At 37.4% G+C, this 288,358-nt stretch overlaps 1 pseudogene; it reads left to right on the top strand.

Moving 5' to 3' along the window:
• Window positions 1-87,512: 87,512 nt before the first annotated feature.
• Window positions 87,513-205,764, top strand: LOC149849153 (peptidyl-prolyl cis-trans isomerase CYP71 pseudogene; annotated as a pseudogene).
• The last annotated feature ends 82,594 nt before the right edge of the window (window positions 205,765-288,358 follow it).

The raw sequence follows: 288,358 nt of genomic DNA, 5'->3' as shown, positions 1-288,358 counted from the left end.
CCTTCCCTGAAGTCCAAGCCCCCTTTGGGCTCATTTGAGCCTTTTGCATCTGGAGTCTATTCTCAAGGAGCCATCCTGTATCCGCCCATCTCTAGAGTTTCAAAACAGCAAAAGAACACAAGGTGAGTTTACATTCTAAGTGGTTCTATTGAAATAATGCCCTTGTCTCAATTTGCATATTGAATTTTCGTTTTGAAGAAAGGGTTCGTCCGAATGATGGATCAAGCTATTTTCATAAAACAACATATATAAAAAATAATTATGCTTCCTTGATGATTTCTAGCATTCATGCATTAAGTAGATTTGATTCATATTTTATTTCGTTAATTCAACATATTTTAGGAATTAGTTAGTTCTTTTTTAGCATTTATTTCAATTTTGTTTAGTTTAAGTAATTCTTTGTTTTTGTCAGTCAGTCCACTCGTTATTTTATGTTTTTATTTTTCTCTAAAAATGCCAAAAAATCATATTACGTGCTCATAGCTATCCTTGATAATTTGCAAAAAAATCGGAATCATTTAAATTCATTTACTACGTTCAAAATTCAAAATGCCAAGTCGGGTTTTATTACCCGGGAAACATTCTGAATATTTAGTCTCAACGTGTAAAATTGAGATCTCCCTCATGTAAGATCCAATTTTCAATCCAAAAAATGCTCTGAACTTGAGATTGAGTCTAGTATTTAATCTAATTTTATCAGAGTTTTTTAATTTTTTTTTATGTCTGACAAAAATCCGAGAGTTTGGGACACGTGTCAGAGCCTAATTTAAATCTCAGAGATTCTGGATCGATTTAAGTCAACTGGTTCTCTCTGGATATAGCTTCAAATCCAGATCTATAAAAATTGAACTTTATGTTTTGAATGTCCTCTATTTGATTATGAAATTTTGCAATTTTTAGGACAGTCTTCATGCCAGTTCCGTATTTTTTATTTCAGTCTCCTGTTTTGGTACTTATATCTGTTCTTCTGGTTTATACATGTAATGTCGTATTTTTATTTCTCATCCAGTTAATCAAATGCCAAATCCATACAAATGAAAGTTTTTCATATGCATGTAAGTAGTTCCCCATTAATTTTTTGGAAATTTTGATGCCAGTTATTATTTTTTTCCATTTTCACATCAGATCATGTTGATTTTAGTCCCGTCAAAACCAAATCCCTGTTACCGAACTCACCATAGTTCAAATCTCAAAGCTGTAGAAATTAAAGATGTTCATTTTCATGTCTTTTAGCATCCTTCAAAATATCAGACATTTCTATGGTAGATTTTTACATTATTGCGTTAAATGCTATGTTTGGTTCGTACCCGTATGCGAAATTTGCTTATTTTAAGGTTTTCTTTGAATTTTTGCATCTAGGCCATATCATTTCATGAATTTTATCATTCTATATTGTTTCTAAGAGTAGAGGGGTGCTCTCTACCGAATTTGGCATGATTTGAAAACCGTTTGATGATCGGTTTAGCTGTATCATCAAAACAGGGTCGTCGCGGGACCCTGATCCGGGCGAAAAACAAGCGAAATTCGTTATTTTGGCCAAGTTTCAAACACAAATTCTGATTTTTACAGTCCTAATATGTTTAGCAGCATGTCATCATGTCTCATCATGCATTTTATCATCATTTGGTTCAATTCAAATTTCAAAAATGTCAAATTTTACCAAAATTCATTAAAAAACCCTGATTTAAAGGTATAACTTCAATATTAGGGGTATTTTGGTCATTTTGACCATAATTCCGAATTTCAAAATATTTTTTACTGAATTTTCTTGCATTTGCATCATTTCAAATATCAAGAAAGTGTGAAAATCGGGTTTATATCCAACTAAGTCCAATAATCTTAGGATATTATTGGAAAATCTTGGAAAAGCCCAGATATTTGAGCTAACCTCATTTCAAGTTTGGCAGGGACATTCAAAGGAAGGAGCTAAAATCTGCAAATTTTCCTTTTCTTTTATTTTATTTAGTGATGTAATAATTTAATGAAATTTTGGAATAAGAGCTTTACTTTTCTGCTTAGATTAAGATGCATATCATATAATTTGAATTTCTGTAATATCATGATTACGTGATTTATGCATTTTATTTCAAAACCACTATGAATGTACATGAATGGCACGTTTGCACCAACTCTTAGGGAGTTGATAAACTTGGTGGAGTCCATATTTACGACCCTAGTCGGAATATGGACGAGACCCAGATTCAGCATCTTTCTACCAGTCACATTGAGCCTACACTCTTAGGCTATCTTCCAAAACTCATTGCATATCTTTGATTTTTATAAAATATTTTAGAATTAACTAAGTAAACTACAAGCATATTTACGGCCACAGTCGGAATATGTAGTAATCTTACCTTAGTTTAATTTTAAAATTGCATGTTTTCCCAAATAAAAGGTTTTCATAAAAGGACATTCATACATGATAGTTCACATCATGAAATCCTGTGCATTGCTATAAAAACTCCATTTCAAGGAACTCGATCTCTCAAGAATACTCTAAAAGTTTCCCAAGTTTGATTTTCTCGAGTTAAGTTTTCCATGATTTTTCTGGAAAATATTCTTGTCTTAAAATTCATTTTCAACTCTTCAAAGGAAATTTTCTAGCATCTTCAAAATCTCAAAACTCGGTTTTCAAATACTTTAAGGATGGGATTCTCGGCATTTCAATTTCCTGAGTTTTGATTTTCCTTCTCTAAAGAGTTTTTCCTATGTTTTTTCAATCATTTTCCAAAGAAATTTTTCAAAGTTGGAGTTTTCCTGGCAAACATTTTCTCTTTCAATGTTTATCTTTTCTCAAGAATTCTCTCTACTTTCCCAGGATTTCTCACATCCTCAGAAACTTTCTCATGATTTTCCAATCCTTTCATCAGGATTTTCCTTGAGAAATCGATTTCCATCATCTACCTTAGAAATATTTTCCAACTCCAAAATATTTTCTAAGCATACATCATGTTTTCTAAACTATATTTTACCAAAGTTTTATAGCACATGCCTGAATTCTCTGTGCATTTAGGATAAAACACGATTTTGATAATTTAGCTAAGTCAAGCACACCTTTGATCCTTGGTTCGATTACAACTGTTAAAGGCGGCAGGAACGATCAAACATCGTACCGACAGGTCGAGCCCCATCCCATGGATTTTCCTGCTATTTTCAAAGTGGAGGCGAGTATTTCAAAACAATTTTCAAAACTCTGGTCAAGTTTTACTCGCGGGAAGGTTTCCCCTCTCTCCCGCAGGGAAGGGAAAAATTTTGCGACGATAACAGGTTTGGCGACCATGATGGGACCTGTCCTTATCTGATCAAAAATATGCTTGACTTAGTTCAATTATCGAAATTGTGTTCCAAAAATGTCAGCTCTTTTGCTTTCTGATATCATGTGAACCTAGGAGCCTAGACTCTGACCTAGCTGACATTGATTGCATATAGACTAGGCATGGTTTGGTAGAACCAGATTGAGGAGATATTTTCATGCTCACATAGACTTAGATCTAAACATAACTCTCCTCAATTTAGGATCTGAATGCGAACAATGTGTGCTTCGTCAAAAGTTTTCAAAATCTATCTCTCTAGGACTTAGAGCCCTCTATTTCTTGCATGTGATCATTTTTTCAAACTTTCCTTACCTATCTTTACCTGGTCTTCACGTTGCTAGGCTCTCTTCCAGAACCCTAGTTCGGAACAGAGCCTCACAACTGGGCCACCTATTTGGGTTAACACCCCCTACCACGTACTAAGGGCCACAGTCCGAGGTATATCGGTAGGCGCTCAAGGATGTTGGAAAACTTTACCCCAGAACCGGAGTTGAAATTCTATGCCACGTACTTCGGGTCTCAACTCGAGTATATCGACATAACTAGATTGGACAAAGATGATTTGAACCTAGAGTTAGGATTAGAGACCTACATCTGCTTTTCAAAATAATGTATCTAGAGTCAGCTTTTTAGGGAGTGCTGTATGTGCATAAATGTTTGTGCAGGATGTGACTGTTTGTATTATCATTATTCCTCTCATGTTTTCCCCAAAAAAATAATTTTCCAAATATTCATATTCTCATCTTTTTCTTTTATTTTTTCAAACCCTGGATGATTTTCCCAAACAACTAATTTCTTTCAAAACTCCAAGTGATTTTCCATTCTCCCGTTCTACTGGATCTCGAATTTTCAGCTGCATTTTATATCCTGCTTGCAATTTTCAAAAATTCCATAATTTTCCTAAGTCTGATTCTGAGTCTTTTTTTGTCTTCCAGTCTGATGGCATCCAGACAAATCGATCCAATTTTTCCAGATGGTCACATCTCCTACGAGGTGCGACATGGTCGTCCTGAACATCGATCCCTTAGCACCGGATCTTTCATTCCCCGGTGGTATTATTCATGGCTCAAAAGCTTTTCTCGCATGTTTCCGGACCATTTAAGCAAGTGCGGATTAGAATTGGCGTCAACAGTCGGAAAGCAGACCATCAACGACAACCTGATCCACGCAATGGCAGAGTGATGGAATCCACGAACATGTACCTTCTGGTTTCCGTGGGGAGAGATGACCATTTTAATGAATGAATTTTCAGAGATTATGGGATTGCCAGAACCAGCCGGTCAACCAAGAGATCCGTTAGAGCATCAGTTTCTGATCAACGTCAAGGGTTTGGACCCCCGAGATTCCTTAGCTCGTATGACAGGCCGCCGATCTTGGCCCCTGATCCAGTTGGACGAAAATGAATACGTCAATCTGCTTGAGTTATACCATCAATACGAGACCTTTGTCGAAGTCAACTCATTATCAAGGAAAACCCGGAAAAGAATTCAGAATGCAATGGTTTTATGCACCATAGGATTAGCCCTCTTCCCAAACGGACAAAACTACATGGATATCAAAATAATCCAGCTCATGAGAAGATGGGGAAGTCGACAGACCAACCATCTCTCCATAGCCATGGCAGCGCTCACTTTCCTGTATCGGGGTTTGACTTGTTTCTCACTTGGAGAGTCTATTCTCGTCGAAGGATGCATCTATGCACTTCAATCCTGGTTCTTCCGACATATTCTAGCCCGAGCAAATTCTTTCAGATACAATGGCCAAGAACTCCTCCCAATGGCACTGTAAGATCCATGATTTTCATTTTGATGTATGTTGTGTAATTATGTGGAAATCGATGAATTTTTATGTTTTGGCAATTTCTGAGGATTTGCTTATTTTGAGAATCGGGTAAAATCGAGTAATTTTATGTAAAAAGAGCGATTTCGGGAAATCTAGAAAATATCAACTTCCAAAACTCTTAGGGTAAGTTTAGAATAGGGTTGTAGTGGTACACCCCAAATTTGAGACCCGAACAACAAAAAAACCTCGTCAGTGCATGTGAATTACGAGTCTTGACTTAATTTCGGACCCAAAACTTAGAACGCTTAATTTTAACGAACGAGAGGTGAATTCCTCAAGAGGCATAAACCATTCTACATTAATTAAGGTTATAAAGAGAATAAAATAAATTGTTGGAATTAAATTATTATTTTAATAAATTAAATAAGTGTTTCTTTATGATATACGTAATATGCAGGTTTGGTTTTTGGATCCGGAGCACCTAGTGGATCCAAGACCCATGAGCAACCCCTATAGTGGATGTCCATGGCCATGGTTGACCAGCTGGATGGCAACTTTGAAAAAAATCTTGCATCGATTTAAAGTTTGGGCCTTCATTGGCCATCCATCATTCTAACACCCTCATGATGAAGCCTAGGCTCCATCATGAGGGGGGCCATTTTCAAAAGGAAGCCATGGGGCTGGCGCCCCATGGCAAGTTTGTAATGCTTTCTAAAGGATTCAAATCCTTAAAACCCATTGGGCACGTTGGGTGGCAGCCAAGGGCGCCCCCATGTTATTTGTTAAAGTTTTAAGGCTTTTAATAAATGACATTTTTGAAAGTTTTATAAAATCTTTTTGAAAGACCAACATGCATTGATTGTTGGGGGGCATGGAGCTCCCCAACCTTCCATTTTGGAGGGATTGAATCCCAGCCGTCCAACCTTATTCAAACACCTATAAAACCCTTACAAAAAAATGGGTCCCCCTTGTTTTGGGCGATTTTTCTCCTTCACTCTCTCTCTTCTCTCTCTTCCAAAACTCTCTCTTTTCTCAAGCTCCCTCACTCTAGCCGTGGGCTTCACCTTGGCGTGGAATAGCTGCAGCACCTCAAATCTTCCATCTCCTTCTTCAAGTTTATCTAAGGTGAAGACTCACCTTGCTTGGATATGGTGTCGGTATGAGAAAGGAAACCGTTGGAGCTTTGTACCTTGGCATGCAAATCCAAACGGTGGATTAGATTACATAGCTATTGTTTCAATCTTAAATTACCATGGATTAGTATGAATTCTTGTTGCATGTATTTGAAATCTCTTTTCTTTTTTCTTTCAATATCATTTCAGTTTGAATCATTCTCTTGCTTATTGCTGTTTACCCTATTAGTGTAATGCTATCTTTTTTTTTTTCTGTTGAAGTTCTTGGCTATTGCCACACTTCTGGGTGTGCTGGACCGAGCTGGGCTCGTCCAGCCTACACCCAAGTCGGGTGACTGTCCCTTGTGATGCTGGAACACTGGCTGGCGCGTTCCAGCCATCATCACTTTTTTTTTTTATGTTGTGTTATTATTTTTATGTTGTGTTTTCCTCTTGTGGTGCTAGGCTTAACCCAGTCCCAAAACGCTGAGATTGGGGTTGCAGCCGTGGTTGTAGGCACTGGTCACGGCGTGACCAGTCCTTTTGGCCGTGGGAAGTTAGACCTCTGGTAGCAGTGCATCTCCCCCCTTTTTCTCCGATTTTCGTTTCGGCTCATTGAACCCATGTGGTGGAGCAGGCTGGGTTGGCCTTGGGCGTGCACCCAGTACTCCTTTTTGCAGCTGAACCGAGCCCTTGGGCTCTAGTTCACGCGCAAAAAGGGTAGCTCGGTCTGGTCCAGCGGACCAGACCCATTGTCAAATCAATGCACTTGAGTTGAGCTGGGCACATTCGGTTAGCCACACGCCCAACTCTTATAACCTGAGTTTTTGGTTTCTTTTCTCCTGTGTTAGGTCTGTTCGAGGCACTCTTGTGTCTTCTCTTTTGGTTCGGTTCGACTTGGCTAGGTGCCGGTCTGAACCGGGGGTTCAGACAAGCACCATAGCTGGGACCGGACCTGCGGTGCGCGTGAGCCCAGTCCAACCGTTTCCCTTGGCTGGAGCTGGGTGCACTCCGCACGGGTGTTGTGCACCCTTAGTTCTTGTCTTAGCATTGTGGGAGCAGGTCTGAACCAAGATTCAGACCTGAACACCTCGATAGTCCTGCTAGCACCTATTGCTAGCCGCGGCTCATTCACGGCAGAGCCGGGTGCTAGCGACAAGGTGCTGGGCCCCCGGGCTGTGTGTCGACCCGTTTGTGGGTCCAAGTCCGAACCAAGTGGTTCAGACCTGCTTGTGGTAAGGGCAGCAGGGTCCTGTGGACCAGTCCTTTCCCCCGGGTCCAGATTCCTCGGTGCCACGAAAACTTAGGTCTAGCCGCAGCTGCACTAGTTGGCAGCTTACCTCATCTTAATCCAGTCCCTTCGACAGTCTGGTCCGCACTAAGAATCGGACCAGAACCCCTGGTGTTAGTATGATCGTCTGGCCCGTAGGACCAGACTATCATATTAGTTGGGATTTTGGGCAGCGAGTGTGTGGATCGGCAAGTTGGCACACTTGCAGCCTCGTGATGCCACTGTTGTGGCTGTTAACCTTCTTCTCTATTAAGATCAGTCCATACTTACTTAGAATTGAACCATAGTAGGTCCAAGTTAGTCTTTGCCTTGCCCTGCACCCTCCGTGCATTTCGGTTAGGGTTTTGGCATAATTATATATGCCTTGGGTTTCAAAAAGTTCAGTACATCTATCTATATATATATATATATATGTACACACATATATTGTATATGTATATACGTATGTATATGTGTATGGGTGTGCGTATATTTTAGTACGAATATGTACATACATATGTATACTTGTGCATTTACATACATACATATAAGGACATGTCTTTAAGTGGAATTGAAGCATGTAATATATATATATATATATATATATATATATATATATATATATATATATATATATATATATATATATGTATATGTACATCAGAGCACACATAATGATAGATTCGGTATGACCGAATGGACTTGCGACACTCTTGTGTCCCGTCCAGGTGGTATTTCCCCAGATTTTGTTATGTTCCCAATCAAATGTAGAACTCCATAGTGTCGACCTACATTCGGTTTGGCAAATGGTTTGTTCCGGGTCCGCGGGCGCGGCACCCCGAACCGTGGCAATGCTAATGTAATCCCCATTAGATGGGTTATTTCAGTATCACCTTCGATACGTAAGTGTGTCATGTTGCGTAAGGAAGATTCCTTTTGCCTTGATTTACGTACAATGCCTAGTTAAGGAATACAGACGAATGCTATTGCAAATCCACATATTTGGAAACTCCGTTGAATCACAAGTGTAGTTAAATATCCTTGCTTTGGGTCCGCAGGCACGACACCCCATGCCATGGAAATAGCTAATGTTATTCCCATAAGACCGACTATCTAAGATTTCGCTACAAACATATAAGTGTGTTGAACCACGTGTAATAGTCTTTTGGGTGGCAATTGCACCTTCCCTGCAAGAGCGACGTCCACCTTGGGAAAAACCAATGTTATTCCCATTAGACAGGATGATTGGTTAAATTCAATTTCAAACCTTTGAGAATGCGAATGTAATTCCCATAAGTATGAGAATATTGTGAAATGCAATCTTAACACTGAAGTATGCAATATAGTGCATTTTAATATCATGCAATGCCTTTGATGACCTTATTGTGCAAATAATAGAAAGTTTATGTTACGTTTACACTTTGCACTTGGCACATCCTGACACTGCTTCTAAGTAGTGCGTACCCTGAGGAGGTACATCGCTGAGGCATTGGTAAGCGCACCACGTGCCCTTACTTCAATAAAATGAAAAGATAGAAGATTGAACACCATAGGGTATAAATATTAATATGACTTGTTGTGGGCTCAGTTGGGGTCCTCGGGCTGTGGCCCTTGTGTTGTGTAAGGACTCTTGTATGTGATATACCCTAAACAATAATAAATAATATGGTGTTGTGACTGCTTTCACGAGCAGTGTGCTCCATTCCCCGCATGAGGCTGAGCACGTGAATGGGCAGGCCAAGTCCTCATTTTGCGTACCCTGCAGGGACCACGAGGCAAACTCCTCGTTGTGAGGTATAACTGAACATGAGCCTTAAGAAAAATAAACCTGCTTCGCTCTATTCACAAAATGGTTCACTTTGGGAGAGGGTGAATGGTACAACCCTGAGTGACTTGTCGTTACTACGACACGTGTTTTGACAAGAGCTGTAGCGTCCTTTGGCCTCCAGTCACTCAGAGTCAGGGAGGTCGAGGTTGCCTTCTTAGGACCTCACTACTGCAGTAGTATGGATTGCAATCCTTACCTATGCGAGTGTTTTTTCCTAGCCGCGTGCTGCTCGCATAAGGTTGACTCGGTCTGTAGCTTCCCCGGTTACCACATTAGATTTTAAATAACAGATGCCAGGTGCATGTCTCACAGAATGCGAGGTTTCCTTCGCGTACCCGAAGGAGTAATCAGAAGAACTTAAGAACTAACCAAACAGCTGGCTTACAATAGATGTTACTTTACTTGTGTTGTAGACTTTACTTCAGTTGTTACGTAGTTACTCTACTTGTTGTCAGCACTTGCTACTGCTTGAGTACTTGCTACAGTCACTTCAGTGTTACTTCAGTTACTTACTGCTCAGTTCACTTTACAGTTCAGTTCATTGCTTTAGCTACTTGTTTTCCCTGTTGCTATAGCTTGTTGACTAGTACTCGTCACTTCACACTTACCTGACATAGGCACTTACACTTGTTAGCTTTTCCTGCTTTTCCTGTGTACATGATATATATATATATATATATGTATCTGCTTGTGGTTGTTTCTTCACCACCTCGCGAGAGGACTGACCCCGTTTTATGGGGATGTAGGTGACGAACAGGCATAGTGTGGATGCGATGATACACAGTGGAGGCACGAATGACCCACACACTTGACCTGTAGTTCCTATACCTTGTGGTTTTTGGGTTTTTGGTTGTTGTTGGGATGTACTCCCGATTTTGTACCTTTTGTACTTATATTTTGTAAACTATTTAAACTGTTGGGGGTGTTTCCCCTTTCTACTTCACAGTAGACTTTTGTACACACCGTTGGTTACACTGTTTCCACTTGTTGCACTTATCTGTGGTGGCCGCCCAGACTTGCGGCTTTGTTATTTTTCCCACACCTGCTTTCCGCTGGTTTTCTACTTAAACCTTTCAAAAAAAAATTCCACTGAAAATTCCAAGTTTCCAAGGTCGAGGTTTGGGGCGCCACAGTGTTTGGTATCAGAGCAAAGTTTAAGTGTGTGGTCAGAGCTTCATCGTGCATCATCCATCGCACTGTAAGTATAAGTTCAGCTTCTTTATTTTCTTTATTTCCTGCTTTTAGATAGTTGTGTTTGTGGTTCTGTGTATGTGATAGATGTAGACAAACCCGACCTACGACAAGATTTTGAAGGCTCTCTAAAACCTGACTCGAGGCAAAGAGGCCCTGAGTGGAGCTATGCGACATTTGGCACGTAATGTGCATATGTTGGCACCTCCATGTGCCAAGTGTTTGGAAGATCACGTGGGACAGATCTGTCCCCGTGAGTTGGCTGAGTGTCCCTACTGTAGTCTTCGTGGGCATGTTGAAGAGGAATGCCAGACGAAACAGAGAGATGAGCTCTGGAAGAGCAATGCGGAAGACATCGACGATGTATCTTCAGTCTCTGGACCTTTGGTTGTGAAAGTGGATAGCCAGAACGGAGAAAGGCTTGGAGCGATCGATTCTCCCCAATATTCTCCCGAGTCCTACCCCTATGTTGTTTCTTCGGAGTACGTGCCGTCGATTCTGAGGGAAGTTCAGGAGATCTCTGACACGCCGTTGAGGAATGTTGTTTCTCCTCCACGTGTTAGGTCGAGGCGCTGTGGTAGTCGGAAGGACTACAGAGACTTCTACATCAGCAAGTAGTGAAATTATGATGTGATGTTTTGATGTTAGAAACACTGAGTCAGTGTTTCGTTTTGCTTTTGTCGTGCTTAAGTTGTTGGCAGTGTTTGTTTAATCCTATCTTGATGAAGGGTACTTCTGTAATGTTTCAGTTTCCCTATTAATAAAATGAAAATTTTCCTATCTCTGTGTATTTGTTGGTTGCTTATGTATAGATTTTTGCGTATTTAGATGGCGTGGCGCACCAGATGTGATGACCTTATGTAAACTCTGAACAACCTTACAGAGGTTGTAGGACGACAAGCGGAGACCATGAGGAACATGGGCAAGCACCTCCAGCAGGCCGCCCAGGGACAGGGAGCACCTGCCCAGATTCCTGTTACAGCAGTCCCATACAAGCAATTTATGAGCTTGAACCCTCCCTCGTTTGACGGGAAAGCATCGTCGGAAGCAGCCGAAGATTGGATAAGAGAAATAAAGTGTATCTTTCGTGTCTTATAAGTTGGTGATGATCGGAAAATAGACTTTGGGACATATAGACTCAAGAAGGACGCAAAAAGGTGGTGGGCGACCACCTGGGAGATAAAATTCGACAACCAGCCTGTAGAGTGGGACCAGTTCGTAGAAGCGTTCTACGCAGCTTACTTTCCAGCTCACGAGAAGAACCAGAAAATGCAGGAGTTTCTTGACCTCCAACAAGGTAGTTCTTCTCTCTCTGAATATGTCACGCGTTTTCGCAGCCTGTAGAGGTTTTGTCCGCACTTATACATGACGGAAAAGGAGCGAGCTCTTAAATTGGCTCGAGGTCTGAAGCCAGTCTTATGGATGAAGGTGTACACACGTGCATCTACGACAGTCGATGAGGCTTTAGAGACGGCCTCCTTGCTTGAATATGATTGGACCGAATTGCAGAAGACTCCCGCACCATGTCAGCAGCAGCAGAACCCTGGCCAAAAGAGTTGGCCAAGGAAGAGACATTTCTAGAGGAACCAGGGTGGAAGGAAGTTCCATCCTCAGTCAAAGAAGCAGTGTAACAACAACAACAACAACACCCGCCAGATTCAGTATCAGAACTGTAGACCCCAGTACCAGCAACACCAGCAGCCACAGAAAAAGCAACTTACCGCGGCCAGTTGTCTGAAATGTACCACAGACCATCCAGGGTGACCCTGCCAGCGGGACACGGGCGAATGTTTATATTGTGGAAAGATGGGTCATTATATCTGGTATTGTAGAAAGAAATAGGTGGATGACCAGCGCAGGAACACGCCGAGTACCTCCCAGCCAGCGCAGCAGCGACAACCCTCAACACAGCAGCAACAACAACAACCATATCCACCGAAGCCAGCGAACCAGAAGGTCATTGCCAGTCGAGCATACACGGCAACAGTTGAGCAAGTGACCAAGGTAGAGTTGGTCCAAGGTACGATCTCAGTAGCCGTACATGAAACATTTACTTTGTTTGATTGTGGTGCTACTCATTCATTCATAGCAGCTAGATTCGCTCGTACCTTACCTTTGGCAGTCGAGTCTTTGAATTTTCCATTGGAGGTTTGCACTCCAACTAGAGAGCAGTCTTTTTGTGACTCGTATATTCCAAACATCGTGGTGTCAGTGGCAAAGCATAACCTGTCAGCTGACGTTATCCTGTTAGACATGACAGAGTACGATGTGATTTTGGGCATGAATTGGCTTTTCGAGTACCATGCTCAAGTCTTTTGTCGGGAAGGCAAGGTCGTTCTTTTTCAGCCTAATCTTCTTGTTTTGGAGATCAAGCTTCCTCGACCTCTGCGCGATAGCCGCATGATTTCTTCTTTTAAGGCTCAGAAGTATCTGCAGAATGGGGGTACTGCTTTCTTAGTCAATATTGCCCTAGTTGAACCCGAGATGGTTTTGATCGATGACTTGGACGTGGTATGAGATTTTGCCGATGTGTTTCTGGAGGAACTGCTTGGGTTACCTCTGAGGCGAGAGATCGAATTTGGTATCGAGTTGATGCCTGGAATGACACCGATTTCCAAGGCACCATACCGTATGGCCTCAATAGAACTTGAAGAGTTGAAGCGTCAGTTGGAAGAACTTCTCGATCAGGGTTTTATTCGACCTAGTGCTTCACCGTGGGGAGCACCAGTGCTGTTTGTACGAAAGAAGGATGGATCTCTAAGGTTGTGCATCGATTATCGGATGCTCAACCAAGTGACGATTAAGAACAAGTATTCGTTACTGAGGATCGAAGATCTTTTCGATCAGTTACAGAAGGTGAAGGTTTTCTCGAAGATTGATCTCAGATCGGGTTACCATCAGCTTCGTATTTGAGAGGATGACATTACGAAGACAGCTTTTCAGACGAGATATGGGTTGTATGAGTTCGTGGTGATGCCTTTTGGCCTCATGAATGCTCCAGAAGCGTTCATGGATTTGATGAACCGGATCTTTCGTCCATTTGTGAACTCGTTCGTGATAGTATTTATCGACGACATCTTGGTCTATTCGGAGAGTCCGGAGCAACATCGTAAGCATCTGCGAATTGTGTTGAGTACTCTACGTGAGCATCAATTGTTCACCAAATTCTCTAAGTGTGAGTTTTGGCTCGAGTGCGTCATGTTTCTTGGCCATGTGATATCGAAGGACAGAGTATCCGTCGATCCAGCGAAAGTCGAAGCAGTTTTAGGCTGGAAGCAGCCCCAGAATGTGTCTGAGATTCATAGTTTTCTTGGATTGGCCAGTTATTATCGATGCTTTATCCAAGACTTTTCGAGGATCACATTACCTTTGACGAAGTTGTTATGTAAAGGTGTTAAGTTCGTGTGGAACAGTGCCTGTGAGGATAGTTTCCAGATCCTGAAGTTGAAGTTGACAACCTTGCCGGTGTTAGCTTTACCCTCGGGCAGAGGTTGCTTTGTGGTGTACACAGACGCTTCTGGTATCGGTTTAGGTTGTGTGCTCATGCAGCATGGCCGAGTGATCGCCTATGCCTCTAGACAGTTGAAGACTCATGAGCAAAATTATCCGACGCACGATTTAGAGTTAGCAATAGTCGTGTTTGCTTTGAAATCATGGCGACATTACCTAGATGAGGAATCGTTTAAGGTCTTTTCAGACCACAAGAGCCTCAAGTACCTGTTCTCCCAGAAGGAACTGAACATGAGGCAGCGACGATGGCTTGAGTTCATCAAGGACTACGATTTCACGTTGTCTTACCACCCTGGTAAGGCAAATGTTATGGTGGATGCGCTTAGCCGCAAAGCGAGTGGTGTTCTGGCTAGCCTTGTGTGGAGCCAGAGGATTATTGAAGATTTCGTGGCCTGGAAACCTTTTTCTGTTGGTGATGGTTCGATCAGATTGTCTGGTCTGACCATTCAATCTGAGTTTTTGCCGAAGATCGTAGAGGCTCAGAAGCTTGACGACCAGTATGGCAAGTTTCCAGCCTTGGCTGAGCAAGCAGGTTCTTCTTTCAGAGTGTCTGAAGATGCAGCGTTCGTATGAGAGATCACCTTTGGGTTCCGAGCAACCCCGAGCTGAAGAGAGAAATTCTTGACAAAGCTCATATGTCGAAGTACACGATTCATCCTGGAGGAACGAAGATGTTCAAGGACTTACAGCGGAAGTATTGGTGGCATGGCATGAAGCGCGAGATAGCGGCTTACGTTGCAAGGTATTTGACTTGTCAGCAAGTCAAAGCGGAACATCAGCGTCCCGGTGGTACCTTGCAGAGGATTGAGATTCCTCAGTGGAAATGGGAGATGTTACAATGGATTTTGTGATAGGTTTACCAGTGACTAGGCGTAAACATGATGCGATTTGGGTAGTCATGGACAGACTCTCCAAGTCTGCCCATTTTCTGCCAATCAGGATCAGTCAGTGTCTTGAGAATTTAGTTGACTTGTACATTAGAGAGATCATTCGATTGCACGGTGTGCCGAGATCTATCATTTTTTTATCATGATCCCCGATTCACTTCACGACTGTGGGGTCAGTTGCAATCTGCTTTGGGGACGAAGTTGAAGTTTAGTACAACCTTTTATCCTCAGACGGATGGACAGTCCGAGCGAACGATTCAAACGTTGAAAGATATGTTGCGAGCTTGTATGCTTGATTGGAAGGGTGAATGGGATTCACACCTATGTTTGGTAGAGTTCACGTATAACAAAAGTTACCACGCTAGTATCGGGATGGCCCCGTACGAAGCGCTGTATAGTAGACCTTGTCGGTCGCCATCTTATTGGGACGACATCAGCGATAGATCGAGCGAAGCACCGATTGTTCTTCAGCACTACACACAACAAGTGCAGAAGATTCGTGAATGTTTGAAGGCAACGCAAGATAGGCAGAAGAGTAACGCCAATAAGAGACGTCGCAAATTGTCTTTTGATGTGGGAGACATGATTTTTGTCAGTGTTTCGCCGACGAAGAGCGTGTTTCGTTTTGAAAAGAAAGGGAAGTTGATTCCGAGGTACGTTGGACCATTTGAGATCATGGAGAGGATTAGTGAAGTGGCATATCATGTTGAGTTGCCTCTACAATATGCCCACATTCATAATGTTTTTCACGTGTCGATGCTTAGGAAGTACATTTCTGACCCATCACATGTCATTCATTACGAAGATGTGGACGTGCAGAAAGATCTGACTTTGTCAGAAAAGCCTATCGAGGTTGTTGATCGACGATATCAAGTTTTGCGTAGCAAGACTATTCCGCTAGTTAAGGTACGTTGGCAGCACCATGGCATTGAAGAATGCACATGGGAACCAGAAGCGAGCATGAGAGAGACGTATCCAGAACTTTTTGTAACCTCCTAAGGGTGATTTCGCGGACGAAATCCTTTTTTTTGGAGGAGAGGATGTAAGATCCACGATTTTCATTTTGATGTATATTGTGTAATTATGTGGAAATCGATGAATTTTTATGTTTTGGCAATTTCTGAGGATTTGCTTATTTTGAGAATCGGGTAATATCGCGTAATTTTATGTAAAAATAGCGATTTTGGGAAATCTAGAATGTATCAACTTTCGAAACTCTTAGGGTAAGTTTGGAATAGGGTTGTAGTGGTACACCCCAAATTTGAGACCCGAACAACAAAAAAACCTTGTCAGTGCATGTGAATTACGAGTCTTGACTTAATTTCAGACCCAAAACTTAGAACGCTTAAATTTAACGAACGAGAGGTGAATTCCCCAAGAGGCATCAACCATTCTACATTAATTAAGGTTATAAAGAGAATAAAATAAATTGTTGGAATTAAATTATTATTTTAATGCATTAAATAAGCGTTCCTTTATGATATACGTAATATGCGGGTTTGGTTTTTGGATCCGGAGCACCTAGTGGTTCCAAGACACATGGGCGACCCCTATAGTGGATGTCCATGGCCATGGTTGACCAGGTGGTCAATGCTTGACCAGCTGGATGGCAACTTTGAAAAAAATCTTGCATCGATTGAAAGTTTGGGCCTTCATTGGCCATCCATCATTCCAACACCCTCATGATGAAGCCTAGGCTCCATCATGAGGGGCACTATTTTCAAAAGGAAGCCATGGGGCTGGCGCCCCATGACAAGTTTGTAATTCTTTCTAAAGGATTCAAATCTTTAAAACCCATTGGGCACGTTGAGTGGTAGCCAAGGGCGCCCCCTTGTTATTTGTTGAAGTTTTAAGGCTTTTAATAAATGGCATTTTTGAAAGTTTTATAAAATCTTTTTGAAAGACCAACATGCATTGGTTGTTGGAGGGCGGGGAGCTCCCCAACCCTCTATCTTGGAGGGATTGAATCCCAACCATCCAACCTTATTCAAACACCTATAAAACCCTTACAAAAAAATGGGTCCCCCTTGTTTTGGGCGATTTTTCTCCTTCACTCTCTCTCTTCTCTCTCTCCCAAAACTTCCTCTCTTCTCTCAAGCTCCCTCACTCCAGCCGTGGGCTTCACCTTGGCGTGGAATAGCTGCAGCACCTCAAATCTTCCATCTCCTTCTTCAAGTTTATCTAAGGTGAAGACTCACCTTGCTTGGATATGGTGTCAGTATGAGAAAGGAAACCGTTGGAGCTTTGTACCTTGGCATGCAAATCCAAACGGTGGATTAGATTACATAGCTATTGTTTCAATCTTAAATCACCATGGATTAGTATGAATTCTTGTTGCATGTATTTGAAATCTCTTTTCTTTTCATTTTTCTTTCAATATCATTTCAGTTTGAATCATTCTCTTGCTTATTGCTGTTTACCCTATTAGTGTAATGCTGTCTTGTTTTTTTTTTTCTTTTCTGTTGAAGTACTTGGCTATTGCCACACTTCTGGGTGTGATGGACCGAGCTGGGCTCGTCCAGCCTACACCCAGGCCGGGTGACTGTCCGTTGTGATGCTGGAACACTGACTGGCGCGTTCCAGCCATCATCACTTATTTTTTTTTATGTTGTGTTATTATTTTTTTTTGTGTTTTCCTCTTGTGGTGCTAGGCTTAACCCAGTCCCAAAACGCTGAGATTGGGGTTGCAGCCGTGGTTGTAGGCACTGGTCACGGCGTGACCAGTCCTTTTGGCCGTGGGAAGTTAGACCTCTGGTAGCAATGCATCTCCCCCCTTTTTCTCTGATTTTCGTTTTGGCTCATCGAACCCATGTGGTGGAGCAGGCTGGGTCAGCCTTAAGCATGCACCCAGTACTCCTTTTCGCAGCTGAACCGAGCCCTTGGGCTCTGGTTCATGCGCAAAAAGGGTAGCTCAGTCTGGTCCAGCAGACCAGACCCATTGTCAAATCAATGCACTTGAGTTGAGCTGGGCGCATTCGGTTAGCCGCGCGCCCAGCCCTTATAACCTGAGCTTTTGGTTTCTTTTCTTCTGTGTCAGGTCTGTTCGAGGCACTCTTGTGCCTTCGCTTTTGGTTCAGTTCGACTTGGGTAGGTGCCGGTCTGAACCGGGGGTTCAGACCAGCACCATAGCTGGGTCCGGAGCTGCAGTGCGCGTGAGCCCAGTCCAGCTGTTTCCCTTGGCTGGAGCTGAGTGCACTCCGCACGGGTAACATTATGATATGCTACTCAGAAGAAGAAAGAAATCAATGGGAGCAAACCATGTGTGGATTGCATTTTGTACTTCTTACAATTTCAAACTGGTGCACTGTGGGCACCCAGTGCCAAATTATTTCCAAGAATATGCAAAATAACTCACAAATCCAGATCAAACTTTAAGTGAGGCTTGATTAAGTCTGGATGTATGTGTTGGAGTGTTGATTTGACATAGTATATATTTATGTAAAATACAACAGTAAGAGAAGAATAAAGAAAGTAGAAAAAAAGGAAAAAAAAGAATGACACACATCAAATTGAAAATGCAATGACTGGATGGTTGATACGCAAACAGGGCATGAGTGAGTTGGGGGATGAACACTTGATGCCAAACAAAAGAGATTGAATGCTTAATAAATTTTTTTTTATGTACTGCAGAATCGGATGTCGTTGATATTATGCCAAGCCAATCCATCTTGACTGTAGTTTTAACAGAATGTGATACAACGATTCTAAAAAAAATAACGAAACCTGATGCTTGAATGGATACCAGTGAATGATGACAATGGGGATGAAAGATGGGAGTGATTGAGTTCAGTGATAACATATTTGAATCATGAACTGCAGCAATGTGAGATCACTAAGATGAATGACATCGCACAATCACTGGTCGTAGAAATATGACCTCGAAAGAGAAAGACTGTCAGTATAACTAGCACCTTAAAATTGCAAGCGACAAATCATAATCTCAGGAAAAACAAATCCCTAAGACGACCACATGTTTCAAGTCGCGATTTGTCAAAATGCCATCTCAAAAGGATGGAGGTTGCCAGAATAAATGACCTCTGTTTTTGCAAATGATGGAGGCATAGGGCCTATTGTATTAAGAAACTTCATAACACGAAGTCAATAGACCAGGTAGCCATAATCAAAAGAAGAAATGAGAGACAAGGAATCTATTGGAATCTCCTGCAGAATGAGCCCGATCTGATACTGGATCAGATCGGACACCATTGTAGGGATTATTTCAAAAATGTGAGAAAAACTGGAAACCAAATAAGTAGATACTTTCATATAGATGAAGGAAAGGAAACGACCACTATCACAACGCAGAGCGTAAAAGTGGAATCTACATGAAGTGTCTAAACGAACTGTAAAGAATATCAAACTTAAGCAATACCCAGCAATTGCAGTATCACCGAAAATCAAAGTATCATGGCCAACCGAGGTAATAAATCAAACAACAAAACAGAGATCCTATAGGAAATTCGAAATTTAACAGAAAATCAAGATGAAAGCGGTTTTTGGCAGCGAAATTGTGACGCCCCAAAATCGTGGACTTGAAACCTTTTATGAAAAAGGTTGAAAGTTTTGAAATCAATCATTTATCAGAGTTTAAAACAGAAGTTCAGCGGAAGATCAGGTTCAAAACAACAAGTCCTTAGACCTTGGACACATTACAACCGAAAGCAGATTTCTCCTTACAAACCGATTTGCAATTTAAATATATATTTTATTGAAATGAAAAGAAGAACCACATTTTGGTAATACAGTTTTAGAAATGCAGAGTTATAATCAAAAGAGATGCTTTCAAAGAAACCTTATACCACATCCATCAAAAGTATCCCCAGGAGCGCAACGTTAGGAAAGGGCATTGCCTTGAATGCATCGCGTCATCGTGCCATCGCAAGCTGTCTCAACCTGTTCACCACCTGCCCATGAAAATGGGTCAGTCTCACAACAGAATAGTAGGGGAGCAAAGGACAAGAAAGAGAAAAAGCTGCAATAAGTAAGATAAACGCTAGCTCAAGCAAGAACAAGCAAAACTAACAGATCTAATCAAAAGTGTTGTGGAGTAAGCAAAGCTCTAGTAAAGCAAACAGCTGCACATAAGAGAAGGAAGGATCAGAGTGCTAAACAAACAACTATAGCAATCTCACAGATATAATAGGTGAAGAGTAACTAACTCTATCCACCAGCCAAGCAAAGCAATTGCATAAGACAAGTATTCATAACAACACTCGTAATACATACAAGTACCATTATATGGTTCAGTCTATCGGCCCGCAGCTATGATAGGCAAACATGTAGCAGTTATATCACAACATGTAACAACTAGCATAATGCTAGTATTATAAGTAATTGACTAGTATGAGAAGCTAGTCATTACTTAGCAGAACTGCGCAAGCAGTTTAACCAACGAGGGTAACGCCTCGACAGGCGTACCTAGCTCAACGAGTAGCATACTGTGATCATCGCAAAATTTTTCCTCTCGTAATATTCTCTCTTCTTTCTCTTTCCCTTTCTAACCTCTTATTTTCCTCCTTTTTTGAAGGGAGAAAGATAAAAGACAGAAAGAAAGATAGAAGAGAAAAGAAGAGAAAAGAAAGAGAGGAACTCTTTTGCGGGTCTCACTTGACCTTAATTTTGAATTTTTTTGAAATAACTCGCCTCCGTTTTTGAAATATTTGCAGGAAAACTGGGAGACGGGATCCGCTCGTCGGTACGAGGTTCGACCGTTCCTGGCGCCTTTACCAGGGGTAATCGAACCAAGAGTCGAATTTTATGCCTTTTGCTTTGTAAAGAATTTATCTAAGAACTTATCCTAAGTCTAAATGCACAATGAATCATGCTTGTGCAAATGCAAAGATGTATGCTCTTTTTGAAAATGTTTTGAAGAATTTTCAAGTGAATCTGATAAAGTGAAGAAATGTTTTCTAACTTAGAACTTAAGATTAAAGTTCTAAGTTTTTAGAATAATCAAGAGCACGGGAAAATAAATCTGGATTTTGGAAAGTGATTTTGAAGTTTTGAGATAAAAAGAGAAGAAAGGAATTTTTCAAAGTCATAAACGGACTTTGAATTTTTAGAAGTTTGAATCTGGATGAATATTTGGAATGGAATTGAATTCTAATTTTGAAGTTTGAAATTTAGAAGGAAATGTGGGAAATCTAAAAGAATTGAGAAATGGGATTGATTTGGAATGGAATTTTGAATCCAAAGTTTGAATCCTAAATAAAGTTCAAAATCGAATTCTGGATTTAGAACCTAAAAATAGAAATTGGATTTGAAATCTGAAATGAAAATGGAATTGGATTTTAAGATTTGGAATCAAGATGAAATTTGGATCTGAATTTTGAATGGAATTGGATTCAAGATTTGGAATCCAAGATGGTATTTGGATCTAAAATCTGAGATCCGAGATAGGGTTGGACTCTGGATCCTAAGATGGAATTGGATCTGAAGTCTGAGATCCAAAGTAGAATTGGATTCTGGATCCTAGAATGAATTTGGATCTGAAGTCTGAGATCCAATGTAGAATTGGGTTCTGGATCCTAAAATGGAATTGGATCTGAAGTCTGAGATCCAATGTAGGATTGGGTTCTGGATCCTAGAATAGAATTTGGATCTATAATCTGAGATCCAAGGTGAATTGGGTTCTGGATCCTAGATGGAATCTGGATCTGTAATTCGAAATCCAAAGTGGAATGAGGATCTAGATCCAAAATAAAAATTTTGGATCTGAAGTCTAAGATCCAAGGTAGAATTGGGTTCTGGATCCTAGAATGGATTTGATCCAAGATTTGGAATCCAAGATGAAATGTGGATCTGAGGTCTAAGATCCAAAGGGGAAGTTTGGATTCGTATTTGGAAATCTGGATCCAAGTTGAGATTTTAACTTTGGATTTGGGCTTTTGAAAGTCCAACTGGGACTTTTGAATTATGGATCTGGGTTTTGAAAACCCAGATTGAATTTAAAGTTTAAGAAAGGTCAATCTTTTGATAATCAACCTCAAACTTGTGATTTTTGAAGATAAGAAGATGAACTTGATTTTGAGAATGAATCAAGAATTTCAAAGTCTAAATGGAACTTTGAAATTGAATTTTGAATGGAATTGGAATTTTGAAGTTTGAATATAAGATGATTTTGAATTTCCAAAGTCAAATTGGACTTTGAAATTGGGGTAGATTTGGAATTTGAAATAGAATTTTGAAGAAGGGATATTCACAATCACTTGGGTTTTTGAAAGGGAATTTTGAAAATATGATGCAATTCTACCCTAAATGATGAATGAATTTAAAGAATTTTGAGATTGGAATTTGAAAAAGCTATTCCATTCTTTAAGTGAATTAAAATAAGATTGAAGACATAATGCATTCTTGACTATGGTCATTGAATGTATTATATAATAATCTATATTTAAATTCAAGAGAAGAATGAAATACATTTTGGTGCTTTTATAGAATTTAAAATGAAATGAACCATCAATATACCCTGACTATGGCCATTGGTATACATTTTGAGTTAATTTTAAGTTAAATTCTGATAAAAGAAGAAAATATTTAAGGAAAATATGATGAATTTTGAAAAGTGGATCCAGTGTGGGTCCAGTGTTATTTTGTAAAAGATAAAAATGCTAAGTTTTGTCCACACCCTAACTATGGCCATTGATGTGGATCATCAACTTAGTATCAATTACCTCTTACGAAAAAGTGCACGTGCCATTCGTGCTTCACCATGGTGAGAATTTGAGAAATAAAAGCAAAAATGCATGAGAACAAGCAATTTATGATGTTTACAATGCTCATCCATTCTACCTAAAGCAGGAAATGTAAATTCTCATTCAAATCTAGCTATTACAACATGTGAAATTAATTTTACAACTTCAAATGATAACTTTATCCACATATTTCCTGCAAAACAACTGAGTTAATCATAAAATAATAGATGCATATGGAAAAAGATATCATTATGGACTTAGAATACAAATGATGGAATAACCATGTATGGCCTAAAAACATGTACCTGATCATGCCTAGATGATGTATGAAAATGCCCTTTTGATGTCCTTAAAAATGTTCATGCAAGATGGAGATACATAAAGATATAGATCTATATGGAATGTATGAACTAGATTGGCATATATATTTATGATGGAGGTTTTAATAGGAAAGTTAACTGCACATGCCACTAAGACCATGACATACATTGTATGATGCACCAATGAATGGTAATGGGGTTGCAATGGAGGAGAAATGTGATGAGGGGCTGAATGCAACTACAGGGTAGTGAGAACTGATGCTGAACTTGTATAAATGCATGGTGTTCAGCAGTGTGGCTGAGAGAGGGGTATTATGGAGATGTTTAGCGAGTGCACAGATGGCATAGATAGGTAGTTTAATAAAGAACGAGCTGGGAACAATAATATGTGTGAAATGTCAGCTAGTGAGGGAACTAATGTTTGCACTATGTAAGTGAAGACAACAAATACTGAAGGCATGTATTGCTAAAAAAAAAAAAATGCAGGGAACGAAGGATGCTATAGGTAAAGATAACTACAGTAGATAATGGATAATGTTGGGCAGTAGTAAGTGGGGAACTGGTGCAGCAAGGTTTCCAATAGGTGAATAAATGTTGATAATGCTTGTGTGTAACAGGGGTAACAATAGAGAGGTGACAGGAGAATGTGATTAGATACCTTATAAGTCTAGATAAAATGTGTATGGCAGGATGGATACAACAGGGAATGAATTAAGCATGGTGAATGATAGCAGAGCAGTGATAGAAGGCGATGTACAGTGGATGTCAATGTATGGAACATAGTGAGAGACAGATGGACATAGGAGTGCCTAACCTGATGCAAATGTTAATAAACAAACTATCAAATAAATCAAATTCAGCGGGTGGATAACTCAGATTGCCAAATCAATTTATCACAACATATTCTCTTGGCAAGCTTCCTTCAGCAGCAACAAATCGACCATCAACGACATCGTGACAATGTATGATGGCTGCAGTAATGCAATGAATGTAGGGGAATTGATACTAATGACATATACTGTAAGACGAGGAAAAGAAAACTTTCCAATTTACTACCATTTGATATACTTGCAATTTTCCTCACATCAGGAGAGAGGAACAGTTATACCTCCATTTGAAATGATTTATGAAATCTAAAAGGAGATTTTGAGAGATTTGGTTCATATAAAAGACTTGATCAGCTAGTCCTCAAAACTCCAGATGGTTTCTCCTCTTCGCAGTGACAAGTAGCCTTCCAATGAAAGAAAGAAAAAAATTTTGACAGATGGAGGCAGCTAAAATTTTCATTGAGTCGGCCTGGGCCTAACGAGGCTTAGATGAACAACCGATTGTCAAGTTAGACATTAGACTTGTTGAGGTTCAATAAGCAGAGAAAAAAAAATTATAATAAAACAACATAGAATAGCTGTTATGATGCTCCAGGAGGTTTAAACAGATCCAGGCTGCAATCTAACACAGTATGACAGAAATGATTGCCATTTCAGTGTTGCAGAAATATATTTAGCAGGATATATGATTCAAGTAATTAAAAAATGAACAGTACAATAGAGAGATTCCACCCACGTTAACACCCCAAATCAAATGAATTTAGAAACTGCACTAACATGGATAAGTTAAAGATGCTGCTCAGTAGATTCAATTTACACAATCAAGCGAGAATCCAAGGTGACACAGAATGATTGCACGACTGACCTTAACGATTTCAATTCCAAAATGAAAGATAAAATCTACACACATGAATAGAAATAAAGGATTGATGCACTTATTAACTAAAGCTAAATAGTGTAGGTCACAGTGGCATACCAGATCTGTTAAATGCAGGAGACATTCAAAGAAGAAGAAGGAAAAAAAGGATTGGCAGGTGAGCTGAAAAAAGAATTCTGATAGTTAGGATGTTCTGCCATAAAAAAAAAACAGCGAGTCAGATCAGATAAGAAATATAAATCCAGTATGAGAGTTTCCACCACGACATATGATGTAAATTGGAATTGCAAATATATAGTTAAATAACTATTCCATCATATCTGAATCAGTCCATCCTGCTGTTGAGATATCCCAAAGAATCAATATAATGCGTTGATGAACAATGCTCAACACCTGTTGTTCCATGTTGATGAGCAATGACCAGCAATAATCTGGTGATCTTCAGCATACTTATGATAAAAATAAAAGAAATGATACTGAATGAAAAGAAGGTAACGACATTATATCCTAATGAGTAACAAAAAGAAAAGAAAAGAGGGATCCAGACATCATTATTCATCAAATTTCCAAGGATGATATTAAACAATTGCAGACAATGTAATGAATAGCATGAAGCAGTCAATGAAACCTAAAAAAAAAAAACGAGAAGAAAAAAAATTTGAAGTATAGAGGTTAACATCAGAAGATTAAGACAAATGAATTCAAACAAAACTGAAAATTAAAGGAAGACAACTATGGAGACTTCAACTGGAAATAGGAAATGAAGTTGAAAATTACAGTTGGATACATCTTATGATATTAAAACAAAGATGGAATCAAACCAACTATTATAATCAAAATTAGATAAATGGAAAGCTTCAAAAGGACCGATTGCCGATCAATAAGATGCTCTGTTGTACCTGTCACACATGGAATATATTCGAAGCTACCAAGAAATCAAGCAGGAATGATGTCTTGTAATATTGAATTATAAACACAAAAGGGATAAATTGGATGACACTGAGACAACTAGTGATGCTAGAAAATGAAAATAAGACAAAGAAAACAAAGATCTACCGTATGAACAAAAATAATCACAATGCATTGCTAAACCCATAATCAGAACAATAATAGGTCGCAAGATAACAAAGGAAATGCAAAAAAAAAAAACATAAGCGAGATGTTGGAGTGGGACATTCCTTTTATTGTAGCATGGGAGTGTGTGGATGTTGCTATAAGCAACTCAACACAATCCACGGTGCTTTAGTGGGGTCAAAGCAAAGAAAAATCAGGGAAAAGCAAATGGAAAACGAAATAAAATAAATGCAAAAATCAAACTGAAGCTCAAAAATCATATGAAACGATGATGCCATTGAGAGGCATCATCGGTCCTCATTATGTAAGGGAAAAAGAATCCGCCGTAAATTTGGAATAAACGTAGGCACGAGAAAAACAAAAATTTGTATATATAAGCAGATGGAAATCGAATTCTAAATATGCATTAATATTCTGTGAAAACTGGAGATACCCATGGATAAACAATGAAAGGATGTGAATTCTTACCTTTGCTTTACAGGAACTTGGATCTACGGGGACTCTGAAGAAGGGAGGAAAGATCGGCTTTCTGACTCGCTTGAATTTCTGGAAGTATCGATCGTAACCTGATATTACGGGGAGGATCAGCCTTCTTTAAACAATCCAGAAAAGTGGGGGGTTTTAGTTGATCGAGTGATGTTTCCTATGGAAGGATGAAGATGGATCTTCTATGGTACGTGCTCCCGCTGGGATCCTCTGGTTGCTGGGATGATCGGCCGACTTCCTTCAGCTGACGCCAATGAGAAGGGTGAGACAAAGAAGAGGGGAAGAAGAAAGAGGCAGAAAAGGGGTATGGTGGGGTGAGGGCGGATCGTGAAGAAGAAGAAGATGGTAGGGTAGAAGACGGTCCCCCCTAAGGTTTTCATGAATCTCTTTTTAAAAAGGAGGACGAAGGTTCGTGAAGAAATCGGTTGAAGATGGGCGGTTCGGGAAGGTGTGCGATCGAGGGTGGAGAGAGAGGTGGTTTCGGTGGGTAATGGAGAAAGAGAAGGGCGATGAAGAAGGGTGCGGCCATCCTTTTCTCCGAGGTCTCCCCAAGAGAAACCCTAAGAAGGGTTCTTTTATAAAATTTTTGGGTTTTTCCAAAAAAAGGCTCCGTGTAAAAAGATTTTTCATAAAACAGTTTTAAATTGATTTTTTTAGCAAAATTGATTTTAAAAAGCTTAAACCCATTTGTTTTTTTCATATCTTTCCTAATTTTTTGGTTTTTGCATTATCTTTTTAATTTTTTTTGTATTTTTATAATAAAATCTTAAAGTTCTTGAGAAATCAAAGATTAAAACTAATTTTTTTGTGTTTTTGCAAAAATATTTACAAAAGAGAAATTTTCTGAGAATTAAAAGCTATTTTGAGAAAATTTCTTCAGAAAATGGGTTTTGATCTGGATTTTTGGAGGAAATCTGAAGAAATGACTTGATTTTCTCATAAAACGGGGTTAGGGGCAAAAGGGTCATTTTTACAAAACTTTGAAAAATTTGGGGTGTTCACAGATGCCCCTCTTTGCTACTAAGCCGGTTGAAAGCCGAGTTTAGTGGCAAAGATAACACTCTAAATTTTGAAAAATGCCCCAGTCAGCAGATCTGAACTGGGTGTGGAAGAATTATTTTGAAAATATGGCTTTTCAGGCTTAGAATCTTGTCCTGAATGGTTTTGTGGAGACGAAATCCTCGAAGATGATGTAATCAAATAATAGAAATGAGGAAATCGTGATGGGACTTTGGGTGAAAATCCCGAAATGGTGGGAAATGAGAATTTTGATCAGGTCTCATGGATGAGACAAGATACTCTTTTTTTTGGAATGATTTAGGTTTAGCCCTTATCCTGGATGGGACGAAGATATATCAAAAAGTGTTTTGAGTGAGGAAAGGAGTACACGAGGGTCTTGATGGGACATTTTTGAAACATGCCTCGTGAGACGAAGCTTAAGTAAAATCCTTTCTTGGATGGATATACAAAGTATGGATCCCTCAATGGGCAGAACCGTGATGGGATTGGAAGGAAATATCTCATTAGAATGAGGAATCTCATTGGAATGTGACTCAAGTTTAACCCAAACCTGCAAGGAAGATACCTCGCGAAGCGAGGTTCCGGGTTAACTCTTAATCTGGATAGGAAATCTACCATACGGGTTTCTCAAAAATGGAGAAAGCACGATGGGACCTTCGGAATTTGGATGAACAAATCCGAGAGGGGTTTTTGCGAAAGGAGGAAATATAGGGTTCCCTAAAGCTTCGAAAAGGGGAAGAAATTGGGCGTCTCGTTGCTGAGACTGAAATAGCTTTTGAAATCAAAGAATCTTTCGCAAATGGTTCAGGTTTGACCCTTATCCTGAGTGGGGGAAATCTACCATACAAGTTTCTCAAAAATGGAGAAAGCATGATGGGACCTTCAGAATTTGGACGAACAAATCCGAAAGGGGTTTTTGTGAAAGGAGGAAATATAGAGTCCCTAAAGCTTTGAAAAGGGGAAGAAATTGGGCGTCTCATTGCTGAGACTGAAATAGCTTTTGGAATTAAATGATCTTTCGCAAATGGTTCAGGTTTGACCCTTATCCTGAGTGGGGGAAATCTACCATACAGGTTTCTCAAAAATGAAGAAAGCATGATGGGACCTTCGGAATTTGGACGAACAAATCCGAAAGGGGTTTTTGCGAAAGGAGGAAATATAGAGTCCCTAAAGCTTTGAAAAGGGGAAGAAATTGGGCGTCTCTTTGCTGAGACTGAAATAGCTTTTGAAATTAAATGATCTTTCGCAAATGGTTCAGGTTTGACCCTTATCCTGAGTGGGTCATCCATACGGAATTCGTTAATGAGAAAACCGTGATGGGACAGAAAGAGATGCTTCTTCTGAGGCAACTCTTTTTGGGAAATATAAACAACGCTAGGTTGCATCAAAAATAAATATTGAATGTTTATTTAATTCTTGGAATAGCTAGAAAATTTTGCCAATAAGATAAAATCATAGTAGATTCAAACGCTTCTAAATGTGTATGTATGTGCAAAGATATTCCCTTTTTTACCTAGAGTATTTCCTTCAATGAGGTTAACTCTTCGGTTTTAAGAGTCAAATTAAAAAAAAATTTAGCACTGATGATTTTCTTCAAGGAAGCTATCCATTTCCCTGATATGAGAATAAAAGAAATATTCTTAATTTCATAAAAGCAGGAAGTGAAGAGATATTGATAAAAGAATTTTGCATGAGAAAAGATGACTTCTGGCAACTTTGGCAGTTTGATATCTGGGTGTTTTCCCACGATGATCTTTTTGCACTCTTTTTGAGTCATTGGGCTTTCTCAGGTTTTTCTCATCATCCTTTATTTGGATGAGTCCTGACTTTTCTCTCTTTTTTTCAGGGGAAGGGTACGTCACAAACTCCTTCATCTTGGAGATGTTCCGATCCTTCTTTTATCTCAGGGATTCTATTGATGACATTGGCTAAAAGGTCTTTAGATGATAGCAGAAATCAAATATCTTTTAGGGTTTGTCGGTAGGTTCATCCCACTCGCCTTCATCTCGACGGTGATCTGAACTTTCCCTGGAAGGATCCGTCACAAACTCCGTCATCTTGGAGATGTTTCAAATCTTCTTTGGCCCCGGGGGTCTTCTCGCTTAATTCCCCTTCATCTTGACAAAAATTGAGAGATCCCTTTTGCGGATATTTGATTATAACTTTTTAAACGAAAATGAGAAGATATGGGTTGAGTGGATTCTTTTTATAGCTCAAGATATTTCCACTGCCTGATTGCCAGAAAGTCATTTTTAAACATGCGCCATAGCCATGATCAATATCAATTCGCTTCTGGCTTTTCAACATCATCGAAGATTTCTTTCATTGATCATATCGAGGACATTTCTTACATCCTTTTGGTTGATCAACAGGAAAAAGATTTGAATTTTACCTCTTTTTCGAGAAAAGTTTCACCTTTTGGAAGGAAATACAGGAGGTAATTTGAGAATTTTTTTTTGTGGAGTAAGAATATTTAGAATCAACAAATGCTTTTAGTAAATTGGCAAAGTTTTCATGAATTCTTTGTGAAATAATCACTCAATATAGATTTTGATGAGACCTTGAGTTGCAATCTTTTGATTTTGGAAATACATGACCAGCAAAAGCTGGAACTTTTGAAATACATGACCAGCAGCAGCTGGAACGTTTGAAATACTTGACCAGTGAAATTGGAACGTTTGAAATACCTGACCAGCAAAACTGGAACGTTTGAAATACATGACCAACGAGTGTTGGATTTTTTGGAAATACCTGACCAGCAAAAGCTGGAACGTTTGAAATACCTGACCAGCAAAAGGCTGGGACGTTTGAAATACATGCCCAACGAGTGTTGGATCTTTTGGAAATACATGACCAGCGAGATGCTGGATCTTTTGGAAATACACCTGATTTAAGTCAGAACTTGAATTTTGAAAGAGGAAAGAATTTGATCAGAACACTGAATTTAGAAGGTTACCGATGCGAGGACCGGATTTTCTAAATGAGCTCAACATATAATTGAAAATTTTGAGAAATAAGATGAGCTAGGAAAGTAAAATTTGATGAGAGATTCTGAAATGGACCGTCACATCCTAACTGCGTGTGGTCTGTTTTCAGGATTTATCTCCTTATCCTAAACTGAGAAGGAAGGAAAGAAATACCTCGTTAGTAAGAGGTATCAGGTTTATCCCTTAACCTGAAGGGGAAGAAGAAATGATGAATTTCCAATGCGAGGATTGGATTCAAAAGGAAGTCCTGGTCGGAACTCAGAACTTCGACTGAAAATAATAGAAGTAAAACCCGAGCTGGAACTCGGATTTTCAAAGGAATGAAGGATTTCCAATGCGAGGATTGGATTCAAAAGGAAGTCCTGGTCGGAACTCAGAACTTCGACTGAAAATAATAGAAGAAAAACCCGAGCTGAAACTCGGATTTCCAAAGGAATGAAGAATTTCCAATGCGAGGATTGGATTCAAAAGAAAGTTCTGGTCGGAACTCAGAACTTCGACTTAAAATAATAGAAGAAAAACCTGAGCTGGAACTCGGATTTTCAAAGTAATGAAGGATTTCTAATGCGAGGATTGGATTCAAAAGGAAGTCCTGGTCGGAACTCAGAACCTCGACTGAAAATAATAGAAGAAAAACCCGAGCTGGAACTCGGATTTCCAAAGGAATGAAGGATTTCCAATGCGAGGATTGGATTCAAAAGGAAGTCCTGGTCGGAACTCAGAACTTCGACTGAAAATAATAGAAGAAAAACCCGAGCTGAAACTCGGATTTCCTAAGAAATAAAGGATTTCCAATGCGAGGATTGGATTCAGAAGGAAGTCCTGGTCGGAACTCAGAACTTCAACTGAAAATAATAGAAGAAAAACCTGAGCTGGAACTCGGATTTCCAAAGAAATGAAGGATTTTCAATGCGAGGATTGGATTCAAAAGGAAGTCCTGGTCGGAACTCAGAACTTCGACTGAAAATAATAGAAGAAAAACCCGAGCTGGAACTCGGATTTCCAAAGAAATGAAGGATTTCCAATGCGAGGATTGAATTCAAAAGGAAGTCCTGGTCGGAACTCATAACTTCGACTGAAAATAATAGAAGAAAAATCCAAGCTGGAACTCGGGTTTCCACAGAAATGAAGGATTTCCAATACGAGGATTGTATTCAAAAGGAAGTCCTGGTCGGAACTCAGAACTTCGACTGAAAATAATAGAAGAAAAACCCGAGTTGGAACTTGGATTTCCAAAGAAATGAAGGATTTCCAATGCGAGGATTGGATTCAAAAGGAAGTCCTGGTCGGAACTCAGAACTTCGAATAAAAGAATAGAGGAAGAAGCCCAAGTGGAGACTCAGGTCTTTGACAGAAAGTTTTTAATCAAAAGATTGAGTTTTGAAAATTTGCCAGTGCGAGGACCGGACCTGGGATTGAGAATGACCATTTAGAGGACTGAATTTATTTGCATGTGATATGATTGCCCCCTTATCTTGACTGGGGAGGAAATAAAATCTGAAAAGAACAAATGAGAAGAGATATAAATTGATGGGAGATTTGACGAAAGAGAAGAATCAAGGAGATTTTATGGGAATCATCTTTGTAAAAGAATTCTCACAGGTAGCATTGTCGCTCCTATGAGGGGTTTCAGGATTATCCCTTATCCTGAATGAGAAAGGAATAAAATTTAGGCAAAAAGTTGGTGAAAAGCTTTGATAAAGAATTGGAAGAATTAAAATTTAATTAAGAAATAAAATTGATAAAATTGGATGAAGAAAAAGATTTAGCAGAGATTAACGAAGCTTTAAAAGAAAAAAACATTCAGGACTATCCCTTATCCTGAAGAAAGAAGGACCTCGTAGGATGAGGTTTCAGGTTTTATCCCTTAACCTGAAGGGGGGGAGGCAAAGAAGAAAAAGAAGGAAAAAGAAATACCTCATGGGAAAGAGGCATCAGGTTTATCCCTTAACCTGGAAGGGTAATTTTTGAAATAAGAATTTGTCAAGAAGAATTAATAAAAATGAATGAATAAAAATAAAATTTGATAAAGATGAGTAAAACTGATAAGGCTGAAAAGAAGATTTGAAAATTTTGATAAAAGTTGAGAAAAATTTTGATCCTGCCTGCATGTGGGATCTTTAAAATGAGAGAGGAAGATAAGAAAATCATTTTTTTGGAAAGAAGGATTAACCATGAGAGCTAATCTTTGAAAGGGGATCATTCATGAGAAATCATCATGAGGGTTAATTTTTTGAAGCAATGATTTGAAAATCAATTTGTAGAAAATATGATCAACACGAGGGTTGATATTTGAATGCAATGATTCAAAATCAATTTTTAGAAAATATGATCAACACAAATGATTTGAAATCAATTTTTAGAAAACATAATCAACACCAAGATTGATCTTTGAATGCAATGATTTGAAATCAATTTTTTTAGAAAATATGATCAACACAAGGGTTAATGTTTGAATGTAATGAAATCAATTTTTTGGAAAATGAGATCAGCACAACGGATTGATCTTAGAATGCAATGGTTCGAAATCAGTATGATCAACATAAGGATTGATCTTTTGAAATGTAATGTTTTGAAAACCAAATTTTTAGAAAATATGATCAACACAAAGGTTGATCTTTGAAATATAATAATTCGAAATCAATATGATCATTACAAGGGTTGATCTTTGAAATGCAATGATTCAAAATCAATTTGTAGAAAAAATATGATCAACACAAGGGTCGATCTTTGAAATGCAATAATTCGAAATTAATATGATCAACACAAGGGTTTATCTTTGAAATGCAATGATTCAAAATCAATTTATAGAAAGATATGATCAACACAAGGGTTGATCTTTGAAAAAGGTTGTAATAAAATATTTGAACTAAAAATTTCATTGTTTTTGAAAGACCCTCATAGGTAATATCATTTCTCTCATGAATGATATCACGATTGTCCCATATATATATATATATATATATATATATATATATATATATATATATATATATATATATATATATATATATATTTAAAAGAAAAAGAAATTTAATGCCCCAATATAGCAAAAAGAAGGAAGTATTGAATATCAAAGACAAAGAAAATCGACATTTTATTGATAAGCAAAAGTTGATAACAGAACTGAATATTTACAAGTATTTTAACTAAAAAGAAGTCACAAAGACTAGGCTGACTTGCCCCTACAAAATGACTAACAGAAAGGGATGAAAGCGAAAAACTCTTGGTATTTTCAATTCTCTGAGTAGTATGGAAATGGTTCAGGCAGAACTGTAGTCTGCTCTTCTCCTTCCTCTGGTACCAGAAGCTCTTTATCAATGTAGTCATGCACAATGTTTTTGAGGACAAAGCAACGCTCCGTGTCATGCCCCCTCGCTCGATGAAACTTGCAAAAGCGATTCTTCCATTTCCCTTTGGTGACAAAGGGATCATCCTGCTTCGGGAGTTTGATCATTTCTTTCTCGAGCAGATATTGGAGAACTTCTTCGATCGGCTGACCTAGAGGGGTAAGCTTACAATCATAACCCCAACCCTCATGCTTTGCTTTCTTCGGCTTGTTTGGCTTTTGCTGAGCACTGACCCTTGTCTGGTAGCTGGACTGAGCTTGTATGTTTAGGAGATCCAGATGTTTTTCTTCTTCGTTTTTGACAAAGAGATTCTTATCAAGGCAGTCTTGAACTATATTCTTGAAGATGAAGCAATGCTCAGTGTCATGCTCTGTTACTTGATGGTATCTGCAAAACTGGTCTATATATTTTCCCATGACTGTGGAAGGGCTAGCGGCTTTTGGGAGCCTGAGTAACCCGTTAGACATCATGTATTCGAGGATTTTGTCGAGCGGTTCATCTAAAGGAGTGAAATCTCGATCCTTGCTCCAATCCTTACGCTTTGGTTCTTCTTGCTTCTTGCCTTTCTGTTGAGGACTGTATTGAATAGGTCTATCATGGTTTTCACAATATTTCCCAATCTGGCTTTTATGCTCTCTCAAGTTGTTGCCCTGGTTGCCTTGACTGCTGCCCCTGCTGGCTTTGAAATTTCCTACATTGATATTGTTGTGTTCATTTATGGGGAAAGTGACAGGTGCCTTTCCTTCTGTGGGAGCTTTTCCGCAATTGGCTTCAGCTTGTTCAGACAATATCTCAACCATCATCTTTTTGAATAATTGGTATATCGCGGGATCAATCTCGCTTCTATTGTCCTGAACTCCCTTTCTGACAGATTTTTGAGAATCCATTCCTTACTTTCTCTGCTTGTAACTGGGATGTTAGAGCAGTGTGATCTCTGAGCTTTGCCCGACTCAACTGATAGTGTTGATGCTCTCTGATGACACAAAATGGGTTTTTTTTAGAAAAGATCTAGGAAGAAATTTTAATAAAGGAGGAAATCATAATCTGAAAAATGAAAATATCCCATTACGAGGGATCGGGTTGTCACCAAAGTTTGCGACAACCGCACTGTTTTTCTGAAAAAGGATAGACAAGTAAAATGTGAATAAAGATAAATTTTGAAAAGTATATATCCTGACAAAAGATGTTTTATTGTAAATGAGGGTAAGGAATATAATATAGAAAAGAAAATTTTTGAAGAATTGCAGGCAGGATCAAAGAGAATTAGAAGAAATTAAGAGAAGAAAAGGAAAATACACCTGGGTTTTAAAACAAGGAGAAAATTTTGAATAATATATACCCAGGGTTTTGGGAAATATAACATATCATACAATCATAGATATACAAACAAGGATATACAAACAGCACTCCCTAGAGGCTGACTCTAAATGTAATATTTTGAAATGGCTTGTAGGACCTTAATCCTAACTCTAGGGTTTAGATCATCTGATTCCAATCAAGATACGCCGATATACTCAAGCCGAAGCACGAAGTACGTGGCATAGAGATATTCCTCCGGTTCTAAGGTAATGGCTTCCCAACATCCTTGAGCACCTACCGATATACCTCGGACTATGGCCCTTAGGTACGTGGTAGGGGGGCGCAAACCCAAATAAGTGACCCAGTTGTGAGGCTCTCTCCCGAACTATGGTTCAGTGAGACAGCCCAGCAACGTGAAGACCGGGACAATATAGGTAAGGAGGTTTTCAAAATATGTTCAACATGCAAGAAATCAGATGGCTCTAATGCAAGTCCTAAAGAGATAGATTAAAATGAAGAGAAGCATACACTTGCATACATTGTTTTTGCATTCAATCCCTAGAATTGAGGAGAGTTGTATTTCAGACCTAAGTCTAATGTGAGCATGGAATAATCTCCTCAATATGGTCCTACCAAACCATACTTAAATCCTATATGCAATAATGTCAGCTTAGGACAGAGTCTAGGCTCCTAAGGTTTGCATGGAAATGAAGTTGACATATGTAGAATAAAGACCTAGATAATGTCAAAGAAAAAGAAAAGGCATTAAATTTGACCGGACGGAGACGTGTCCCATCATGCTCGCCAAAACTGTGATCATCGCAAAATTTTTCCTCTCGTAATATTCTCTCTTCCTTCTCTTTCCCTTTCTAACCTCTTATTTTCCTCCTTTTTTGAAGGGAGAAAGATAAAAGACAGAAAGAAAGAGAGAAGAGAAAAGAAGAGAAAAGAAGGAGAGGAACTCTTTTGCGGGTCTCACTTGACCTTCATTTTGAAAATTTTTGAAATAACTCGCCTCCGTTTTTGAAATATTTGCGGGAAAACTAGGAGACGGGATCCGCTCGTCGGTACGAGGTTCGACCGTTCCTAGCGCCTTTACCAGGGGTAATTGAACCAAGGGTCGAATTTTATGCCTTTTGCTTTGTAAAGAATTTATCTAAGAACTTATCCTAAGTCTAAATGCACAATGAATCATGCTTGTGCAAATGCAAAGATGTATGCTCTTTTTGAAAATGTTTTGAAGAATTTCCAAGTGAATCTGATAAAGTGAAGAAATGTTTTCTAACTTAGAACTTAAGATTAAAGTTCTAAGTTTTTAGAATAATCAAGAGCTCGGGAAAATAAATCTGGATTTTGGAAAGTGATTTTGAAGTTTTGAGATAAAAAGAGAAGAAAGGAATTTTTCAAAGTCATAAACAGACTTTGAATTTTTAGAAGTTTGAATCTGGATGAATATTTGGAATGGAATTGAATTCTAATTTTGAAGTTTGAAATTTAGAAGGAAATGTGGGAAATCTAAAAGAATTGAGAAATGAGATTGATTTGGAATGGAATTTTGAATCCAAAGTTTGAATCCTAAATAAAGTTCAAAATCGAATTCTGGATTTAGAACCTAAAAATAGAAATTGGATTTGAAATCTGAAATGAAAATGGAATTGGATTTTAAGATTTGGAATCAAGATGAAATTTGGATCTGAATTTTGAATGGCATTGGATTCAAGATTTGGAATCCAAGATGGTATTTGAATCTAAAATCTGAGATCCGAGATAGGGTTGGACTCTGGATCCTAAGATGGAATTGGATCTGAAGTCTAAGATCCAAAGTAGAATTGGATTCTGGATCCTAGAATGAATTTGGATCTGAAGTCTGAGATCCAATGTAGGATTGGGTTCTGGATCCTAGAATGGAATTGGATCTGAAGTCTGAGATCCAATATAGGATTGGGTTCTGGATCCTAGAATAGAATTTGGATCTGTAATCTGAGATCCAAGGTGAATTGGGTTCTGGATCCTAGATGGAATCTGGATCTGTAATTTGAGATCCAAAGTGGAATGAGGATCTGGATCCAAAATGAAAATTTTGGATCTGAAGTCTAAGATCCAAGGTAGAATTGGGTTCTGGATCCTAGAATGGATTTGATCCAAGATTTGGAATCCAAGATGAAATGTGGATCTGAGGTCTAAGATCCAAAGGGGAAGTTTGGATTCGTATTTGGAAATCTGGATCCAAGTTGAGATTTTAACTTTGGATTTGGGCTTTTGAAAGTCCAACTGGGACTTTTGAATTATGGATCTGGGTTTTGAAAACCCAGATTGAATTTAAAGTTTAAGAAAGGTCAATCTTTTGATAATCAACCTCAAACTTGTGATTTTTGAAGATAAGAAGATGAACTTGATTTTGAGAATGAATCAAGAATTTCAAAGTCTAAATGGAACTTTGAAATTGAATTTTGAATGGAATTGGAATTTTGAAGTTTGAATATAAGATGATTTTGAATTTCCAAAGTCAAATTGGACTTTGAAATTGGGGTAGATTTGGAATTTGAAATAGAATTTTGAAGAAGGGATATTCACAATCACTTGGGTTTTTGAAAGGGAATTTTGAAAATATGATGCAATTCTACCCTAAATGATGAATGAATTTAAAGAATTTTGAGATTGGAATTTGAAAAAGCTATTCCATTCTTTAAGTGAATTAAAATAAGATTGAAGACATAATGCATTCTTGACTATGGTCATTGAATGTATTATATAATAATCTATATTTAAATTCAAGAGAAGAATGAAATACATTTTGGTGCTTTTATAGAATTTAAAATGAAATGAACCATCAATATACCCTGACTATGGCCATTGGTATACATTTTGAGTTAATTTTAAGTTAAATTCTGATAAAAGAAGAAAATATTTAAGGAAAATATGATGAATTTTGAAAAGTGGATCCAGTGTGGGTCCAGTGTTATTTTGTAAAAGATAAAAATGCTAAGTTTTGTCCACACCCTAACTATGGCCATTGATGTGGATCATCAACTTAGTATCAATTACCTCTTACGAAATAGTGCACGTGCCATTCGTGCTTCACCATGGTGAGAATTTGAGAAATAAAAGCAAAAATGCATGAGAACAAGCAATTTATGATGTTTACAATGCTCATCCATTCTACCTAAAGCAGGAAATGTAAATTCTCATTCAAATCTAGCTATTACAACATGTGAAATTAATTTTACAACTTCAAATGATAACTTTATCCACATATTTCCTGCAAAACAACTGAGTTAATCATAAAATAATAGATGCATATGGAAAAAGATATCATTATGGACTTAGAATACAAATGATGGAATAACCATGTATGGCCTAAAAACATGTACCTGATCATGCCTAGATGATGTATGAAAATGCCCTTTTGATGTCCTTAAAAATGTTCATGCAAGATGGAGATACATAAAGATATAGATCTATATGGAATGTATGAACTAGATTGGCATATATATTTATGATGGAGGTTTTAATAGGAAAGTTAACTGCACATGCCACTAAGACCATGACATACATTGTATGATGCACCAATGAATGGTAATGGGGTTGCAATGGAGGAGAAATGTGATGAGGGGCTGAATGCAACTACAGGGTAGTGAGAACTGATGCTGAACTTGTATAAATGCATGGTGTTCAGCAGTGTGGCTGAGAGAGGGGTATTATGGAGATGTTTAGCGAGTGCACAGATGGCATAGATAGGTAGTTTAATAAAGAACGAGCTGGGAACAATAATATGTGTGAAATGTCAGCTAGTGAGGGAACTAATGTTTGCACTATGTAAGTGAAGACAACAAATACTGAAGGCATGTATTGCTAAAAAAAAAAAAATGCAGGGAACGAAGGATGCTATAGGTAAAGATAACTACAGTAGATAATGGATAATGTTGGGCAGTAGTAAGTGGGGAACTGGTGCAGCAAGGTTTCCAATAGGTGAATAAATGTTGATAATGCTTGTGTGTAACAGGGGTAACAATAGAGAGGTGACAGGAGAATGTGATTAGATACCTTATAAGTATAGATAAAATGTGTATGGCAGGATGGATACAACAGGGAATGAATTAAGCATGGTGAATGATAGCAGAGCAGTGATAGAAGGCGATGTACAGTGGATGTCAATGTATGGAACATAGTGAGAGACAGATGGACATAGGAGTGCCTAACCTGATGCAAATGTTAATAAACAAACTATCAAATAAATCAAATTCAGCGGGTGGATAACTCAGATTGCCAAATCAATTTATCACAACATATTCTCTTGGCAAGCTTCCTTCAGCAGCAACAAATCGACCATCAACGACATCGTGACAATGTATGATGGCTGCAGTAATGCAATGAATGTAGGGGAATTGATACTAATGACATATACTGTAAGACGAGGAAAAGAAAACTTTCCAATTTACTACCATTTGATATACTTGCAATTTTCCTCACATCAGGAGAGAGGAACAGTTATACCTCCATTTGAAATGATTTATGAAATCTAAAAGGAGATTTTGAGAGATTTGGTTCATATAAAAGACTTGATCAGCTAGTCCTCAAAACTCCAGATGGTTTCTCCTCTTCGCAGTGACAAGTAGCCTTCCAATGAAAGAAAGAAAAAAATTTTGACAGATGGAGGCAGCTAAAATTTTCATTGAGTCGGCCTGGGCCTAACGAGGCTTAGATGAACAACCGATTTTCAAGTTAGACATTAGACTTGTTGAGGTTCAATAAGCAGAGAAAAAAAAATTATAATAAAACAACATAGAATAGCTGTTATGATGCTCCAGGAGGTTTAAACAGATCCAGGCTGCAATCTAACACAGTATGACAGAAATGATTGCCATTTCAGTGTTGCAGAAATATATTTAGCAGGATATATGATTCAAGTAATTAAAAAATGAACAGTACAATAGAGAGATTCCACCCACGTTAACACCCCAAATCAAATGAATTTAGAAACTGCACTAACATGGATAAGTTAAAGATGCTGCTCAGTAGATTCAATTTACACAATCAAGCGAGAATCCAAGGTGACACAGAATGATTGCACGACTGACCTTAACGATTTCAATTCCAAAATGAAAGATAAAATCTACACACATGAATAGAAATAAAGGATTGATGCACTTATTAACTAAAGCTAAATAGTGTAGGTCACAGTGGCATACCAGATCTGTTAAATGCAGGAGACATTCAAAGAAGAAGAAGGAAAAAAAGGATTGGCAGGTGAGCTGAAAAAAGAATTCTGATAGTTAGGATGTTCTGCCATAAAAAAAAAACAGCGAGTCAGATCAGATAAGAAATATAAATCCAGTATGAGAGTTTCCACCACGACATATGATGTAAATTGGAATTGCAAATATATAGTTAAATAACTATTCCATCATATCTGAATCAGTCCATCCTGCTGTTGAGATATCCCAAAGAATCAATATAATGCGTTGATGAACAATGCTCAACACCTGTTGTTCCATGTTGATGAGCAATGACCAGCAATAATCTGGTGATCTTCAGCATACTTATGATAAAAATAAAAGAAATGATACTGAATGAAAAGAAGGTAACGACATTATATCCTAATGAGTAACAAAAAGAAAAGAAAAGAGGGATCCAGACATCATTATTCATCAAATTTCCAAGGATGATATTAAACAATTGCAGACAATGTAATGAATAGCATGAAGCAGTCAATGAAACCTAAAAAAAAAAAATGAGAAGAAAAAAAATTTGAAGTATAGAGGTTAACATCAGAAGATTAAGACAAATGAATTCAAACAAAACTGAAAATTAAAGGAAGACAACTATGGAGACTTCAACTGGAAATAGGAAATGAAGTTGAAAATTACAGTTGGATACATCTTATGATATTAAAACAAAGATGGAATCAAACCAACTATTATAATCAAAATTAGATAAATGGAAAGCTTCAAAAGGACCGATTGCCGATCAATAAGATGCTCTGTTGTACCTGTCACACATGAAATATATTCGAAGCTACCAAGAAATCAAGCAGGAATGATGTCTTGTAATATTGAATTATAAACACAAAAGGGATAAATTGGATGACACTGAGACAACTAGTGATGCTAGAAAATGAAAATAAGACAAAGAAAACAAAGATCTACCGTATGAACAAAAATAATCACAATGCATTGCTAAACCCATAATCAGAACAATAATAGGTCGCAAGATAACAAAGGAAATGCAAAAAAAAAAACATAAGCGAGATGTTGGAGTGGGACATTCCTTTTATTGTAGCATGGGAGTGTGTGGATGTTGCTATAAGCAACTCAACACAATCCACGGTGCTTTAGTGGGGTCAAAGCAAAGAAAAATCAGGGAAAAGCAAATGGAAAACGAAATAAAATAAATGCAAAAATCAAACTGAAGCTCAAAAATCATATGAAACGATGATGCCATTGAGAGGCATCATCGGTCCTCATTATGTAAGGGAAAAAGAATCCGCCGTAAATTTGGAATAAACGTAGGCACGAGAAAAACAAAAATTTGTATATATAAGCAGATGGAAATCGAATTCTAAATATGCATTAATATTCTGTGAAAACTGGAGATACCCATGGATAAACAATGAAAGGATGTGAATTCTTACCTTTGCTTTACAGGAACTTGGATCTACGGGGACTCTGAAGAAGGGAGGAAAGATCGGCTTTCTGACTCGCTTGCATTTCTGGAAGTATCGATCGTAACCTGATATTACGGGGAGGATCAGCCTTCTTTAAACAATCCAGAAAAGTGGGGGGTTTTAGTTGATCGAGTGATGTTTCCTATGGAAGGATGAAGATGGATCTTCTATGGTACGTGCTCCCGCTGGGATCCTCTGGTTGCTGGGATGATCGGCCGACTTCCTTCAGCTGACGCCAATGAGAAGGGTGAGACAAAGAAGAGGGGAAGAAGAAAGAGGCAGAAAAGGGGTATGGTGGGGTGAGGGCGGATCGTGAAGAAGAAGAAGATGGTAGGGTAGAAGACGGTCCCCCCTAAGGTTTTCATGAATCTCTTTTTAAAAAGGAGGACGAAGGTTCGTGAAGAAATCGGTTGAAGATGGGCGGTTCGGGAAGGTGTGCGATCGAGGGTGGAGAGAGAGGTGGTTTCGGTGGGTAATGGAGAAAGAGAAGGGCGATGAAGAAGGGTGCGGCCATCCTTTTCTCCGAGGTCTCCCCAAGAGAAACCCTAAGAAGGGTTCTTTTATAAAATTTTTGGGTTTTTCCAAAAAAAGGCTCCGTGTAAAAAGATTTTTCATAAAACAGTTTTAAATTGATTTTTTTAGCAAAATTGATTTTAAAAAGCTTAAACCCATTTGTTTTTTTCATATCTTTCCTAATTTTTTGGTTTTTGCATTATCTTTTTAATTTTTTTTGTATTTTTATAATAAAATCTTAAAGTTCTTGAGAAATCAAAGATTAAAACTAATTTTTTTGTGTTTTTGCAAAAATATTTACAAAAGAGAAATTTTCTGAGAATTAAAAGCTATTTTGAGAAAATTTCTTCAGAAAATGGGTTTTGATCCGGATTTTTGGAGGAAATCTGAAGAAATGACTTGATTTTCTCAGAAAACGAGGTTAGGGGCAAAAGGGTCATTTTTACAAAACTTTGAAAAATTTGGGGTGTTCACACATACCTAACTACCGAGCTAACAAGCAAGCAAGTAATGCATGTCACAACATGCGTATCTCATGATCATGTGTATAAGTTATATCTTGTCTCATTACTGAGCAGACCGTTGTGGGTACGCACAAGGCAAAACGTAGAAACAACCGAGATTGATTCGAGGGTCCATTATGCTATGTATTTTATTATACCCCGAATGACTGACTAAGTCCGCTTCCTAAGGGGACGGTCTGTGACCAAGAGAGTAAATCCCCAAAGGCAAACAAAGGCCCAATGGATGCGCATCCGTACTTCTGCAGAAGGCCCGAACGATTTCTCCTAACCTCCGATGACTGGGGAAGGTCGGATCTTTGTTCGAAATGCCATTTATGACTGTCCATCGAAGTTTTGTACCATTCATCCTCTCTCTTGATGAACCGTCCCGAATAAGCACGACTGTTCTCGTCGCAAAATTTTTCCTGTCTTCCCCTTCCTTGCGAAAGAGAGAGGGAAATGCTTTCGCGATTCAAACTTGACCGGATTTTGGAAATTGTTTTGAAATACTCGCCTCCGTTTTGACAATTGCGAGAAAATCCATGGGATGGGGCTCGACCTGTCGGTACGAGGTAAAACCGTTCCTGCCGCCTTTAACAGGGGTAATCAAACCAAGGACCAAAATTGTGCTTGACTTAGTGAAATTATCAAAATTGTGTTCTATCCTAAATGCACAGAGAATTCAGGCATGTGCTGTGAGATTTTGGAAAATGTAAGTTGGAAAAAAACATGATGTATGCTTGGAAAATATTTGGAGTTGAAAGATATTTCTCAGGGAAAAGGTCAATTTCTCAGGAAACTTAGGTGAAAAAGGGTTTTTGAAATCACGTGAAAGCTCATGAAGATGTGGGAAAATCATGAGTATTTTGAAAATTCTGGGAAAATAGAAGTGATTCTTGAGAAAAAGGTGAACATTTGAAAAGGGAAACACTTCTCAGGAAAACTCGGACTTTTAGAATTTTCTTAGGAAAATGATGGAAAATTTATAGGAAAACTCATTGGAGAAGAAAAACTGAACTTGAGAAATTGAAATCTCGGGAATTTTACCCTTGAAATACTTAGAAATCGATTTTGATCTTTGAGGAAGATTGGAAAACTCTTTTTGACAATCTCAAGAAAATAACATTTCCAAGGAAAATCAAGGGAAGACTTTGATTTTGGAAATCCAGCTTAGAAGTTTCTTGAGAGACTGGTTTCCATGAAAAACTGTGAAAACTTAACTTGGGAAAACCGATTTTGGAAAATCCTCAGAGTTTCTTGAGAAATCGATTTCTTGAGAATGAAATTTTCTTAAGAAAATCACGAGAAAACCAATGATTTCATGATGCAAATGATATGAGTGAATGAATGCACTTTGAAAGATTTTCTAAGAAATTTGTTGGAAAATGTGCATTAAGTCAAAATAAATCCTTCACATATCCTGACTGTGGCCATGAATATGTTCAGAGTTTAATTGATTTAATGCACAATGCTTTGAAAATATTAGAAATATGATGTGCATTTTAAAATAGCCTAAGAGTGTAGGCTCAATGTGACTAGTAGAAAGATGATGGATCTGGGTCTCGTCCATATTCCGACTAGGGCCGTAAATATGGATTCCACCGAGTTCATCAACTCCCTAAGAGTTGGTGCACGTGCCATTCGTGTACATCCATAGTGCTTTTGAAATAAAATGCATGAATCATATAAACAGGATATTGCATAAATTTAAACTATATGATATGCATCCTAGTCTAAGCAGAAAATTAAATCTCTTATTCCAAAATTTACATTATTACATCACTAAATAAATGAAATAAAAGAAATTGCAGACTCTAGCTCCTTCTTTTGAATGTCCCTGCCCAACTTGAAATTAGGTTAACTCAAATATGTGGGTTTTTCCAAGATTTTCCAATAATATTGTGAAATTATTAGACTTAATTGGATATAAACCCTATTCTCATGCTTCCTTGATATTTGAAATGATGAAAATGCAAGAAATTTAGTAGAAAATAGTTTGAAATTCGGAATTGGGGTCAAAATGACCAAAATACCCCTAATATTAAAGTTATACCTTTAAAATCAAGGTTTTTTGAAGGAAAACTTGGTAAAATTGAGATTTCGAAATTCAAATTGAATCAAATGATGATGAAATGCAGTATGAGGCATGATGACATGATTCTAAACACATTAGGACTGTAAAATCAGAATTTGACATTTTGCAATTCATCCAAAATAACGAATTTCACTTGTTTTTCGCTTGGATCCGGGTCCCGCGGGGCCCTGTTTTGATATTACGGCTAAATCAAGCCTCAAATGAATTCCAAATTGCACCAAATTCGGTATGAAGCATCTACATACTCTGATAAACAGCCTAGAATGCTAAAATTCACGAAATGATATGATTTGAATACCAAAATTTAAAGAAAGTCCTAAAAATGGTGGATTTCGCCTACAGACCCGAACCAAATGCAATGCTTAACATTATAATGCAAAATTTACACCATAGAAACCTATGATATTTTGCAGACTGCTAAAGGACCCGAAATTCAACATTTTTTGTTTTTACAGCCTCGGGATTTGAGCCATGGTGAGTTTGGTAACAGGGATTTGGTTCTGACGGAGGTAGAAATCGACATAATCTAATATAAAATGCTAGAAAAATAGAAAACAGCCATGAAAATTTCTGATATTTAACAGAGCTACTCAAGACACCTACAAAGACAACTTTAATGTTCATGACTTTGGCATTTGATCAACAAAAACACGGATAAAAATATAACTTTTCATTCCTAAATTGACAGAACAGACAAATGTGACCAAACAGGTAACTGACAAGAAAAATCTGAAACAGATGTCCCAACTATTCTAAAAATCACAGGCTTTCAGATGCAAACAGAGGATATCTCGGACATAACATTCACTTTTTAAAGATTTGGATTTGGATCAATACCCAAAGAGAACCCATCGACCTAAGTCGATCCAAAGTCTCAGAGGCCCAAATCGGGCTCTGACACGTGTCCCGCACTCTCGGATTTTTTTCAAACATTACAAAAAATCAGAAAAATCTTAGAAACTCAGGTTAAAAACTAGACATTCTCCCAAGTTCGTAACATCTTTCGGATCGAAAATCGAATCTCCCATGAGGGAGATCTCGATTTTACATGTCGGAAGAGACATTTTAAAACGCATCCCAGGTAAAAAAACCCGACTCACCTTTTTGAACGTTTACCGCAGTAAACGAATTCAAATGCTTTCGAATTTTTGGCACATTTCTAGCGACACCAAAGGGCGCATTCCATGAGTTTTTTAGAATTTTTAACAAAAATTAAATGCATGAAATGACGTGTGGACTGACTGACAAAAACAGAGAACTACTGAAACTGAGCAGAATTGAAATAAATGCTAAATTAATCCTAATTAACTCATGAAATATGCTAAATTAACGAAATAAAATACAAATTAAATCTAGCTAAATGCATGAATGTTAAAAATCATCAAGGAAGCACAATCATGTATTTTTATATATGTCATTTTATGAGAATAGCTCAATCCATTCCTCGGATGAGCTCTTTCTTCAAACGACACGTAAATCAAACCAAAGGCATTATCATGGTGAAATTAATAGAAATGAAGGCTTACCTTGTGTTCTCCAGCGGTTTTGGAACTCCCGAAAAGAGTGGCTACCTTGATAAGGGTTTCAAGAGGGGCGTGAATCCAAAGGACACAAAAAAAAATGGAATTATGAAGTTCAATTCTCAAACAGGGCTCCCCCTGAGCTGGGCATGAGCTAGGGTATTTGTAGAAATTTTGGAGATTTTCAAAATTCAAACACAGTGAATCTGGACCTTTCATGTGGCGCCATCTTAGGGCATGCCATTTTGATTTTTTGAGAAAATAAAAATAAGAATTTTGTGAGTGAGACACTTCAGCAGGGGAATTTGGAAATTTTCAAAAAGCTTGCTTGATTTTCTCTGCAGGAGTCTCCCAAATGGCGCCACCTCAGAGGATGTTCTCTTGGAGTTTGAAATTCAAAGCTTGGTTTTCCTGGAAGAAGGAGAGATTGCCATGTGGTGCCACCTCAGGGTGGCTCCACACTGCCATGTGTCAGAAGGTAGGAGCAGAAGAAGCAGAAGATGCCACCTCAGAGGGGTTTGAATTCTACTTTTTCTGATGAAAGGAGAGACTGACATGTGGCGCCATCTCAGAGCATCTTCATTGACATGTGTCAGAAGGAAAGGCAGAGGATTCAAATGGTGCCACCTCAGAGAGAGTTTGAAATTTAAATTTCTGCTTTTTCTAGAGGAAAGGAGAGACTGACATGTGGTGCCATCTCAGGGTATCTTCATTGACATGTGTCAGAAGGAAAGGCAGAGGATTCAGATGGTGCCACCTCAGAGAGAGTTTGAAATTTAAATTTTTGCTTTTTCTAGAGGAAAGGAGAGACTGACATGTGGCGCCATCTCAGGGTGGCTCCTACAATGACATGTGGCAAGAGGGAGGAAAAGGAGGGAAAGGGACACGTGGCACCATTTCAAAAAATGAATTTAGGGAGGAGACTTCAGGATTTGCGCCACCTGAGCCTAGAGTTTGAATATTTGAATTGTTGCTTTTTTCTGAAGGAGGCAGAAAATGACATGTGTCATTTGCTTTTTCCAAGAAGAGCAGAGAATGACATGTGTCATTCGTTTTTTTCTGAGAAGAGCAGAGAATGACATGTGTCATTTGCTTTTTCTGAGAAGAGCAGAGAATGACATGTGTCATTTGCTTTTTCTAGGAAGAGAAGAGATTGACATGTGTCATTTGCTTTTTCTAAGAAGAGCAGAGAATGACACATGTCACTTGCTTTTCTGAGAAGAGCAGAGGGTGACATGTGTCATTTACTTTTCCTGAGGAAAGGAGAGAGTGACATGTGTCACTTGCAGGAGACATAATTCAAATGGTGCCACCTCAGGGGAGACAAGCTCTACTTTTTGTGAACAGGACAACACATGACACGTGGCATCTCATGGTGACCTTGGAATGACACATGGCACAGGGTGAAGATGGTGGACACTGACACGTGACATAAAATGAAGAGGATGTCTAATGACATGTGGCGGCATCTTAAGATGGCCCCCACACTAACATGTGTCGGAGGATGGAAGGAGAGAGAAAATGACATGTGGTGCCACCTCTAGGTGAACCCCACGCTGACACTTGGCAGGTAAATGGGAGGAGAGAGAAAAAGACAAGTGGCACCAATCTAGGGGACAAGGCTCCTATATTTTTGGGTTTTTTCAAAATTCAGGTTTTTCAAAAGAAAAGCCTATGTGACACCACCTTAATGTGGGTCCCACATTGCTTCTTTATAAAGACAAGACAACAAAACCTCTTTTTGGAATTTTCATAACACCTGGACTAATTGGCAAAACAGAAATTTTGAAAAGAGTTGGCCCCTGTAGGGCAATTTTGTAAAAGGAAGATATTTGAAATTGTCAAAAGGGAAAAATCTGAGGTGAAGTGGCTGAAATCCATATTGAAAACTATCCAGATCATTTTCCTGAGGAAATATTTTGAAATTCAGAGTCCTGGGGGTAAAATTGGAAGAATTGATAATTTTGAAGACCCAGGGTTTTGAAATCAAATTTGAAAAGAGTTGAAATTCTAATCTGGATTGAAAATTTTGAAATCAAGAGTTCTGGACCTCGAAATGACATGCTGTGCAGTGCAGTGCTATGAGGTGCTCATGCAATGATATGCAATGCCATATCTTATGCAATATAATCTTGAACCAAGACTTGGAGATTCCTGTCTTTTGTCAAGAATAAAATTTTGAACATCTGATCTAAAATAGAGAATTTTTGAGAGTTCTAGATGAAATTTAGACTTTTGCAAGGTCCGGGCTCAGAAAATGACCATTTTGCCCTCCGGTGATTTCAGAGGCTGGATGCTGATGCTTAGTGAAAATGTTGGTGAGGTGAGTGAAAATTTGGGGTGTTTACAGATGCCCCTCTTTGCTACTAAGCCGGCTTGTGACCGAGCTTAGTGGCAAAGAAAAACGCATCTAATTTGGGCTATATATATAAAAAAATGCCCTAGTTAGAAGGATCTGACTAGGTGTGAAGAAATTAGCCCGAGGAAGATGGTAGATATGGAATGGAGAATGAAGAGGAAAGATTCACTCTGTGAGAGTGAAATTCATGTTTTTGCCCTTAACCTGGATGAGACAGAAATACCTCGCTTGGAACGAAGCTCAGGTTTTAACCCTTAACCTGATTGGGGGATGGAATATCTCATTGAAATGAGACTCAGGTTTGTACCCTTAACCTGATCGGGCGGAAGATGAAATACCTCTTTGATTGAGGCTCAGATTTGTACCCTTATCCTAATCGGGCGGAAGATGAAATACCTCTTTGAATGAGGCTCAGGTTTGTACCCTTATCCTGATCGGGCAGAAGATGAAATACCTCTTTGATTGAGGCTCAGGTTTATACCCTTATCCTGATCGGGCAGGAAATGAAATACCTCTTTGAGTGAGGCTCAGGTTTGTACCCTTATCCTGATCGGGCGGAAAATGAAATACCTCTTTGAGTGAGGCTCAGGTTTATACCCTTATCATGATCGGGCAGGAAGATGAAATAGCTCTTTGAATGAGGCTCAGGTTTGTACCCTTATCCTGATCGGGCAGAAAATGAAATACCTCTTTGAGTGAGGCTTAGGTTTATACCCTTATCTTGATCGGGCAGAAAATGAAATACCTCTTTGAGTGAGGCTCAGGTTTGTACCCTTATCCTGATCAGGCGGAAAATGAATGGAATCCTCGAAGGAAGAGACCATGATGGAACCTTCGGATCTTGCACAATAAATCCGACAGGGTTTTTGCAAAAGGAAGGAAAATGGGGTCCCTAAAGCTTGAAAAGGGATTGATTTTGGGCGTCTCATTGCTGAGACTAAATAGCTTTTGAAATTGCCTTTTGCGGGAAATGATTGGTGGTTCGACCTCGAACCGAAATAGGACTGTCTATGGTGGGACAGTGAGGACACAGGGAAGTGTGCAATCTGAGAGTTCATGCTCTCAAAGAAGGGAATGAATCAAGTCCTTAGGGGGGATTTAAAATTGGTGTCAGGATGTATAAAAAACAGACATCAAGCTCTCACTTCACGTCAGGATAGCTAGAAAATATTGTCAAAATGTTGGAAATTTTGTTGTTGATTCAAAGTTTTTTTAAAATGCTGCCCATTGTTGTAAAGATGTTCTTTCTCTTCTACCCAAAGTATTACCTCCAAATAAGGTTCACTTCGTAGAATCGAGATTGGAAACCCAAATTACTTGCAATTGCCTTTCTTCAAGGAAGCTATCAATTTCCTTGATATTAACAAGAAAGGGAATTTGATATTATGAAAGCAGTTGATGAAAGGATATTGATAATAGAATTTCACAAGATTAAAAAGGATTCTTGATAGATTTGGCTGTTTGATATCCTGAGAGCTTCTCTCCTGATAATCTTTCTGCACTCTTTTGGCTCTTTGGTGTTTTTGCTACATTCTCCTTCATTTTGGAGATGTTCTTACTTTTTCTCTCTTTCTTTTTCCTCTCTTTCTCTCTTTTGGGAGGGTACGTCACAAGCTCCTTCATCTTGGAGATGTTTCGATCCTTCTTGGGCGATGGGTTTGGAGATCTTTGGATGATAGCTGAAATTAAATATCTTTTAGGGATTGTCGAGAGGTTCATCGCATCTGCCTTCATCTCGACAGTGCTTTGGACTTTCCCTGGAAGGATCCGTCACAAACTCCGTCATCTTGGAGATGTTTCGAATCTTCTTTGGTCTCGGGGGTCTATTCGTCTAATTCACCTTCATCTTGATGACAGGTGAGAGATCCCTTTTGCAGATATTTAATTGCAGCTTAAGGGATTCTGAGGAGACAGGGTTTTGATGAATGCTCTCTTTTTCTAGCGCTCAGGATATTTCCACTGCCTTATTTTACAAGAATAATCTTTAAAGATGTGCCATTGACTGCGATCAATATCAATCATCCATGGCTTTTCACTAACATTGAATCTTCTTTTCTGGCCATATCGAGGATTTATCCTTCATCCTTTTGGTTGGCCAATAGAAAGAATTTGAGTTTTGAATCTCTTTTCGCAAAAGCTTCACTCTTTTAGAAGTAAGGCTAAAGGTAAATTGAGGTAAAATTTGTAAGACAAAGTTTTTGGAATCAAAAAATAATCTGGTTGTCAATTTGACAAAATTTTCTTGAAATCCTTGGTGAAAGAGAGCATTTGAGGTTCGGCTTAACGCATCCGTGATGAAAATTATCCTCTCCTTTCCCCAAAGGAGGCGACTATCAATTCTCTGGGAACAGTATCAGAACAACCATCGGTTCATTGGAAACAATATCAGTTCAATTAAGAACGCCCATCGGTTTGCTGAGAACAATATCAGTTTAATTAAGAATGACCATCGCTGGGAATAATATCAGTTCAATTAAGAACGATCATCAGTTCGTTGGGAACTATATCAGTTTAATGAAGAACGACTATCAGTTCACTGGAAACAATATCAGTTCAATGAAGAATGACTATCAGTTCACTCGGGAATACTATCAGTTCAATTAAGAACAACTATCAGTTCACTTGGAACACTATCAGTTCAATGAAGAACGACTATCAGTTCACTTGGAAACACTATCGGTTCAATGAATAACGACTATCAGTTCACTTGGAAACACTATCGGTTCAATGAAGAACGACTATCAGTTCACTTGGAACACTATCAGTTCAATGAAGAACGACTATTAGTTTACTTGAAACACTATCAGTTCAATGAAGAACGACTATCAGTTCGCTTGGAACACTATCAGTTCAATGAAGAACGACTATCAGTTTGCTTGGAACACTATCAGTTCGATGAAGAACAACTATCAGTTCCCTTGGAACACTATCAGTTCAATGAAGAACGACTATCAGTTCACTTGAAACACTATCAGTTCAATGGAGAACGACTATCAGTTCACTTGGAACACTATCAGTTTAATGAAGAACGACTATCAGTTCAATAAAGAACATGGACCATTATAAAGAGTTGGATCGCTTCTATGAATGGTTTCAGGATTATTCCCTTATCCTGAACGGGAAATAGAAATCGGATGACCTGGCGGTCGAAATTGAGAATTTTGGCAATTTGAAAATTGGAAATTGGGTGACCCGGAGGTCGAAATTGAAGAATTGAATGACCCGAGGATTTTAATTGGAATTGGTGGGCAAAATATCAAATTTGAGAAATCGACTGACCCTTGGATCAATGCAGAAGAATGAATGGCTCAAGTCAGAGCTCGAATAAAGTAAAGAGATCACGAGTCGGAACCCGGATCAACAAAGGAAAATAAAGAGCTCGGGTCAGAGCTTGAATGAATAGAGAGATCTCGAGTCGGAACCCGGATCAACAAAAGAAAAATGAAGAGCTCGAGTCAAGGCTTGAGTAAATAAAGAGATCTCGAGTCGGAACCCGGATCAATAGAAGATGATGAAGAGCTCGAATCTGAGCTTGAAGAGATCTCGAGTCGGAACCCGGATCAACAGAAGATGATGAAGAGCTCGAATCTGAGCTCGAATGAATAAAGAGATCTCGAGTCGGAACCCGGATCAACAGAAGATGAAGAGCTCGAATCTGAGCTCGAACAAGGTATAGAGATCACGAGTCGGAACTCGGATCAACAAAAGAAAGATATGGACCAACTTGAAAGTTGGAGTTTGAAAGAAAGCTGAATCGGAATTCAGATCTTCAGAGGAGAACCCGGTTAGGGGAACCCAATTTTGCAAATTGTCAATGCGGGAACTGGATTTTTGAAAAGCGGATCCTATCCAGAGATTGTAGACTAGAGTCAGAGATTGATGATTAAGATGGGAAATCATTCATAGTCTCAGGATTTATCCCTTATCCTAAATGGGAAATGGAATTGGGTGCATAGTTAATGCAAATGCAATGCACATGCACATGAAATGCAAATGAAGTGCAAATGAATGCAAATTGATGCAAATGAGTGCATATATATGCAAAATGAGAGAATGGTTTATCTTGCCTGCATACAGAATGTTTTGAGGTAAAGATAAATTTTCCAAAAAAATGCCCCAGTGTAACTAGGGAGAAAATTTTGAATAAAAGAAGGATAATTGATGAATAAGGCGACAAGCTTCTTGACTGATAGATGTCCTCAAGATCATTCCTCACAAGAGAGACATTATGAAAAGGAAGAGGAAGTAAATAAGATGGCGCCAAGCTATTGAAAAAAAATAATTGGTGACTTTATTGATGCTTTAAAATCAAGGAAAGAGAATGGGATTACATTATTCTTTTGAAAAAGCAAGATGGGAAATAGGAAATTGTTGGCATTGTCATCTTCTTGAATGATTGTAGAAAAAATCTTTGTCAGGATGACTAGTCCTCCTTTTCATCTTCAACGAGGAGCTTCTTGTCAATGTAGTCTTAAACAATGTTTTTAAGGACGAAGCAGTTTTCTGTATCGTGCCCTACTGCTCGATGAAACTTGCAAAACTGTTCTTTGAATCTGCCCATAATTGCTGGAGGATCAACGACTTTAAGCAACCGGACAAGGTCTTTCTCAAGCATATACTCGAGGATAGTCTCGAGTGTCTGATCCAGAGGGGTGAATTCTCGATCAGTTCTCCAGTCCTTGCACTTTGATTTTTCTTGATCTTTCTTTTGATGTTGAGGGCTGGATTGGAGAGGTTTATCACTGTTGATGTCCTTTCCTTTTTGCTTTTTGATTCTCTCCAAACTATGATCATTCTTGTTGCCTTTGCTATTATTGAAAGACTTGGCCGCAAAAGTGAAGTGAACCTTCTTCTTTTGTTCACCTTGAGAGTTATTCTTGGAAAATGTGAAGCCTTCATAGACTCCATTCTCCACACTCAGCTCGAGCCATTCTGCTCGCTCAATGAGTTCAACAAAAGATTTGGAGGGTGAGGTAGAGATTAATCCTCTCAGCGGTTGCGAAAAATTATTGAGGATCAATGATAAAGCATGCCTTTCTGATATAGGATCCCTCATTTTGTTGCAGGTCTCTCTCCATCTGCGAATGAAGTCCCTTGCCTTTTCATTTTCATTCTGCCTTAGATTGCAGAGATGACTCAATGTTGAGAGCGCTTCAGTATTGAACAAGAATCGTTCAACGAACAAATTCACAACTTTGTCAAACTCTTTCAGTTCTATAGGATTGATATGTTCCACGTACCATTTGGCCGCGACTCCTTCCAAGCTGCGGGGAAAGCATAAGAACAATGCTCTATTGTCTCTCTTGAACCTAGAGCATTCAACAAAGAACATGGCGAGATGGGTTTTCGGGTCGCCAGAACCATCGAACTTGATGAATTTACGGGGCAGGTTTTCGAGATCATCATCCCCTTCGAGGCCATCATAGAAGTCCTCGCTGGTGAAGACTTTCTTGCCCTTGTCGCGGGCTTGCAGATCTTTTACCACCCTGGCCATTTCCCTGAATTGTGCCTGCAGGGGCTCTTCTGCGCCCTGACTTTTTGATTTGTGACTTCTCCTTTGGCCACATTTCCGAAATGCCGGAGGCACCTCATATTCTTCATCGATATCATCTTCGTCTGAAGTATCTTGAACATTCTCTTCAGAGGACTTGGTTGACCTCTTGACCACACAATCTCTAATTCTCTGACTGAATGGATTTTTGTCTCAGCTGGTGCCAGCCTGCTTATTCATCATCCTCTTCATCATTTTCTGAAACATTGCGTATATCTGAGGGTCGATACCGTCATCTTCTGGTTGCTCTTGGTCTTTGTCTGACCTTGGCGAATTCATCTCTCCTTCTGAAGCTGAGGAGTAGCTAATACGCTGCGATGATGTTTTCCTTCCGGACCTTGTCTGAACCATCAAATGCTGCGAAGGCTCTCTTTTATTCTCTCTCTTTCTCTTTCTCTTTCTCTGCAGGACTCTGCAGGGCAAAGACAGGATCAAATTTGGAGGAAAATTTTTTGATTTTTGGAGGAAAATATGGTAGACCATTGGAAGAGTATCCCATTACTAGGGATTGAGTCGTCATAAGGATTATGACAATTGTGTTGTCATCCTTTTGCAAGGGAAATAAACAACGGAAAATGTGCCTTGTTACCTTGGCGAGGTCGTCAACCACGAGGAAAACACCATTTTGAAGAAAAGAGATATCTTTTGGAAAAACACTCCGCAAATGGATTTAGAATAAGGAGAAGGCAAGTGGGTAAACAATTTCCACCGCAATAGTCAAGGTATGCATGAGGAAAATAAGAAGAATTTTGCAAATAGACAAAAAGATTGAAAATCCAATGAAAGAAAACATATGATTTTGGAAAATTGCAGGCAGGATGAAAATGCAGTTGGAAATTCGAGATCCAGTAGAAAGGTAGAATGAAAAATCACCTGGAGTTTTGAAAGAAATAAGATATTTTAAAAAGTCATCCAGGGTTTGAGAAAATAAAGGAAAAGGTGAAAAATATGGATATTTAAAAATATTTTTGGGGAAAATATGAGAGGAATAAAGGTAACAAACAATCACATCCTGCACAAACATTCATGCACATACAACACTCCCTAAAAGGCTGACTCTAAATGCATCATTTTAAAAACAGCTGTAGGACCCTAATCCTAACTCTAGGTTCAGATCATCTTTGTCCAATACAGTTATGCCGATATACCCGAATCGAAATCCGAGGTATGTGGCATATAATTTCAACTCCGGTTCTAAGGTAAAGTTTTCCAACATCCTTGAGCGCTTACCAATATACTTCGGACTGTGGCCTGCGGTACGTGGTAGGGGGGTGTTAACCCAAATAGTTGGCCCAGTTGTGAGGCTCTGTCCCGAACTAGGGTTCTGGAAGAGAGCCCAGCAACGTGAAGACCGGGTAATGATAGGTAAGGGAGATTTTGAAAAATGATCACATGCAAGAAATAGAGGGCTCTAAGTCCTAGAGAGATAGACTTTTGAAAATCTTTTGAAGAAGCATACATTGTTTGCATTCAGATCCTAAATTGAGGAGAGTTGTGTTTAGACCTAAGTCTATGTGAGCATGAAAATATCTCCTCAATCTGGTCCTACCAAACCATGCCTAAGCTATATGCAATCAATGTCAGCTAGGTCAGAATCTAGGCTCCTAGGTTCACATGATATTGAAAGTAAAAGAGCTGACATTTTGTAAACAAAATTTCGATAATTGAATTAAGTCAAGCACAATTTTGATCAGACAAGGACAGGTCCCATCTCGGTCGCCAAACCTGTTCTCGTCACGAAATTTTTCCCGTCTTCCCCTTCCTTGCAGAAGAGAGAGAGAGAGAAATGCTTTTACGATTCAAACTTGACCGGATTTTGGAAATTGTTTTGAAATACTCACCTCCATTTTGAAAATTGCGGGAAAATCCATGGGATGGGGCTCGACCTGTCGGTACGAGGTTCGACCGTTCCTGCCGCCTTTAACAGGGGTAATCAAACCAAGGACCAAAATTGTACTTGACTTAGTGAAATTATCGAAATTGTGTTCTATCCTAAATGCACAGAGAATTCAGGCATGTGCTGTGAGATTTTGGAAAATGTAAGTTGGAAAAAAACATGATGTATGCTTGGAAAATATTTGGAGTTGAAAGATATTTCTCAGGGAAAAGGTCAATTTCTCAGGAAACTTAGGTGAAAAAGGGTTTTTGAAATCACGAGAAAGCTCATGAAGATGTGGGAAAATCATGAATATTTTGAAAATTCTGGGAAAATAGAAGTGATTCTTGAGAAAAAGGTGAACATTTGAAAAGGGAAACACTTCTCAGGAAAACTCGGACTTTTAGAATTTTCTTAGGAAAATGATGGAAAATTTATAGGAAAACTCATTGGAGAAGAAAAACTGAACTTGGGAAGTTGAAATCCTGGGAATTTTACCCTTGAAATACTTGGAAATTGATTTTGATCTTTGAGGAAGATTGAAAAACTCTTTTTGACAATCTCAAGAAAATAACATTTCCAAGGAAAATCAAGGGAAGACTTTGATTTTGGAAATCCAACTTAGAAGTTTCTTGAGGGACTGGTTTCCATGGAAAACTGTGAAAACTTAACTTGGGAAAACCGATTTTGGAAAATCCTCAGAGTTTCTTGAGAAATCGATTTCTTGAGAATGAAATTTTCTTAAGAAAATCACGAGAAAACCAATGATTTCATGATGCAAATGATATGAGTGAATGAATGCACTTTGAAAGATTTTCTAAGAAATTTGTTGGAAAATGTGCATTAAGTCAAAATAAATCCTTCACATATCCTGACTGTGGCCATGAATATGTTCAGAGTTTAATTGATTTAATGCACAATGCTTTGAAAATATTAGAAATATGATGTGCATTTTAAAATAGCCTAAGAGTGTAGGCTCAATGTGACTAGTAGAAAGATGATGGATCTGGGTCTCGTCCATATTCCGACTAGGGCCGTAAATATGGATTCCACCGAGTTCATCAACTCCCTAAGAGTTGGTGCACGTTCCATTCGTGTACATCCATAGTGCTTTTGAAATAAAATGCATGAATCATATAAACAAGATATTGCATAAATTTAAACTATATGATATGCATCCCAGTCTAAGCAGAAAATTAAATCTCTTATTCCAAAATTTACATTATTACATCACTAAATAAATGAAATAAAAGAAATTGCAGACTCTAGCTCCTTCTTTTGAATGTCCCTGCCAAACTTGAAATAAGGCTAACTCAAATATGTGGGTTTTTCCAAGATTTTCCAATAATATTGTGAAATTATTGGACTTAATTGGATATAAACCCTATTCTCATGCTTCCTTGATATTTGAAATGATGAAAATGCAAGAAATTTAGTAGAAAATAGTTTGAAATTCGGAATTGGGGTCAAAATGACCAAAATACCCCTAATATTAAAGTTATACCTTTAAAATCAGGGTTTTTTGAAGGAAAACTTGGTAAAATTGAGATTTCAAAATTCAAATTGAATCAAATGATGATGAAATGCAGTATGAGACATGATGACATGCTGCTAAACACATTAGGACTGTAAAATCAGAATTTGACATTTTGCAATTCATCCAAAATAACAAATTTCGCTTGTTTTTCGCTTGGATCCGGGTCCCGCGGGGCCCTATTTTGATATTACGGCTAAATCAAGCCTCAAATGAATTCCAAATTGCACCAAATTCGGTATGAAGCATCTACATACTCTGATAAACAACCTAGAATGCTAAAATTCACGAAATGATATGATTTGAATACTAAAATTTAAAGAAAGTCCTAAAAATGGTGGATTTCGCCTACGGACCCAAACCAAATGCAATGCTTAGCATGATAATGCAAAATTTACACCATAGAAACCTCTGACATTAAAAAAAATCAGAAAAATCTTAGAAAATTAGGTTAAAAACTAGACATTCTCTCGAGTTCGTAACATCTTTCGGATCGAAAATCGGATCTCCCATGAGAGAGATCTCGATTTTACAAGTCGGAAGAGACATTTTAAAATGCATCACGGGTAAAAAAACCCGACTCACCTTTTTGAACGTTTACCGCAGTAAACGAATTCAAATGCTTTCGAATTTTTGGAAAATTTCTAGGGACACCTAAGGGCGCATTCCATGAGTTTTTTAGAATTTTTAACAAAAATTAAATGCATAAAATGACGTGTGGACTGACTAACAAAAACAGAGAATTACTGAAACTGAGCAGAATTGAAATAAATGCTAAATTAATCCTAATTAACTCATGAAACATGCTAAATTAACGAAATAAAATACAAATTAAATCTAGCTAAATGCATGAATGTTAAAAATCATCAAGAAAGCACAATCATGTATTTTTATATATGTTCTTTTATGAGAATAGCTCAATCCATTCCTCGGATGAGCTCTTTCTTCAAACGACACGTGAATCAAAGCAAAGGCATTATCATAGTGAAATCAATAGGAATGGAGGCTTACCTTGTGTTCTCCAGCGGTTTTGGAACTCCCGAAAAGAGCGGCTACCTTGATAAGAGGTTTCAGAGGACAAAAAAAAATGGAATTATGAAGTTCAATTCTCAAACAGGGCTCCCCCTGAGCTGGGCATGGGCTAGGGTATTTGTAGAAATTTTGGAGATTTTCAAAATTCAAACACAGTGAATCTGGACCTTTCATGTGGCGCCATCTCAGGGCATGCCATTTTGATTTTTTGAGAAAATAAAAATAAGAATTTTGTGAGTGAGACACCTTAGCAGAGGAATTTGAAATTTTCCAAAAAGCTTGCTTGATTTTCTCTGCAGGAGTCTCCCAAATGGCGCCACCTCAGAGGATGTCCTCTTGGAGTTTGAAATTCAAAGCTTGGTTTTCCTAGAAGAAGGAGAGATTGCCATGTGGCACCACCTCAGGGTGGCTCCACACTGCCATGTGTCAGAAGGTAGGAGCAGAAGAAGCAGAAGATGCCACCTCAGAGGGGTTTGAATTCTACTTTTTCTGATGAAAGGAGAGACTGACATGTGGCGCCATCTCAGAGCATCTTCATTGACATGTGTCAAAAGGAAAGGTAGAGGATTCAGATGGTGCCACCTCAGAGAGAGTTTGAAATTTAAATTTCTGCTTTTTCTAGAGAAAATGAGAGACTGACATGTGGCGCCATCTCAGGGTATCTTCATTGACATGTGTCAGAAGGAAAGGCAGAGGATTCAGATGGTGCCACCTCAGAGAGAGTTTGAAATTTAAATTTTTGCTTTTTCTAGAGGAAAGGAGAGACTGACATGTGGCGCCATCTCAGGGTGGCTCCTACAATGACATGTGGCAAGAGGGAGGAAAAGGAGGGAAAGGGACACGTGGCACCATCTCAAAAAATGAATTTAGGGAGGAGACTTCAGGATTTGCGCCACCTCAGCCTGGAGTTTGAATATTTGAATTGTTGCTTTTTTCTGAAGGAGGCAGAAAATGACATGTGTCATTTGCTTTTTCTAAGAAGAGCAGAGAATGACATGTGTCATTTGCTTTTTCTGAGAAGAGCAGAGAATGACATGTGTCATTTGCTTTTTCTGAGAAGAGCAGAGAATGACATGTGTCATTTGCTTTTTCTAGGAAGAGAAGAGAATGACATATGTCATTTGCTTTTTCTAAGAAGAGCAGAGAATGACACGTGTCACTTGCTTTTCTGAGAAGAGCAGAGGGTGACATGTGTCATCTACTTTTCCTGAGGAAATAAGAGAGTGACATGTGTCACTTGCAGGAGACATAATTCAAATGGTGCCACCTCAGGGGAGACAAGCTCTACTTTTTGTGAACAAGACAACACATGACACGTGGCATCTCATGGTGACCTTGGAATGACACATGGCACAGGGTGAAGATGGTGGACACTGACACGTGGCATAAAATGAAGAGGATGTCTAATGACTTGTGGCGGCATCTTAAGATGGCCCCCACACTGACACGTGTCGAAGGATGGAAGGAGAGAGAAAATGACATGTGGTGCCACCTCTAGGTGAACCCCACGCTGACACTTGGCAGGTAAATGGGAGGAGAGAGAAAAAGACAAGTGGCACCAATCCAGGGGACAAGGCTCCTATATTTTTGGGTTTTTTCAAAATTCAGGTTTTTCAAAAGAAAAGCCTATGTGACACCACCTTAATGTGGGTCCCACATTGCTTCTTTATAAAGACAAGACAACAAAACCTCTTTTTGGAATTTTCATAACACCTGGACTAATTGGCAAAACAGAAATTTTGAAAAGAGTTGGCCCCTGTAGGGCAATTTTGTAAAAGGAAGATATTTGAAATTGTCAAAAGGAAGATTTTTTCTTTAGGAAATATTTTGAAATTCAGAGTCCTGGGGGTAAAATTGGAAGAATTGATAATTTTGAAGACCCAGGGTTTTGAAATAAATTTTGAAAAGAGTTGAAATTCTAATGTGGATTGGAAATTTTGAAATCAAGAGTTCTGGACCTCGAAATGACATGTTGTGCAGTGCAGTGCTATGAGGTGCTCATGCAATGATATGCAATGCCATGTCTTATGCAATATAATCTTGAACCAAGACTTGGAGATTCCTGTCTTCTGCCAGGAATAAAATTTTGAACATCTGATCTAAAATAGAGAATTTTTGAGAGTTCTAGATGAAATTTAGACTTTTGCAAGGTCCGGGCTCAGAAAATGACCATTTTGCCCTCCGGCGATTTCAGAGGATGGATGCTGATGCTTAGTGGAAATGTTGGGGAGGTGAGTGAAAATTTGGGGTGTTTACAACGACGGAGGGTTTCTTAACCGCCGTCCCATTCTCATGCTCTGGTCTTTCAACCCAATCGAGCATCTTGCCTGTGAAGGCGCATGATTATTATTTAGGTGAGTTATACGCATGTGAACACCCCAAATTTTTTAAAATCTTTTAAATATTCCCTTCTTGCCCCTAAATTCATTTTTTAGCAAATGAGTCATTTTAAATCTAAATTTCAGTTCATTTCTCAAGCTTTCTTGAAGTTAAATTCATTTTATATGTTTAAATTGATTTTGGATCTGGATCCATTGTCCAGATCCAAATCTGAGCCTCGTTGTCCAACTTTTTAAATTAAAATTACAGAAAATACCAAAAATAGTTTTTAAATATCTCGGACAGTTCTTCCGACATCTGTTTGGATCCATCACGTTGTATTTTTCGATTCAAGTTTCAAAACTCAAATATTTTCTCAAAACTTGGGTCCAAACCCATCATTTTGAAGAATTTTCCCCAAAAAGGCCTGGAATTCTCAGAAAAACACTTTTGTAAATATTTCTCAGAAAAATACCAAAAAAAAAATATTAGTGTTTAATCTTTGTTTTCCCGTAAAACTTTAGGATTTTATTTCAAATACAAATAGAAAAGAAACAAAAAAATTAGTTTTTGAAAAACCTCTTTTGAAAACCATTCTTTTGCAAAAACCTTTTTTGAAAAACACCCTTTTGAAAAATCGAGTTCTTTTTAGAAAACTTCTTTTGCAAAGTTTGTTAGGGAGCCCCCTATGTGCAAAAAACCTGAAAAATGAGGTGTCCCTTTGAAATTTGTCTTTTTTAGGGTTTTGATGAAGACTCTTCGTAAAAGAGGGTTACGGAGGCGCCTCCCCCCCCTCCAGAACTTTCTTCCTCTCCACACCTCAACCATGTGCGTCGGGTTTTTACATTTCCCCTTCGTCTCCCCCATGGCGTCGCTCCCTCCATCTCTACCATTGGATCAACCTCCTAATTCCTCCACCCTCGATTTCCAACGACGCACAACCATCGGTCCTTCCAGAACCCTCTCCTCCTCCTTAAAAGGGCATGCAGGACGCCCCATTCCAGGACCGTTTTCTCACCCCGCACCCCTATCTCTTCCCTTCAACGAAGTCTTTCACCCGTTTTTTTTTACCCCACCATTGCCCCTTTTCCTGCATATATCTTCTTCGTTCTTTTCTTCTACCTCCCTCTTCCTCATTCTGTCAGTTGAAGAAGAAGGTTGCCTACATCTTCAAGATCTCGGCAGAAGCACACCCCACAGCAATTCCTCCCTCTAGTTCCCTTCTCCGTTCGTTGGAGGGAGTAAAACCTCCGCAGCAAGGCTGCAGGATAGGTTTTCATCTTCACATCAGGAAAGAGTGTTAATACTCGATCAGCAAACTAAAGCCCTCTATCCACCCCTCAAAATTTCTGCAAAATACGTAACAGAAAGAGACCAATTATCTCTTCAATCCCAGGTAAGTAATCATTGCTTCCTTCTTTGATTCCTTGCACATTTTTTTTTCCTTTTTCTTTTTCTTCCTTTCTTTCTCTGATCCTTTCTTTCTGTTTTTATTTTTATTTTACCTACGCCATCCATCATTTTCTTCTGTTGATTATAAGGCAAAAGATGGGGTCGACCTGCATATAGCAGGACCGATCCCCTTGCAGCTACAGCAATGGGACAACCTCGTTCCAACATGGTTTCTTTTCCCTTTTTTTTTATTTTTTTTATCTTTTCCTTTGTTATGTGTGTTTTAACATTTCCCGTAAGTGGGTATCTTGTTCGGCATCATCCACTACATCCCTTTGCTCTTCATGACAGATATGCCTCTTAGCACATGGGTTTCTCCATCATTTCCTGTTTTTTTTTTTTAACACCCATCGATCACCCATCATAGGGTCCATGTATGTGGTTATCGTAGGAAATCTAGATTCCTTCTCTTTGTATGCTCATACTATTCATATTTTGCATAAGACCATCGAGTCTGCAGTTTGGTGATGAAGGTGCATAGTATCTCAATTTTATGTTACCTGAGTTGCATTTAGATGGATCTAATGTTTATTCAGCAGAACTCTGAGTGCTGGCACATATTGATTCAATGTTTGTGCTAAATTTGATTCTTGAGTTCTTGAAATGATTCCTTAATTCTTTGGCAGTCTAAGTTGTTTGGTGTGTAATTTGTCCAAATGTTTGCATAATTATATAAATTTGTTGCATCTTGCAATATTAGAGGTATGATTTTGAATCTAATGCAATATAATACTACTTAATATCCAACATAGTCATTATGGATTGCAACTTATTCTGCATATTCTTTCTGGACATGCCTGCATTGTCCTTAATTTTTTTTATTAGGAAAGCTGGGTGATAACCCTTGTGAGATTCGAACCTGGGACCCCTCAATTATGATAGTGTTCATTTGCATGGCACAATTCTGAAGTTTTAGAAACCATTCTGTTCTTACATTAGCTAATGGTGTTATTCAAATCAATGTAGCTTATGCATATGTTCCAAAAAAAAATGTTGAAGAACTGAAGATATTTTTCATGGTTTAATTTTGTTGTGTGCTTGTGGCGATTGGACTTGCATTTTGGAAATGATTCATGCACAATGCACAATACTGGTGTTTGGATTGACTTGATATCTAGGATTTGTTAAATATCCAAGGTCCAATTTTCAACCTGAAATTGTCGTTCAAAATCATAGAATTCAACACTTCCCTGTCTGTAACTCATGAATCTCAGGCATAAATTGGACCTGGCTTTTCAGAACTAGTTATAAACTAGCACTCAAAACGTGTAGAACTCAATTCAAATGCTCTAGATTTCCCACGGTATTTGGTTCCATCTCTTTCTGGCCTCATTGTTTCCCTTAGAACCAACCCAGGATTAGGAGTGTTTTTTTTTTTTTTTGCAACACAATTATATTCAGGTCAGCCTGATTTACAAATTCGTGGATCTAGCTAATTACCAAGGCTAATTGAACTCTAAGTGATCCTCCAAAATAAAAGTTTAAGCTGGGAAGGTCCCCAGCCGTGGATATGATCATTAGTGTCCAGCTTTGTTCATTGCCAGCATGATCCTGGTCCTGTTCTCATTCATGCAAGAATTGGCATTCCAAGGCATGAACCTAGTTTATGAAATTAGTAACTCACCTGTGAAATGCGACAGTGTAAATATACTCGTTGGCATTTCCACAGGTACAACAAAGAAGAAGAAATTGGGTGTTGCTAAACAAAAAAAAATGATGATGACAAATAAAAATAAAAAAGGGAAAAAGAAGGGTTGATTCACAAGGAAACCAGCTTGCACATCTCATAATCTGATGCTTTTGCTTTGCTCTGTTATTCATAACTGGGTCAATACTTTGGAAGTTTTTTTTTTTTTATGTGAGTTTGCCAAACATGCTTGAAATTCTCCTGTCCAGACCTGTTAACCATGCTGCTCATCCTTTTAGCCAATATAAATTGATGGTGTGGCATAGGTCAGTCTGAAAGGTTGGATATAGCTAAGAGTAATATCCATTGGTTTGGGGCCATTTATGTAGTTCATGTGAGTAATGACATTTCCACTTTATTTGTGAATATATCTGAATGGTTTAAAATGAGAGATATCCATGTATGTCTGGCTGGGGATTTAATAATTGCCTTCATCAAAAGAGTAATAAGCTTGCAGGTCGTTACATTCGTGTCATCCATTTGCTTCATACCGCCTCGATGACTGGTGGATACCCAATAATCACCTCAGGGTTTTTCTTTTTTTGCTAAAGTCCTTTGTCTCGGTAAGAAGCTGCCAAGGAGATGGGGGTAAGGATATACTGACCCTGTTACAACCATTTTTTTTTTTGCAAAGATTAATTGCTGACAATTCATCACATTACCTTTTATTATTATTTTTTTTTTACATTTTTTGCCTTCAAGATCATTAGTCTGTGTTATTGTTGACTAAATTTCTTTTATTAGAATTTCTAAGTTTTCAGCATGTTCCATATGTTACATCAAAACCTTTGCTAGCCATTAGTTTAATTGCTTTTATGCAACTAGCATCAGCTAGTTTTAATATTTCATATATACTACTTGTTGAAAATCCGTAAAGCGTGTAGGTGTTTTCATAATCATCATTGATTCATTCTTGCGCCCCACTGTATTTCTATTGTGTACTTTCCACATTCTGCATAGGTAGCCTATCCCTCCCATTGTAGGATTCACTTAAGGGATCTTAGGAAAACACTGTGTTACCAGCATATGATCCATTTTGTTCTTACAAAATTAATACATTTATGTCTCCCCAATATCTGCAAATAGGATTTCTACATGGTTCACAGGTAGCTAATTTTTCTTTTGTCTTTAATCTTGGTTCGACAAGCATAGGTATAGAAGATTAATTTTTTTTTTCTTTTTCTCCACTCAGTCCACCTGTAATATCCCACATGCTGCATTTTTGCACATTTTCAGGTGCACCCTCACTATCAGTCCCCAGCTGCCTCCAAGTAACATCTATGATCCCCTGTATACAACACCTTTGCTGTCCAGCCGCATTCCTTGTGGCTATTATCCCATTGTTCGTAGGATAACATCTCCTGTCATCACTGCTACAACAATTTTCACACTACCCCTATTTTTCTTGCATAGTCACCACCATTCATATCTATAACAGTTGTTGTAATTCCCTACAGCCACCTTCGTAGCATCATAGCTATGATTTATCATGTTTTCATAATCATGCCAAGTGCCACAACAATATGTTGTTCGCAACAAATCCCCATTTGTTGTCTCCTTCTATTGGCCTTCCCCACTGTAATGGATGCACCACCCAGTCACAAATTCTAGCTTGATCTCTAGATGCTGCTGAGAACTTGGAAACCTTTTTTTTTTTTGGATAATGAAGGATGCAATTTGAAAAGTATCTGAACATGGTCATATTATTTGATGACCACCTTGATAATGTTATGCTGGAGTTACTGGTATCTGCTGTCATAAAAATCAGTCAACATTGTTAGTATTCCCATGGCCAAAACTCACTAAGTGATTCACAACAAAGCAATTTGCGATCATTGAGGATAAACTGTTAACTTACAACAAGTCAGATTGCTCTTATGGAGCACTGAAAGCACCATCTCCATTTTTTTTTTCAGCAGGGTCGTTGCCACTGTTTTGAAGAAACTCATCATTGTAACCTATCATCACCTTCCCAACACATACACAACTCCCAGTAGCTGTGTACTACCATTCCACCTATATACATATATATATACATATATATACATACATATATATATATATAGATATATATATACATATATATATATAGGCATGTATACAAGTACATAGGTGTATATTATTCTACACTTTAGATCTTCAATATCTTGGCATATGAGCGTTTTACCGTTGATATCCATATGATGTGTGCATTTTTCCTCTATTTTCATACTAACCCAGTTGTTTTGTAGGAAATATGTGGAAAAAGCTATTATTTGGAGTTATATCATGAATTACTTGTTCTTCATGCATTTTTCCTTTATTTCTCAAAATCTCACATTGGTGAAACACGAATGGCACGTGCACCATTTCGTAAAAGGTAAATTAATCCTAAGTTGATGATCCATATCAATGGCCATAGTCAGGGTGTGGACAAAACTTAGGATTTTTATCTTTTACGAAATAATACTGGATCCACACTGGATCCGTTTTCAAAATTCATCATATTTTCCTTAAATATTTTTTTCCTTTTATCAGAATTTAACTTAAAATTGACTCAAAATATATACCAATGGCCATAGTCAGGGTATATTGAGAGTTAATTTCATTTTTAATTCTATAAAAGCACCAAATGTGTTTCATTCTTTACCTGAATTTAAATATAGATTATTATATAATACATTCAATGACCATAGTCAAGGATGTATTATATCTTCAATCTTGTTTTAATTCATTTAAAGAATGGAATAGCTTTTCAAAATCCAATTTCAAAGATCCTTTAAATTCATTCATCATATAGGATAGAATTGCATCATACTTTCAAAATTTCCTTTTTAAAATTCCAAGTGATTCTTCTTCTTCATTTCTCAGATCAAATCTTATTCAAATCCAATTCTATCTTATTTCAAGATTCAAAAAAATTCAATTTCAAAGTCCAATTTGACTTTCAAATTCCAAAATCATTTTTATATTCAAACTTCAAATTTCCAAATTCAAATCAGATTTCAAAGTTCAAATTGACTTTGAAATTCCAAATTCAATTTATATTCAAAACTCCAATCAAAATCAAAGTTCAATTTAACTTTGAGATTCTTGATTCATCTTTTGAATTTAACTCCAAATCCATTTTAGGATCCAGGATTCAACACTCATATCGGATCTCAGACTTCAGACCCAATTTCCTCATAGGATCCAGAATCCAATTTCACCTTGGATCTCAGACTTCAGATCCAAATCCATCTTAGGATCCAGAGCCCAACTCTATATTGGATCTCAGACTTCAGATCCAAATCCATCTTAGGATCCAAAACCCAACTCTACATTTGGATCTCAGACTTCAGATCCACTCCATTTCAGGATCCAGAACCCAAAGTCCATCTTGGATTCTAAATCTCGGATACCATTCTGTTTAGGATCCGTAATTCAATTCCAATTATAGATTTCAATTCCATTTTCGGATCTAATCTGAATTTCTTAAATCCATTTCCATTCTTAAATACCATTTGGATCTCTCAATTCCATCCTGATTTCAAATTTAAATTCAAATCCATTTCAAGTTCATCTCTTCTTTTAAATCTAAATTCAAAGTCCATTTTCTGACTTTGAAATTTCCTATTCTTTTATCTCATCTTCAAATCATTCTCTCTCAGAAATCAAGATTTATTCGTCCAACCCTAATTCACTTCAAAGACTTAGAACTTCTTTGATCTATCTCGAGTTCTAAAGTTAGATTCAAACATTTCTTCATTCCCTTATCAAGTTCATCTCAGAATGACTTGGAAATTTTCAAAACATCTTTCAAAAGGAGCATACATTCTTGCATTGCACAAGCATGATTCTTTGTGCATTTAGAGTTAGAATAAATTCTTAGATTATATTTAGGCAAAGCAAAAGGCATAGTTTCGATCCTTGGTTCGATTACCCCTGGTAAAGGCGCCAGGAACGATCGAACCTCGTACCGACGAGCGAATCCCGTCTCTCCACTTTTCCCGCAATATTTTCAAAACAGAGGCGAGTTAAATTTCTAAATATTTTTCAAATCAAGGTCAAGTAAGACCGCGCAAAAGAACTCCTCTTCTCTCTTTTCTTTCTTTTCTCTTCTCTTCTCTCTTTCTTTTCTTTCTTTTATTTTCCTCCCTTCAAAAAGGAGAAAAGTAGAGGTTAGAAAAGGGAAAGAGAAGGAAGAAAGAGAAACCATAAAAAGAGGAAAATTTTTGCGATGATCACAGTTTTGGCGACCGAGATGGGACACGTCTTCGTTCGGTCGGATCTATGCCTTTGCTTTGCTTTTATATAATCTAAGTCTTTATTCTAACATATGTCAGCTACATTTCCATGCCAACCTTAGGAGCCTAGACTCTTTCCTAAAGCTGTCATCTTTGCATATAGGATCTAAGTATGGTTTGGTAGGACCATATTGAGGAGATTATTCCATGTTCACATTAGATTTAGGTCTTAAATACAACTCTCCTCAATCTTAGGGATTGAATGCAAAACAATGTATGCAAGTGTATGCTTCTTTTCATTTAAATCTATCTCTTTAGGACTTGCATTAGAGCCTTCTGATTTTATTGCATGTTGATCATATTTTGAAAAAAAAAATCCCTACCTATATTGTCCCGGTCTTCATGTTGCTGAGCTGTCTCACTGAACCATAGTTCGGGAGAGAGCCTCACAACTGGACCACTTATTTGGGTTCGCGCCCCCCTACCACGTACCTAAGGGCCATAGTCCGAGGTATATCGGTAGGTGCTCAAGGATGCTGGGAAGCCATTACCTTAGAACCGAAGAGATATCTTATATGCCATGTACTTTGAGCTTCGGCTTGGGTATATCGGCATACCTTGATTGGAAACAGATGATATAAATCTTAGAGTTAGGATTAAGGTCCTACAAGCCATTTCAAATATTGCATATAGAGTCAGCTTTAGGGAGTGCTGTTTGCGCATCCTTGCTTATATATCTATGATTGTGTGATATTTTATATCTTCCTTATATTTTCCAAAAACCTGGGTATATATCTTCAAAATTTCTCCTTTGTTTTTAAAACCCAGGTGTATTTTTCTTTCTCTTCTTCTCCTTCTTCTTCTAAAGATTTCTTCAAAAATTCTTCTGATCCTGCCTGCAAGTTCTTCAAATTTTAAATCTTTACTATTTCCTCTCAAAATTCCATTTTTCCTCTTATTTTCTTCTGATTTTATATTCATGTTTATATTTTCATAAAAATCTCTTTCTGTCAAGCGATATCCTTTTCAAAATAATATTTTCGTTTTTCATATTTTTAGTTGGTTACCCCCCCTCGTAGGGTAAACAACTCAATTGTCGTAAATTTTGTGGCGACTCAATCCCTAGTAATGGGATACAATTTTTAGATTTCAACCTAAATCCTTCCTTTCGTCAAAACTTCTCCAAAAAGAGTTTCTTTGGTCTAAAAACCTCCTCTTTCATCGAGCGCTTCTTATTCAACACTGAAGCCTCACCCACATTAAATCATCTTTACAACCTGAAGCAAGGAGAGAATGAAAGAGCAGGTGATTTCATTCACAGGTGGAGAAGCACCTGTAATAAGATGAAGGTACCCATTCCTGAGGAACACGCATTGCAGGTGATCCTCAACAATTTCTCTCAGCCCATAAGGAGCCTCATCGCCACTTCCCCGGCAAAATCCTTCATCAAATTGAACGAGCGAGCTGAATGGCTCGAAGCAGGGATAGAAAGCAGGCTTTACGAGGGCACGCCTCTGGTCAAGAATGTCCAAGACCAGAAGAAGAAGGCACAGTTCGCTCATTCAGTTGAGGCCCCCTGCAATAATCTTGGCAGTAGCAACAAAGGAAACAAGAACAACAGTGGCATCGGTCCAAGAGTAGATCAGGGCAAGGGGCAGAAGGAGGGATCCTTTAAAAACAATAATAAACCGCTTCCAATCGGCCTTCAGCAAAAGGGTGATCTTCAAGAGAAGCCCAAGTACATCAAGTGGGAGAAGGATCGAGTCTTCACTCCATTATCTGAGAGTTTAGAAGTGATTATGAATTACCTTTTGAAGCACAGGATGATAAAACTCCCTAAAGTAGCGGATCCTCCCATAATCATGGGAAAGTTCAAGGACCAATTCTGCAAATATCATAGGGCAACGGGGCACGACACAGAGCATTGTTTCGTCCTCAAGCACATGATACAAGACTGCATTGACAGAAGTGAGCTGATAGAGGACGAGGAAGAAAAGCAGCCAGCAGTCCTGACAGAACCATTCCCAGACCACTCGAAGAATTAATAAAGCCAAAGTTTTTTGTTTGCTTTCGTCTCTTTTTGTCAGTTGTCTTGTAGGGGCTAGTCAGCCCAGTCTTCTATGAGTCTTTTCCTTTTTAAGTTCTTGTAAATATTCAGTTGTTATCAAACCTTTGTTTATCAATGAAATGTCAATTTTTCTTTATATCTTTGATATTCAAATACTTCCTTCTTTTGCCATACTGGGGCATTTTAATTCCTGTTCTTTTCAGAATGCGGGACAATCCTGGCATCATTCATAAGAGAAACGATATTACCTATGAGGGCTTTTCAAAAAATCATGAAATTTTGAAAATCTTCGTTGTGACCAAAGAGTTCAAATATTCTTTGGTCCAACCTTTGTCAAAGATCAACCCTCGTGTTGATCATATCCTCAAAAATAAGTTTTCGAACCATTGCATTAAAAATTCAGGACTTGTGTTGATCCTATCTTTCAAGATCGGTTTCAAAATGTTATATTCAAAGATCAACCCTGGTATTAGTCTTATCTTCCAAAATGGATTTCAAACTTTTATGTTCAAAAGATCAATCCTTGTGTTGGTCTTATCTTCCAAAATGGATTTCAAATCTTTTTTTTTTCTTCAAAAGATCAACCCTTGTATTGGTCTCATCCTCCAAAATTGATTTCAAAATCTCTATATTCAAAGATCAACCCTTGTGTTGGTCTTATCTTCCAAAATTGATTTCAACTCTCTATATTCAAAGATCAACCCTTGTGTTGGTCTTATCTTCCAAAACTGATTTTAAATCATCATATTCAAAGATCAATCCTTGCATTGGTCTTATATTCCAAAAAAAATGGGTTTTAAATCATTATATTCAAAGATCAACCCCTGTGTGGGTCTTATCTTCCAAGATTGGTTTCTAAAACATTATATTCAAAAGATCAACCCTTGTGTTGATCTTATTATCAATTTCGAACTGTCATTTTTAGAAATCAGATCTGTTGTTGATCTTCTTTTTCAAAAATTAGATTTCAAACCATTGCCTTAAAAAATTTGACCCTCATGATGATCTCTCATGTTTGATTTAAAGGATCAGATCTCGCGCTAATTATTCTCCTTGTGGTGGATTTTCTTCCCCCAAAATGATTTCTCATTTATCTTCTAAATAAACATTTTCCTTTCAAAATCCCATATGCAGGCAGGATCAGAAAAACTCCTTTTTCTCAAATCTTGTAAATCTTCAGTTAATTTTGATATCTTTTATCAGTTTCATTAATTTTATTCATATTTGTATCAAGTTTACATCAAGTTTTATCAAGTTTATCAATATTTCCTCGATTCTATTACAAATTTTATCGATTCTTTCACCCTTTCAGGTTAAGGGATAAACCTGATGCCTCTTTTCCATGAGGTATTTTTTTTATTTTGTTTCCCGCTCAGGTTAAGGGATAAACCTGACCCTCGTTGTCTGAGGTGTTCCCATTCAGGATAAGGGAAAATCCTGAGACCCCTCGTAGGAGCAATAACGCTACCTATGAGGATTCTTTTGTAAATACAAGTTTTGCCAATCTTTATTGATTTTCTAGATTTATATCAATCCCCCTTTATTAAATATCTTTTAATTCTATTCTTTTTCCCATTCAAGATAAGGGAAAATCCTGAAACCCCTCGTAGGAGCAATAATGCTACCTACGAGAATTCTTTTGTAAATACAAGTTTTGTCAACCTTTATTGATTTTATAAATTTATATCAATTTCTCTTCACCTTCTTAAATTCTATTCTTTTTTTCAGGATAAGGAATAATCCTGAGATCACTCATAGGGGCAACCATGATACCTGTGAGAATTTTTTTTACAAAATAAATCAATTTCCTCAAATTCTCTCCATTTTTTTTCATCAAAATTCTATATCCTTCTGTCTTCTCAGAATTCTATTCCTTCTATTTTCCCCGTTCAGAATAAAGGGTTTAAATCCTGAAAATTGGACCACATACCTGGTCTTTCTAAAAATCATAGATCATAAATTCTAAATCTGGTCATATCCCTTCTAAATTCAAGTTCAAGTTCCAAGTTATTTCGTCACAAAATCTTTCATTTCCCCTTCAGGTTAAGGGATAAACCTGAATCATTCTTTTCCTAAATTCTCATCAAATGTCTATTCCATTTCCCCTTCAGGTTAAGGGTTAAACCTGAATCATTCTTTTTCTAAATTCTCTTCAAAATGTCTATTCTATTTTCCCTTCAGAATAAGGGATAATCCTGAAACCCCGGCCATTCTTCTTGCTTCGATCTCTAAATATCTTAAATAGGCCGATCTCCTTCCCGACTCTCAGTTGGAAAGCCTAGTGTTCGCGCTAGCTATTTTGCTAAATTTTCAAAATCTAAAGATCAAGTTCAGTCACAAAACTCAGTCCTCGTACTGGTTGTCTTTCAAAAGTCTCAATCTTAAATCAGGTCGTTAAATGAAATGTCCCAGCTACTTCGTTGGTCGTTAAATAATTAAATGAAATGTCCCAGCTACTTCGCTGGTCGTTAAATGACTAAATGAAATGTCCCAGCTACTTCACTGGTCGTTAAATGATTAAATGAAATGTCCCAGCTACTTCGCTGGTCGTTAAATGACTAAATGAAATGTCCCAGCTACTTCGCTGGTTGTTAAATGATTAAATGAAAAGTCCCAGCTACTTCGCTGGTCGTTAAATGACTAAATGAAATGTCCCAGCTACTTCGCTGGTCGTTAAATGATTAAATGAAAAGTCCCAGCTACTTCGTTGGTCGTTAAATGATTAAATGAAAGGTCCCAGCTACTTCGTTGGTCGTTAAATGATTAAATGAAATGTCCCAGCTACTTCGCTGGTCGTTAAATGATTAAATGAAATGTCCCAGCTACTTCGCTGGTCGTTAAATGAAAAGCCCCAGCTACTTCGTTGGTCGTTAAATGATTAAATGAAATGTCCCAGCTACTTCACTGGTCGTTAAATGATTAAATGAAAAGTCCCAGCTACTTCGCTGGTCGTTAAATGATTAAATGAAAGGTCCCAGCTACTTCGTTGGTCGTTAAATGATTAAATGAAATGTCCCAGCTACTTCGCTGGTCGTTAAATGATTAAATGAAATGTCCCATCTACTTCACTGGTCATTAAATGAAAAGTCCCATCTACTTCGCTGGTCGTTAAATGATTAAATGAAATGTCCCAGCTACTTCGCTGGTCGTTAAATGATTAAATGAAATGTCCCAACTACTTCGCTGGTCATTAAATGATTAAATGAAATGTCCCAGCTACTTCGCTGGTCGTTAAATGAAATGTTCCAGCTACTTCGCTGGTCGTTAAATGAAATGTCCCAGCTACTTCGCTGGTCGTTAAATGAAATGTCCCAGCTACTTCGCTGGTCATTAAATGAAATGTCCCAGCTACTTTGCTGGTCGTTAAATGAAATGTCCCAGCTACTTTGCTGGTCGTTAAATGATTAAATGAAATGTCCCAGCTACTTCGCTGGTCGTTAAATGATTAAATGAAATGTCCCAGCTACTTCGCTGGTCGTTAAATGAAATGTCCCAGCTACTTCGCTGGTCGTTAAATGAAATGTCCCAGCTACTTCGCTGGTCGTTAAATGAAATGTCCCAGCTACTTCGCTGGTCGTTAAATGAAATGTCCCAGCTACTTCGCTGGTCGTTAAATGAAATGTCCCAGCTACTTCGTTGGTCGTTAAATGAAATGTCCCAGCTACTTCGCTGGTCGTTAAATGAAAGGTCCCAGTTTTTACTGGTCGTTAAATGAAAGGTTTCAGCTCCTTCACTGGTCGTTAAATGAAAGGTTCCAACTCTTTCACTAGTCGTTAAATGAAAGGTTCCAGTTTTACTCGTCAGAATGTCCAAAATCATAGATCGCAACTAAAGGTCACATCAAAATCTATATTGAGTGATTATTTCACAAAGAATTCATGAAAACTTTGCCAAATTTGCTAAAAATATTTGTTGATTCCAATATTCTTACTGCACAAAAGAACTACCTCAGATTACCTCTAGTATTCTTTCCAAAAAGGTAAAACTTTTTGCGAAAAAGAGGTAAAATTCAAATCTTTTCCTGTTGATCAACTAAAAGGATGTAAGAAATGTCCTCAGTATGATCAATGAAAGAAATATTCAATGACATTGAAAAGCCAGAAGTGAATTGATATTGATCATGGTTATGACGCATGTTTAAAGATGATTTTCTGGCAATTAGACAGTAGAAATATCCTGAGCTATAAAAGAATTCACCTAATCCATATCTTCTCATTTCTAAAGCTGCAATCAAATATCTGCAAAAGGGATCTCTCAATTGTCGTCAAGATGAAGGCGAATAGGCGAACAGACCCCCAGGGTCAAAGAAGATTTGGATCATCTACCGAGATGAAGAAGTTTGTGAAAGATCCTTCTAGGGAAAGTTCAGATCACCGTCGAGATGAAGGCGAGTGCGATGAACCTACCGACAAACCCTAAATGATATTTGATTTCAGCTATCATCTAAAGACCTTTTAGCCAATACCATCATATATAATCCCTGAGATAAAAGAAGGACCGAAGCATCTCCAAGATGAAGGAGTTTGTGATGTACCCTTCCCTGAAAAAGAGAGAAAAGTCAGGACATCTCCAAAATGAAGGATGATGTAAAGAGCCCGAAAAAGCCCAATGACTCAAAAAGAGTGCAAGAAGATCACCATGAGAAAACACTCAGATATCAAACTGCCAAAATTGCCAGAAGTCATCTTTTCTTATGCAAAATATCTGTTATCAATATCTTTTCACTACTTGCTTTTATGAAATTAAGAATATTTCTTCTTTTCTCATATCAAGGAAATGGATAGCTTCCTTGAAGAAAGTCATCAGCGCTAAAATTTTGAATTTGACTCTTAAAACCAGAGGTTAACCTCGTTGGAGGAAATACTCTGGGTAAAAGAGAGAATATCTTTGCACACATGTGCACATTTTCAAGCGTTGAAATCAACTATAAATTTATCTTATTGGCAAAATTTTCTAGATATTCTAAGAATGAAATAAGTAGTCAATATCCATTTTGATGCAACCTAGCGTTGTTCATATCTTCCAGAAGAGTTACCCCATTCAGTTGAAGTATCTCTCCTGTCCCATCACGGTTTTGAGAAATCCGTATGGTTGTTCCCACTCAGGTTAAGGGTCAAAACCTGTACTCCCTGCGAGAGGTCATTAAATTCAAAAGCTGATTTAGTCTCAGCAATGAGACGTCCAAGTTCATCCATTTTTCAAAGCTTTAGGGAACCCCATTTCCTTCCTCCTTTCGCAAACCCCTTTCGGATTTGTTCGTCCAAACTCCGAAGGTCCCATCATGGTCTCTTCACTCGAGGATTCCATTTGGTTGTCTCCTTCAGGCTAAGGTTTAAGCCTAAACCTCGCCCCTCGAGGTATTTTCCTTTTCAGGTTTGGGTTAAACCTGAGTCTCGTTTTGACGAGATGTTTTCCTCCAGTCCCATCATGATTCTTCCCATCGAGGAATCCATGCTTTGTATATCCATCCAGGACAGGGTCATACTTGAATTTCATCTCGCGAGGCATTCTCTCATAAATGTCCCATCAAGGTCCTCGTATATTCCTTTCCCCATTCAGGGTATCTTGATATATCTTCGTCCCATCTAGGTCAAGGGCTAAAACCTGAGTCATTCCACAAGGCTGATCTAGTCTCACCCACGAGACTTGATCTAAATTCCTTATCTTTCATCATTTCGATATCATCACCCAAAGTCCCATCACGATTTCCTCATTCTTTACTCAATCATATCATTTTCGAGGATTTCGTCTTCCCAAAGCCATTCAGGATAAGGTTTTAAGCCTGAAAAAATCATCTTTTCAAAAAAATTCTTCCACACCCAGTCCAGATCTGCTGACTAGGGCATTTTCAAAATTTGGAGTGTTATCTTTGCCACTAAGCTCAGCTTTCGACCGGCTTAGTAGCAAAGAGAGGCATCTGTGAACACCCCAAATTTTTCAAAATCTTTTAAATATTCCCTTCTTGCCCCTAAATTCATTTTTTAGCAAATGAGTCATTTTAAATCTAAATTTCAGTTCATTTCTCAAGCTTTCTTGAAGTTAAATTCATTTTATATGTTTAAATTGATTTCGGATCTGGATCCATTGTCCAGATCCAAATCTGAGCATCGTTGTCCAACTTTTTAAATTAAAATTACAGAAAATACCAAAAATAGTTTTTAAATATCTCAGACAGTTCGTCCGACATCCGTTTGGATCCATCATGTTGTATTTTTCGATTCAAGTTTCAAAACTCAAATATTTTCTCAAAACTTGGGTTCAAACCCATCCTTTTGAAGAATTTTCCCCAAAAAGGCCTGGAATTCTCGGAAAAACACTTTTGTAAATATTTCTCAGAAAAATACCAAAAAAAAATTATTAGTGTTTAATCTTTGTTTTCCCGTAAAACTTTAGGATTTTATTTCAAATACAAATAGAAAAGAAACAAAAAAATTAGTTTTTGAAAAACCTCTTTTGAAAACCATTCTTTTGCAAAAACCTTTTTTGAAAAACACCCTTTTGAAAAATCGAGTTTTTTTTAGAAAACTTCTTTTGCAAAGTTTGTTAGGGAGCCCCCTATGTGCAAAAAACCTGAAAAATGAGGGGTCCCTCTGAAATTTGTCTTTTTTAGGGTTTTGATGAAGACTCTTCGTAAAAGAGGGTTACGGAGGCGCCTCCCCGCCCCTCCAGAACTTTCTTCCTCTCCACACCTCAACCATGTGCGTCAGGTTTTTACATTTCCCCTTCGTCTCCCCCATGGCGTCGCTCCCTCCATCTCTACCATTGGATCAACCTCCTAATTTCTCCACCTTCGATTTCCAACGACGCACAACCATCGGTCCTTCCAGAACCCTCTCCTCCTCCTTAAAAGGGCATGCAGGACGCCCCATTCCAGGACCGTTTTCTCACCCCGCACCCCTATCTCTCCCCTTCAACGAAGTCTTTCACCCGTTTTTTTTTACCCCACCATTGCCCCTTTTCCTGCATATATCTTCTCTGTTCTTTTCTTCTACCTCCCTCTTCCTCATTCTGTCAGTTGAAGAAGAAGGTTGCCTACATCTTCAAGATCTCGGCAGAAGCACACCCCACAGCAATTCCTCCCTCTAGTTCCCTTCTCCGTTCGTTGGAGGGAGTAAAACCTCCGCAGCAAGGCTGCAGGATAGGTTTTCATCTTCACATCAGGAAAGAGTGTTAATACTCGATCGACAAACTAAAGCCCTCTATCCACCCCTCAAAATTTCTGCAGAATACGTAACAGAAAGAGACCAATTATCTCTTCAATCCCAGGTAAGTAATCGTTGCTTCCTTCTTTGATTCCTTGCACATTTTTTTTTTCCTTTTTCTTTTTCTTCCTTTCTTTCTCTGATCCTTTCTTTCTGTTTTTATTTTTATTTTACCTACGTCATCCTTCATTTTCTTCTCCTGATTATAAGGCAAAAGATGGGGTCGACCTGCATATAGCAGGACCGATCCCCTTGCAGCTACAGCAATGGGACAACCTCGTTCCAACATGGTTTCTTTTTCCTTTTTTTTTTATTTTTTTTATCTTTTCCTTTGTTATGTGTGTTTTAACATTTCCCGTAAGTGGGTATCTTGTTCGGCATCATCCACTACATCCATGCAATACATCTCTTTGCTCTTCATGACGGATATGCCTCTTAGCACATGGGTTTCTCCATCATTTGTAGTTTTTTTTTTAACACCCATCGATCACCCATCATAGGGTCCATGTATGTGGTTATCGTAGGAAATCTAGATTCCTTCTCTTTGTATGCTCATACTATTCATATTTTGCATAAGACCATCGAGTCTGCAGTTTGGTGATGGAGGTGCATAGTATCTCAATTTTATGTTACCTGAGTTGCATTTAGATGGATCTAATGTTTATTCAGCAGAACTCTGAGTGCTGGCACAGATTGATTCAATGTCTGTGATAAATTTGATTCTTGAGTTCTTGAAATGATTCCTTAATTCTTTGGCAGTCTAAGTTGTTTGGTGTGTAATTTGTCCAAATGTTTGCATAATTATATAAATTTGTTGCATCTTGCAATATTAGAGGTATGGTTTTGAATCTAATGCAATATAATACTACTTAATATCCAACATAGTCATTATGGATTGCAACTTATTCTGCATATTCTTTCTGGACATGCCTGCATTGTCCTTAATTTTTTTTATTAGGAAAGCTGGGTGATAACCCTTGTGAGATTCGAACCTGGGACCCCTCAATTATGATAGTGTTCATTTGCATGGCACAATTCTGAAGTTTTAGAAACCATTCTGTTCTTACATTAGCTAATGGTGTTATTCAAATCAATGTAGCTTATGCATATGTTTAAAAAAAAAAATGTTGAAGAACTGAAGATATTTTTCATGGTTTAATTTTGTTGTGTGCTTGTGGCGATTGGACTTGCATTTTGGAAATGATTCATGCACAATCCACAATACTGGTGTTTGGATTGACTTGATATCTAGGATTTGTTAAATATCCAAGGTCCAATTTTCAACCTGAAATTGTCATTCAAAATCATAGAATTCAACACTTCCCTGTCTGTAACTCATGAATCTCAGGCATAAATTGGACCTGGCTTTTCAGAACTAGTTATAAACTAGCACTCAAAACTTGTAGAACTCAATTCAGATGCTCTAGATTTCCCACGGTATTTGGTTCCATCTCTTTCTGGCCTCATTGTTTCCCTTAGAACCAACCCAGGATTAGGAGTGTGTTTTTTTTTTTTTTGCAACACAATTATATTCAGGTCAGCCTGATTTACAAATTCGTGGATCTAGCTAATTACCAAGGCTAATTGAACTCTAAGTGATCCTCCAAAATGGAAGTTTAAGCTGGGAAGGTCCCCAGCCGTGGATATGATCATTAGTGTCCAGCTTTGTTCATTGCCAGCATGATCCTGGTCCTGTTCTCATTCATGCAAGAATTGGCATTCCAAGGCATGAACCTTGTTTATGAAATTAGTAACTCACCTGTGAAATGCGACAGTGTAAATATACTCGTTGGCATTTCCACAGGTACAACAAAGAAGAAGAATTTGGGTGTTGCTAAACAAAAAAAAATGATGATGACAAATAAAAAAAAGGGGAAAAAGAAGGGTTGATTCACAAGGAAACCAACTTGCACATCTCATAATCTGATGCCTTTACTTTTCTCTGTTATTCATAACTGGGTCAATACTTTGGAAGTTTATTTTTTATTTTTTATGTGAGTTTGCCGAACATGCTTGAAATTCTCCTGTCCAGACCTGTTAACCATGCTGCTCATCCTTTTAGCTAATATAAATTGATGGTGTGGCATAGGTCAGTCTGAAAGGTTGGATATAGCTAAGAGTAATATCCATTGGTTTGGGGCCATTTATGTAGTTCATGTGAGTAATGACATTTCCACTTTATCTGTGAATATATCTGAATGGATTAAAATGAGAGATATCCATGTATGTCTGGCTGGGGATTTAATAATTGCCTTCATCAAAAGTGTAATAAGCTTGCAGGTCGTTACGTTCGTGTCATCCATTTGCTTCATACCACCTCGATGACTGGTGGATACCCAATAATCACCTCAGGGTTTTTCTTTTTTTGCTAAAGTCCTTTGTCTCGGTAAGAAGCTGCCAAGGAGATGGGGGTAAGGATATACTGACCCTGTTACAACCAATTTTTTTTTTTTTTGCAAAGATTAATTGCTGACAATTCATCCCATTACCTTTTATTTATTTTTTTTTTGTTTACATTGTTTGCCTTCAAGATCATTAGTCTGTGTTATTGTTGACTAAATTTCTTTTATTAGAATTTCTAAGTTTTCAGCATGTTCCATATGTTACGTCAAAACCTTTGCTAGCCATTAGTTTAATTGCTTTTATGCAACTAGCATCAGCTAGTTTTAATATTTCATATATACTACTTGTTGAAAATCCGTAAAGCGTGTAGGTGTTTTCATAATCATCATTGATTCATTCTTGCGCCCCACTGTATTTCTATTGTGTACTTTCCACATTCTGCATAGGTAGCCTATCCCTCCCATTGTAGGATTCACTTAAGGGATCTTAGGAAAACACTGTGTTACCAGCATATGATCCATTTTGTTCTTACAAAATTAATACTTTTATGTCTCCCAATATCTGCAAATAGGATTCCTACATGGTTCAGAGGTAGCTAATTTTTCTTTTGTCTTTAATCTTGGTTCAACAAGCATAGGTATAGAAGATTATTTTTTTTTTCTTTTTCTCCACTCAGTCCACCTATAATATCCCACATGCTGCATTGTTGCACATTTTCAGGAGCACCCTCACTATCAGTCACCAGCTGCCTCCAAGTAACATCTATGATTCCCTGTATACAACACCTTTGTTGTCCAGCCGCATCCCTTGTGGCTATTATCCCATTGTTCGTAGGATAACATCTCCTGTCATCACTGCTACAGCAATTTTCACACTACCCCTGTTTTTCTTGCATAGTCACCACCATTCATATCTATAACAGTTGCTGTAATTCCCTACAGCCACCTTCGTAGCATCATAGCTATGATTTATCATGTTTTCATAATCATGCCAAGTGCCACAACAATATGTTGTTCGCAACAAATCCCCATTTTTTGTCTCCTTCTATTGGCCTTCCCCACTGTAATGGATGCACCACCCAGTCACAAATTCTAGCTTGATCTCTAGATGCTGCTGAGAACTTGGAAACCTTTTTTTTTTTGGATAATGAAGGATGCAATTTGAAAAGTATCTGAACATGGTCATATTATTTGATGACCACCTTGATAATGTTATGCTGGAGTTACTGGTATCTGCTGTCATAAAAATCAGTCAACATTGTTAGTATTCCCATGGCCAAAACTCACTAAGTGATTCACAGCAAAGCAATTTGCTATCATTGAGGATAAACTGTTAACTTACAACAAGTCAGATTGCTCTTATGGAGCATTGAAAGCACCGTCTCCATTTTTTTTTTCAGCAGGGTCGTTGCCACTGTTTTGAAGAAACTCATCATTGTAACCTATCATCACCTTCCCAACACATACACAACTCCCAGTAGCTGTGTACTACCATTCCACCTATATACATATATATACATACATATATATATATATATACCTATATAGATATATATACATATATATATAGGCATGTATACATGTACATAGGTGTATATTATTCTACACTTTAGATCTTCAATATCTTGGCATATGAGCGTTTTACCGTTGATATCCATATGATGTGTGCATTTTTCCTCTATTTTCATACTAACCCAGTTGTTTTGTAGGAAATATGTGGAAAAAGCTATTATTTGGAGTTATAAATTTGATTATATATGTTGTAATAGTTAGATCTTAATGAGAATTCACATTTCTTGTTTTAGATAGAATGAATGAGCATTGTAAATATCATGAATTACTTGTTCTTCATGCATTTTTCCTTTATTTCTCAAAATCTCACATTGGTGAAACACGAATGGCACGTGCACCATTTCGTAAAAGGTAAATTAATCCTAAGTTGATGATCCATATCAATGGCCATAGTCAGGGTGTGGACAAAACTTAGGATTTTTATCTTTTACGAAATAATACTGGATCCACACTGGATCCGTTTTCAAAATTCATCATATTTTCCTTAAATATTTTTTTCCTTTTATCAGAATTTAACTTAAAATTGACTCAAAATATATACCAATGGCCATAGTCAGGGTATATTGAGAGTTAATTTCATTTTTAATTCTATAAAAGCACCAAATGTGTTTCATTCTTTACCTGAATTTAAATATAGATTATTATATAATACATTCAATGACCATAGTCAAGGATGTATTATATCTTCAATCTTGTTTTAATTCATTTAAAGAATGGAATAGCTTTTCAAAATCCAATTTCAAAGATCCTTTAAATTCATTCATCATATAGGATAGAATTGCATCATACTTTCAAAATTTCCTTTTTAAAATTCCAAGTGATTCTTCTTCTTCATTTCTCAGATCAAATCTTATTCAAATCCAATTCTATCTTATTTCAAGATTCAAAAAAATTCAATTTCAAAGTCCAATTTGACTTTCAAATTCCAAAATCATTTTTATATTCAAACTTCAAATTTCCAAATTCAAATCAGATTTCAAAGTTCAAATTGACTTTGAAATTCCAAATTCAATTTATATTCAAAACTCCAATCAAAATCAAAGTTCAATTTAACTTTGAGATTCTTGATTCATCTTTTGAATTTAACTCCAAATCCATTTTAGGATCCAGGATTCAACACTCATATCGGATCTCAGACTTCAGACCCAATTTCCTCATAGGATCCAGAATCCAATTTCACCTTGGATCTCAGACTTCAGATCCAAATCCATCTTAGGATCCAGAGCCCAACTCTATATTGGATCTCAGACTTCAGATCCAAATCCATCTTAGGATCCAAAACCCAACTCTACATTTGGATCTCAGACTTCAGATCCACTCCATTTCAGGATCCAGAACCCAAAGTCCATCTTGGATTCTAAATCTCGGATACCATTCTGTTTAGGATCCGTAATCCAATTCCAATTATAGATTTCAATTCCATTTTCGGATCTAATCTGAATTTCTTAAATCCATTTCCATTCTTAAATACCATTTGGATCTCTCAATTCCATCCTGATTTCAAATTTAAATTCAAATCCATTTCAAGTTCATCTCTTCTTTTAAATCTAAATTCAAAGTCCATTTTCTGACTTTGAAATTTCCTATTCTTTTATCTCATCTTCAAATCATTCTCTCTCAGAAATCAAGATTTATTCGTCCAACCCTAATTCACTTCAAAGACTTAGAACTTCTTTGATCTATCTCGAGTTCTAAAGTTAGATTCAAACATTTCTTCACTCCCTTATCAAGTTCATCTCAGAATGACTTGGAAATTTTCAAAACATCTTTCAAAAGGAGCATACATTCTTGCATTGCACAAGCATGATTCTTTGTGCATTTAGAGTTAGAATAAATTCTTAGATTATATTTAGGCAAAGCAAAAGGCATAGATTCGATCCTTGGTTCGATTACCCCTGGTAAAGGCGCCAGGAACGGTCGAACCTCGTACCGACGAGCGAATCCCGTCTCTCCATTTTTCCCGCAATATTTTCAAAACGGAGGCGAGTTAAATTTCTAAATATTTTTCAAATCAAGGTCAAGTGAGACCGCGCAAAAGAATTCCTCTTCTCTCTTTTCTTTCTTTTCTCTTCTCTTCTCTCTTTCTTTTCTTTCTTTTATTTTCCTCCCTTCAAAAAGGAGGAAAGTAGAGGTTAGAAAAAGGAAAGAGAAGGAAGAAAGTGAAACCATAAAAAGAGGAAAAATTTTGCGATGATCACAACTCTCTATTGCGCGTTCGAGGCAAGCACACAATTCACATCCTACTTACCGCAGTACGCATCGTACCTATTCAAATGTATAATCACGATGAAAGGGGTCAATCCCCAGTGAGGGTAGAAACATCACTCTTGTGATCTCAAATACATGCCATTGCATGTTCGAGGCAGGCATAGGCCTCTCATCCTACTCATCGTAGTACGCAACGTACCTGTTCAAAAGTACAACCACGATGAGAGGGGTATGAATCTCTCGCAGGAAATCCCAATGCTTCTACTTTATAGAAGCCCGCAGTGAATTCATTCCAGTTCCAACTGATCGTGCTCGGGTCCTTTAGACAAATGCAAGCAATCTGCCTATGAGGCGAAAACAGTATAACAGGATTAGTTTAATGTGTCAATACACGTTTAGAGGTTTCTATAGACCTCTCGCTCTGCTCTTCGTAGTCCAAACATATCGTACGTGACTAAGGGTACAACTACAAGAGGAGGAACATGAATCCCTTGTAAGAGATCCAACAATACCTTCGCAAAGGAAGGCGCTACAATATTGATTGAACCAGAAAACCTAGAAACTAGGTCTCGCATCAAAAGTGAGGTAACGCCGATCTAGTGATGGCGCAAGTACCTCGCTAGGATCCCCGCCCTATTCGTGCACAAGCTCCTAAACAAGGTTATCTAAGTCGTATCGAATAGGCAAACTAAGGTTGTACACATCTATCCCAAATACATCGATTTGGGAGGTCCGGCCGCTACCTCTGCTTTACAAGCTATACATCTTGAAAATAGGTTTGCACCTAAGACGATGTCTTTGGGGAACCAAAGTGCATAAGTGTGTGTCGTGTCTTGTAAGACAAGTGAAACGATATATATTATACACTCGAAGCTGCACTCAAGGAATGCAAGCTGACAAGGGACAAACCCGTGTACAAACTAATACAAAGGCAAATCGAGGGGCAAGACTCGATGGGCGAAGCCGCACCGCGAGGGTAGAACGCTAGGGCTACTCACGAGGTATGATGATCATACCTCGATCATCGTGACACACAAGCAGGCAACTACGTAAGCAACTCGTGAGGTATGAGATCCTATACGGACTACGCCAGTGTAAAGGACGACTCACGAGGCATGGGGTTGCACCTCGATAGATCGATAAGCGTAAACACGTAAAGAAGCATACGACAAAGATAGAATACATGGATGAGCAAGGCATATGTACGAAGTGCGGCAACAAGGTAAAGACGAATGCATACAAAAGATAAGGGCAAGAGCAAGCACGACAACACAAGAAGGTAAAGCACGAGAAGTAAAGCAGAAGCAAGGCCATGGCGTATAAAGCGCGGGGCAACAAGTAAATACAGGAAGTAAAGTGCAAGAACGTAAAGGAGGACCAGGCATCCTGGAGAACAAGACAAACATAAGCAAGTAAATGCCAGGGCGCAAAGCGCGGGGCAGCAGGAAAGTAAAGTGCGGGAAAGTAAAGAGGACAAGGATCGCGAAACCGCGTCCTTGAGTTAAAAGACAGGAAATGTAAAGACAGGAATGAAAAGCCTAGGCACATATAGCGCGGCGGCAACAAAAAGGAAAGTGCGAGAAAGTAAAGAGGACAAGGATCGCGAAACCGCGTCCTTGAAGGTAAAAACATACGTATATATATTATACGTATACATATATCGTCCTCTTTTAGTTATCTTTCTTATTTTAGCATTTATCAGTTCATTGTCCTTTCACGCAAGAATCCCCTACCTTAAGGGGTTGCGGGTCCTCGTACGCATGCAGCGTAGGCAAAGAAGAGCTCGAGCCACAGAAGGTGAGCTGGATCCACCGTTCAACCTGGAGATCTCAGAACATTAGCATATGCCGAAGGTAAACAAGAAGCAACCAGGCAACCAGGCAACCAGGCAACCAGGCCTCTTGCCTGCAGGAGGCAGAGGCAGGAGCTCTGCATCCTGCAGACAAGGGTGCCAGAGGCAGGGGCCTCAACCCTGCTTGGCAACAGCAGCAGAGGCAGGGAGCAGGAGCTCCTTGTCTGCTAGCACAAGGAAAGGCAGGGGAGGGAGCAGAAGCTCCCTACCACACCTGCCACAAACAAGGCAGGGGGGAAACACCCCCTGTCAGAACACGAGACAGGGGCGCAGCCCCCTGCCGGTAGCAAGAACAAGGCAAAGGGGGCAAAGCCCCTTGCCGAAGAACAAACACCGAAATGCAGGGGGCAAGCCCCTGCCTGAAAACAGGAAAGCAAGGGGGCTCCACCCCCTACAGGGAAACAACTGGAGAGCAGGGGCTTCAACCCCTGTTGAGGAAAAAACAGAAGGCAGGGAGGAGCCTCTCCCCCCTACCGGAAACAACAAGGGAGCAGGGGGACTCGTCCTCTGCCAGAAGACAAATGCAGGGGGCCTCGCCCCCCCCCGCCTGCCAGGCAAACACAAAAAGGGAACAGGGGGGGGGGGGGGAGGAACCCCCTGTCGACAAAGCAAAAGAGGCAGGGGGCCGATCCCCCTGCCGAGAAGCAACGGAGGGCAGGGGGAACTTCTCCCCCTACCAAAAAGCAAAAGGAGTGCAGGGGGGCTCGCCCCCTGCCGGAAGACAAACACGAAGGTAGGGTGACCCCGCCCCCTACCGAGAAACAAGAAAAAGTGGCAGGGGTGGAACCCCCTGCCAAGAAGAGTCGACAACAGGGGGCTCAACCCCCTGTCGACCAACCTTAAAAAGGGAGGCAGGGGGTTTTAACCCCCTGCCAACAAGCTGTGATGACAAGGGGCTCAACCCCCCTGTCGATCAACCCCGCACAAAGGAGGGAGAGAGAGGAGGGTTATACCTCCGAAATCAGATAAGTCGTCAGGCCGGAAGGTCGAGGGCTACCGTCGGCTGAGACGCCTCGACAAGGGTGGCAACATCGCTGGCCAACAGGGCTCGAAGGTCACCGGCGCATGAGGTTGGTTGTTGCCGGAGCCGATCGTCGAAAAAAAAGAGGGTGGCCAATAGCAAGATGCGGGCAGTAGCAGGGAGGTACAACAGAGAGGAAGAAAGGGTGGTGGCCGGCGGCGATTCGCCGGCGTTGATGACACAGGAGACAACAAGGGGGAGGCGACGATCGCTGGCGGCTGCAACACCTAGGACGACGGTCGTGGCTGACGACGAGTCGTCGGTGCTCGAGGACTGCAAGGAGGATCGCTGGTCGTCGTCGGTTGAGGATGCCGGCTGCAAATCGTCGGCGGCTGAAGGGCTGCCAAGGACTTCGATCGCCGGTAGCAGCAAAGGTGGAGGGTCGGCTCGAAGGTCGCCGGATTGAGAGGGGAAGCGGCCGGACGGAATCGCTCGTCGGCGTCTCTGATCGCCGGCGGCAGCGTGAGGGGGGAGATCGGAGCAGAGGAGAGAGAGAAGGGGCGAGGGTTTTGAACCCTCGCCCGAGACACCTGGGTCTTTTTAAAAGACACAGGTTCTCGAGAGTTCGATAACCCGGGTCCGGGTCCAGCTTGGATCCGGGTCCGACAAGCCCAGACCCCCGACACGTGTCTGACACGTGCAAGGCACATGTCTGACACGAGTCAGACATGATTTTTTTTTTCACGGGCTTTACAGAAATTGGGCTGGGATTCTGATGAACCTTGTCGGATTCTTTAATCCGACAGCTTGAGCCCAAAATTCGTAGCATAAATGGGGTAGAAACTAAAAGGAATGTTGGAACAATCATTCCGTTGCTGTTGCACGAAAGGCAGGCTGATTTGCTAAAGGCAAATCAGTGTTGCCGTGGTGCTTTAAATGGGGATGAAAAAAAAAAGAAAAAAAAGGAAAAACTCGAGGAAACCACAAGAAAGAAGCGAAGTTGGGAGATTCTTACCTTGTTTACAGAGGATTCTGAGGGAAGGAAGAGGTTGATTCTCCTTCAGGGGAGACCAGAGAGAAGTCTGATAGCTTCACTTTGCTTGTAGGGACTCCGGAAGACGGGAGCAGAAGGGAGGAGGATAAGGAGAAAAGCTATGCGGGAATGATCGATGGTGAAGGATGATGGCGCTAATGGATCAGGTGAATAGTCGATTCTTTAGCCTTCCCCTATGGTTACTTATATAGGAGACGGAAGAAGGATCTGGAAGAGGGGGCGGCGGTTCGTTGGAGATGAACGGGGAGACGAAGACAAAGGTGGAAGGATGTTGAAAATGGACGGGCGATCTGCTGAAGAAGTAGATGGAGGGAAGAGGCGTACGGTGGTTGGGGATCTATGGTCATCCATGAAGGAAGAGGCGGATAAGGAAGGCGATGGAGAAACGGTTCGTAGGGAGAGAGAGCGAGAGGGAGTTCGTGAAGCGGGAAGGTGAAAGCCGTTGTGATTTTTTTGATTTTTCAAAAACAGGGTTCCTTTAAAAGAAATTTTTCTAAAAGGAGTTTTTACAACCTAAAAGGGGTCTCTAGACCGATCTTTTATACTTTTCTTTTCTATTTTGATTCTTTCCCACTTTTTTTCTTTATATTTTCTGTATATTTTTTTGTATTTTTGAAACCAAACTCTGAAACTATGGGAAAACAAGAGATTTAAAACTAATTTTTTTGTTTTTTTTTTAAATATTTATAAAAGAGGGGTTTTCTGAGAATTCAGATTTTGAATTTTTGAAATTTCCTCAGAAAATGGGTTTTGATCCAGATTTTGAGGAAATATTCGAGTTTTGAACCTCAAATCGAAAACTATAGGATAGTGGATCAAAATGGACACTGGATGGACTGTTTGAGTCTTTCAAAAACCTATTTTTGTCACTTTTGTAAATTTTTAAAAAAATGGATAACGAAGCTCAGATTTGGATTTTAACACGGGGTCCAGATCCAAAATCGAGTCAGATATAGAAAATGGATTTGATTCCAGTAAATCCGAGAAATAAACTGGATTTTAGATTGAAACTGACTGAATTATTCAGAAAATGGGGGTTAAGGGCAAAAAGGGAATATTTACAAAATTTTGAAAATTTTGGGGTGTTCACATATGGCGCCCCAATTGAACTCCCTTGAAATCAGCTAGGTTTTGAAAAAGTTTTCAAAAAGCAAAATCGCCACTTTCTAACTTCCTTAAAGCTAGGTACTTTAGCTAGGTTTTAGAAAAAGTAAAACCAAAAATTCAAAAATTGTCAAAAAGTAAAATCGCCCCCCTTGAGGTGCGCCTCTCCAAAGCCTTCCTTTTATTTTATTTATTTTCTTTCATTTTATTGAATAAACAAAGTGGGGCCCCACCTTGAGGTGGCACCACATGGAGAACCCCTTTAAAAAAAGCAAAACAAAATTTTAATTTTTTTTGAAAAGCGCCAAACTCGCCCCCCCTCTGCTTTTCCTAAAAGTTAGGAAAAACAAATTCACTCTTTGCTTTTCCTAACTGGTAGTCACTTCCTTTAAAGATCCCCCCTAGCCGACCTCTCCAGGCATCATCAAGGATCATCCATCATCCATTACTTTGCTGAAGATTCTCTAGCCACCTAAGGCATCCAGGATTTGCTCTTGACTCTCCCTCCTCTTTCTCTCTCCTACCACAGGCCCTTTTGGTTTCCTCCTTCTTCCTTCCACCTTCTATCAAACCCTTAAGGAGCAGCAGAATCTCCAGATAGCAGCAAAGCCTTGCAGAGGGTCGACCTACATCTTCCTTCCTTCAACCTAGCAGCTGGGTGATAGCCGAGTACCAAAAGACCGACCTCCATCGCCACTACCAATACCAAGGTAAATACCATTCACCTTGATAGTTTCCTATTTTCATAACGAAATGCGAATTTGTTGAGAACAATGGCTGTGAGTATGAATGAAAATCCAGATTCGTGAAGGGTATGAACTCACCATGTGAGCTTCTATTCCAGGAACCAAGTAGAAGGGTGATTCGTCCAAACCAATGGACCGAACCCCCTTTCCCAATGGTAGACATCAAACCAAATGGATGTCTCCTTGATTCATCTGCATCATATTATCATCATCATTCTGATTTTAGTGTTAGATGCATCTTACTAGTATTTTTATAATTCAGTTTAGCATACCATGCAAGTATTATTGTTTCGTTTTAACTTCTATGATAGTCTGATTTTTGCAGTCAGTCCACACGTTATTCAATGTTTGTATTTTATTCAAAAAATCCCCAAAAAATCATATAATGGGCAAATAATTGTTCTTGATATCTTGCAAAAAATATGGAATCATTTGAACTTATTTGCTTTATTCAAAATCCAAAACACTGAACCGGGTTTTAAGACCCGAAAAATGTTAAGCATGTTGGGTCCCAAATTGTAAAATCGAGATCTCTCTCATGGGAGATCCGATTACTGATCCAAAAAATGCAGCAGCCTCAAGATTGAATCTAGTATTTAATCTGATTTTATAAGATTTTTCCAAAATATTTTACTACCTGCCAAAAATCTAAGACCAGATGACACGTGTCAGAGCCTGGTATGAGCTCTTGAAACTCTGGATCAACTTGAGTCGATTGTTTCTCCCTGGGTATAACTCAAAATCTGGGTCTGTAAAAGAGGAATTTCATGTTTGGGATGTTGACTATTTTAGTCTGAATTTTTATAATTTTTAGAATAGATTTAGTCCTTTCAGTAATTTTAAAGTAAGTCTGCATTTTCGGCATTCATTCCTGACTCTCTGATTTATGTACCTTTTATCGTATTTTAATTTTTCTGCTAGTCTGGTAAAATGCTAAATTTGTAAACATGAAGTTGTTCGTCTGTATGACAGTAGTATCCTCTTAAATTTTCGAAAATTTTGGTGGCATATTACTATTTTTCATCTATTTTTATAGAAAATCCTGTTGAATTCTTGCGTATCAGAACTGGATCCCTACTACCTAACTCACTATAGATCAAATCTTGGGCTGTAAAAGCCAAAGTTGTTCATTTTTATATATGTTAGTAGTCTACAAAATATCAGACATTTCTATGGTGGATTGCTTTGCTATTATGTTTAAACGCTGTATTTGGTTCGCGCCCGCAGGCAAAATTTACATGTTTTAGAATTTTATTCAAAATTTTGCATTTAGATGATACAATTTCATGCATTTTTTTTCCTATTCTGTTCCTAAGAGTAGAGGGACGTTCTATGTTGAATTTGGCATGATTTGAAGGTCATTTGATATTCAGCTTAATCTTATCATCAAAATAGGACTCCAGCAGGACCCTGACCCAGGCGAAAAATAAGTGAAATTCACTATTACTGCCAAAATTTCAATATTATTTCTAATTTTATAGTCCCATCATGTTTAGCCGCATGTCATCATATCCCGTCATCAATTTCATCATCATTTGGTTCACTTTGAATTTCAAAATTCCCAAAAATTTATCAAAATCCCTTCAAAAACCCTAATTTTCAAAAGTATAACCTCGTTGTTAGGGCTATTTTGGTCATTTTGACCACAATTCTGAATTTCAAATCTTTATTACCTTATTTTTTGATATTTTTATGATTTCAAATCATATTCATATCGAGGAAGCATCAGATTGGGTTTATATCCAAGTAAATCCGATAATTTTTGGATATTATTGGAAAATTCTGGAAAAACCAACATATCTACACTAACCCAACTTTGAGTTTTGCAGGGACATTCGAGAGAAGGAGTTCAATTTCTTATTTCATTCTTTTTATTTCAGTAATGTAAATGTAAAATGATATTGGAATAAGAGTTACTTTTATGCTTAGAATAGGATGCATATCATATAGTTTATTTTTCTATAATATCCTGATATATGAATCATGCACTTTCTTTGAAAATCACCATGGCTGAACACGAATGGCACGTGCACCAACTCTTAGAGAGTTGATGAACTCGGTGGAGTCCGTATTTATGGCCATAGTCAGAATACGGACAAGACCCAGATTCAACATCTTCCTATTAGCCACACTCAGCCTACACTATTAGGCTACTTTCAAAAGTCATAGCATATTTCCCATTTTTTTAAAATGTTTTGGGATTAAACAAGTAAAATTCCAAACATATTTACGACCATAGTCAGAATATGTAAAGGATTTACCTTGATTTAATTCTAAAATGCACATTTTCCAATGAGTCCCTCAAAGATTTCCTGAGTATCTTCATAAAAGTGCATTCATCCATTTAAGTTAGTCTGCATCATGAGATTATATGCATCTCTTTTTGTTTTTCTCAAGAAAATCCCATTTTAAGAAAATCGATTTCTCAAGGATACCCTGAGATTCCTTAAAATTTCAATCCTCTCCAAGATTCTCAAAAGGATTCCTCATAAATTTCCAAGAGCCAAAATCGATTTTCAAATCCTCAAGTTCGGAATTCTCAGAACTTCCATTTCTTTCAAAAGGCTGGATTTCATTTTCCCAAGGATTTGCCATGTGTTTTCAGTGGTTTCTCAAAAACAAACAAAAAGGTCGATTTTCAAGTTGAGAATTCTAAAAAGGTATTTCTTCTCAGAATTATTTGCTTTCTTATGGTTAAAATTTCTCAAAATTCCTTCCCTTTTTCCCAGGATTTTCATTCATTCATGATTTCCCAAAGTACATTTTCCTTAAGTCTTCAAAGTTTTCTCAAGATTATCAAAATTATTAGGGTTTCTCTCAGAAATCGATTCCCCTTTCCTCTGAAATATTTCTCTTCCATTTTCCAGAATATTTACAAAAGCATACATCATATTTCTCAACGTGCATTTTACAAAATTTCATGGCACATGCTTGAATTCTATGTGCATTTAGGATAGAACATCAATTTTGGTAATTAAGTTAATCTAAACACTCTTTGATCCTTGGTTCGATTACCCCTAGTAAAGGCGCCAGAAACGGTCGAACCTTGTACCGACAGGCGAGCCCCATCCTACGGATTTTCCTGCTATTTTCAAAATGGAGGTAAGTATTTTCAAAACAATTTTCAAACTTTGGTCGAGTTTGACTCGCGAAATGTTTCCCCTCTCTCCTGCAGGAAAGGAAAAAAATTTACGATGATAACAGGGGCACTTTCTGTTATACAGTTATGCCGTTCGGGCTCAAGAATGCTGGAGCAACATATCAGCGCGTAATGGCCGTCATTTTTCACGACCAGATGCATAAAATCATGGACGCATATGTCGATGATATCCTCATGAAGTCCAAAGAGGAGGAAGATCACCTTGTAGCTCTCGATTAAGTTTTTAAGCGGCTCATTCTTTACAAGCTGAGGCTTAACCCCCAAAAATATATTTTTGGAGTTGAGTCAAGCAAGTTATTAGGATTTCTGGTTAGCAAGAAAGGGATAGAAGTAAATCCCGCTAAAGCCAAAGCAATCATCAACATGCCACCTCTGACTAATCTCAAAGAGTTGCGTAGCCTTCAGAGACACATGCAATCAATTCAACGTTTTATATCCAATTTGGCCATGAGATGCGAGCCTTTTAATCATCTACTCAGAAAAGGAGTAAAGTTCGAATGAGGACCAGAGTGTCAGCAATCGTTCAAACGTATCAAGAAGTATCTTCTCAATCCTCTTGTCTTGAAGCCGCCAGAATTGGGGAAACCTCTTTTGCTCTACATCTCAGTTAATCAAGTTGCCTGTGGTGTATTCCTAGCACAATATAAAGAAGGCAGCCTGATCAAGCATGCCACCTATTACGTGAGTAAGACTTTCATCGACTATGAGAAGAAATACTCTCAAATAGAGAAGACCTGCCTAGCCTTGGTCTGGATGTATCAGAAGTTGAGGCACTACTTGCTGACATCTGAAGTTAAGATCCTGTCAAAATTAAATCCTCTCAAGTACATTCTCGAGCAACCCTTTCTCAGCGGACGGATCGCCAAGTGACAAGTCCTACTAATGCAATATGACTTGGAATATGTCTCACAACAATCAATCAAAGGCCAAGCAATTGCAGATCAATTGGCCGACTTTCCTTTAACAGAAGAAGTGAAAGCCGAATATGACTTCCCCGATGAGCAGATATGCAATATCCAACAAGCTCCACTCTGGAGTTTATTCTTCGATGGTTCTAAAAACATAACAGAAATAAGAATCGGGATCTTACTGATCACGCCTGAGAAGGTGATGATCCCTTTTTCTCTCAAATTGGATTTTCAATGCACTCACAATATGGCTGAGTATGAAGCTTTGATACAAGGCCTAAAAATTCTACAAAACTTCAATGTCAAGAAAGTACACGCTTATGGCGACTCATTGCTCGTCGTCAATCAAGTTCAAGCAAAATGACAAGTAAAATATCAAAAATTGCTTTCCTATCAAAAGATAGTTTCAGCTCTTGCCAGCAATTTTGAGGAGTTTCAACTTTTTCATATCAAGAGAGACTTCAATCAAGTTGGAAACAGTTTAGCTAACCTCGGCTCCATTATGGCGTTAAAAAATAGAGAATCCTGTCGCTCTTTTGAAATTAGCAGACTTGATCAACCTGCCTTCCTCTCAATGGAACAAGTAAACCAGACTGAGCAAAAGAAGAAGCCCTGATATTACAATATCAAAAATTTCATAAAAACTGATAAATTTTCTCCAGAACTCTCGAAGAGAGAGCAGCAAGCGATTCAGCGTATGTCTACTTGCTATTTCATCCTTGCTAATGTTTTCTATCATCGTGGATTCAGTTCTGAATATTCCAGATGCTTAGATGAAGATGAAGCCAAAGAAGTCATGCGGGAAGCACACGAAGGCATTTGTGGTGGCCATGTCGGATACCAAACCCTTGTCAAGCAAATCATCCGAGCAGGATATTATTGAAAGACTATGCAACAAGATTGCTATCGCTTTGTAAAGAAGTGTGTGCAATGTCAGATACATGCACCAGCTATTCACGCACCAGCTGCATATTTGCAATTAGTCGCTTCCCAATGGCCATTTTCTATGTGGGCCTTTGATGTCGTAGGTCCCATCACTCCTTCTTCTTCAAATGGCCACAAATACTTTCTGGCTGCAACATAATATTTTACCAAATGCGCGGAAGCTGTCACTCTCCGTACATTAGAAGGTCGACACGTACTTTCATTTATCCACAAAAATATCCTTTGTCATTTTGGCATACCACACGACATCGTGTCAGACAATGACAGTCATTTCAAGAATGAAAGAATGAAAACTTTCTGCTCAAAATTCAAGATTCATCATCATTTCTCCGCTCCTTACTACCCTCAAGGGAATGGTTAGGCAGAAGCCACCAACAAGATTCTAATTCGTATCTTGGAGCGAGCAGTGGAAACAGGCCATGACTGGCATGAGAAGATCCATGATGCACTATGGGCATACAGGACCACCATCCGCACCCCAACTAATGCTACTCCATCAGAATTAGTCTATGGAACAAAAGTAATATTGCCCCTGCATGTTCAGAAACTCGCTCTAAAGTTCACATCACTTCTAGAGTTACCTCTCGATCATGATTAGCAACAACGACTGGTACAACTTGACTTGCTCGATGAAAGAAGGCTAAAAGCATCAGAGCACGCGCAATCCTATCACTAAAGGACAGCCAGACAATATACAAAATCTGTCATTAAAAAGAGATTCCGAGTCAATGATCTAGTGCTTAGATCCACAACTTATCTCAAGCATCGTTTAGGTGGCAAATGGTCACCAAATTGGGAAGGTCCATACGTCATCAAAGAAGTGTTACCCCGCAATTCATATCGGCTCATCAATGCCGATGGGGTAGAATTACCAGATCCCATCAATGTCAGACAGTTGAAAAAGTTCTATGCTTGAAGCACCTATTCTTCCCTTTGTAATCTCCTATTTCCCTCAATATTGATCAAATTTCTCTTTCCCAGTTACACTGAGCATTTTAATTTTTTATCTCTATCCAAAAATGTCCTATATGCAGGCAGGATAGACAAAACCTCTCATTTTGCACACAGGTGTACTCATGAGCATTAATTTGCATCTATTCATATTCATTTGCGTTCAAATACATGGATCAATGTTGACTTGCCCACTCGGGATAAAAGATAATCTCGAGATTCTGGCAATCAGTCCCATCACAATTCTCAAAAATCATGAAAGTGCCAGTCAGTCATTAGCATTGGCACATTTTCAAAATCCAGTGCTCGTACTGGTACATTTTCAAAATCCAGTGCTCAATATTGGTACTCTTCCAAAATCTAATCCTCATGTTAGTATCCTGCCTATCGATCGCATTAGTTGATCTCTCAGGTTCAGTCTTCATACAAAACTCTCATCAAAATTCAATTTCAATTTTGACCTTCGGGTCATTCAATTCTCAATTTTGACCTTCGGGTCACTCAATTCTCAGTTTCAACCTTCAGGTCACTCAACTGCCAACATCCAATTTCCAATTTCGACCTTTGGGTCACCCAATTTCCAATTTTCCCATTTCGACATTCGGGTCACTCGATTTCCAATTCCCAATTTCGACCCTCGGGTCAACCAATTCTAAATTTTGACCGCCAGGTCAACCAATTCCAAAGTTCGACCCTTAGGGTCATTCAAATCTCAATTTCGACCCTCGAGTTAACCAATTCCAAATTTTAACCGCCAGGTCAACCGATGTCAAACCTTCGGATTATCAATTCTATCTTAATCATTCGGACCCATGGGTCACACTCGCCAATCATGGTCATGCATGATTCAACCTTTGCGTCAGATTCATTCCACCAATTGGCTCAAAATCCAATTTCAATCATTCTCTTGCGAGAGACCCTTTTTATAGGGAGAGTTCGAGGGAGCTCGTTCTTTTCGCATGCTATCACTCTTTGTTCACTTAGCCCCTTTTTAGGGAAAGTTGAAGGGACTCGTGTCTTTGTGAACTGTTTGCAAAACAATCTTCCAATTTCACACAAGGAACCCTTTTTATAGGGAGAGACTCGACGGAGACTCGCTTTCCTTGTGCCCCCCCCCCCCCCCCCCCCCAATTTTCATACTAGGCCATCTCGTCATGAAGGACCCTCCTTTTAGGGAGAGTGTGATGGACTCGCTCCCTCATGACCCAACTATCGACCTCACTTCTTTCGGCCCCCTTTCCATAAGAGAAGCCTAACATTAGGGAGCTTTGACGAAAGCTTAATTTCTCTTCGAAAGTTTATTTTGCAAACACCTCCTCTTAAGGGAAGAGAGGAGTATTTCCAATTTTCCATTCACGTAAGGGCTAAGCCTGAATCTTCTCCTTTGGGGAAAGGAGAAGAGAATTTTTGTCATGAAAGCGTTAAATCAGACTTCAGATGCTCGCTTTCATCAAGGATTTCGGGAACATCCTATCAATTTGTCATCAAACACTTGTTGATTTCAAAATCTTTATTGCACAAATCTTTACCTCAGATTACCTTCAGTATTATTTCTAAAAGAGCAAAACTTTTGCGAAGAAGGATTCAAAATTTAAATTCTTTCTACTAGCCAACCAAATGAATGAAGGATAAACCCTCGATATGGCCAAGCAAAGAAAATTCAATATTGTCGTAAAGCCATAAGTGATTGATATTGACAGTAGTTATGGCATATCTTTAAAGACAATTCTTATAAAAATGAGGCAGTGGAAATATCTTGAGCGATAAAAAGAATTCACTCAATCCATATCTTCTCAGTCATTTAAGCTGTAATCAAATTTCTGCAAAAGGGATCTCTCAATCATCGTCAAGTTGAAGACTGGTGGATGAGTTAGATCCCCGGGACCAAAGAAGATTTGGATCATCTCCAAGATGAAAGAGTTTGTGACAGATCCTTCCAGGGAAAGTTTAGAGCACCATCAAGTTGAAGGCGAATGCGATGAACCTCCCAACAATCCCTAAAAGATATCTGATTTCTGCTATCCTCGAGAAACTTCCGACCAATGAGCCAATACCATCAGTATATGTCCTGAAACAAAGAAGGCTCAGAACATCTCCAAGTTGAAGGAGTTTGTGACATACCCTTCCCAAAATGAAGAATGATGTAATAAGCTTCTCCCCCAAAACCCAAGAGAGCTCAAAAGAGTGTGAAAAGATAATCATGAGAAAGCCCCAAGATATCAAACTGCCAATTCTGCCAAGAATTTTCTTTGACTTTGTGAAATTCTATTATCAATATTTTTTCACCATTTGTTTCCACAATGTTAATTCTTTCTTTCATGTTCATATCAAGGAAAATTACTTCCTTGAAGAAAGCCAATCGCAAGCAATTCGAATTTGAATCTTGATTCTACGAAGTTAACCCGATTGAAGGTAATACCTCAGGTAGAAAAGAGGAAATATTTTTGCACCAATGTGCATCATTTTCAATTATTTTGAATCAACAATAATTTTCAACATTTTAACAACATTTTCTAGCTATCTCGGCAGAAAATGAGAGTTCGATGTTCGGTTTGACGCATCCTGACACCGTTTTCATCCCTCTTTAGGACTTGATAATAGGAGTTTTCAAGATTCCTTCCCTTCTTTTTATAATCTAAGCGCCCGGGTGTAAACACCCCAAATTTTTCAATTTTTTTTAAATATTCCGCTTTTGCCCTTGGCCCCCGTTTCCTGAATAATTGAGTCATTTTCACTCAAAATTCCAGTTTATTTCTCGGATTTACAGGAATCAAATCAATTTTCTATCTGACTCAATTTCGGATCCAGATCCAGTATCAAAATCCAAATTTGAGCCTCGTTATTTAATTTCGAACCAAATTTACAAAAATGTCAAAATAATTTTTGATAGGCTCAGATCAATCCATCCACATCTAAACCCGTTGTCTAAGAAAATTTCAAAACTTTTTCTCTTTCTGTAAATATTTCTCAAAAATACAAAAATAGTTTTTAAATCCCTTATTTTGCCTAGATTTTAGAATTTTATTCCAAAAGCACCAATATATATATATATATATATATAAATTACAATAAAAAAGAACAAAAATGAGAAATAACGAAGAAAATTACAAAAAAAAATGGTTTTGAAAAAAAAACCCTTTTGAGAAAACTTTCGAAAAAGCCCTTTTTAATAAAAATTTTCTCTTTACCCTAACGGCACTCTATGGCGAACGATAGAGCTTGCCCGACCTCTCTTTTCTCTCTCTCTCCGATCATCTCTCTCTCTCGCCCGAACCCTCCATCGCCAACCCCCATGTGCATCCTTCTTCATCTACCCTCTGATCATCACCATTCCACAGATGAGCCATCGATCTCCAACCGTCTTCCCTTCCCGATCCTTCCACCCCTTCCATAAAAGGGGCACAAGGGGGGGAAGCCCGATAATCAAGTATTCACTTCGTTACCCTCTTATGCTTCTCCCCCTTCCATCTTCTCCATTCTTACTTGCCAACCTTCCTAAGAAACCCCCCCACTTTCAGAGTCCCAGCAAACAAACAGAAGGAAGCTGAGTTCTGCAGCAGGGTCGTGGTCTTCTCTCGCTTCAGCCTTCAGAAACTCTTGCAAACAAGGTAAGATCCCCCCCCCTGTATCTCTGAGTTTTTTTTTTCTGGTTTCTCATAATAATTTTAACGCCTCTTTAGAATTCAGTTTCTTATGTTCTTACCGTCATTATCTGGTTGCACATATTTCTTTATCTGCCTTCTAGTTTCCAATATCCATCTCTGTTTCAAGCTTATGGTAGATTTTCGGTTTGGTCTTTCCTTACATACTGAGGATCGACGATGCCTCGCAATGGCATCGCCGATCCATCTGGGTTTTGAATTCTATCTCTGCATTTATTTCACCTTTTTCCCTTTTGATTTTTCCGGTTTCTCTTTCATTTTTCCTGTTTTTTTTTTAACCCCATTAACGCACTATGGGTGATGGTGGGTTGCTCATAACAACTTCAACGCACCCCTTGCAACAATAACAGAATATTTATTCCAACAATCCCTTGTGTTTACTGAGTTTCTCTTATTTTTCGATTGAATACTTGTTCATACTTGATTTTCCCGTCATCTGTTCACGGATGATTATCTAATTCGTGTTCTCTTTTTTTTTGTTCATTTTACTTTATTTGTTGATTTGTTTTTGGTTTGCATTTTCGTTCTGGTTTTAATTTTTTTTTATTGTGATTCCCTTTTCTTATTTCAATTAGTGGTTGTTCCCCGGGTAAGTGTTTGACTTAGTGCATCCTTACATTCACGTAGTTGTGTTAGTGTGATAATATAGAGTTGAAATATTGATGGGCAAGGATATCTCATATTCAATCATGCTCTTTATCTGTCTTCTGTCAAGCAAATCAAGCATCCTGTTTCATGCTCAAACTCATTTAAGGATTTTTTTTTTCTGTAAACATTGTATTGTTTTATATTTTGTCATAGCAACTCACTCCAGCACATTTGCAGCATATGTTCGACCATTTTGCAACCCATATTGTCACTATCTACCACTGCTACAATTCATGTACAACATTCATTTTTTTTCATAAGCATTGATGCCCTACCCTGTGGCAGCCTACAGCAATAGATTCATTTGCAGGCTTACATTTGCATTTCCAGTGTCATTCTTTTTCTATACAGATTCTATCACTCACCCCTTCATAACCCCACCTGTGTGTCAAGTTCAATACATAGGTAGATCTGATTTTGTTTTAGGTTTATCAAGCAACCTAGCCAAGACCCAATCCAGCTCCAATCAATCGTTTAAGGTTCTGGTGCAATCCCTGTGCCAAAAATATTTTCCAATTCCTGACTTCGATTACTTGCTGTAAATATTAGCAATTCAGTAGGGCAATAGGAATTGATGTGGCGGTAATCAAAGGAATGCTGAGAACTAGTGAGTCAGAGTTACAATATGTGAATCTTGCCATAGGACCTGAAGGTGCGACCACCAGAGAGCCAAGAGTTGCTGTCTAGACTTCGGTTTTGATAGGATCAATACAATCATCTCTGTACCATTTACTTAGCTTCGTCATAGTTTAGATAATTTATTGCTGGGTCAAAATTCGGGTATAGATTTTCTTTGTGTTGTTGTTCATACGTCGGTCTGCCATTGAATGTGCTATATATCTCTCTTAATTGCATTTCATGATGAATGGATTCTCTCCGACATCATTACGTCAACTGATGTATCCTGAGATCACTAGAAGGTGATTTTGCCAAATTCTTTGCATTAGGCACTCATGTTTTCATTCCCATTGGTGTTTGGCCCCTCTTTCATTACTACAATATCAGTTATAAGAGTTTATTTAAGCTCAACATACCCCAGCATCATCCATCACATACTCACTGTGCACTGTAGGTGCATGACACTACTTTGCACTCATTTTGAACCTTCACAATCACCACTGTAGCACTCCACTTGCATAGTCATATCATCAGCTGCATCCACCACAGCCATTTGCAGTTGCCACCTGCAAATGACACTATTTAGGTTTGTCTATCTCCTGCGCTTGCTTCATGCATTGCCCCTCGCATGCCAATTGCAAATCAGACTTGCTGAAACCCTGTACCTGCCATATTTTTACTAAGTTTGTGTAAGTTCAGTAGTATGTAGGTCCAGCATCTCAGTAAAACCTATGAATCCAATTCACTGATCTCACACAACTGTGAAAGTCCCCTATTCTTTTCTTATGAAAACATGTATATATATATGTGCCTTTAGGTATATTTCTTCATATACATTCTCATGTACATCTAGATAGATCCATTCCCACATGTATACAGTTAACCCTATACATCTCATGTGCATTCTTCATCTTATATATAAAGTGTTATTTTCTTTTCCATATACATTTTCTACTTTATACTAACACTTGATTTTTGCAGGAAATGTGCAAAGAGTATCATTTTTCTTTTTTTCTTTTTTTAATGTAACTCCAATTCCTCTGAATAATGTAATAGCTAGACTATAATGACAATTTCTACATTTTAAGCATTAGATTAGAATGTATGAACATACATATCTTAGAAAACTTCACAAATGGAAACACGAATGGCACGCGCACCATTTTATAAAAGGTGATCAAATTCTAAGTTGATGATTTGCATCAATGACCATAGTCAGGGTGTGAACAAAACTTATGGTTTTCATCTTTTATGGAATAATATTGGATCCACACTGGATCGTTTTAAAAAATCATCATATTTTTAAATATTTTCCTCTTTTATTAAAGTCTAACTTAAAGTTAATTGAAAGTATATATCAATGGCCATAGTCAGGATATATTGAGAGTTAATTTCATTTTAAACTCTATAAAAGGACCAAAATATGTTTCATTATTCACCAGAATTTAAATATAGATTATTATATAATGCATTCAATGACCATAGTCAGGAATGTATTATATCTTCAATCCTATTTCAATTCATTTAAAAAATGAAATATTCTTTTCAAAACCAAACTTCAAATTCTTTTTCATTCATCATTCGGGATAGAATTATATCATATTTTCAAAACATTCTTTTTCAAAATCTAAGTGATCTTAAGATGATTCTTCAACTATCTTCTTCACTTCTCAAATCAATCTTCAATTCTTATAAATTCAAATTCTTCTTTCTTTTCTCAAAATTCTACTTCAAAGTCCAAATTGACTTTGAAATTTCTAATTCATTTTATATTCAAAATTCAATTTCCAATTTAAATCAAATTTCAAAGTTCAATTCAACTTTGAAATTCCAAATTCATTTCCAAGATTCAAATTCAAATTCAAATTCAATTTAGCATTTTGGATCCAATTTTCAAAGTTCAATTCCTGATTCATCTTCTGATTTCAAAACTCAAGCTTTAAATCAAGTTTATCCTTTATTTTTCATTGAGTCTTGATTCTCAATTTAAAATCAAAGTTTTGAGATTGATTCTGAATCTCAAAATTCAATTTTTCCTAAGTTTTAAATTCAAATCTGGATTTCCAAAATCCAGATCCATTAACAAGTCCCATTTGGATTTTCAAAATCCAATTCCATCTTGGATTCTAGATTTAAAAGCCAATTCCACCTCGGATTTAGATTTTCAAATCCAACTCTATCATGGATTCCAGACTTCGAATCCAATTTCATTTAGGATTCTAGATTTCGGATTCAACTCCATTTTTTGGATCCAATTCCACTTAGGATTCCAGATTTTGGATTCAACTCCATCTTGGATTCCAGACTTCGGATCCAACTCTATTTTTTGGATCTAGATTTTCGGATTCAATTCCATCTAGAATTCCAGATTTTGGATTCAACTCCATCTTGGATTCCAGACTTCGGATCCAAATTCCATTTAGGATTTCAGACTTCGGATCCAATTCCATTTAGGATTCCAGATTCTGGATTTAATTCCATTTTGGATTCTAGACTTCGAATCCAATTTCATTTAGGATTCCAGATTTTGGATTCAACTCCATCTTGGATTCCAGACTTCAGATCCAAATTCCATTTAGGATTCCAGATTCTAGATTCAGTTCCATCTTGGACGCCAGATTTTAGATCAAAAACCCATTCCAGATTTAAGACCAAAATTCCATTCTAGATTTCAAATCTATTTCTCAAAATCTGAATTCAAATTCAATTCCAGTTTTAGGTCTTGAAATTCAAAATTTTCTTTTCAAAATTGATTCTTGAAAATCGATCCAAATTCAAAGTCCATTATGACTTTGAAAATTCATTCTTATTTCAAAATTCCAACTCTAAATTCCTTTTCCAATCATTTGAAGACTTATCTTTCCAAAAATTCTCATCACTCCAAGACTTGGAACTTCAAGTCTTCTTCCAGATCTATTTCAAATCTCAAGTTAGATTCAAAGTCTAACTTCTTCAAACCAATTTCAACCCTCTGAATCATTTCTTCACTCCATTATCAAATTTATTTCAGAATCACTTGAAAAATCCAAAAATTTCTAAACTATTTTCTCAAAAGCATACATCTCTGCATTTGCATCGCACAAGCATGATTTTTTGTGCATTCTAGACTTAGAATAAATTCTTAGATGATATTTAGGCAAAGCAAAAGGCATAAATTCGATCCTTGGTTCGATTACCCTTAGTAAAGGCACCAGGAATGGTCGAACCTCTTACCGACGAGCAAATCCCGTCTCTCCCATTTTCCCGCAAATATTTCAAAACAGAGGTGAGTAAATTTTTGAAACATTTTCAAAATTAAGGTCAAGTGAGACCTTCGCAAAAGACTTCATCTCTCTCTCTTCTCTCTTTTATCTTCTTTTTTGTCTTTTATTTCCCTTTCAAAAAGGGAAATAGAGGTTAGAAAGGAAAAGAGAAGGAAGACAAGGAATACAAGAGAGGAAAAATTTTGCGATGATCACACCATCTCAAGGTGGGCTCCACATGGTTTTGAACAAAGCAAAAGGCAAAAATTGCCCTAGGGTGGTGCCACCTCAGAGAGGGGCGGCTCCGACTTTTTAGGTCTTTTTAAGAAACCTAGAACCTAATAAAAAGCAAGCCTAATGTGGCGCCACCTCAGGGTGGCTCCACATTTTTTGTTTGGAAAAAAATATCTTTATTTATTTAAATTTTTTTTTTTGGGGAGGGGGGGCGCTACCTCAAAAAGCGCGGCTCCTCTTTTTTAGGATTTTAAAAAAGCAAGACCTATCTTTAAAGAAGATCCAAGGTGGTGTCACTTTAGAGTGGGCCCCATGGAATTCAAATTTTGAGAAGGTGCCACCTCAGAGTGAGGGAGCTCCTCCTTTCTAGGTTTTTTCAAAAGCTAAAAATAAAAACCTAATTCTGAAGAAGGGCTAATATGGCGCCACCTCAGGGTGGACCCCACATTACCTTTTTATTGGTTGGAATTCAAAAACACAGACTAAAAGGGAAAAAGCAAAACTTCTTTTTGAAATTTTCATAAAACCTATACTAATTTGGCAAATAAGAAACAAGATTCGACCTAATTATAAAAAAAAATTTGTAAGAAGGTGGTAATTTTGAAGACCTAGGGGTTGGAAATTGATTTCAAAAGAGTTTGAAGTTCAAATCTAGATTGAAAAAATTGAAATCTAAGAAGTCTGGACCTTGAAATGACATGTTGTGCAGTGAAATGATATGAATTGTTATGCGATGATATACAATGACATGTCTCAGGGAATTCAATTCTGAATGGAGAATTGGAGATTTCAATCCCCTGATATGAATAAGACTTTGAAAATTCGCAACTAGAGGTGAATTCTGAGCCAAAAATAGGGAAATTTTAGGGTCTGGAGATGAAATTTGGACTTCTGCAGAGTCCAGGCTAAAAAATTTACCATTTTGCCCCTCTGGCAATCTCGGAGAACTAGTAGTGATGATTGGTGGAAGTGTCGGGGAGGTCAGTGAAAATTTGGAATATTTACAGATGCCCCTCTTTGCTACTAAGCCGATTTAGGACCGAGCTTAGTGGCAAAGAAAACACACCAAATTTGGGCTATATAAAATGCCCTAGTGTGATCATTGCAAAATTTTTTTCTCTCGTTACTTCTCTTCCTTCTTTTTTCCTTTCTAGCCTCTATTTCTCTTTTTGAAGGGGAGATAAAAGATAGAAAAGAAGAGAGAAGAGAAAGTGAAAGAAGAAAGAAGAGAAAGAGGAACTCTTTTGCAAAGGTCTCACTTGACCTAAATTTTAAAAATATTTTAAAAAGTACTCGCCTCCATTTTTGAAATATTGCGAGAAAATTGAGAGACGGGGTTCGACCATTCCTGGCGCCTTTACCAGGGGTAATCGAACCAAGGATCGAATTTATGCCTTTTGATTTGCCTAAATATTATCTAAGAATTTATTCTAAGTTTAAGAATGTACAAAGAATCATGCTTGTGCAATGCAAATGCAGAGATGTATGCTTTTAAGAAAGAATATTTCAGAAGTTTCAGGATTATCTAAGTGGTTTTGGAATAAGTTTGAAAATATTGTGAAGAAATGTTTTTAAAAGGTTGAACTTGATTTGGAAATCTTGAGGTTTGAATGCAAAACTTAGAAGTTAAAATGAATTTGAAAAGATAACTTGAAATTCTTAAATTGAAATCGTATTTGAAATTAGAAAGACTTGAAAAATGGCTTTAAGCTTGTTTTTGAAGAAGAAAGATTCAATATTGAAGATAAGAATTTAAATAGAACTTAGAAATAAGAATGGGACTTGAAATTGAGATTGAATATAAATTTGAAATTGAATTTAGATTTTAAAATAGAATTTGAAAACTGGATTTAGAAATAGAATTTAAATTTGGAAATGAATCTTGATTTTGAGATTGAATTTAAAAACTGAAATTGAATTTGAATTTCAAAGAAGGAATTGAAATCTTTAAAGAAAATGGATTTTGAAAATAGAATTGGAATTGAAATCTAGAATTTGATTTAAGGTTGGAACTGGAGTTGAGAAATCCAGATGGAGATCGAAAATGGATTTGAATTTTAAAATAAAGATGGAAATAAAGAATTTGAATGTAGAAAATGAGAGTTTGAGATGGAATTTTGAAAGAGATGAATTTGAATTGGAAAATAGAGATTGAAAAAGGATTTGAAAAGATATTTTGAAAACTTATCTCAAAATCACTTGGATTTTTGAATTTATTAGAAGATATGATGTAATTCTATCCTAAATGATGAATGAATTAAAAGGAATTTGAAATTGGATAGTGAAAATCATATTTCATTCTTTAAATAAATTGAAACAAGATTGAAGATATAATACATTCCTGACTATAGTCATTGAATGTATTATATAATAATCTGTATTTAAATTCACATGAAGAATAAAATACATTTTTGTGCCTTTATAGAGTTTAAAATGAAATTAACTCTCAATATATCCTGACTATGGCCATTGATATATATTTTGAGTTAATTTTAAGTTAAACTCTGATAAAGGAAGAAAATATTTGGAAAAATATGATGATTTTTGAAAAGTGATCCAGTGTGGATCCAATGTTATTCCATAAAAGATAAAAATCCTAAGCATTGTCCACATTTTGACCATGGCCATCAATGTGGATCATTTGCTTAGGATTAATTACCTTTTATTAGAATGGTGCATGTGCCATTCGTGTTTCACCATGGTGGATTTTTGGAATAAAAAGGAAAAATAATATGAAACAAGTAATCCTAGAAAGTATGCATGCTCATACATTCTAATCTAAACTAGAAAATAAAATTTTTCATTAATATCTAGCTATTACAACCTTTAAACTGAATTTGAAATTGAAGTTAACATTCCTAAGCTAAAAGATCATTTTCCACTTCCTGCAAAATAGAGTTAGAATATATATATATATATATATATATATATATATATATATATATATATATATATATATATCAAAGGGCCTATATATGTCTATATGAACATGATGTATATATGAGAGGTGTATACATAGGCAAATGCATATATAATTTTTTTTTTTTATGGAAGCCTACATCCTAATGAAGATGCATATGAAATGAGAAGTGAAAAGATGAGATGTAAGTGAGGTTTGGCAAAAGGGGTGTGTGTGCATGTGAGGGTGCAGGAAATCATAGTAGCTACTGTGGATGTAAGGTGTTGGAAGGGTGCTAAGAAGGTAGAAGTGAAAGGGGAAAGGTGTGACACGCATGAGGTGACTAGGTGGATGATATAGGAAGTGGGTGCTGATGAAGTGTAGTGCAGCAAATAAGTGCTACAATAGGTTTGAAACAGTAGGTAGCAAATGAAAATGCAGTGAATGTTGATAATAAAGTGCAACTGTGAAAGGGAATTAATGTAGCATGTGGAGTGTGCTATATAACAGGTGGTGAACAGTATAGCTTATAGGAAACAACAAGTATGCTGTGTATTGGGAGGGTGATGTGGTAATGATGTAACAGGTATACAGGAGATTAAAGTGAAGATGCAACCGTGCATAAGGTGTGGCTTGTGAAGGAATGAACATGGCATGCATATATAGCAACATGCTTAGGGGTGAATGGATATTGTTCAAAATGTAGTTGTGAATAGTGAACAACAAGGTGAGCAACAAGGTGGTGCCTTGCTGTTAGTAAAGTGCTATGTAATAAATACTAAAAAGGGGGGGGGGGGACTGAAGGAGTAAGCTTGTAGGGTGAATAAATGTGAATCTGTTGTAAGCACAACAGTAGAAGAACATAGATGGTGGCTGGGCTGCGATGTAATGAATAGTGGATAGCCACTATGCTATGAAAGTGGCGATACAGGTGCATAGTCTACATATGGGATTGAAGATGTGGTGGGCTGTAGCAACAGGTGACAAGGTGTGTAGGTGCTAATATGCTACAGGGAATAAATGGTAGATGAAGGAATACTATGACAGTGGAAGTGATGGCAATCATGCTAGGTGAGGTAGCAGAAAAATGCAAGCAATGAGGGAGTGACTGTGGCAGGTAATGTACAGGTGGGTAATGCAATGTGAAGTGCAGGGATATACACAAGTGAGTGATGGTGCTGTGAAAAGCATGATGAAATGTGCAGGTGACAGGGGATGGCCATTACAGCAAAAAAAAAATGAAGGTACTGGTGGTGTAGTGCTGTAACGGTATACCTAAGAAACTACAATCACTGAAATTCTCTGTGAAGTGCAGATGATGTGATTTAGGTGATAGGGATGATATAATGTACTGTGGTAACAGGTAAGTAGAGGGGTGGAAATATATGACAAGGGATATAATACTTGGGATGCTGGGAATTGTATGTGAGGTGGTATGTTGAGAATGACTAATGAAGATGAAAAGTTGGTGCGTTGTTGCATTTCCCCAACCAGAGGAATAGAAGTCACTACGGGACTGTACATATCCAGAAGCATTTGTGCTCCTCATGACAAGCTACCTTTCATCCTGATGGAATGGAATATCTGAACTGAAATTAACATTAAAGGACCTGGGATATCCTTGAATATCCTTCAATGCAACTGCTGCTGCATCTACACCACTGAACTCAACAAAGCACCAAAATCTTGGGGAAAAACTTGCCCTTGTTAATCTGATAATGGACTCAACACACCCCATAGCAAGACTGCATACAAAAATGATTTCATCACCCATTAAGAAAGGAGAATCAATACCAGACAAGCTAATCCTTAGCGTGTTTGATGGTACTCTGTCCTGGTCTTTTAAAAGCACTTATGTGAAAATTTCTGGGTTGCTGAGTAATGTTGTATTTTCCACCTAGAGATGAGAACATTTTAGACATAGAATAATCATTTATGCTACCAAATATTGCTTTGACATATGATGGCTCAACCAAACGGTTTTGTGAGATTTGGGGCTATTTGTTCTAAACTCATCATGTATTGGAATAGGCTCAAATCTTGCACTATCCAAGCGTGATCTTGCAACATCTGCAGAGAAATCTACCAAGCAACATCCATTTTGTCAGATTTTTTTTTTCAATTAATGCGTTCTCCAAACCTTGAGCATGCACCAAGTATCGCTTCATCTTCTGATGTGGACTATTGCAGCAGTAGCTTCTCCAGCAGTTTGAAATTTGAACAATAATGCACCTTCACTGGGAAAATCAATAACCAGGTGAGGTCTGATTGAGCATACCACAATCAAATCGTGAAGCATCTCTTCCTGGGAATACTGGTTGGTTACTTTGTGGACATAAATATGGCAACTATTTTCCAACTGCGACACCACTAGCGACTTCCCTGCTACCTAACCCTGCACCTAAGAATCTTATACGAAGGAAGGTATCCCAGACAGAAGACCCTCGCATACATTCACGAGCTTTTGTAACACCTAATATGTACCAAACTCTCTGTTATATCATGTCCAATAAAACCAGACTAAAGTCGTTTTGAAGCAGAGAATTACATCCATGGCAACAGGATCTCTGTCCAACTACCATGTAACGTGACCAGGTTGATATTGAACGAGATTGTAGATAGAATGGTTGTGTTGAGTGTGTGTAGGTGTAGGTGTGGGACTGAAGTGATAAAAAAAAATAATGTTGCAGGTGGACAGCCAATCTGTTGATGGACAAAGAATAAATATGCGATGATGAAAATGCAACGTCAAAACAGAAGACCAATGGCAATAAAATCCTATGCTAATGTAACTAATATCATACAGGAGGTTGAGGAAGCTGGTCTAGGATTTCTCCGGCCAATTGAAAAGAGAAAAAGAAAAGAAAGGGGGGGGGATCGGTGATGCAAATGAATGCTATGAGGTTATGATGCTATACAACTGAAATGATGCACGATAAACAAAGTGAATGCCGATGTTTGGGCAGCCAATGAAATCATGAAGTAAACTTAATCAAAATGCACAAAATCTTAATGACATGCTGTTAAACAATGAAGAACTACAAAATAGGTAATGGTAAACGTTATCAGATGCAGAAAGATGAAATGTATGAAACGACGATTAAAGAAGTGTAGCCAACAAGAATGGTCTTTAAAGATGTGCCATAGCTGCAATCAATATCAATCACTTATGACTTTGCGACAACATTGAATTTTCTTTGCTGGCCATATCGAGGATTTATTCTTCATCCTTTTGGTTGGCAAATAGAAAGAATTTGGATTTTGAATCCTTTTTGCAAAAGCTTCACTCCTTTTGGAAGTAATACGGAAGGTATTCTGAGGTAAAGTCTTGTGTAATAAAAATTTTGAAATCAACAAGTATTTGACGACGAATCGACAAAATGTTCTTGAAATCCTTGGTGAAAGCGAGTATTTGAAGTCTGACTTAACGCATTCATGACAAAAATTCTCCTCTCCTTTCTGTTATCATCGCAAAATTTTTAACTTTTGCAAATCAAACTGACCTTTGAAATAATTTTTGAAAATAACTCGCCTCCGTTTTTAAAATGCGGGAAAATTCCGTAGAATGGGACTCGTCCGTCGGTATGAGGTTCAACCGTTCCTGCCACCTTTAACAGGGGTAATTGAACCAAGGATCAATCTTATGCTCTACTCTATTCAACTTGTCTAAATCATATTCTAATTTCTAAATGCACATAGAATCAGGCATGTGCTATGAATTTTCAGAAAAATGCATATTTGAAAACATGATGTTTGCTTTGAATGATTGAAATATAAAATGTAAATCTTGGAAAATCGTGAATTGGGATTTCAAATATACTTCTGAGAGAAATAAAATCGATTTTGAGGAATTCTTGACATTTGGTGAAAATCGATTCTGAGAGACTTGGTTTCTCTGAATTCAAACTTGGAAATTGAAATTCTAACTTAGAAAATTTGAATTTGGAACTTGGGAAATACTTGAAATATCCTTTGAAATTCAATGTCTTTGGGAAAATTGATTTTGCTATAAGACTTAGGAGATTTTGAGAAAATGAACTTCTTTGAATTGAGATTGGAATTGGCAAATGCATGAAATGAATGAATATGGATTTGAGGAATTGAGAAATACTTTTTGTATTTTTGAGAAATGCAGTGCATTTTGAAGTTAGCCTAAGAGTGTAGGCTGAATGTGGCTAATGTGAAGATCATAAATCTAAGTATCATTCATATTCTGACTATGGCCATAAATATAAATTCCACCAAGTTTATAAACTTCATAGAAGCTAGTGCATGTGCCATTCGTGTAGACCATAGTGAGTTTGAATATGCATGAATCATCATCCATCACACATTAACATTATTTAAAAAAATAAACTATATGCAATGCAACCTAAGCTAAGCAGGAAATGTAAATTCTTATTCCAAAGTTTAATTACAAATTACATCACTATTGAAATTTAAATACATGAAAAATAAAGTCTTCAATGTACCTGCAAAACTAGAAAACTTTGTTAATGAAAATACGTTGGCTTTTCTAGATTTATCCAACAATATCAGGAAATTGTTGGATTTTGCTAGATATAAGCCTTTTTGCCATGATTCCCTTAAATCAAAATGATAAAATATGAAATAAAATTGAATAAATAAGGAAGATAAAATATGAAATTTCGAAATTGGGGTCCAAATGACCAAAATACCCCTAATAACAAGACTATGGCCTTGAAATTAGGTTTTTTAGAAAGATATTTGGATAAAATGCAAGTTTTGAAATTTGAATGTAATAAACTAAGCTAAATATGATGTGACATGCTTAAAAATATGAAAATTAGGGTTAGGGATTTCGAAATTTAGGTCAAATGACCAAATTGCCCCCGATAGCAAGACTATGACCTTGAAATCAGGGTTTTTAGAAAGAGATTTTGGTAAAAATTTAGGTTTTATGCACTAAATGAAATCAAATGAGCACAAAATTAAACCTAAAGCATCCTAATATGATTATGAACATGATTAAACCCTAAAAATATATGCCTATGCACGAAAATCCAACAATATCACAAAAACTGTGATTTTAGCAGTGGTTTTGGATCTTTCAGGAACCCGGTTTTGCAATTTGCTCAATTCAGCCATCAAATGGATTCCAAAATCCATACAAATTGGTACCTGTACTTGTTATAACCCTAATATCGAATTGGAATTATAAAAATAATTTTTTAACATTAAATTAATCCGAAAATTGCATTAAACACTAAAAATATGCTATTTTTGACCTAATTCACCAACCAGTCTCAGTACAAGACATGAACCAGGGGTCAAATCTCCATGGAAATTTATGAAATTTTACAGAGACTAACTAGAAATAAAAACAGAGATTTCCCAATTTACAGATCGGAAAAATCATCTCCGGTTAGGGAGAAACCCTTCCTGCAATGTGAGCTAAAATATATCACTCTTAACAGGGATTAAAACAGCTATTCCAGATTGAAAATACAGACATAAATAGCAATTCTAAACAAAAATATCTGAAATTTTAGTGGTGAACAGTAGACAGAAAAATAACAATACTCACTTTTTACAGATCTAAAATCGGATCTGTGGTTTGGGACTTATGACTAACACAAGTTTGATTAGGGTTTTGGTAAACCCTAACGAGTTTTAAATTTAAAAACAGATTCTCTAAAAAGGGAAAAATAATAAACAACAATCAAAATATCCGAACATTTCACAGCAGACAGATCTACTCAATGTGAATCCATAGAACTTTACAGATCTAAAATTGGATATAATATGAGAGAAATATCATAACAGCAAGTTACCTTCTTGATTTTAACCACGATTTTAAAGCTTTAAAACCCCGATTTGATGTCTGATTTTTTTGACAGGGTTCCCGAGATCCAAAACCTCTGATTTTTCTACAGTAACTCAATAACTCATGCATGCATCACATATAAACAAATCAGAAATAAACAATGAGTGCTTCAATCCTAAATAACATCATCTTTACTGTTCTAAACCTAGAACACACAGAAATTTAAGAAACTTGAAAAACCATGCATTAACTAATGTAAATAAATAAAATAAACCATAAACAGTAAAAAAAACTTATTTCTATGCTATAGAACGTAAAACAAACATGAATAAACCATGAAAATAAATTAAAAACAGGGAATCAATGGCTGGAATTTGATATCACCTTTAAAACATAGATTTAACCCATTAAAAAGGGTAAATCATATATTTTATTGGTTAATAATGCAAAGAATCATGTTAAAATCAATTCTAATGGATTAAAATCTCTGTAAATTATCCAAAACAGGGTTAGATCACCTTCTTGGATTGTTCTTGCTGGTTCTTGATGGTTCTTGAGGTGAAACCATGGTTGATCTTCCATAAGGAGGGATGTCCAAGCCTAAATATAGGTTTAAAGCATTAAAAAGCATTAAATAAAATAAGAAAAGTGAAGAAGTTCATACCTTGGAGTTGCAGCAATGGAGGAAGGGCTGGAGAGGAGAGAGAAGCTCCAAGAATCCAATAGGAGAGACATGGGAAAATCGACAGCCCTTATGCCTCTATTTATAATAAAAAAATTAGGTTTAAAAATTGACAATTTTGAAAATTTTGGACTCTAAAGGGGGGGGGGGGGCGATTTTGGGGTGGAGTTACCTAACTACCCCTAGTCTAAATTATCCTAAATAGTTTCTAATTAACCCCTAGCTAAACCTAAGAATCCCCCAAATGTGGTGCCACTTGGCATTCTCTTACATTGGGTTTTTAAAACACTTTTAAAAACCTTTAAAAACACTAGTTTTAAAAACTAACTTTCAAAAATGAGTTTTTCAAAATGGTTTTGACTCTTCTAAACCTCTAACACTAACCAAGACATCAACTAACCCTAGTCTAGCCCTGACTTACTCGAATATGGCGCCACCCCGAGTGGGCCCTACTTGAGTTTTTCAAAAAGCGATTTTAAAACTTGAAATTGAAGGAGTTTTCAAAAGATTTTCAAAAGTAAACTTAAAATTAGGATTTTTGAAATGGCATAAGGTCCTAACTGAGTTAGAATTCCTCTTGATATGGTGCCAACTGAGTGGGCCCACATCGAATTTTGAACATTTTTGAAATAAACACTGAAAATGGCTTTGAAAAGGGGTTAAAATCAGTATTTGAAATTCAAGATCTTTGAAAATAGGGTCTCAAGCGAACTGGAACTCCGGGTTAGAGTCCTGAACTCTTAGGACTATGAGATTTTAGATTTTAAAAGCCAAATGAAAGAGTTTTCAAAAGATTTTATCAAGAAATGATGAAATAAGTCAGAAAACACAGTCAGGGTTAGACTCCTAACTCGACCGAACTCTAAAATAGAGTCCTGAACTAACAGGACTCTGTGAAATGACCTAAATTTCGAAAACAAACGAAAAAGATTGAGAATGGAAGTAAAACAGACTTAAAACCCAAACTTCTGACCGGATTAGGACTCTGAGACAGAGTCCTGATCGGACTGAAACTTTCAAAAATTTGAGAAATTTGATGAATAGAGGCATTCAGAAGCGACACCATCTAAATGGGTCTCATCTGTGAATTGAAATCGATTAAAGTTTGAATTTGAAAGGAATCCAGATTGTTTTCTGAGAAAATATTTCGAAATACAAAGTCCTGGGGTTGGAAAATGACAGATTATTGAATTAAAACCTAGGTTTTGAAATTGATTTTGAAATAAAGCTTTAAAATTCAAATTTGGATTGAATGTTTTGAAATAGGAGTGCTGGATCTCGAAAATGAGATGCAATGTCATACAATGCTATGCAGAATACGTGCAATGACATGCAATGATCTGTGATGACTTATGAAATGGACAAACACTGGATGAAGGTAAAAATTTGGTGTGTTTATAGATGCCCCTCTTTGCTGCTAAGCCGGTTGAAAGCCGAGCTTAGTGGCAAAGAAAACATACCAAATTTGGACTATAAAAATGCCCCAGTTAGATGAATCTGACAAAGGATGATGATAGATATGAAATGAAGAATAAGGAGAAAATTTTACTTCGAAAAGAAGTGAGATTCAGGTTTTGCCCTTAACCTGGATGGGACAGGAAATACCTCGTATGGAACGAGGCTCAGGCTTAACCCTTAACCTGAAAGGGGACGATACCTCGTGGAAAAACGAGGCTCAGGCTTAACCCTTAACCTGAAAGGGGACGATACCTCGTGGAAAAACAAGGCTCAGGCTTAACCCTTAACCTGAAAGGGGACGATACCTCGTGGAAAAATGAGGCTCAGGCTTAACCCTTAACCTGAAAGGGGACGATATACGGAATCCTCAAATGAAGAAACCATGATGGGACCTTCGAATTCTGCACAATAAATCCGAGAGGGGTTTGCAAAAGGAAGAAAGGGGGTTTCCTAAAGCTTGAAAAGGGATTGATCTTGGACGTTTCATTGCTAAGACTGAATGGCTTTTAAGACAGATGACCTTTTGCGGAAAATTCAGGTTTAACCCTTAACCTGAACGGGAACTGTCTATGGTGGGACAATGGGGAGCACAGTGAAGTGTGCGAATCTGAGAGCCCAGGCACTCAGATCAAAACAAGAAGGGAAGGATCTTGGACAACTCCTATCATCCGATCCTAAAAGGGATAACAACAACGCCTGAATACATCAAAATAAACATCAAGTTCTCACTTCATGTCAGGATAACTTAAAAAGATTGCCAATAAGATAAAAAATTGTAGCTAATTCAAGAATGATAAGCACATATATATATGAAAAATATTCTCTCTTTTCTACCTGAAGTATTACCTCCGACTGGGCTTAACTCCGTAGAATCAAGATTCAAATTCAAATTACTTGCAATTGACTTTCCTTCAAGGAGGCTATCAATTTCATTGATATGGACGGAAAAGAATGTATTCTTGATATTGCGAGAGCTATTAGCGAAAGGATATTGATAAAAGAATTTCACAAAATTAAAGAAGATTCTTGATAGATTCGGCAGTCTGATATCCTGGGATTCTTTTCTCATGATGATCTTTCTGCACTCTTTTTTGACAGAATTGGAGCTCTCTTGGATTTTTCGGGAATTACATCATCCTTCATTTTGGAGATGTCCTAGCTTTTTCTCTCTTTATTTTTTTGGAAGGGTACGTCACAAACTCCTTCATCTCAGAGATGTTCCGATCCTTCTTTTCTCTCAGGGATTATATTGACGGTTATTGGCTCATTGGTTGGAAGTCTCTTGATGATAGCGGAAATTAAATACCTTTTAGGGATTGTCGAGAGGTCCATCACACTCGCCTTCATCTCGACGGTGATCTGGACTTTCCCTGGAAGGATCCGTCACAAACTCCGTCATCTTGGAGATGATCCAAATCTTCTTTGGCCCCGGGGGTCGACTCGTCTAATTCGCCTTCATCTTGACGACAGTTGAGAGATCCCTTTTGCAGATATTTAATTACAGCTTAGGTGATTGAGGGGACATGGAGATTGAGTGGATTTTTCTGTATCACCCAGGATATTTCGACTGCTTATTTTTCAAGAATGATATTTAAAAATATTCCATAGACTGTGATCAATATCAATCACTTCTGGCTTTGCAACAACATTGAATTTTCTTTGCTGGCCATATCGCGGATTTATTCTTCATCCTTTTGGTTGGCCAATAGAAAGATTTTGAATTTTGAATCCTTTTTCGCAAAAGCTTTGTCACTTCGGAAGTAATACTGAAGGTATTCTGAGGTACAATTTTATGCGATAAAGATTTTGAAATCAACAACTATTTTCTATGGCAAATTGGCAAAATATTCTTGGAATCCTTGGTGAAGGAAATCATTTGAGATCTATATGACACATCCGTGGCTAGATTCTCCTCTCCTTTCCCCAAAGGAGAGACTCAGGCTTGACCCTTACCTGAACGGGTAACAAAAGATACTCCTCTCTTCCCTGAAGAGGAGGTGTTTGCAAAACGAACTTTCGAAGAGAAATAGAGTTTTCGTCAAAACTCCCTATTTCTAGGCTTCTCTTATGGAAAGGGGGCCGCTAACAGAGATTGAAAGGATATCATAGAGGAACGAGTCCATCACACTCTCCCTGGAAAAAGGGTCCTCGGCGACGGGGTGGCCTAACAAAAGACATTTAGGGTTACAAGGAGGACGAGCTTCCGTCGAAACTCTCCCTAGAAAAAGGGTTCCTTGTGTGACAATAAAGATTATTTTGCAAACTGTTCGTGAATCACGAGTCCCTTCAAACTCTCCCTAGAAAAAGGGGTTCAACGAACAAACAATAAAGACATGCGAAAAGAAACGAGCTCCTTCGAACTCTCCCTGGAAAAAGGGTCCCTCGCAAGAGAGATACTTGGCGATTGATTTTGATAGCTTTTGATAACTCAAAGAACTACTTGATAACACGAATGACTAGAGGTCTTGACAAAATCGGCAACCCGAATGTCAGATTAACAGAATGGAATGACCCAAGAGTCTGATACAGATTGTTTGGTTCGCAGGTCTAAAGATTGAGCCTGAACCTCAATATGAGAGTTATGTTGTGACTAGTATGAAGACCGATCTTTTGCAAAGTACCAATACGAGCACTGTATTTTAAAAGATTACCAGTACGAGCACTGGATTTTTTAAAGGATACCAGTACGAGCACTGGACTTTAAAAGGTTACCAGTACGAGCACTGGATTTTAAAAGGTTACCAGTACGAGCACTGGGTTTTAAAAGACTACCAGTACGAGCACTGGATTTTTAAAGGATACCAGTACGAGCACTGAACTTTAAAAGGTTACCAGTACGAGCACTGGATTTTAAAAAGTTATCAGTACGAGCACTGAATTTTAAAAGACTACCAGTACGAGCACTGGATTTTTAAAGGATACCAGTACGAGCACTAGACTTTAAAAGGTTACTAGTACGAGCACTGGATTTTAAAAGGTTACCAGTACGAGCATTGGGTTTTAAAAGACTACCAGTACGAGCACTGGATTTTTAAAGGATACCAGTACGAGCACTGGACTTTAAAAGGTTACCAGTACGAGCACTGAATTTTAAAAGGTTACCAGTACGAGCACTAGGTTTTAAAAGACTACCAGTACGAGCACTGGATTTTTAAAGGATACCAGTACGAGTACTGGACTTTAAAAGGTTACCAGTACGAGCACTGGATTTTAAAAGGTTACCAGTACGAGCACTGGGTTTTAAAGATTACCAGTACGAGCACTGGGTTTTAAAGATTACTAGTACGAGCACTGGGTTTTGAAGGGTCATCAATTGGCGATGACTTGGATGACTTGCCGGGGTCTCAGGATTTATCCCTTATCCTGAATGGGAAATCCAATGCAAATTGATGCAGATGAATGCGTGCAAATGCAAACGGATGCAACTGAGTGCACATGCGTGCAAAATGAGAGATTTATTAGATCCTGCATGCACACAAATTGTTTTGGATAAAAGGCAACTTTAACAAGAATGCCCCAGTATATTCTGGGGAAGAGGGGTATTTTGACCAAAGAATAATTGATCATCTATTGAGGAGAATTTTTGAAGAATACAAAAGATAGAATAAAGATTTTCTAGGTATAGAATTTCTTCAGATGTCGAGCATTAATGGGGTCGGATAGTTCTACCCCGTCTGCATTAATCAGACGATATGAATTACGGGGCAACGCTTCTTTCACCACGTAGGGACCTTCTCAGTTTGGTGACCATTTGCCATGTGGACGATGCTTGAGATGAGCCGTTGATCTAAGGACCAAGTCATTAACTTAGAATCTCCTTTCGATGACTGACTTGGCATATTGCCTTGCTATCCTCTGACGATAAGACTGAGCGTGTTCTGTTGCTTTGAGTCTTTTTTCATCGAGTAAATCTAACTGTACCAATCTCTGTTGCTGATATTGATCGAGTGGTAGCTCTAAAAGAGATGCGAACTTAAGGGCGGGTTTCTGAACATGAAGAGGTAACACCACCTCAGTCCCATAAACAAGTTCTGAAGGAGTCGCATTGGTTGGGGTTCGAATGGTAGTTCGATATGCCCAAAGTGCATCATGAATTTTCTCGTGCCAATCATGACCCGTCTCAACGGTTCTTTCCAAGATGCGAATCAAACTTTTGTTGGTTGCTTCTGCCTGACCATTTCCTTGTGGATAATAAGGAGCTAAAAAATGATGATGAATTTTGAATTTTGAACAAAAGATCTTCATTCTCTCATTCTTGAAATGAGTATCATTATCTGACACGATGTCCTGCGGTATACCGAAACGACAAAGAATGTTCTTATGAATGAACGAGACTACATGTCGACCTTCCACTGTACTCAGAGTGACGGCTTCAACCCATTTGGTGAAATACTCTGTTGCGGCAAGAAAATATTTATGACCATTAGAAGCTGAAGGAGAGATGGGTCCTACGACGTCGAAGGCCCACATAGAAAATGGCCATGGAGACACGACTGATTGCAAGTACGTGGCTGGCGCATGAATGGAAGGTGCGTGTATCTGACACTGAACGCACTTCTTCACAAAACGATAGCAGTCTTGCTGCATGGTTCTCCAATAGTATCCTGCCCGAATGATTTGTTTAACAAGGGTTTGGTAGCCGACATGACCACCGCAAATACCTTCATGCGCTTCTCGTATGATTTCTTTAGCTTCTTCTTCGTCTAAGCACCTGGAATACTCAAAACTGAACCCACGACGATAAAGAACATTGGCAAGGATAAAATAGCGGGCGGACATATGCTGAATTGCTTTTTGCTCCTTCTTTGATAGCTCTGGTGGAAGCTCCCCAATTTCAATAAAGTTTTTGATATCTTGATACCAAGGCTTCTTTTTCTGTTTCGCCTGGTTGACTTGCATTACCGGAACGAAGGCAGGTTGGTCAAGTCTACCGATTTCAAAGGAGCGACAGGATTCTCCATTTCTGAAAGACATAATGGAGCCCAGGCTGGCCAAACCATCAGCTATTTGATTAAACTCTCTTTTGATATGGAAAAGCTGAAATTCATCGAAATTGTTGATAAGGGATAAAACGATCTTTTGGTAAGGGAGCAACTTCTGATCTTTTACCTGCCATTCAGCTTTGACTTGGCTGACGACGAGCAATGAATCGCCGAAAGCATGTACCCTCTGAACATTGAAGTCTTGCAAAATTCTCATACCATGTATTAAAGCTTCATACTCGGCCATATTATGGGTACACTGAAAATCCAGTTTCAGAGAAAAGGGGATCATCTCTTTCTCTGGTGTGATCAGCAAGATTCCGACTCCTATGCCGGCCATGTTCTTAGATCCGTCGAAAAACAGATTCCAAACTGGGGATTGTTGAACATTACAGGTCCGCTCATCGGGAAAGCTATCCTCGATTCTAACATCTTCTGCTAAAGGAAAATCTGCCAATTGGTCTGCAATTGCTTGACCTTTGATAGATTGCTGAGAAACATACCCCAGATCATACTGCATTAACAGGACTTGCCACTTAGCAATCCGTCCACTAAGAAATGGTTGTTCGAGAATATATTTGAGAGGATTAAGTTTTGAGAGAATCTTGACTTCTGATGCTAACAAGTAATGTCTCAGCTTCTGACACATCCATACCAGTGCTAGGCATGTCTTCTCTATTTGAGAATATTTCTTCTCGTAGTCAATGAAAGTCTTGCTTACATAGTAAATGGCATGTTCAACCAAACTGCCTTCTTCATATTGTGCCAAGAATCCGCCACAAGCGGCTTGGTTAACTGAAACGTATAGCAAGAGAGGCTTTCCCAATTCTGGTGGCTTTAGAACGGGCGGATTAAGAAGATATTTCTTGATACGCTCAAACGATTGCTGACACTCTGGTCCCCATTCAAATTTCACTTCTTTTCTGAGTAGATGATTGAAAGGTTCACATCTCATGGCAAGGTTGGATATGAATCTCCGAATTGATTGCATACGTCCCTGAAGACTACGCAATTCCTTAAGAGTAGTTGGAGGTGGCATGTCAATGATGGCCTTTGCTTTAGCGGGATCCATTTCTATCCTCTTTTTGCTGACCAAGAAGCCTAGCAATTTGCTTGATTCAACTCCGAAGACACACTTCTGAGGGTTGAGTCTTAGCTTATAAAGAATAAGCCGCTTAAAGACTTGACTTAAGGCATCGATATGATCTTCTTCTTCTTTGGATTTGACCAGGATGTCATCAACATATGCATCCATAGTCTTATGCATTTGATCATGGAAAATGGCAGCCATTGCACGCTGATAGGTTGCCCCAGCATTTTTGAGCCCAAACGGCATGACCGTATAACAGAAAGTGCCCCATGGCGTAGTGAAGGATGTTTTGGATTGGTCACGAGCGGCTAACTTGATCTGATTATATCCGGAGTATCCGTCCATGAAGGAAAACATGGCATGCCCGGCCGTGCTATCAACTAGGAGGTCAATATTTGGGAGGGGATAGTCATCCTTCGGAGTAGCTTTATTGAGATCGCGAAAGTCGATACAAATTCGCACTTTGCCATTTTTCTTGGGAACTGCAACGATATTCGCCAACCAGTCCGGATAATCTATTGCTCGAATGAATCCTGCTTTAAGCAAGTCCTCAAGTCCTTCCTTGATCTGTTGCTCGATTCGAGGATCCATTTTCCTTAACTTCTGTTTAATAGGTTTCACATCAGGCTTCAGAACGAGTCGATGTTCCACCAATTTAGGATCTAAACCGGGCATATCTTCATAAGTCCATGCGAATACTTCTTGGTGCTGCTTGAGAAAGTCAATGAGCCTTTCCTTCTCATCTGTACTTAGGCTGGTGCCGATCTTGAGAATTTTCGGACTATCTTCTGAACCAATATTGATGTCCTCAGTCAGATCCTGGACTAGGGTCGATGGTTCATCTTGTTTCTGAATCGCTGCAAATTCTGGCAACTCTGGAAGCAACGAATCGAATTCTGCCATTTCTTCTGACTGCTTTGTGACCTTACTGTCCCCTGTTCTTGCTCGGACCCGATATATCTTTGCCGGTTTCGATAGGATTGAAGGATTAATGACTAACCTTTTTATCGGTTGAGAAGACATTCTGAAATTTTGAAAAGGAATAGCTTTTAGAGAAAGCTCCTTTACTATGACATAAATTGCATGGAAATAAAAAAAAATAAGAACAAATGAATTTTGAAGACAAATTGCAGAGGAATAAGAGAAAGATGACATCCAGATAGACGAGAAACTTGATAACTTTATTGAAGACTTGAAATGAAATAAGGACACTTAAAATGAACTGAAATGGGACATTGTCCCTACAAAGTGCAAAAATCAAATGAATGGAATAGAAAAGACAGATGGTAGAAAATTTTTAATGGATCCCTTTAATGAAGACAGTATTTTTGTGGGATCTTTTGCCCGTGAATCCTAGTCCTGCCCTGCGCGGATGCTGATCAGGGATCACTGGCTCTAGCCGGCCATCTCCGTTCTTGCCCAATCCTTTGAAAGGCTGATAACCATGCTTCAGTAACAGGTCAAATCCTTTCTTGGTCCTAACAAACTGCGGGAAAAGAGGATGGTCCTTGAAAGTACTATAATCGAGATGACCCCCAATCTTAAAGAAATGTGGTCCTTGCCATTGGACCATCGCTGCTGTGTGATTTGTCTCTGATGTTGCTCCTAACTTTAGCATTTCAAGGCTTTCACTGAGAACAATTTCTTCACTTTCCCTAATGCTAGGGATATCAGCAGTATAAGTTGGCCTAGGGATCATAGGCTGAGGTATCCTCTCTTCAGGATCTTCCCCCAAAACAGTAGTTATCATGCCACCTTTAGACCACTTGATGCACTGATGCAGAGTGGATGGCACGGCGTTGGCATTATGAATCCATGTTCTTCCCAGTAGAAGATTATACGTTGGCGGCACGTTAACGACATGGAAAAGCACTATATTAACAGAGTAGTTGATAAATATTTCCAAGAAGATCTTTCCCTTTGCTGTCTGTCCATGATTATCAAACCCATAAATGGTGATCGGATCCGGTGTATACTCTTCTTCTTTTATACCCAGAGCCTTGGCAGTCATTTCAGGACAAATGTTGAGGCTACTGCCTCCATCTACAAGCACGTGGGGTACAGTCATTCCCCGGGTTCGCACCACAATGTACAAGGCATTGTTATGAAATGCGTGAGGTTTTGGCAGATCCTCATCTGAGAAGGTTATGGGAGCATTGGTCATGGCCTGATTAACGATCTGAGCCATGTCTTCAGGTGTGGTGTCTGGCTTGACTTTGATCTTTCGCAGTAAATTGTCCAGAACTTGCTGATGCTTAGGAGAGGCACGTGCCAACTCAAGGATAGGGATATTAGAGAGGGCAGTGATTGGTCTTTGCACCGTGTCGACCTTTTCTTCTGGTTTTCTCCCTTTTCCCGAAGTAGATTTGACAAGGTTCTTGGGTAACCATGGCATTCTTTTGGCTACCTCTGGAGATATTCTAGCGGGTTCTCTCGAAACTTTCAGCTTACTGAATGCTGAAACGAGGTCCATCTTTTGAGAACTGGACTGGGCCTTATGCAATACTAATACCTGATGCTGCACATTGATATCACTGCTAGGGCATGGTCGGATACGATCTTGTGGCTGAAAGGGATGATCAGATATCATTGCTGTGGAGTGCTGCAAGAAAGGCTGTTTTAGAATCTCCATTTTCTCATCTTCAGCCCCTTCTACTAACAGATTTTTGTCAATATAATCTTGTATGATGTTTTTGAGAACGAAACAGTTCTCGGTATCATGTCCCACAGTTCGGTGGAACTTGCAGAATCTGTCCTTCATTTTTCCCATAACCACTAGCGGGTCAGCTACCCTTGGAAGCTTAATCATATCACTGCCGAGCATATATTCTAATACTGTCTCGAGGGACTGGTCTAGAGGAGTAAACTTGCGGTTATAACTCCATCCTTCCCGCTTTGGCTTTTCTTGTGGTCTTGATCTTTGTTCGAGGGTTTGCTGTGGCTGCTTATCATATTGAATAATCGACTTGCCTTTCTGATCACTTTTGTTGGGATTTGACCCTCCTGAAGCATAACTATGATTTTTTCCATTTCCTTTGTTCTGATTCTTACTGTTATTGGCAGAGTAGGTAAAATGGGCTTTCTTCTTTGATTCTTGTTGACTGTTATTCTTTGTAAACATAAAACCTTCATAAGACCCGTTCTCCATACTCAACTCGAGCCATTCGGCTCGTTCTGTTAGTTTTATGAAGCTCTTCGATGGAGATGTAGAAATTAGTCCCCTCAGGGGTTGCGAGAAGTTGCTCAGGATCAAAGATAGTGCGTGTCTTTCTGCTATTGGCTCGCACATCTTATTGCAAGCGGATCTCCATCTATGAATGAAATCCCTGGCCTTCTCGTTTTCCTTCTGCCTCAGACTGCAGAGATGACTGAGAGTCGGGAGTGCTTCAGCATTGAATAGAAAGCGCTCAATAAATAAATTGACCACTTTGTCGAATTCTTTCAGTTCTATCGGATTAATGTGCTCTGAGTACCACTTTGCTGCGACACTTTCCAAACTGCGAGGAAAGCAGAGAAATAAGGCACGATTGTTCCTCTTGAACCTGGAACATTCTGTGAAGAATAGGGCGAGATGTGCTTTTGGGTCACCCGAACCATCAAACTTGATAAATTTCTTGGGGAGATTATCAAGATCATCATCCCCATCCAGTCCATCATAGAAGTTTTCACTTGTAAAGACTCTTTTACCCTTGTCACGAGTTTGAAGATCCTTAACTATTTTCATCACATCTTTCAGTTGTGACTGCGTAGGGTCGTCAACAGACTGATTCTTGGATTTGTAGGCCGACCCCTGCCCCTGAGTCGACCTTTTGAATTCTTGCTTGTTTTCATACTCTTTGTCAGTATCATCTGCTGATTCTGACTCATCAGACATTTCCTCATGACAATTCTGCTTTTTACTGATCTTCACATTCTTGACGGCATGACCCTTATCTTTCTGTTTGGTCTGAATTTGCTCAGTACTGGCCTCAGCTTGCTCTGCCAGCATCTTGGTCATCATTTTTTTGAACATGACGTACATTTGGGGATCGATGCCATCATCCGCCTGCTGACCCTGACTCTGGATGGATCGAGGTGAGTCCATCTCTTCTTCTGAAGCTACTGAGTACGCGACGCCTTCAACTGATGCGGCTTTCTTTCTGGATCTTGTATCAACCATCGGGTATCGCAAATGTTCTCTTGGATATTACTGATGCTCGCTGCAGGGCAGAACTGATGGTTAGGCTTCTGAAGGAAATTTGGTTTGGAGGAAAATATTTGTTGAGAATTTTGGTAGACAATTGAAATAATATCCTATTACTAGGGATTGAGTCGTCGCTGGGATTGCGACAATTGTGTTGCTATTCTTTGCAGGATAAACAACTGAAAATATGCCTTGTTACCTAGGCGAGGTCGTCAAACCAAAGTGAAATGTAAAATAAAGAAATTTTATTGAGAGGAAAAACATGATTTTATCAATAATACACTTGACAGAGGGGAGGGAGACAGATAATTTTCCACCACTCCAGATAATCAGAAGATACACGAGGACCAGGAAAAATAGTAAGACTGACAAAAGAATCCCATCCATGTCTGGCAGAATGGTATGCTCCAGACCACTGATCTGATGTGAGATCGAATTCTGGCAGAACCCTGGCTAGTGGACGAATCTCTACGCGCTTCTGCCTCTGAGAGAATTGCCTGACACACTGCTCTGGATGATAATATGCACAGAAGAACGGGCCCAGTAGCCTGAATCGCTTGCCGTATGCATAAGTATATCTGGGAGGTAATTCCTGGCGATCAAAGTAGTCCCATACGACCTCTTTCTCCTGAAGGTTGTCGATCAAGAACCGGTATCGCGCAACTGGCAGAAGCTTTTTACCATTGTATCTGAAGGAACTGGCTCAAACTGGCACATGCCGGAGGAACCAGGATTGCAGGGCGTAGGTGCACCCTTCAACTAGAATTGATTCTCCGAGTGCGAAACGAGTCAACCCTCGGTATAGAAAGGCGAGTGCGGCCATGGCTATGGAGAGGTGGCTGGTTTGTCGACTTCCCCATCTCCTTAGAAGCTGAACTATTCTGATATCTATATAATTCTGCCCGTCGGGAAAGAAAGCTAATCCCACCGTGCACAGAACCATCGCATGTTGAATTCTTTCTCGAGCTGTTCTGGACAACAAGCTGACTTCCACTAATGTCCCATACTGTCCATAGATTTCGAGCAGATCCACATATTCATTTCCATCTTCTTCAATCAGAGGCCAAGACTTGCGTTCTGTCATGCGGGCTAAGGCATCCTTAGGGTCCAGACCCTTAACATTAATCAAAAACTGTTTCTCCAATGGATCTCCAGGCTGACCGGCTGGCTCGGGCAATCCCATGATCTCTGAAAATTCATCCATCAGCACTGTCATCTTGTCCCACGGGAACCAGAAGGTAGAAGTGCTCGGATTCCACCGCTCTGCTAGTGCATGGATCAAGTTGCCGTTGACTGTCTGCTTTCCCACTGCGGACGCCAGTTCCAATCCACACTCGTCCAGATGGTCCGGAAACATATGAGAGAAGTTCTTGAACCATGAATAATACCACCGGGGAAAGAAAGATCCGGTGTTGAGGACTCGATGTTCGGGAAGACTTTGTCGCACCTCGTAGGAGATGTGACCCTCGAGGAAGACTGAATCAAGCTGACTGGATGCCATCGGACTGAAAGACATGGAAATTGGAATAAGACTTGGAAAATACAGGAATTTTGAGGAAAATGCAGGCAGGATAAAAATAAAGCAGGAAATTCGAGATCCAGAAGACAGGAAAGATGAGAAATCACCTGGAGTTTTGAAGGAAATGAAGGGAAATTTGGAAAATCGTCCAGGGTTTGATGAAATATGAAGAAATAAATGGAAAATGAAGTATTTTGGAAAATCGTCTAAGATTTAAAACATGGACAGTACATGGACATAGATTGGGGAATTTTGAGAAAATCGTCCAGTATTTTAGAAAATTGAGGAAAATATGGAAAATAAAAGGAAATGACTATAACATATTCAATCATATTCTGCACAAACAAGTATGCACATACAGCATTCCCTAAAAGCTGACTCTAGATGCACAAATTTTGAAATAGCTGTAGGACCTTAATCCTAACTCTAAGGTTCAGATCAACTGTATCCAATCCAGTTATGCCTATATACTCAAGCCAAGGCTCGATGTACGTGGCATAAAATCAATTTCTCTGGTTCTAGGTTCAAGTTTTCCAACATCCTTGAGCACCTGCCGATATACGTTGGACTATGGCCCTTGGTACGTGGCAGGGGGGTTTTCACCCAAATAAGTGGCCCAGTTGTGAGGCTCTGTCCCGAACTATGGTTCTGGAAGAGAGCCCAGCAACGTGAAGACCGGGACAATATAGGTGGGGTGATTTTTGAAAAACATGAGCACATGTAATCAAACAGAAGGCTCTAAGTCCTAAAGAGATAGAATTTTGAAATATTTGAAGAAGCAAACATTGTTTTCATACAATTTTTAAATTGAGGAGTGTTGTATTAGACCTAAGTCTATGTGAGCATGAATAATTCTCCTTAATATGGTCCTACCAAACCATACCTAGTCTATATGCATTTCATGTCAGCTGGGTTCAAGTCTAGGCTCCTAGGTTCACATGATATCATAAATCAAAGCTGACATTCCATGAAAATCGATTTTGACAATCTGAACTAAGTAGAGCATTAGATTGATCAGGCGAAGACAGAGTCCCATCACGGTCGCCAAACCTGTTATCATCGCAAAATTTCTAACTTTTGCAAATCAAACTGACCTTTGAAATAGTTTTTGAAAATAACTCGCCTCCGTTTTTAAAATGCGGGAAAATTCCGTAGAATGGGACTCGCCTGTCGGTACGAGGTTCAACCGTTCCTGCCACCTTTAACAGGGGTAATTGAACCAAGGATCAATCTTATGCTCTACTCTATTCAACTTGTCTAAATCATATTCTAATTTCTAAATGCACATAGAATCAGGCATGTGCTATGAATTTTCAGAAAAATGCATATTTGAAAACATGATGTTTGCTTTGAATGATTGAAATATAAAATGTAAATCTTGGAAAATCGTGAATTGGGATTTCAAATATACTTCTGAGAGAAATAAAATCGATTTTGAGGAATTCTTGACATTTGGTGAAAATCGATTCTGAGAGACTTGGTTTCTCTGAATTCAAACTTGGAAATTGAAATTCTAACTTAGAAAATTTGAATTTGGAACTTGGGAAATACTTGAAATATCCTTTGAAATTCAATGTCTTTGGGAAAATTGATTTTGCTATAAGACTTAGGAGATTTTGAGAAAATGAACTTCTTTGAATTGAGATTGGAATTGGCAAATGCATGAAATGAATGAATATGGATTTGAGGAATTGAGAAATACTTTTTGTATTTTTGAGAAATGCAGTGCATTTTGAAGTTAGCCTAAGAGTGTAGGCTGAATGTGGCTAATGTGAAGATCATAAATCTAAGTATCATTCATATTCTGACTATGGCCATAAATATAAATTCCACCAAGTTTATAAACTTCATAGAAGCTAGTGCATGTGCCATTCATGTAGACCATAGTGAGTTTGAATATGCATGAATCATCATCCATCACACATTAACATTATTTAAAAAAATAAACTATATGCAATGCAACCTAAGCTAAGCAGGAAATGTAAATTCTTATTCCAAAGTTTAATTACAAATTACATCACTATTGAAATTTAAATACATGAAAAATAAAGTCTTCAATGTACCTGCAAAACTAGAAAACTTTGTTAATGAAAATACGTTGGCTTTTCTAGATTTATCCAACAATATCAGGAAATTGTTGGATTTTGCTAGATATAAGCCTTTTTGCCATGATTCCCTTAAATCAAAATGATAACATATGAAATAAAATTAAATAAATAAGGAAGATAAAATATGAAATTTCGAAATTGGGGTCCAAATGACCAAAATACCCCTAATAACAAGACTATGGCCTTGAAATTAGGGTTTTTAGAAAGATATTTTGATAAAATGCAAGTTTTGAAATTTGAATGTAATAAACTAAGCTAAATATGATGTGACATGCTTAAAAATATGAAAATTAGGGTTAGGGATTTCGAAATTTAGGTCAAATGACCAAATTGCCCCCGATAGCAAGACTATGACCTTGAAATCAGGGTTTTTAGAAAGAGATTTTGGTAAAAATTTAGGTTTTATGCACTAAATGAAATCAAATGAGCACAAAATTAAACCTAAAGCATCCTAATATGATTATGAACATGATTAAACCCTAAAAATATATGCCTATGCACGAAAATCCAACAATATCACAAAAACTGTGATTTTAGCAGTGGTTTTGGATCTTTCAGGAACCCGGTTTTGCAATTTGCTCAATTCAGCCATCAAATGGATTCCAAAATCCATACAAATTGGTACCTGTACTTGTTATAACCCTAATATCGAATTGGAATTATAAAAATAATTTTTTAACATTAAATTAATCCGAAAATTGCATTAAACACTAAAAATATGCTATTTTTGACCTAATTCACCAACCAGTCTCAGTACAAGACATGAACCAGGGGTCAAATCTCCATGGAAATTTATGAAATTTTACAGAGACTAACTAGAAATAAAAACAGAGATTTCCCAATTTACAGATCGGAAAAATCATCTCCGGTTAGGGAGAAACCCTTCCTGCAATGTGAGCTAAAATATATCACTCTTAACAGGGATTAAAACAGCTATTCCAGATTGAAAATACAGACATAAATAGCAATTCTAAACAAAAATATCTGAAATTTTAGTGGTGAACAGTAGACAGAAAAATAACAATACTCACTTTTTACAAATCTAAAATCGGATCTGTGGTTTGGGACTTATGACTAACAAAAGTCTGATTAGGGTTTTGGTAAACCCTAACGAGTTTTAAATTTAAAAACAGATTCTCTAAATAGGGAAAAATACTAAACAGTGATCAAAAAATCCGAAAATTTCACAGAAGCCAGATCTACTCAATGTGAATCCATATCACTTTACATATCTAAAATCGGATATAAGATGAGAGAAATATCATAACAGCAAGTTACCTTCTTGATTTTAACCACGATTTTAAAGCTTTAAAAACCCGATTTGATGTCTCATTTTTTTGACAGGGTTCCCGAGATCCAAAACCTCTGATTTTTCTACAGTAACTCAATAACTCATGCATGCATCACATATAAAAAAATCAGAAATAAAAAATGAGTGCTTCAATCTGAAATAACATCATCTTTACTGTTCTAAACCTAGAACACACAGAAATTTAAGAAACTTGAAAAACCATGCATTAACTAATGTAAATAAATAAAATAAACCATAAACAGTAAAAAAAACTTATTTCTATGCTATAGAACGTAAAACAAACATGAATAAACCATGAAAATAAATTAAAAACAGGGAATCAATGGCTGGAATTTGATATCACCTTTAAAACATAGATTTAACCCATTAAAAAGGGTAAATCATATATTTTATTGGTTAATAATGCAAAGAATCATGTTAAAATCAATTCTAAGGGATTAAAATCTCTGTAAATTATCCAAAACAGGGTTAGATCACCTTCTTGGATTGTTCTTGCTGGTTCTTGATGGTTCTTGAGGTGAAACCATGGTTGATCTTCCATAAGGAGTGATGTCCAAGCCTAAATCTAGGTTTAAAGCATTAAAAAGCATTAAATAAAATAAGAAAAATGAAGAAGTTCATACCTTGGAGTTGCAGCAATGGAGGAAGGGCTGGAGAGGAGAGAGAAGCTCCAAGAATCCAATAGGAGAGAGATGGGAAAATTGACCCCCCTTATGCCTCTATTTATAATAAAAAAATTAGGTTTAAAAATTGACAATTTTGAAAATTTTGGACTCTAAAGGGGGGGGGGGCGATTTTGGGGTGGAGTTACCTAACTACCCCTAGTCTAAATTATCCTAAATAGTTCCTAATTAACCCCTAGCTAAACCTAAGAATCCCCCAAATGTGGTGCCACTTGGCATTCTCTCACATTGGGTTTTTAAAACACTTTTAAAAACCTTTAAAAACACTAGTTTTAAAAACTAACTTTCAAAAATGAGTTTTTCAAAATGGTTTTGACTCTTCTAAACCTCTAACACTAACCAAGACATCAACTAACCCTAGTCTAGCCCTGACTTACTCGAATATGGCGCCACCCCGAGTGGGCCCTACTTGAGTTTTTCAAAAAGCGATTTTAAAACTTGAAATTGAAGGAGTTTTCAAAAGATTTTCAAAAGTAAACTTAAAATTAGGATTTTTGAAATGGCATAAGGTCCTAACTGAGTTAGAATTCCTCTGGATATGGTGCCAATTGAGTGGGCCCACATCGAATTTTGAACATTTTTGAAATAAACACTGAAAATGGCTTTGAAAAGGGGTTAAAATCAGTATTTGAAATTCAAGATCTTTGAAAATAGGGTCTCAAGCGAACTGGAACTTCGGGTTAGAGTCCTAAACTCTTAGGACTCTGAGATTTTAGATTTTAAAAGCCAAATGAAAGAATTTTCAAAATATTTTATCAAGAAATGATGAAATAAGTCAGAAAACACAGTCAGGGTTAGACTCCTAACTCGACCGAACTCTAAAATAGAGTCCTGAACTAACTGGACTCTGTGAAATGACCTAAATTTCGAAAACAAACGAAAAAGATTGAGAATGGAAGTAAAACAGTCTTAAAAACCAAACTTCTGACCGGATTAGGACTCTGAGACAGAGTCCTGATCGGACTGAAACTTTCAAAAATTTGAGAAATTTGATGAATAGAGGCATTCAGAAGCGACACCATCTAAATGGGTCTCATCTGTGAATTGAAATCGATTAAAGTTTGAATTTGAAATGAATCCAGATTGTTTTCTGAGAAAATATTTCGAAATACAAAGTCCTGGGGTTGGAAAATGACAGATTATTGAATTAAAACCTAGGTTTTGAAATTGATTTTGAAATAAAGCTTTAAAATTCAAATCTGGATTGAATGTTTTGAAATAGGAGTGCTGGATCTCAAAAATGAGATGCAATGTCATACAATGCTATGCAGAATACGTGCAATGACATGCAATGATCTGTGATGACTTATGAAATGGACAAACACTGGATGAAGGTAAAAATTTGGTGTGTTTACACTTTCCCCAAAGGAGAAGATTCAAAATGGGAAATAGAAATTACTTCTTTCTTCCCTGAAGAGGAGGTGTTTGCAAAACAAACTTTTGAAGAGAAATTAAGCTTTCATCAAAACTTCCTAACATTAGGCTTCTCTTATGGAAAGGGGTCGGTAATGGTGAGGTCGGTGAATTAGTCATGAAGGAGTGAGTCCATCATACTCTCTCTGAAAAGAGGGTCCTGCATGACGAAATGGCCTAGTATGAAAATTGGAGGGGGGGGGGCACAAGAAAAGTGAGTCTCCCTCGAGTCTCACCCTATAAAAAGGGTTCCTTGTGTGAAATTGGAAGATTGTTTTGCAAACGGTTCACAAAGACACGAGTTCCTTCAACTCTCCCTGAAAATGGGCTATGTGAACAAAGAATGATAGCATGCGAAAAGAACGAGCTCCCTTGAACTCTCCCTGTAAAAAGGGTCGCTCGCAAGAGAAAAAGATTGAAATTAGATATTGAGCCAATTGGCAGAATGAATTTGATGCAAAGATCAAACCATGCATTACCATGATTGGCAAGTGTGACCCGCAGGTCTAAAATGATTGGCATAGATCTGATACCCGTAGGTTTGAAATTGGAAATTGAATGACCTGAAGGTCAAAATTGGGTGATCCGAATGATTGACCCGAAGGTCAAAATTTGTTGACCCTAAGGTCAAAATTGGATTGGATGACACGCAGGTCAAAATTTTGGAAACTGAGTGACCCGAAGGTCGAAATTGGAGTTTAATGAACCCGGAGGTCAAGATTGGAAATAGAGTGACCCGAAGGTCGAAATTGAGAATTGAATTTTGATGAGAGGTTCGTACGAAGACTGAACCTAAAAGATCGACTAATACGACCGATGGGACACCAACACGAGGGTTAGACTTTGGGAAAGTACCAGTACGAGCATTGGATTTTGCAGACATATCAGCACGAGCGCTGGATTTTGGAAATGTACCGGTACGAGCATTGGCTTTTGAAAATTTGTCAATGCTGATGACTGACTCGCACTTTTGCGATTTTTTAGAATCGTGATGGGACTGATTGCCGGGATCTCGGGATTATCTTTTATACTGAGTGGGCAAGTTAAATTTGATCAATGTACTTGAATGCAAATGAATATGAATAAATGCAAATGAATGCAGATTAATGCACATGGATGCACCTGTGTGTAAAATGACAGATTTGTTTATCCTGCCTGCATACAGAAAATTTTGGGATAGAGATAAAAATTTAAAATGCCCCAGTGTAACTGGGAAAGGGAAATTTGATTATCATTGAAGGAAATTGGAAAATTACAAAAGGGAGTATAGATGCTTCAAGTATAGAATTTTTTCAAATGTCGAGCATTTATGGGATCTGATAATTCCACCCCATCGGCATTGATGAGCCGATGAGAATTGCGAGGTAATGCTTCTTTGATGACATAGGGGCCTTCCTAATTTGGCAACCATTTGCCACAGGGATGGTGCTTGAGATAAGTTGTGGATCTGAGTACTAGATCATTGACTCTTAATCTCCTTTCTATGACAGATTTGGCGTACTGCCTGGCTATCCTTTGACGGTAGGACTGAGCGTGCTCCGCTGCTTTCAGCCTTTTTTCATCAAGCAAATCGAGTTGTACCAATCGTTGCTACTGGTATTGATCAAGAGGTAATTCTAGAAGTGATGCAAATTTCAGAGCGGGTTTCTGCACATGCAGGGGCAACACTACTTCTGTTTCATAGACAACTTCTGATGGGGTAGCATTTGTTGGTGTCCGAATGGTAGTTCGGTATGCCCAGAGTGCATCGTGGATCTTTTCATGCCAGTCACGACATGTTTCCACAGTTCGCTCTAAGATCCGTATCAGAATTTTGTTGGTGGCTTCCGCTTGACCGTTCCCCTAAGGATAATACGGAGTAGAGAAATGATGATGAATTTTGATTTTTGAGCAAAATGTCCTCATTCTCTCATTCTTGAAATGACTGCCATTGTCCGACACGATGTCGTGCGGTATGCCAAAATGACAAAGGTGTTACGACAATGAAGCCATACATGATACTTCAAGTACAAGGTTTTGATGATGAGCAAGTGGAATCAACTGCATTTCAGCTAAGGCTATGAAGAAATTGAAGAATTCAGTGAAGAATCCTTGAAGACTAGTGTGCAAATGTTTAATTCATTAAAAGTCTTAGATTCTTGTAAGAGCCTTACTTAGAGTGCATATTTAGGTTGTATTTCACCTTAAAAGTCTTTAGAAAAACTTTTCTAAAAGAAACTCTTTTGAAACTCTTTTTAGAAAACTCTTTTCTTAAATTTTCATGTTTATTAGTCGACCAATCGATTTATCAGTCGACTAATCCTTTCGCGCCATGTTTTCTAAAAAGTCATTCTTGTCAAATTAGTCGACCGAAGGTTTTATCAGTCGATTGGACAGAATGTCTGTTTTCTGGAAAATTAGCAGCAGTCGACTAATGGTTTTTCAGTCGACTGAACAGAACATGTGTTTTCTGAAAATTTAGCAGCAGTCGACTAATGCTTTTTATCAGTCGACCGAACAGAATGTTTGTTTTTCAGAAGTTTTTAGCAGCAGTCGACTAAAAGGTTTTTCAGTCTACTGATGATATTATCAGTCGACTAACTTTTCTTAAGTCGACTAAGTTTCAAAAGTTCAGATTTTCAAACGGCTCGATTAACAGATCAGTCGACCGACGATAACTGTCAGTCTACTAATAACTAACTATTAGTCGACTAACTGATGTTTCAGTCGACTAATTTTGCCGTTTTCCTGAAACTTCAAAAAGGCGTGTCTTTTCATTTTTCAAACGTTTTGATCATTCAAAATGGACAGTTTTGACACCCTTTCATACTCTCAACGTATGGAATCTTTTAACTATAAATATGAGTGCATTCTACACTCAAAAACATGAAATTCAATAGAATTATATTGAATTACTTCTTGCTTTTCACTCCTATCCATTCAAGTATTTGTTTTCTCACTCACGTGATACTTTCACTTCAGTTTTTCACTCAAATCACTTTGAGAGATAGTGAATTCGTGAGTAGAGTGTTTCAACAACCTCAAAAGCCAATTGCATCTCATTTGCATTCAAAAGGAAGGCTCATAGGTTGTATTGTAAGTTGTTATTTCTTTTGTGTAAAAAGAAGGACTCCTTGGTGTAAAGGAGTTGTTTGCTTTCAGTAGGATTGTTACTGAAAGTGGGACCGATTATGGTCTGTGTGATCTTGTAGTTTACAAGGTTGATAGTGGAAAATCTCAAGCGGGTTTTGCTTGGGGACTGGATGTAGGTCGGGTTTGACCGAATCAGAATAAAATCTTGTGTTCTTTGTGTGTTTGCTTTGAGATTTGCAAAATCATTCAATATTCCGCAGAAAGTTATAAAAGCACTATTCACCCCCCCTCTAGTGCTCGTTGCCTCGATCCTAGTGCACTTTCATTTGGTATCAGAGCACAGATTTGCTATTACTTTGATTTGACCATCATCTAGCATGGCAACTATAACATCTCAGCACAAAGAAGGAAGCTCCTCTGTTCGTCCTCCTCTCTTCGACGGAACAAACTATGGATACTGGAAAGTAAGAATGACAATATTCCTGCAATCCATGGATCTCGATATCTGGAGAGTTGTTTCAGAAAAGTACCAAACTCCATCAACTGATTTCAGCCCATGGACCGATGATGAAAAGAAGACTGCTTCACTTAATGCCAAGGCAATGAATGCCTTATATTGTGGCGTTGACAAGGTAGAGTTCAATCACATCTCTCAATGCTCTACAGCTAATGAAATCTGGCATACTCTTCTCGTAACACACGAAGGTACGTCAAAGGTAAAGGAATCTAAAATTGCTTCTTTAGTTCATAAATTTGAATTGTTCAAAATGAAGCAAAATGAATCTATATCGGACATGGTAACTAGAATGACCGATATAACTAACACTTTAAAATCCCTTGGAAAAAAATATTCACAAGTGGATTTAGTCAGAAAAATTCTAAGGTGTTTAACTCCTGAATGAGAGAGAAAAACCAATGCTATTGAAGAAGCAAATGATCTCAATACTCTCACTCTTGAAGACTTAGTTGGTAACCTAATGGCATATGAGGTCCAACTTCAAGACAGACAAGAAGAAGAGCCTAAAAAGAAATCTCTTGCTTTAAGGCTACTTCTGACTCAGAAGATTCTGAAGAAGATAAAGATGAAGATATTGCCCTCATCACAAGGCAATTCAGAAGATTCATCAAAAAGGGAAGATTTCAAAGAAAGGCAAAGAAAGCAGATTCTTCCATTCCCAATGAAGTAAAGTGCTTTAACTGCAAAAAGGCAGGACATATCAAGAAAGATTGTCCTCTTCTTAAATTCAAGCCCAAGGACCAATTCAAGAAGAAAAAGGCATTTCAAGCCTGTTGGGATGATAGTGACTCCTCTTCCGATGAAGAATCAAATGAAGAAGTCGCCAACATGTGTTTTGTAGCACAAGAAGATTCGGTAAGTCAATTTGACTATGATGAGTTATTTGAAGCATTTAATGATTTATATGCTAAATTTAAGAGTCTTAGTTCTAAAAATAAAGAGTTAAAAACTGAAAATTTAACTCTTGACTCTTAAAATAAAGTGTTACTTCAAGAAATAGAAGATCTCAAGAAGGAAAATTCTTGCCAAGCAATTGAGATAAAAGAAATTGGAGTTAGAACCAATCTCTTACAAAAGGAAATATCTAGTCTTAAAGAAAAGTCAAATGATCTTCTTTCTATAGTGACCAAATTCACAAATAGTCAAGAGAATCTAGAAAAACTTCTTGGTTCTCAAAGATGCTCGGTTAATAAAACCGGATTGGGATATAGCTTCTTTGATACTCAAAATAGACCAAACTATGTGGTGAAAAATCAAAGACATTATTCTCAACCTTTTGTTCATAAAACTAAACTTTCTAGTTCTAATAGAAATGCATCTAGAAATGATTATTCTAGACATGTTTATTCTAAATCCTTTTATATAAAGAATATTTATTATCAAAGGAAACCAAAATCCAAATGGATATGGGTTCCTAAGACTAACTCTCATGGACCCGAAAATAGAAAGGGGTCAAATGCTCTGTTTTCTGATTTTGTTGTAGGTACACAACATAAGGAGCAAATGGATATTGGACAGCGGCTGTTCCAAACATATGACTGGAAGGCCGGAGTTATTTTCCACCCTCCAAAATAAGGATGGAGGAACCGTCACCTTTGGTGACAATAACAAGGGAAAAGTGATAGGTATTGGTAATATTGGTAATCCAAAATTTCCCTTGATAGAAAATGTTCTTTTAGTGGATGGTTTAAAGCATAATTTAATATCTATTAGTCAATTATGTGATAAAGGTTTTCATGTTTCTTTTGAAAATGATTTATGCTTAATTTCTGATTTTCAATCTAAAAAGATCATTTTTAAAGGTAAAAGAAGAAACAATGTGTATGAACTATATCTAGATGAATTACCCTCTTTTAATGAAAAATGTCTTATTGTTTCAAATGAAATTCAATGGTTATGGCATAAGAGACTTGGACATGTTAACTTTAAAATTATTTCAAAATTATCCAAGAATGATCTTGTAAGAGGCCTACCTAGAATACCATATAAAAAGGATCACTTATGTGATGCTTGTCAAAGGGGTAAACAAATCAAGAGTTTTTTTAAAGCTAAAGATATAGTTTCAACAAAACGTCCTCTTGAACTTTTACATTTAGATCTATTTGGACCATCTAGAATTCAAAGTTTGAATGGTAGCAAGTATGCTTTTGTTATAGTAGATGATTATTCTCGGTTTACATGGGTGATTTTTCTAAAAAGCAAAAATGATGCTTTTTCAGAATTTTCTAAACTTTGTAGAAGAATTACAAATGAAAAATCTACATCTATTATTAAAATTCGTAGTGATCATGGTGGTGAATTTGAAAATGAATCTTTTCTAAAGTTTTGTGATTTACATGGTATCTCTCACAACTTTGCTTTTCCTAGAGCGGCTCCACAAAATGGAGTTGTTGAAAGAAAGAATAGAACTTTGCAAGAATGTGTTAGAACCATGCTTCAAGATAAAAATTTACCAAAATATTTTTGGGCTGAAGCAATTAATACAACATGTTATGTCTTAAATTGTGTTCTTATTTGACCAATTTTACATAAAACATGTTTTGAATTGTATTATGATCGTATACCAAAGATCTCATATTTCAAAATTTTTGGTAGTAAATGTTTCTTGTTAAATACCAAAGATAATCTTGATAAGTTTGATTCAAAATCAGATGAATCAATATTTCTTGGATATTCTTCTAGAAGTAAAGCATATCGTATTTTCAATAAAAGAACATCTTGTATTGAAGAATCTCTACATGTTGCATTTGATGAGAATTGTGAGCAGGTTATACCTCTAAGCAAAGAAGAAGAAGCAATACTTCAAGAAGAACCCTTGATAGAGAGTACTTCTCAAGAAAATGTTCCTCTTCAACCGGTTTGGAAAGAAGTTCTTAATCATCCACATGAACAAGTTATTGGTGAAATAAAGAGTGGTGTCCAAACTAGAAGGCAGTTAGAAAAATATATTACAAATGTTGCTTTCATATCTAAATTAGAACCAAAGAATATCAATGAGGCATGTGATGATGAATTTTGGCTTTTAGCCATGTCTAAAGAACTTAACCAATTTACTAGGAATGATGTTTGGGATTTAGTTGATAGACCAAAGGAGCATCCAGTAATTGGAACAAGATGGGTCTTCCGAAATAAGCTGGATGAAAATGGTGAAGTCATTCGTAACAAAGCAAGGCTAGTGGCACAAGGCTATAATCAAGAAGAAGGCATAGATTTTGATGAAACCTATGCACCAGTGGCTCGATTAGAGTCAATTCGTATGATGCTTGCTTTTGCTAGTTACATGAACTTCAAGTTATATCAAATTGATGTTAAGAGTGCATTCTTAAATGGACACATCAATGAAGAAGTTTATGTAGAGCAACCTCCAGGCTTTGAAAATGAGAAATATTCAGAAAAGGTCTACAAATTGAAAAGAGCTCTGTATGGACTCAAACAAGCACCAAGAGCATGGTATGAAAGACCATGATGAAGTTATGCAGAGACTGGAAGCTTTGGAGCTGCATCAACACACCTTTCGTGAAGATGTGACTCAACAACTTGCTTCAATTCAGAAGGATGTAACTGCCATTAAGGATTTGCTAAACTCTCTTTTCTGATCTTTGATCTTTGAAAAACATACTTTATGGGTTGTAATATTTTAAACTTATCTCTATTTCTGCTTATGCTATTTTTGCCCTTACTCTTTTTTATTCTGACAAAGGGGGAGAAAAAGATAAAGATAGCATTACTTTGAAATTGCAGGGAGATCTTGAGAAAAAGATGATAGCAAATACATTACAGGAGATCTTGCATGAGAAATGCAAAATTAAGAGAAAAAGAAAGCTTTGAATGAATGTATTTCTAAATACATGAATACATGATGAATGGAAATGCAAACCAATCAATATGTGATATATGTGCTTTAAATGTGCTAACTTTTAATGTTTTGCAGCATATTGATAGGGGGAGTAAAATCCATCTATGCATCTAAATGCTTCATCTTTGATTAAGTTTGTCATCATCAAAAAGGGGGAGATTGTTACGACAATGAAGTCATACATGATACTTCAAGTACAAGGTTTTGATGATGAGCAAGTGGAATCAACTGCATTTCAGCTAAGGCTATGAAGAAATTGAAGAATTCAGTGAAGAATCCTTGAAGACTAGTGTGCAAATGTTTAATTCATTAAAAGTCTTAGATTCTTGTAAGAGCCTTACTTAGAGTGCATATTTAGGTTGCATTTCACCTTAAAAGTCTTTAGAAAAACTTTTCTAAAAGAAACTCTTTTGAAAATCTTTTTAGAAAACTCTTTTCTTAAATTTTCATGTTTATTAGTCGACCAATCGATTTATCAGTCGACTAATCCTTTCGCGCCATGTTTTCTAAAAAGTCATTCTTGTCAAATTAGTCGACCGAAGGTTTTATCAGTCGATTGGACAGAATGTCTGTTTTCTGGAAAATTAGCAGCAGCCGACTAATGGTTTTTCAGTCGACTGAACAGAACATGTGTTTTCTGAAAATTTAGCAGCAGTCGACTAATGCTTTTTATCAGTCGACCGAACAGAATGTTTGTTTTTCAGAAGTTTTTAGCAGCAGTCGACTAAAAGGTTTTTCAGTCTACTGATGATATTATCAGTCGACTAACTTTTCTTAAGTCGACTAAGTTTCAAAAGTTCAGATTTTCAAACGGCTCGATTAACAGATCAGTCGACCGACGATAACTGTCAGTCTACTAATAACTAACTATTAGTCGACTAACTGATGTTTCAGTCGACTAATTTTGCCGTTTTCCTGAAACTTCAAAAAGGCGTGTCTTTTCATTTTTCAAACGTTTTGATCGTTCAAAATGGACAGTTTTGACACCCTTTCATACTCTCAACGTATGGAATCTTTTAACTATAAATATGAGTGCATTCTACACTCAAAAACATAAAATTCAATAGAATTATATTGAATTACTTCTTGCTTTTCACTCTTATCCATTCAAGTATTTGTTTTCTCACTCACGTGATACTTTCACTTCAGTTTTTCACTCAAATCACTTTGAGAGATAGTGAATTCGTGAGTAGAGTGTTTCAACAACCTCAAAAGCCAATTGCATCTCATTTGCATTCAAAAGGAAGGCTCATAGGTTGTATTGTAAGTTGTTATTTCTTTTGTGTAAAAAGGACTCCTTGGTGTAAAGGAGTTGTTTGCTTTTAGTAGGATTATTACTGAAAGTGGGACCGATTATGGTCTGTGTGATCTTGTAATTTACAAGGTTGATAGTGGAAAATCTCAAGCGGGTTTTGCTTGGGGACTGGATGTAGGTCGGGTTTGACCGAACCAGGATAAAATCTTGTGTTCTTTGTGTGTTTGCTTTGAGATTTGCAAAATCATTCAATATTCCGCAGAAAGTTATAAAAGCACTATTCACCCCCCCTCTAGTGCTCGTTGCCTCGATCCTAGTGCACTTTCAAAAGGATATTTTTGTGGATGAATGAGACCATGTGTCATCCTTCCACTGTACGAAGAGTGATAGCTTCTACCCATTTGATGAAGTATTCAGTTGCAGCAAGGAAATACTTATGGTCGTTTGATGCAGAAGGAGTGATGGGACCTACGATGTCGAAGGCCCACATAGAAAATGACTATGGAGATACGACATATTGCAAGTATGTTGCTGGTGCATGGATGGAGTGTGTGTGCATCTGGCATTGGATGCACTTCTTTACGAATCGGTAGCAGTCTTGCTGCACAGTCTTCCAGTAATATCCTGCTCGGATGATCTATTTAAAAAGAGTTTGGTAGCCGACGTGACCACCACAAATGCCTACGTGTGCTTCTTGTACCACTTCTTGGGCTTCATCTTCGTCTAAGCATCTGGAATACTCAGAACTGAACCCATGATGATAGATGACATTTACAAGAATAAAATAGCGAATAGACATGCACTGAATTGCTCACTGTTCTTTCTTAGAGAGATCTGGAGGAAATTCTCCAATTTCTATGAAAATTTTGATGTCATGATACCATAGCTTCTTGTTTTGCTCAGCCTGGATTACTTGCTCTGCTGGAAGGAAGACAGGTTGGTCAAGTCTGCTAATTTCAAAGAAGCGACAGGGTTCTCTATTTTTGAATGTCATAATGGAGCCCAAATTGGCTAGGCTGTCGGCTATTTGATTGAAGTCTCTTTTGATATGGAATAGCTGAAATTCTTCAAAATTGTTGGTAAGGGCTAAAACAATCTTCTGATAAGGAAGCAACTTTTGATCTTTAACCTGCCATTATACTTGGACTTGATTAACAACGAGCAATGAGTCACCATAAGCGTGTACTCTCTTGACATCGAAGTCTTGCAAAATTCTTAGGCCTTGTATCAGGGCTTCATACTCGGCCATGTTGTGGGTGCATGGGAAATCAAGCTTGAGGGAGAAGGAAATCATCTTTCTCAGGAGTGATTAATAAGATCCCAATGCTTATTCTTGCCATGTTTTTGGAACCATCGAAGAATAAATTTCATACTCATGATTGTTGAATATTGCAAATTTGTTCATCAGAGAAGTCATCTTCAGCTTTCACTTCATCTGCTAAAGGAAAGTCGGCTAATTGATCTGTGATTGCTTGGCCTTTAGTCGATTGTTGAGAGACATATTCTAAGTCATATTGCATCAGTAGGACTTGCCATTTGGCAATCTGTCCGCTGAGAAAGGGTTGCTTGAGAATGTACTTGAGAGGATTGAGTTTTGACAGGATCTTAACTTCAGATGTCAGCAAGTAGTGCCTCAACTTCTGACACATCCAGACCAGGGCTAGGCAGATCTTCTCTATTTGAGAGTACTTCTTCTCATAGTCGATGAAAGTCTTACTCGCATAATAGATGGCATGCTCGATCAGGCTGCCTTCTTCATATTGTGCCAAGAATCCACCGCAGGCAACTTGATTAACTGAGATGTACAGTAAAAGAGGTTTCCCTAATTCTGGCGGCTTCAAAATAGGAGGATTGAGGAGATATTTCTTCATACGATCTAATGATTGTTGACACTCTGGTCTCCATTCAAATTTTACTCCTTTTCTGAGTAAATGATTGAAGAGCTCACATCTCATGGCCAAGTTAGATATATATTGCCGGATTGATTACATGTGTCCTTGAAATCTATGCAACTCTTTGAGATTAGTTGGGGGTGATATGTTCATGATGACTTTTGCCTTGGCGGGATAGACTTCTATCCCCTTCTTGCTAACCAGAAAGCCTAGCAATTTGCTTGATTTGACTCCAAAAACACATTTTTGTGGATTAAGTCTTAATTTATAAAGAATGAGCCGCTTGAAAACTTGATCAAGAGCTTCAATGTGATCTTCCTCTTTAGACTTCACGAGGATATCATCAATATATGCATCCATGATTTTGCACATCTGGTCATGAAAGATGACGGCCATTGCACGCTGATATGTGGCTCCAGCATTCTTGTGCCCAAATGGCATAACTGTATAGCAAAAAGTGCCCCATGACATAGTGAAGAAACTCTTGGATTGGTCACAAGCGGCCAACTTGATCTGATTGTAGCCTGAATATCCATCCATGAATGAGAACATGGCGTGCCCCGCTGTGCTGTAAATCAGGAGATCGATGTTTGGAAGTGGATAATCATCCTTTAGAGTTGCTTTGTTTAGATCTCTGAAATCTATGCAAATCCTCACCTTGTCATTCTTCTAGGGAACGATGACGATATTGGCTAGCCAATCTGGGTAGTCAATTGTTCGGATGAATCCTGCTTTGAGTAGGTCTTCAAGACCTTCCTTGACTTGTTGTTCCACCCTGGGATCCATTTTTCTCAACTTCTGCTTGACTGACTTGACATTTAGCTTTAGAACAAGACGATGCTCGACTGACTTAGGATCTAGTCTGGGCATATCTTCGTAGGTCCATGCGAACACTTCCTCATGCTGTTTGAGGAAACTGGTGAACCTCTCTTTCTTTGTCGAACTTAGACTGGTGCCAATTTTGAGAATCTTAGGAGTATCTTTTGAACCGATATTGATATCTTCAGTCGGATCTTGGACCAAAGCTGACGGTTCGTCCTGTTTCTGGACTGAGGCAAACTCTGGTAATTCTTGAAGAGATGGATCAAATTCCGCAAGTTCTTCTGACTGCCTTGCAACTTTGCCATCTTCTGTTCTTGCTTTGATTCGATGAATTACTGTTGGTCTTGGAAAAGCCTTCGGGTTGAGAACGAGTCTCTTAAGTGATTGGGATGGCATTCTGAAAATTGGAGGAAAAACTTTATTCAGGGAAGATTGCCCATCATAAGTCGAATAGCATTTGGAAAGGCGCATGAATGAAATGAAATTATAAAGATTGATAACAGAAAATGAGAAGATAGAGCAAGGAGATATATGGCTTCCAGATAGACAAAAAAAACTTGAAATTTTATTGAATTTGAATTGATCGAAGACTTTGATGGAATGAGACATTATTTTGATGGAAAAGAATAGAATGCCAAATTTTGTTCTCAATGTGCCCCTTGAGGAAAATAGTCTTCTTCTGCGATCTTTTTCTGGAGAAGCCCAATCCTGCTCTATGAGGATGATGCTCTAGGATTACTGGTTTAATCCGACCATCTTTATTTTTGCCCAAGCCTTTAAAAGGTTGGTACCCATGTTTCAGTAGTAGATCAAATCCTTTCTTAGCTTTCATAAACTGGGAAAACAATAGATGATCTCTGAAAGTACTATAATTGAGCTGACCTCCAATCTTGAAAAACTGAGGACCCCTCCATCGGGTCATGGCTATCATATGCAGTGATGGCGCTGATGCTTGAAGTATCTCTGGACTCTTTCCGAGACTGATTTCTTCTTTCTCCCTGATGCTAGGGATATCTATAGTAAATGTGGGTCTGAGGATCATAGGTTACGGAAGCCTTTCTTCTGGATCTTCTCCCAGTACAATTGTGATAATTATGCCTTTCGACCACTTGATGCATTGGTGTAGAGTAGAAGGTACTGCGTTCGTATTGTGGATCCAGGTCTGAACCATCAAATGTGGGGAATGCACTCTGCAGGGCAAAGACCTGGTTAGATTCTGTGGAAATTTTTTTATTTTGAAAGAAAGTATTTGCTGGAAATATGGCGGACAATTGGAAGAGTATCCCATTACTAGGGATTGAGTCGTCACAGGAATCACGACAATTGTGTTGTCATTCTTTGCAAGAGAAATAAACAACAAAAAATGTGCCTTGTTACCTAGGCGAGGTCGTCAAACCATGATAAACAGGGAGAAAATTTTATTAGAAAAAATATGATTTTATTGATTTTGACAAAGAGGTGGAGGAAAAATAATTTGCCACCATTCATAATAGTCGGCAGACATTTTGGGACCAGGAAAGAAGTGGAGGGTAACAAAGGAATCCCAGCCGTAGCGGGTAGAGTGATATGCCTTGGACCATTGCATGGATGCGAGGTCGAATTCTGGCATAACCCCTGATAGTAGTCGAGCTTCTACATATTGTTGTCTCTGAGAGAACTGTCGAACACATCGCTCTGGCTGATAGTAAGTGCAAAAGAAAGGTCCCATCAACTTGAATCGCTTTCCATAAGCATATGTATATCTGGGAGGAGATAATTTCTGATTAAAATAGTCTCACACAACTTCCTCTTCTTGAATGTTGTCGATCATGGACCAGTACTACGCCACTGGAAGAAGTTCTTGGCCATTGTATCTGAAAGAACTTGCTCGGGCTGGAATGTGCTGGAAGAACCAGGATTGGAGCGCGTAAGTGCATCCTTCGACTAAAATGGACTATCCGAGTGTGAAACGAGTAAACCCTCAATATAGGAAGGCAAGCGCTGCCATGGCTATGGAGAGACGATTGGTCTGTCGATTTCCCCATCTTCTCAGGAGTAGGACTATTCTGATGTCCACGTAGTTCTGTCCATCTGGGAAGAAGGGCAGTCCTATGGTGCACATAACCATTGCATTTTGAATCCTCTCTCTAGATATTCTTGACAGTGAGTTGACTTCGACGAATGTCCCATATTGTTGGTATAACTCAAGTAGATCTACATATTCATTTCCGTCCATTTGGATCAAAGGCCAAGATCGACGACCTGTCAGGCGAGCTAGAGCGTCTCGGGGATCCAAACCCTTGACATTGATTAGGAACTGCTGCTCCAACGGATCTCCAGGTTGACCAGCTGGTTCCGGTAATCCCATGATCTCTGAAAATTTATCTATTAAAAGGGTAATCTCTCCCCATGGGAACCAAAAAGTACAAGTGCGTGGGTTCCATCGCTCTGCCATTGCATGGATTAGGTTGTCATTGATGATCTTCTTTTCGACTGCTGATGCCAATTCTAATCCACATTCGCTCAAGTGGTCAAGGAACATACGAGAAAAGCTTTTGAGCCATGAATAGTACCACCAGGGAATGAAAGATTCGGTGCTAAGGGCTCGATGTTCGGGAAGACCTTGTCACACCTCGTAGGAGATGTGACCTTCAGAAAAAATAGGATCTAACTGACTGGATGCCATCAGACTAAAAGGTGGAGGAAAACTCAGAATTAGACTTCAGAAAAATATGAAAATTTTGAAAGCTTGCAGGCAGAATAGAAATGAAATAGAGATTCGAGGTTTAGAAGAAAGGTAGGAAAAGAAAGTCACCTAGACTTTTTGAGGAAAATAAGGGATTTTAAGAAAATCGTCCAGGGTTTCGAGGAAATAAGAGAAATATTTTGAAAAATGAGGATATTTAGAAAATCATCTAATATTTTGGGGAAAATTAAATATGAGAAGGAGAAAGGGAATGTAAATAAAATATAAACAATCACATCCTGCATAATCATTTATGCGCACACAACACTCCCTAAGAGGTTGACTCTAAATGCATCATTTTGAAAATAGCTGTAGGACCCTAATCCCAACTCTAGGCTCAGATCATCTTTGTTCAATCCAGTTATGTCGATATACTCGTGTCGAGACCCGAAGTACGTGGCATAGAATTTTAACTCTGGTTCTAAGCTTGTGTTTTCCAACATCCTTGAGCATCCACCGATATACTTCAGACTATGACCCTTAGTTTGTGGTAGGGGGATGTCAGCCCAAATAAGTGGCCCAGTTGTGAGGCTCTGTCCCAAACTATGGTTCTGAAAAAAAGCCCAGCAATGTGAAAACCGGGTAAAGATAGGTATGGTGGTTTGAAAAAATGATCACATGCAAGCAAATAGAGGGCTCTAAAACCTAAAGAGATAGATTTTTTTGAAAGTTTTGAAGAGGCATACGTTGTTTTCATTCAGATCCTGAATTAAGGAGAGTTGTGTGAGACCGAAGTCTATGTGAGCATGAAAATACCTCCTTAATATGGTCCTACCAAACCATGCCTAAGCTATATGCAGTCAATGTCAACTGGGTTAAAGTCTAGGCTCCTAGGCTCGCATGATATCAAAAATTAAAAGTTGACACTTTTAGAACAAGATTTTGATAACTAAGTTAAGTCAAGCACATAATCGATCAGGCAAAGATAGGTCCCATCACGGTCGCCAAACCTATTATCATCACAAAAATTTTTCCTTCCCTGCGGGAGAAAGGGAAAACATTCCGCGAGTCTCCAAAGTTTGAAAATTGTTTTGAAAATACTCGCCTCTATTTTGAAAATAGTGGGAAAATTCGTAGGATGGGGCTCGCCTGTCGATACAAGGTTCGACCGTTCCTGGCACCTTTACCAGGGGTAATCGAACCAAGGATCAAAGAGTGCTTAGCTTAACTTAATTACCAAAATTGATGCTCTATCTCAAAATCCACAGAGAATTCAGGCATGTGCCATGAAATTTTGTAAAATGCACGTTGAGAAATATGATGTATGCTTTTGAAAATATTCTGGAAAATGTGAGAGAAATATTTCAAAGGAAAGGGGAATCGATTTCTCAGAGAAACCCTAATAATTTTGATAATCTTGAGAAAACTTTGAAGACTTAAGGAAAATCGACTTTCTTAATTTTGGAAAATGTACTTTGGGAAATCATGAATGAGTGAAAATCCTGAGAAAATGGAAGAAATTTTAACCATAAGAAAGCAAATAATTCTGAGAAGAAATACCTTTTTAGAATTCACAACTTGAAAATCGACCTTTTTGTTTGTCTTTGAGAAACCACTGAAAACACATGGCAAATCCTTTGGAAAATGAAATCCAGCCTTTTGAAAGAAATGGAAGTTCTGAGAATTTTGACCTTGAGGATTTGAAAATTGATTTTGGCTCTTGGAAATTTATGAGGAATCCTTTTGAGAATCTTGGAGAGGATTGATTTTTTAAGGAATCTCAGGGTATCCTTGAGAAATCAATTTTCTTAAAATGGGATTTTCTTGAGAAAAACAAAAGAGATGCATATAATCTCATGATGCAGACTAACCTAAATGGATGAATGCACTTTTATGAAGATATTCAGGAAATCTTTGAGGGACTCATTAGAAAATGTGCATTTTAGAATTAAATCAAGGTAAATCCTTTACATATTTCGACTATGGCCGTAAATATGTTTGGAATTTAACTTGTTTAATCCCAAAACATTTTTAAAAATTGGGAAATATGTTGACTTTTGAAAGTAGCCTAATAGTGTAGGCTCAGTGTGGCTAATAGGAAGATGCTGAATCTGGGTCTTGTCCGTATTCTGACTATGGCCATAAATACAGACTCCACCGAGTTTATCAACTCCCTAAGAGTTGGTGCACGTGCCATTCATGTTCATCCATAGTGATTTTCAAAGAAAGTGCATGATTCATATATCAGGATATTACAGAAAAATAAACTATAAGATATGCATCCTATTCTAAGCATAAAAGTAACTCTTATTCCAATATCCATTTTACATTTACATTACTAAAATAAGAAATTCAACTCCTTCTCTCAAATGTCTCTGCAAAACTCAAAGTTGGGTTAGTGTAGATATGTAGGTTTTTCCAGAATTTTCCGATAATATCCAGAAATTATCAGATTTACCTGGATATAAACCCAATCCGATGCTTCCTTGATATAAATATGATTTGAAATAATAAAAATATCAGAAAATAAGGTAATAAAGATTTGAAATTCAGAATTGTGGTCAAAATGACCAAAATAGCCCTAATAACGAGGTTATACTTTTGAAAATTAGGGTTTTTGAAGGGTTTTTGATAAACTTTTGGGAATTTTGAAATTCAAAGTGAACTAAATGATGATGAAATTGATGACGAGATATGATGACATGCAACTAAACATGATGGGACTATAAAATTAGAAATAATATTGAAATTTTGGCTGTAATAGTGAATTTTACTTATTTTTCTCCTGGGTCAGGGTCCTCCAGGAGTCCTATTTTGATGATAAGATTAAGCCGAATATCAAATGACCTTCAAATCATGCCAAATTCAACATAGAATGTCCCTCTACTCTTAGGAACAACATAGGAAAAAAAGTTCATGAAATGGTATCATCTAAATGCAAAATTTTGAATAAAATCCTAAAACATGCAAATTTCGCCTGCAGGAGCGAACCAAATACGACATTTAAACATAATAGCAAAGCAATCCACCATAGAAATGTCTGATATTTTACAGGCTACTGACAGATATAAAAATGAACAACTTTGGCTTTCACAGCCCTAGGATTTGATCTATAGTGAGTTCGATAGCAGGGATCCAGTTCTGATACGCAAGAATTCAACAAGATTTTCTATAAAAATAGATGAAAAACAATAATATGCCACCAAAATTTCCGAAAATTTAAGAAGATACTACTGTCATACAGAAGAACAACTTTCATGTTACAAATTTGGCATTTGACCCTACTGGCAGAAAATTTTAAATATGATAAAAGGTACATAAATCAGAGAGTCAGGAATGAATGACGAAAATGCAGATTGACTTTAAAATTACTGAAAGGATATTAAATCTATTCTAAAAATTGTAAACATTCAGACTCAAATAGTGGACATCTCGAACATAAAATTCCTATTTTATAGACTTAGATTTTGAGTTATACATAGGGAGCAACAGTTGACTCAAGTTGATCCAGAGTTTCAAGAGCTTGTACCAGGCTCTAACACATGTCATCTAGTCTCAGATTTTTGGCTGGTAGTAAAAGATTTCAGAAAAATACGATAAAATCAGGTTAAATACTAGATTTAATTCTAAGACTATTGCATTTTTCGGATTAGTAATCATATCTCTCATAAGGGAGATATCGATTTTACAATTCGAGACCCAACATGCTTAGCGTTTTCTGGGTCTTAAAACCCGGTTCAGTGTTTTGGATTTTGAATAAAGCAAATAAGTTCAAATGATTCCAAATTTTTTGCAAGATATCAGAAACAATTATCTGCCCATTATATGTTTTTTTTGGGATTTTTAGAATAAAATACAAACATGGAATAACAAGTGGACTGACTGCTAAAATCAGACTATCACAGAAGTTAAAACGAAACAATAATACATGCATGGTATGCTAAACTGAATTATAAAAATACTAGTAAGATACATCTAACACGAAAATTGGAATGATGATGATATGATGCAGATGAATCAAGAAGACATCCATTTGGTTTGATGTCCACCATTGAGAAAAGGGGTTTGGTTCATTGGTTTGGACGAATCACCCTTCTACTTGGTTCCTGGAATAGAATCTCACATGGTGCGTTCATACCCTTCATGAATCTGGATTTTCATTCATACTCAAAGCCATTGTTCTCAACAAATTTGCATTTCGTTATGAAAATAGGAAACTATCAAGGTGAATGGTATTTACCTTGGTATTGGTAGTGGCGATGGAGGTCGGTCTTTTGGTACTCGACTATCACCCAGCTGCTAGGTTGAAGGAAGGAAGATAGAGGTCGACCCTCTGCAAGGCTTGCTTGCTACCTGGATATTCGGCTGCTCCTTAAGGGTTTGATAGAAGGTGGAAGGAAGAATGAGGAAACCAAAAGGGCATGTGGTAGGAGAGAGAAAGAGGAGGGGGAGTCAAGAGCAAATCCTGGATTCCTTAGGTGGCTAGAGAATCTTCAGCAAAGTGATGGATGATGGATGATCCTTGATGATGCCTGGAGAGGTCGGCTAGGGGGGATCTTTAAAGTAAGTGACTACCAGTTAGGAAAAGCAAAGAGTGAATTTGTTTTTCCTAACTTTTAGGAAAAGCAGAGGGGGGCGAGTTTGGCTCTTTTCAAAAAAAAAATAAAATTTTGTTTTGCTTTTTCTAAAGGGGTTCTCCATGTGGCGCCACCTCAAGGTGGGGCCCCACTTTGTTTATTCAATAAAATGAAAGAAAAAAAATAAAATAAAAGGAAGGCTCTGGAGAGGCGCCACCTCTGGGGGGGTGATTTTGCTTTTTGACAATTTTTGAAATTTTGGTTTTACTTTTCCTAAAACCTAGCTAAAGTACCTAGCTTTAAGGAAGTCAAAAAGTGGCAATTTTGCTTTTTGAAAACTTTTTCAAAACCTAGTTGATTTCAAGGCAGTTCAATTGGGGCGCCATCTCAAGGTGGGCTCCACATGGTTTTGAACAAAGCAAAAGGCAAAAATTGCCTTAGGGTGACGCCACCTCAGAGAGGGGCGGTTCCTACTTTTTAGGTCTTTTCAAGAAAGCTAGAACCTAATAAAAAGCAAGCCTAATGTGGCGCCACCTCAAGGTGGTTCCACATTTTTTTTTTGGAAAAAAAATATCTTTATTATTTTTTTTTGGGGGGGGAGAGGGTGCTACCTCAAAAGGGGCGACTCCTCTTTTTTAGGATTTTGAAAAAGCAAGACCTAGCTTTAAAGAAGATCCAAGGTGGCGTCACTTCAAAGTGGGCCTCATGGAATTCGAATTTTGAGAAGGTGCCTTGGGTGGTGCCACCTCAGAGTGAGGGAGCTCCTCCTTTCTAGGCTTTTTCAAAAGCTAAAAATAAAAACCTAATTCTGAAGAAGGGCTAATGTGGCGCCACCTCAGGGTGGACCCCACATTACCTTTTTATTGGTTGGAATTCAAAAACACAGACTAAAAGGGAAAAAGCAAAACTTCTTTTTGGAATTTTCATAAAACCTATACTAATTTGGCAAATAAGAAACAAGATTCAACCTAATTATAAAAAAAAAACAAAATTGTAAGAAGGTGGCAATTTTGAAGATCCAAGGGTTGGAAATTGATTTCAAAAGAGTTTGAAGTTTAAATCTATATTGAAAAAATTGAAAACTAAGAGTTCTGGACCTTGAAATGACATGTGCAGTGAAATGATATGAATTGATATGCAATTTTATGCAATGACATGTCTTAGGGAATTCAATTCTGAATGGAGAATTGGAGATTTCAATCCCCTGATATGAATAAGACTTTGAAAATTCGCGACTGGAGGTGAATTTTGAGCCAAAAATAGGAAAATATTAGGGTCTGGAGTTGAAATTTGGACTTCTGCAGGGTCTAAGCTCAGAAATTTACCATTTTGCCCCTCTAGCAATCTTGGAGAACTAGTTGCGATGACTAGTGGAAGTGTTGGGGAGGTGAGTGAAAATTTGGGGTGTTTACAACCCCATGGGGTAGTGAAAGAAGTTTTGGATTTTGTCGCGAGTGGCCAACTTGATCTGGTTGTATCCGGAGTATCCATCCATAAAAGAGAACATGGCATGTCCTGCTGTAATATAGATCAGAAGATCGATGTTTGGAAGTGGATAATCATCCTTTGGAGTTGCTTTGTTAAGGACTCTGAAGTCTATACAACTTCTCACTTTGCCATTTTTCTTGAGAACAACGATAATATTGGCTAGCCAATCCAGGTAGTCAATAGTTCGAATGAATCCTGCTTTGAATAAGTCTTCAAGACCTTCCTTGACTTGTTGCTCCACCCGAGGATCCATTTTTCTCATTTTTTTCTTGATTGGCTTAACGTTTGGCTTTAGAACGAGGCGATGCTTGACTAACTTTGGATCCATACCTAGCATATCCTTATAAGTCCATGCGAATACTTCCTTATGCTATTTGAGAAAATTGGTGAGCCTTTCCTTTTTTGCTGGGCTCAGACTGGTGTCGATTTTGAGGATCTTGGGATTATCTTCTGAACCAATGTTGATGTCCTCAGTTGGATCCTGGACCAAGGATGACGGCTCATCTTGTTTCTGAACTGAGGCAAACTTTGGCAATTCTTGAAGAGACGGATCGAACTCTGCAAGCTCATATGACTGCTTCATAGCCTTATTGTCTTATGTTCTGGCTTTGATTTAGTGAATTGCCGTCGGCTTCGAAAAAGCATTTGGATTGAGAACAAGTCTCTTGATTGATTGAGACGACATTCTGAAAATTGGAGAAGAAACTTTTATTCATGGAAAATCGCCAATCACGAAGTAAGTTGCATAGTGTTTAGAAAAATTAAAAAAAATACGTGAAATGACAATAAGATTTTAAAGACTGGTAGTAGAGAGATGGCGTCTAGATAGACAAGGAGAACTTGGAATTTTATTGAATTGAGTTGATCAAATGACAATGGAATATCATAAAAGAATTGAAAAGGAAAATGACAAATGATATTTCTAAAGTGCCCCTTCGATAAAGACAGTGTTCTTCTGAGATCTTTTGCCGGAAAAGCCCAATCCTGCTTCGTGGGGATGATGCTTGGGGATCACTGGTTTGATTCGACCATCTTCATTTTTACCTAGACCTTTGAAGGGTTGGTAGCCATGCTTCAGTAGTAAGTCAAATCCCTTCTTGGTTTTCATAAATTATGGGAACAGGGGGTGGTCTCTAAAAGAACTATAGTCGAGCCGACCTCCGATTTTGAAAATTTGAGGTCCCCTCCATCGGGTCATGGCTATTGTGTGCATCGATGGTTCCGATGTCTGGAGTATCTCTAGACTTTTTCTGAGACTGACTTCTTCTCTTTCGCTAATACTGGGGATATCTGCAATGAAACTAGGTCTGGGAATCATAGGCTGAGGAAGCCTTTCCTCTGGTCTTCTCCCAGTACGTTTGTGATCATTCCGCCCTTGAACCACTTGATGCATTGGTGCAGAGTGGATGGAACGACATTTGCATTATGGATCCATGTCCTTCCTAATAGCAGGTTGTAGGTGAGTGGCACATTGACCACATGAAAAAGGACTGAATGGACTGAATAATTGATAAAGATTTCCAGAAAAATCTTTCCTTTAGCTGTCTGTCCGTGATTATCGAATCCATAGATAGTGATTGGATCCGGAATGTATTCCTCTTCCTTGAGGCCCAAAGCCTTGGCGGTCATCTCGGGACATATATTGAGGTTGCTGTCTCTATCAACCAACACATGGGGTACAATTATTCCCCTAGTTCTGATGACAATGTATAGCGCATTGTTGTGGAAAGTATGAGCTTTTGGCAAATCCTCATCTAAAAATGTAATCGGCACATTAGTCATGGCCTGATTGACAATATGAGCCATATCTTCAGGAGTCGTGCTGGGTTTTACTTTAATTTTCCTCCGCAGGTTATCCAGTACTTGTTGATGCTTGGTAGAAGCTTGCGCTAAGTCCAGGATTGAGACATTAGATAGAGCATTTAATGGCTTCTGAGTTGATGTCTCTCCTTTTTCCGGAATGGATTTAATAAAGCATTTGGGAAATCTAGGAATCATCTTGGCAACTTCTGGGGATGCCCTTGCAGGTTCAACAGATATCTTTAGTTTGCCAATGGCTGACATAAGATCCATCTTTTTGGCCTTGGGTTGCACCTGGTGCAATACTAGGACCTAATGCTGGATTTGAATATCGTCACTGGAGCACGATTTAATGTGGTCTTGCAGCTGAAAAGGCTGTTCAGAGATTACTGCCGCCGAATGTTGAGGGAATGGATGGTTTAGAATGTCCATTTTTTGTTCCTTGGATCCCTCTACCAGAAGATTCTTGTAAATGTAATCCTGAATAATGTTTTTGAGAACAAAACAGTTCTCAGTATTGTGTCCCACTGTCTAGTGAAAATTGCAGAATTGATCTTTCAACTTTCTCATGGGCACAGGGGGATCGACCAATCTGGGCAACTTGACCATTTCTTTGGTCAGCATATACTCGAGCATAGTCTCGAGTGATTGATCGAGAGGAGTAAACTTTCTTTCGTAACTCCATCCTTCATGCTTGGTCTTCTCCCGCGGCTTTGGTCCTTGACCTTTGTGAACACCCCAAATTTTCCAAAAAATCCAAAAATGACCTTTTTGCCCCTGACCTCCATCCTTTGAATAATCAGGTAAATTTTTACCACCAAAAATTTCATTCATCCCCTGGATTCGTTAGAATTCGGACCCAAAGTCTTAGCTCTGACCCAATTTTGATCCAAATCGGATCCGATCTCCCGCTTTGAGAAAAATTTCAAAAAATAAGAACCCGAATTCTCAAAAGACTCTTTTGTAAATGTTTTTTGCAAAACTACAAAAAAATCAATTTTAAAATCTTTATTTCTCGTAAATCTTAGGATTTTTATACAAAAACTAGAAAAATAAAACAAAAAACCAAAAAAATGGAAAATTTCAAAGAAAAATGAATGAGTTTAAACTTTTTAAAGTCGATTTTGCTAAAAAAAACAATTTTAAACCATTTTTTTTATGAAAATTTTGTTAGGGGAGTCACTCTTTGTAAAAATTTGAAAATTCAAGGGGGCCCCTCTGTAAAAACAGGTTTTAGGGTTTTGAAAACCCTTCGTGAGAAAGGAAGAGGGCGAAGAGGGGTCCCTCTCACTCGGGTCTCTCTCTCTCACCTCCTCCATGTGCGACCATCCTCCATCGCCCTCCATCTCCAACCCCTTTCCTTTTCCCCGCCATCTATGCCTAACGGCATCTCCCTTCTCGAACCTCCTTTTCCCCTATTTAACAGACCGCAGGAAGAACCCTAAACCCACCGCGTTTCACCCCTCCACCTTCGATCAAAAAAATTCTTCATCTGACCCACCTCGCGTCTCACTTCTTCTGGTTGCCTTCTTCCGGTCTGCCCCTGATCTCTTCCCCTTGGAGCTATCAAAGAGAGCGCTCTTCCCTCCTTCAGAATTTTCGCAAAGCAAGCTTCCCCTCTCCCGGCAGTGGAAAGACCTCCCCTGGAATTTCTGAGCAAGGAGCGTTCCTCCTACCTTCAGAACCCCCGTGAGACTAAGGCAAGTTGTCAACTCGTCTTCCCCCTTTCTTTTCATCAGTTATTCATAAAACCCTATGATCTTTATAGCTTTTAACGCATATTTATAGTTTGATCTATATCGACTGGATTTGATCCGTCTTGTATTCCAATGCCTTTTCCTACATTCTGATGATCGACGATGCCTAGCAATGGCATCGTCGATTCATCCCCATTATAAATTTTACATTGATTTTAGTTTTTCCCCTCTCTCCTTTTCTGATTTCCCTTTCAATCTTTCCTGTTTTCTGCTCCATTAATGCACCATAGAGAATGTTGGATTGCTTATAGCAAATTCAACCCATCTTGTGCGATAGCAACGGGATCTTCTAATCCCAATATTCATTTTTAATTTCCCAGTTTATCTCATCGGATTTCCTTAAACTATATGGATGTAAATTCCTGTTTACGTTGCCTCATAGTTAACTTTTCTCTTTTAGTTTGCCCTTTTTTTTTTCTCTTTCCTATTTATAAAATTTTACACTCTGTTATCATCTTTCTGCTGTGTGATATTTTCATCTCAGCAATATACAATTCGGAATGATTGAAAGCACCTTAGCAATAGGCATTTCCTGAGATCATATTTCTGTAAATAACGATCTAGGGTTTATTAATCAATTTGACAATCCATTTATTCAGAATGATATTTTCGTCATAGGTAATGTTGTGATTGCATTTTTTTTAGATATGATTCATCTGTTTTGAGATCATGGCATCAAACTCATCTCCATTATCGGTCATACAGATTTTTTCTTTTTTTTTTTGTTGTTGTCTCTACATTTTGATCTTCGTACTTGGTTTTTCCTTCATTTTGTTTTGTTGTTTTGATCTGTTATCCATCCATCGTACGTTATTTTCATCACTGAATTCCACTGCCTGCACTCATGTTTCCACTACTTTAATCTGTTTTATTAATTATGTTAGTCTTGTCTATTATGTTTTTTTTTTACTGTGGATGCAATTCTTTCATTCATTCTTTTTTACAAGAACATTCGGAATCTGTGTAAGTTTTGCTCATGCTTCACACACACTGGCTATGTCTCACGAAATACCATCCCCTTTACTTCATACACATTCGTTGTTGTCAAAATTCTGGATACTTAATAACGATGATATGATGAAATCCTTCGTTGGATATTCCCTGGATAAGTATTTCTGATAATGGGACCAGCTCAGGGTCACGTTGTTAATGACCTCCAGAAACAACGTCATTGTATGATTGCGGTTCATATAGTTCTATCAGATGGAGCCATACTATGGAGCTTTCACTATCCATTCATTTGAAGAAATAAGTTGATTCAAGCTCTGTTCTCATTACAGAGGTATTCATTTACATACATTAGCAATTCCCTGTATTTTACCGCCCAGTCCACCTCACCACTGCAGCAACCCTCCATTTACTCCACATCTTTCCACGTACGCAGTATTGGCTTGAGGTATGTGAACTGAGTGTGTTATCATCATGCCTGATTTTTTTTTTTTTTGATAAATATACATGAATGCTTGAAGTGGCCATACATTTCTTGTTCTTTCATTCCAAGGCTGGCTTGTCGAACATTTTTTGTTGCATCTGTGCCAACTCAGTAATAACAAAGAGCTTTGTATATTTCTAGATTGAATAAGAGTACTTTCTACTGATATTTATCCATTCTTGGGCATGAATCTTTATAAGTCAATAAATTGTGTGCCTCTTTTGGATGCTGGGCACCTGACCAGTTTTCATTTTTGAAGGAATCTAAAACTTGAATGGGAATGATTGCATGATTATCTCTGTTTGTTTTATTCCAGTTCGTTGAATGCCTTCTCCTTTGTTATCCTAAGGTGGGAAGTAACGTAGATGCTGGACTTTACCATTAACAATCATACAGTCTTTCCCTGTAACATTATTTCTGGTCACTAACTCAAAAAAATTATAGCAGGTCATCTATAGAGCAGTAAGTAGAAGATGCCGCAGACAGGTCAATTATAATATATTCACCATTTCCTGCATATTGTTAGTTCAATACATTCTGATAATCTCTATTTACGCTGTATCACTTCTGAATGGCATGCACCCACCTGGCTTTGTAGGCTTTGCAGTGAATATGATCCATATAGCACGTCATAATTTTTTACCTCTGTATAGAAATGAACAATACCTGTGCCTGTTACATTTTGCTCAACATGTGTAGGTCCAGTGATGTGAAAATCCAACACTTTGTTGAGTTTGTGAACCCCATCTACTGAAGTCCTGTGCACCCTTCAGCATTGTCGCCTCCCCCCAGCACTCACATACCTTCACGGCTATCTCAATATACACATTTCATGTATACTTTGCACATCAGCACACCGTTTCACCATCTCATTACATTTATATCATAATAGCATGTTCATTTTCTGATCTCATTAATTTTCCTGACCGTGAGTTCATATTCTTATCCTCTTATTATTTCATTACTTCAGTTTACAGTTCTTGGCCATTCTTTTAATTCCTAACTGTTTAGCTTAGCTGTTAATAATGGTTGGTTGTTTGACTTAACTGATTTATGATAGCTAGTATATTAGGTGCTTAGCATTGGCCCTTTGTAAAATCCTTTACACTAGTGTTAGTGTCGAGTAACATCTGTATGTGAGTTAGTATAGACTGTGTTAGTGTATTGACAATTAGTGTATGCATCAATTGCTAGTGTAAGTTAGCCTTCAAGCAGTAAATAAAACAGTGTTAACGTTGGGTATCGAAAGAAAACAGAGCATGTTAGTATTGTATCAGCACTGTACATGAATTAGTAGTTAATATATATTAGAGATAGCAACAGATTAGCTTGGTTTGTGTTAGTTAGGGTATAATTAGTAGTAACCAAGTGTGTTAGGTAGCATGTTATGGTCGTATATTTTACATTTGAATGTTATATCCAAGTTTTACAACTAAATTTAATTATATGAGTTTTACCCTGCCTCTTCTTATCGTTGAATAATGATCCCCAATAACCTGTCACTCTCATTAATTGCTGATTTTCTCAACAAGTATTTTACCTTTTCCCTTTTATGTTTCTTACCTTGCATCCACCCAGCCTTCATAATCCTGTAATTACAGCATGTGCAGCAATATTCCATCGGTCCAATCCCTTTAACACAGCTGCCACTATAGTGACATCACTGTGCAACAACATACCCGTAGTCCATCGTTATATACTAAGTCCTTCACAATACATTTTGCTCTCTTTTCCACTGTAATCCCTTTTTCTTCTTATGATAGTTCACTTTTGAACTGTCATAATCATCATATTCTTATCATTCTTTTTTTACAAGTGGTTCTCAGGAACCGCTGTAAATTCTTCTCTTATCTTTATGATAGTTCATTCTTGAACTATCATAATCATCACGTTTTATCATTCTTTTATAGGTGGTTCTCAGGAACCGTTGTAAATTCTCCTCTTCTTTTTTTTATGATAGTTCACTCTTGAACTATTATAATCACCATATTTTTTTCTTTTACAAGTGGTTCACAGGAACCACTGTAAATTCCTTCTCTCTTCGTATGTATATATATTCCTACATATATGTGCGTTTTCTCATAAATACAGGGTAGGCCATATATAAATCAAGCATCTGTGTAAGACTTTGGATAATCATTTACACTCATATTTTTCATCTCCTTTTGTGCAAATTCTATCTAGCAAGAATATAAAGAAGGACAGGATTAAAATATTTTTGATGTTCTCAAATCCAATTGTTGTAAATAAATAAGATGATGAAGACTCTATATTTCCAGTCTTAGATAGAATGAGTGAGCATTGTAAAAGGCATTGAATTATTTGTATTCATGCATTTCTTCCTTTATTCCTCAAAATTTTCACAGTGGTGAGACACGAATGGCACATGCACCGTTTCGTAAGAGGTAATTAATACTAAGTTGATGATCCACACCAATGGCCATAGTCAGGGTGTGGACAAAACTTAGGATTTTTAACTTTTACGAAATAACACTGGATCCACACTGGATCCGTCTTCCAAAAATCATCATATTTTTTTATATTTTTTTCTTTTATCAGAATTTAACTTAAAATTAATTCAAAAAAAATATACCAATGGCCATAGTCAGGGTATATTGAGAATTAATTTCATCTTAAATTCTATAAAAGCATCAAATGTGTTTCATTCTTCACTTGAATCTAAATATAGATTATTATATAATACATCCAATGACCATAGTCAAAGATGTATTATATCTTCAATCTTATTTTAATTTGTCTAAAGAATGAAATAGCTTTTCAAATCCAAATTCAAAATTTTTCAAATTCATTCATCATTTAGGATAGAACTGCATCATGTCTTCAAAATTCCTTTTTCAAAAACTCCAAGTAAATGTAAATATCTTCCCCAATCTATCTTCAATCCTTATCAAATCCGATTCATCCTTTCATTTTTCAAAATTCTATGTTCAATCTCAAAGTCCAATTTAACTTTGAGATTTCAAATTCATTTTTATTCAAATCAGATTTCAAAAAAAATCAAATTTGACTCTGAAATTCCAAATTCATTCAAAACTCCAATCCAATCTCCAAGTTCGATTTAACTTTGAGATTCTTGATTCATTATCTAAAAACTTCAAATTCAAGGTCTAAATTGACTTTGAAATTCATTTGTATATTCAAAGATTCAATTTCTAAAATTCATTTTCCAAGTTCAAATTAAATTTGGAAATTCTTGATTCATCTTCTGAATTTAACTCCAAATCCATTTTAGGATCCAGAGTCCAATTCCACTTTTGGATCTCAGACTTCGGACCCAATTCTCCTTTAGGATCCAGACTCCAATTCTACTTTTGGATCTCAGACTTCAGATCCAAATCCATCTTAGGATCCAAAATCCAGTTCTACTTCGAATCTTGGATTTCAGACCCAAATCCATCTTAGGATCCAGAACCCAATTTTATATCGGATCTCAGATCTCAGATTTAAGTCCATCTTTAGATCAAATTCCATTCCCAATTCTAGATTTCAAATCCAAATCCATTTTTTAGATCTCATCCAAAACTCCCTAAATCCATTTTTATTCTTAAAAACCATTTGATTACCTCAGATCCATTCTAAACTTAAAAATCCAAATTCAATTCCATCTCAAGTATTCATTTCCTTTTCTAAATTCAAATCCAAATTCAAAGTCGATTTTTGACTTTTCATTTTCAAAGCTTTAAGTCATTTTCTCTCATTTATTCTTCCAAATCCTAATTTATTTCAAAAACTTAGAATTTCTCTGATCTATCTTAAGTTCTAAGCTAAAATTCAATCATTTCTTCACTCCTTTACCAAGTTCATCTCAGAATACTTGGAAATTTCCAAAACATTCTTTTCAAAAGAGCATACATCCTTGCATTGCACAAGCATGATTCTTTGTGCATTTAGAGTTAGAATAAATTCTTAGATTATATTTAGGCAAAGCAAAAGGCATAGATTCGATCCTTGGTTCGATTACCCCTAGTAAAGGCGCCAGGAACGGTCGAACCTCGTACCGACGAGCGGATCCCGTCTCCCAGTTTTCCCGTAAATTTTCAAAAACAGAGGCGAGTAATCTTTTAAAATCTTTTTCAAAATCAAGGTCAAGTGAGACCTTCGCAAAAGAGTTCCTCTCTCTCTCTCTTCTTCTTTCTTTTTCTCTTCTCTCTTCTTTTCTCTCTTTTATTTTTCTCCCTTCAAAAAGGAGGAAAATAGAGGTTAGAAAGGAAAAAGAGAAGGAAGAGAGAGAATATTACGAGAGGAAAAATTTTGCGATGATCACAGAAGTGGCGACCGGGATGGGACTCATCTTCGTCCGGTTGGATATATGCCTTTGCTTTGCTTTTATATAATCTAAGTCTTTATTCTAACATATGTCAGCTATATTTTTCATGCAAACCTTAGGAAGCCTAGATTTTGTCCTAAGCTGACATCATTGCATATAGGATCTAAGTATGGTTTGGTAGGACCATATTGAGGAGATTATCCATGTTCACATTAGACTTAGGTCTTAAATACAACTCTCCTCAATTTTAGGGATTGAATGCAAACAATGTATGCAAGTGTATGCTTCTTCTTTATTTTAATCTATCTTCTTTAGGACTTGCATTAGAGCCTTCTGGTTTTATCTGCATGTTGATCATATTTTGAAAACATCCCTACCTACATTGTCCCGGTCTTCACATTGCTGGGCTGTCTCACTGAACCATAGTTCGGGAGAGAGCCTCACAACTGGACCACTTATTTGGGTTCGCGCCCCCCTACCACGTACCTAAGGGCCATAGTCCGAGGTATATCGGTAGGTGCTCAAGGATGTTGGGAAGCCATTACCTTAGAACTGGAGGAATATTTCTATGCCACGTACTTCGAGCTTCGGCTTGGGTATATCGGCATATCTTGATTGGAATCAGATGATCTGAACCCTAGAGTTAGGATTAAGGTCCTACAAGCCATTTCAAAATATTGCATTTAGAGTCAGCTTCTAGGGAGTGCTATTTTGTGCATCATTGCTTGTATAAATTGATTCTTTTGTAGATATTATCTTAAAAATTCTCATCTTTCAAAACCCTGGATATTTATTTCATAAAAATCCTTTTATTTTCTCAAAATCCAGGATGGTATATTTCTTATTTTTTTATTCTTTCATAAATTTCTTAAACCCTGGACATTCTTTTAAATTCTTTCCCCTATCTTTCGAAAGTCCAGGCGTATTTTCTTCTTCTGATTTATTTACATTCTTTGATCCTGCCTGCAATTTTTCAAAATATTCAAAGTCTTGTCATCTTCAGAAATACTCTTCCTCGTATATTCCATCTTCTTCATATAAAATCCTTTTTATCAAGAAACTCTCTTTCATTATCTCTTTTCCTTTCAAAAATTTCTTTGATCTGAACCTTTCATTTATTCATCAGAAAACATCATGGTTCAAACAAGAGCAGAAAGAAGGGCAGCTCATCAGCGCGATAACAACAAAGGGGAAGAGATGAACTCTTCCAGATTGTCCCAAAAACATGATTCAGATGAGGATGATGTCGACCCGGCGATGTATAAAATCTTTCAAAAGATGATGGCAAAAATGATGTCCGAACAAGCTGGGGCAGGTTCGAAGAAAACATCCTCTAAAAACAAGGTCAAAAAGAAGCCAGTGAAGAAGCATGTCAAGATCGGCAAGAAGAAGGTTCAGCAAGACAGCACCTCTGAAGGTACAGAGTCAGAAGATGAGGATTCCGAGGAAGAACAGTTTGTGTTCGTCCCAAAACATCTGCGACAAGTCAAGAAGGTGGCAGAGGAACCCGAATCAGTCAACAAGCCTAAAGATGGAGTCCCGGCAGAAGACTCAGTTCAAATATTGACAAAGATGGTCAAAGACCTACAGATCTGAGATAAGGGAAAGAGGGTATATACCAGACAGGACTTCTACCTTGGTTTAGATGGGGACAGCAGCTTGGAAGATCTCCCCCGAAAATTTATTAAGTTCGATGGGTCCGACAACCCAAAAGCCCATCTCGCGATGTTCTTTGCCGAATGTGCCAGATTCAGTGAAGACAATCGAGCCCTTTTCTTGTGCTTTCCTCGCAGTCTAGAAGGCGTAGCCGCAAAATGGTACGCAGAGCATATCAACCCCGTTGAGCTGCAAAATTTTGACAAAGTTGTTAATCTGTTCGTGGAAAGATTCATGTTCAACACTGAGGCACTTCCAACCCTCAATCACCTGTATAACCTGAAGCAAGGAGATAAGGAAAAAGTCGTAGACTTCATTCGGAGGTGGAGAGATACCTGCAACAAGATGAGAACCCCCATTTCAGAGGAGCACGCACTCCAAGTTATCTTGAACAATTTTTCTCAGCCTCTTAGAAGCCTCATCTCCACTTACCCATCAAAATCATTCATAGAGCTTATCGAACGAGCTGAGTGGCTCGAAATGGGAATGGACAATGGAAATTATGAGGGCATCACTCTCGTCAAGGGCGGCCAAGACCTTAAAAGGAAGGTAAATTATACATTCTCGGCTAATTCTGGGGGCAGTGGCAGCAAAGATAACAAGACCAAGCAGATGAGTCAGCAAAAGGAACCCTTCAAGCAGAATGACAAGCCAGTTCTCGCCAAGCAGAAGGAAAAGATAAAACGTGAAGGTTGGGGTTATGACCGCCAATTCTCTGCTCTTGAACAGTCCCTTGAGCAAATTCTGGAGTATATGTTGAGCAAAGATATGATTAAACTCCCGAGAGTCGCTGATCCTCCGGTCTCCTTGGGAAAATGGAAGGACAAGTTCTGCAAGTTCCACCGGGCAGTGGGGCACGACACCGAGCACTGCTTCGTCCTAAAGAACATCATCCAGGACTGCATTGATAAAAATCTTTTGATAGAGGACGAAGAAGAAGAGCAGCCCGCCGTCCTAACCAAGCCTTTCCCAGATCACTCAAAGAACTGATGATATCAAAGTTTTTCTTGCTTTCTTCCTTTTGCGTTTTCCCGTCGTCTTTGTAGGGGCAAGTCAGCCCTAGTCTTTTGTGATCTTTTTGGTCACATGCTTGTAAATAGTCAAGTTTTTGTTTCAGTAGTTACTTATAAATGAAATATCAATTTCCTTCATACCTTGTGTTCAATTCTTACTTCCTTCGCCATATTGGGATATCTTTTGTTAAAAATTGCATTTACACTTCAAAATATTCTTTTTCCGTTATAATCCTGTCCTTTTTCGCAATGCGGGACAAAATCCTGACATCATTCATGAGAGAAATGATATTACCTATGAGGGTTTTTCCAAAAATCATGAAATTTTGGAAGTCTTCATTATGATGACCAAAGAGTTCAAATACTCTTTGGTCCAACCTTTGTCAACATCAACCCTCGAGTTGATCATGTTTTCAAAAATAAGTTTTCGGACCATTGCATTAAAAAATCAACCCTCGAGTTGATCATGTTTTCAAAAATAAGTTTTTGAACCATCGCATTAAAAGGTCAACCCTTGTGTTGGTCTTACCTTCCAAGATTGATTCCGAAACATTTATATCTAAAGATCAACCCTTGTGTTGGTCTTATCATCCAAAATGGGTTTCAAATCATTTATGTTCAGAGATCAACCCTTGTGTTGGTCTTATCTTCCAAATTGATTCTGAATCATTGCATTCAAAGATCAATCCTGGTGTTGATTATGTTTTCTAAAAATTGATTTCAAATCATTGCATTCAGAGATCAACCCTTGTGTTGGTCTTATCTTCCAAATTGATTCTGAATCATTGCATTCAAAGATCAACCCTCGTGTTGATCATATTTTCTAAAAATTGTTTCGAATCATTACATTCAAAGATCAACCACCGCGTTGGTCATATTTTCTAAAAATTGGTTTTAAAATCATTGCTTCAAAATTAACCTTCATGATGATCTCTCGTGAATGATCCCTCTTCAAAAATCAAGCTCTCGCAGTTAATCCTCTTTTCAAAAAAAGATTTCCTTGTATTCCTCTCCTACTTCTTAAAAGATCCCACATGCAGGCAGGACCAAACAAAATTCTTTTCTTCTCAATCAACTCTTTTATTATTTGTTTGTCAATTTTATCAGTCTTACCAATTTTTATTCATCTTTATCAATTTTATTGATCCTTCATTGGTTTTGTTAATTTTTCTTGTCAAATCCTCATTTTCAAAAAATTACCCTTTCAGGTTAAGGGATAAACCTGATGCCTCTTTCCCATGAGGTATTCCTTTTTTCCTTCCTCTTTTCCCATTCAGGATAAGGGATAATCCTGAGACCCTCATAGGAGCACCAATGCTACCTGTGAGAATTCTTGCTCAAAATAAATTCCTTTAAATTCTTCCCCATTTTATTTCCCTCTCAGGATAAGGGATAAACCTGAACCTCATCCCGCGAGGTCCTTCTTCCTTCAAGAACAGAGATGATCCTGAAATCTTTCATCATCTTCCGAGTATCTTTAATTTTTGTACCAAGCTTCGCCATTCTTTTAGATCTTTGTCAATCTTTATCAATTCTTTATTACTGATTCTTTTTTTATTCTTTTTCATTTGTTATCAATTCTTTTAATTCTTTATCAACCCTTTATTAAATTTTGTTAAATTTGTCAATTTTATTCCTTCATTCCCTTTCAGGTTAAGGGATAAACCTGAATCATCTTCCATTTTTATCAATTTTTAATTATCTTTTATCTTTTCTTTTTTTAAGATTCGGGTTCCGACTTGGGTCTTCCTTTTATCTTTTCTTTTAAAGTTTTGAGTTCCGACTCAGGCTTCCCTTTGGTTCTGATTGAACCAATTGTTTTCTTTTATCTTTTATCTTTTATCTATTATCTTTTCCTTTTTAAGATTCGGGTTCCGACTCGGGTCTTCCTTTTATCTTTTCTTTTGAGGTTTCGAGTTCCGACTCGGGCTTCCCTTTGGTTCTGATTGAACCAATTGTTTTCTTTTATCTTTTATCTTTTCTTTTTTTAAGATTCGGGTTCCGACTCGGGTCTTCCTTTTATTTTTTCTTTTGAAGTTTCGAGTTCCGACTCGGGCTCCCTTTGGTTCTGATTGAACCAATTGTTTTCTTTTATCTTTTATCTTTTCTTTTTCTTTTTTTTAAGATTCGGGTTCCGACTCCGGTCTTCCTTTTATTTTTTCTTTTGAAGTTTCGAGTTCCGACTCGGGCTTCCCTTTGGTTCTGATTGAACCAATTGTTTTCTTTTATCTTTTGTCTTTTTAAAGATTCGGGTTCCGACTCGGGTCTTCCTTTTATCTTTTCTTTTGAGGTTTCGAGTTCCGACTCAGGCTCCCCTTTGGTTCTGATCGGACCAATCGTTTCCTTTTATCTTTTATCCTTTCCTTTTAAAAATTCGGGTTCCGACTCGAGTCTTCCCTTTCATCTTTCCTTTTGAAGCTCCGAGTTCCGACTCGGACTTCCTTTTGAATCCAATCCTCGCATTGGAAAACAATTGTTTCTTTAGAAATTTAAGTTTTCAAAACTCAATTTTCTCTTTTATCTTTTATCTTGAAAATTTGAGTTCCGACTCGGGTTTTCCCCTTTTATATATTTCATCTCCTTGAATATCTAAATTGAGTTTTATTCTCTTTAAAATCCCTTCATTCCCGTTCAGGATAAGGGATAATCCTGAAACCATTCATAGAAGCAATACAACCTTCTATAATGGTCCCTCCAAATCCAGCCTAACATTGGTCCTTCATCAAAAATCTTTCGTAAAACCCAATTCTCACATTGGTCCTTTCAAATCCAGTTTAACACTGGTCCTTCATAAAATCCAATTCTCACGTTGGTCCTTCCAAAATCCAGTCTAGCACTGGTCCTTCATCAAAAGAATCCTTCCAAAATTCCAATGTTTACATTGGTCCTTCCAAAATACCAATTCTCACAAATTGGTCCTTCAAAATTCCAGTTTTACGCTGGTCCTTCGAATCCCAATTGGTCCTTCAATCAAATTCCAATGTTTTCATTGGTCCTTCCAAATTCCAATTTCATGAATTGGTCCTTCCAAAATTCCAATGTTTACATTGGTCCTTCCAAAATACCAATTTTCACAAATTGGTCCTTCGAATTCTAGTTGGTCCTTCAATCAAATTCCAATGTTTTCATTGGTCCTTCCAAATTCCAATTCTATGAATTGATCCTTCCAAAAATTCCAATGTTTACATTGGTCCTTCCAAAATACCAATTTTCACAAATTGGTCCTTCGAATTCCAATTGGTCCTTCGTCAAATTCCAATGTTTTCATTGGTCCTTCCAAATTCCAATTCTATGAATTGGTCCTTCCAAAATTCCAATGTTTACATTGGTCCTTCCAAAATACCAATTTTCACAAATTGGTCCTTCAAAATTCCAGTTTCACGCTGGTCCTTCTAATTCCAATTGGTCCTTCATCAAATTCCAATGTTTTCATTGGTCCTTCCAAAATTCCAATTTTCACGAATTGGTCCTTCCAAAATTCCAATGTTTACATTGGTCCTTCAAAATTGCAAATTTCACAAATTGGTCCTTCAAAATTCCAGTTAGCACTGGACCTTACCAAAATCTTCCTTTACCAAAATCTTCCTTTATCAAAATCCTTCTCAAATTCCAGTTTAGCGCTGGTCCCTTGCCAAAGTCTTTTTACCAAAAAAAAAAAAATCCTTTACCAAAGTCTTTTACCAAGAATTCCTTTACCAAAATCCTTCTCAAATTCCATTTTAGCACTGGTCCTTCACCAAAGTCTTTTTATCAAGAGTTCCTTTACCAATTCTTTCACAAGATTCTTTACCATAATTCTTTATCTAACCTCATTTTTTTAGTTGGTCTTGTAAAGACCAGTTCTACTGATCAAGATTGCCAAAAATAAAAGATGTTCGGCCCGAGGTCCTATCAAAATCTATATTGAGTGATTATTTCACAAAGGATTCTCAAAAACTTTGCCAATCTGCTAAAATATGTCTTGATTCCAATATTTTACAGCACAAAAAGAATCACCTCAGATTACCTCTAGTATTCTTTTCAAAAGGGTGAAGCTTTTTGCAAAAAGGAGTAAAAATTCAAATCTTCTCTCTGTTGGTCAACCAAGAGGATGCAAGAAAGATCCTTGGTATGATTAGCAAAAGAAATGTTCAATGATGTTGAAAAGCTAGAAGCGAATCGATATTGATCATAGTTATGACGCATGTTTTAAGACGACTTTCTTGCAATCAGGCAGTGGAAATATCCTGAACGTTAAAAAGAATTCACTCAATCCATATCTCCTCATTCATTCATTCAAGTTTCAATCAAATATCCATAAAAGGGATCTCTCAATTGTCGTCAAGATGAAGGCGAATTAAGCGAGTAGACCCCTGGGGCCAAAGAAGATTTGAAACATCTCCAAGATGACGGAGTTTGTGACGGATCCTTCCAGGGAAAGTTCAGATCCCCGTCGAGATGAAGGCGAGTGTGATGAACCTACCGACAAACCCTAAAAGATATTTGATTGCTGCTACCATCTAGAGATTTTTACCAATGAGCCAATATCACCAATATAATTCCTGAGAAAAAGAAGGATCGAAGCATCTCCAAGATGACGGAGTTTGCAACGTACCCTTCCTTGAAAAAGAGAGAAAAGTCAGGAAACATTCAAATGAAGGATGATGTAATAAACTTCCCCTGAAACCCAAGAAAGCTCAATATCCTCAAAAGAATGCCGAAAAATCATTATGGGAAAAGCCTTAGGATATCAAAACTGCCATAATTGCCAGGAATCATCTTTTCTTATGCGAAATCCTTTAATCAATGTCTTTTCACTACCTGCTTTTATGAAATTAAGAGTACTTCTTCTCTGCTCATATCAAGGAAATAGATAACTTCCTTGAAGAAACCCAACAGCTTTAAAAATTTGAATCTAACTCTAGAATCCAAGGAGTTAACCTCATTTTGGAGGAAATACTCTAGGTAAAAGAGGGAACATCTTTCGCACATACATGCACACTTTCAAGTGTTTGAATCAATTACAGTTTCATCGTATTGGCAAAATTTTCTGGTTATCCAAAAATAAGATAAATGCTCAATATCTATTTTGATACAACCTAGCGTCGTTTGTATATTCTTTAAACAAGAGATGCCTTATTCAGGTGAGGTATTTCTCCCAGTCCCATCATGGTAGTCCTCATCAAGGAATCATGCTTTGTATATCCATTCAAATAAAGATTATACCTAAAACCCTCGTCCCACGAGGTATTTTTTTTAAAGCGTCCCATCCAGGTTAAGGGCTAAGCCTGTGTCTTTTCAAAAAAACCTTATCCTTGTCTCAACCTTGAAATTTCTTTAAAAATCTCTCCTTTTCGGGATCTTTATCCCAAAATCCCATCACGGTTTCCTCGTTTTCTTCTATCCAAATTATTTTCATTCTCGAGGATTTCGTTCTCTTCCCAAAACCCTTTCAAAATAAGGTACAAAACCTAAAAAAAATAAAACCTTCTAAAGCCAATTCTTCCGCACCTAGTTCAGACCTTCTGACTCGGGCATTTTTTTAAAGAAAATTTGGCGTGTCTTCTTTGCCGCTAAGCTCGGCTTACAACCGGCTTAGCAGCAAAGAGGGGCATCTGTGAACACCCCAAATTTTCCAAAAAATCCAAAAATGACCTTTTTGCCCCTGACCTCCATCCTCTGAATAATCGGGTAAATTTTTAAACCAAAAATTTCATTCATCCTCTGGATTCGTTAGAATTCGGACCCAAAGTCTTAGCTCTGACCCAATTTTGATCCAAATCGGATCCGATCTCCCGCTTTGAGAAAAATTTCAAAAAATAAGAACCCGAATTCTCAAAAGACTCTTTTGTAAATGTTTTTTGCAAAACTACAAAAAAATCAGTTTTAAAATCTTTATTTCTCGTAAATCTTAGGATTTTTATACAAAAAATAGAAAAATAAAACAAAAAACCAAAAAAATGGAAAATTTCAAAGAAAAATGAATGAGTTTAAACTTTTTAAAGTCGATTTTGCTAAAAAAATCAATTTTAAACCATTTTTTTTTATGAAAATTTTGTTAGGGGAGTCCCTCTTTGTAAAAATTTGAAAATTCAAGGGGGCCCCTCTGTAAAAACAGGTTTTAGGGGTTTGAAAACCCTTCGTGAGAAAGGAAGAGGGCGAAGAGGGGTCCCTCTCACTCGGGTCTCTCTCTCTCACCTCCTCCATGTGCGACCATCCTCCATCGCCCTCCATCTCCAACCCCTTTCCTTTTCCCCGCCATCTATGCCTAACGGCATCTCCCTTCTCGAACCTCCTTTTCCCCTATTTAACAGACCGCAGGAAGAACCCTAAACCCACCGCGTTTCACCCCTCCACCTTCGATCAAAAAAATTCTTCATCTGACCCACCTCGCGTCTCACTTCTTCTGGTTGCCTTCTTCCGGTCTGCCCCTGATCTCTTCCCCTTGGAGCTATCAAAGAGAGCGCTCTTCCCTCCTTCAGAATTTTCGCAAAGCAAGCTTCCCCTCTCCCGGCAGTGGAAAGACCTCCCCTGGAATTTATGAGCAAGGAGCGTTCCTCCTACCTTCAGAACCCCCGTGAGACTAAGGCAAGTTGTCAACTCGTCTTCCCCCTTTCTTTTCATCAGTTATTCATAAAACCCTATGATCTTTATAGCTTTTAACGCATATTTATAGTTTGATCTATATCGACTGGATTTGATCTGTCTTGTATTCCAATGCCTTTTCCTACATTCTGATGATCGACGATGCCTAGCAATGGCATCGTCGATTCATCCGCATTATAAATTTTACATTGATTTTAGTTTTTCCCCTCTCTTCTTTTCTGATTTCCCTTTCAATTATTCCTGTTTTCTGCTCCATTAATGCACCATAGAGAATGTTGGATTGCTTATTGCAAATTCAACCCATCTTGTGCGATAGCAACGGGATCTTCTAATCCCAATATTCATTTTTAATTTCCCAGTTTATCTCATCAGATTTCCTTAAACTATATGGATGTAAATTCCTGTTTACGTTGCCTCATAGTTAACTTTTCTCTTTTAGTTTGCCCTTTTTTTTTTCTCTTTCCTATTTGTGAAATTTTACACTCTGTTATCATCTTTCTGCTGTGTGATATTTTCATCTCAGCAATCTACAATTCGGAATGATTGAAATCACCTTAGCAATAGGCATTTCCTGAGATCATATTTCTGTAAATAACGATCTAGGGTTTATTAATCAATTTGACAATCCATTTGTTCAGAATGATATTTTCGTCATAGGTAATGTTGTGATTGCATTTTTTTTAGATATGATTCATCTGTTTTGAGATCATGGCATCAAACTCATCTCCATTATCGGTCATACAGATTTTTTCTTTTTTTTTTTGTTGTTCTCTCTACATTTTGATCTTCGTACTTGGTTTTTCCTTCATTTTGTTTTGTTGTTTTGATCTGTTATCCATCCATCGTACGTTATTTTCATCACTGAATTCCACTGCCTGCAGTCATGTTTCCACTACTTTAATCTGTTTTATTAATTATGTTAGTCTTGTCTATTATGTTTTTTTTTTACTGTGGATGCAATTCTTTCATTCATTTTTTTTTACAAGAACATTCGGAATCTGTGTAAGTTTTGCTCATGCTTCACACACACTGGCTATGTCTCACGAAATACCATCCCCTTTACTTCATACACATTCGTTGTTGTCAAAATTCTGGATACTTAATAACGATGATATGATGAAATCCTTCGTTGGATATTACCTGGATAAGTATTTCTGATAATGGGACCAGCTCAGGGTCACGTTGTTAATGACCTCCAGAAACAACGTCATTGTATGATTGCGGTTCATATAGTTCTATCAGATGGAGCCATACTATGGAGCTTTCACTATCCATTCATTTGAAGAAATAAGTTGATTCAAGCTCTGTTCTCATTACAAAGGTATTCATTTACATACATTAGCAATTCCCTGTATTTTACCGCCCAGTCCACCTCACCACTGCAGCAACCTTCCATTTACTCCACATCTTTCCACGTACGCAGTATTGGCTTGAGGTATGTGAACTGAGTGTGCTATCATCATGCCTGATTTTTTTTTTTTTTGATAAATATACATGAATGCTTGAAGTGGCCATACATTTCTTGTTCTTTCATTCCAAGGCTGGCTTGTCGAACATTTTTTGTTGCATCTGTGCCAACTCAGTAATAACAAAGAGCTTTGTATATTTCCAGATTGAATAAGAGTACTTTCTACTGATATTTATCCATTCTTGGGCATGAATCTTTATAAGTCAATAAATTGTGTGCCTCTTTTGGATGCTGGGCACCTGACCAGTTTTCATTTTTGAAGGAATCTAAAACTTGAATGGGAATGATTGCATGATTATCTCTGTTTGTTTTATTCCAGTTCGTTGAATGCCTTTTCCTTTGTTATCCTAAGGTGGGAAGTAAGGTAGATGCTGGACTTTACCATTAACAATCATACAGTCTTTCCCTGTAACATTATTTCTGGTCACTAACTCAAAAAAATTACAGCAGGTCGTCTATAGAGCAGTAAGTAGAAGATGCCGCAGACAGGTCAATTATAATATATTCACCATTTCCTACATATTGTTAGTTCAATACATTCTGATAATCTCTATTTACGCTGTATCACTTCTGAATGGCATGCACCTACCTGGCTTTGTAGGCTTTGCAGTGAATATGATCCATATAGCACGTCATAATTTTTTACCTCTGTATAGAAATGAACAATACCTGTGCCTGTTACATTTTGCTCAACATGTGTAGGTCCAGCGATGTGCAAATCCAACACTTTGTTGAGTTTGTGAACCCCATCTACTGAAGTCCTGTGCACCCTTCAGCATTGTCGCCTCCCCCCAGCACTCACATACCTTCACGGCTATCTCAATATACACATTTCATGTATACTTTGCACATCAGCACACCGTTTCACCATCTCATTACATTTATATCATAATAGCATGTTCATTTTCTGATCTCATTAATTTTCCTGACCGTGAGTTCATATTCTTATCCTCTTATTATTTCATTACTTCAGTTTACAGTTCTTGGCCATTCTTTTAATTCCTAACTGTTTAGCTTAGCTGTTAATAATGGTTGGTTGTTTGACTTAACTGATTTATGATAGCTAGTATATTAGGTGCTTAGCATTGGCCCTTTGTAAAATCCTTTACACTAGTGTTAGTGTCGAGTAACATCTGTATGTGAGTTAGTATAGACTGTGTTAGTGTATTGACAATTAGTGTATGCATCAATTGCTAGTGTAAGTTAGCCTTCAAGCAGTAAATAAAACAGTGTTAACGTTGGGTATCGAAAGAAAACAGAGCGTGTTAGTATTGTATCAGCACTGTACATGAATTAGTAGTTAATATATATTAGAGATAGCAACAGATTAGCTTGGTTTGTGTTAGTTAGGGTATAATTAGTAGTAACCAAGTGTGTTAGGTAGCATGTTATGGTCGTATATTTTACATTTGAATGTTATATCCAAGTTTTACAACTAAATTTAATTATATGAGTTTTACCCTGCCTCTTCTTATCGTTGAATAATGATCCCCAATAACCTGTCACTCTCATTAATTGCTGATTTTCTCAACAAGTATTTTACCTTTTCCCTTTTATGTTTCTTACCTTGCATCCACCCAGCCTTCATAATCCTGTAATTACAGCATGTGCAGCAATATTCCATCGGTCCAATCCCTTTAACACAGCTGCCACTATAGTGACATCACTGTGCAACAACATACCCGTAGTCCATCGTTATATACTAAGTCCTTCACAATACATTTTGCTCTCTTTTCCACTGTAATCCCTTTTTCTTCTTATGATAGTTCACTTTTGAACTGTCATAATCATCATATTCTTATCATTCTTTTTTTACAAGTGGTTCTCAGGAACCGCTGTAAATTCTTCTCTTATCTTTATGATAGTTCATTCTTGAACTATCATAATCATCACGTTTTATCATTCTTTTATAGGTGGTTCTCAGGAACCGTTGTAAATTCTCCTCTTCTTTTTTTATGATAGTTCACTCTTGAACTATTATAATCACCATATTTTTTTCTTTTACAAGTGGTTCACAGGAACCACTGTAAATTCCTTCTCTCTTCGTATGTATATATATTCCTACATATATGTGCGTTTTCTCATAAATACAGGGTAGGCCATATATAAATCAAGCATCTGTGTAAGACTTTGGATAATCATTTACACTCATATTTTTCATCTCCTTTTGTGCAAATTCTATCTAGCAGGAATATAAAGAAGGATAGGATTAAAATATTTTTGATGTTCTCAAATCCAATTGTTGTAAATAAATAAGATGATGAAGACTCTATATTTCCAGTCTTAGATAGAATGAGTGAGCATTGTAAAAGGCATTGAATTATTTGTATTCATGCATTTCTTCCTTTATTCCTCAAAATTTTCACAGTGGTGAGACACGAATGGCACGTGCACCGTTTCGTAAGAGGTAATTAATACTAAGTTGATGATCCACACCAATGGCCATAGTCAGGGTGTGGCCAAAACTTAGGATTTTTAACTTTTACGAAATAACACTGGATCCACACTGGATCCGTCTTCCAAAAATCATCATATTTTTTTATATTTTTTTCTTTTATCAGAATTTAACTTAAAATTAATTCAAAAAAAATATACCAATGGCCATAGTCAGGGTATATTGAGAATTAATTTCATCTTAAATTCTATAAAAGCATCAAATGTGTTTCATTCTTCACTTGAATCTAAATATAGATTATTATATAATACATCCAATGACCATAGTCAAAGATGTATTATATCTTCAATCTTATTTTAATTCGTCTAAAGAATGAAATAGCTTTTCAAATCCAAATTCAAAATTCTTCAAATTCATTCATCATTTAGGATAGAACTGCATCATGTCTTCAAAATTCCTTTTTCAAAAACTCCAAGTAAATGTAAATATCTTCCCCAATCTATCTTCAATCCTTATCAAATCCGATTCATCCTTTCATTTTTCAAAATTCTATGTTCAATCTCAAAGTCCAATTTAACTTTGAGATTTCAAATTCATTTTTATTCAAATCAGATTTCAAAAAAAATCAAATTTGACTCTGAAATTCCAAATTCATTCAAAACTCCAATCCAATCTCCAAGTTCGATTTAACTTTGAGATTCTTGATTCATTATCTAAAAACTTCAAATTCAAGGTCTAAATTGACTTTGAAATTCATTTGTATATTCAAAGATTCAATTTCTAAAATTCATTTTCCAAGTTCAAATTAAATTTGGAAATTCTTGATTCATCTTCTGAATTTAACTCCAAATCCATTTTAGGATCCAGAGTCCAATTCCACTTTTGGATCTCAGACTTCGGACCCAATTCTCCTTAGGATCCAGACTCCAATTCTACTTTTGGATCTTAGACTTCAGATCCAAATCCATCTTAGGATCCAAAATCCAGTTCTACTTTGAATCTTGGATTTCAGACCCAAATCCATCTTAGGATCCAGAACCCAATTTTATATCGGATCTCAGATCTTAGATTTAAGTCCATCTTTAGATCAAATTCCATTCCCAATTCTAGATTTCAAATCCAAATCCATTTTTTAGATCTCATCCAAAACTCCCTAAATCCATTTTTATTCTTAAAAACCATTTGATTACCTCAGATCCATTCTAAACTTAAAAATCCAAATTCAATTCCATCTCAAGTATTCATTTCCTTTTCTAAATTCAAATCCAAATTCAAAGTCGATTTTTGACTTTTCATTTTCAAAGCTTTAAGTCATTTTCTCTCATTTATTCTTCCAAATCCTAATTTATTTCAAAAACTTAGAATTTCTCTGATCTATCTTAAGTTCTAAGCTAAAATTCAATCATTTCTTCACTCCTTTACCAAGTTCATCTCAGAATACTTGGAAATTTCCAAAACATTCTTTTCAAAAGAGCATACATCCTTGCATTGCACAAGCATGATTCTTTGTGCATTTAGAGTTAGAATAAATTCTTAGATTATATTTAGGCAAAGCAAAAGGCATAGATTCGATCCTTGGTTCGATTACCCCTGGTAAAGGCGCCAGGAACGGTCGAACCTCGTACCGACGAGCGGATCCCGTCTCCCAGTTTTCCCGCAAATTTTCAAAAACGGAGGCGAGTAATCTTTTAAAATCTTTTTCAAAATCAAGGTCAAGTGAGACCTTCGCAAAAGAGTTCCTCTCTCTCTCTCTTCTTCTTTCTTTTTCTCTTCTCTCTTCTTTTCTCTCTTTTATTTTTCTCCCTTCAAAAAGGAGGAAAATAGAGGTTAGAAAGGAAAAAGAGAAGGAAGAGAGAATATTACGAGAGGAAAAATTTTGCGATGATCACAACCTTGCTGTGGGGGCTTGCTGTATTGGGGAGTGTTGTAACGCCCCGGATTTCCAAAACAAAGCTAAGTTAAAATTTTCATGAATTTCTTTTTTTTTTCTTTGCAGCGGAACTTAGAAAAGCTTTTAGCAGCGGAATAAGACGATAATGAGTCGTCAGTTTTAGAAAACTCTGAGCACGTTGCAGGTATGTGGCCAAGCAACTCATTGACCACCAAAGTGTTCCATTTTATCGAAAGCACATGTTTATTACAACACTACTGCTTAGAAAAGCAGTGAAGGTTCAATAAAAAGGAAGCAGTACAACTCTGTCTAGAGAAACCCTGGAACTCGATGCCGCCTTGCTCCGCATATCGCCACGCAGGTTCAACACCTGAAATCCCCATTAAACGGGGTCAGAACCACTGATGGTCTGGTAAGTAGGCAAACACCTATCTATTCAACTCAAGTAAATGCATAGACCACTCAGGGTCGCAGTTTGTAATACGACGCTCAAGCCTCCATGACTTAGCGTATATCGCAAAAGCCTCATCAGAGCTATGAGTTGAACATCCACGCAAGTCTTCATGACTTTGCATAAGCCTCTTCAGGGCTGTGAGTTAGAATAACCGCTTAAGTCTCTACGACTTAGCCTTGACCTCCTCAGAGTTTCGAATGAATGTCTAGCTCAAGCCTTTATGCTTGGCACATCCGTATCCTACGAATCTAAGGACAGTTCTCCGAGCTTCACTTAGTCGTACGGATATCAATGAGGTTCTTTCCCAATCGGTACAGTAGTATACCGACCATGACACCTTCACAAAGGTTATGCAGGACTGACTCAACAACGTCATCCACTCATACATTCAAAGTAGCGCTGTACCTAAGCTAATGCTTTGTTTCGATAATTGCACCTCCCCCTGGGCTTAGGGGACTCATATCTGGGCGACAACGCGACGATCTGGGGGTTGATTATTCTATGTATTTTAGATACCCCAGAGGCCTGATGACCCCATCCCCCTAGTAGGACGGTACAACATACCGGAAGAGATCCTTACTAGGTATCCGAATGCATTCTGCTACTGCAGTAGTTGGGTTCAATCCTTAGATATTTAAGGATAACCACGACCTCCATACCTCTGAGTGACGAAGGCCATCAATGAACTCTATCAGGTTCGGGTGAAATATATGTCACTCAAGGTTGCGCCATCACCGTCTTCCTCGGTGAGAAATTCTGAAAGGGGCCTGACGGTCTTACAATTACTTGACGAACATTGCATGCCTATAGGGCAGCCTTTGAGAAGTATGTACCCGACCCCAATCAACCACACGGTTTTCACCATGGAACAAAGGTTTTCGTCATATGCATGCTTAACTCTGCTCTCGGCACTTCGGCCTTGACGAGCACTTCACCTCTTTCGGTGGAAACAACACACTCCGGCTCAGCGGCCCTTACGAGTCTGGTTGTCTGATAATTCTCAATGAGCATGCACATGACTCGATCTCTACGGATCGGCTACTCGGCGTATTTTTACGCGACGAGCTCAGAACCTCGTCAAGGTGCTACCACTACTTTGGCGCAACGGCTCTTACAAGTATGGTGCCCTTGCAGGTGCCAGGGAGACGAGTCATTCTGACATCGTTCCAACAAAGGACATCATTGTGCCACTTAACTGGTTCTGACCGCTCTTCTGCCAACCATTCTGTCAACACCTTCTCTGCTCTACCGGCAGTGGTGCGACGAACCTTTCTACATCGTAGAAGGCGTTTCATAACTGGGTAGCACTTCTGCTACGTTCTTTCTGAGCCATTCTTAGCTCCTTCAGGAATTTCAGCAGCACTTCCTCTCTTTAATGGAGAAAGCGTGCGTTTTCTTTTATCCATTTCAGCGGCATCTCCCCTCTTTGGTGGGAAATCGCTACGCTTAACTCGGGAAATGGATGCGCACCCTTGTGCGTACTTTGCATCCATCAAGGTTGCAGGAACATTGGGCCATAGCCAGGCCATACGTAATTGATTTAGTCTTTACGTAAAGAGCATTTTGCCAAAAGGCGAAGCCTTTCCAATAGGGGCTTCATTCGTCAAGCAGAATCTTGCACGAGGAGCGGTAAGGGAATCGCATTGGCGATTTGATCTCCATTTGAACGCTCACTTACGCGCCATATATGTAATATAAGCAGAAGCCTGTGCTTTATACAGCGGCGGCGTAAAGGAAATGCATATACTATTGTTCAGGGTGTGTAACTGAACGAAATATTCTACATATATAACAAAACAGGAGCCTTGGCATCGTTCGACGCGACGACGTAAGTAAATACATTGCAAAAAGCAGGAGCCTTGACATCGTTCGACGCGACGGCGTAAGTAAATGCATAATCGGAAGTGCTTTAATCGGAAGTACAGAAAGCAGGGAGCCTTGGCATCATACGACGCGACGGCAAAGGTAAATTACATAGCCTGTGCGATATAAGACGCATCGGCAGAATCAGCAGATACACCTAGATCTGTATCCAACGATAGTTACGAGGCGAGCGAGTGAACACCGAAGTGTCCTAGAGGGCTCAACCAAGAACTAGGGCGAGATACTATTTTGAAGAACGCATATACTGCGTATTCGAACATATATATCCGACGATAGTTACGAGGCGAGCGCGTGAACACCGAAGCGTCCTAGAGGGCTCAACCAAGAACTAAAGCAAGATACTATTTCAGAAAGTATATGCTATATACAAACAATCAAATACTTGAGAGAGATGGTTTAATGAAGCGAACTTACTTCAAATCGTGGAAGAAACGGCTCCGGGTTGCTTTGTTGGCTTTGAGCCTTCCTTCGAGAGGTCAGACTAAGTCAGATGAAGCTGACTTAGTTGAGAAAGAGGTAGAGTAGGTCAAGCTACTCAACCTAAGTGGTTTGAACCAAACAGGGTTCGGTCCAAGTCAACTGGGTTCAGCAGGTTCGAACTCAACCCAAGTAGGCTAAGTCTGGGTTCAGAAATCCAAACCAAAAGCTGGACCAAAAAGGACTTTGACTTTGACTTCAAACCCAACTAGGTTCAAGTCAAGTCAACTGGGTTTGAGCTAGGTCAGGTGGGTTCAGACCTAGGTCAGGTGGGTTAGGACCACGTCAGGCAGGCTCAGGCTAAGTCAGGCAGGCTCAGACTAGGTCAGGTGGGCTCAGGTGGGCTAGGCTAGGTAGGGGAGGTTTGGAAAAGGAGGAGAGAGAGAGGGCTAGACAATTTTTCAAAGGAGGGGGGGCTCCTCTATTTATAGATTCTGAAACTTGAGCCCCAAGTTTCAGAATTTTCATTTTAGTCCATAGCTTTTTCAGAAATTCCCTTTGATCTTATCCATCTGACTGTTTGATCTTATCCATCTGAGATATTTCCATGAGATATTTTCGTGGGTCCCACCGGATATTTTTTGAAGAATATTTTTGTGGGTCCCACCAACATTTTCGTGGGTCCCACAAAAAGTTGAGTTTTCAGCATTTTTTTCCGAAAAATTCTGAGTAGGCCATTATCTTCGTATTGATGCAACTAAGAAAGTTGGCTCGCAGGAATCTCTTGATTTCGAGCAGGGAGGAAGTTATGATCTCCAGAGCGTTTGAGCATATATTCGTGAAGATACGAATATTCTAAGTATATTTGGATCGCAGAAATCAGTTCGATTCGCTTTACGGTAAAAATGCTATTTTTCACTGGAAAAATGCCTCAGGAATTTATTCAGAGTTATCTGAAAAATTGTGGGTCTTACAAGTGTGTTTTCCTTTCTGATCGCCCTTGAAATTTGAGTTTTCTGCGCCATAGCATTTATCTTTCTTCTGCCCCTTATAATGGTTGCAACTGTTATTGCTGGTAGAGTAGGTGAAATGAGCTTTTTTTTTCTCGTTCTGGTGACTGTTCTTGGTAAAAGTGAAGCTCTCATAGACTCCATTTTTCATGCTTAGTTTGAGTCATTCGGCTCGTTCTGTCAACTCGATGAAAGTTCTGGATGGTGTAGTGGAAATTAAACCTCTCAGAGGTTGCAAAAAATTGTTGAGGATCAACTACAATGCGTGTCTCTTTGATATAGGATCCCTCATTTTGTTGCAAGCGGATCTCCATCGGTGAATGAAATCCCTTGCCTTCTCGTTTTCTCTCTGCCTGAGGCTACAGAGATGACTCAATGTTGGGAGCATCTCCGTGTTGAACAGAAATCGCTCTATGAATAAATTCACCACCTTATCAAATTCTTTTAGCTCGATGGGGTTGATATGTTCCGCATACCACTTTGCAGCGGTTCCTTCTAGGTTGCGGGGAAAGCAAAGGAATAGAGCCCTGTTGTCTCTCTTGAACTTAGAGCACTCAACAAAGAACATGGCGAGGTGCGCCTTGGGGTTGCCAGAACTGCCAAACTTGATGAATTTTCTTAGAAGGTTTTCAAGATTATCGTCCCCTTCTAAGCCATCGTAAAAATCTTCGCTTATGAAAATTTTCTTGCTCTTGTCGCGGGCTTGTAGATCCTTGACTACTCTTGCCATTTCTTTAAATTCGGCGTGTAGTGGATCTTCTATGACTTTATCCCTTAGCTTGCGGGCAGCCTTTTGCTCCTGAGTAGATTTTTAGAATGTCGGCCTTATCTCGCATTCCTCATCAGTATCTTCTGCTGATTCTTCTTCATCGGAAGTGTCTTTTGGCTGAACCTGCTTCTTGGAAGTTTTCACTGATTTCTTGGCCATGCAACCTTGGATCTTTTGTCTGAATGGATTCTTTTCTGAACTGGTCTCGACCTGCTCGCTCATCATTTTGTTCATCATCTTTTGGAACATGGGATACATTTAGGGATTGATGCCATCGTCCTCTTGTTGGCCCTGACTCTTGACTGAACGTGAAGAGTCCATCTCTTCTTCTGAAGTTGATGAGTGTGTGATGCACAGAGATAATGTTGTCTTTCTTCCTGACCTTGTTTGAACCATCAAATGTAGGGAGTGCTTTCTGCAGGGCAAATACTTGGTTAGACTTTGAGAATGGCTTTGATTGAGAGAAAAATATTTGCTGAAAATATGGTAGACAATTAGAGGACTATGAGCTGTTGCGGGAGTCATGACAATTGCGCTGCCATTCTTTGCAAGAATAAACAACTGAAAATATGCGAGGTCATCAAACCATGGTGGAAAGACAGGGAATTTATTGAAGGAAAATATTGTTTCATTAATGATGAATTTGACAAAGAGGAGGCAAATAGACAACTTCCCACCATTCATAATAGTCAAAAGATACTTTAGGACCCGGGAAGAGAGTGAGAGTGACAAAGGAGTCCCAGCTATAGTGGGCAGAATGATATGCTCCAAACCATTGTGCAGATGTGAGGTCAAATTCTGCCATAACTCCTGACAGTAGCCGAGCTTCTACGTACTGTTGTCTCTATGATAACTGCCGAACACATCGCTCTGGCTGATAATAAGTGCAGAATAAAGGTCCCAATAGCTTGAATCGCTTCCCATAGGCGTACGTGTATTTAAGAGGAGATATCTGGCGATCAAAGTAGTCCCATACAATCTCTTCTTCTTGAATGTTATTGATCATGGATCGATATTGTGCCATAGGAAGGAGCTCTTGGCCATTATATCTGAAAGAACTTGCTTGGGTCAAAACATGCTAAAAAACACCATGACTGAAGCGCGTAAGTGCACCCTTTGACTATAATGGACTCTCCGAGTGTAAAACGAGTCAACCCACGGTACAGGAAGACAAGTGCTGCCATGGCTATAGAGAGACGGCTGGTCTGTCGACTTCCCCATCGTCGCAGGAACTGGATTATTCTGATATCTACGTAGTTTTGTCCGTCTGGGAAGAAGGTCAGTCCTAGGGTGCATAGGACCATTGTGTTCTGAATCCTTTCTCGAGTTGTTCTGGATAGTGAACTGACTTCAGCAAAGGTCTCATATTGACGATATAATTCAAGCAAATCAACATATTCATTCCCATCCATCTGAATTAGAGGCCAAGATCAGCGGCCTGTCAGGCGAGCTAGAGCATCTCGGGGATCCAAACCCTTGACATTGATTAGGAACTGTTGCTCCAATGGATCTCCAGGTTGACCAGCTGGTTCAAGTAATTCCATGATTTATGAGAATTCATTCATCAACAGGGTCATCTCCCCCCATGGGAAGCAGAAGGTACAGGTATGAGGGTTCCATCGCTCTGCCATTGCATGGATCAAGTTGCCATTAACGGTCAACTTTCTCACTGCGGATGCCAATTCTAATCCGCACTCTCTCAAATGGTCTGGGAACATTTGACAAAAGCTTTTGAGCCACAAATAGTACCCCCGAGGAAAAAATCCGGTGTTGAGGGCTCGATGTTCAGGAAGACCTTGTTGCACCTTGTAGGAGATGTGACCTTCGGGGAAAATAAGATCAAGCTGACTAGATGCCATTGAACTGGAAAATAGCGGAAAACTTGAAATCAGACTTAGGAAAAAATATAAAAATTTTGAAAAATTGCAGGCATGATAAAATGAGGTTGGAAAATTTGAGATCCAGTAGAATGGAAGAATTTCAAATCACCTGGAGTTTTGAAAAAGTGTAGGTAATTTTGGGGAATTTGTCCAGGGTTTTGGAAAAAAAAGGAATATCTTACAAAAAGATGGAAAATGAGGTATTTGAAAAATCGCCTAGTATATTTGGAAAAATGGGAAAATAAGGGAAAGTGAAGTACATACAATCACATCTTGCATAAACAATTATGCACGCACAACATTCTCTAAGAGGCTGACTCTAAATGCATCATTTTGAAAATAGCTGTAGGATCCTAATCCTGACTTTAGGTTCAGATCATCTTTGTCCAATCCATTTATGTCATTATACTCAAGTTGAGACTCAAAGTATGGGGCATAAAATTTTCATCTCCGGTTCTACGGTTGTATTTTCCCGACATCCTTGAGCGCCTACCAATATACTTCAGACTATAGCCCTTAGTACGTAGCAGGGGGCGTCAGCCCAAATAAGCGGCCCAGTTGTGGGGCTTTGTCCCGAACTATGGTTCTGGAAGAAAGCCCAGCAACGTCAAGACCAGGTAGAGATAGGTAAGGTGGTTTGGAAAAATGATCACATGCAAGAAATAGAAGACTCTAAAACTTAAAGAGATAGAATTTTGAAAATCTTTGAAAAAGCATACATTGTTTACATTCATATCCTAAATTGAGGAGGGTTGTGTGAGACCTAAGTCTATGTGAGTATGAAAATATCTCCTCAATATGGTCCTACCAAACCATGCCTAGGTGTTATCATCGCAAAATTTTTCCCCCTTCCTCTGCGAGAGTGAGAGAAATGATTTTGCGAGTCAAAATCGACCAAAGTTTTGAAAATTGATTTTTGAAAATTACTCACCTCCGTTTTGAAAATTTGCGAAAAAATTCTGTGGAATGAGATCCGTCTGTCGGTACAAGGTTCGACCGTTCCTGGCGCCTTTACCAGGGGTAATCGAACCAAGGATCAAATATATGCTTTGACTAAGTTAAATTATCTAAATTATGCTCTATTTTCCTAGAATGCACAGAGAATCAGGCATGTGCTATGAAATTTTGAAAAGATGCAAGTTTGGGAAATAAGATGTTTGCCTTGGAAAATGGAGATGTACTTGGAAAATGATTGGAAAAGTGCTTGAAAATGGAATTCCTGGGAAAATCATTGAGTTTCATTGGAAATCAGAAATTTGCATTGGAAAATGAATTTTCAGGAAAACTTGAACTTTGGGAAAATTGATTTTGAGATTTGGATTGCTTTTTTAAGAAAATGGATTTGAGAATCTTGAGAAAATTAGGAAATTCATTGGAAAATGGTTTTTGAAATGGAAAATGGATTCTCAGAAAAAACTGGGAACTCTGAGAAAATCAATTTTTGGAATTTGGGTTTGAAATGAAAATCAATTTCTGAAGGAGATTTGAGAATTCTAGGAAAATCAATTTCAGAAGTAATTCAAAGTTTTTGAGAAAATCGAATTTGGATTTGGAAATGAAATTGAGAATGTAAAAATCTTGATTTGAACTTGGAAAATACTTGGAATCTCATTTGAAAACCCAAAATTATGAGAAAATCAAATCTTGAGAAAGACTTGGAAATTTTTTGGGAAAATTAATTTTTCTGAAATAGAATTGGAACATGATTTTAAAAATGATGCAAATTGAATGAATGAATATGAATTTGAAAGATAATTCTTTGAGAAATTGGGAAAATCCTTTTGAGTTTTGAGAAAAATAGTGCATTTTTGAAATTAGCCTAAGAGTGTAGGCTGAATGTGGCTAATACGAAGATCACAAGTCTTGGTTTTCTCCGTATTATGACTATGGCCATAAATACGAATCCCACCAAATTCATGAACTCCCTAAAAGCTTGTGCACGTGTCATTCGTGTCAACCATAGTGATTTTGGAAAATGTGCATATGCATCATACATCAGATATTGGAAATTGCAAAATGTAAGCTATATGCAATGCAGTCCTATCCTAAGTTGAAAAGTAACTCTTATTCTAAATTATTATATTTGATATTACATTGAATTGAATGAAATAAGCAAATAAAATTCTTCTTCTTGAATGTTCCTACAAAACAAGAAAACATGTTAGCACGGAAATGTAGGTTTTTCTGAATTTATCCAAAAATATTAGAAATTATTGGATATTATTTAGATATAAACATAAATTCATACCCCCCTTGATATAAACATGAGAAATAAGGAATAAATTTCGAAAATAAACATGGAAATTCGAAATTGGGGACAAAATTATCAAAATAACCCTAATGACCTTGAAATCAGGGTTTTCTGAGAGAATTTTTGTAAAATTTGGAAATTTGAAAATCAAATGAAATAAAATTAAACATAATATGATGACATGCATGAAAATTTGGAAAATTTAAGTTTGGAATTTCAAAATTGAGGTCAAAATGACCAAAATGCCCTTGATAACAAGACTATGGCCTTGAAACTAGGATTTTCTGAAATAAATTTTGCAAGAATGAGAAATTAAAATGCAAATGACATTGAAATTAACCCTAATATGACATGGCATGCTTATTTACATGATAAAAACCCTAAAATGACAAAAATATCACAAAAATATCAAATTTGACTTGATTTTCGCTTCTGAATTTAAAAGTAAACTAACATACAAAGCAAATGAACTTGGATTTGAGCCAAATTTGGCATGGACACCTAGACTAACCCTAAAAACAGAATGAATATTGAAAATATATTTTTTTTTTATTTTTTAATGTGGAAAATAACTAAAAATCCTAAATATCAAGATTTTGCCTAAAATGCTAATTCTAAATTGGATTTCGGGTACTAAACTTCCTTAAAAATTTCCCAAATTTTATGGGGTGACAGAGGACAGTTAGGCAAAGATTTTTTGCCTTTTATATATTCTGGTTTTGTGTGATCATCACAAAATTTCTCCTCTTTGTTTTCTCTTTTCCTTCTTTTTTTCCTTTCTAACCTCTATTTCCCTTTTTGAAGGGGAAAAATAAAAGACAGAAAAGAAGAGAGAAGAGAAAAGAAAAGAAAGAAGAGACAAAAACTCTTTTGCGAAGGTCTCACTTGACCTTAAAAATATTTAGAAAAATTACTCACATCCATTTTGAAATATTTGCGGAAAAAAGGGAGAGACATGGTTCGTTCATCGGTACGAGTTTCAACCGTTCCTGGCGCCTTTACCATGGGTAATCGAACCAAGGATCGAATTTATGCCTTTTTTCTTTGCCTTAATATTGTCTAAGAATTTATTCTAAGTCTAAGAATGCACAAAAAATTATGCTTATGCGAATGTAAATGCAGAAATGTATGCTTTCGAGAAGAATGATTTAGAAATTTTGGGATTTTTCAAATGATCTTGAAATATATTTGAGAATACGATGAAGAAATAGTTTTTGAAAGATGAAGATGGACTTGGAGAAGTTAGATTTTCTAACTTAAGATTCAGAATAGATCTTGAGTTTTGAAATAATCGAAGATTGAAATGAACCTGAATTTGAAGAAGGGAGATTTAAAAAATAAGAATTGAAAAATGAATATGAACTTCAAAAACGGAGTTTATAATTGAAAGTCGAGATGGAATTTGAAAATGGAGTGGAATTCTAGATTTAAAGTTTGAAATTAGAATGAAAGGTGGATGATATTTAAGAAATCTAGATGGGATTTGGAATTAGAATTGGGTGTGAAATTTGGAATCCAAGATGAAATTGGATTCAAAATTCGAAATCTGAGATGGAATTGGATCTGAAAAACCCAGAATTTAAGGTGAAACTTTGAAAATTGGAATTGGATTCAAGAAATCCAGATAAATCTTGAAGATGGATTTGGGATTTGAGAATCCAGATTGAATTTTGATTTTTAATTTTTGAATTTCAGAGAAAATCGATTTTTAGAGCCAGCCTCAAAAGCTTTGATTCTTGATTTCCAAAATGAATTAAATTTTTGAAGATCTAAACTCAGAAAATTACAGAAAAAAATTGAGAATTTGAAGAGAGAATAAACTTAATTTAAAATTCAAATTTTTGGAATCAAATGATGAATCTGGGATTTCAAAGTTGAATTGAACTTTGAAATTTGATCTGGAATGTTGAGTTGACTTTGAATTTGAATTTGAACTCTGAAAAATGAATTTGGAAATTCAAAGTTTGAAATAAACTTTGAAATTTGATTTGAATTGGGAATTGAATTCTGAATCTAGAAATGAATTTGAAATTTCAAAGTCGAATTGGACTTTGAAATTGAAGTTTGAATTTTGAAATAAAATAGGATTTGCAAATAGAAAGGAGAATTTGAATTTATAAATAATAATTGAAGTTTGATCTGAGAAGTGGAGAAGCTATTTGAAGAATTATCTCAAAATCACTTGGATTTTAAAAAAGAATTTTGAAAATATGATATAATTCTATCCTAAATGATGAATGAATTTAAAAGAATTTGAGATTTGGTTTTAAAAAGCATATTTCATTTTTTAAATGAATTGAAATAAGATTGAAGATATAATACATTTCTGAATATGGTCATAAAATGTATTATATAATAATCATATTTAAATTCAGATAAAGAAATAAACACATTTTAGTGCCTTTATAGAGTTTAAAATGAAATTAACTCTCAATATATCTTGACTATGGCCATTGATATATATTTTGAGCTAGTTTTAAGTTAAACTATGATAAAGGAAGAAAATATTTAGAAAAAAAATATGATGATTTTTGAGAAGGGATCCACTGTGGATCCAGTGTTATTCCATAAAAGATAAAAATCGTAAGCATTGCCCACATTTTGACTATGGCCATCAGTGTGAGTCATTTGCTTAGGATTTAATTACCTCTCATTAGAATGCTGCACGTGCCATTCGTGTTTCCATTCGTGAATTTTTGAAAGAAAACAAAAATAAGATGAAACAGGTAATTCATGATATTTACATGCTCATACATTCTATTCTAAGCTGAAAATGTAAAATTCTCATTGATGTCTAGCTATTACATCATTGAAATTGAAATTTAAAATTCTAAATCTAGAAGGGAATTCAACAATTCTTGCAAAATTTCAAGTTAGCACAAAATAAAAGATGTATATAGAAAGGAAATATCACATTATATTTATGATGAAAGAAGATGGAATGTTCATGCTTCTATTCTGTGCTAATGAAGAATTTAATGCATCATACTTAATGAAAAATATTGGAATGTGTTTTTGGTGCACTAGGCTAAATGATGAAATGGATGCTAAGATGCATACTAAGCTAATTGAGAGAACGAATTTATGATGCCCATGATTGTATCTATTTATGACAATTACACTAAATGAGAGAAGCTAATGGGGATTGCTTAAAGTATTAATGCCTATGGAAAATAAATATGTGTTTAATGAGAAATGCTTCATGTATGCCTAAGGAGCTACAATAGCCTTGAGAGTTGCTGTTATATGGAAATCATAATATGCCATGAGAGTTGTTGTAGATGTACTAATTGCAGGTGAAGATCAAATGACTTACTGTGAAGGTAGCCGATGACATCAACAAGTGTGGACACTATATTGTATTTGCAGCAAGGGATGATATACATGGATGCAGGGAATCAAAAGTAAATGAAGCATGCAACAGAGTAGAAGTGTGAGACTGTAGCAGGTGGGGCTGCAGGTGGGTGAAGGAAGTGAAGATGGTGAAGGAGTTACGCTAATGCAGATGATGAAAATGCAGTGGAAGTATAGTGGAGGTGTGATGGTGCAAGAAATAAAGTGTAAGTGCAGTGTGGCGGGGGACGAGAAGTGTTAAAAATGCTGCAAGAGTGGATATTGAAGTGAAAGTGCTAAGCAAACATGGTTGCTGGAAGGTGGGGTGTTAATGTATTGCTGGTGGATGGGTATTGTTGGTAAGATAGTGAAGTGATAAGGGGCAAATTACAGCAACACTAGGCATTGCTATAAATGAATGGAATGTTACAACAATGCCAGGCATTGCTGTAATGGAATATTACAGCAATGCTAAGCATTGATATATATGAACTGAATATTACAGCAATGCTAGACCTTGCTGTAAGCGAATAGGGCATTTTCAGCAATATTGAGCATCACTGTAAGTGGATGGAGCACATAGAATAATGTTGAGTATTGCTGTAAATGAATGGTAGGTATGGGTAGAGTGAAATGGAAGGCAAGTGATGCTATGCAAGGTATAATGGCTACCTCCAGCATTGCTTTGAATTTTAACACAGCAGGAGCTGTGAGGTGCGGCTAGTGATGGTGAAGAAAATAGGTGAAGAATTTAACAACAGATATGTTGACAAAGGGTGATAATAGGTGACAAAAAAAAGGGGGTATGCTGAAGAATTTAACAACAGATATGTTGTATATAAACTATGAGCAGGGTGGTGAAGAATGGAGTGTGCATAGGCTAACTATCCATGATTTTAGACCAAGGTGACACAATGATGTATATTTTGTAAGCGCTTATTTTGAACCTTATTTTATCGTTGAAATCATTTTGGAAAATCACCCATCAAGCAATAATAAACTGACTTTCCACGAATGTGGCGAGTACGGGTTGAATCCACAGGGAACAGGATACATTTGCATTAAAATCTAAAACTTCAATTTATTAATATCACAACTGTTTACAGCTACATTAATATTATCATTCTAATTACATGACAATCTAAAAAATGAAAATGAACTTAAACAACTTGCTAAGTCTTCTTCAGATTGTCAGGGGTAATTCTGTCTTTTCACCATATGTGCATCTGCACTTCGCATTGTAAATACACCTGTAGATCTGTTTCTAACTTATTAGACTACAACAACGAAAATGAAAAGTCAGTAAATCATCACTAATTAATTCTAAGTCACACTATAACTATTTCTGAACTAATTACTAAATTAAACTATAATTAAAAACAAAGAAAACTAAAACTGTAATTTCTAACTAAAATAACTAAGTAAACCAACTCTAACTAGTCTAATTACTATTAGTTCACTAACTACATGCTAGAAAACACGAAAAACTACTAAAAATCAACTAAGTAAGCAAATGATTGTTTTGTCCCTGAACAGTGCAAAATCGGATTCAAACAGGTTTTCGCAAACAGGAAGTATGAAGGGGCAGACTATGTCTGATTCTAGGTATTTCTCTTTTGTTCTCTTTCTGACAGACTCAAGAGTCTGTCGGACTTTACGGAATTGAAAAACTCATCCGGGAACTCTGGATACAAGCGTTTCAAGTTCGATAAAAATTCTAGAACCGTTTTACCCGAAACCTAAAATCGTGAAAAACCTAATTTTGTAGAACGCTTAAAAGGAAAACCAAATCAACTCAAAATGAGTTGATTTTTGGTTTGCACATAGTTAACACACTAATGAATAGCATGGAATAGTAGTTTTGAGAAAACTCAGAATATTGCACGTAAGGTAACGAGCGAAAATTAATGCAAAAACTGGGTTTCTACTTCAGTACACTATTCACTTGAACTCATTCAATGTTTGCACTTGTCTAATTAATCACATATGCAAAGCAGACTTCTACCTACTGAATGACCTTAAATAAAACTAAATGCGAATACATGAGCTAACTATGTTAAACATTACATTAAACCTCATAAAAATAAAACTAAATTATCATACACAATGAATGCTAACACTGGACCAAACTAGTTACTCAACTACAACACAGCAACACAATCCTAATATCAGCTAAATTATTCTAGTACCGTCAGAAACTGAGTATTATAACTATGCTAGAACAAAGAGTAAATAGAATTTGACAAAATATATAGTATTTTGAACCTACCTAACTCGAGTAAAGGGGAAACACTTCTAAAATCATACCAAACCTAACAGTAAACTAATCTGTCATCCAAACACATCCAGACAACAAAACACCACAGAATTACTGTACTTTAACTAAATTTAATATGAAACACAAGGAATTCACAAATACAAATACTTACATTAATTCACCTAAATTGGGTAGATGAGATCTACCCGATTTTCACTAATTGCATATATCTTGCTTCTAAAGCAAGCTCAACTTAATTACACATCACTTCACATGCAGCTAAATTCAATTCCTACTGAAATGACCCTGCTAACTCCAATTTAAACATCTATTTCTAATGCTTAAAACCGAACATCACACATTCAAACTAGTTGCACCATAATGCCTAAATCGGGTGGATGAAGTCCACCTGATTTTGGGCTTTCTTCACTTCTCCTAAAACAAACACACCACAGACTAAATACATAATATTAAAACTAATTAAGCACAACAAAGCACAGTGATTGCTGTTATTTAATCGACCTAAGTTTTGTATTAACTAGCCTCAGCCGACTGGATGCAATCCGGCCAATTTAGGCGCAAATAGAGAAAATTGGTTTTAATGAAATAAAAAACACAACACCGAAATAATGTAATCATCTACCTAGACTTGATCTACTGTGCTGGTATATGCACAAAACATGTATGCTATGGCTGGAAAAACAGGCACACAGAAATTACAGAAAACAGAAAATAAAGTCACACACGATTTGGGTTTTATCTAAAAGAAAGGGGAAAAGAAGAAGACACACCTCACATTGGGATTGTCCGACGAATGGGAGGACGAGGTAGAGCGGAATTTGCCTTGGATTTGCGCCACAAGGGCCCTCATTGGTGTTGTGCTATACTCACTTTGCTGCAGGTCGCTGGAGTCGCAGGTGGTAATGCTCCGAAGGTGGCGTGAAATTCCAATGGGTCGGATGATACAGAGGGTCGACGGGGGAAGGGTCGGCTAGCCATGGAGGGACAGACAACACCCCGTCCATGGCTGGCACACTCCATGGCTGCAACTACCTGCAAAAATGCAGCATGGGGTATTAGTCACAACAAGGGGAAATGCATGGGAAGTTCTAAAAAAGGAGAATGAAGGGAAGGAGGGTGGCGACTCCAATGGAGGCTGCATTTTTCTGCAACTCCCACGGATGAGGAAGAAGGTGGATGAAAGGGGCGGCTGAGAGAGGAGATGGAAGAGGAGGAGTCGGGCTCCTAGGGCATGCAATCCCAGGCAAAGACGCCCCTTATTTGGGCATCTTTTCGGTTTTATACCAAGAGTCCCTCTTTTTGGAAATTCCAGAAAGAGGATTAAAAAAGAAATAATGGTTGGGCGCCCAATTCTGGAGAGGTTTTTAGCAATTTATTTAAAAAATCGAGTTTAGGGTGGAGTGTGGGTCGGATTGAGGTGTTTTGGCCCAGATCCAAGGCCCAAATAGACCAGTTGGATCCAAAATGTCCCAATTTGCCCCGAGGCTCGACTCGTATCACTAAAAATGTGATATCTCTCTCGTTTTAAGTCTGATTCAAACAAAATTCAAACCGTAGCTCAATGACATATATATGCATCTAAGTGTGGGTTCTAAACCTATAAATGATGTGTTTATGCAATAAAAAGATATTATATTTACGTGTAATTTACGCATCATCACACAACATATGTACAAATTGATCTGTGAAATAATACAGAAATTTGATGGAGGGCAATATGCAAGTGAAAGTGGAGGTGAGAATGAAATGTTGTGCAAGGGAGGATAAGTTAATGTAACTATAAGCATGGATGAATAGTACATTTAGCAGGAAAAAAAATACACTTGTATGATAGATGCATTATATAGTGTTGTGGGTGATGATTGACATTGGCAAACAAACCTATCGATGGCATAAAAGTTGAAGTTTTCTGCTGCTGAACAACATGGGACCCTGTAGCACCATTAGAACTTTGAACTAAAGGGTGGGGGGGGACTGCACCCTGGCATTATCAGATGGAACAACCTCAAACTATTGCTGCAATGGTACATCGGTGGATGTTGTAACTAGGAGTGCACGTTTAATTCCAGATGGCTGTGAAAAAAAATGTTGAAGGGAATCAAGCGTAGCCCATCCTTTACTATTTAAGAATGAAGCAACAGGAAGCGTCTGCTCTGAAGAAGCAGAAGATAATTGTCGTTGTGTGACAGTGGCAACTAGATCATTAGATGTGGTGGAAATTGAAGATAATGGATTTAGGTAGATGACAATTCAAAGTACAAGTGCCCTGGAACCAAATAGCTGACATATTGAGAATGTGGACAGAAGATTTAAGGTTGTGAGCATTAAATAAAATGTTGTTGCAGAGACACAGTGAAGCCTTGAAATATTGTGTTGTTGCAGAGGTGTTCCAGGGCACAACATAATATGTATCTTCAATTTCTGATTTGAAAAACAGACAGCAAAAACTAATCATATTCTTATCATAATTCAAAAGACAAACACCTAAGGTTTGTGTGTTGAGGGCTCCATTTACTCTAAATTAACTTTTGAAATGATGAATGCCTAAATCATGCAAAAGACTTCAGAAAGAAGAAGTTAAAATTCATCTTGTGAAATGGATTCAGAAAAGATCCTTATAAATTTCCTAAAAACCTCCTTCACCAAGCATGTTCCCTTTGATAGTGGAAATTCGTTGGACCACATAATTCTGTTGTGCCTAATACATCCTCCTTTTGTAGTAGTTGCCTTTCTCGATCGCTGCCAAAGCATAACAAACATAAAGAGCTAGAAGAGCAAATGAAACTGTTCCCCTAAAAGACATCTCCAATAATGCACCTCTTGCTTGAAATGTTGTGATACCGGTAGTCTAGTTGTCCAAAAGAAGACTGAATCTGAGTATCTCATAAAACAACTAGCATTTGCAGCTCTTCCATTGACTTTAGGTGGACAAATTGGTATAGGCAACAGTCCAACAACTTGCGCATCCCCTCTCAGAAGCAGTCTCCATGCATTGAGCCATAGTATATACACTAGAATTCCCATTTTCTTCATACTTTACAACTACAAAATGACCTGGAATTCTTGGAGTAGCAGATGCTAAATCACTTAAAACTCCACCAGCAAGCTTGTAAATAACCCCATCTGGGTAATGATCCGGTTTTCACATAATGCAACATTTCTTGGTAATGTTATTTGGTCAAAAAAGTAATTGCTTTCATATCTAACAAAATAACCATCGTAAATGACTCTAGCACTATTTGCAGGGGAGCAGTATAACGATCAAATATGCTTATATATTGTAACAAACGACCAGAACAGAATAGGGAATCAAGAGCAATAGACAAAAGAAAATGGAAAGACAAAAAAAAAGAAAAAAATGCGTATATGGTGAGATTGCCGATGAAGAGGATGATGATGCTGAACAGAAAAGAGAGTGCACGATATTTTGATATGAACAGGAAATCTATATCAATGTTACAATCGAGATCAATAGACAATCAAGACGAAAAAGAATTTTCAAAATCAAAAGATAATCAAAACATTGCCCAATTATCAACATAGAACAGAGCCTTGGGGAAAATATAGCAAAACATAAAAGAAGAAAAAAAAAATGAGAAGAGGAGAGAAAGAAAAAAATAAATGTTGCAACATTACAGATCGGTAATGCCATAAGCATATCGATACTGTATAAAATGCAGTAGTCTGGAGCATATACCCAACACGCATAAACATTTATCAAGAAAGATACTGAAATGTAAATAACCTAAAAAAGAAAAGAAAGGGTTAGAAGGAATCATCTACATACTTTTGCAAATATACAGATCGGTATTGCTATAGGCATAACAAGACTGTATAATGTTGCTTCTGAGGGATAGTGAGGAGATATCGATTGATGATTTATACCAAACTTGAGAAGAAGGAAAAGTAATTTTACAAGAAAAAAAGTCAGAGAGGAATGATCCTTACCTAGAATCGACAGAGATAAAGGCAGAAGAGGCGATTCCTCTGCACCTTGCTGTTGGAGCTCTAGAGGTTGAAGGCAAGGTGGCCTCAGTTGTAGGATTAATCTTCTTAGTTTGCAGCTCTGCTGGCAGAGGATCGACTTTTTCCTACTGATTGAGGAGAACCATAGGGGATAAAGAAGAAGAAGAAGGGATGAAGAAGAAGAGGAAGGAGGCGATGGAGGGGTGAAAGCGATGAAGGAAAAGGGAAGCCTCAGTGTGTTTTTATAACGGCAAGCCGTTATGAATTTTACACTGGAGGTCCCTTGTGATTTTCGGAATTTTCAAAAAAAGGTTTTTCATAAAAGAAGGGGGGTTTTAGCTAAAAGGGGTTTTCATAAAGTAGATGAACTACTTTTTTTTCTGAATTTTGGAAGGAAAATCCGAAAATATGAGAAAAATATGAGTACTTTTAGCAAGCAGGACCCAAACGAGGCTTTTGAAAGTTTCTTGTAAAAATATTTGTTTTTTTGAAATTTAAAGATTTTCTGAAAATAAGGTTTTTGGAAAACACTGGGTTAAATTTGGAAATTGATTTTCAAAAATGGATCTGGATCCAGAAATTTTGATAAAACATTAGAATTCACATTTTTAAATTGAGATTGGACCCTGAAAAACCTCTGAGAAAATATGAAGAATTTGATTTTTTTCATTTTTTAAGAAATAAGAGATTCATGATCATAATTGGATCCAGATATCTGATTTGGATCAGAAATTGGGTCAGAAATGAAAATTGAGTCTAGATTCCAGTGAATCTGAGAAATGAATGAAAATTTGATAAAAAATTGACCCAGTTTATTCAGAGAATGGGTCTAGGGGCAAAAGGGGGATTTTTTTAGATTTTTTTTGGAAAATTTGGGGTGTTCACAGATGCTCCTCTTTGCTGCTAAGCCGAGCTTAGCGACAAAGAAAACACACCAAATTTTCTTCTAAAATGCCCCAGTCAGAAGGTCTGAACTGGGTGTGGAAGAATTTGTTTTGAGAAACATTATTCTCAGGTTTGATACCTTATCCTGAAAGGTTTTGGGAAGAAACAAAATCCTCAAGAATGAAAATAATTTGGACAAAAGAAAATGAGGAAATTGTGATGGGACTTTGAGATTAATATCTAGAAATGGTAAAAAGGAGGGATTTTGAAGAAGTCTCATGGCTGAGACAAAAATAAGAATATTTTGAAAAGACTCAGGTTTAGCCCTTAACCTGGATGGGACGAAGATATTTTGAAAGACCACGATGGGACATTTTTGAAAAATACCGCGTGAGACTAGGTTCAGGTATAATGTTTATTTGAATAGATACACAAAGCATGGATTTCTTGATGGGGAAGGCCATGATGGGACTAGGAGAAATACCTCACCAGAATGAGGCAACTCTTTTTAAAAAATATAAACAACGCTAGGTTGCATCAAAATAGATATTGAGCATTTATCTCATTTTTGGATAACTAGAAAATTTTGCCAATAAGATGAAATTGTCATTGATTCAAATGCTTGAAAGTGTGCACGTATGTGCGAAAGATATTCCCTCTTTTTACCTAGAGTATTTCCTCCAAAATGAGGTTAACTTCCCGAATTCCAGAGTCAGATTCAAATTTTTTATGTTGTTGAGTTTCTTCAAAGAAGTTATCCATTTCCTTGATATGAATAGAGAAGAAATACTATTAATTTCATAAAAACAAGCAGTGAAAAGCTATTGATGAAAGGATTTCGCATAAGAAAAGATGACTTCTGACAATATTGGCAGTTTGGTATCCTGGGGCTTTTCCCATAATGATCCTTTTGGCATTCCTTTGAGACATTGAGCTTTCTTGGGTTTCTGGCGGGTAGAAGTTTATTACATCATCCTTCATTTTGGAGATGTCCTGACTTTTCTTTTTTTCTTCGGGAAAGGGTACATCACAAACTCCTTCATCTTGGAGATGCTCCGATCCTTCTTTTTCTCAGGAATTATACTAGTGATATTGGCTCATTGGTCAAAAATCTCTTGATGATAGCAGAAATCAAATATCTTTTAGGGTTTGTCAGGAGGTTCAGCGCAGTCGCCTTCATCTTGACGGTGATCTGAACGTTCCTTGGAAGGATCCATCACAAACTCTTTCATCTCGGAGATGATCCAATTCTTCTTTGGCCCCAGAGGTCTAGCTCGCATATTCGTCTTCATCTTGACGACAATTGAGAGATCCCTTTTGCAGATATTTGATTGCAGCTTAAATGAATGAGGAGATATGGTTTGAGTGGATTTCTTTTATCGCTCAGGATATTTCCACGGCTTGATTGCCAGAAAATCATCTTTAAACATGCACCATAGCTATGATCAATATTGATTCGCTTCTGATTTTTCAACATCATTGAATATTTCTTTCGCTAATCATACCAAGGATATTTCTTACATCCTTTTGGTTGATCAACAGAGAAAAGATTTGAATTTTATCCTTTTTCGCAAAAAGCTTCACCCTTTTGAAAGGAATACTAGAGGTAATCTGAGGTGATTCTTTTGTGCAGTAAAATATTGGAATCAATACATTTTTAGCAAATTGGCAAAGTTTTCGAGAATCCTTTTGTGAAATAATCACTCAATATAGATTTTGATAGGACCTTTAGCTAAACTTTGGAAGAAATAACATGGAAACATTGATTTTATTACACAACATTGGCTCAACAGGGACTCAACCTAAGAGTCACAAAGAATATTGGATCCATAGGGATTCATCCTATAGACTGAATTTTTGAAAAATGAGGTCGGTTCAATAGGAATTCAACCTAAGAACCGCAAAAGCATATAGATTAGTAGGAATTCAACCTACAAATTGAATTTTTGGAAATGAATTTGGTTCGATAGGAATTCAACCTGAGAATCGCAAAAGAATATGGATCAGTAGGAATTCAACCTACATATTGGATTTTTGAAGAATGAATTTGGTTCAATAGGAATTCAACATGAGAACCGCAAAAGAATATGGATCAGTAGGAATTCAACCTACAGATTGGATTTTTGAAGAAACGAATTTGGTTCGATAGGAATTCAACCTGAGAACCGCAAAAAAATATAGATCAGTAGAATTCAACCTACAGACAAAATTTTTGAAAAATGAATTTGGTTCAATAGGAATTCAACCTGAGAACCGCAAAAGAATATTTGATTAGTAGGAATTCAACCTACAAACCGAATCTTTGAAAATGACATTGGTTCGAAAGGAATTCAACCTAAGAACCTCAGATCAGTAGAAAGGAGTTCAACCTAAAGATCGATTGAAGGAAAGGGTCCTAAAGGGGTTCAACCTAAGGACTGCGGATCAATAGGAGTTCAACCTAAAGATCGCTGATCAGTAGAGGTTCAACCTAAAGATCAACTAAAGGAAAGGGTCCTAAAGGGGTTCAACCTAAGGACTCCAGATCAGTAGGAGTTCAATCTAAAGATCGCTGATCAGTAGGGGTTCAATCTAAAAGATCGACTGAAAAAAAGGGTCCTAAAGGGGTTCAACCTAAGGACTGCGGATCAGTAGGAGTTCAACCTAAAGATCGTTGATTAGTAGGGGTTCAACCTAAAGATCGACGGAAGGAAAGGGTTCAAAAGGGGTTCAACCTAAGGACTGTGGATCAGTAGGAGTTCAACCTAAAGATCGCGGATCAGTAGGGGTTCAACCTAAAGATCAACTGAGTTGAAAAGGAATTCTAGTTCATGAAGGGATTCAACCTGTGAGCCATATTGGTTTGACAGGGGTTCAACCTACGAGTCATTGATTCCATAGGGGTTCAACCTAAGAATCACAATTTAAGGAGGGAGAGTTCAACTTGTGGATTAAGATATACCATCATAGTTAGTTGTATGTGGCCTGATCTTCAGAATTAATCCCTTATCCTGAACGGGGAAAGTAAAGAATAAAATTTGAGAAGATAGAAAGAGAGAATTTGATGGAAGATTGATAAAAATGGAGAAAATTTGAGGAAATTGATGAGAATTTATTTTTTAAACGAATTCTCACAGGTAGCATTGTTGCTTCTATGAGTGGTCTCAGGATTATCCCTTATCCTGAATGGGAAAAGAATAGAATTTGAGGAAAAAAATGACAGAAATTTATAAAATCAAGGAAAATTGATGAAAATTTATTTTATAAAAGAATTCTCATAGGTAGTGTTATTGCTCCTATAAGGGGTCTCAGGATTATCCCTTATCCTGACTGAAAAAAGAATAGAAATTAACAAAATTTATAAAAGTTGATTAATTAAATTAGCAAAGATTGATAAAGAAAATAAAAATTGATAAAGAATTGACAAAGATATGATGAAAATTGGATAAAATTTGCCGGAAAATTGATGATACTTGAAGGACGATGAAAGACTTCAGGATTATCCCTTAACCTGAGTGAAAAAATTCAGGTTTATCCCTTAACCTGAGTGGGAAAATTAAATGGGAAAGGAATACCTCATGGAAAAGAGGCATCGGGTGTATCCCTTAACCTGAAAGGGTAGTTGACATAAGAATTGACAAGAAAAATTAATAAATTTGATGAAAAATCAATAAAATTGATAAAGGTGAATAAAATTGATAAGAATGATAAAGATTGACGAATGAAAAATTGATAAAAATTGAGGAAAAGAGTTTGTTTGATCCTGCCTGCACGTGGGATCTTTAAAGTGAGATGAGAATGTTCATGAGAAAAACATTTTTGGAAAGAGAATCAACTGCGAGGTTGATCCATACGAGAACTGATCTTTGAAGAAGAATCAACACGAGGGTTGATTTTGAAGAGAGATCAACATGAGGGTTGATTCTTTGAAAACAATGGTTTGAAACTGATTTTGAAAAAGGAGGATCAACACGCTGGTTGATTTGGAAAAAGATTGGACCAAAATTTTGAACTTTTGGTGATCATGACAAAGATTTTGCAGAAAATTTCACGATTTTGAAAAACCCTCATAGGTAATCTCATTTCTCTCGTGGATGATGTCGGGATTGTCCCTCATCCTAAAAAGAATAGCAATTTGATGGCAAATAAGATTTTGAAGTGTAAATGTAATTTTAACAATAAAAGATACCCCAATATGGTGAAAGAAATAAGAATTGAACATCAAAGATATGAAGAAGATTGACATTTCATTTATAAGCAAAACCGATAACAAAGACTGAAATATTTACAAGCATCTTGACCAAAAGGTCACTAAAGACTCGGGCTGACTTGCCCTTAAAAGATGGTTGGTAAAGAAAATGGAGGAAAGCAGAAAGACTCTAGCATCATCAGTTTTTTGAATGCTTTGGGAAAGGCTTGGTCAGGACGGTGGGCTGCTCTTCGTCTTCGTCCTCTATCAGAAGGTTTTTATCGATGCAGTCCTGGATGATATTTTTGAGAATAAAGCAGTGCGCCGTGTCATGCCCCACTGCTCGGTGAAACTTGCAGAACTGTTCTTTGAACTTGCTCAAGATTACTGGAGGATCGACAACTTTTGGCAGACGGATCATGTTTTTTGTGAGCATATATTCTAGGACCTCCTCGAGTGTCTGTTCCAAAGGGGTGAACTCGCGGTCGGGACTCCAGTCCTTGCGCTTTGATTTTTCCTGATCTTTCTCCCGTTGCTGAGGATTGGATTGGAAAGACTTATTATTGTTGAAAAACATCCCTTTTTGACCTCTGAATCCTTCTAAATTGTTGCCATGATCATTCTTGTTACCCTTGTTGTCGAATGAGGAACTAGCAGAAAGAGTGAAATGGGCTTTCTTCTTCGCATCTTGACTGCCCCTTGCCAGGGTGATGCCGTCATAGACTCCGTTATCCATTCCCATCTCGAGCCATTCAGCTCGTTCAATAAGTTCGATGAACGACTTTGATGGATAGGTGGAGATAAGGATCCTGAGAGGTTGAGAAAAGTTGTTCAGGATAACTTGGATTGCGTGCTCCTCTGAGATGGGGGTTCTCATTTTATTGCATGTGTCTCTCCATCTGCTAATGAAATCCATGGCCTTTTCCTTGTCATCCTGTTTCAGATTATACAAATGATTGAGGGTGGACAGTGCCTCAGTATTGAACATGAATCACTCCACAAACAGATTAACAACTTTGTCAAAATCTCGCAGCTCAACGGGGTTGACGTGTTCTGCATACCACTTAGCCGCTATGCCTTCGAGACAGCGCGGGAAGCACAAGAAAAGAGCACGGTTGTCATCACTGAATCTGGCACACTGCGAAAAACATTGCAAGATGAGCTTTTGGGTTGCCGGATCCATCAAATTTAATGAATTTTCTGGGGAGATCTTCCAAGCTACTATCCCTATCTAGACCGAGGTAGAAGTCTTGCCTAGTATATACTTTCTTTCCCTTATCTCAGATTTGCAGATCCTTGACCATCTTAGTCAGCTTTTGAATTGAATCTTCTGTTGGGACCCCATCTCTAGGCTTGTTCACTGATTCATGCTCTTCTGCCACCTTCTTGGGCTGTCGCAGATGTCTTGGGACGAACACAAACTGTTCTTCCTCAGAATCCTCCTCTGCTGATTCTATACCCTCAGAGGTGCTGTCCTACTGGATCCTCTTCTTGCTGATCTTGACATGCTTCTTCACTGGCTTTCTCTTGATCTTGTTTTTAGAGGATGTTTTCTTTGAACTTGCCCCAGCCTGTTCGGACATCATTTTTGCCATCATTTTTTGGAATATCTTGTACATTGTTGGATCAACATCATCCTCTTCTGTATCATGTCTCCAGAATAATCTGGGAGAGTTCACTTCCTCCACTTCACTGTCATCGTGATGCTGAGCTTCCCTCCTTCCTGCTCTCGTTTGAACCATGATGAAATGTCGATGTTTTCTGTAGAGTAAAGGAAGGGTTTAAACTTGAGGAGTTCTTGGGAAAAGAGAGATGATGAAGGAGTTATTTAAAAAAATTGAAAAGATATCTCTTGATAAAAGAGATCTTGGATGAGGAAATAGAATTTGAAGACATATTTGAAGATGAATGACAAGACCTGAATATTTTTGAAAAATTGCAGGCATAATCAAAAGAATTGAATAAATCACAAGAGAAAAAGGAAAATATGCCTGAATTTTTGAAAAGATAGAGGAAAAACTAAAAAGAATGTCAAGGGTTTTAGAAAATTATGAAAGAATAAAGAAATGAGAAATATACAATCCTGGATTTTTAAGAAAATAAAAGAATTTTTGTGAAATAAACATCCAGGGTTTTGAAAAAGGTGAAGTAAATAGGATTTTATAAGATAATATCCATAAAAGAATCAAATTATACAAGCAATGATGCACATAATAGCACTCTCTAGAAGCTGACTCTAAATGCAATATTTGAAAAGGCTGGTAGGACCTTAATCCTAAGTCTATGGTTCAGATCATCTGACTTCAATCAAGGTATGCCGATATACCCAAGCCGAAGCTCGAAGTACATGGCGTAAGAATTATTTCTCCGGTTCTAAGGTAATGGCTCTTGTGAACACCCCAATTTTTTCAAAATCTTTTAAATATTCCTTTTTGCCCCTAATTTCATTTTTTTTTGAGTAATTGAGTCACTTTTAAATCTAAATTCTATTTTTTTTATTTCTCAAGTTTTTCTGAAATTAAATTCATTTTATATATCTGACTCAATTTCAGATCTGGATCCAGATAAAAGATTCGAATATGAGCTTCTTTGTCCAATTTTAAATCAAATTCTCAAAATTATCAAAATTAACTTTTTGAAAGACTCAGACAGTTCGTCCAGTATCCGTTTGGATCCATCGAGTTGTATTTCTCAATTCGAGGTTTAAAACTCGAATATTTTCTTAAAACTTGGGTCCAAACCCATTTTCTGAAGAAATTTCTTCAAAATAGCCTTGAAAACCTTCTTTTGTAAATATTTCTCAAAAATACAAAAAAAATAGTTTAAATCCTTGTTTTTCCGTAAATTTTAAGATTTTATTCCAAAAATATCAAAAAATATATAAAATGAAGAAAAGAACAAAAAAATAAAAATATAAGAAAAGAAACAAAAATCGGATTTTGAAAAACTCTTTTTTGAAAAACAACCTTTTAACTAAAACCATTCTTTTGCAAAAAAAACTTTTTGAAAAGACCACCGTTTTGAAAACTTTTCACAGGGAACCGCCTTTTGGTAAAAGCCCTTCTAACGAAAATTTCTTTAGGGTTTCAGAAACCCTCTCTCTCGTTGTCCATCGCATTCTCTCGCACACTCTCCTCTTCTAGAAGTTTCCCCAACAAATTCGCCCGAAACCCTCTTCACGAAGCTTCCACTGCTCCTTTCACCCCTTTGGCAGAGCCACCCTCCGATCCTCCAAACCACCGATCGCTAACCTCCTCTTCCCACCTCTCTCTCCTCCGTCCATCTGCAACAAAAATCTCCATTCTCATCTTCCACCGCCCGGATCCTCCCTAAGCCCTTCATCTCCAACAGAAATCCCTTTCTGATTCTTCTCCTGGCTCGTTAAAAAGGCACAAAAGGGGAAGGAGGAGGGGGAACACCTTGAACGGGACTCCAATCGTCATTCCGTTTTCTCTCCCTTATATCCATTTTTCTATTACCCTGGGCGAGGTGAACCTGCTCTGTCGTTAAAGGAAAGCTGGCCCTGCAAGATCTACAGGAAACCCACAATAATACGAAAAGGGCCCATTACCTCCTCTGGTTCTCGATTCCCTCTATCAAGGCAAGAAAACACTCTTTCTTGCTTCCGTAGTTTCATTTTTTTTATTATTTTTTTCATTTTTTCTATTTTCCATTAACGCACCGATGGTGGCGTTGAGTTGCTTGTGCAACGACAACCCACCCTGTGCTACATCAAAAGGAATGAATCTGTTCCAACACCTTCTCTCCCCATTATCTTTGCATATGGTGAATTTTTTTTTTTAGTCTTTGGTTATTTCGATTTTCTATTACATTTTGGTTTTGTTCGATTTCCTGCCTTGGATTGTACTGGTCCTTATTTCTTTCATATCCAGCATTCACATCCTATATAATTGCCTGTGTAATTGATTTCGTATTCACGTTTGATTCCCTGTTATCTTAAATTGTTGTTCAAGTAGTAGAAATGCCATTCATATATGTGTTTGCCTCTGCACCTTATTCCTTTGAATCACAGTTCGATCCCACGGCATACTGCATCTCTGTTGTTTATCAAGTTCTGAATTCTGTAAGAACTGCCCAGAATTGGGTTTTGTAATATTAAGGCAAACGAGTTTGCCAAGAAATCTCTAAAAGACACATGATCCGTTTCTTTCGCTTGTTCTGTGGCAGTTATGGTTTGTCACAGGTCCGTTAGGATCTGCTTGAGCTTCTGCTCTCAAACTTGATGGGCAAATTTGGATAATACACATTTTGTTCAAACAAAAGACTCTGCGTAATTCCAATTGGCGTACACCCTCCTTTATCTTGCTAGAACACATTGATCAATTTGCTACAGTATGAGATGAATATGTCCTGCATTGAGAAAACATGTACAGACAAACTGGGATGTTTCAGTGAATGTGACACAGATCATGGAGATCGTCCCCCATAACAATGGCCGAGTGAGGATGGTGCAGTGATTAATCAAAATGAGAAGTTACCTGCTCTAGGACCAGTCCAGGTGAGTTCCAGCTCCAGTTTTGAAATATTATCTCTGTGCAGGTTTCTTTTTCCAACTTTTTTATTTTTTATTTTTTATGTATATTGATCACGGATGTACATTCACATACAGCCACCAACCCACTTTATGGCTTTCATTGCTCTCTGTTATGAATCTTGAATCTATATATCCTGAGCATATCCACATATCATATTTAGATGTCATCATGATATTGCAATAATCTGAGTTTTTTTTTTTCAGCAAATAGGAGATTAGTAGTGATCATTTTCTTTTACTTCTCTATTGCAATAACATGATAGTCATCAATATAATGATAATTTGTATTTTCATGTGGATCTTATGTGTGAGCAATATTTTGTTTGGCAGATGTTTGCTAATTTATAACCTAACTGAGCTTATCTAATCGTTTCTTCCTTCTCCATACGGGAGATCCGATTTTTATTGAGAGTTACGGTATAATTTGGGTCATATGGGCAAACCTACGTGTTGGGCCTTCAAAGTTGTGTGTCAAGACTGAAAATTCTGATCTAAATGTATGTGAAATTCGGGCTTGATCTGGGTTTGTTCTCTTTTGTGCCCAAAATTGGTTTTCCAAGTCTCTGAGCAGGAGATGCTGCTGCTGGGTTCAATCCTATCATAACAGATGTGGTTAGTGAAACCAACATCGATGACTTGTGTACCAGACCTTTGAGAGGCATATATGCACACTGTCCGCAATCAGCAATTTGAGGGTCTGGTGATGATCATTCAAAACTGTGAAATAGCTGAAGTCGATTCATTCGCATGGCTTAAGTATGTTAGAGTCCAACGGAATTTTTCATAACTGGAAGTGTTGATGGACACTTGAAATTTTGGAAGAAGAAGCCTGCTGGCATGGAGTTTGATAAACATTTCAGATCTCACCTTGGTGCCATCGAAGGCTTGGCTGTTAGTGTTGATGGTCTCCTTTGCTGTACAATATCAAGTGACCATTCTGTGAAAATATACGATGTCAACTATGACATGATGGTTATGATGTGTTTACCACATATTCCTGGTACGGTTGAATGGGTGTACAATCATGGTGATGTCAAGGCTAAACTTGCCATTAGTGACAAGAACTCCCCTTATGTTCATGTCTATGATGCTCATGCTGGTTTCGCTGAACCTATAATATCGAAGGAGGTTCACATGGCACCAGTTAAAGTTATGAAGTACAATCATACCAATGATATTGTGATATCTGCAGACACTGAAGGTGTTCTGGAGTACTGGTCTCCATCTACTCTTCAATTCTCAGAAAATGTAGTTAGTTTCAATTTGAAAACTGATACAAGTCTCTTTGATATTTTCAGAATGCAAGACAACCGTCTCTACCATAGAGGTCAGTTCAGATGGGAAGCAGTTCTCTGTTACATCTCCTGACCGCAGAATATGTGTATTTTGGTTCAAGACAGGGAAGTTAAGGCGAGTGTAGGATGAATCATTAGAGGTGGCCCAAGATCTGCAAAGGAGTGATGTTCCACTATACCGGTTAGAAGCAATAGATTTTGGGAGAAGAATGGCTGTTGAAAAAGAAATAGAGAAAACAGAAAATGTTCCACAGATCAATGCCATTTTTGATGAAAGCTCTAACTTTCTTCTTTATGCAACACCGCTGGGTATAAAGATTGTTAGTTTGCATACAAATAAAGTTGCTAGAATTCTTGGAAAAGTTGAGAACAATGAACGCCTCTTAAAAATTGCTCTTTACCAAGGTGACAGAAGTAGTAAAAAGGCTAGGAAAATTCCTGCAGTCTCAGCAGCCTAAAGGCTATTGTTAGTTCGTTTACACCCACAGTGGCTCTTGAGTTGTTGTAAACCCATTTATATGCACCAATAGCCCCTGAGTTGTTATGGCTTCACATGTACAAGCATTCTCCACTAACATAGGCATTTAGGTAATTCTTTGTACCTCTCTTCATGTATTGTATACATGCATTGTATATGCATTTTTATTCTTTTATTTAGCATAAGTACATCCAGGCCAATGCATGAATATTCATATATTAGGCATTGGCATTGTATTCTCATTAACGTGTGCATTTCCGTCATGACTTAGATATAACCATAGGCATATTAACCTTAAAATATGATATTCTCAAACCTCCTTCTATATTCATCTTTTACCTTGTGTTAAACTTTAAATGTTGCAGGAATTAGGTAGAAAAGGGATATGTTCTTTTTCTTAGCTTAGGAATTGTAATTTCTATTTCAAATTCAGACTTGTAATAGCTAGATATAATGAGAATCATTTACATTTCCTGTTTTAGATAGGATGAATGAGCATTGTAAATATCATAAATTACTTATTTTCATACTTTTTGCCTTTATTTCTCAAATTCTCACAATGGTGAAACACGAATGGCATGTGCACCATTTCGTAAGAGGTAATTAATCCTAAGTTGATGATTTACATCAATGGCCACAGTCAGGATGTAGACAAAACTTAGGATTCTTATCTTTTATAAAATAACACTGGATCCTTTTCAAAATTCATCATATTTTCCTTAAATATTTTCCTCTTCTTATCAGAGTCTAATTTAAAATTAATTCAATATATATACCAATGGCCATAGTCAGGGTATATTGAGGATTAATTTCATTTTAAACTCTATAAAAAGCACCAAAATGTATTTTATTCTTCACTTGAATTTAAATGTAGTTGTTATATAATACATTCAATGACCATAGTCAGGGAAGTATTATATCTTCAACCTTATTTTTAATTCATTTAAAGAATGAAATATGATTTTCAAAATCCAATTTCAAAATTATTTTATATTCATTCATCATTTAGGATAGAATTGCATCATATTTTAAAATTCTTTTTCAGAAAATCCAAGTGATTTTCTTCAGATGTCATCTTCACTTCTCAAATCAATTTTCAATTCTTGTAATTCAAATATTCTAACTTTAAATTCGAAGTCCAATTTGACTTTGAAATTCATCGGTATATCCAAAATTCAAATTCTATTTCAAATTAAATTTCAAAGTTCAATTTAACTTTGAAATTTTTGATTCATCTTCTGATTCCCAATTCAAATTTTAAATTCAAAGTCCAAATTGACTTTGAAATTCATTTGTATACTCAAAATTCAATTTAACATCTCAAAACTCTGTTTCCAAAGTTTAATTTAACTTTGAAATTCTTGATTCATTTTTTAAATTCCAAATTCAAGCTCCAAATTCAAAGTCCAATTTGACTTTGAAATTCTCAAATCAATTTTGAAATTCCAAATCCAAAGTTAGATCCAAATTACATCTTGAATTCCAGATTTCAGATCCCATTCCCATTTAGGATTCTAGATCCAGAATCCAACTTTACCTTGGATCTCAGACTTCAGATCCAAATCCATTTTAGGATCCAGAATCCAATTCTACTTTGGATCTCAGACTTCAAGATCCAAATCTATTTTAGGATCCAGAACCCGATTTCATCTTGGATCTCAAACTTCAGATCCACTCCATTTTAGGATCCAGAATCCGATTCTATTTTGGATCTCAGACTTCAAGATCCAAATCCATTTCAGGATCCAGAACCCAGTTCCACTTTTGGATCTCAGACTTCAGATCCAAAATCCATCTCAGGATCTAGAGTCCAACTCTATCTTGGATCTCAGATTTCAGATCCTAAACCCATTTTAAGATCCAAATTCCATTTTTCCTAATCCCATCTTGGATTCCAGATCTTGGATCCAATTCTATTCAGGATCCAGAATCCAATTCCATTCCCAATTCTAGATTTCAAATCCAAATTCCATTTTCAGATCTCATCTGAACTTCCTAAATCCATTTCTATTTTTAAATACCATTTGGATTCAAATTCCACCTCGATTTCAAATTTTAAATTCAATTCCATTTCAAATTTTATCTCTTCTCCTAAATCTAAGTTCAAAATCCATCTTCTGACTTTGAAATTTCCTTCCTTTTCCCTTTTATCTCAGCTCCAAAATCATTCTTTTCAAATTCAAAAATTTATTTTCTCAACTCTGATCATTTCAAAAACTTAGAACTTCTCTGATCTATCTCAAATTCTAAGTTAGATTTTACCCTTCAAAGAAACCACTCCTTCACTTTATTATCAAGTTCATATCAGAATACTTGGAAATTTTTCAAAACATTTTTTTTTAAAAGAGCATACATCCTTGCATTGCACAAGCATGATTCTTTGTGCATTTAGATAAACTCTTAGATAATATTTAGGCAGAGCAAAAAGGCATAAATTCGATCCTTGGTTCGATTACCCCTGGTAAAGGCACCAGGAACGGTCGAACCTCGTACCAAAGAGCGAGTCCCGTCTCTCCATTTTTCCCATAGATTTTCAAAATGGAGGCGAGTTATTTTTCTAAATATTTTCAAATCAAGGTCAAGTGAGACCCCGCAAAAGAGTTTCTCCTCTCTCTTTCTTTTCTTTTCTTTTCTCTTCTCTCTTCTTTTTTGTCTTTTATTTTCTCCCTTCAAAAAGGAGGAAAATAGAGGTTGGAAAGGAAAAAGAGAAGAAAAAGAGAGAAACCACAAGAGAGGAAAATTTTTGTGATGATCACAGTTTTGGCGACCGTGATGGGACCCGTCTCCGTCCGGTCGAATTTGTGCCTTTTGCTTTGCTTTGATATTATCTAAGTCTTTATTCTTCTATGTCAGCTTTATTTTCCATGCAAAACTTAGGACCCTAGACTCTGTCCTAAGCTGACATTATTGCATATAGGATCTAAGTATGGTTTGGTAGGACCATATTGAGGAGATTATTCCATGTTCACATTAGATCTAGGTCTGAAATACAACTCTCCTCAATTCTAGGGATTGAATGCAAACAATGTATGCAAGTGTATGCTTCTTTTCATTTAAATATATCTATTTAGGACTTGTATTAGAGCTTTCTGGTTTTATTTGCATGTTGAACATGTTTTCAAAAACATCCCTACCTATATTGTCCCGGTCTTCACGTTGCTGGGCTGTCTCACTAAACCATAGTTCGGGAGAGAGCCTCACAACTGGACCACCTATTTGGGTTCGTGCCCCCTACCACGTACCTAAGGGCCATAGTCCGAGGTATATCGGTAGGTGCTCAAGGATGTTGGGAAGCCATTACCTTAGACCTGAAGAGATTTTTATGCCACGTACTTTGAGCTTTGGCTTGAGTATATCGACATACCTTGATTGGAATAAGATAATCTAAATCTTAGAGTTAGGATTAAGGTCCTATAAGCCTTTTTAAATATTGCATTTAGAGACAGCTTTAGGGAATGCTGTTTGTGCATCCTTGCTTGTATATCTGTGATTGTATGATATTTTATATCTTCCTTATATTTTCCAAAACCCTGGGTATATATTATTCAAATTTTCCTTTTGTTTTTAAAACCCAGGTATATTTTCCTTTCTCTTCTTCTTCTAAATTTCTTCAAAAATTTTGTTGATCCTGCTTGCAAGTTCTTCAAAATTTTAAATCTTTACCATTTATTCTCAAGTTTCATTTTTCCTCTTATTTTTCTTCTAATTTTATATTCTTGTTTATATTTTTCATAAATAAAATCTCTTTCCGTCAAGAGATATCCTTTTTAAAATAGCATTTTTCTTCGTATTTTAGTTGGTTACTCTCCCTCGTAGAGTAAAACAACGTGATTGTCACAAATTGTGCGGCAACTCAATCCCTAGTAATGGGATATAATTTTTTAAACAGATTTCAACCTAATCCTTGCCTTTGTCAAAACTTCTTCAAAAGTTTTTTCGGTCTAAAAACCTCCACTTTCCTCTACAAAGAAGCGCTGATATTCAAAAATGGTTCAGACCAGAGCTGGAAAAGAAACAGTTCCACAACACAGCGATAGTGAGACGGAAGGGATGAACTCTCCTAAGTCGGTCAGGGGACAGGGTCAGAACAAAGGAGATGACATTGACCCCACTATGTATGGTATGTTCCAAAAGATGATGGCGAGGATGATGTCGGAGCAAGCCGAGGCCAATCTGAAAGAGGCAGTTCCTAAAAGCAAACTGAGGAAGAAGCTTGTAAAAAAGCAGGTCAGAATCATCAGAAAGAAGGTACAACCGAACACCACTTCTGAGGAATCAGAGTCAGTCGAGGAAGAATCAGAAGAGGAAGAGCAGATTGTCTACAATCAGAATCCTCTGAGGCAGTCCGTAAAGATAGCCGCAGAAGAGACCGAATCCATCAACAAGCCCAAGTCTGGGACTTCGACAGAGGACCCGATAAGCAAGCAGATGAAGGAGATGAATCGAGCAATCAAAGACATTCAAGCCAAGAGTAAGGGCAAGCAGACCTACACTGGCGAGGATTTTTACAATGGCTTAGATGGGGGCGATAACCTGGAGAATCTTCCTCGCAAGTTTCTCAAATTTGACGGGATTGGCAATCCTAAAACTCACCTAGCCACCTTTTATGCAGAATGTTGCCGCTTCAGAAAGGATAACCGGGCTTTATTCATTTGCTTTCCCCGCAGTCTGGAGGGTGTAGCAGCCAGATGGTATGCCGACCACATCAATCCTATCGAGCTATGAGAGTTCGATAAAGTGGTAAATTTGTTCATTGAGCGCTTCCTATTCAACACTGAAGTTTAACCTACATTAAATCATCTTTACAACTTAAAGCAGAATGAGACTGAAAGAGCAGGAGAATTCATCCACAGGTGGAGAAGCACCTGCAACAAAATAAAAGTTCCCATTCCAGAGGAGCATGCATTGCAAATAATCCTCAGCAATTTCTCTCAACCCCTGAGAAGCCTCATTGCCACTTCTCCAGCAAAATCCTTTATCAAATTGATTAAGCGAGCCGAATGGCTCGAGGCAGGAATAGAAAGCGGGCTTTACGAGAGCATGCCTCTGGACAAAAGCATCCAAGACCAGAAAAAGAAAGTGCAGTTCACTCATGCAGCTGATACCTCTGGCAATGATCATGACAGCAGCAGAAGAAACAAAAATGACAGCAAGAATGGCCAGAACCACAACACGGCTCAAGGAAAAAAGTCTCCCAAGCAGAATGACAAGCCGTCTCAGTCTAACTTTCCGCAAAAAGAAAAGATAAAGCGCGAAGGTTGGAGTAATGAGCATGAGTTCACTCCTCTGAAGCAAACGCTCGAAGAAGCCCTTGAATTCATGCTGGCCAAAGGATTGGTTAAACTCCCAAAAGTCGTGAATCCTCCCACAGTTATGGGAAGGTTCATGAACCAGTTCTGCAAGTTCCATCGAGCAGTGGGGCATGACACCGATCACTGCTTCATCTTCAAAAATATTATTCAGGATTGCGTCGACAAAAGTCTTTTTGTTGAAGACAAAGAGGAAGACGAGCTAGCCGTCATGACCGAACCTCTCCCGGGCTACTCAAAAGACTGAAGATGCCATAATTCTCCTACTTTTCTCCCCTTTTGTCAGTCACCTTGTAAGGGGCCAGTCAGCCCAGTCCTTTTGTGACCTTTTGGTTAAAATACTTGTAAATATTTCAGTCCTTTGTTATCAGTTTTTCTCATCAATAGAATGTCAATTTTCCTTCATATCTTTGATATCAAAATACTTCCTTCCTCTGCTACATAGGGGCATTTGTTTTTTAAAATCTATATTTCAAAAAACTCTTCATCGGCTTCTATTAAAACCGCATTTTAATTCCTGTTCTTTTCAGAATGCGGGACCAATCCTGACATCATTCACGACAGAAATGATATTACCTATGAGGGTTTTTTTCAAAAATCATGAAATTTTGAAAGTCTTCATAAACAAAAAATTCAAATATTCTTTTATCCAACTTTTGTCAAAGATCAACCCTCGTGTTGATCATATTTTCAAAAATAGGTTTTGAACCATTGTAAAGAAAGATCAACCCTCGTGTTGATCATATTTTCTAAAAAATTGATTTTGAACCATTGCAAAGAAAGATCAACCCTCGTGTTGATCATATTTTCTAAAAAAATTGATTTTGAACCATTGCAAAGAAAGATCAACCCTCGTGTTGATCATATCTTTCAAAAATGAGCTTTCAAACCATTGCATTAAAGGATCAACCCTTGTGTTGACTATATTCTTCCAAGAATGGGTTTCAAATCATTATATTCAAAGATCAACCCTTGTGTTGGTCTTATCTTCCAAAATGGGTTTCAAATCATTATATTCAAAGATCAACCCTTGTATTGATCTTATTATCAATTTCAAACTATTATTTTCAGAAATCAGATCTATTGTTGATCTTCTTTTTCAAAAATTGGTTTTCAAACCATTGCCTTCAAAAATTGACCCTCATGATGATCTCTCGTGTTTGATTCCCTTTCAGAGATTCAGTCCTCGCACTGATAATTTTTCTCACGATTGATCTTTCTTCCCAAAAATGATTTCTCACTTATCTTTTTAAATGAACATCTTCCTTTCAAGATCCCATATGCAGGCAAGATCAGAAACACTTTTTCTCAAAAAAATTCAGCTAATTTTGTTATCTTTATCAGTTTCATTCATTTTATTCATGTTTCTATCAAATTTACATCAATTTTATCAAATTTTATCAAGTTTTATCAAATTTTTCTCAATTTGATTAAATTTTATCAAAATCTTTACCCTTTCAAGTTAAGGGATAAACCTGATGCCTCTTTCCCATGAGGTATTTTCTAAATCTTTTTCCCGCTCAGGTTAAGGGAAAAACCTGACCCTCGTTGCCCGAGGTTTTCTCATTCAGGATAATGGATAATCCTCAGACCTCTCGTAGGAGCGATAATGCTACCTATGAGAATTCTTTTTTTTGCAACACAAGTTTTATCAATCTTTATTTTTTCTAAATTTATATCAATTTTTCTTCATTAAATTCTTCTTAAATTCTATTTTCTTTTACCCTTTCAGGTTAAGATAAACCTGAACCTCGTTTATCGAGGCATTTCTCCTCCTTCCTTCAGGATAAGGGATAATCCTGAAGTCTTTTATCATCAAATTTTCCATCAATTTTTACCAAAATTTTCCCCAGACTTTCCTCAATCTTTATCAATTTTTATTCCTTGTCAATTTTTGTCAAATTTATTGATTCTTTATCAATTTTTATCAATTTTATTTGATGCTTTGTTAATCTTTTTCAATCTTTTCTTTATTAAATTTTTATCAATTTTTCATCAGTCCTTATCACTTTTTGTCAAAATCTATTTCCTTTTTCCTCTTCAGGATAAGGGATAATCCTGAAAACCCCGGCAATCATTCTCACTTCAAATTTCCAAATAGATGCCAGTCTCCTCTTCCGACTCTCGGTCAGAAAAGCCAGAGCTCGTGCAGGTACAATTTCAAAATCCCGTACTCATACTGGGGCATTTCTTGAAAAACCCAGTGCTCGCACTGGTACATCTAGTGCTCATGCTAGTATCTGGCTGACCGATCAGTTAGACCCTCAGGTTCAGTCTTTGCACTAACCATTCATAAAAAATCAAAGCTCTAAATCCAAAGTTGACCTTCGGGTTATTCAAATCTCAATTTCAAGACCTTCAGGTTACAATCTTTTTTCAAATTTTCCTTAATTTCTATCAATCTTTCATTAATTTCTATCCCTTCTCATCAACTCTCCTTTGAGATTCGAGTTTCGACTCGAACTTCCAACTTTTTCCTTGAGATTCGAGCTCTGACTCGAACTTTTCTGCTTTCCTTCGAAGATTTGAGTTTTTAACTTGAGTTTTCTTTTCCTTCAAAAATCTGAACTTCCCAGTTTTTCTTTGAGATTCGAGCCCTGACTCGAACTCTCCAGCTTTCCTTTAAATATTTGAGTTTCGACTCGAATTTTCTTTCCTTTAAAAATCTGAATTGGTTCGGTTTTTCCTTTGAAGATTTGGGTTTCGACCCGAACTTTCTCTCCTTAGAAACCAAAACTTCCTAGCTTTCCTTCAAAGGCTCGAGTTTCAACTCGAATCTTCTAGCTTTCCTTGTAAAAACCTGAGTCCTGATTCGGTTGGTCTTTCAAAACCAACTTTTGAGTTAGGCTTACCTTCAAAATCCAATTTTATGCCAAGCTTGCCTTCAGAACTTTAAATTTATATTTACCTTCAGAATTCAGCCTCGTGTTGGATTTTTTTCCAGAATCCCACTGATATATCAAAACTCGATATTAATCAAAGTTTCGTCATCAAGGATTTCAGGAAGATCTTGCCAAATTGCCATAAAATAGTTGTTGATCTCAAACTTTTATTACATAAAGAATTTCCTCAAATCTCCTTAGTATTCCTTCCAAAAGGGCGAAGCTTTTATGAAGAAAGGCTCAAGCTTCAGATTTTTTGTTGGTCAACCAAGAGGATGAAGAAAAAAATCTTCGATATGACTGGCGAAGGAAAATTCAATGATATTGAAAAGCCATAAGTGAGCTGATATTGATCATAGCTATGGCACATTCTTAAAAGATTATTCTTCGGCAGTAAGACAGTGGAAATATCCTGGGCAGTAAAAAGGACCTACCCAATCCATATTTCCTTAGTCATTTGAGCTGCAATCAAATATCCGCAAAAGGGATCTCTCAATTGTCGTCAAGATGAAGACAAATATGTGAGCTAGATCTCCAGGGCCAAAGAAGATTTGGATCATCTCCAAGATGAAGGAGTCTGTGAAGGATCCTTCCAGGGAAAGTTCAGATCACCGTCGAGATGAAGGCGAGTGTGATGAACCTACCGACAAACCCTAAAAGATATTTGATTTCTGCTATCATCTAAAGACATTTTAGAACTGATGTCATCAAGCCTAATTCCTGAGAAAGAAAAAGAAGGATCTGAGCATCTCCAAGATGAAGGAGTTTGTAACACACCCTTCCCCGAAAAAGGAGAGAAAAGTCAGAACATCTCCAAAATGAAGGATGATGTAAAAGCCCAAAAGAAAGCTCCATGACTTAAAAGAGTGCAATAAGATCATCATGGGAAAATGCCCAGGATATCAAACTGCCCGAAACTGCCAAAAATCTTCTTTATCTATGTGAAATTCTTCTATCAATATCTTTTCATTCAAATGCTTTTATGAAGCTAAGAATATTTCCTCTCTTTTCATATCAAGGAAATTGATAGCTTCCTTGAAGAAAATCAACAACAATAATTTGACTTTGATTCTGGACTCTATAGAGTTAACCCAGTTGGGGGTAATACTCTAGGTAGAAGAGGGAACATCTTTCGAAAGTGCTTACCTTAAATTACCTTGGATCAGCTACAATTTTATCACTTTGGCAATATTTTTCAGCTTTCCTGATAAGAAATAAGAACTTGACATCCATTTTGATACATCTTGGTGTTGTCTTCTCCGTCTTTCGCTTTGATCGAAAGATTCGCCTTCTCCTTGATGAAAGGATCGCCTTATCCATCTTTCGCTTTGATCGAAAGATTTGCCTTCTCCTTTCTAAAAAGGATCGCCTTATTTATCTTTCGCTTTGTCGAGAGACTCGCCTTTTCCTTTCTAAAAGGATCGCCTTATTCGTCTTTCGCTTTGCCGAAAGATTTGCCCTTCTCCTTTCAAAAAAAGGATTGCCTTATCCATCTTTCGCATTGCCGAAAGATTTGCCCTTCTCCTTACTAAAAGGACTGCCTTATTCCATCTTTCACCTTATCAAGAGATTCTCCTTCTCTTTGTTAAAGGGTCGCCTTATTCATCTTTCGCTTTGATCGAAAGATTTGCCTTCTCCTTGCTAAAAGGATTGCCATCTTCATATTTCACTTTTGCCTTCTCCTTGCTAAAAGGATTGCCACCTTCATATTTCGTTTTCACCTTCTCTTTTCCAAAAAGGATTGCCCCCCTCATCTTTCACTTTGATCGAAAGACTTGCCTTCTCCTTGATAAAAGGATCGCCTTATTCATCTTTTACACCATCGAAAGATTTGCCTCCTTTTACCTTATTAATCTTGTTGAAAGAATTGTCTCACATCTCCTTATTTTCCATCTCTCATTCCCAAAAGATTTGCCTCATCCAGTTGAAGTATCTCTTCCTGTCCCATCACGGTTTCTTCAGTCGAGAAATCCGTATGGTCGTTCCCACTCAGGTCAAGGGTTCAACCTGAATCTCGCTTTTACGATGCATTTCGTTGTCCCATCTGTAAACACCCCAAATTTTCACCCTCATCCAGTGTTTGTCCATTTCATAAGTCATTACAGATCAATGCATGTCATTGCATGTATTCTGCATAGCATTGCATGTCATTGCATCTCATTTTCGAGATCCAGCACTCCTGTTTTCAAAACATTCAATCCAGATTTGAATTTTAAAAGCTTTTATTTCAAAATCAATTTCAAAACCTGGGTTTTTATTCAACACTCTGTCATTTTCCAACCCCAGGACTTTATATTTCGAAATATTTTCTTAAGGAAACAATCTGGATTCATTTCAAATTCAAATTTTAATCGATTTCAATTCACAGATGAGACCCATTGAGATGGTGTCGCTTCTGAATTTCTCTATTCATCAAATTTCTCAAAATTTTGAAAGTTTCAGTCCGATCAGGACTCTGTCTCAGAGTCCTGATCCGGTCAGGAGTCTGTTTTGAAGTCTGTTTTACTTCCATTTTCAGTCTTTTTCGATTATTTTCGAAATTTAGGTCATTTTACAGAGTCCAGTTAGTTCAGGATTCTATTTTAGAGTTCGGTTGAGTTAGGAGTCTAACCCTGACTGTGTTTTCTGACTTATTTCATCATTTCTTGATAAAATCTTTTGAAAATTCTTTCATTTGGCTTTTAAAATCTAAAATCTCAGAGTCCTAAGAGTTCAGGACTCTAACCCGGAGTTCCAGTTCGCTTGAGACCCTATTTTCAAAGATCTTGAATTTTAATTATTAATTTTAACCCCTTTTCAAAGGTATTTTCAGTGTTTATTTCAAAATTTGCAAAACTCAATGTGGGCCCACTCAGTTGGTACCATATCCAGAGGAGTCCTGACCCAGTTAGGACCCTATGCCATTTCAAAAAATTTAATTTCAAAGTTTACTTTTGAAAATCTTTTGAAAATTTTCTCAATTTCAAGTTTTAAAATCATTTTTAAAAAAAAAAAAAAACTCAAGTAGGGCCCACTCGGGGTGGCGCCATATTCGAGTAAGTCAGGGCTAGACTAGGGTTAGTGGATGTCTTGGTTAGTGTTAGAGGTTTAGAAGAGTCAAAACCATTTTGAAAAACTCATTTTTGAAAGTTAGTTTTTAAAACTAGTGTTTTTAAAGGTTTTTAAAGGAGTTTTAAAAACCCAATGTGAGAAAATGCCAAGTGGCACCACATTTGGGGGTTTTCTAGGATAGGCTAGGGGTTAATTAGGAATTATTTAGGATAATTTAGACTAGGGGTAGATAGGTAACTCCACCCCAAAATCGCCCCCCTTAGAAGAGTCCAAATTTTCCAAAATTCCAAAATTTTTAACCTAAAAAAATTTTCTATAAAAAGCCCCCATAGGGGGGGACGATTTTTCCATCTCTCCTCTTGGAACTTCTTGGAACTTCTTGGAGCTTCTCTCTCCTCTCCAGCCCTTCCTCCATTGCAGCAACCTCAAGGTCATATTTTCTCTAATTTTTAGTTTTTATTTAATGTTTTTCATTGTTTTAAACATGATTTAGCCATTGGTACCATCATCTTCATGGATTAAACCATGGATTCAACCTCAAGAACCATCAAGAATCAGCAAGAACAATCCAAGAAGGTGATCTAACCCTGTTTTGGATGATTTACAGAAATTTTAATCCATTAGAAGTGATTTTAATATGATTCTTTGCATTATTAACCAATAAAATATATGATTTACCCTTTTTAATGGATTAAATCTATGTTTTAAAGGTAATACCAAATTCCAGCCATTGATTCCCTGTTTTTATTTTATTTTCATGGTTTATTCATGTTTTTTTTACGTTCTATAGCATAGAAATAATTTTTATTTACTGTTTTATGGTTTATTTTATTGATTTACATTAGTTAATGCATGGTTTTTCAAGTTTCTTAAATGTTTGTGTGTTTTAGGTTTAGAACAGTAAAGATGATGTTATTTCGGGTTGAAGTTCTCATTGTTTATTTCTGATTTTTTTATATGAGATGCATGCATGAGTTATTGAGTTACTGTAGAAAAATCAGAGGTTTTGGATCTCGGGAACCCTGTCAAAAAAATCAGACATCAAATCGGGTTTTTAAAGCTTTAAAATCGTGGTTAAAATCAAGAAGGTAACTTGCTGTGATGATATTTCTCTCATCTTATATCCGATTTTAGATCTGTAAAGTGCTATGAATTCACATTGAATAGATCTGTCTTCTGTGAATTTTTCGGATTTTTGGATCACTGTTTAGTATTTTTCCCTTTTCAGAGAATCTGTGGTTAAATTTAAAACTCGTTAGGGTTTACCAAAACCCAAATCAGACTTGTGTTAGTCATAAATCCCAAACCACAGATCCGATTTTAGATATGTAAAAAGTGAGTATTGTTATTTTTCTGTCTACAGTTCACCACTAAAATTTCAGAGATTTTTGTTTAGGATTGATATTTATGTCTGTATTTTCAATCTGGAATAGTTGTTTTAATCCCTGTTAAGAGTGATATATTTTAGCCCAGATTGCCGGAAGGTTTTCTCCCTAACCGTAGATGATTTTTCCGATATGTAAATTGGGAAATCTCTGCTTTTTTTCCTAGTTAGCCTCTGTAAAATTTCATAAATTTACATGGAGATTTGATCCCTGGTTCAGGTCTTGGACTGAGCCGGTTGGTGAATTAGGTCAAAAATAGCATATTTTTAGGGTTTAATGCAATTTTCGGATTAATTTAATGTCAAAAAATTATTTTTATAATTCCAATTCGATATTAGGGTTATAACAAGTGCAGGTACCAATTTTTATGGATTTTAGAATCCATTTGATGGCTGAATTAAGCAAATTGCAAAACCGGGTTCCTGAAAGATCCAAAAACACTGCAAAAATCACAAAATTTGTGATATTGTTGGATTTTCGTGCATAAACATATATTTTTAGGGTTTAATCATGTTCATAATCATATTAGGATACTTTAGGTTTAATTTTGTGCTCATTTGATTTCATTTAGTGCATAAAACCCAAATTTTTTACCATAAATCTATTTCTAAAAACCCTGATTTCAAGGCCATAGTCTTGCTATCGGGGGCAATTTGGTCATTTGACCTAAATTTCGAAATCCCTAACCCTAATTTCATATTTTTAATCATGTCATAGTATATTCGGTTTGAGTTTATTACATTCAAATTTCAAAACTTGCATTTTACCAAAATATCTTTCTAAAAACCCTAATTTCAAGGCCATAGTCTTGTTATTAGGGGTATTTTGGTCATTTTGACCCCAATTTCGAAATTTCATATTTTACCTTTATTATTTCTTCATATTTTATCATTTTGATTTAAGGGAATCATGGCAAAAAGGCTTATATCTAGCAAAATCCAACAATTTCCTGATATTGTTGGATAAATCTAGAAAAGCCAACATATATTCATTAACAAAGTTTTCTAGTTTTGCAGGTACATTGAAGACTTTATTTTTCATGTATTTAAATTTCAATAGTGATGTAACTTGTAATTAAACTTTGGAATAAGAATTTACATTTCCTGCTTAGCTTAGGTTGCATTGCATATAGTTTATTTTTATAATGTTAATGTGTGATGGATGATGATTCATGCATATTTTTATAAATTCACTATGGTCTACACTAATGGCACATGCACTAGCTTCTATGAAGTTTATAAACTTGGTGGAATTTGTATTTATGGCCATAGTCAGAATACAAATGATACTTAGATTTATGATCTTCACATTAGCCACATTCAGCCTATACTCTTAGGCTAACTTCAAAAATGCACTGCATTTCTCAAAAATACAAAAAGTATTTCCCAATTCCTCAAATCCATATTCATTTATTTCATGCATTTGCCAATTCCAATTCAAATTTTAATTCAAAGAAGTTCATTTTCTCAAAATTTTCTAAGTCATATGGAGAAATCGATTTTCTCAGAATATGAAAATCTCAAAGTATGTTTCAAGTGTTTCTTAAGTTCAAAATTCAAAATTTCAAGTTATATTTTCAAGTTCAAAGTTGGAATTCAGAGAAACCAAGTTTTCTCAGAATTGATTTTTATAAAATCTCAAGATTTTCCCAGAAATCGATTTTTGCTTTCCTCAGAAATATTTTTCAAGTCCTAATTCACGATTTTCCATGTGATAGCATTTACATTTTCTGAGTATTTCTAAGTATTTCAAAGCAAACATCATATTTTCAAAAAGCGCATTTTCTGAAAATTCATAGCACATGCCTGATTCTATGTGCATTTAGAAATTAGAATATGATCTAGACAAGTTGAATAGAGTAGAGCATAAGATTGATCCTTGGTTCAATTACCCCTGTTAAAGGTGCCAGGAACGGTTGAACCTCGTACCGACAGGCGAGTCCCATTCTACGAAATTTTCCCGCATTTTAAAACGGAGGCGAGTTATTTTCAAAATCTTTTTCAAAGGTCAGTTTGATTCGCAAAAGTTATTAAAAATTTTGCGATGATAACAGGTTTGGCGACCGTGATGGGACCTGTCTTCGCCTGATCAATCTAATGCTCTACTTAGTTCAAATTGTCAAAATCGATTTCCATGGAATGTCAGCTTTGCTTTATGATATCATGTGAACCTAGGAGCCTAGACCTGAACCTAGCTGACATGGAATGCATATAGACTAGGTATGGTTTGGTAGGACCATATTGAGGAGAATTATTCATGCTCACATAGACTTAGGTCTAATACAACACTCCTCAATTTAGGAATTGTATGAAAACAATGCTTGCTTCTTCAAATATTTCAAAAATCTATCTCTTTAGGACTTAGAGCCTTCTATTTGCTTACATGTGCTCATGTTTTCAAAAAACCACCCCCACCTATATTGTCCCGGTCTTCACGTTGCTGGGCTCTCTTCCAGAACCATAGTTCGGGACAGAGCCTCACAACTGGGCCACCTATTTGGGTGAAAACCCCCCTGCCACGTACCAAGGGCCATAGTCCAACGTATATCGGCAGGTGCTCAAGGATGTTGGAAAACTTGAACCTAGAACCGGAGAAATTGATTTTATGCCACGTACATCGAGCCTTGGCTTGAGTATATAGGCATAACTGGATTGGATACAGATGATCTGAGCCTTAGAGTTAGGATTAAGGTCCTACAGCCATTTCAAAATTTGTGCATCTAGAGTCAGCTTTTAGAGAATGCTGTATGTGCATACTTGTTTGTGCAGAATGTGATTGAATATGTTATAGTCATTTCCTTTTATTTTCCATATTTTCCCCAATTTTCTAAAAATACTGGACGATTTTCTCAAAATTCCCCAATCTATGTCCATGTACTGTCCATGTTTTAAACCTTGGACGATTTTCAAATACTCCATTTTATGAAATATTAAAACCCTAGACGATTTTCATGAATTTCCTCTATTTTTTTCAAAACTCCAGGTGATTTCCCATCTTTCCTTTCTTCTGGATCTCGAATTTTCTGCTTCATCATGCCTGCATTTTCCTCAAAATTCCTGTATTTTCCAAGTCTTATTCCAATTTTCCATGTTTTCCAGTCTGATGGCATCCAGTCAGCTTGATTCAGTCTTCCCTGAGGGTCACATCTCCTACGAGGTGCGACAAAGTCTTCCCGAGCATCGAGTCCTCAGCACCGGATCCTTCTTTCCCCGGTGGTACTATTCATGGTTCAAGAACTTCTCTCGTATGTTTCCGGACCATCTAGACGAGTGTGGATTGGAACTGGCATCCGCAGTGGGAAAGCAGACAGTCAACGGCAACTTGATCCATGCACTAGCAGAGCAGTGGAATCCGACCACTTCTACCTTCTGGTTCCCGTGGGGCGAGATGACAGTACTGATAGATGAATTTTCAGAGATTATGGGATTGCCCGAGCCAGCCGGTCAGCCTGGAGATCCATTGGAGAAACAGTTTTTGATCAATGTCAAGGGTCTGGATCCCCGAGACGCTTTAGCTCGCATGACAGGACGCAAGTCTTGGCCTCTGATTGAAGAAGATGGAAACGAATATGTGGACCTGCTCGAAATCTACAGACAGTATGGGACATTTGTGGAAGTCAGCTCGTTGTCCAGGATAGCTCGAGAGAGAATTCAGCACGCGATGGTTCTGTGCACGGTGGGATTAGCTTTCTTTCCCGATGGACGGAATTACATGGATATCAGAATAGTTCAGCTTCTAAGGAGATGGGGAAGTCGACAGACCAGCCGCCTCTCGATAGCCATGGCCGCACTCGCCTTTCTATACCGAGGGTTGACTCGTTTCGCACTCGGGGAGTCGATCCTAGTCGAGGGGTGAACCTATGCCTTGCAGTCTTGGTTCCTCCGACATGTGCCAGTCCGAGCCAGTTCCTTCAGATACAATGGTGAAAAGCTTCTTCCAGTTGCGCGATACCGGTTCTTGATCGACAACCTTCAGGGGGAAGAGGTCGTATGGGACTATTTTGATCGCCAGGAATCACCTCCCAGATACACTTATGCTTACGACAAGCGATTCAGACTACTTGGCCCGTTTTTCTGCGCATACTATCATCCAGAGCGGTGTGTCAGACAGTTCTCTCAGAGGCAGAAGCGCGTAGAGATTCGTCCACTAGCCGGGGTTCTGCCAGAATTCGATCTCGCATCAGATCAGTGGTCCGGAGCATACCATTCTGCCAGACATGGCTGGGATTCCTTTGTCAGTCTTACTATTTTTCCTGGTCCCCGTGTATCTTCTGATTATCTGGAGTGGTGGAAAATTGTCTGTCCCCCTCTCCTCTGTCAAGTGTATTATTGAAAGAACCATGTTTTTCCCCTCAATAAAAATTCCTTTATTTTACATTGGTTTGATGACCTCGCCTAGGTAACAAGGCATATTTTCAGTTGTTTATCTTGCAAAGAATAGCAACGCAATTGTCGTAATCCCGGCGATGACTCAATCCCTAGTAATGGGATATTATTTCAATTGTCTACCAAGATTCTCAACAAATATTTTCCTCCAAACCAAATTTCCTTCAGAAGCCTAACCATCAGTTCTGCCCTGCAGAGAGCATCAGCAGATATCCAAGAGAACATTTGCGATACCCGATGGTTGATACAAGATCCAGAAAGAAAGCTGCATCAGTTGAAGGCGTCGCGTACCCAGTAGCTTTAGAAGAAGAGATGGACTCACCTCGATCAATCAAGAGTCAGGGTCAGCAGGCGGATGATGGCATCGATCCCCAAATGTACGTCATGTTCAAAAAGATGATGACCAAGATGCTGGCAGAGCAAGCTGAGGCCAGTACTGAGCAAATTCAGACCAAACAGAAAGATAAGGGTCATGCCGTAAAAAATGTGAAGATCAGCAAAAAACAGAGTCGTCACGAGGAAATATCTGATGAGTCGGAATCAGCTGGCGATGCTGACAAGGAAGGTGAAAATAAATATGAATTCAAAAGGTCGACTCAGGGTCAGGGGTCGGCTTACAAATCCAAAAACCAGTCTGTTGACGACCCTACCCAATCACAGCTAAAAGACGTGATGAAAATGGTCAAAGATCTGCAGGCCCGCGACAAGGGCAAGAAAGTCTTCACCAGCGAAGACTGCTATGATGGTTTAGATGGGGACGACGATCTGGATAATCTCCCCAGAAAATTTATCAAGTTTGACGGTTCGGGTGACCCAAAGGCGCACCTTGCCCTTTTCTTTGCAGAGTGTTCCAAGTTCAGGAGGAATAACAGAGCCTTATTTCTTTGTTTCCCTCGCAGTTTGGAGGGTATTGCAGCAAAATGGTATTCAGAGCATATTAATCCCATAGATCTGAAAGAGTTTGATAAAGTGGTCAATTTGTTTATTGAGCGCTTTTTATTCAATGTTGAGGCACTCCCGACCCTCAGCCACCTCTGTGGCCTGAAACAGAGAGAAAATGAAAAGGCCCGAGATTTTATCCATCGCTGGAGGTCAGCTTGTAACAAGATGAGAGACCCCATATCAGAAGGGCATGCTTTGTCCTTAATTCTAAGCAATTTCTCGCAACCACTGAAAGGCCTCATCTCCACCGCACCGTCCCGAACCTTTATAGAGTTAACAGAGCGAGCCGAATGGCTCGAATTAAGTATGGAGAATGGCTTCTATGAAGGTTTCACTTTCACCAAGAATAGCGGCCAGAACGAGTCAAAGAAGAAGACTCACTTTACTAATTCTGTCAATAATAATAAATGGAATCATCGCAAGGGGCAGAATAGAGACTTTTGTTATGGGGCAGGAGGTTCAAACCGGAATGATCAGAAAGGGAAGCTGATCCCGCAATTCAGCAAGCCGCTTCAACTAGAACAGGGACCAAAACCCCGAGAGAAAGTGAAGCACGAAGGATGGAGCTATGAGAGGAAGTTCACTCCATTAGATCAATCACTCGAGACTGTGCTCGAGTACTTATTGACCAAGGAGATGGTCAAATTGCCCAGGCAGGCCGATCCTCCCGTTCCTATGGGAAAATTCAAAGACCGATTCTGCAAGTTCCACAAAACAGTGGGGCACAATACTGAGAACTGCTTCGTTCTGAAGAATATTGTTCAGGACCTTATCGATAAAAATCTTCTGGTAGAGGGAGCAGAAGATGAAAACATAGATATTCTAAAATAACCATTTCCTCGTCATTCTACAGTGGTTATCACCGAACAGTCATTTCAACCACAGGAGCATATCAGGCCGTGCTTTGAAAATGACATGCAAGCTCAGGATCAAGTCCTGGTATTGCAGCAGGCTCGGTCCAAGGCCCAGAAGATGGACCTTATTTCAGCTTTTGGCAAATTGAAAGTATCTGATAAGCCCGTTGGGATATCTCCCGAGGTAGCCAGAAGTATGCCATGGCTCCCTAAGCATCTCATTAAGTCCACCACAAAGAAAAGCGAGACATCCACTCTAAAGCCTATTACAGCATTATCCAATGTCTCAATTTTGGACTTAACTCAAGCCTCTGCCAAGCATCAGCAGGTGTTGAATGATCTGCTACAGAAAATCAAGGTGAAACCAAGCATAACTCCCGAAGACATGGCCCATATAGTCAATCAGGCCATGACTAATGCTCCAGTTACTTTCTTCGATGAGGATCTCCCTAAACCTCATGTATTTCACAACAATGCCTTGTATGTTGTTGTTCGAACCAGAGGAATGACAGTTCCTCATGTGCTGATCGATGGAGGCAGCAGCCTCAATATATGTCCGGAAATGACCGCCAAAGCTTTGGGCATAAAAGAAGAAGAATACATTCCAGATCCAATCACCATTTATGGGTTCGACAATCATGGCCAAACAGCGAAAGAAAAAATATTCCTGGAGATCTTTATTGATTACTCGGTCCATTCAATTCTCTTTCACGTGGTCAATGTGCCGCCCACTTATAATCTACTTCTCGGGAGACCATGGATCCACAACACAAATGCAGTACCATCTACTCTCCATCAATGCATCAAGTGGTCAAAAGGTGGTATGATCACGACAGTCTTAGGCGAAGATCCGGAGCAGAGGCTAGCACAGCCCATGGTTCCCAGGCCCTCTTTCACTACTGATATCCCTAGCATTAGGGGTATTGAAGAGGTCAGCTTCGAAGAGGATTCAGGAATCATGCAGATGACAGAGCAACCCGAGCATACATTGGCTGCGACCCGATGGGGAGGTCCACAGTTCTTCAAGATTGGGGGACGAATTGATTACAACACACTTAAGGGTCATCCTCTATTCTCCCAATTTATGAAGGCTAAAAAGGGATTTGATTTACTAGTAAAGCATGGCTACCAGCCTTTTCGAGGCCTAGGCAAAAATGAAGATGGTCGTCTTGAACCAGTGATTCCTCAGCACTGCCCTAAAAGAGCCGGATTGGGCTTTAATGGCCGAAGATCTCAGAAAGGGACTGTTTTCATTAAGGGAGCGCATTAGAAGAATTCCTTTGTCTTTCTTTTTCTATTCTTTTGTCGGGATGATATCCCATTTCATTTTCATCATTGTCATTTTGATTAATTCTATCTTTCAATAAAGTTGCCAGTTTCCTTTGTCTATCTTGGTGCCATTTGTCTCTTTACTCCTCAGTATTAAATCTTCACAAAATTGAAATCATTTTGCTCTTTTATCTTTCCAATTATTTTCAATAAAAGCAATTTATTTCATGATGAGCAATTTCCCTAAATCAATTTATCCTCCAATTTTTAGAATGTCTTCCTGATCTATTAAGAAGCTCATCTTTAATTCAAAAGCTTGTTCAAAATCAGCAATAATTCATCAGGTTAGAATAAGAGCAGAATGTGGTCAAACTGCAAAACAGTCAGAAGAATCCGCAGAGTTCGATTCAGCTCTTCAGGAACTGCCAGAATTTGCATCGGTTCAGAAGCAAGATGAGCCATCATCCTTAGTTCAAGATCCGACTGAGGATATCAATATCGGATCAGAAGACGATCCTAGAATTCTCAAAATTGGCAGTGGTTTGAGCCCAGGAGAGAAAGAAAGGCTCACTAATTTCCTCAAGCAGCATGAAGAAGTATTCGCATGGACTTATGAGGATATGCCAGGTTTAGATCCGAAATTGGTGGAACATCGCCTCGTTTTGAAGCCTGAGGCGAAACCAGTCAAGCAGAAGTTGAGAAAAATGGATCCTCGAATCGAGCAACAGGTCAAGGAAGGACTTGAGGATCTGCTTAAAGCAGGATTCATTCGAGCAATTGATTACCCGGATTGGTTGGAGAATATCGTAGCAGTTCCTAAGAAGAATGGGAAAGTGCGAATCTGTATCGACTTCCGTGATCTCAATAAAGCCACTCCGAAGGATGACTATCCGCTCCCAAACATTGATCTCCTAGTCGATAGCACAGCCGGGCATGCTATGTTTTCCTTTATGGACGGATACTCCGGATATAATCAAATCAAGTTGGCCGCTCGTTACCAATCCAAAACATCCTTTACCACGCCATGGGGCACTTTCTGTTACACGGTTATGCCTTTTGGGCTTAAGAATGCTGGGGCCACTTATCAGCGCGCTATGGCCGTTATTTTCCATGATCAGATGCACAAAATCATGGATGCATATGTTGATGATATTCTAGTAAAATCCAAAGAAGAGGAAGATCACATCGAAGCTCTCAATCAAGTTTTCAAGCGGCTCATTCTTTACAAGCTAAGACTCAACCCACAAAAATGTGTTTTTGGAGTCGAATCTAGCAAGTTGCTAGGCTTCTTAGTCAGCAAGAAGGGGATAGAGATGGATCCCGCTAAGGCCAAGGCTATCATTGGCATGCCGCCTCCGACTAATCTCAAAGAATTGCGTAGCCTTCAAGGACGCATGCAATCAATTCGGCGATTCATTTCTAATTTGGCCATGAGATGTGAGCCTTTCAATCATTTGCTCATAAAAGGAGTGAGGTTCGAATGGGGACCAGAGTGTCAGCAGTCGTTCGAATGCATCAAGAAATATCTTCTCAATCCTCCTGTTTTAAAGCCGCCAGAATTAAGGAAACCCCTATTGCTATACATTTCAGTTAATCAAGTTGCTTGCGGCGGATTCCTGGCGCAGTACGAAGAAGGCAACTTGATAGAACATGCCATTTACTATGTGAGCAAGACCTTTATTGATTATGAGAAGAAATACTCTCAGATAGAGAAGACATGCCTAGCTCTGGTATGGATGTGTCAGAAATTGAGGCATTATCTATTGGCGTCTGAAGTCAAGATTCTATCTAAATTAAATCCTCTCAAGTACATCCTTGAACAACCATTTCTCAACGGACGGATCGCCAAATGGCAAGTCCTATTAATGCAATACGACTTGGAATATGTCTCTCAGCAATCTATCAAAGGCCAAGCAATTGCTGACCAATTAGCAGATTTTCCTCTAGCAGAGGATGTTAAAGCTGAGGATGATTTCCCCGATGAGCGAATCTGCAATATTCAATAACCCCCAATTTGGAATTTATTTTTCGACGGTTCCAAGAATATGGCAGGCATAGAAATCGGAATTCTACTAATCACACCAGAGAAGGAGATGATTCCCTTTTCTCTTAAACTGGATTTTCAGTGCACTCATAATATGGCCGAGTATGAAGCTTTGATACAAGGTCTGAAAATTCTACAGGACTTCAATGTCAAAAGAGTGCATGCTTATGGCGATTCTCTGTTAATCGTCAATCAAGTTCTGGCCGAATGGCAAGTGAAAGATCAGAAATTACTTCCTTACCAGAAGATTGTCTCAGCTCTTGCCAACAAGTTCGAAGAATTTCAACTTTTTCATATCAAGAGAGATTTCAATCAAGTTGCAGACAATTTAGCTAATCTGGGATCCATCATGTCTTTCAGGAGTGGAGAATCTTGTCGCTCATTTGAAATTGGCAGACTTGATCAACCCGCTTTCGTCCCAATAGAGCAAATAAACCAGGCTGAGCAGAAGAAGAATCCTTGGTATCATGATATAAAAAATTTCATTAAAACTGGCGAATTTCCTCCAGAATTATCAAAGAGAGAGCAGCGAGCAATTCAACGCATGTCTGCTCGATATTTTATTCTTGCCGACGTCCTTTATCGTCGTGGATTCAGTTCTGAGTATTCTAGATGTTTGGACGAAGAAGAAGCCAAAGAAGTTGTGCAAGAAGCACATGAAGGCATTTGCGTTGGCCATGTTGGCTATCAGACTCTCGTCAAACAAATCATCCGAGCAGAATATTATTGGAGAACTATGCAACAAGATTGCTATCGTTTTGTAAAGAAGTGCGTTCAATGTCAGATGCATGCGCCTTCCATTCATGCGCCAGCGACATACTTGCAATCTGTCGTCTCGCCATGATCATTTTCCATGTGGGCTTTCGATGTTGTAGGCCCCATCACTCCTTCAGCCTCCAATGGTCATAAATATTTTCTTGCCGCAACAGAATATTTTACTAAGTGGGTAGAAGCAGTCACTCTACGCACTGTGGAAGGTCAACACGTGGTTTCTTTCATCCATAAGAATATCCTTTGCCGTTTCGGTATACCGCATGATATTGTGTCGGATAATGGCAGTCATTTTAAGAATGAGGACATTCTGCTTAAAGTTCAGAATTCATCATCATTTTTCCGCTCCTTATTATCCTCAAGGGAATGGTCAGGCAGAGGCCACCAACAAGATTCTGATTCGAATCCTGGAACGAACTTTAGAAACAGGCCGTGACTGGCATGAAAAGATTCATGATGCATTATGGGCATACAGAACCACCATTCGAACTCCAACGAATGCTACTCCGTCAGAACTTGTCTACGGAACTGAAGTAGTGCTGCCTCTACATGTTCAGAAACCTGCTCTGAAATTTGCATCACTTCTAGAATTACCTCTTGATCAGTATCAGCAACAGCGACTGGTACAACTTGATTTGCTTGATGAAAGAAGGCTCAGAGCAGCAGAGCATGCTCAATCCTATCGCCAAAGGATAGCCCGACAATATGCAAAATCTGTCATTGAGAGAAAATTTCGGGTCAATGATCTAGTGCTCAGATCAACAACTTATCTCAGGCATCGCCCGGGTGGCAAATGGTCGCCAAATTGGGAAGGTCCTTATGTTGTCAAAGAGGCACTACCTCGCAATTCATACCGGCTCATCAATGCTGATGGAATAGAATTACCAGATCCCATCAATGCTCGACATTTGAAAAAATTCTATACTTGAACAATTCCCTATTCTTTGTAATCCTTCCAAATTTTCTTCAATAATGATCAAAATTCTTTTCCCAGTTACACTGGGGCATTTTAAAATTTTGTTTTTATTTACAAATATTCCGTATGCAGGCAGGATAAACAAATCTCTCATTTCACGCACTTGTGCACGCATGTGCACCCATTTACATTCATTTGCATTTGCATGCATTCATTCGCATTCATCTGCATCAATTTGCATTAGCATCGATTACCTATTCAGGATAAGGGATAAATCCTGAGATCCCGACAGTTGTCCAAGTTGTCGTAAGGGTGAAAACTGAAAATCTTCCATCAAAATCAATTAGTAATTCTTCAGAATCCAGCGTTCGTGCTGGTAATTTTTCAAAAATCCAGTGTTCGTGCTGGTAAACTTTCAAAATCCAGTGTTCGTGCTGGTAAATTTTCAAAACCCAGTGCTCGTACTGGTAACCATTTAAAATCCAGTGCTCGTACTGGTAACCTTTTAAAATCCAGCGCTCGTACTGGAAACCTTCCGAAATCCAGCGCTCGTACTGGTAATCTTCCAAAATCCAGTATCCAAACTGGTACATTTTTAAACCGGTATGCATACCAGTATCTTTTCAAAATCGAGCACTCGTGTCATGTCAGTCGACCTCTTGAGTTCAGCTCTCATGCTGATCACTCATCAAATTCCCAATTTCCAAATTTCCAATCTCCAATTTCCAATTATCAATTTCCAAATTTCCAATTTCCAATTTTTAATTTCCAAATTTCCAAATTTCCAAATTTCTAATTTCCAATTTTCCAATTTCAAATTATCAATTTCAAAATTCCAATTTCCAAAATTTGACCCTTTTGAGTCACCCAATACCAATTTCAATTATTTTCTCTTGCGAGAGACCCTTATTATAAGGGAGAGTTCGAGGGAGCTCGCTCTTTTTGCATGCTATCCAATTCGTTCACTTAGCCCCTTTTCAGGGAGAGTTTGAAGGGACTCGTGTCTTTGTGAACCGTTTGCAAAACAAAATTCCAAATTTCACACAAGGAACCCTTTTTATAGGGAGATACTCGACGGAGACTTGCTTTCCTTGTGGCCCCATAATTTTAGACTAGGCCATTTCATCATGAAGCACCCTCTTTTCAAGGAGAGTGTGATGAACTCGTTCCTTCATGACCAATTTACCAACCTCACCAATTCCGGCCCCCTTTCCATAAGAGAAGCCTAATGTTAGGAAGTTTTGACGAAAGCTTAATTTCTCTTCGAAAGTTCGTTTTGCAAACACCTCCTCTTCAGGGAAGAGAGGAGTAATTCCCAATTCTAATTTCTGAATCTTCTCCTTTGGGGAAAGGAGAAGAGAATTTTTGTCATGAATGTGTTGCGTTGTGCTTCAAATGCTCGCTTTCACAAAAGGATTTCAAGAAAGTTTTGCCAATTTATCATTAAATATTTGTTGATTTCAAAAATCTTTATTGCACAAAATTATTACCTCAGAATACCCTCCAGTATTACTTCCGAAAGGACAATGCTTTCGCGAAAAAGGATTCAAAATTCAAAATCTTCCTATTGGCCAACCAAAAGGATGAAGAATAAATCCGCGATATGGCCAGTAAAGAAAACTCAACGTTGTTGAAAAGCCATAAGTGATTGATATTGATCGCAGTCAATGACACATTTTTAAAGACCTTTCTGGAAAAATAAAGCAGTTGAAATATCCTGGGTGATACAGAAAAATCCACTCAATCTCCATATCTCCTCAATCACCTAAGCTGCAATTAAATATCTGCAAAAGGGATCTCTCAATTGTCGTCAAGATGAAGGCGAATTAAGCGAGTCGACCCCCGGGGCCAAAGAAGATTTGGATCATCTCCAAGATGACGGAGTTTGTGACGGATCCTTCCAGGGAAAGTTCAGATCACCGTCGAGATGAAGGCGAGTGTGATGAGCCTACCGACAAACCCTAAAAGATATTTAATTTCAGCTATCATCAAGAGATTTCCCAACCAATGAGTCAATAATTATCAAGATAATCCCTGAGAGAAAAGAAGGATCGGAACATCTCTGAGATGAAGGAGTTTGTGACGTACCCTTCCCAAGAAAAAAGAGAGAAAAGTCAGGACATCTCCAAAATGAAGGATGATGTAATTCCCGAAAAATCCAAGAGAGCTCCAATCTGCTAAAAAAAAAGAGAGTGCAGAAAGATCATCATGAGAAAAGAATCCCAGGATATCAAACTGTCGAATCTATCAAGAATCTTCTTTAACTTTGTGAAATTCTTTTATCAATATTCTTTCACCAATAGCTCTCGCAATATCAAGAATACCTTCTTTCCCGTCCATATCAAGGAAATTGATAGCTTCCTTGAAAGAAAGTCAATCGCAAGCAATTTGAATTTGAATCTTGATTCTACGGAGTTAAGCCCAGTCGGAGGTAATACTTCAGGTAGAAAAGAGGGAATACTTTCAAAACAATGTGCATCATTTTCAATTATTTTGAATCAACAACAATTTTCAACATTTTGACAATATTTTCTAGCTATCCTGGCATGAAACGAGAGCTTGAGGTTCATCTTTGGTGCATCCTGACATCAGTTGTTATCCCTTTTAAGGACTTAATAACGGGAGTTTTCAAGATTCCTTCCCTTCTATTGGTATAATCTGAGCGCACGGGCTCTCAGATTCGCACACTTCCCTGTGTCCCCACTGTCCCACCATAGACAGTCCCATTTCGGCTTGAGGTTAAGCCACCAATTTCAGCAAAAGGCAATTTCAAAAGCTATTTAGTCTCGGCAATGAGTCGCCCAAAATCAAACCCTTTTCAAGCTTTAGGGACCCCAATTTCCTTCCTTTTGCAAAATCCCTATCGGATTCATTGTGCGGAAATCCGAAGGTTCCATCACGGTCTCTTCTTTCGAGGATTCCGTTCATTTTCAGCCCAATCAGGTTAAGGGTATAAACCTGAGCCTCCTTTGATGAGGTATTCCATTTTCTACCCAATCAGGTTAAGGGTATAAACCTGGGCCTCATTTGATAAGGTATTTCATTTTCAGCCCAATCAGGTTAAGGGTATAAACCTGAGCCTCATTTGATGAGGTATTTCATTTTCAGCCCAATCAGGTTAAGGGTATAAACCTGAGCCTCCTTTGATAAGGTATTCCATTTTCTACCCAATCAGGTTAAGGGTATAAACCTGGGCCTCATTTGATGAGGTATTTCATTTTCAGCCCAATCAGGTTAAGGGTATAAACCTGAGCCTCCTTTGATGAGGTATTTCATTTTCTGCCCAATCAGGTTAAGGGTATAAACCTGGGCCTCCTTTGATGAGGTATTTCATTTTCAACCCGATCAGGTTAAGGGTTAAACCTGAGCTTCACTTTGATAAGGTATTTCATTTCCCGGTCATGTTAAGGGTCAAACCTGAGCTTCGTTTCTACACGAGGTATTTTCTGTCCCATCCAGGTTAAGGGCAAAACCTGAATCTCACTTCTTTTCGAAATAAAATTTTCTCCTTATTCTTTATTTCATATCTATCATGATCACTTGAACTAATTCTTTCATACCCAGTCAGATTCATCTAACTGGGGCATTTTTATAATCCAAATTTGGTGTGTTTTCTTTGCCACTAAGCTCGGCTTTCAATCGGCTTAGCAGCAAAGAGGGGCATCTGTAAACACCCTAAATTTTTACCCTCATCGAGTGTTTGTCCATTTCATAAGTCATTACAGATCAATGCATGTCATTGCATGTATTTTGCATAGCATTGCATGTCATTGCATCTCATTTTCGAGATCCAGCACTCCTGTTTTCAAAACATTCAATCCAGATTTGAATTTTAAAAGCTTTTATTTCAAAATCAATTTCAAAACCTGGGTTTTTATTCAACACTCTGTCATTTTCCAACCCCAGGACTTTATATTTCGAAATATTTTCTCAAGGAAACAATCTGGATTCATTTCAAATTCAAATTTTAATCGATTTCAATTCACAGATGAGACCCATTGAGATGGTGTCGCTTCTGAATTTCTCTATTCATCAAATTTCTCAAAATTTTGAAAGTTTCAATCCGATCAGGACTCTGTCTCAGAGTCCTGATCCGGTTAGGAGTCTGTTTTGAAGTCTGTTTTACTTCCATTTTCAGTCTTTTTCGATTATTTTCAAAATTTAGGTCATTTTACAGAGTCCAGTTAGTTCAGGATTCTATTTTAGAGTTCGGTTGAGTTAGGAGTCTAACCCTGACTGTGTTTTCCGACTTATTTCATCATTTCTTGATAAAATCTTTTGAAAATTCTTTCATTTGGCTTTTAAAATCTAAAATCTCAGAGTCCCAAGAGTTCAGGACTCTAACCCGGAGTTCCAGTTCGCTTGAGACCCTATTTTCAAAGATCTTGAATTTTAATTAATAATTTTAACCCCTTTTCAAAGGTATTTTCAGTGTTTATTTCAAAATTTGTAAAACTCGATGTGGGCCCACTCAGTTGGTACCATATTCAGAGGAGTCCTGACCAAGTTAGGACCCTATGCCATTTCAAAAAATTTAATTTCAAAGTTTACTTTTGAAAATCTTTTGAAAATTTTCTCAATTTCAAGTTTTAAAATCATTTTAAAAAAAAAACTCAAGTAGGGCCCACTCGGGGTGGCGCCATATTCGAGTAAGTCAGGGCTAGACTAGGGTTAGTGGATGTCTTGGTTAGTGTTAGAGGTTTAGAAGAGTCAAAACCATTTTGAAAAACTCATTTTTGAAAGTTAGTTTTTAAAACTAGTGTTTTTAAAGGTTTTTAAAGGAGTTTTAAAAACCCAATGTGAGAAAATGCCAAGTGGCACCACATTTGGGGGTTTTCTAGGATAGGCTAGGGGTTAATTAGGAATTATTTAGGATAATTTAGACTATGGGTAGATAGGTAACTCCACCCCAAAATCGCCCCCCTTAGAAGAGTCCAAATTTTCCAAAATTCCAAAAATTTTAATCTAAAAAAATTTTCTATAAAAAGCCCCTATAGGGCGGGACGATTTTTCCATCTCTCCTCTTGGAACTTCTTGGAGCTTCTCTCTCCTCTCCAGCCCTTCCTCCATTGCAGCAACCTCAAGGTAACTATTTTCTCTAATTTTTAGTTTTTATTTAATGTTTTTCATTATTTTAAACATGATTTAGCCATTGGTAACATCATCTTCATGGATTAAACCATGGATTCAACCTCAAGAACCATCAAGAATCAGCAAGAACAATCCAAGAAGGTGATCTAACCCTGTTTTGGATGATTTACAGAAATTTTAATCCATTAGAAGTGGTTTTAATATGATTCTTTGCATTATTAACCAATAAAATATATGATTTACCCTTTTTAATGGGTTAAATCTATGTTTTAAAGGTAATATCAAATTCCAGCCATTGATTCCCTGTTTTTATTTTATTTTCATGGTTTATTCATGTTTGTTTTACGTTCTATAGCATAGAAATAATTTTTATTTACTGTTTTATGGTTTATTTTATTGATTTACATTAGTTAATGCATGGTTTTTCAAGTTTCTTAAATTTCTGTGTGTTTTAGGTTTATAACAGTAACGATGATGTTATTTTGGATTGAAGTTCTGATTGTTTATTTCTTATTTTTTTATATAAGATGCATGCATGAGTGATTGAGTTACTGTAGAAAAATCAGAGGTTTTGGATCTCGGGAACCCTGTCAAAAAAATCAGACATCAAATCGGGTTTTTAAAGCTTTAAAATCGTGGTTAAAATCAAGAAGGTAACTTGCTGTGATGATATTTCTCTCATCTTATATCCGATTTTAGATCTGTAAAGTGCTATGGATTCACATTGAATAGATATGTCTTCTGTGAATTTTTTGGATTTTGTGACCACTGTTTAGTATTTTTCCCTTTTCAGAGAATCTGTGGTTAAATTTAAAACTCGTTAGGGTTTACCAAAACCCTAATCAGACTTGTGTTAGTCATAAATCCCAAACCACAGATCCGATTTTAGATATGTAAAAAGTGAGTATTATTACTTTTCTGTCTACTATTCACCACTAAAATTTCAGAGATTTTTGTTTAGGATTGATATTTATGTCTGTATTTTCAATCTGGAATAGCTGTTTTAATCCCTGTTAAGAGTGATATATTTTAGCCCAGATTGCCGGAAGGTTTTCTCCCTAACCGTAGATGATTTTTCCGATATGTAAATTGGTAAATCTCTGTTTTATTTCCTAGTTAGCCTCTGTAAAATTTCATAAATTTCCATGGAGATTTGACCCCTGGTTCAGGTCTTGGACTGAGACGGGTTGGCGAATTAGGTCAAAAATAGCATATTTTTAGGGTTTAATGCAATTTTCGGATTAATTTAATGTCAAAAAATTATTTTTATAATTCCAATTCGATATTAGGGTTATACAAAGTGCAGGTACTAATTTTTATGGATTTTGGAATCCATTTGATGGCTGAATTAAGCAAATTGCAAAACCGGGTTCCTGAAAGATCCAAAAACACTGCAAAAATCACAAAATTTGTGATATTGTTGGATTTTCGGGCATAAGCATATATTTTTAGGGTTTAATCATGTTCATAATTATATTAGAATACTTTAGGTTTAATTTTGTGCTCATTTGATTTCATTTAGTGCATAAAACCCAAATTTTTTACCATAAATCTATTTCTAAAAACCCTGATTTCAAGGCCATAGTCTTGCTATCGGGGGCAATTTGGTCATTTGACCTAAATTTCGAAATCCCTAACCCTAATTTCATATTTTTAATCATGTCATAGTATATTCGGTTTGAGTTTATTACATTCAAATTTCAAAACTTGCATTTTACCAAAATATCTTTCTAAAAACCCTAATTTCAAGGCCATAGTCTTGTTATTAGGGGTATTTTGGTCATTATGACCCCAATTTTGAAATTTCATATTTTACCTTTATTATTTCTTCATATTTTTTTATTTTGATTTAAGGGAATCATGGCAAAAAGGCTTATATCAAGCAAAATCCAACAATTTCCTGATATTGTTGGATAAATCTAGAAAAGCCAACATATATTCATTAACAAAGTTTTCTAGTTTTGCAGGTACATTGAAGACTTTATTTTTCATGTATTTAAATTTCAATAGTGATGTAACTTGTAATTAAACTTTGGAATAAGAATTTACATTTCCTGCTTAGCTTAGGTTGCATTGCATATAGTTTATTTTTATAATGTTAATGTGTGATGGATGATGATTCATGCATATTTTTATAAATTCACTATGGTCTACACTAATGGCACATGCACTAGCTTCTATGAAGTTTATAAACTTGGTGGAATTTGTATTTATGGCCATAGTCAGAATACGAATGATACTTAGATTTATGATCTTCACATTAGCCACATTCAGCCTACACTCTTAGGCTAACTTCAAAAATACAAAAAGTATTTCCCAATTCCTCAAATCCATATTCATTTATTTCATGCATTTGCCAATTCCAATTCAAATTTTAATTCAAAGAAGTTCATTTTCTCAAAATTTTCTAAGTCATATGGAGAAATCGATTTTCTCAGAATATGAAAATCTCAAAGTATGTTTCAAGTGTTTCTCAAGTTCAAAATTCAAAATTTCAAGTTATATTTTCAAGTTCAAAGTTGGAATTCAGAGAAACCAAGTTTTCTCAGAATTGATTTTTATAAAATCTCAAGATTTTCCTAGAAATCGATTTTTGCTTTCCTCAGAAATATTTTTCAAGTCCTAATTCACGATTTTCCATGTGATATCATTTACATTTTCTGAGTATTTCTAAGTATTTCAAAGCAAACATCATATTTTCAAAAAGCGCATTTTCTGAAAATTCATAGCACATGCCTGATTCTATGTGCATTTAGAAATTAGAATATGATCTAGACAAGTTGAATAGAGTAGAGCATAAGATTGATCCTTGGTTCAATTACCCCTGTTAAAGGTGCCAGGAACGGTTGAACCTCGTACCGACAGGCGAGTCCCATTCTACGGAATTTTCCCGCCTTTTAAAACGGAGGCGAGTTATTTTCAAAATCTTTTTCAAAGGTCAGTTTGATTCGCAAAAGTTATTAAAAATTTTGCGATGATAACACCATCATGGCTTCCTCGTTCGAGGATCCTGTTTGGTCATCCCCTTCAGGTTAAGGGTTAAGTCTGAATCTCGTTCCACGAGATATTTTCCTTTTCAGGTTTGGGTTAAACAAGAACCTCATTTTGACAAGATATTTTCTTTCAGTCCCATCATGGTTCTTCCCATCAAGGAATCCATGCTTTGTATATCCATCCAGGAAAGGATCCTACTTGAGCTTCATCTCATGAGGCATTTTCCAAAAAAAAAAATGTCCCATCACGGTCGCCAAAACTGTGATCATCGCAAAATTTTTCCTCTTGTGGTTTTCTCTCTCTTTTCCTTCTCTTTTCTCTTTCTGACCTCTATTTTCTCCTTTTTGAAGGGAGAAAATAAAAGACAGAAAAAAAGAGAGAAGAGAAGAGAAGAGAGAGAGGAATTCTTTTGCGGGGTCTCACTTGACCTTGATTTGAAAATATTTAGAAGATTTACTCGCCTCCGTTTTGAAATATTTTACGGGAAAATGGAGAGACGGGATTCGCTCGTCGGTACGAGGTTCGACCATTCCTGGCGCCTTTACCAGGGGTAATCAAACCAAGGATCAAATTTATGCCTTTTGCTTTGCCTAAATATCATCTAAGAATTTATTCTAAGTCTAAATGCACAAAGAATCATGCTTGTGCAAATGCAAAGATATATGCTCTTTTGAGAAAGTATTTTGAAAATTTCCAAGTTTTCTTGAGATGAACTTGATGATGGAATGAAGAAATGGTTGAATCTAGTTTTAGAACTCGAGATAGATTAGGAAAGATATCTTGAAGTTCTAAGTCTTTGGAAGAATAAATCTTTAGATTTTGAAAAGAATGATTTAAAGCTGAGATAAAAGAAAAAAGGAATGAATTTTCAAGGTCAGGAATGGACCTTGAATTCAAATTGTGAACCCAAAGAAGAGATGGACTTTGAGATAAAATTGAATTTTAGATTTAAAATTTGAAATCAGGATAGAATTTGGATTTGAAATCTAGAATTGGGAGTGGAATTGGATTTGAAGTCTGGGATTCAAGATGGAGTTTAACTCCAAAGTCTGAATCCTAAATAGAATTTGGATATGAAGTCTGAGATCCAAGATAGAGTTGGATTCTAGATCCTAAAATAGAATTTGGATCTAAAGTCTGAGATCCAAAAGAAAGTTCAATTCTGGATTTAGAATCCTAAATGGGAATTAGACCTGAAATCTGAGATCCAAAGTGGAGTTGGATTCCAGATCTTGGATCCAATTCCACCTTTAGGATCCAGAATACAACTCCACTTTGGTTCTCAGACTTCAGGTCCAATTCCCATTTAGGATTCTAAATCCAGAATTCAACTTTCTTTTTTATCTCAGACTTCAGATCCAAATTCTATTTTAGGATCTAGAATCCAACTCCATCTTGGATCTCAGACTTCAAATCCAAATTCCATTTAGGATTCAGACTTTGGATTCAAATTCCATCTTGAATCCCAGACTTCAAATCCAAATTCTATCCTGATTTCAAATTTTAAATCTAAAATTCAATTTTATCTCAAAGTCCATCTCTTTTTTGGGTTTACAATTTGAATTCAAGGTCCATTCCTGACCTTGAAAATTCATTCCTTTTTTCTTTTATCTCAGCTTTAAATCATTCTTTTCAAAATCCAAAGATTTATTCTTCCAATGACTTAGAACTTCAAGATATCTTTCTTGGTCTATCTCAAGTTCTAAAAGTAGATTCAACTATTTCTTCATTCCATCATCAAGTTCATCTCAAGAAAACTTGGAAATTTTCAAAATACTTTCTCAAAAGAGCATATATCTTTGCATTTGCACAAGCATAATTCTTTGTGCATTTAAACTTAGAATAAATTCTTAGATGATATTTAGGCAAAGAAAAAGGCATAAATTTGATCCTTGGTTTGATTACCCCTGGTAAAGGCGCCAGAAATGGTCGAACCTCGTACCGACGAGCGAATCCCGTCTCTCCATTTTCCCGCAAAATATTTCAAAACGGAGGCGAGTAAATCTTCTAAATATTTTCAAATCAAGGTCAAGTGAGACCCCGCAAAAGAATTCCTCTCTCTCCCTTCTCTTTTTTTCTCTTCTCTTCTTTTCTGTCTTTTATTTTCTCCATTCAAAAAGGAGGAAATATAGATCAGAAAGAGAAAAGAGAAGGAAAATAGAGAGAAAACCACAAGAGGAAAAATTTTGCGATGATCACAGCTCCCAATATCCTTGAGCACCTACCGATATACTTCAGACTATGGCCCTTAAGTACGTGATAGGGGGGTGTTAACCCAAATAAGTGGTCTAGTTGTGAGGCTCTTTCCCGAACTATGGTTCAGTGAGACAGCCCAGCAACGTGAACACCGGGACAATATAGGTAGGGATATTTTCAAAAACATGTTCAACATGCAATAAAACCAGATGTTTTTAATGCAAGTCCTAAAGAGATATAATTTAAATGAATAGAAGCATACACTTGCATACATTGTTTACATTCAATCCCTAAAATTGAGGAGAGTTGTATTTCAAACCTAAGTCTAAGTGGGCATGGAATAATCTCCTCAATATGGTCCTACCAAACCATACTTAAATCCTATATGCATTATGTAGCTAGGACAGAGTCTAGGCTCCTAAGGTTTGCATGGAAATGAAGCTGACATTTGTAGAATAAAAACTTAGATAATATCAAAGCAAAGCAAAAGGCAAAAATTTGACCGAACGAAGACGAGTCCCATCTTGGTCACCAACTTCTGTGATCATCGCAAAATTTTTCCTCTTTGTTTTCTCTTTTCCTTCGCTTTTTCCTTTCTAACCTCTATTTCCCTTTTTAAAGGAGAAAAATAAAAGACAGAAAAGAAGAGAGAAGAGAAAAGAAAAGAAAGAAGAGGGAGAAACTCTTTTGCGAAGGTCTCACTTGACCTTAAAAATATTTAGAAAAATTACTCGCCTCCGTTTTAAAATATTTGCGGGAAAAAGGGAGAGACGGGGTTTGCTCGTCGGTACGAGGTTTGACTGTTCCTAGCGCCTTTACCAAGGGTAATCGAACCAAGGATCGAATTTATGCCTTTTTGCTTTGCCTTAATATTGTCTAAGAATTTATTCTAAGTCTAAGAATGCACAAAGAATTATGCTTGTGCGAATGTAAATGCAGAAATGTATGCTTTCGAGAAGAATGATTTAGAAATTTTGGGATTTTCCAAATGATCTTAAAATAAATTTGAGAATACGATGAAGAAATAGTTTTTGAAAGTTGAAGATGGACTTATAGAAGTTAGATTTTCTAACTTAAGATTTAGAATAGATCTTGAGTTTTGAAATAATCGAAGATTGAAATGAACCTGAATTTGAAGAAGGGAGATTTAAAAAATAAGAATTGAAAAATGAATATGGACTTCAAAAATGGAGTTTAGAATTGAAAGTCGAGATGGAATTTGAAAATGGAGTGGAATTCTAGATTTAAAGTTTGAAATTAGAATGAAAGGTGGATGATATTTAAGAAATCTAGATGGGATTTGGAATTAGAATTGGGTGTGAAATTTGGAATCCAAGATGAAATTGGATTCGAAATTCAAAATCTGAGATGGAATTGGATCTAAAATCTAAGATAGAATTGGATCTGAAAAACCCAAAATTTAAGGTGAAACTTTGAAAATTGGAGATGGATTCAAGAAATCCAGATAAATCTTGAAGATGGATTTGGGATTTGAGAATCCAGATTGAATTTTGATTTTTAATTTTTGAATTTTAGAGAAAATTGATTTTTAGAGCCAACCTCAAAAGCTTTGATTCTTGATTTCCAAAATGAATTGAATTTTTGAAGATCTAAACTCAGAAAATTACAAAAAGAATTTGAGAATTTGAAGAGAGAATAAACTTAATTTAAAATTCAAAATTTTCGAATCAAATGATGAATCTCGGATTTCAAAGTTGAATTGAACTTTGAAATTTGATCTGGAATGTTGAGTTGAATTTGAATTTGAACTCTGAAAAATGAATTTGGAAATTCAAAGTTTGAAATAAACTTTGAAATTTGATTTGAATTGGGAATTGAATTCCGAATCTAGAAATGAATTTGAAATTTCAAAGTCGAATTGGACTTTGAAATTGAAGTTTGAATTTTGAAATAAAATAGGATTTGCAAATAGAAAGGAGAATTTGAATTTATAAAAAATAATTGAAGATTGATCTGAGAAGTGGAGAAGCTATTTGAAGAATTATCTCAAAATCACTTGGATTTTGAAAAAGAATTTTGAAAATATGATATAATTCTATCCTAAATGATGAATGAATTTAAAAGAATTTGAGATTTGGTTTTAAAAAGCATATTTCATTTTTTAAATGAATTGAAATAAGATTGAAGATATAATACATTTCTGAATATGGTCATAAAATGTATTATATAATAATCATATTTAAATTCAGATAAAGAAATAAACACATTTTAGTGCCTTTATAGAGTTTAAAATGAAATTAACTCTCAATATATCCTAACTATGGCCATTGATATATATTTTGAGCTAGTTTTAAGTTAAACTATGATAAAAGAAGAAAATATTTAGAAAAAAAATATGATGATTTTTGAAAAGGGATCCAGTGTTATTCCATAAAAGATAAAAATCGTAAGCATTGCCCACATTTTGACTATGGCCATCAGTGTGAGTCATTTGCTTAGGATTTAATTACCTCTCATTAGAATGTTGCACGTGCCATTCGTGTTTCCATTCGTGAATTTTTGAAAGAAAACAAAAATAAGATGAAACAGGTAATTCATGATATTTACATGCTCATACATTCTATTCTAAGCTGAAAATGTAAAATTCTCATTGATGTCTAGCTATTACATCATTGAAATTGAAATTTAAAATTCTAAATCTAGAAGGGAATTCAACAATTCTTGCAAAATTTCATGTTAGCACAAAATAAAAGATGTATATAGAAAGGAAATATCACATTATATTTATGATGAAAGACGATGGAATGTTCATGCTTCTATTCTGTGCTAATGAAGAATTTAATGCATCATACTTAATGAAAAATATTGGAATGTGTTTTTGGTGCACTAGGCTAAATGATGAAATGGATGCTAAGATGCATACTAAGCTAATTGAGAGAACAAATTTATGATGCCCATGATTGTATCTATTTATGACAATTACACTAAATGAGAGAAGCTTATGGGGATTGCTTAAAGTATTAATGCCTATGGAAAATAAATATATGTGCTTAATGGGAAATGCTTCATGTATGCCTAAGGAGCTACAATAGCCTTGAGAGTTGTTGTTATATGGAAATCATAATATGCCATGAGAGTTGTTGTAGATGTACTAATTACAGGTGAAGATCAAATAACTTACTGTGAAGGTAGCCGATGACATCAACAAGTGTGGACACTATATTGTATTTGCAGCAAGGGATGATATACATGGAGGCAAAGAATCAAAAGTAAATGAAGCATGCAGCAGAGTAGATGTGTTAGACTGTAGCAGGTGGGGCTGCAGGTGGGTGAAGGAAGTGAAGATGGTGAAGGAGTTACGCTAATGTAGATGATGAAAATGCAGTGGAAGCATAGTGGAGGTGTGATGGTGCAGGAAATAAAGTGTAAGTGCAGTGTGGCGGGGGACAAGAAGTGTTAAAAATGTTGCAAGAGTGGATATAGAAGTGAAAGTGCTAAGCAAACATGATTGCAGGAAGGTGGGGTGTTAATGTATTGCTGGTGGATGGGTGTTGTTGGTAAGATAGTGAAGTGATAAGGGGCAAATTACAGCAACACTAGGCATTGCTATAAATGAATGGAATGTTACAACAATGTCAGGCATTGCTGTAATGGAATATTACAGCAATGCTAAGCATTGATATACATGAACTGAATATTACAGCAATGCTAGACCTTGCTGTAAGCGAATAGGGCATTTACAGCAATATTGAGCATCACTGTAAGTGGATGGAGCACATACAATAATGTTGAGCATTGCTGTAAATGAATGGTAGGTCTGGGTAGAGTGAAATGGAAGGCAAGTGATGCTATGCAAGGTATAATGGCTACCTTGAGCATTGCTTTGAATTTTAACACAGCAGGAGCTGTGAGGTGCGGCTAGTGATGGTGAAGAAAATAAAGGCAAATATGAAAAGGGTGATAATAGGTGACAAAAAAAAAAGGAGGTATGCTGAAGAATTTAACAACAGGTATGTTGTATATAAACTATGAGCAGGGTGGTGAAGAATGGAGTGTGCATAGGCTAACTATCCATGATTTTAGACCAAGGTAACACAACATATGTACAAATTGACCTGTGAAATAATACAGAAATTTGATGGAGGGCAATATGCAAGTGAAAGTGGAGGTGAGAATGAAATGTTGTGCAGGTGAGGATAAGTGAATATAACTATAAGCATGGATGAACAATGCATTTAGCAGGAAAAAATGCACTTGTATGATAGATGCATTATGTAGTGCTGTGGGTGATGATTGACATTGGCAAACAAACCGATCGATGGCATAAAAGTTGAAGTTTTCTGCTGCTGAACAACATGGGACCCTGTAGCACCATTAGAACTTTGAACTAAAGGGGGGGGGGGGGGAGGGGGGGACTGCACCCTGGCATTATCAGATGGAACAACCTCAAACTATTGCTGCAACGGTACATCGGTGGACGCTGTAACTAGGAGTGCGCTTTTAATTCTAGATGGCTGTGAAGAAAAACGTTGAAGGGAATCAAGCGTAGCCCATCCTTTACTGTTTAAGAATGAAGCAACAGGAAGCGTCTGCTCTGAAGAAGCAGAAGATAATTGTCGTTGTGTGACAGTGGCAACTAGATCATTAGATGTGGTGGAAATTGAAGATAATGGATTTAGGTAGATGACAATTCAAAGTACAAGTGCCCTGGAACCAAATAGCTGACGTATTGAGAATGTGGACAAAAGATTCAAGGTTGTGAGCATTAAATGAAATGTTGTTGCAGAGACACGGTGAAGCCTTGAAATATTGTGTTGTTGCAGAGGTGTTCCAGGGCACAGCATAATCTGTATCTTCAATTTCTGATTTGAAAAACAGACAGCAAAAACTAATCATATTCTTATCATAATTCAAAAGACAAACACCTAAGGTCTGTGTGTTGATGGCTCCAATTACTCTAAATTAACTTTTGAAGTGATGAATGCCTAAATCATGCAAAAGACTTCAGAAAGAAGAAGTTAAAATTTATCTGGTGAAATGGATTCAGAAAAGATCCTTATAAATTTCCCCAAAACCTCCTTCACCAAGCATGTTCCCTTTGATAGTGGAAATTTATTGGACCACGTAATTCTGTTGTGCCTAATACATCCGCCTTTGTGGTAGTTGCCTTTCTCAATCGCTGCCAAAGCATAACAAACATAAAGAGCTAGAAGAGAAAATGAAACTGCCCCCCTCAAAGACATCTCTAATAATGCACCTCCTGCTTGAAATGTTGCGATATCGATAGTCTAGTTGTCCAAAAGAAGACTGAATCCGAGTATCTCAGAAAACAACTAGCATTTGCAGCTCTTCCATCGACTTTAGGTGGACAAATTGGTATAGGAAACAGTCCAACAACTTGTGCATCCCCTCTCAGAAGCAGTCTCCATGCATTGAGCCATAGCATATACACTAGAATTCCCATTTTCTTCTGACTTTACAACTGCAAAATGACCTAGAATTCTTGGAGTAGCAGATGCTAAATCACTTAAAACTCCACCAGCAAGCTTGTAAATAACCCCATCTGAGTAATGATCCGGTTTTCACATAATGCAACATTTCTTGGTAATGTTATTTGGTCAAAGAAGTAATTGCTTTCATATCTAACAAAATAACCATCATAAATGACTAGCACTATTTGCAGGGGAGCAATATAACGATCAAATATGCTTATATATTGTAACAAACGACCAGAACAGAATAGAGAATCAAGAGCAACAGACAAAAGAAAATGGAAAAACAAAAAAAAAACAAAAAAAAATGCGTATATGGTGAGATTGTCGATGAAGAGGATGATGATGCTGAACAGAAAAGAGACTGCACGATATTTTGATATGAACAGGAAATCTATATCAACGTTACAATCGAGATCAATAGACGATCAAGACGAAAAAGAATTCGCAAAATCAAAAGATAATCAAAACATTGCCCGATTATCAGCATAGAATAGAGCCTTGGGGAAAATATAGCAAAACATAAAAGAAGAAAAAAAAAACGAGAAGAGGAGAGAAAGAAAAAAATAAATGTTGCAACATTACAGATCGATAATGCCATAAGCATATCGATACTTTATAAAATGCAGTAGGTTGGAGCATATACCCAACACGCATAAACATTTATCAAGAAAGATATTGAAATGTAAATAACCTAAAAAAGAAAAGAAAGGGTTAGAAGGAATCATCTACATACTTTTGTAAATATACAGATCAGTATTGCTATAGGCATACCGAGACTGTATAATGTTGCTTCTAAGGGATAGTGAGGAGATATCGATTGATGATTTATACCAAACTTGAGAAGAAGAAAAAGTAATTTTACAAGAAAAGAAGTCAGAGGGGAACGATCCTTACCTAGAATCGACAGAGATGAAGGTAGAAGAGGCGATTCCTCTGCACCTTGCTGCTGGAGCTCTGGAGGTTGAAGGCAAGGTGGCCTCAGCTGTAGGATTAATCTTCTTAGTTTGCGGCTCTGCTGGCAGAGGATTGACTTTTTCCTACTGTTTGAGGAGAACCAGTGGGGATAAAGAAGAAGGAGAGATGAAGAAGAAGAGGAAGGAGGCGATGGAGGGGTGAAAGCGATGAAGGAAAAGGGGAGCCTCGGTCGTGTTTTTATAATGGCAAGTCGTTATGAATTTTACACTAGAGGTCCCCTGCGATTTTCTGAATTTTCAAAAAAAGGTTTTTCAGAAAAGGAGGGGGGGTTTTAGCTAAAAGGGGTTTTCATAAAGTAGATTAACTACTTTTTTTCTGAATTTTGGAAGGAAAATCCGAAAATATGAGTACTTTTAGCAAGTGGGACCCAAACGAGGCTTTTGAATGTTTCTTGTAAAAATATTTGTTTTTTTGAAATTTAAAGATTTTCTGAAAATAAGGTTTTTGGAAAACACTGGGTTAAATTTGGAAATTGATTTTCAGAAATGGATCTGGATACAGAAATTTTGATAAAACATTAGAATTCGAATTTTTAAATTGAGATTGGACCCTGAAAAACCTCTGAGAAAATATGAAGAATTTGATTTTTTTGATTTTTTGAGAAATAAGAGATTCAGGATCATAATTGAATCCAGATATCCGATTTGGATCAGAAATTGGGTCAAAAATGAAAATTGAGTATGGATTTTAGTGAATCCGAGAAATGAATGAAAATTTGATCAAAAAATGACCCAGTTTATTCAGAGAACGGGCCTAGGGGTAAAAGGGGGATTTTTTTTGGAAAATTTGGGGTGTTCACATTTTGACCTATGGTCGGAGATGGACATCTCCGACAAGTCGGATTGGAATCCGACGACTCTAGGATCTAGGGTAGACAGACAGATTTCGGGAAAAACTGTGAGAAAAATAGTAGACAGATGAGAAAATGACTGCAATTCTGGGAAAATGTCCCTGTCAAATAGAGGAAGATTTCCTCTTTTTATAGTATTGGGATTCAGGTTATGGTTTGGGAGAGAGTAGAGGATTATCAAAGACTTGGATCTCTGAAATTCTCAGACATAGGAATCTGACAGACAGGGAAATTAATTCTGGGAAAAATACTTAGGTTATTCTAAAAATTCCCAAATTTTGGAAAACGATAAAGGGATAGGTTAGGAACAACTTCTATGTTGGAAGTTTTGACATACAGCCTATGGGTTGAACGGACACAGTAGGTTAGGGTCGGTCTAGACCCTAACAAGGAAAAAGTGAGATTTTCTCAGAGGTCTAGGAAAATCGATTTTTAGCAGAATCTAAATCTTGCTGGAAAAACCTAAAAATTTACTGAGAAACAATAGGTTCCAAGAGAGACCCCCTATTTCTTTTTTACGGAAATTCGAATCATCCATCTAGGAGATCTGGGAGGTTTTTGTCTGTTAAAACAGAACTTGAAGTTTCTGGAAATGTGAAATCTCAGTTTGGGATCTGATTTGTTTCAGAGAGTTCTGAAACCCAATTTGAATCAAATTTTTGGCAGGAAAACAAAGACATGAAACTAAAGATATCACAACTTTTTTTTGGATTTTTGAATGAAAACATGCTCATAAAATGATAACTGGACTTTGCCTAAAACTGAGATTTTATAGATTCTAGATTAAATAACAATGAATCCTATATAAGATTAAAACATGTTCATAAAATGATAACTGGACTTTGCCTAAAACTGAGATTTTATAGATTCTAGATTAAATAACAATGAATCCTATATAAGATTAATGAAAATAAAAAAAATGAACTAATCTAAATGCATTTCTAACATAAAATATCATGAAGTATAAAATTAAAATGCAAATCAATGGGAGTACAACGTATTCTTGTTGTTGTCTTGCGAAATGGAAGATCCAATCCACCGAGTGGATGGGTCTTTCCTTCTCTTAGCCCACACACGCAATAGGTATGTGTTATTCCATTGTTTTATATTTTTATTTTATTTTTTTTATTTTTCGCAGCCATGAAAAAGTCCTTGATATTCTCTTGGATCTGATCTTAGGATGGCAGCACATCTCCTTTATGAAAATAATGAGATGCTCATATTCAAGGGGCGACAAAAAGGGAAAATCACATGAGACTATCAAAGAGAAGAAAAACTAATGTGAACACTGAAAACGAGTAAGGAGGGTCTCACCTTGGATCGGTTGGAGAGAAGGCAGCAGCCTCACCCACGTTGAAACTATTTTGATGGAGTTGAAGAGGGTGCTGTGAGGTTGCTATGCTGATGCAACTAGAGAGGATGACTTGGAATCGTGGGCTGCTACTATCTTGGTTGAGGATGGGCTGAAGCTGGAAGCGTGGCTGACGACGGTGCTTTCAAGGTATGGCTGCAGCTGTGGTTGAAGCTGTAGCTAATAAAGGCATGAGTGGAGGAGGTCATTGAAGGTGAGGCTTGTTGCTACCAAAGGGGCCGGCTGGAGGTTGGACCTTGCAGGAGATGTTGCAACTTGCGTGTGGGTTGTAGCTTGAAGTGGAAATGGAGAGGTTGAACCGACTGCACCAAGGGGAGTTGAAGTTTGAAGGTGGTGAAGATGGGTTGCAATGGAGGGCCCCTGGAATAGGTGGGTGGAGGTTGGTGTGACTAAAAACCAAAGGAAAAAGCCAAGGGAGGGAGATTGACAAAGAGAGGGGTAACTAGGGTTATGCGTGAATGTGTGAGAGAGAGGTGCTTAGCCGTGTGATTGCTGAGGTTGGTAACTTAGGGAAAAATAGAATCCTCCCTAAGTTTTAATGAAAATTGGTTTTTAATGAGAATGGAGAGGTGTTCGTGAATGTGTTCAGCCGTATGGAGGTTGGACAATGGGAAGGGAAAGAAAGAAAGAGGGAAAGAAAGAGGAAGAAAGAAGGAAAGAAAGGGAGGAAGGGAAAAAGGAAAGAAAGAAGAGAAAGGAGGAAGGAGCTGGAATGATGTACGTGAATGGGAAAGGAGAAGGAAGGAAAGAAGAAGAAAAAGAAGAAAAGAAAAGAAGAAAGAAAAAGAAAAGGAAAGGAAGAAGAAGAAGAAAATGAAGAAAAGGAGAAAGAAGAAGAAAGAAGAAAGAAAAGAAAAGAAAGAAGAAGAAGGAAAGGAGAGGAAGAAAGAAAAGGAAATAAGGAGAGAGAGAGGCTGGTCGACCCCTCTTGTGGGTCCCACCTCCTCTCATGAAATAAAATAAAAATAAAATAAAATAAAATAAAATAAAATAAAAAAACAAAGAAAGAAAAGATATATTTTTTTTTGTTTTAAACTAAAATGTAGATATAGATGAAGGAGCCATCTCAAAGTAGGCTCACTTTCCAAATTTGAAATTTATTTTGAGGATCATAGGGGTAAAATAGTCTTTTTAGAAAAAATCCTTAACGAAACGAGCTATTTTTGGCAGTTTTTGAAACAAGCTCGGAATTTGAAGTTCAATACCCCGTTGCAAAGCAAATCCAATTTAGAATTTGAAAGAAATCTGGATTGTTTTTCTTGAGAAAATATTTCCAAATTTAGAATCCTGGGGGTAAAAATATCAATTTTGGAAACCCAGGGTTTAAAATTGATTTCTGAAAACTTTTTAAAACTCAATCTGGATTGAAATTTATAAAACTGGAGTTCTGGACTTCGAAAATGAAATGAAATGTTATGAAATACTGAGAAATGATATGAAATGATGAGAAATGGTATGAAATGCCATGCGAAATGCTAACCCTGAATGAAGAAATTTGGATATTAGACCCTGATTGGCACTTATACCAGTTCAAAAAGTGTTAAAATTGATAAAATTTGCAAAATGATTCAAGAAATGGTTTTTGAGTTCTACTGGGCTAGAGTGACAATGAAAATTAGGGTGTGAGCTGGATTGAACTGAAATGTGCTGGCTTGAGCTGGGTTTTAGGGTTTCAGAACTCGGATGGACTGACAAGACACTGACTCAACTGAACTCTCAGACTAAACTGTCAAGAAAAGCTGTCATTTTTAGTGAAATGGTGAGAAATGGTCACTGTAGTGAAGTGAATTGCAGACATGAGCTGGGTTTGAGCTAGAGCAAAGGTCAGTATTACTGAGATGAACTAAAATCGGAGCTCGAACACTAGCTCAATCGACTGAACTCAGCTTAATTTAAGCTAAATGAGCTGAAATGGGCAAAAATGAGCTACTGGACACTTAGAAGTGGTTTTGAACTGAAACTGGAGCACTTGAACTTCTAGTGAGCTCAAGCTAGACTCTGGGGAATATGACTGACTGTGAATGAATGACTCAGAGACAATTGGCTTGGATTTGAGTGAGAAATGAGCTCATTCCTGAGGAAATGATCTCATTTTGGCAGGAATGGTCAGAAATGGAAATGATCTGTTCATTGTGAGCTCGTATGAGCTTGAAATGACTGATATTCTAACTATCTTGAACTGACCAATGAGATTGGATGACTTCGACTGACTGTGGGTCTGGGATAACCTAGGGGTAAAATGGTTATTTTCCTAATAAAAGTGGGTAAAATGGTAGTTTTTTGACACAGACTCAGGGTTGGACTTCTACACTGACCTAACAAGGTTGGCACTGCACGAGGGGTGTGTTCGAAAATGGCTGAGGAAAATTTGGGGTGTTTACACTAGGCTATATGCAGTTTATGTCAGCTGGGTTAGAGTCTAAGCTCCTAGGTTCACATAATATCAAAAAATAAAAGCTGACATTTTTAAAACAAGATTTTGATAAAGGAGTTAAGCCAAGTACATAATTAATCAGACGAGGACAGGTCCCATCACGGTCGCCAAACCTGTTTTCGTCGCAAAATTTTTCCCTTCCCTGCGGGAGAGAGGGGAACCATTCCGCGAGTCAAACTCAACCAAAGTTTGAAAATTGTTTTGAAAATGCTCACCTCCGTTTTAAAAATAGCAGGAAAATCCGTAAGATGGGGTTCGCTTGTCGGTACGAGGTTCGATCATTCCTGGCGCCTTTACCGGGGTAATCGAACCAAGGATCAAAGAGTGCTTAGCTTAACTTAATTACCAAAAATGATGTTCTATCCTAAATGCACAGAGAATTCATGCATGTGCCATGAGATTTTATAAAATGCACATATGATGTATGCTTTTGAAAATATCTGAGAAAATGATGGAAAATGTCTCTTAGTAAAGAAAGAGGAATCGATTTCCTAAGGAAACCCTGATAAAAGGATTTTGATTGAAAATAATCTTGAGAAACTCCGAGGATTTAAGGAAAATCGATTTCTTTGTCTTGGGAAATGCCATTTGGAAAGTTAAAAATTGGATTTGGAAAAATAGTTGAAATCCCTTGGAAAGTTGAAAGAGATTATGAGAAAGGTTCTATGGGAAAAGGTGTTTTCTAAGAAATTCCACTTTGAGGATTTGAAAGTTGACTTTGGAAAATCGTTAAGAAATCTTGGAAAACCCCCTTTTGAGAATTGAAAATTCAAATCTTGAGAAAATTTTGAAGGACCTTCAGGGTATCCTTGAGAAATCGATTTTCTTAAAATGGGATTTTCTTGAGAAAAGAAAAATAATATGCATATAATTTCATGATGCAAGCTAGAATGAATGAATGAATGCAACTTTCTGAAGACATTTTGAGAGATTCTGAGAAAATCATTTGAAAGATGCATCTTAGAACTAAAGCAAGGTAAATTCATCATATATTCCCGACTATGGCCGCAAATGTACTTGGAATTTAACTTATTTAATTCCAAAACATGTTATAAAAATGGAAATATGTTGTGATTCTTGGAAGGTAGCCTAATAGTGTAGGGTCAGTGTGACTAATACGAAGATGATGAATCTAGGTTTCGTCCGTATTCTGATTATGGCCATAAATACGGACTCCACCGAGTTTATCAACTCCCTAAGAGTTGGTGCATGTGCCATTTGTGTTCATCCATAGTGGTTTTCAAAGAGAATGCATGAATCACATATCAGGATATTACAGAAAGCAAATTATATGCTATGCGCCCTAGTCAGCATAAAAGTAACTCTTATTCCAATAGTTATTTTACATTTACATCACTGAAATAAAGGAAATAAAAATAAGAATTTTAACTCCTCCTTCCGAATATCCCTGCAAAACTAGAAATTGGATTAGTATAGACATGTAGGTTTTTCCAGAATTTTTTGATAATATCCAGAAATGATCAGATTTATCTAGATATAAACCCAATCTGATGCCTCCTTGATATGAATATGATTTGAAATCATGAAAATGTCAGAAAATAAGATAATCAAGATTTAAAATTCGGAATTATGGTGAAAATAACTAAAATACCCCTAATAACGAGGTTATACCTTTGAAATTAGGGTTTTTTTAAGGGATTTTGCTGAAATTTGGGAATTTTGAAATTCAAATTGAATCAAATGATGATAAAATCGAAGATGGAATATGAGGACATGCAGCTAAACATGATAGAACTATAAAATCAGAAAGAAATTTTGAGGATTCGGCTAAAGTATTGAATTTCATTTGTTTTTTGCATTGATCGAGGTCCAGCGAGACCCTGTTTTGATGATACGGCTAAATCGAATATCAAATGACTTCAAATTCATGCCAAATTCGACATGGAACATTCTATTATTCTCATAAACAAAATAGAATAAAAAAATGCATGCTATGGTATTACCTAAATGCAAAAAAATTGAGTAAGGTCCTAAAACATGCAAATTTCGCCTGCGAGGGCGAACCAAATGCGGTTTTTAACACAATAGCTGAGCATCTCACCATGGAAACTTCTAAGATTTTTTAAGCTGCTGACAGACATAAAAATATACAACTTTGGCTTTTATAGCCTCAGAATTTGATCTATGGTGACTTTGGTAGCACTGATCTGATTCTAATATACATGAATTTAATGGGATTTTCCATAAAACTAGATGAAAAACAATAATATGCCACTAAAATTCTGAAAATTTAAGAGGATATTGCTAATATACAGACAAACAATTTTCGTTTTTACAGACTCTGCATTTGACTCACTGACAGAGAAATTTAAATATGTTGGTATATGCATGAATCCGAAAAATAGGAACGAGCAATGAAATTGCAACCTGACTTTAAAATTACTAAAAAGATGTCAAATCTATTCTAAAATTTGTGAAAATTCAGACACCGACATCCCAAACATGAATTTCCCCTTTTAAAGCCCCTACTTTAGAGCTACAGATTGAGAACTATGATCGACTCAAGTTGATCCAGAGCTCCAGGGACTCGTATCAAGCTCTAACACGTGACTGCCTTCAGATTTTTGACAGACAATAAAATATTTACAAAAAATATGATAAAATCAAATTAAATACTAGACTGAATCTTGAAATTGTTGCTTGTTTCGGATCGATAATCATATCTCCCATGAGGGAGATTTTGAATTTACAAATCAGGACCCAACACACTTAGCGTTTTCCGGGTCTTAAAACCCGGTTCAGTACTTTGGACTTTGAATAAAGTAAATGATTTCAAGTAATTCCAATTTTTTTTGCAGAATGTTAGGAACGACCATACGCATATCATATGATTTTTTTAGGATTTTTTGGAGAAAATACGAACATGAAATGATGAGTGGAAACCAGACATAAATTAGAATGCTACAAAAATAAAAATAAGCATGCTAATGAAATCACATAAGGTGAATAATATCATAAAATAAATGATGAAAACGATCCTAAATGATGCATATAATACGAAAAACACCTAATCATGATGATATGATGCAAATGAATCAAGGAAGCTGATTATTTGATATTCACCATTGGAAAAGCGGTTCGGTCCATCGGTTTGGACGAACCACCTTTTTGTTCGGTTCTTGGAAAAGAGTCTCACATGGTGAGTCCGCATCTCTAATGATTCCAGGCCCGATCTGGATTTCCCATTCTATCCATGGCCATTATCTACAAGATATCTTTATTTTGACATGGAGCACGTAAAACAAAAAGGGGATAGGGCTTACCTTGGTGTCGACAATGGTGGTGGACTTCGATCCTTGATTTCGGCTATCACTGGGATGTTAAGTTGACAGAGTGTGAACACCCCAAATTTTTTAAAAATCTTTTTATATTCCCCTTTTGCCCCTGATATCATTTTTTGAGCAATTGAGTCTCTTTTAAATCTAAATTCTAATACATTTCTCAAGTTTTACTGAAATTAAATTCATTTTATATGTTTAAATTGATTTCGGATCCGGATCCATTGTCCGAATCCAAATCTGAGTCTTGTTGTCCAACTTTTAATTAAAATTACAGAAAATACCAAAAATAGTTTTTTTTAAATAGCTCGGACAGTCCATCCAACCTCCGTATGGATCCATTGCGTTGTATTCTCGATTTGAGTTTCAAAACTCGAACATTTTCTCAAAACTTGGGACCAAACCCATTATTCTAAAGAATTTTCCCCAAAATAAACCTGATTTATCAAAAAAACCTTTCTCTTGTAAATAACTTAAAATTGTGTAAAATTAGTTTAAATTCTTTAGTTTTTTTAGAGCATTGTTTTCAAAAAATACAAAAAAATGTAGAAAATTCAAGAAAAGAACAAAAAAATAAGAAAATCGAAAAGAGAAAACAATAGAAAAATTCCAAAAATCCAGAGAAATAGACAATCAAAACTCTTTTTGAAAAATTGTTTTGTCAAAACCTCTCTTGAAAACCCTCTTATGAAACTTTTTTAAAAGGAGCCCCCTCTTGGGAATTTGAGAAAAATTTCAACGGCCATCTTTCGTGCACATTTTCCCCTCTGTTTCCACCTTTGATCTCCAACCATCACCTGGGTTGTCCTCCATCCATCTCCAACAATTTTTCTCCCGAACTATCCTCTTCTTCTTTAAAAGGAAAGCACACAGATGAATGACGGATCCGTTTTTCACCTCTCCACTTTTCATTTTCACAATTACATCTTCTCCTCCCGATCTCCTTCCACCTCTCTCCTCTTCTTCATTTTCTTCTTCTTATTTCCCTGTTTCTATTCCCCCAAAACGACTGAAGATCGACCACCACTTTGAAGCTCAAGCTACAACTGAAGGAAGTCGATCAATCATCCCAGCAACCAGAGCCGAAGGAGATCGATCAACCATCCACCGCAGTTACAGGTAAGTGATCGTCCCCTTTATCTCTGATTCTTTGTGGAAATTTTGTTTTTCCTTCGTAGCATCTCTTTATTTTAAATTCTATTCTTCTTTATCTTTTTTTTTCTTCTTTCGTAAGGCAGAGTGATGGGATAGACCTGCATATAGCAGAATCGACCCATCCACTGCTACATCAACAGAAATATATTGATTCCAACAATCGTGTTGTTTCTTTTAGAAAAAAATTCTTAGTTCAAGTAATTCAAATTTTAGTTAGTTTAGTATATCCTTGTATTTAGTTCCTACTTCCTTTTCTTATTTTGACCATTGATTTCATGTTTTAATCTGATTTTCCATTTATGCTCGATTTCTGGTTTTGGGATGATATCTGATGCCATTCTCATATCTCATTTTTCGATTATTCGGTATTTAGCATCTGTTTTATTATCATTTTTCTTTTGTTTTGCATTCCGTTTCCAACATTCTGTTACAGTCCTGTGTAATCCTTCTTTAAACGTTGAGTGTGAGGCGCATTTGACACGATTGGGTTTTGTCCATCATTATCTTAAAAGTATGAAGGCGACAGAAGTCGATCTTCTTCATAGGTAGAAACAATATTTGATGATCCGAGGTCAGACGGTAAAAATGTTTACAATCTTTCTCTGATTCAGTCTTTGTTATTGCAAATGACTATCGTGTAATTGCAAATGACTATCGTGTAATTGCTCTAGCTTTGGTATATGTTACTTTTGAAATGGTAGTGAATGTTGTTTATGATGATACATGCCCACACAGTGCCTATTCATTATAATATTTGAAAGGAATCAAATACGTGGGGCTGGGATAAGGACAAGGTGTTGGCCAAAGCGATTTTCTGAGAAATCCGAAATACCATGCAGTTCATTCATTTAGTTTACTTGCCATTCACCTGATCCATTTGCCTGATTCACTTGCTTGGCTTATTGATCGTTGGTCTAATCCATCGATCCACTTATTCACTGATCTAATCCCTGTAATAGTTGAATTAGCACCAGGATGTCGGTTTGCAAGGTAAGACATCTACTGTGATTTGGGTTTACTGAAGTTAAGTTGTCGTCAGTTTATCTGCGTATCTCAAACATTGATGAAGGTTTACCTTCTAACCACTCACCATCCAATCTCTTGCCTCCATTCATTCCTACTTTTGATCTTCATCCACAGCTTGTGTATCTCTCCACTTCCGTAATATCATCTGCATAACTCCACCCACTCACATGTTTTCCACTAATTCATCAACTCCATCAGCTTCAGGTAATCGCAGAATTTATGATTCCACAAACTTTGTCTCTTTTGTAAGTTTTTGAGAAACTGATCAGAAAGAATGAGTATCGTAAAGTGGTATCATCAGAACTTGATGAAAATATGAAGTCAGTCTTAAGGCTTTCTTTTACAAATTCTCTTTGGGTTGTGTTTTCTCTTAGAATTTGGAGTCCACTACAGGATTTTAGTGTCCTTGCTGCTTTAGAGGCATGTGATGATTTTTTTTTTCCTTTGAGTTTTGTTTCTTCCCTGAATGTAGCCAAAAAGGGTGATATGTTTGGAACTGTTGCAGAGTGGAAAGGAAGAACTCTTCCTTGACATCCAATTTTTGAAAAGGAACTACTAAGCCCATTCTTGTATACAGTCTATTTTTGTAAATAATTGTATTTTCCTGCCACCTTGCATCTCACCTTCATTGCTACTGTTTCAACAACATTTCAGAGATGCATATAGTAGAACCACTATCCCATTCTAACAGGAGTTTGGTGTATTTGGAAAATCAGTGGGATTTGCAAGGTCCAGTGGTTATGAAGAGTTAACGGCTGGGCTGGACCATATGTTTAATTTCCAGGAGAATCTGATGACCCCTATTCTCGCAATTTACTTCCAGACAACATAATCCTTGGGTTGTGGTCAAAAAGACTGGAAAAGGCTATTACCAAGGTTCTTGATCACACTTGGGAAGTTGCATTTGTTCACAATGCAAAAAAAAAAAAACTGTTAAAAGTGATTTTGGTACAAATAGTTCTCCAAACATTCTGCTGAGCTAGTCACTTCAAGTCAAGCCGCTTGCTGAAGTCACTAAAACAGAGGCAGCTTTGCAAAATTCAGTATATGTTCAGAAAAGCAAGCCACTGGAAGACTATTGGATCTTCAACTGATCAACAGTACCAGAGAAATATGGTAAGGTCTCCTAGAGACATTAAGGCCTGAGCATATGGACATGAAATCACAAGAATTGACAGCTTGATGGTCTTTCATTGTGCCTTTCACCTTATTCTTCTGCTTTTGTTTTATTTGCAGGACAAAATAAGGAGACTACCCGAGCAATTTTTGATAGTTGTTTTCATGAATTAATTTCATTTTCCCTCTCTGTATGTTCACGATTTTGATGAAGCTATGTGTAATTTTGATGAAGTTGTGCACATCCATATACTATTCATCAGTTCCAGCATCACTTACCATCTTCCCAATCATTCAATCCCATCATCATCGCATCTCATTGATGTCTTGTTTAGTTTTTCCCCTTTTAATTTTCTTGTTGATTTTAGATTGCCTGTTTATGCCTTGATTTTTTTCTAAACGTTTTGATTCCCTGTTTTACCTACCTTGTAGCTTCATCCAGCACTTACCTCACCAACATCTCTGGGTTTCCTGTAATATCCACTAAATTCCGGCTGCAGCACATTACCATGGTCATGACATTTGGTGCATTCACTTCATTATTTCACCTTGACACCACATCATCCACTCATTGTCATCTTCCACCTGCAAACTGCACTTACACAGTCCCTTCACATTCAGCATAGTGAATATCATTCATTTATGTCACACATATTGAATGTGAGCATATCAATATATATATATATATATATAAATATCATGCTTGGATATATATATGTATGTATATATCTCTCTCTCTCTATATATATATATACATATATATATATACCTATATATATGTATATATATATATATATATATATATATATATATATATATATATATATATATATATATATATATATATGTACATTGCCTACATAGATATATGTCAAATTCTTAAATATAACATCTGTTTATTAAATATTCAATATCTTGTGCTAACTCTCTTTTTCAGGAGGATATAAAAAGTTTGAATTTCTCTCTTGGACTAGAAATTTCTGATATTTGCAATTCAAAGTTGTAATAAATTAGGTATGAATGAGAAATCTACATTTCCAGCTTTTAGATAGAATGAATGAGCATTATAAATATCATAAATGGCTTGTTTTCATGCTTTCCTTTGTTTTTATTTTCCAAAATCTCATAAATGGGAACACGAATGGCACGTGCACCATTTCGTAAGAGGTAATTAATCCTAAGTTGATGATTTACATCAATGACCATAGTCAGGATGTAAACAAAACTTAGTATTTTTATCTTTTATAAAATAACACTGGATCCACACTGGATCCTTTTTAAATTTCATCATATTTTCTTTAAATATTTCCTTCTTTTATCAGAGTTTAATTTAAAAATTAATTCAATATATATACCAATGGCCATAGTCAGGGTATATTGAGAGTTAATTTCATTTTAAACTCTATAAAAGCACAAAAAAAATGTATTTCATTTTTCACTTGAATTTAAATATAGATTATTATATAATACTTTCAATGACCATAGTCAAGGATGTATTATATCTTCAATCTTATTTACATTCATTTAAAAGAATGAAATACGATTTTCAAACTCAAATTCAAAATTTAAATTCATTCATCATTTAGGATAGAACTGCATCATGTTTTCAAAGTTCCTTTTTCAAAACTCTAAGTGATGTTAATATCTTCTTCAATCAATCTTCAATTCTTGTAAAATCCAATTCATCTTTTCATTTTCATATCTATTTTCATTTTTTTTCAATCTCAAAGTCCAATTTAACTTTGAGATTTCAAATTCATTTTATATTCAAAATTTCCAATTCAAATCAGATTTCAAAGTTCAATTTGACTTTGAAATCCCAAATTCATTTTATATTCAAAACTCCAATCAAATTCAAAGTTCAATTTAACTTTGAGATTCTTGATTCATTTTCTAAATTCCAAATTCAAGCTCCAAATTCAGGTCCAATTTGACTTTGAAATTCATTTATTCTCAAATCAATTTTTGAAATTCCAAATCCAAAGTTAGATCCAAATTCTACATTGGATCTCAGACTTCAGATCCAATTCCATTCTAGGATCTAGAACCTAATTATACTTTGGATCTCAGACTTCAGATTCAAATCCATTTTAGGATCCAGAACCTAGTTCCACTTTGGATCTCAGACTTCGGATCCAAAATCCATCTTAGGGTCCAGAGTCCAATTCTATTTTGGATCTCAAGTTTTAGATCCTAAATCCATTTTAAGATCCAGAATCCAATTCCATTCCCAATTCTAGATATCAAAACCAATTTCATCTTCAGATCTCATCTGAACTTTCCAAAATCCATTTCTATTTGTAAATACCATTTGATTTTCTCAAATCCATCCTGATTTCAAATCTTAAATTCAATTCCATTTCCAATTTTATCTCTTCTCCTAAATCTAAGTTCAAAGTCCATCTTCTAAACTTTGAAAATTTCCTTTCTTTTCCTTTTACCTCAGCTTTAAATCATTCTTTCTCAAAAATCAAGATTTATTCTTCCAAACTCTGATTATTTCAAAAGACTTAGAACTTCTATGATCTATCTCAAGTTCTAAATTAGATTCAACCATCTCTTCACTCCATTATCAAATTCATCTCAGAAATACTTGGAGATTTCCAAATCATTTTTTCTCAAAAGAGCATTCATCTTTGCATTGCACAAGCATGATTCTTTGTGCATTTAGATCTTTTGGGTAAATTCTTAGATAATATTTAGGCAAAACAAAAGACATAAATTTGATCCTTGGTTCGATTACCCCTGGTAAAGGCGTCAGGAATGGTTGAACCTCGTACCGACGAGCGAATCTCGTCTCTCCATTTTTCCTGCAATGTATTTCAAAACGGAGGCGAGTAATTTTTTAAATATTTTCAAATCAAGGTCAAGTGAGACCCCGCAAAAGAGTTCTCTTCTCTCTTCTTTTTCTTTTCACTTCTCTCTTCTTTTCTTTCTTTTATTTTCTCCCTTCAAAAAAAAGGAGATAGAAGTTGGAAAGGAAAAGAGAAGGAAGAGAGAGAAACCACAAGAGAGGAAAAATTTTGCAATGATCACAGATTTGGCGACCGTGATGGGTCCGGGTTTTGAGAAAATGTTTGAGTTTTAAAACTTGAATTGAGAAATACAACACGATGGACCCAAATGGATGCCGGATAGACTGTCCGAGCTATTAAAAAACTATTTTTGGTATTTTCTGTAATTTTAATTTAAAAGTTGGACAACGAGACTCAGATTTGAATCTAGACAATGGATCCGGATCTGAAATCAATTTAAACATATAAAATGAATTTAATTTCAGTAAAACTTGAGAAATAAACTGGAACTTAGATTTAAAAATGACTCATTTGCTCAAAAAATGAATTTAGGGGCAAGAAGGAAATATTTAAAAGATTTTGAAAAATTTGAGGTGTTCACTGATGCCCCTCTTTGCTACTAAGCTGGCAAAAAGCCGAGCTTAGTGGCAAAGATAACACTCCAAATTTTAAAAATACCCTAGTCAGCAGACCTGAATTGGGTGTGGAAGAATTTATTTTGAAAGACATGACTTTTCAGACTTTAAAAATCTTATCTTGAATGGCTTGGTGGAGACAAAATCCTTGAAAATGATATAACTGGATAATAGAAATGAGGAAATCGTGATGGGACTTTGGGTGAAGATCCCGAAGTGATGAAAGATAAGAATTTTGATCAAGTCTCATAGGTGAGACAAGATCAGCCTTTGGGATGACTCAGGTTTAGCCCTTAACCTAAATGGGACAAAGATATCTAAAAATAACCTGAATGCGGAAAGGAATATATGATGACCTTGATGGGACATTTTTTTTTTTGGAAAATGCCTTATGAGATGAAGCTCAAGTGGAAATCCTATCCTGGATGGATATACAAAGTATGGATTTTTTGATGGGAAGAACCATGATGGGACTGAAAGAAAACACCTCATCGAAATGAGGGAAACTTGTTGGAACGAGATTTAGGTTTAACCGAAACCTGAAAAAGGAAGATACCTCGATGGGCGAGGTTCAGGATTAACCCTTAATCTGAAGGGGACGACCATACGGAATCCTCGAGTGAAGAGACCATGATGGGACCTTCGGAGTTTGGATGAACAAATCCGAAAGGGGTTTGCGAAAGGAGGAAATGGGGTTCCCTAAAGCTTTGAAAAAGAGATGATCTTGGGCGTCTCACGGCTGAGACTGAAATAACTTTTGAATTTAGTGACCTCTCACGGAAAATACAGGTTTTGACCCTTAACCTGAGTGGGAACAACCATATGGATTTCTCGAAATCGTGATGGGACAGGAGAGATACTTCAACTGAATGGGGTAACTCTTCTGGAAGATATAAACAATGCTAGGTTGCACCAAAATGGATATTGAATATTTATTTCATTCTTAGAATATCTAGAAAATTTTGCCAATAAGACAAATTTATAGTTGACTTCAACGTTTGAAAATGTATGCAAAGATATTCCCTCTTTTATCTAGAGTATTTTCTCCAATGAGGTTAACTCCTCGGTTTTAAGAGTCAAATTCAAAATTTTAGTGCTGATGATTTTCTTCAAGGAAGCTATCTATTTCCTTGATATGAGAAGATAAGAAATATTCTCAATTTCATAAAAGCAAGTAGTAAAAAGACATTGATAAAAGAATTTTGCATGAGAAAAGATGACTTCTGGCAATTTAGGCAGTTTTGATATCTGAGTGTTTTCTCATGATAATCTTTTTTTGCACTCTTTTTGAGTCATTGAACTTTTTCGGGCTTTTTACATCATCCTTCATTTTGGAGATGTCCTGACTTTTCTCTCTTTTTCGGGGAAGGGTATGTCACAAGCTCCTTCATCTTGGAGATGCTCCGATCCTTTTTTTATCTCAGGGATTCTATTGAGGATATTGGCTCAAAAAGGTCTTTAGAAGGCAGCAGAAATCAAATATCTTTTAGGGTTTGTTGGTAGGTTCATAACACTCGCCTTCTTCTTGACGGTGATCTAAACTTTCCCTGGAAGGATCCTTCACAAACTCCTTCATCTCGGTAGATGATCCAAATCTTCTTTGGCCCCGGGGGTCTGCTCGCATATTCGCCTTCATCTTGACGACAATTGAGAGATCCCTTTTACAGATATTTGATTGCAGCTTTAGAAATGAGAAGATATGGATTAAGTGGATTCTTTTTGTAGCTCAGGATATTTCCATTGTCTGATTGCCAAAAAATCATCTTTAAACATGCGTCAAAGCTATGATCAATATCAATTCGTTTCTGTCTTTTCAATGTCATCGAATATTTCTTTCGCCAATCATACCGAGGATATTTCTCTCATCCTTTTGGTTGATCAACAGGGAAAAGATTTGAATTTTACCTCTTTTTCGCAAAAAGTTTCAACTTTTTGGAAAGGATACTAGAGGTAATCAGAGGTGATTCTTCTGTGTAGTAAGAATATTGGAATCAACAAATACTTTTAGTCAATTGGCAAAATTTTCATGACTTCTATGTGAAATACTTACTCAATATAGATTTTAATGCGACCTTTAGTTGCAATTTATGATTTTGGATATTCTGACCAGTAAAACTGGGACCTTTCATTTAACGACCAGCGAAGGAGTTGGAACCTTTCATTTAACGACCAGCGAAGTAGCTGGGACATTTCATTTAACGACCAACGAAGGAGTTGGAACATTTCATTTAACGACCAGCGAAGTAGCTGGGACCTTTCATTTAACGACCAACGAAGTAGCTGGGACATTTCATTTAACGACCGACGAAGTAGCTGGGACATTTCATTTAATCATTTAACGACCAGCGAAGTAGCTGGGACATTTCATTTAACGACCAGCGAAGTAGCTGGGACATTTCATTTAACGACCAACGAAGTAGCTGAGACATTTCATTTAACGACCAGCGAAGTAGCTGGGACATTTCATTTAACGACCAGCGAAGTAGCTGGGACTTTTCATTTAATCATTTAACGACCAACGAAGTAGCTGGGACTTTTCAGTTAATCATTTAACGACCAGCGAAGTAGCTGGGACTTTTCATTTAATCATTTAACGACCAGCAAAGTAGCTGAGACTTTTCATTTAATCATTTAACGACTAGCGAAGTAGCTGGGACTTTTCATTTAATCATTTAACGACCAGCGAAGTAGCTGGGACTTTTCATTTAATCATTTAACGACCAGCGAAGTAGCTGGGACTTTTCATTTAATCATTTAACGACTAGCGAAGTAGCTGGGAATTTTCATTAAATGACCTGATTTAAGTTCGAAACTTTTGAAAGACAACCAGTACGAGGACTGAACTTGATCTTTAGATTTAAAAACTTTAGCAAAATAACTAGTGCGAGCACCGGGTTTTTCCAACTTAGAGTCGGGAAGGAGACCGGCATTCTTAAGATATTTAGAGATTGAAGCAGGAATGATTGCCGGAGTTTCAGGATTATCCCTTATCCTGAAGGGGAAATAGAAGATTTCATGAAGAGGTAACCTGAGACTTGAATTTAGAAGAGATATGACAAGATTTAGAATTTATGATCTATGATTTAGATGGACCAGGTATGCGGTCCAATTTTCAGGATTAAACCCTTATCCTGACGGGGAATATAGAAAGAATAAACTTTGAGAAGACAGAAGGATATAGAACTTTGAAAAAAATGTAGAACATTTGAGGAAATTGATTTATTTTTGTAAAAGGAATTCTCACAGGTAGCATGGTTGCCCCTATGAGTGATCTCAGAATTATCCCTTATCCTGAATGGGAAAAAGAATAGAATTTGAAGAGAAATTGATATAAATTTAGAAATCAATAAAGATCGATAAAACTTGTATTTGCAAAAAGAATTCTCATAGGTAGCATTGTTTCCCCTACGAGAGGTCTCAGGATTATCCCTTATCCTGAATAGGAAAAAGAATTTAAGGAATTTTAATAAAGAGAAATTTATATAAATTTAGAAAATCAATGAAGGTTGACGAAACTTATATTTACAAAAGAATTCTCATAGGTAGCGTTATTGCTCTTACGAGGGGTTTTAGGATTATCCCTTATCCTGAATGGGAACACCTCGGACAACGAGGGTCAGGTTTATCCCTTAACCTGAGGGGGAAACAAGATTTAGAAAATACCTCATGGAAAAGAGGCATCAGGTTTATCCCTTAACCTGAAAGGGAAATGTGAAAGAAAAGAATTTTGGGAGAAAATTAATAAAGAGAAATTTAATAGACATTTACAAAATCGAGAAAATTTAAAAAAGAATCCTCATAGGTAGCATTATTGCTCCTACGAGGGGTTTCAGGATTATCCCTTATCCTGAATGGGAACACCTCGGACAATGAGGGTCAAGTTTATCCCTTAACCTGAGCGGGAAGAACACCCCAAATTTTTCAAAAATCTTTTTATATTCCCCTTTTGGCCCTGATATCATTTTCTGAGCAATTGAGTCTCTTTTAAATCTAAATTCCAATACATTTCTCAAGTTTTACTGAAATTAAATTCATTTTATATGTTTAAATTGATTTCGGATCCGGATCCATTGTCCGGATCCAAATCTGAGTCTCGTTGTTCAACTTTTAATTAAAATTACAGAAAATACCAAAAATAGTTTTTTTTAAATAGCTCGGACAGTCCATCCGACCTCCGTATGGATCCATTGCGTTGTATTTCTCGATTCGAGTTTCAAAACTCGAACATTTTCTCAAAACTTGGGACCAAACCCATTATTCTAAAGAATTTTTCCCAAAATAAACCTGATTTATCATAAAAACTTTTCTCTTGTAAATATCTTAAAATTGTGTAAAATCAGTTTAAATTCCTTAGTTTTTTTAGAGCTTTGTTTTAAAAAAATACAAAAAAAATGGAGAAAATTCAAAAAAAGAACAAAAAAATAAGAAAATCGAAAAGAGAAAACAATAGAAAAATTCCAAAAATCCAAAGAAATAGGCAATCAAAACTCTTTTTGAAAAATTGTTTTGTCAAAACCTCTCTTGAAAACCCTCTTATGAATTTTTTTTAAAAGGATCCCCCTCTTGAGAATTTGAGAAAAATTTCAACGGCCATCTCCCGCGCACATTTTCCCCTCTGTTTCCACCTTCGATCTCCAACCATCGCCTGGGTTCTCCTCCATCCATCTCCAACAATTTTTCTCCCGAACTATCCTCTTCTTCTTTAAAAGGAAAGCACATAGATGAATGACGAATCCATTTCCCACCCTTCCCCTTCTCTCTTTCCTTCAGAAGCATCCATTCTTGATCTCCCCATTTAATCAGTTTTCTTCTGAAGGAACCACTTCAATCCATTTTCCATCCATTCGATCCCACTCGAAGCACTCATCCATTATTCACGATCCATCTCCTACTTCTTCTGGCTGAGATCCATCTTCAACCTCCAGAGGGAATATTGCTGCTCAATCGCATAAATCACCTGTCTTCACCCCATCGGAACTGTGGTAAGTGCTTTTTCCCTTTCCTCTTTTCATTTTTTTTTATTTTTTGATTTTTCTTATTTTAATCCCCATTAACGCATCTCTGAAGGACTGGGATTGCTTGTAGCAATATCAATCTTTCTATCATGCAAATTCCAACGGAATGGATACATTCCTACATTTTGTTTTATTTATTTATTTATTTATTTATTTTTATTTTTTTGCAACTTTCTACAAATTTCCTTTTCGCACATTTCGAATGTTTGTTTATAACCGATGTTTTGTCTTTCGCTTTTCATCTCTTTACCTGTATTTTTAAATTTCTAAGCTCATTTTGATTTCTGATTCCCCATCCCCTGCTTATTTCATACTATGTACCCAGTGATTCACGTATACCATTAATAATTTATAGTTGATTTGATGCATCATCCATCCCTTACTGAACATCAATTCCTTACATGATCGCACCCACATCTGTTAAAAAAAAAAAAAGAGCGGCCCTCCATCAGTCATTCAACCTCTCAATCAAATGATCCATTGTCTTCAAATGGAAGCCGATCATTCATACATTTGTGGCATGCTTAATCCAGAATCCTTTATAATAGTGGAAGGACATGGAACGAATCGATCCAGAATTTGACCAAAATACTTTCAATCTTCTGGATTTGTTCCAATCGCCAGTATATTTCCAAGACTCACATGGTTTTATAACCGTGATCTGGGCCTTGCTATTTATTTCTGAAAAAAAAATGGAATGGCATCATGTACGAACTGAATCTCCTCGTTCACAGGTGGTGGAGTTGAATAAGAATCAAGGCAAATGGATGTGAATATAGATCACAAAACCTTAGTTTAACTTATAAATTGAGCTATCCTGTTAACCCATCACATTTACCCAAATAATTCCCAAAACTCTATTACATCTAATGATAATCAGAAGAAAGCAAGTAAGGCAGCTAACGACCCTCTTGATTCTATACCAGGTTTGCTCATTTCTGTGCTTCAACCATACCATCTCTCTCCCAATTATTGAAAAGAAATAACAATTGATTCTCTCATGGTTGGCTTGTCTTCCTTCCAGAGCATATGTATCGAACTATATTTTATCTTTTTATATTCATTCGTTCTCCATTTTTTTATTTTTTTATTTTGTTTGGCAGTCATTTATATGTATTCTGGGCGTTATCATCATGGGAGGACTAAGAAATCTGGATTCATCCAGATTAGTTTCTGTATACTCTGTACATTTCATATATTATTTTTCATAGTATGGTGTTAGGGGTTATTGCAAATATAAGTTTATGATCTGATATAATCTGAGAATTTTCTGTGGAGTCCTGGATTATCCTGAAGCAATTCGGCTTATGAGCTTACAGAAGAGTCGAATGTGATTAGGATATTTCTGCGATAATAGGGGCTTCTGATTGCTGAGCACGTGTGATATTTGTATAGAAGAAAATAACTCTTAACCATCTTCTAGAGTTACTTGGCAAGGATCGGTTGCTACGTGCAATGAAGTCGTTGTAATTTGTCATTTTGCTGTTGATGAGAGGAGAATTCATTACTTTATTATGTATCTTTTGGTTGCTGTAAAATCATCTTCAAGAATTAAATGGGCAGTCATGTTGTTATGATTGTGGGCAACTTACGTATATGTTTCAGGTATTATTTTAAACTCATTCTCTGAATAATGTTTCTGTTGATATCTGCATGTCAAGGCAAACCATGGCGTCAGTGTGTTAATGAAATATATTGGTTATGTTAGGATAGGTTACTTAAAATTTCATAACATATCAATGGATGCTACATATTACACCCATCTCACATTCACATTTTTTTTTACCTTGGTGTCACTTGTTGGGCAGTATATGTCACCTTATCCACTCTCATTCCCTGTGCACTATCAATAGCATCTCCTAAATGTACATGCCACATCACCTACATGGCTTCATCATATCAACACGTTGCTGATATGCTTCATCCGTCATTGTCACAGCAACACTCATCATTTTTTTTTACCACTCACCTGTATAGATTACTGACACTTCCTGCACTTGTGTAGCCATTGTGTTTCCCTACATTCCAGCTGCCCTGAATAGATACTATCTAACCACCCGGCTACATCCTTCATTAACAAACATCAACACCATTTTGGCACCATTTGTTGTTCCCATTACAGCATCTCCCCCTTTCAGCAGGCTCTTATGATGGCTCCACAACATATGCATACAATACATCACATGCTTGTCATACGGCACCATCCTGCTATGATTTCCTGCTGCAAATCGTCCCACCTTATTTGCCACTTTCATTATACTTCTTCAATTTTTATGTCACCACAGCTCCTTCTTCATTAACATCATGTCTCTCACCCTTTCCAGCTCCTGCACTCCATCTTTACCCCTGTCATTTCATATGCCTATACTCACTGTTAACTTACCTACAACTCTGCTCCCCCTGTCACTAACCATCCCCTGCACCTGCCACACAGCACCACACTGCTGTGACCACCTCCATCATTTCATCTCTTCATCCTCCATTTCTTGTTCATCACATCTCCATTCTCATCAACAGTCTCTTCACCTTGCTGACTCCACTTGCCCAGCCCCGTCAACATTGCTGCACCTCATCAGTAGCATACAGTTCTCGCCCTTATCATGTAGTGCACACCATACCTCGGTACCCTACAGGTTAGTATTTTCACTCCTTACCTACACCAAGGCACTGCTTTCAGCTGATTTGGGAATCACTGATATTATGTAGTGATCAGCTGAAAGTATGGTATATGTTAATAGGCATCAGAACTCCACCTATAAGTAGTGATCAGCTGAAGCTTCCCGTTTCCCTAGCTGGAAAATTCTACCTGTGAATTTCCATACCACCTTCTCATAGCATGTCATTTCACCTTCACTACCCATACCCATTTATCACTTGCTGGCCACCCTAATGCCTTCACTTCTTCTGCCCCTCATTCATATCACCTGTATGCTCTCCTGTTGCACAAAAATATGTCCCTCTACTTTCATTTTACCACATTGCTATACCTCCACTCTTGTCATATGCCCTACACCAATGTAGTATCCCAACTATCTACAAATCATTCCCTATACTGCCACCTACTTCCCCAAACATCTCCTGCTATCATCTACCTATGTTGCATATATGCCATATATATATGTATATATATGCATGTACATGTATATATATAAGTATATACATCACTTTTTCTCCATTTTAAACCATGAATATCGTGGCATGTGGGCATCTCACCATTGTCATCGTTGAAATCAATATGATATGTTCAATTCTCTTTTTCTTTCATACTAACTAAGTGTTTTGCAGGGAATACGTGGAAAGGGCCATTTCTCGGATTTGTATTTCAATTTTCAATATTGTAATAAGTTAGGCCTTAATGAGAATTTGCATTTTCTGTTTTAGATAGAATGAATGAGCATTGTAAATATCATAAATTGTCTATTTTCATGCTTTTTGCCTTTATTTCTCAAAATCTCACAATGGTGAAACACGAATGGCACGTGCACCATTTCGTAAGCTGTAATTAATCCTAAGTTGATGATTTACATCAATGGCCATAGTCAGGATGTAAACAAAACTTAGTATCTTTATCTTTTATGAAATAACACTGGATCCTCTTAAAAAAATCATCATATTTTTTATTTTCTTCTTTTATCAGAGTTTAATTTAAAATTAATTCAACATATATACCAATGGCCATAGTCAGGGTATATTGAGAGTTAATTTCATTTTAAACTCTATGAAAGCACCAAAATATGTTTTATTCTTCACTTGAATTTAAATATAGATTATTATATAATACATTCCATGACCATAGTCAAGGATGTATTATATCTTCAATCTTATTTTAATTCATTTAAAGAATGGAACAACTTTTCAAAATCCAATTTTAAATTCTTTAAATTCATTCATCCTTTAGGATAGAACTGCATCATATTCTCAAAATTCTTTTCAAAATCCAAGTGATCTCAAATATCCTTCTTCAATCTCTATTTCAATTCATTTTTCTATCTTATTTCAAAGATTTAGATTTCAATTTCAAAGTTCAATTTGACTTTGAGATTTCAAAATTCAATTTTATATTCAAAATTCCATTTCTAAATTCCATTTTCAAAGTTTAATTCAACTTTGAAACCTTTGATTCATCTTCTGATTTCAAATTCAAAACCAAGTTTATCTTTTCTCACCTTCAAAATTCAAAATCAAGGCTTGAGTTTGATTCTGAATCTCAAAACTTAACTCTTTTTAAATTTTATATTTAATCTGAGTTTTCAAAACCCAGATCCATCTTCAAAAGTCCCATTTGGACTTTCAGAATCCAAATCCAAAGTTAGATCTTAAACCCAACTTGGATCCAGATTTCCAAGTACAATCTCCATTTTTGGTCATAGACTTCAGATCCAATTCCATTTTTAGGACCCAAAACTTAACTCCTACTTTGGATCTCAAGACTCCAGATCCAAATTACATCTTGGATTCCACACCTTGAATCCAATTTTTTTCATTTAGGATTCAGAATCCATCTCCATTTTTGGGATCTCAGACTTCAGATCCAATTTCATTTTAGGATCCAGAATTCAACTCTATCTTGGATCTCAGACTTCAGATCCAAAATCCATCTTAGGATTCAGAATCCAATTCCATCCTGGGTTCCAGATCTTGAATCCAATTATATTTAGGATCCGGAATCCAATCTCATTCTCAATTCTAGATTTCAAATCTAATTTCATTTTCAGACCTTATCTGAACTTCCTAAATTCACTTCTATTTCTAAATATCATTTGGATTTCTCAAAACCATCATGATTTCAAATTTTAGATTCAAATTTCATTACAAGTTTTATCTCTTCTCCTAAATCTAAGTTCAAAGTCTATTTTCTGACTTTAGAATTTCTTTCCTTTTTCCTTTTTATCTCATCTTCAAACCATTCTTTCCCAAATTCAAAAGATCTATTTTCCCAACTCTGATCATTTCAAAGACTTAGAACTTTTCTGATCTATCTCAAGTTCTAAGTTAGATTCCATCATTCAAAAACTATTTCTTCACTCCATTATCAAGCACTTGGAGATTTTTCAAATCATTTTTTCAAAAAGAGCATACATCTCTGCACTGCACAAGCATGATTCTTTGTGCATTTAGATTTAGAATAAATTCTTAGATAATATTTAGGCAAAGCAAAAGGCATAAATTCGATCCTTGGTTCGATTACCTCTGGTAAAGGCGCCAGGAACGGTCGAACCTCGTACTGACGAGCGAATCCCGTCTCTCCATTTTCCCGCAATATATTTCAAAACGGAGGCGAGTTAAATTTCTAAATATTTTTCAAATTAAGGTCAAGTGAAACCCCGCAAAAGAATTCCTCTTCTCTCTTCTTTTCTGTTCTCTTCTCTCTTTCTTTCTGTCTTTTATTTTCTTCCTTCAAAAATGAGGAAATAAAGGGTAGAAAGGAAAAGAGAAGGAAGAGAGAGAATATTACGAGAGGAAAAATTTTGCGATGATCACACAGAGGAAGGGTGGAGGTCAACTCCTCAACGCTTGGTTGCTCCTTGGTGGTTTGGCTGCTCCTTGGTGGCTGGACTAAAGGAGGAAAGAAGGAGGATGGAGGTGCCGAGAGGGGGGAAGTGTGATCGATTTCAAGAAAACTTCATGGGACCAAAGGGGCAGCTAGAGAGGCTTTCAAGAAGAAGGTGATGATGGATGGCTAGTGGCTGGTCGATGGCTAGTGGATCTTCAGAAAAGTGGTAGCTGATTGGCCTCCTCCCGGGGGGTCGACTAGGTGACTTTAAAAAGGAAGTGGCTACATCTTAGGAAAAGCAAAAAGGAGATTTTCTTTTCCTAACTTTAAGGAAAAGCTCTAGGGCGTTTTTGGCTCTTTCAAATTTTTTTGAAATTTTGTTTTGTCTTTTTTAAGGAAGCCCCAAATGTGGCCCCCACCTCAAGGTGGGGGCCCACATAGAATGAAAGGGAAGCTCTGGAGAGGTGCCACCTCAAGGGAAATGAATTTAAACTTTTGAAAAATTTTGCTTTGCTTTTATCTAAAGCCTAGCTAAAGCATCTATTTTTAAGTAATTTTTAAAAGTGGCAATTTTATTTTTTGAAGGCTTTTTCATATCCTAGCAAATCTCAAGGGACTTCTATTGTGGCGCTACCTTAGGGTGGGAGCCACTTTTTAAAAAACAAACAAAATAAAGAAAATCACTTTTTTTGGAGGGGTTCCACCTCAGAGGGGGACGACTCCTCTTTTGTTGGATTTTTAAATTTCAAGCAAAGCTTTACCTTTTTGTGAGGAGGAGCACATGTGGCGCCACCTCAGGGTGGACCCACATTACCCTTTTTAGCTAATTATAATAATAAAAGGGAAAATCACCAGATCACACCACCTCAGGGTAGGCTCCTCATGAAATTCAAATTTTTTTGAAGATGACTTAGGGTAGCGCCACCTCAGAAGAGGAAGCTCCTACTTTTTAGGCTTTTTCAAAAAGCTTAAGCAAAATCCTAATTCTAAAGAAGGGCTAATGTGGCGCTACCTCAGGGTGAACCTGTAAACACCCCAAATTTTCACTCTTATCCAGTGCTTACATTTCATGTGTCATTGCATATCATTGTGTGCATTCGGCATACCATTTCATTGCATTGCATGGCATTGCATGTCATTACATCTCACTTTCGAGATTCAACATTCCTGTTTTCAAAATATTTAATCCAGATTCGGGTTTTAAAACTTTTCTTTCAAAATCAATTTTAAAACCTGGGTTTTTAATCAGCATTCTGTCATTTGCCAACCCCCAGGACCTTATATTTTGAAGTATTTTCTCAGAAAACAATCTGGATTTGTTTTAAACTCAATTTTCAACCGATTTCAATTCTCAGATGAGACCCATTTAGGTGGTGTCGCTTCTGGATTCCTTTATTTATAAAAAATCTCAAAAATTTTAGAGTCCTAGTTGGATCAGGACTCTGTATTTTCATCTTTTTGAACCCTTTTAAAACACCATTCTGATTTTAAACCAATTATGGTCATATCCCTTGTCCATTTCCTCCATTTTGGCCAAAATCTTAGAGTCCTAGTTGGATCAGGACTCTTTTTCCAGAGCCCTAGTCAGATCAAAACTCTACTTTTCACTACCTTTTTACCTGTTTTCGGAGAAAACCTTTCAAAATCTTCTATTTTGGCCAAAATTTCAGAGTCTTAGTTGGATCAGGACTCTTCTTCAAGAGTCCAGTCGGATCAGGACTCTTCTTCAGAGTTTTAATCGGATTAGGACTCTAATCTTTTACAGCTATTTTATCCATTTTCAATCAAATCTTTCAAAATCTTTCAAAATGAGTCAGAAACTTAGAGTTTTAGTCAAAACAGGACTATGTTCAAAGAGTCCTAATTGGATCAGGACTCTGATCCTGATTTCAATTTTGAAAGAATCTTTCAAAAATCTTTCCATCTATCAAAATTGTTACACTTTTATCAAAGAATTTCAAAATTCTGAGGTTTTATCCCAGAGTCCTGATCAAATCAGGACTCTACCCTAGAGTCCTGATCGAATAAGGACTCTATCCAAAATTGGTTTTCATACTTCATTTTCACTGGTTTTCAAAAGCTTTGCTTAAATTTCATCATTTACTTACCAGAAAAACCAAAATTCTTAGAGTTCTGATCGAATCAGAACTCTTTCTCAGAGTCCTAACCAGATCAGGACTCTTTCTCAGAGTCCTAACCAGATCAGGACTCTGAACCAAAACTTCAATTTCATCCTGTTTTTAACTGTTTTCTTAAAATTCTCTCATTTGTTTTATCAGAAAATCCAAAAATTTGAGAGTCCTAGTTCAATTAGGACTATGTCCTCAGAGTCTCAGTTGAATCAGAACTCTGTTTTATTTCAATATTTGTTATTGTTTACATTGTTTTTACAAGTTCTTTCATCTGTTTTTCAGAAAATACCAAAAAATCTAGAGTTTCAGTCCGATCAGGACTCTGTCCCAAAGTCCCAGTCCAGTCAGGAGTCTGTTTTGAAGTCTGTTTTTACTTCCGTTTTCATTCCTTTCTATTTGTTTTCAAAATTTAGGTCATTTTGTAGAGTCCAGTTAATCCAGGACTCTATTTCAGAGTTCTGATTGAGTTAGGAGTCTAACCCTGACCGTATTTTCTGACTTATTTCATCATTTTGATAAAATCCTTTCAGAAACTCCTTCATTTAGCTTTTAAAACCCAAAATCTCAGAGTCTTATAAATCCAGGACTCTAACCCGAAGTTCCAGTTCACTTGATACTCTATTTTCAAAGATCTTGAATTTCAATTATTGATTTTAACCTCTTTTCAAAGTTGTTTTCAGTGTTTATCTCAAAATTTGCAAAACTCGATGTGGGCCCACTCAGTTGGTACCATATTCAGAGGAGTCCTGACCCAGTTAGGACCCTATGCCATTTCAAAAATTTTAGTTTCAAAGTTTACTTTTGAAAATCTTTTGAAAACTTTCTCAATTTCAAGTTTTAAAATCGTTTTTTTTTTTAAAAACTCAAGTAGGGCCCACTTGGGGTGGCGCCATATTCGAGTAAGTCAGGGCTAGACTAGGGTTAGTCAGTTTCTTGGTTAGTGTTAGAGGTTTAGAAGAGTCAAAAGTTATTTTAAAAAACTCATTTTGAAGTTTGGATTTTAAAACTAGTGTTTTTAAAGGTTTTTAAAGGACTTTAAAAACCCAAATGTGGAAAATGCCAAGTGGCATCACATTTGGGGATTTTTTAGGTTTAGCTAGGGGTTAATTAGGTATTAATTAGGATAATTTAGGCTAGGGGTATATAGGTAATCCTCTACAAAAATTGCCCCCCCCTTAGAGAGTCCAAAATTTTTAAAACACTTGATTTTTAACCTAAAAAATTTTTATAAATAGAGAGAGAGAGGGGGACGATTTTCACTATTCATCTTTGGCAATTTTTGGAGCTTCTGTCTCCTCTCCAGCCCTTCCTCCATTGCTGCAACTCAAAGGTAAGAAATTTCATTAATTTCTTTAGTTTTATTTAATATTTTTCATGATTTAATGCTAGTTTAGCCATTAGTACCATCTATTTCATGGATTCAACCTCAAGAACTTCCCAAGAAGATGATCTAACATGGTTTTATTGTTTTTACAGGGATTCTAATCCACTAGAATCAAATATAGCATTGATTTACATGTTCTTGACCGATAAAACATGATATTTACCCTTTTAATGGGTCAAATCCATGGTTTTAAAGGTAAAATCAAATTTCAGCCAATGATTCCCTGTTTTTTATTTATTTTTTTACTTATTTATGTTTATTACATGTGTTCTAGCATAGAAATCAATTTCGTTTTATTATTTATTTTGTTGTTTTCATTAGTTAATGCATGATTTATTAGGCTTTAGCAAATTTCTGTGTGTTTTTAGTTTAGAACAGAAAAGAGCATGTTGTTTTGGATTGAAATGTTCACTGTTAATTTCTGATTTTTTTATATGTGATACATGGATGTGTAAATGAACTACTTTAAAAAAATCAGAGGTTTTGGGATTCGAAAACTCTGTCAGAAAAATCAGACATCAAATCGGATTTTTAAAACTTTAAAATAGTTGTTAAAATCAGAAGGGTAACTTGCACTTGTGTGGGTTTTCTCATCCGATGTTCGATTTGAGATCTGTAAAGTGCTATGGATTCATATTGATTAGATATATCTACTGTGAAATTTTGAGATTTTTTTATATCTGTTTAGTATTTTTCCTCTGTCAGAGGATCAGGTTTTTAATTCCAAACTCGTTAGGGTTTACCAAAACTTTAATTAGACTTGTGTTATTCATAGATCTCAGACCGTAGATCCTATTCATGATTTTTAAAAACAGAGTTTTATTATTTTTAGGTCTACTATTCACTTCTGAAATTTCAGTAATTTTTTATTAAGTTTGCTATTTATTTCTGTATTTTCAACTCGAAGTATCTGTTTTAACCCCTGTTAGATTCGTTGTATTTTAGCTCAGATTGCCGGAAGGGTTTCTCCCTAACCGGAGATGATTTTTCCAATATGTAAATTGGGAAATCTCTGTTTTTTTTCCTAGTTTGTCTCTATAAAAATTCAAAAGTTTTCATGGAGGATTGACCCATGATTCTTGTCTAACTCTGAAACTGGTTTGTGACTTAGGTTAAAAATAGCATATTTTAGGGTTTTAATGCAAATTTCGGATTAAAAGAATGTCAAAAAATTATTTTTATGATTTCAATATGATTTCAAAGACATAACAAGTGCAGGTGCCAATTTTTATGAAATTTGGAATCCGTTTGATGTCTGAATAGATCAATTTGCAAAACAGGGTACCTGAAAGATCCAAAAACACTACCAAAATCATGATATTTGTGATATTTCTTGACTTTCATGTATAATTTCACAATTTTAGGGTTTTTTCATGTTTAGAATCATATTAGTATGTTTCATGTTTGATTTTATGTTTATTTCAATCATAAATCCCAAGTTTTTACCAAAATCTATTTCAGAAAACCCTGATTTCAAGGCCATAGTCTTGCTATCAGGGGTAATTTGGTCATTTGACCTCAATTTCGAAATTCTAAACCCTAATTTTCATATTTTTAATCATGTCATATCATACTTGAGTTAATTTATCATTATTTGTATTTCAAAACTTGCATTTTTATAAAATATCTTTCTTAAAACCCTGATTTCAAGGCCATAGTCTTGCTATCAAGGGTATTTTGGTCATTTTGACCCCAATTTCGAATTTTCAAATCTCATATTTATTATTCATTTAGTTTTATTCCTTATTTTATTAAGTTTATATCAGGGAATCATGGAAAAAGGCTTATATCTAGCAAAATCCAGTAATTTCTAAATATTACTGGATAAATCTAGAAAAGCCAACATATCTTCACTAACAAGTTTTCTAGTTTTGCAAGAACATTGAAGACTTTATTTTTCTTTATTTTCTGTATTCAAATTTGATTAGTGATGTAAATTGTAATTAATTTTGGAATAAGAATTTCAATTCCTGCATAGAATAGGATGCATTGCATATAGTTTTAAGCTTTGATATATAACTGCTATGTATGTCAATTCATGCATATTTTTACCAATTCACTATGATCTACACAAATGGCACGTGCTCAAGCTCTTATAGAGTTGACAAACTCGGTGAAATTTGTATTTGTGGCCATAGTCAGAATACGAATGAGACCCAGATTTGTAATCTTCGTATTAGCCACATTCAACCTACACTCTTAGGCTAACTTCAAAATGCACTGCATTTCTCAAAAATACAAAAAGGATTTTCTCAATTCCTCAAAATCAAATCTTTCAAATCCATATTCATTCATTTCATTCATTTGCAAGTTCAAATTCCAAATAAGAGAAATCGATTTTCTCAAAATTTCTAAGTCTTATTCAAAAATCGATTTTCTCAAAACATTGATTTTCCAATGATATTTCAAGCATTTTCAAAGTTCAAAATACGATTTTCCAAGTTATAGCTTCAATTTCCAAGTTCTAATTCAAAGAGATCAAGTTTTTCAAAGTTATTTGAAATTCCTCAGAATCGATTTTCACAAAACTTCAAGATTTCTTCAAAAATCGATTTTCACTTTCTTCAGAAATATTCTCTCACTAAGCTCATGAGTTTCCAAGTGTTATCTTTTCCAAGAATTTCCAAGAATTTCCAAGTATTTCAAATATTCAAAGCAAACATCATGTTTTTAAATCTGCATTTTTCAGAAAGCCATAGCACATGCCTGATTCTTTGTGCATTTAGGAAATAGAACATGATTTAGACAAGTTGAGCAAAGTTAAGCATACAATTGATCCTTGGTTAAATTACCCCTGGTAAAGGCGCCAAGAACGGTTGAACCTCGTACCGACAGGCGAGTCCCATTCTTCGGAATTATCCCGCATTTTAAAAACGGAGGCGAGTTATTTTCACATTTTTTTCAAGGGTCAGTTTGACTTGCAAAAGTAAAATTTTTACGATGATAACAGGACCCCACATTGCCTTTTTATTGGTTGGAATTCAAAAACAAAGACTAAAAAGAGAAAAAGCAAAACTTAAAACCTCTTTTGGGGATTTTCATAAAACTCTAAACTAACTAGCAATTATAAAACAATACTTGACCTAACTATGAAAACTTTTTGAAAGAAAGTGGCCCTTTAGGGCAAATTTATAAAACAATTTTGAAATTGCTGATAAAAAGGTTGAAATAAGAAGATTTTATAAAATTCAAAGTCTTTTTGCAAATTTGGAATAGAAATTCTAAGTTCAGAGCTTCGTCCCCTCCTTTAGGCAGAACTGGTCCAATTTATAAAATTTGAAAATCAAAAGCATCCAGATTATTTTCTTGAGAAAACATTTTAAAATTCAGAGTCCTGGGGGTTAAAATGGGAAGAGATGGCAATTTTGAAGACCCAGGGGTTTAAAATCGATCTTAAAAGAGTTAAAACTCGAATCTAGATTGAAAATTTTAAAAATAAGAGTTCTGGACCTCGAAATGACATGTTGTGCAGTGAAATGATACGAATTGCTATGCAATGAAATTCAATGACATGTCTCTGGGAATCCAATTCTGGACAAGGAATTGGAGATTTCAGTCTTTTGATGTGAATAACACTTTGGAAATCCACGACTGGAAGTGAATTCTAAGTCAAAATAGAGAAATTTTGAGAATTGCCAATGAAATTTGGACTTTTACAAGGTCCAGGCTCAAAAATTGACCATTTTGCCCTCTGAATATCTTGGAGCACCAGTTGCGATGACTGTGTGGAAGTGTCGGGTAGGTGAGTGAAAATTTGGGGTGTTTAAACCAGGCCTAGTGGTCTGACCCGCTTCGTCTCCCCGCCTTGCCGCCAATCTTCTAAGTGCGAAAAATAAAGTAAGAAAGGTTAGAAAAGGAGGAAAAACAAGAAGGTTTTTCTAGGGCATTTGTGTACGCTGTCTAGCAGCCCCGGGTAGTACACTTGTCACTAACTATGCCGGGTATAGACCCGCAATTGTGGCCACATGGGTCGCAGTTGGTGTTTTTGACGCATCGGCACTCCGTGCCTTGTATTTGCCATTTTTGGTTGGCCTAGCGCATGGTTGGTTTGGAGCAACTGCCATAGCATCCTCGCTGCCCTGTTTGGCAGCAGTAAGGTGAGTTGTGTGGCGAGCGGTACGCTGCCTACTAGTATATACAAGTCCTACTACGTTTTAGGTTTTCGAGTGTTTCATCGAAAACTATCCTTTCAACATTGATAGTCTCTGCACGCGATGACTTACCTCAGTAATGCTAATGTAATTCCCATAAGTATGGGAATAAATTAAATATCGCTCTCAACACATGTGTGTGTTGATATCGCGACGTTCACTCAGTGAACGGTCTCTCTACGCGTAATGAGCTGATGTATGACATTTGAAATGCACATACTTGGGAAATTTGTATTCAAAGCTTTGGACACTTGTTACAAGTGTGATCATGATTGAATATGCATTTTGAGCCTCGTATCGCTCAAAAATATTGAAATGTGCCTTTTCATAAATATGTGTTTGTATCATTGCTTTCGTTTTGATATTTGTGCAAAAGGCTTGAAAATGTGTGGCTTATGCGCGTTAGCAGACCCTGACACATTGTATTGTTTAGTGCGTACCTCGTATGGTACACTATTGTCTCATGCTCGCGACATCGGAAAATGCACCAAAGGCGTGCTATACACTTGATGTGACACATGAATGAAACTGAACACCATATGGGTATTGGCACAGAACCCCTGGTGAGGGTTGCGACTCGGCTGGAGTCTTTGGGCGATGGCCCCATGATCGTGAGAGAGCTCACGTACTGTGATACCCTAGAAGTGGAAATGAAAATGGTGTTAGATCGCCTTTACCGGCAATTTGCTCTATCTTGGGTCATGTGAGGCCGAGCACATAAATGAAATGGCTAAGACCTCATTGCGTACCCACGGGGACCACGAGGCGTTTGTATCTAAACATCTATGCGAAGTTTAAGTTCGTACAAAGAGGCACGTGTTAAGACGCTTAAATTTTCATAATTGCAAGTAGCGTAAAAAGGGCACGAGCACTTGTTATTGTTATGGTTGTCCGATCTCACTTAACACTTGCACATGTTCACACGTGAATAGAAATGAGATACATAAGTATTAACATTTACGTTTGATGGTTGAGCAATTGCACTTCACACTTACACATATTGACACAAATTTTCTATGGATCGTATGCGGCACATGAAGATATGCGGTAATCCACCTCTTGACATTACACTAATGCATGTTGCACACTACATATCTGACATGTCTCGACAAAGGTTTGGGATCAAACACCACGTTAAGATATTGACACATTTTCCAATCGATATTGTTGAACTCCGTTGTGAGTTAAGCATGGGCGATGGACCCATCTCGTGAGTCAAGCTCAATTGTTTAAGTATGTCGCATCCCTGATTGTTAATGTATTGTTATCGCTTTCATCCACAAGGTAGTTCTCTATGCTTGTTGTGCTAGAGCACATAGATGTTGAGCGTGACCTCGACATTTTTGTTTGTGTTGCTCTGCGAGGAACACAAGACCGGATGGGCCTAAGTACCTCGGAAGGAGGAATTGTGACTAGATACGCCTAATTAAGGTTAACTGTTGATTAATGAATGTGATGATTCCCATCATCATAATTGCTCCATTATTAATTTGCTTTACTGCTTAAATGCCTGATTAGTTTCATGTACGTTTGCATTGGGCACACGATTTACCCTTGACACTTGATCCGTCCCGTAAGTACCAAAGGGGACTTGAAGCGCATTGTTGAAATATATGCTTGTCCTTGAGACTAGATTGAATACTAGGAACTCCATGGTGAGTTAAGCATGGGCGATGGACCCATCTCGTGAGTTGAGCTCACATATGCTAAAAACGTGTGGTTACATGTATCTTCCTTCGTAGTATATCCTGTGTGCTTTGGATATATAATTGAGGAAACATTCACCGTTGCCCTCGAATGCAAATGATAATTCCATAATCTTGCCAATCATTTGATCACAATAGTACTACTCATATTGGATCATGATGCTAGAGTTGTATCTTCCATGCTCACTTGCTTAGATGTTTGATGTTATTGTCTAAGTGTGACATTATCGCTTATCACTTAGCATTATCTTTATTTCACTGCTTGTGTTAGTATTGTTCTTGTACTTGTCTGGCTCGTGATTCCTTAGTTATTTATTGTTCAACAGTTGTTTAGCTCAGTTCTTTGTTTTTGCTAGTTACCTCATTGTACTTGCTACTTTCACTGTTGTTTAGACTTGTAGCACATGCACTTACCAGCCACATGCACATGTACTGTGATTAAATGTTTCTAACTGTGCCATCATGTTAGCAATAGCCTGTTACTTGTAGTTTTCAAGTATGACATATCTGTATCATGCTTCATGCTTTATACAGTATGCTTTTCCTTTAAAATGATATTGTATGAATGTGATATCTCACCAACTCGCAAGAGTACTGACCCCGTTTTATGAGGGATACAAGTGTTTGGCTTCTAGTGGTGTGATGGAGCTCGATGTGCGGCGGAGGACTGAACCCATACTCTAGAACATGAGATCTTGGCAGTTATATTTTGTAAAAGGGAAATGATGTATATTGCTCCTGTATTATGTTGTAATAAATAAACTGTTTCTTTTTGTTGTTCTCCTTGTAACCTGCCCAGGATTTTCAACTAATTTACCTTACGGGTTTTCTGCTTTCCGCAATGCTTTTAAAAAAAAAATTACCCTAAAAACTTAAGGATTTTCCAAGTTAGGATTTTGGGGCGCTACAGATCTTGGTATCAGAGCAGTGTTTTAGAAGTGTGCTTCAAGTCTCTGCACGCATCGACCATCGCACTGTAAGTATGCCTCATTAGTATAATTGTGTTTTTGTTGTTTAATTGCTTTTTCTGTATGTTTGAAGTAGTGTTCTCGTAAAGGGTTTGTGTTACGCTTGTGGATGTGGATTCCCAAGCTAATTCGTGTCAACTCCTGTGAGAGTTGAAGTTTTTGATCTAAACCCAAAGACTGCTTGCACATTTCACCTTCTCGTTCCACATTACTTCAGTGGAAATGATTAATGAATCGTAACAATTATCGGAGACTATTGCACCAATCATATTAAAGATGATGTGGTTTTGATAAGAGCCATCTGATGAGGCTCTAAGTTCGTGTTTCCTTGTGTTTTTCAACTTTGTTGGATATATTCGTAACTCTATCCTTGCTGAAGGGTATTTTTGGAAGCAATCTTTCGAACAGAAGGCTAGAGCCGTGTCTGTGCCGATTGAGTCTTTGAGTTCCTCGTTGGAGGATGTTGTTGATCCCCAGTTGTTCTTGGTGATAAGAACATACAGTTGTGTGCTTGGCAAGTGGCTTTTGCATTGCCGATGGTGGCAATCCACTTCTGAGAGGGTCGTAGTTGGGGACAACATAACACCAGACTTCAGGGTGTTATTTCTCTTGAGAGAGCATTGTGAGAATTCTTATTTCGCAACCACGGTTGAAAAGGATTGTGGTGTGTTGAGTTTGGCTCAGGTGTTGATTCCTGGTAGTGCCAACGATGCCATTAGGGTGGTGATTCCCTAGTGATGCTACTGAAGTGGTGATTCTTCAGTAATGTCGTTAGAGTGGTGATTCTCTGACGATGCCATTAGGGTGGTGATTCCCTAGTGATGCTACTGAAGTGGTGATTCTTCAATAATGTTGTTAGAGTGGTGATTCTCTGACGATGTCATTAGGGTGGTGATTCCCTATTGATGCTACTGAAGTGGTGATTCTTCAGTAATGCCGTTAGAGTGGTGATTCCCTAACGATGTCATTAGAGTGGTGATTCTCTAATGATGCTGCTGAAGTGGTGATTCTTCAGTAATGCTGCTAGGGTGGTGATTCTCTAATGATGCCATTAGGGTGGTGATTCTCTAGTGATGCTACTGAAGTGGTGATTATTCAGTAATGCCGCTAGGGTGGTGATTCCCTAACGATGCCATTAGAGTGGTGATTCTCTAATGAGGTGATTCTTCAGTAATGCCGCTAGGGTGGTGATTCCCTAACGATGCCATTAGAGTGGTGATTCTCTAATGATGCTGCTGAAGTGGTGATTCTTCTGTAATGCCGCTTGGGTGGTGATTCCCCAATGATGCCATTAGAGTGGTGATTCTCTAATGAAGGTTGTTGAAGTGATGATTCTTCAACGATGTCATTTGAATGACGATTCTCCTGTGATGATGGCAGAGTGGTGATTCTCTGAATAGTGTGTTAGAGTGATGATTCTCTAACATTGGTCGTCTAGAAAGGTGATTTTCTGACGATAGCGGCACTATGAGGCATCACTTGAGGTTGTTTGAAGAACATGTATGTAGATTGCAATGTTGCGCAATAGATTTGTGTTGTGGCACTATTTGAATTGTTCATTATGTACTTGAAACCTTGAAAGATTGTTGTGGCTATTACTTAGCAAGCATGGTTGTGAAACCTATTAATTTATTATTATTATATTTTTTTATTCTGATAGATGGCATGGTAGGCCAGATATGACGATATCATGGGCACTGTGAACAACCTTGCGGAGGTTGTGCAACAGCAAGTGGTTGTGATGTAACAAATAGGTGCGAACCTTCAACAGGTAGCCCATGATAGGCAAAACATAGGTACGGTCACCTACAAGCGCTTGATAGAAATGGATCCTCCTGCTTTTAAGGGTAAAACAGATCGTGAAGCTGCTGAGTCATACATACGCGAGATAGAACATATTTTTCGCATTCTGGATGTTCCAGAGTAGCAGAAAGTGAACTTTTGCACCTATCGTTTGAAGGACCATGCTGAAAAGTGGTGGGACACGATCTCTACAGTTAAATTCCAAAACGAAAATGTTACATGGGATGAATTTGTAGAGGTTTTTAACTCTGCATATTTTCCCAAGCATGAACAAAGCAAGAAGATGCAAGAATTTATAGACCTGTATCAGGGGATGACAACCCTGTTTGATTATATCACTAAGTTTCGTTGTCTGGAGTGATATTGTTCGAATATATACATCTTGGAAAAGGATCAAGCAATGAAGTTCGCTCATGGGTTGAAGCCTACTCTAAGGACCAACATATTCACTAGTGGGCCAAAGTCACTTGACGAAGCCATCGAGCTAGCAACACTGTTAGAAGAAGACCAGATCGAGAAGCAGAAGAACCAGTGGAATGAAATCGGATCACAGACCAAGATTCATGTGTGTGCTAGTGAGAAGAATCTCAGTGGAAAGGAGTCCACACCACCTACAAAAAAGCAAAAGCGTCAAGAAGACTACCGGAACCGCCAGCAATGAAGTCAATCTCGATAACTAAATGTCTAACAAAAGTGTCGACGATGCAACAAAGATCATGCTTTCGGAGCTTGCCCTCTCTATGACGGCAAGTGTTTCAAGTGTGAACAGTCAGGGTACATTGCCAAATTTTGCTCGAAGAAGTCTACTGGAGACCTTGCTTATGCTGATTAGGCTCCATCGAAAGAGAAGACATGATAATGAACGAGGAAACCTGTCAAGATCGTTGATCATCAAGATTAAAGTTTTGCATACCAAGACCATTCTGTTGGTCAAAGTGTGTTGGCGACTCCCTGGCATCGAAGAATGCTCATGAGAGCCTAAAGCGTGTATAAGGGAAAACTATCCCGACTTTTGTGTTTGTGATTTCGTGAACGAAATCCTTTTTTAGGAGGGTAGGATGTAAAGCCCATGATATTTCTGAACTAATGTAATATAAGATGTTCTTCAGTGGAAGGAATTTCCTCTATAATTACAAGAAATTTTCATAAAGTCGTGTATATACGTATACACTTACGATTATACAAGGTCCTAAATCGCGTAATAGAGATGCACAGAGCGATCTAGGGCAAACCACGATAAATTAAATTCCTATATTCCTAAATTAAATTTATAATATATCTAATTAGTCATTCCTCAAATTTGGAGCCTAAACGATGAAAAAACCTCATTATTTCATGTGAGTTAGCGAAAAACAAACATCGATAAGATACGAGTCGTAACGAGAATAAATTTCGTCAGAAATAGAAATTTAAGTAAATAATTTCAAAACTTAGGTTTTATTTCATGAAATGTAAGTTTGAAATAAAACATTTAAATCATTAAAACCTAACTTTTAAATAAAAAGCAATTAGGGTTTTTAAAACAGTTAAATTGGAATTTTATAAAATCTAAGTGAGGTTTTTCAAAAATTTTGAAAGGAAGATTGTTTTGGAATTTTAATAAAGTGGTTACAATGGGGCCCACGTGAGCATGAGCTCAGCCCATGCTACCTTGGAAAAAATTAAAATAATAAAATTCAAAAAATGCATTTAATAGGGAGTTTTTGAAAAAAATGAAAAAGGCACACTCGAGGGTGGCTTTTGGAATTTTAGAAAGTGATTGGCACAAGCCAACGGTTTCTAAAGTAGCTTGGGTGCACCTTAGGGTGTAGCCCATGCTACATTAAAGGGTGTTAAAAAAAAATGGATTCAAATGGTTTTTGGAAAAAAAAATGAAAAGTCAAAGTAGAGGAGACAAACTCCCCTTAAATTAAGGGGAGTAGTTGGGAGTGGTTGGCCTCTCAAGGTCTAACCTTGAGAGTCAACCTTAGACCATAGAGAGGGGGGGGCGTGGAGCTAGAGAGCCCTCCATCTCTCCCTTCAATCTCCCAGCCCTCCATCTTTCTTGTCTTCCTTTTATAAAGGGTAGAGGAGGGGGATCAGAGACAAAAAAAAAAAGGGCGCCCCTTTTTTTTTCCCTCTCTCTTCTCTTTCCCTTCACCATTTTTTTTCCCTCTTGTTGTGTGTGTGTGTGTGTGTGTGTGTGTGTGGCACCAACCCTCAGCTGAAAGAGGAATCCATCTTCTTTCCTAAGGTGAGCTTCCTTCCCCACATTATTTTTTTTTTTGGAAAAGCATGTGTTGCAAGCAATGGGTCTCAAGACCGGCTTGCACTCGTAATGTGAAAGTGGATTCGTAGTGGCTACGAGCCATGGATACAATGGGCTGAATATTTTTTATTGTTTTCCTTCTTTTGTTTTTGCTCCATTGCATTATAACATGATTTTCCTTCATTGCTCCTTTGAAATTCATTTTCTTCTTTTGATCCTTGGTGAGAAACGCCCTTAAGTCGGGATGAGCTTGTTGGCAGTCGGCCTAGACACCACCTCAGCCCTGGTTGGTGGCTGCTGCACGCCTTATAGCAGTGACCCATGCTGCATCCCTGCACCTCCCTGGTGGGCTGACCGAACCCCCTTCACTGCCTCTCTTGGTGCACCATGACCTAGCCACCACAGCAACCCCAGTTGGGCTGTTGCGGCCTGCACGTTGTAGCAGGGGTGGTCTGACCCATTTCGGAACCCAGACCCACCTGAGTGACCCACTCACCGAGTGGGGTCACGGTTGGAGACCACCTCCCCTTCGGTTGCCTTGTAGCAACAAGGAACCAGGTGCACACAACACCCGAGGTTTGGACTTGGGCGCACCCACTTTTGGGGTGCTGGCCATGGCCTATAGCCCTTGTCCAAACCTTTTCCTGGTTCAAACCAGGGATACACACACACATCACACACCCTAGTGTGCCCCCTCGTCCTTTGATCCAGCAAGGTCTGGATCCACAGGGTCCAGACCATGTTGTCAAGGTTTGACCCACCGTAGTGGGGTTTTTGCTAGCCGCACCCCTTGGGCGCAGGCTTAGCCTGCTACCCTGGTCCGAACCCCATTGGTTCAGACCGGTCACCACCCGTGACCCATCTGGGTCTGGTCTCTCTTGGACCAGACCAATGTGGTCGGTTTTGGCCTGCCCACTTGGGCGTTTTCCCCCAACCGAGCACCCACTTTGGGGCTTGCCATGCCTTGGCGGGTGCTAGTGCACCCGGGTGGGCTGTGGGTTCGGCCCATGGACCAGTTGCATTATAGCAGCACATGGTCTGCACTTAGGGTGTAGACCAGGGTAGGTTCTGGTCTTATGGCTCAATCAAGAGACAAACCCCCTTTTTGCTTTCGTTTTGGCGTGATAGCGGCGTCAGGCGCTTGCATGCCCCGGGTGACCCAGCCATGGACTGAGCTGCACCCAAGGTGTAGTGTTTGGTCTGAACCCTTGGGTTCAGACCAAGGCCTTGTGTGACCCACGTGGTCTGGTCTGACAGACCAGGCCTAGTGGTCTGGCCCGCTTCGTCTCCCCTCCTTGCCATTGTGAACACCCCGAATTTTTCAAAATTTTATAAATATTCCTTTTTTGCACCTGGGCCCCATTTTCTGAGTAAATTGAGTCATTTTTGCTCAAAATCTCAGTTTATCTCTCGAATTTACTGGCATCAGATCCATTTTATATATTTGACCCAATTTCAGATTTGGATACAGTTCAAAATCTAAATCTGAGCCACGTTATCCAAGTTTTAAACCAAAATTTACAAAAATATCAAAATTAATTTTTAAAAGGCTCAGATCATTCATTTGGTATCCCTTTGGATCCATTGCTCTGTATTTCACGATTCGAGGTCCAAAATTTGAATATCTCCTCAAATTCTGGATAAAAAACCCATTTTTCAGAAGAATTTTTCAAAGAATAGCTATGAATCCTCAGAAAACTCTTCTTTTTGTAAATATTTCTCAAAAAGAAAATATATAAAAAAATAGTTTTAAATCTCTTATTTTCGCATAGTTTTAGAATTTTATGTCAAAAATACAAAAAAAATGTAGAAAATATGAAGAAAACAACAAAAAAATCGAAAAACCGAAAAATGTACGAAAAATAAGTAGTTTAAAAAATCTTTGAAGCTTGTTTTACTAAAAACCCCTTTTAAACTACCGTTTTGAAAATTTTCCAAAATAAAAAGGACCCCCGTTGCAAGCTATGCAACGGTCTCCTCCCAGAAAACCACCGATGGAGATCGAATGGAGGAGAACCCTTCGATCATCCTCGCTCGCCTCAGCCCGTCGATGCCCAACCGTCTTTCCTCTTCTCGATTCTTCTCCCACTTCTTATATAAACAAAGCATAAGGGTCTCGATGGATCATCTAGTCTTCATCCGTTTTCCACCCCCGCATCCGCTCTCCATTACTCTCTCCTGCGCATCACGATCCATCTTCACCCCCGCATATGCTCCATTGCTCTAGATTTCTTCTCGATCGACTGAAGAAAGTCGATCTCTCAAAGCGAGGTGAGTAATTATCATCTTCCCTTTTAGTCTTGATTTTTTTTTTGTAAGGTTGTTATTCCGTAGCATTCCCCTCTTTTAGTTTCTACTTTTCTTCAATTTCTTTTCCTTTTACGCATCGGGGATTTGATTGACCTGCATATAGCAGGATCGATCTACTCTGTGCTACAGCGATGGAATCTCTGATTCTAACACTTATTTTA

The sequence above is a fragment of the Nuphar pumila genome, chromosome 1 (genome assembly GCF_984573655.1).
Source record: "Nuphar pumila chromosome 1, dmNupPumi1.hap1.1, whole genome shotgun sequence".
NCBI classification, from domain to species: Eukaryota; Viridiplantae; Streptophyta; class Magnoliopsida; order Nymphaeales; family Nymphaeaceae; genus Nuphar; species Nuphar pumila.
Note: the sequence above shows the minus strand (reverse complement) of the source record. Positions and strands in the feature narration are given on the sequence as shown.